The sequence below is a fragment of the Agelaius phoeniceus genome, chromosome 5 (assembly GCF_051311805.1).
Source record: "Agelaius phoeniceus isolate bAgePho1 chromosome 5, bAgePho1.hap1, whole genome shotgun sequence".
In the NCBI taxonomy this organism is placed as follows: domain Eukaryota; kingdom Metazoa; phylum Chordata; class Aves; order Passeriformes; family Icteridae; genus Agelaius; species Agelaius phoeniceus.
This window is the reverse complement of record NC_135269.1, coordinates 29,956,507-30,244,864: the sequence shown is the minus strand read 5'-3', so window position 1 is coordinate 30,244,864 and position 288,358 is coordinate 29,956,507. Positions and strand designations below refer to the sequence as shown.

Here is a 288,358-nt window from a genome sequence, read left to right as displayed (position 1 = left end):
GTGTACAGCAAAAGACAAAAGTTCCTTGTTCATTTAGGCTTCTTGTCTGAACTTGTGTTTGTTTAAGCAAAAAGAAATTAAAGATGAGTTCTGTAACTGCTTAAATAAGAAACACACCCCACAGTCAGACAGCTGGATAACCTGTGTTCTCTTGTCCCCTACAGCACATCACATGATGTACACATCATGTTCTACCATGTTCTGGTCAATGTGCCCAGAATGCTGCTGCTTTTCAATCACATTTATTGAGCTTTTATGCTCCTTACTTGGGGGACTCTCTCCTCCTAGAAAACAGAGTACAATATGTGTTTTAGTTTCTAGTCACTGGTGTACTTATGAAAATAAAACACAAGATCAATCAAACTTCTGTCTTTCAACACTGTGGTCCATCCTGAAATATCTTACATAGAGTCAGCTCAAAGCCATGAGGAATCTGATGCAGGTAACTGATTTGCTATATGAAATGGCAGCTGATGCACTGCACTTCTGAGATGTAGTTGGGGCTCTAATATGTGTTTAAACATGCATTGAAACATCTGTTTCTTTTAGTCATTCAGCCACTTTCTGATAGAAACTCTGGGTATGATTTTGTTTCCCTTTTCTGTTTATCTTATCTGCTACCCACTAAACTGTGGGCTCAAAATGATGACATAACCTGAGTTAAAAACAAGCATCAAAACAATGAAAATATTACTTTTGAAAGGTCACAATTTCAACAGTATAAAAAGAGCAGTAAAAACACCTTTGCCTTTCAAGATTCTTTGTCAGCCTCTCCCCTTACTCCAGGTTTCACCAGTTCAGGTGAACATATAAGGCTTCATTTTCAGGGCTGCTGCATACTCCTTTTTGTCTCCCAGAGCAAAAGTTTTCTTACCTTTCTTCACTTTCATAGTGACAGAGGAGTTGAGTACATTCAGAAAAGTAGACTAAGACCAAGTATTAGGCATTGCTTATTGGTACATACAGATTGTATGATGATTAATCTGTCTGTTTATTGGTACATACAGATTGTTTAATCATACAAGTCTTTTAAAGAATCAGAGCTTAAACCAATTTAGTGAGCCTTGAAAACAAAAGAAGTGTCTCTAAAAGTGTATGTATAATTGATAGTATTGGAAGAAGGGTCCTTCCTCTCTAAGAAAAAGGTGATCCCTAAATACTTATATGAAATATTTATGAGGGGTTTTTCTTTTTTTGTTGTCAGGACAGCTGCATAAGGCAGAGCTTGGGAAGAAAGTACAAAAAAACCTGCATACTTTTAATGAACCTTATATCCACATGCAAAGAATGACTAACTACACAGCATGGTATGCCCACTTACTGTTCAAGGAATGCAGGGAAAATGAGAAAAGGGCCAAAATATAAAAGCTTAGATATTTATAAACTCAGTCTAAGGGCAAAAAAGAAAAGGGTAATTTAATATGTTCCTAATTTTTCTATTTTTCTACATCTCAGGATATCCAGGTCTCCACGTTTCATACATTTTCAAATAACAAAATACTAACTTATGTTTAACTTGGATATATTTTCCAGAAAGTCACATAGCCTTGATATGCAGCCATCAGGAAATGGGGGTCTTGATTCCCTTGGTGGGCTGCTCAAAGGATTAAACTCATTGTGAAAAATGTCTTTTCTACTTCCCCAAAATGCCTCGATTCAGGCATTTCCCAGACTTTTCTTTATCTCCTCTCCATAAGGCTGTAGGACTCTTCCTCAGCCAGTCCTTGATGCCAGGAAGGTTCTTTCAGGTTGTTAAGTGGCTCCTCAGAGCTGTCCTTTTGATATGCTAACCAGGATAGAGAGCTCTTTCAACCCCGGGTCACTCTGGTGGCACTGCTCAGCCCTCTCCCCAGCTCCTCAAGTCCTTACACCAACATTGACACCAAGGTGAGAAGCAGCTTCCCAGCATCTGTCATGTCACATTTCAAAGTAAAATCACACCTTTCCTTTGCCCAGTTGTTATACACCCAAGGGTCTCTCACTTTCTGCCCTAACATTGCGTTGTTAGCTGCTACTCTTGCTCATCTGCCAAGCTGCAAATTCATCTCAGCCACTGCACAGTTTCCCATTGCATGGACAGAGGACCTGTATTTCTTACACCTAAGTGGCTTTGAATAAGTTTCAATAAAGTCAAATATAACATAAACAGGCTGCTTATAAGCAATATAGAGCACTCAGTACCAGCACTTTATTGCCCTTGTTTGTGTTCCTCCAAATGGCGGCACACAGGCGTTTTAAGAGCAGAGATTTTATATGAACTTTCAAAACACTATTGAAAATCCTTAACAGCACTTTTCCAGTGCTGGTCCCTGTAGAGCTTGACTGGAAGCATTTCCATTCAGTGATGAGTCTCCACTGACAGTCTTTCTGAGAACTGGCAGTTCTGCTCCATTTATGGTGTCCTATGATACATTACACAGCTCTTAACAAAGCTATTATGACTGGAAAAAATATCCAAAGAAATGAAAACTCTGTATGTTAGAGCACCAAGGGACAAATCCTCTTCTCTCTGAAATCAAGTAGAGACTGGGAATGTTTTTTTGCTGAGAGTAAGACCAGACACAATCTTAAAAAATTAAACCACAACACACTTCTATATTGCCACGTTCACAGAGGAAATTAAATTGCAGCAATCAACATCTTTCCCTCTAATCCAAGGTAACAATAATCAGTGTAATCTATGTAAAATATTTGCAATCTGAATATTTATCAAATATATGAAAATAAATCAAAATATTGGCTGAATCTATATAATTTGAACAAAAATCTACATAAGATGAATGATATTAGTCAGATGAGAAAGTTTTTAGTGGATTTAACTAAACCAACCATTAGTATTCACAAGTATAGACAAAAAGCCAATACTCAATAGCAACTTACTCTGAAAAATCAAACTAAGCAAAAGAAAGTGAGCTGCAATTATTTATTTCTAAGCCTATTACTTTACAGGTGGGATAAATTCATTCCATGACCCTATCAACACATCATCATGCAAAACCTGTGATATTCAGCTGACAGGGGATGTATAAATATCCTTGTGCAATAAAACACACAGCACAAGATAAAAACAAGAGACTGCCTCATACCTTTTTAAAGGAAACACAAGTGAAAATATAATGAGAAACAATGAAAGTGAAAGGGCTCCTGTGCTGCTGGGAGGATGAGCCCACTGCCTGGCCCTTCTCACCCTCACTCAGCTTGGAGCTTTAGCTGAACAGGCAAACAGGACTAGGAGGCAGCTTTATTTACACCACATTCAATGAGTGTTACGGTGGAGCTCAGTGCACCTCCTAAAACAAGGAAGCTCTAAGAGGCTGTCTGCTGCCCTCTGCTCCTCTAGTGACCCTTCCCTGTGATGTCCAAGCATCCTCCAAGCCATGAGAAAGCCCTGTTTCACATGCCAATTTGACATGAACCTCACCCTAGTTTCATGGAGCAAAAAAACCCCAAACGCTGTGCTAGCAGTCTGCTAAAGTAGGAGAAGAGGGGAGCCGCTGTTGTTTCCAAGATTTATTTCATATTTCATAAGGATGATGTTAGAGTTGCCTTGGCTCCCTAGCTGCCCTTCTGGACTTTAGAGCCTCAAAGCTTGGCAGCACACCCCTCTTGTGCAAAATGGGTGTGTGAGAAGACAGCAATAATCTGGTCCTATGTAAGAAAAATCAGTTTTAAGCTTATTCTGACTCTTTATGGTTAACTGCTGATACCTCCATCAGTGGGTTAGAACAAAAAAGGTGAACAAGTATGTGATCTCTAGGTATTAGAGAAAAGTAGTACTATTTAAGTGCCTTAAGCTCCCCCAAGAAACCAGCAGCAGTACTGGGGAGGGCAGACAATTTTTGTGAGACTGCAGAGTACTACAGACAGCATCTATCCCCCAGTGGGTTTGACTCTAGAAAACAATCATGTTAAACTGTCAGGAGAGTCCCTTCACCAGGCACTTTCCAGGATGCAGTGAGCATACATCCCCTGCACTTTGGTAGCCACTATCACATACTGCTTTTCTACTCCTCTGGGCTTGCAATGCCCATGTCCTATCCTGTCTATCTCCAAACTGTTTATATACAGGAGCCTGCTACTCCTGTCACAACCCCACACAACTGAACTGAGGGTTCAGTTTATCTGACAGGGAGGGTTACAGCTCCAACAGCCACCACCCATGAGCAGGAGACCAGCTAAATTCCCAGTACATAACACAGGACTGCTGCTTGGCAGCTGGGAAAAAAAAAAAAAAAAAGCTGATCCAGTGTATTTTACATGTAAAGTCAGTGTAGCTTATATTAAAAATTAAAAAAAAAAAAAACCCAAAACAAACAAACAAAAAAAAACCCCAACAACAAACAAAAAACCAAACAAACAAAAAAACCCCCAACAAACCAACCAGGAGTGTGTTTAAGTCCTATTAGAATTCTCTTTTTTCAAGGAAGCTGTATCTAAAATGTCCAGTGAGCCTAACTTGATTGGCAATTAATTTTAACATCAATCCAAAGTGAATCCAATAATTTCCAGTTTACTTTGAAGAAAACCAGCAGAATTGTGCCTCTTGTGCTTGGTAACTGACTTTTTAAAACCAAAAGAAGCATGAGATGAGGACTAACATAAATACTCATTTCTTCCTTACATCAAGAAAATAATACATTTATGTTAGAGCATAGTACACTATTCCCTGGCAAAAAGTGTGCATGCCCACAGGCACAGAGCACAGGAAGATGCCATGGGCTGAGCCAAACCCTGCAATTTCTCAGAAATAAATTTCCACCATTCCAACTACTTGGGAACATGTTCCCGAAATTCAGGAAACACACTGCTAATTATTTCCTCTAAGCTACTGCAGTTCCAGTGCATTTCAAAATGAACATGTGAGCAGAGTTAGCTGTTCTTCACTCGGGGCACTGGGAGTTAGTAAAATAGGTACAGGTACCTTAATCAATACACTGCAAGTGAGGGTACATTAAATGTGGGACCATGCAGAAGGAGAGGGTGAGATAGAGTCAGTGACATCTGAGCAAGCTCCCACTCACTTCATCTGAGCAGAAACCAGTACTCACTCTAGAGTGCATCCCTTCTAGCCTGTGACCCTGAAATCCATTGGAGGGTTTTCCTATGAAGGGTCTGTGTCTTCTCTTCATAGACCATCAGGAGAGTCTAGGGAACAGGTCTCAGACTCAGGCATGGAAATTACCAGAGAGATTAATATTGTGAGAGAGGAGACAACAGGCCAGGGAGGCAGAGGCATTCTCAGCTGGATGCTGAGGACTAATAAGAGAGGTGAAAAACCTCACTGAAATTATTTTCTTCCCCTGTGGATCACTCTCTCCAACTCCTGATAAAAACCAATGAAATTACGTCAATTCAAACGACACCTATGTCACAGACAGTTCATAAATGGGCATTGATTCATGGCTCAACCATTTTGCAATGACATTTAACATGACCTAACTTTAGACTTTCATTTGACTTTCCACCCTCCAGTTTCTCCTATTCCCTCCTCTCACTGCCATTTCTCCAAAAGGAAGAACATCAGATGAAAAAAGAATTTTGACCACATTTCCAGGGAGAAAAACACAGGAAGATTCTTGCTCTTGGTTGTGCCCACCAAATATTTTGCAACAATAATTGCTTAACCATATCATAGTATTTACAGAAACTTCTCACACATTTTATGCCATTCCAGCACCTTCTCTCACAGCAATAATTAAGGTTCTTGTATACTTGCATGGGTGTACCTCTACATACATGCAGCTTGTAAGTGACTGAACTGTTAAATATTTTGAGTAATGTGACCATTCTTGAAAACAGAGGGTGGTGTGCAGACGCACCACAGGAACAGCCACTCAACCACAATTACCTCCCTCCAAATAACTTCCACTTTAAAGGGTTCTTTCTTTAGGAATCATTAGCCAAAAAGATCTTTTTGCAGTTTATATCATACCCCACCACCAGCAGCAGCAGAATAACTGCCTTGTACCCCACTGCAGCTGCCCTGGCTGCTGGCTGTATCTGCAGCACAAGCAGAATGCACTCTGCCCACAGCTCTGTCTGGAAAGCAGCTGCAGAGAAAACAATCACTTGAGAATCTAGCTACAGCAAATCAGCACTGCCATTTATCTTGGACTACAGTAACAGTGGAGGCAGTCAAACACACACCAAACTCAGGGACCATGAGGATGAAGGATGGGTTTATCCACTGAGTAGTGAATGTGCACAGCCAGAATGTGCTCCCCAGAGCAGGGCTGCTGTGCTTCCTAGTGAGCAGGTAACACAAACACTGAGCAGCACCCCATGTCCCCATAGGTGTCCCAAACTCTGCTCTACAATGCTTGTGAGGTTTCTAGCAAGCACACTTATTAGTTCACAGGCAAAATTTGCCAGGCTTATTAGTGCAGGAGCCTGGGGTGATGAGAGTTAGAACAAATGGAAATTTTCAAATGCACACAAGAAAGAGGTTAGCTAAAATTGAAAGCTTGTTGGGTTTTTCTCCCTTGTAAATTCCCTCATTTGTCCTCAAGGACAGCATATAAACATGTACATTGCAGCCCATGTGATCAGACACTCTCTCAAGAACTATAAACAGCGTAGCTAGGAATCATTACTAGGCTGGAATTGCATTCAGTCCTTTCCCATTGACTCACCATATGGATCATTTGTCTGGTCTTTCACCTTCCCCACTTCTCTCCCTCCCCCAGAGATCACACACGACCCCTTCCTGAAATTCCAGCACGGGGGGAGGTTTGCTGGGCCCGTGCTGGCTCTGGCAGGCAGGTGAGAGGAGCAGCTCTCAGTGCAGGTGCGGAGCTCAGCCCCGGCTGTCTGCCGAGGCTCCCAGCTCCCAGCACTGCAGTCTCGCGACCCCCACAACTTCAGCTCATTTTCAGCAAGAGTCAGAAAAGCCATTTCTGCCACCCCACCTACCAGAATGGTGATTTCTCACAAAGTGAAGGAAGAAATGGGTTTGGGTAGTTACACATCTTAACCCACTGCAGCTAGGTCAGACTGAGCAGTACATCAATCAAAGCTTTCATCTTTCATTTAAAAGAGAAAGGTAAAGCCTGTTCCTAGCCTTCATGGTCGTAGAAAAAAAATGTGTTGAAGTTATGACTTCCAAATCTTCAAAGGCAGGTCGTAAATAAAAGTGCTGACATTTATTGCTTTTAAGCAAATCACATACTGGAGTGTGACTCATGAACATTGGAACTGGCAAGCACCAAGGCAATCATGTTGAGGATGAGATCATGATGCAGTAGGTGTGCAGCATTCTCTTTTCAGCCTATTCACTATCTCTATTCTACAGTAATAAAGAAGAAAGTTTCTTTTCAGTCAATAATAAAGACCTTAATGTGCCTTCCAGGGCCCGTGGAAATAATAAAAAGTACATTTCTGCTTCACTAAGAAAGCTTTTGATACATACTTGATCTCATAAAATACTGAAGGGCATATGACGTATTCACATGGATAAGTCAAAAGGCTCCACGGTACTCACACCAGTAAAATTAGGAATGTGCAGAGGCTGAGGTCTTATATTTTAAAACATTGGAGCACCAATCTTCATTTTATTATTTGTAAACCGCTTGCAAAGGGATGTTCCTGTAGAGAGGAGGGTGTACAAAAGGGGCAAGAAAAAGAAATTACATATCTGTACTGCAGAATTAGTCATGGGGTTACATCAGTTTAATAATTCAGGAGACATTCTGTACACATATCAGGTTGGCTAGGAATTAACTTAAACTTCAGTAAATTCTATGAAAAGTGATTTCAAATTTGAATGACATGCACGTATTTTTCTAGTGAATAATTGCAGAAACTATCGCTTTCAGTATTCAGAGCCAGGGTTCTGCTGCTCACGATGCAGGGCTTGTCAATTCTGCAAGCAACAAGCTTTGAAGATAGTCACAGGAACATTTGGATAAACAATCAGGAAGATATATTTGTTCAGCTGTCCCTTCTAAAAAGTACTTACATATCTGCAACATGTTTTTCCTCAATTATATTACAAAAGTCTCACCTATGTTAAATGTATCTAGACAACAAAGAAAGTATGATAAATACCATCAAAATTTACAATCTGGTACCTTCATCACACAGACAGAGGTCCTTTACAAACATGGAACTAAATTTATCATTTTCCTTAATGTCATCATGATTCAGGCTGATACTGCCACTTGTACTGCCTTCTTTTTTTCCCTACTGATCCACAAACAGAATGACCTCATGCTGCCTGCAAGCAAAGGAGTTAAGACAATAGGCTGCAAATGACAAAGGATGCAGGAAGATAGGAGTTAAAAACTAAATTATTATAACAAAGGCTACATCTAGAGGTGGAACTGCAAAGTTGGTTAATATCACTAGAATAACTTCATAGCATTAGATGTGCCACACGAGCACCTCGATTTTATTTTGTAGCATTCTGAGGATATAGAGCTTTTCACACCTGTAAACAAATACCTTACACACTATAGAATGTGAATGTTACCATATAGAAGCAACTGCTCTGTTGCAGCCATCTAGGGAAGTGTGCTAGGCTCAACCAAAACAGACCTTTGGTTGATTCTTCACCCGTCTGCTTACCAGAAACCAGAGAAATCTGCCTCCTATGTTACAAACTATTGGCATGAATATACAAAGTAAAAAATACCTTTGCTTTATTTCCTGTCAGCCCAGTATCACACTGATTAAAATGTTGCAAACATTCCCTTAGACAGCTACAATTTGCTCCAGAACACAAAAAATCCTGAAAATCTACTCAGCTGAATAGCAAATTGAGTCAAGCTGCAAATTTATATACCGAAAAATTAAAGAGAAAAATAGGAATACATGTTCCTGTTAATACCAAGGTCTTAAGGCATAAAAAGTGAATAAGGAGGATAATTGCCCCCCACCTATGCAAAATTACAATCTTCAGAACACCTGCAGTGACTTGAATTAAATCACAGCCAGCAGGGACTTCAGGATGACCCACTGAAAAATAGTCTAATAATTAAATGTGTGCATATATATATATATATACATTTATACAATAAATTTATATATGTACCCATATATACATAAAAAAACCTGTTTAAATTTCAGTGCAGAGAAGAAATATTGTCTTTAGATATTCTTTTTAACATACAAGAAACTCAGTAACTTGTGCCCAGCAAAACTATAAACCCACCAATTAGTACATGTTCTTACATTACAAAAAGCAAAAAATGAACATAGGAAAGCAAGGGCACACTGTTGGAAACTCTTAATTGCAGCCAATGTCATCAGATGACTCACTGGTACTAGAAATCTGTCTTTAAGCTGATCTGTGAGTTAGATGTAGCCAAGCCTTAGCTCCATGTTAGAGCTCCTTAGGTAAGTGTTGCTGCCTGGAACCCAACTGTGAATGCTGGACAGCATCTCCAGCCCAGACACTGTCCTTGGGCATTCCAGACGCTGCTGCTCTTTGCCTACATTCAAGGCTGCTCCAAAAAGACTGAAGTTCTCCTCCCTTGCATCCTTACCATGCCTACAGGCCCACGTTTATCATTTTATTCAGTTACATAATCAGCACATAGAACAATCACGCCGGATTTTACAGTGCCCCAGAGAATGTGAAAGCTTGAGGTTTCCTGATATCTAAAAGGTAAAAGCTACACCTCTCAAGAAAGCATTAGAAGACTGTTGCAAGCCATGATGAGACACTGAGCAGCTGACCACAGGAATCACTTCGCTCTGCAAAAACATAATCAACATTCCCTCAGCCTGGGATATTTCTCATCCTGTATGATCCTGTTTCCCCTCCTCAGATGTTGTCACCAGTCACTTTCAGTAAAGGAAACCTGGAAACCTGAATATGCAGCATTCCACTTGTTTTCCTTGGTTGCGAGTCAATTTTCCTTGCCAGCTTTGCAGTCATGGAATTGCAATACTACAAGGGCAAACATCTGCATTGTCAGGCATGCAGCACTACTGCTTGTGTGGATTTCTTCCCAGCAGCTGGGAGGAAACGCTCCTTCTTGTTTAGACAAAAATATCAAATGGTTAGGAAATAAGGAGTTAGGAAAAGATGTATACAAGGTTCACGCTTGAGAAACACAAGAGCACAGCCTTAGCCACTAAGAGAATTCCACTAGACATGAAGTTAACAATAATTTAGATCTGTTCATTTCTGGTAAGTCAGCCATTTTACTGTTGACCTACTTTGTATCAGCAATAATTTGTCACAGTGCATTCTCCAACTGCTACTGAAAGAAAGGTTGAAACCATACATTAAGAGCAGAGTGTCAAAGCAACTGATGTTAATTATACCCCGCAATTCCTATGTTGATGAAATTGTCACTGCTAACTATTAATACAGCATTTATTGTCTAAGCCCAGCTTGCTCTACAACCCCTGAAAGCCACTGAATTAACATCCTGCTTCTCAGTGTTCACATTGGAATGTAAATCTGAAACATGTAAAAATAACCTCTGCTATTACACCAAGAATGTGTAAATACACATTCCTTTTTTGGGAGAACTATTTATCTCCAGTCTATACATGTTTCACTCTTAAACTAAAAACAGCTTTAATGTTCTTCAGTCAAGTGGCAGCTTTTGCCAATATAAACTATTTTCTCTTAAAATTATGGCATTAAGTAGAGGAATCTTTGTAAAATGTAGAGCACTACTTGATTTATGGAAATTCAGAAATCAGCTTTACCTAGACACACAAAAAAGAAAAGCAGCAATGTTCTTTGCTGTATTCATTGCTAACCTGCACAAAAACAAGAGATCATATTCTCCCAGCATAAACAAGGTTAATTAGAAGGACACCTTACGTGTATTGAGTGTTCATGTTCCATGACATCTGCTTAATTTGGTGACAGAAATGTTTACAAGCATCAGCACAAACCAAGCACTCCAGAAGCACTAACTGGATTCTTTATGGTTTGCACATCAGTAAACTGTTTTGTAAGGTTCTACTGCTGCAGTATAGTTCCCCCTGCTTCTAAATAATCTCTCAAACTTTTCCTTTACCCATTTAAATTGAAGGCAATCAAAAACATACAGGCTTAACAATATTTAGCCTTCAAAATTGTCATCTCTAAGCCATGGCATGAGACATAAAATTTGGTATGATCCAAGAAGACTCATTTTGTGATAAATATAGAAGACTTTCTTATCCTATGAATACGGAATGAAGACTTTCATAGCCTATGATCCAATACGAGATACAACAAAAGTATAAGTCTGTGATGGTATTTTCACATCAGAAAAGTGCCTCATGTTATTTCCAAATTCTTGTGTAGATTGATAGAACAAACCAATAATATCCTGTGGCATAGTGGCCTGTCATATACAGATCTACTTGAAAATCTTTGCAGAGTCAGCAGAAAAAAGTGGAAAACTAAAATCAGCATTATTAGCAATCGAATGAGAATCCTCACATCTCTATTCAAACCAAAAAATGACACTAAGGTCTACAGGAAGAAGAAAATTATGGTCCAAATGGCTGCTTAAGCCAGATGCACATCTCCAGAATAAGCAGGAGAAAAACACAACTGCAAAGAGAACAAAAGAGAAAAAACAGAGCTTCTTACAGGAAACATGTATACAACTCTCTATAGGAGGAGCATCATTACCAAACATAAATACAAAAGTAGCATTGAGTGGTAGGATCTGATACCACACAGTAGCACAGTGGGGGAACACTGTCAGAAAAAAAAAATAATTTGCTCACCTGGCATAAACTAGAAAGCAACTGTACACTTTTTATAAAGACATTCACTGAATGGTCAACAAGTCTGAGCAGACTGATCCATCACTCTGAGAAGAGCTGCAGCATCAGAGCCTCCTACAGCTGAGACTGCCCTCAGAACAACTACAGGACTATTCAGGGCTCCTCAAGGAAAGTCAGCTAATTTAACTAACGTGCACTGATCAAGCAGGTCTTGAATGTGTTCTCATGCTAACATTTGCATTAAAATAACAGCCTTGCCTGTTTCGTAATGGCACCTCAAATGAAATTCAAAAGTGACAAGCATTTAGCTTAGTGTGCTGTTTGTTCTACCTGCAACAAAACACAGGATTGGCAACAGCCTACTCCTACAGACATACTCCGCTTCTCTCAGGAGTCCTTATGCCCTGCTGCCACAGTATGCTAAGTACTTTCAAAATCAGACAAGGGCACATTGTGTGCACATTGGGGTATATTTAAATTCCAGCTGGAATAAATCCCAGCAACTCTGAGGACATGGGTTGTACCAATTACTACTTACAGCTGCAGTTAAAAATTATGCCATGAATGAAAGCACCTTACCGTAAAAGGACCAAAATGTTAACGATCTAAAGGAGCAGGCTCACTCTGGGTTCAGTGTCACATGCCAGTCTCACAGATGGAACACTTGCTGCCTCACAAAGCTATGCTTAATTTACCAAAAAGAAAGTACTGACAGCTGATGCTTTCATAATGTGCACAGCTCACGTCAAAGACCAACTATACAGCTACCCCTTCTGATGCTGGTCTCGCTGTGCAGCAGAAAAGGCTGCAGGCAGCACCACAATATACCAAGCATGGTTCAGCCAGCAGTGAGCTTCATGAAAGTTTAATACAGCTTTAAAGCCAAGCTCAGTGTTTTCTTTCTACTCAGATACGCTTCTGCTGTCTGCAGACAAATAACAAAACAGAAATTGTGGTTTGAGTAGTCCTACAACTAGAATAAATTTCTTGCTTACAGATTTAACAATTTAAAGTGTCATCTTAAGAGAATTTTAAAGGTATCAAAACATGAGCCTAAACCTTGACTCTATGCATGAGTTACACCTTTACTATAACACTCACTCTGAAGCTTTGGTCATACATCTTTTGTCAGATGCCTACAGAGCAAGGTCTTTAAAGTTCACTGCTTCAGGAGCACTTATGTTTCCACCACTCCATGCCAGAAAGCCATAGGGTCAGAGAAGCCCTAGCAATACTTTGTAGTGCTGAATATTGCCATACATATGCAGATCATTGTAAAAATCGTATTTGTAAATTTGAACTTTCAAAAAAACAAAGGAAAAGAAATTGCTAAAAAAAGCCAGACAGTTCAGTCTTATGTTTTGCTTATATATAACCAGCTATATTACAGATCATTATAAAGACATGAACTGGAGATACAACACATTACTACTACCTAATTGTAAAGGCTCACTCAGAGTTGAGCAGGAGCTGCAACAACTGCTGGCAAGTCCGATGCTCAGTTCTCCCATAGCTTGCAAGCTTGGCTGGCAAGTCATGATGGCTGTCCTTTCATTCAGAGCACCAACAGCTGTTCTTGTGACTGAAGTGACCAAGGTGGGTAGGCCTTTTATTAAGCACTCACAGAACAAAGTACACAGGAGATAAGGAACAGAAGCCTTGAGTTTTACTCCAGCACTCTGACAAGTGTAGAGTGGTAAGGAATTTCTCTCAAGTGTATCTGCTGTGCTGTACCAAATGACACTAGTGTGGTGCTTAAGTGAATCACATCTCTACATCATCCATTAACTATGAATACACATATAAGTATGGGCTTCTCACTTCGCCTCAGCCAATCTTTAAAGTTCGGGAAAAAAGATCAACATACCTTTTGTTGAATCCAATGTTAATGATTTCTAAAGTGAAAGTCTTGCATCTGAAGAAAGCAAAAGGCAGCAATCTGCTTTTAAGGCTAAGGGACACTTGTCCCAACTCTTATTGTGCAGGGAATCCATCAGGTAAGAACTGTGAACTCGTGAGCAAGTAGGTCACAATGGACATTTAGGTTTGCTATTATCCTTCATCAGGAAGCCAAGTAAACTTTAATCCTCTGGATTTATTCAAGTCATCTTTGGTGGTTGTTATTTCTGTACCTTTTCCTCATATCCTGGAATTACTGGCCCTGGAGTTATTTCCACATTGACTGTTTTTACAAGGTTTAAAGTGACATACACATCGTGTTCCCCTAAACTTCCCAAGCATTTATATGTGAGGTCTTCATCAATCCAGGTCTGTACCAAGTGTTCCCTAGCATCAGGGTGCCACTGATGTTCTTAGGCCTTTATAGTACCTATTTTATTTCTACTGTGAGACAAAAATAATTTAACTGATCCTATGTAATCACGACAAGAGATTAATTAAAATGCCAAGATAGGAAACAATTTATTATAGAGAGAAGAAAAATTTCTCATCCAAAATATAGAAATCTGTACAACTTTGCCACAATCAATATACATGAACTGTACAAATTTACACCAGTTCATAATTTACCAAATAAAAGATGACTAACAAAGTTCACAAAATAGATGGTGGTTTGTGGAAAAGACTTTTACCCAATTAAGAACAAGGAAATTACAAACCAGACCTCCACTTTCTAAAAATAAGAAGTTTACTCAGTCTTAGAAAACTACAAGCTAGCAAATGTACAGATAGCTGGCTGGTGCTAACACCACAGTTCAGACAGTGTCTTTATATGGTCTTTTTAAAGCCTGTTGCCATGGCAGATTCTGATCACTTGCTACTTTTGAGGCCAATGTAAAGATCTGACCATTTCCCCAGGTTATTCTTACTATTTTTATCTTATGTACATTTATACATATTTGTAAGTGCTAGGTAAAAGTCTGAAAATTAAAATTTCCAGTACTATGGTGTTCATAAGTCTTGTTACTGAGCTGCCAAAAATGCTAACAATTAATAAATGTAATAGTGCAAATTTACTCTGCAAGACCTACTGCAGAGAATCACTTTATAAATACAGATTGGGGTTGAAAATTGGTGTAGAAATTAAGTCAGGTATCTTGGAGAAACTGACACTTCCTAGATCTTCTTACTCCCTAGCAAGCTGCAATCATTTTGACTCACAGGCTATTAAATCACTGAAAGGTACTGTCCAAACTATGGCACTGTCACTTTAAGAATACCACTCTAACGTGTGCCAGATCTTCACAGCTGTGACATGGTTTAAATTCCATAATCCATCCCCAGAGGTGCCCACCCAAAGTAAAAACCAAATTTATCCATCCATTTTAAGGTGATCCATCCACAGACTATATCTTAACCTGATACAGTCATCATATTGTAGCTTTTGGAAGGGCTAGTTCTGCCCAAGAGAAGTTCCTCCTTACAGCTTATTCTGCTGTCTACCATTTGCATGTTGGTGTTACTTTGGCTACCTCCTGCTGGTGCAGCTTCGTACAGCACACAGATGGAGCCATCCTCTCCAATGCGATAGGACACTTCGTACGGGTCAACCCAGAGAGTGAGTTCGCTCGGAAGAAGCTGAAACAGTTCCTGACTGCTCAATCCAATCCGCTGTGCTGCCTGTCCAATGAGAGGATCCATTTTATGGTTGATCCGGATACATCGGTAACCTGATCCCTTGCATGGCTTTTCTGGGAACCAGTGGTGTTTATAATGTTCTATAAAACAAAAAACAAACGTTATCCTCCTTAATTCCACGCTGAAAGATACACGCAGCAATTGTTGGTCTCTTGCAAATTTCGTACCTCAAGATCTTAATAATCTTATTATTTTAGCATAAAATGACTTGAAAAATCATTATAGGTTTTATTTCTGATGATGATGTACAGAAGTGCAATGTCCCTTGGGAAGCACTCGTACAAAGTTACTATTTTGTGCTACTGTATAGAGAACAACATCCACCGCCAGAAAGGAGTGAAAAGCAACTTCCTGGCATTCAGAAAAGCAAACACAAAAATACAGAAATTATTACATACATAACAGAAAAACTCAAGACCTTCAAAACACCATAAACCAGATAGGAAAAAAAGACCCTTTCCAACATCTATTGCGATCACACCCATGCTTAGCTCGTCACATTCTAAGAACACCCAAAAATAACTAGGGAGGAAGCTGGGCAGCATTTACCGACTGACTCAAGCTGTATTTCACCACTGCTCTTCCCAGCCTATTTTCCATGGCGAGAAACCAAGGACTTCACTTACCTCAGGAGTTTTATCCCACCCAAAACCCTATCGATCTGAGGGTACTCGTAGCCACTACCGAGCCCACTGGGGCTTGGGATTACGAAACCCACTGGGAAGCGAAAGAACCCACGGTATTCGCTCCTAACCGGGGCTGTAGGCAGCTAAGAGACGCTTCCAGAAGAAAGGGGAACACTCATCGTTACCGATGAATTTTACTTGACAAAAAAACCCAATTTCGGAGCGTTTTTCTTTCTGGAAGCGGGGCGGTTTGAGCCCTCGGCGCGGAGCTCAAGTCCGGGCTGTTCGAAAGCTTTGTCTACGGAGGCACGGAAGGGAGGGGGGAGCTGCCTGCGCGACGCCCGAGCCCCTTTTGTTTATACCCCGCTCCTGCCTCCCGCACCGCCGGGGCCGGCTCGGCACGAAGGGTACCCGCAAGGGGCGAGCCACGGCCGCGGAGCCTCAGTCGCCCCGCCAGGGGCTCCAGTCCCTCGGAGGGACCGACCTTTCCTTTCTCCCTCTCCGGGTGCCCGCGGAGCGCGGTGCCGCCCGCACCGCCGGCAGCCCTGCCCAGGCGGGCGGCCCGCGGCGGACGGGGGAGAGCGGCTCCCGCCGCGCCCTCGCCGCCCTCACCTGCCAGCAGCTCCTGCAGGCACTGGCTGAAGGTCTGCAGCTGCCGCTCGTTCATCAGCCCCTTGGTCCGCAGGAACTTGGAGATGAAGCCCACGGCCGCGGCGATCTCACGTATCATGCTGGCCCGGGTGTACAGGGCGGGATGCATGGAGGCGGCGGCGGGCGGCAGCCAGGTCTCCGGGGCGGCTGGCGCTGGGGCGAGACGGGGCGCGGGGCGAGCGGCGCGGGACGGAACGGGACGGGGGCGGCGCGGCTCTAACTGGGCGCGGAGCAGGCGGCAGAGCCCAGATCACATCCCGGGGGCGGCAGCCTCCGCCTCCTCTTCCTACGGCAGGGGGGCGGCGGCAGCAGCGGCGGCCGCGGCAGCTCTCCCCGCATTTCCTGCGGCGAGGGGCGAAGGGAACTGTCGGCCGTCCGCCGCTTCTTATAGCCGCTACCGACCGGAAGTGGCGTCACGGCGCCGGGGGCGCGCCGCCGCCAATCCGGCGATCGCACCATCATGACGGCAGTGGCCGGGCGGGGCTTGCCGGGGTGGGTGACGTAATCGGCTGTAAACAAATAGAGCCGGGGGCGCGCGCGGGGGTCGGGGGGGTCGGCGCAAGGGTTCGCGTGCCCGCGCGAGGGCCTCTGCGTGCTGGGGCGCGCGCCCTCGCTGCGGGGGGGGGGGGGGGGGCCGTGTGCGCGGGGTGCGGGCCACGCGCGCCGCGCTCCAGTGCGGGCCGTCCTCCCGCGCGTCAGCACGGGCAGGGCGCGGCGCGCGGCGGGAACCCGCGCGAGCGCGGCCGCGCGCTGTCTCCGGGGGGCGCGGAGCCACGTCAGCGGCGGGGGCGGCGGGCCGGCCTGAGCCGGCGCCTCCCCGCGCAAGGGCGGCCGCAGCACGGCAGCGGCGGGGGCGCTGCCACAGCGGCCGGTGATCTCTTGTGCGTGCAGGCGGCGGAGGAGGCGACGTGTCTGTGCATCTTCGCCTTTTCCCGACGTGTCTGTGCGTCCTCCCCTTTTCCCGGAGCGCAGGGCTGCGCCGGTGGCGCCAGGCAGTGCCCGGCGGCCCGGGAGCTGAGAGCGGCGCTCCCTCACGTCTGTGAGCCGTGCCCTTCCCACCGCGTTCCCACCGCGGTCTCCGGCCGGGGGCCTCCGCGCAGGGCGAGGCCTTTGCCGGGCGGCCGGCGGCCCCGGGCCCGTGTGCCGGAGCACAGCGAAGCGTCGCACAGGCCGGCAGCCAGGCCTCGGCTCTGGCTCTCTGCGGACATCCCCGAACAGCGTCTGGCCCTGCACGCTCCCCATGCTCTCCGCGCCTTCCCCATCGCACTGACCTAGGTATCCCGTCACAAAACCTTTGCGGTGAGTGATGTATCAGCCAGTGACTGCCAAGAAGAGCGTCTGTCTCAGGCCTTCCAGTGCTCTGTCTCCCTTTTTGCTAAAAAAAAAAGGGGGGAGAGAAAAAAAACGGCAGAAGATTTCTGTTTGGTTAGTTTGTTTTGGTTTTGTTAAAAAACACAAAAGTTTAGCTTCTTTGATAGGAAACCTTATTCTTTCCCAAGGGTTTGTGCCCTGCCCCCTTGCAAAGCTTCAAGTGAGATACAGCCTGATGCCTGATATTTGCATGTACAGTTCTTACAGTCAGCGATCAGAAATTAGCCCAACAAAGGCACACACAGCATACGATTTCTTTTTCAGTGAAAATAATTCACTAATGAAATCTATAAAAAATACGTGTGTGAAATAATTTGAATAAAAGATGAAAGATGAATAAAAGATGCTTATCTGGTGTGAGAAATGTAACTTTACAGTGCTTTTTGGTCTTTTCTCTGCACACGGTATCTATCCTATGTTAGTCCCCAGCCTTAGGGGACTTTCATTGACTCTATACATAAGGGAAATGTGCAAAACACCTTCAAAGGATAATCGGGAGAGCTCAAACTCACAGCTTTACTGCATACTAAAAATGTTGGTGTGGGTTTTAGAGCATAGTCCCATCCATTTTCCCCCTACTAACTTCTGAGTATTTACATTAATAATCATGAGCTGACCCTCCATTCTGTGAGAAGGGAAGAGCTGCCATCCTGGCCTGTGCTACTCAGGTGCCAGCCATCCTTTCTTCTCAGTGCTTCTGTGGTACATGTGAGGTATATCCAGAGGTGCCATTTCTGCTCAGTTCATAGGTTGGAAAGTGCTCTTTCAAACCTTCAACTGCAGATGCTTCTCTCCCTCTTGAGAGCAAGGCCCACCATCCTACTGGAAACTGCCACTTACCTTGGGCAAAAGTGATGTTTGAGCATCACAATTACACTAAAATAATTACTTCAAAATACCACAAAATACTTAAAAAAATAATACAATATTTGCCACCTTTGCCTGGACCTGAGCTTTTTTTATTTGGGCCACTTTCTCATCTCTTCTACTTAATTCCATCCAGAATCAAATGCTCAGGAGGAGTTTTAGAAACTCTCAAGTAGGTAAGTGGTCATATATAGTAGCACCCCACAGCATGAGGTTTAAAAAGCTGTTCCTACCATAACTGCCACGGACAGCAAAGCTGTTGTGATTTGAATCATCCCCCTTGAGTTATGCTTCTAAGAACATAATGTGGCAACATGTACTTCATGTCACACTAATGAGAGGGGGAGAAATTTAAAATGTCCTTTTTAAATTTTTTTCTATCTTAAAAAAAAAAAAGAAAAGAAAAAAAAAGCTTTATGTACCATCAAGGAGTTCCTCTCCAATCTCTTGCAAAGTCAATATATTCAGGACTCTTCAGCAATCAGTTTTCATAGTTCCTATTGATTCCAAATAGCAGCAGCATGTATAAAAGTTTTCTCTGTGGAAAGGGTAAAATGCTGTGCATACAGATCCAGTCCACTGGTAAGGAATGAACTGCCTTGGTGTTCAGTGCTTGCAGCCAGCAAGCTGCTCAAGTGTAACTTCAAGGCCAAGGCTTGAGATTCCTGCCAGGAGGATCTCATCCCTATCCATGGGTGTGAACAAGGTGACTGGAGCTGCTGATGCTGTTTTCCCAGTCCAGGCAAGTCCATTTCCATCTCGGTGCTACAGCAAAGGAGCTGCTGCCATTTCTGGCCTGTGAAATTCTCCCAGATCCTCATCTTTACAGCCTACAGGCTCTTAATTGATGGGGAAGACTTTAGCATGTAGCTCGTGGCATCAAGCAAAGTCATCTTTTCTTGGCTGGACTGTAATGGAGAGCATCAAGCAAGCTAGCACACCATAGCCTGTTGCTGCTTTGTAGCTTAGCTTCCTGCCAGCTGCCAGCACATTTCACTGATCTGTCATGCCACTCTGAACTTTTTCAGTGCTTCCACATTTTGGGATATACTAAGTGGTTCTTTTTTCTCTGGCCAGCTCCCAGCTGTCTACTCCTGTCTCTGCAGCTCCAGACCCAGAGGAGGCAGTTTCCCTGCTTAATAGTGCAAGATGCTCACTGATACATTAATGGCAGGGTGCTGAAGAAGATAAATGTAAACATTTAAGAACTGCTTTATTCAGCCCATCTGATACTTGAAATGAGGCAGAGGCCCTAGGGAGGAAAAATAAAGAAAAAGGGTATGTGATCATGTAATTAAAGACTGGGTCATAATGGATATGCACAGAAGGGTTGAATTAAGGTTCTACTGGTACCCCAGCTTCTGATATTTCCTAACTTTTAAGGAATACAATGCAACCTTTACAACATTTCTTTCATGTTGTTTTGGCAGAATCTGTTTCTTGACACTGGTTTGGAGAGAGCCTGGAATTTTGTTGACTTCTGTCATAATGGAAATAAGCAATAGAAATACACTTTCATCTGTGCCACACACACACATACACACCCTGCAACTATTGCAACATGCTCTTTTCACAGCTTTTCTGAAGCTACTGAGTGTTCTTTATGGTAGGTGGAAAGATTCAAGAGTTCAAAGGAGAAGAATTAGAGTTGCTTGATTTTTAAAAAAATTGTTCTAGTCTTAGTTTCTGAATTAGTATACATTTGCTTATGAAAATAAATACGCTACATATTGAGCATGGATATTTTTTCCTGTTTGAGAGAGCTACAGGCTTTTTATGTGGTATCTTATTAAAGCCTTTCGGTGTAGAAAAGTGTTAGGTCTCTTCCTGTTTCACTGTCAAGTCTAGATAATTTTTTTGCATTGTTTGGCATTGACCTAATAGAGAAATAACAGTTGAGAAATAATTGGTATTTGTTTCCAAAAAGGATTATGTATGCCTTAGATTGGCATAAGCTTTTTCTCACCTGTAAGCTGAAGAGTGCTGGTTGCAATACATAAAATACAATAACAATCCATTCTGTGTAGAGTTTAGTTTTAGTGTAGGTTGATGTAACTAAAATGCCTCAGTATTTTTGTCATTTACCAAGTATTTGAAAATGTATAGGAAGAGGTTTCCTCTTTTATTTTTACTTTATGCAGAAGAAAGCTTTCCATGGGATGCTTAAAACATTTTTCAATGTTTTAGCCCGTTTCATTCTTTGAATCTGCAGTGGCAGCTCTAGTGACATTAAGTTGCTGCTCCAGGAGGCAGACGTAACCCAGAGTCCATAGCCAGCCCTGCATGCCATGCTGCTCCTCAGGAGACCCCATGGCCTGCCTGTGAATTCCCTCCTTGTTTTGTAAAGTTTTCAAGCAGACACTCCTCAAGCTACAGTGGTGATATGGGACTCCTCCCTGGAAAAACTTTGGCTCCATGGCTTGGTTGTAGACAGAGATAGCAGTAGCCAGCCCCTCTCACTGCCCTTATCTGCCTTCCAAGGGGAATGTTGACACTAAGGCTTTTTTCCCCTGGAGCCTTGAGAGCAGGCTGTCATTCCTATTCTGTTGCCATTGGAAATGTTTGGACTTGAGCTCAGGCACAGACCTGGGCTCAGAATCGTGGTATGGATCCAGCCCACTGCCAAAGCAGCACTCTGCAATGAGGAGGGGGTAGGGGCTTTTCAGCTCCAAATGTGAGCCTGCCTCTCAACCCAGCATTGCAACCCTGCACCTAACTGCAGTGTTGGAGCAGTGTGTGTTTCATCCTGAAAGTGTGGGGGTGAAGAAGTCAGTCACATATTCTTCCAAAATGGAGAAGTCTCGCCTCTGAAAAGATAGACTGGTAGGAGTCAGAGAAAGGGCAAAAGTCTGATTTGTGACCCCACTGGGAACTTCCCTTTCTCTTCGACATGCTCATGCTTACATGCAAACCCACACGCCTGCAGTCCGAGTTTCTGAATTAGCCTATCAGTCAATGGATTCCTCAAACCACTTCTCACAGAAGCAGAGTCCTGTTTAAGCAAGTGGGACTCGTCCCATAAGCCAGAGTCCCATTCTGCAGTCTGGCAGTTGTTTAACAAACATTTCTGCCACTGCAGGAAGACTCAGAGGGGCAAGGGCAGGCTGTTAGCATTGGTCATAACTATGGCATGTTCTTTTCAGGAAATCCATCTCATGACATCCTAAAATGACCAAACTTTGCTGCACTTCCTCCATACAGAAAAAGGTTTGCTCTATGGGGCAAGGTTTCAAAGGGGCCACTTTGCTTGATTTTAGCTTGATTTCAAAGGGGCCACTCACTGAGAAGATATTCCTTGTGGCATGAGCCTCAGGTCTAGTCAGGACAGATTCAACAGAAGGCTTTTCCTATGCGATTTCTTTGATTTCAGCAAACAACATGCACATGTAGCAAACAAAAAACCAATCCAGGACATAGTATTCTGTTTTGCTTATAAAGTTGGTTTTTTTTTACTATATGGAATAGTAGCAGTATGGCAGCACTTGCAACTCTTGTTTTTAATAAAGCAATCATAGTTTGGATCCAGTAAAAACAAAAATTTAAGAAAACAATAGAAACACATAATTTGAAAGCTTGTCAATTGAAAGAACTCACAACATAGCCATACATAACTATTATTACACAGTCAGGTTTTCATTTTTATGAATTTAGGAATTAAACAGGGTAGAAGAATCTAGATGAGATAAACAGTCATTCATAGCAATTGTGAATGGAAGTTGTTAACAGTGATATTAAAGTGAAAGTAGCTTGTAAGTGAAAAGAATGATTCAACTGTTTGTTGCTGTGCTCTGCAATCAGATGATGTCATCTCAAATTCCAAATTTTTACCTTTCCTATAGTTTTTCATAGTAAAGCTGGGATGGAAGGGATCATAAAGATTACAGTTCTCTGCTTCTCAGGGTTTTCTTTTTTCTGGCCTGCCGTATAATTTTAGGAAGACCTGAAATAATTTCAAACACCCTTGTCTGTAGTGGCTGCATTATGGGCTATTGCACTGCCTGGTGACTGGCAGAGCAGCCTGTGTTGGTCAGCACAGGGCTCTCAGTCACCCTGTGATCAGGCAAAGGAAAAACCAGGAATTTTTAATGATACTTTTATAACAGTATTCCCTGACTTTTAGAATTAAAACTGTGACTGTCTGCAGATTTTAAGTGCAAATTCCATTAAAATACTTAAAGATTTTAAGAAACCAATATGTTGGTCCTGAAAGTATTTTTTTCTTAGTATTTGCACCTTACATACTTCGATTTATGATGCAGTTTAAAATCAAGACATACGTTTAAAATCTTTTAGTAAACATCTGAGAAAAACCCCTTGCATTTATCTTCCAATTATGTCATAAAAAATTCTTAAGCAGCTTTATTAAGATTGGTGATTTGGAAATCAAACACACTTTTAAATAGATGGCTCCTTTGGAGCTGCTATTAAGTAGTAGTCACTAAACCTTGACCAAATCTTCCTGTCTCAAAAATGCATCAAAACAGAAAACATGGAGACATTGTAGTGGTAACACTAGATATTTTAGGCCAGGTCTGCAAAGACTACAAAGGATATTACCTACTATGCCCTTACTACAACAGAAAAAACAGGTAAACAGTGATAGCAATGTTTAGCTAGACATAAGCACCTGCCTCACTATACTCCCAACTCCACCAAAGCTGAACATGTGGGTTTTTTGGCCTGTAAATTATGTGTCTGCGTGTGTTTCATTTTGTGCAGGGTCTGGCTTTGGAGGTCAAATTATTTCATTTTAGCTGGTTTTTTGTCCTTTTATTGTGGTCTGTCTATCTAAATCCAGCATATCAATGCAGTGAATACTTTGCTGCAAGAAGAGGCACTTACCTTTTTCCCCTTATTTTTTTCTAGCCAATACTTGCCACAACTTATTCTCTTTACCACTGTCATTTGTAGTCATGGCACTGCTCCTGTTACAGCTTTTTTTCTCCTTGCAATGGTATTAACTCAGGCATTTTAATCAGTCTCAGACAGAATTCTCAAGACAAAATTAATATAATTAGTTCTCTAGGACAGATTTGGCAGGGTGAAGGAACATCACATAGACAGTCTGTGTTATTACCTTCCTTTGAGTACTGAGAGATTTTCTGGATATTATCAGGTGGGGAAAAAAATTAAAATCACAGCTACGTGGTTCTTTCTTGGTTGTGTAGCTTTATATACAGTGCTGCTCAACTGCATTTAGGGGTGAACACTTCAATCTTGCTGGTGTGAAAGTGTAGTCACTCACCCCTTTAACGGGATTGTAGTGCACGTCGCATGCCCAAAATTAAGCTATTTGGCTGCTCCTCATGAGACTGGAATTCTTTCCCCAGATGTGATGAAGAAACCTCAATAACTTACATTTCTGAATTCAGTCGTGTGAGTAATGTCCCTGACAACGATGAGATTATCCTTATAATTGCAAATGAACAGGGTTGTGATTTTAGGGCCCACAGCACAAGAGACAGAATAGCAGAGCTCCCACTGGTTTTGCTTCTTTCTTAGACATGTGCCATAAACTGAGGAACTTACTTGGTCCTACACTGCCTATAAATTACCTATTCCTAACAAGAAAAAACGCAAAAAAAAAAGAACCACCCCCCCCTAAAAAACCCCAACCAACCAAAACCAACCAACCAACCAAAAAAAAAAAAAAAAAAAAGAAAAAGTTCTTGTTTTTTAATGGTACTACTACTTTACAGGAAACAAGAGCTATCTGATCATTTATACATTTATATCAGATATACTAAAGTATCTTTGTATCTTTTATGAGCATGCTTGATAACACTAGGAAAGCAGGGAGAGGGGCCTGAATATAAGCAGAGGCAGTAATCTACAGTTATTTTACCAAAAAAAAAGAAAGGTTTGTTTTCCTCTATTTTTAAAGGAAATCAGAAAAGATTAACTAAAATAGAAACTGAAATCTTGACAGCAGAAACATACACCTCTATAAAATTAGCCCATCAGTTCTGACTTAGATTAACCAGATGTCTTAAACGGGCATGTGATGAAAAACAAGAAAATCACAGATTTTTAATTTAAAAAAAAGGAAAAAATAGAGATCCATAGCATCTGTGAATCAAAAAAAATCCAGCCTTTTGATCTATGTCTTTTCATTTTCTGCTGCTTTCTACAGCACCTTCAGTGACCATTTCTCCCCCCATGTTTGTCTCTGATGCATTTTCAGAGACAGAGGAACAAAAGCTGCTGGATACCCCTCTTACAATAGCAAGGAGATGTGCCTGGCTGTGTGGGAGGAGCCGCTCAATTCTTCTGTGTATGGCTGGGTACACATGCTTCGAGTAGCATTAAGTGTTCCTGGGAGCACGGAACAGAGTGTTCCAGCAGGATCTAACAGACAGGCAAAGATAGAAAGCCATTTTCTTCACAGCTATGCACTGCATTAATACATGATCCCAAGCTTGCAAAGGATGAACCTACTGTTTCAGAACTTTTTCTTTCTTTTCTTTTTCACATCCTAATTCACGTCTAAATTATTTAAGAGGACTCTCTGGGTTGTTATTTTTTTTTTTTTTTTGAAACATGATTTTTTTAAAAATTTGCTGCTTTATGAAAGCTTGCTTATAAAAAATTGCATAAGAGACATAGCAGTTGCATAACACATCCCTTGAGGAAGTTCATAAAATGTCTTTGCAGCCACATTTTCCTCCCTTTGGGTTTTTGTGCCCCACAACTCAGCTAGCAGCCAGTGGAGAGAGAACAAGTAGAAATTCATTTGAGATACCAGGGGAGAAGGGAGACCTAGACTCATGTGCATCTACACTATGGAACAAGAACACAGGTCTGAGCTGCACCAGAAGCAGGTGGAGTCCCTGCAGCTGTCCCAGCCCTATCTGGTGCCAAGTCACTGCAGCCAGCTTGGGCCCCAAAATGGTGCTACTTCATACCAAGAAACCAACATGTGCAAGGCAAAGGTGGGGAATTTGTGCCACGCATTCCTTTCCTCCATGTAGACATGTCTTTATTGTTTCCACTCAGTTTTATTACCCTGGAGCTATAGAATGTTTCCTGCAAAGTCATCTCCTCCCACCGACTCAGAGTTTCAGTCTCATCCACCAGGCAGCATGGTTTCAGTAGAACTGTGCCAGAGCTGGTGATGCCATCACCCAAACACTTCTGTTTCACATAAGATTCAAAAAACCAAACCAAACCAAACCAACAAAATTTCCCAATTGTCCCACTTGTGCTGAAATTTTCAGATCTGTTCAAAGCTACCTCCAAATGTGGGTGCATACCCCTGGATTTTTTATGACAGTATAAAGAGAATTATTAGGGATGTCCTGGAGTGATCGTAAGAAAACTCCTTCAATTGATACAGTCCTAGAGAAAATTACCTGTCCATGAGTTATGCAATTTTCTACTTTGCATCAAAAGTAGATTCAATAGTTTCTATAAGGAAAGCTTAGTAATAGCTGACATTTCCTGAAGACTGGTCATATTTTTTGTTCTTAAGGTAGTGGAATGTACAGTAAGAAATAGAGATTGAAACCTGAATTTTTCATGTGCCTGTTTTCAATTGCTGGACTAATGCAGTGATTTCTACACGAAACAGCCTTAGAAGGATGAACTGAGCCATACTTCACTGCTTTGTTGATCTAAACTCAACATTTCACCCAATGGGCAAAAGTACAACAAGGATAAATTTCAGTTGCTCAAGATTTGAAGGGAACAGTAGTTACAACCCTCAGCCTAGCACAACACCAATGAGGGTTCGATGCGTTGAGAAGTTTCGATGATATGAAGAATCCCACTTTCTTTGGGTACAGGTGGAAATTTCACCTTTTTCCAAGATGGGTTGCATTAGATAACTGTGAATCTCATTTCATTATTGATTTAATAATCTCAAGTGTTTTTGACCCTGTGTTTGTAAATACCCAAAACTTGCTTTAGATTCCCCACTCCAGCCATAAAGCAGTTACAATGACCACAGAAATGCCAATTTCATCAGTGGAGGGTTTAGAACAAAGGCAACAGCAGTTTTACTACTCCTGATGAAGGTTAACAACCTTCTTTGTGAAGACAGATAAATAAAAGATTACCTATAGTAAATAAAGTTATAGATGGTCACATAAAAATGTAGTAATATTGCTCATTAACTCCAAAGATTGGAGACCAAACAGTTGTTTAATGGAGGGTGGAGGAGAATTTTATGTGCACTCATTTCTGAAGCAAATGAAGCAAAAGTAGTGGCATATTTTTGTTTTATAACTGCTGTGAGTTCTCTCCAAGTATTTTTATAGTTATGGTTACTGGCTTCTTCATTGATTATGTATCAGTCACACTAAGTCCTTGAAAAGAAGCTGACCAGCCTATTTATCCACACCTTCCTCTTCTGAAGCATAAGGTCACCATATTGGTATGCACAAATATCAGCTGTTCACTGGTACATACACATCCCAAATCCAACATGTGTTTTTCTGGTGTCAGAGGAGCTTTGCCATGAAATTCTGTAGAAAGGTTTTTCACTGTGTTCAATGATGTAGGAACCTTGCCTTTAAAATTTACTAAGTCTATTTTCCTTTCTTTCACTTGGTTGCTTTTAACCTGTTGACTGACTTTCATGCTTGTTTTTGTTTTGTTTGGCTTTTTCCCCCATGGTTTTAACTGACAAAACATTCAAATTCTGGGAGACAGATGAGTTCCTTCTTGCCAATAGCAGAGTATGAGATCAGGAGATGTGGAGAGACAGAGTCCAGAGGATGCTTGTTTGGAACTGTATCTTCTCAGTGTTCCTTTAACCAGTAGCTCTAAGGCCTGTGAATTGAGAACAGTTATTACCCTTTGCACATGATGAATGTGTTCAAAGGCTATCAGATTTATTAGAATACTGAAGGGTCACTTCAAAGGAACTTAGACACATACATTATTGAAAATGAAATTATTTTTGTTTCTAGGATGGCTGAATGGCTGAACTTGTTTCTAGGATGGCTGAAATTATTTTTGTTTCTAGGATGGCCTGTTTTTACCTTGGAGATCAAGTAACACAAACAGCAATGAATATCATCCCTGTGCTGATTGGAATTATTTGAACCTCTCTACTAATACTAAAAGAACTAAGATCCACTTTTAAAAATTGATCACAGAATAGTTAAAGTTTTTAATGGTCTATTTTGTCACAAAATCCAATAAATTTTAATTTTTAAAAACCTGCAGATTACCATATGGATTACAGCACTCATAAAACACACTTCAATAAACACTTTCTTCAACAGTTCATCTGCAATTTAGATGCAAACAGAGTATTATGTGCTAAAGAAGTTTGGAAATGTTTTTAGTTAGCAGAATGTGAAGTTTTTCTGTTAAATTGGGAAAATTCTATTAACACAAATAGTCCCTCTCCTTAAGAGGACTAAATACATTCCTACTTTTCATTTTATACACACAAGTACTACTTTCAAGAGAATCAAATATGTTCCCTGATATGAAAAAAATTATTAATCTGCCAGGACAGAAAGCAAGGACAATGTATAACTGCAGATAGTGAGCCATTTCAAATTTATTTAGGTATGTCATTTGTACATCCCAGAGCTCAGAAAAGATGGGTAATTATTTTCACATGCACTAATCAAAGCCCTTTCCAAGAAGAAAAGAAAATAGAAGTCAGCCTCCTTTCAGATTCGTGCATGCTCTCCCCTGCACCTTCTGCTTGGCCCCAGTTCTGTCTCTCCTCCAGACATGAGGGGACATTGGGCTGATAACCAAATCCCCTGACCCCCTCTGGGAGAGCTTCAGAGGGTTTAGATAATGCAAACATCATCCAAGACATGTACAGAGAAAAAAACGGGTCACAAGAGTGTTTTTGTTCCTGTATGATGCCTGTTTAACTGCTGGGTAACTAACACTCCTTTAGCCTGTTGTGCATCTCCTCACCCTGAATGACAACCCATGGCTCTGTCCACAGGGTTACTGTGTCTGTGTGCTGTGACGCCAGAGAATAAAATCTGCAGAGCAAAATTTCTGCTGCTGAGGGCCCAAAACCCACAAGATCCAGTTTCTGGTGCCTGGTGCTGTGGGCTGTGTGTGACCCCTGTATTGTGACCCTTGGGCTGTCTGTGCAGCAGTGGAGGAGCACCCTGTGTGCGTGGTGCTTCCCTTGGAAGGGTGCATGGGGCTGCCCTGTGTCTGTGTGAGCCCTGTATTGTGACCCTTGGGCTGTCTGTGCAGCAGTGGATGAGCACACTGTGTGCGTGGTGCTTCCCTTGGAAGGGTGCAGGGGGCTGCCCTGTGTCTGTGTGAGCCCTGTATTGTGACCCTTGGGCTGTCTGTGCAGCAGTGGATGAGCACACTGTGTGCGTGGTGCTTCCCTTGGAAGGGTGCAGGGAGCTGCCCTGTGTCTGTGTGAGCCCTGTATTGTGACCCTTGGGCTGTCTGTGCAGCAGTGGATGAGCACACTGTGTGCGTGGTGCTTCCCTTGGATGGGTGCAGGGGGCTGCCCTGTGTCTGTGTGACCCCTGTATTGTGACCCTTGGGCTGTCTGTGCAGCAGTGGATGAGCACACTGTGTGCGTGGTGCTTCCCTTGGAAGGGTGCAGGGAGCTGCCCTGTGTCTGTGTGAGCCCTGTATTGTGACCCTTGGGCTGTCTGTGCAGCAGTGGATGAGCACACTGTGTGCGTGGTGCTTCCCTTGGAAGGGTGCAGGGAGCTGCCCTGTGTCTGTGTGAGCCCTGTATTGTGACCCTTGGGCTGTCTGTGCAGCAGTGGATGAGCACACTGTGTGCGTGGTGCTTCCCTTGGAAGGGTGCAGGGGGCTGCCCTGTGTCTGTGTGACCCCTGTATTGTGACCCTTGGGCTGTCTGTGCAGCAGTGGAGGAGCACACTGTGTGCGTGGTGCTTCCCTTGGATGGGTGCAGGGGGCTGCCCTGTGTCTGTGTGACCCCTGTATTGTGACCCTTGGGCTGTCTGTGCAGCAGTGGATGAGCACACTGTGTGCGTGGTGCTTCCCTTGGAAGGGTGCAGGGGGCTGCCCTGTGCCTGTGTGAGCACAGACAAAGGCATCCCTGCAGTGCTCCAGTGAGGCCAAGCATGGGGAGCACTCTGCAGAGCCCCATGGCTGACCCCACACAGGGAAGTCGGCCCCCTCAGAATGTTTTTGCTGCTTCTTGTGGCAGCTACACCTGCCAGGGCACTGCTGCAACAGAGGATCTGGGCCCCCAGCAGCAATCAGGTCCCCCTTGCAGCTGATAATGTGGCTGTCTAAATATATCCATGATTAGGGCTACCCTGCACAGATTAAAGTCACAGCTCTGTATCTCCCAGCTGAGGCACAACAGTTGGCCTGATGACAGCACAAACATGAACTTTATGACCTGTTTTTCTCAAACTGTTTTTTAGAGCATGCTTTAAATATACTGGGTCACTGTCTGTAAGAGTGGATCGCAACAAATGTAATCCCTTTTCCAAGGATGGCTTCCTTTAATTCTGTAAATTGAATTGGGGTGGAGCAGGCAACATGATTAGGAGGTCATCTCTTTAATGTTTCAGATGCCTTTAAGTGTGCAACCTTGTATTTTTAACAGAAAAAAAAAAAAAAAAAAAAAAAAAATACAATAAAAACCACCAAAAAAACCAACCTACATTTATGCTTAAAGTATCATCAAAAGCTTTGAGCAAAAGCTCACATTCAAGCATTTCATTTTATCACCACTACAGTAATGATGCATAAGATACCCTGTTTATAATTCCTCCTCCTCTTATACAAGGCCCTCTTTTATCTGTCTTATTATACATTTCAGGGGACAGAAATTGATCTGTGATCCTGAACAAGCCATTCTAATTGCTTGTCTGTCCAGAGCTGAATTTAAGGCACTGCTGCCTTGATAAACAGGAATCCCTTTGCTCTCCCTCAGAAATCCCCAATATAATTATGGAAGATTCAATTCTTCATTCATTTTTCCCTAGGCAATGACCTGCTTTGCTAGTATGTCAAAATCAACTGCAATTTTTTCATCCAGAGGATAGCAAAGCTGCCTTATCTTTTCCAAATAAATGCAACTGGGAATTGGGAAACAAGAAAAAAAAAAGACCTTATTTCTTTAATTGTTCACTATTTTAGCATGAAGTTGCACACAGGGGAGCCTTGAAACTTCTTCCATCTTCATACTTTTTAATTCAATTAAGGCCCTAAGCTAAAGCAAAGAGCTAGCAAGAATCAGATACCATTGCTACTGATAATATAACTGCCAAAAATTAATGGCATATAAACAATTCAAGTAGCCTTTTTGTTATGAGATTCCCCTTCTGAGGCAGGTTAGTTTGCCTAGGAGATGACAAAATTATTTATGAATTCCTGACTGACTTTCTTCAGTCCTTGATTTAAAATAGGCCGCTGGATTTAGGCACTTGAGGTGCAGAGGAGTACTTGTATTTTCTAAATGGTCTTCTGTAGTCTGAAGAGATCAATGGCATACATTTTACTTGCATTGCCTGCATTTGGAGCCTAGGGGGAAAACAAAAGCACAAATAATGGATTGATTTAGATGGAATTTGGGATTATAGTCTGAGGATTTCAGACATGTTTGGAGGATGTGTGAGAGGTCATGTAAAGATCCAGCAATATGCAGGGTTTCTTGTATGGTTGAAGTATTCGCTGCCAAATGTGGGACTTCAGATAAAATGGAATTTTGGCTTTAAATCATTAGTTGTTCAAAACGAAAAATCGTCATCCTGATCCCAAGACTTAAGGAGTAAATAAAAAATAGACAATAGGAAACTAAAGCAATATTTTAATGACAAATAAAAGACATGCATGTTACTTTTATACTGATACACATTCATGTACTACCGAATAAAGAACTCTGCAATACCTGTTCTAACCCAGAGGTGGAAAAAACCCACTAAAGATGAAAAAATACTCAAAAAAATGTCTAACAAATCCTATCCCCTGAAACCCATGAAAAGACCTAAATCTGCTGAAAATATGTGAAGAGGTAGATTTCATTATCAAGAAAGATGTTGAAATATTTGACACAGTGTATTTAAAGACCCCTATTTTTCTCAGGCATGTTGTTTAATTAAATAATAACCATTAAAAAAAAGAAACATTGATAATATTGTCTGTACACATTTTATATGATTGGACTAAAAAAAGGTGCAAATTCTCACCTTCTATCAGGGGAAGCCAGGTAGCAGCTGTCACTGGTGTATCTACCTACAGATCCTCTCTCTCAACAGGGATTTTAAAAAGCAGATAGCTTTATCTTCTCTCACTTTTCACTCTCCAGCTTTGATTAGGATCAAACACAGAACACTCCCAGGGAAGAACTCTGAATGGACTTGAAAGCAATGATACATTGGCAATGATACACTGGTACAATGATACACTGGTTTATTCATCATCTTCTCCCAGAAACCGTTGAGTCACAGAATATCTCAAAGTGTGAAGTGGGAGGAACCTTCTCATGCAAATGTCTAACCTCCTTCTTAGGACAGCAGTGAGGGTCCTATAGCTCATACAAGTTTCTTCTGCAGCAGCATTGTATAAAAAATAATTCACTTCTAGTGAAAAAGCTGGCTTCTGGATTTTACTGCACCTCCTTAGTGTGTCTATGCTGCCTGACCTCATTAATCTTGTTTTTCATGGTCACTGTACTGTGCAGTTATTCCATTAACATATTGTAGTGCTGCCTGAGGCTTCTTTAATGTATGTTCTATTTTATATTTCCCTAATTTATTTAGGCATTTGTAGTGCATTGACCACTGTAGGGTTTTCCTTTCCATGGGCAAATGAGGAAAGCATATGGCATGGAACAGCAAGGTATTGACTGTGCTCATGGGAAGCCTGGAAAAAAGGGCATGGATACTTCAGCACAGAAATTCAACACATCAGCTCAATTAAAAGAAAAAAAAAAAAAAAGAATCAACGATTTTCCAAATGGGGAGCCCTTTATATGCATATCCTGTGCTGAAGGAAGGGAAGAGAGAAGGTGCCTACAGCCTATAATAGCTATTTAAACTCCCAACGAATTTGAGATCCAACTCAAGGAGTAGATGTTGCAGAACTCAGAAGCAGATCATGTTATGTGGTAATGCATGGAGCCATGCACAATTCAATCACTATACATTCTGGTTTCTGTTATTTTTAGGGGGAACAATAGAACTGGACAGATTCAGCAAACAAGATAAAAAGATATGACAAGGTGCTAACAGACTATTTCCATGAGATCATCTCTTCTGTATTCTTCTGTATTTTACATATATACATACATTTCCTTGCTTGGAAGTAAAGGTCCTAATTTTTTTTTATCCTTTTTTGCTTAATAAATGTACATGGTCTCTTTCTTTAGGAACACAAAAAAGCTCAAGATATCAACTGACAGCTTAAAAAATCTAAGACAGCTTTTTCTAAACTACACTTAGGTTTAATACATGTTGGAGAAAGTTGAGAATCACATGTAAATTATTTTGATTTGCAAGGGTACATAATCGTAATCTATTATTAAAAATATTTTTAATATTGAATTATTTAATATCCAATCCTTAACAGCATCTTAGTTTTATTATTAATTGTACTTAACAGTTGAACAAAAGGGGAGAGAAAATCTGATGTGTTACTGTTTCATTCTTTCATCATCAGTGTTTAAATTATATTCCATATTTAATAGATAATCATCAAACAGTACCTGTAGTACATTCTGAGTTGTTTTCCCAGTTTGAAGAAAAATATCATGGACTTCTGATGACAATTTTCAAAAAAGGCTGGTGTCTCTGGGTGCCAAATTCGAGACCCTTTCTTTAACAGCTGTTCCCATTGTTGCTGTGAGTAGAGTTTGTGCACTAAAGAATCAGCAGGACAGTAACAGTAAGATCACTCGCTCTGACCCTAGGAAAAGTAAAGATCAGGCAGTGCCTTTTGCTTAAGCATTAAAACACCCACACATCTCCAAAGTAAGCCAGGACAGCACTGCTGGAAACAATGAAAATCCAGGCCAGGCTTGCTCTAAGCTGGACCTGTCACCCCTGTGTTGCTGTCATTACATGTTCAGTTGCTGCAGGCACAGAGAAGACACGATTTCAAACAAGGCAGCAGCTACCCCCTCACAGCCCTGCCTTGACCATTTGTCCCTTATTAATGGCATAAGACAGGGCAATTGTGAAAACAGAGTTTCGTACTGCTCCAGGGGTAAGAATACCCTGAAAGCCTCAAAAGCTTGTTCAAATTGTTTTATGGTAACAAAGTAGCCTTTGGAACCATTTGCATTACAAAGAGTGAAGGTTTATTGTAAAACCAGTTATTGTTTCTGAGCCATGGGGGATTTCTGAACAGGGAGAGAAGGGCTGGAGCCAGATGGAGGAGGGAGTTGCTTACTAGCATGTTGCCTTCATGGCATCTTAGGCAACACAAAGATCAGATATTTGCTGGGGAGAGGAGAGGAGAGCCCTCAATCTTCAAGGCTTATTTAGTTACAAGTGCTGCTCAGCCTGGTGCTGAGCACAGGCTGCAAGGGAAAGGGAAGGCTATGGAAATATGAGAGGGGGATGTAGAAGTATTTACCTTCCTCCCCAGATGCATTTTCAGCTATAGTATCACACATAACTTCATCCTCCCATGTGATTGTGACTTCAGTTCTAGGTGGAACTTCTGGAGATGAGGAAATACTGAGAAAGTGTTGCAAGACAGAAAGTGGTGTTTACACCACGTATGTCCTGAGGGAACTGAGTTCATCTTCTCATGGCTGTAAAACCCGGGTGCACATCACTGTGCTCTGAGGCACCTACGTCACAGGATCAAATGGACATAATTTTGCTGGAGAACTCATCTTTTCCACTGATTCAGGTCGAGAGAGAGCACATCTTGGGAAGAAGCTCCAGAAAGAATGTAACAACTAATCTTGTGTAATGCACAGAGAAAGGACATTTAAAAACTGCTGTAGCTCCCCTAACATGAATGACCTGATCTCCAGAGCAAATCAGCCAGTCCATCATGCCTTCTGTGCTTCCAGTCTGAGAAAGATTCTGGATCATCAGAGAACCCAAATACAGCCACTTGTCCCACTGATAAAAACAAATCAGCCTTAAGTCCCTGACTATAAGTGTACAAGTGCATTCTTGTAACAGGAGAATGTTATTTATTCAGAAACTGATGTCCAGAAACTACATGAGCACTGACTGATCAAGTAAAAACTGCTGTTTGCAAGTTTGAATAATTGCCACATACTTCTGCTGAGAGGACACATCATGAATAAAATTAGTTCTTATTCCAGCAAAATTATGTCTTATTCCTGCTTCCAAACACGCTGAAAGCACCTTATTAGGGCAAAAAGTAACAACTGCAGCTGCAGATAGGATGTAGAGAAACCAACTCTGTGATGAAACACAGGAAAACCTGTATAACTGCAAACACTGCACAAAGTAAATTAAGAATTTATACCTCATTCACATAATGCAGTTGCTCATAGTAGGAAGAAGACAACAATACTGTATTCACTGAAGCTTTAGGAAGACATTATTTTCACTCTGCTTACAACAGACAGTTGCTATCAATGGCCTAAAGGAAATTGTAGGTGTTAGTAAGCCTCACCATTGTGGATTGAACTGCCAGTTTTGTATCATAGTAAGGTTGTACATGCTTGCCTGCACATCTAAATGTCAAACTCCTTACATGCATTGCTACTCAACTGGGTCATGTTAATGAGATCTTCAGAAGTGTGTCTTTAGGTATTCTCCCAGACAAACCAGCTTTAATCTAAGCCTTTCCTCCGCTGCATTCTCAGTAACAATACATCTGTACTTTCCTCTTACCCTCAGTGTTGTCAGAGCTCTGGCTTGATGGTCTGAGATAAAATGTGTACACGTACATTCACATGCAAAACAATACCAGCTCTTGCTTCATGAATGTCAGAACATTTCTTTGGAAATTAGAGTTGCTTATTTCCTGTCTGAGCTTTGTGGAGGTGTTTCACAGTGTGACTTGGGGTGAGTGAGTGATACTGCATGCAACAAATATAAGCCCAGGTCATTGGTATATTTGCAGACACCAACATGCCTGTGCCCAAAATGAAAGAACTTAGAACAAGTTCTATCTCTATTCACATGGACTTTTTTTAAATTCTCTTTCACCTGAAGTCAAGCAGTACCAAAGTAAGAGCTGTATCCACAGTGAAACTTAATTCAGAAATAAAGCATGTGACTACTTTCATGACATGCTATTATTTTGATCTTTTGATCTTCAAGCTACTGAATGATTGTGCAAGAATTTAGGCATTCATACAGTATTTGCCAAAATGATTTTCATATTGTTTTCTCTCTCTTACATCCAGTACATAAATAATTTCTGACCTATATAAATGGCATACAAAAATATTCTTTCCTGCCTTTTAAAAAGTTTAATCCAACAATCAAAGATGACAACAGCATAGATAATCACAAATGTCAGCCAGCTGCACACTAGCACAGACATGTCTCATGGAGAAGGTGTAACACTTTTTTAGGAAGAAAAGCTGATATTGAGTAATATTTGCTTTCGAGCATATGTGTTCATAACAGTTTTGTATTGCTCAGCTTAAAACAAAATAAAACAACTGCTGATAACATGAAGACAAGCTTCAAGTGACCCTTTGTTTTTTTCTAGGTCACAGTTTGCTATCTTGACATAACACATGCATGCATATCTGCTCTCACACGCAGAGGTAAACTTTCTAAATACTAGCAGATTTACTTAGTGCTCAAATGCTGTTGCTACAAAGACTATTTTCTAAGACAGAAGGAATATTTCAAGACAAATGTAATGATTTTTTTTAAACTACACTGAAATCTTTCCCTCAGAGGCCAGGCACAGGGAAAGCATGGAAAGAGAAAAAATAAGGACTGCTCTTTGGGAAGGGGTGGCTGGCTTCCAAGGGCATAAAGGAATACATGTCAGAGCAGCTGCAAATGCTTGAACTGGGATTCAAACACATCAACCACAACCCTCATGGTGATTAAGGAATAAGTTAACTCTCTGTAGAAAGATCTATTATTTATAATGTGCAGTGCTCAGCACTGTACAACCAAGGAGAGAAGCACCAACTCAGCTCCTTTTCCCCACTCTGACATTTATCAGTAGCTCTTAGATCGTTCCAAGCTCACACTGCACTTGAGGCTTAGACACCTGGTTATACCAGCTTTCTTAATCATGCATTTTAAATGTATTCCTCCTCTGATTTTATACTTTCAAACCAGTTCAGCTATCACCTGATTGCGGTTTACACACAACCCTAATCAACATATTACAGCCTGGGAACTGCTGTGCCATGTCCTTCCATTTAAAGGAAATGAGCTGTTCCCGTAATGCATCCGATTGCCTGATCACACAAAAAAGTTAAACTCTTAAAAAAAAAAAAAAAAAAAAAAGAAAATATTAAACACTTTTTGAGCTATGCAGCCATATGAGGTTAAGCCTTTCCCATCCCTTGCATAATGCTGCTCACATTGTGCCTCCCACTACCTGGAATCCCTGGGCTGGTGAGACAGGATCTTGAAGCCACTGACATTGGCTTTCAGTACACTCCTTATTTCCAAGTAAATATTCTGCAAGCATGTGATTTTTTGGCACTGCCTTAACTATTGTGGCATTGCCCTGAAGAACAGACTAACCCAGTTTATAATAAGTGTATTTAATAGTGCAGAGCTCTATAGCTTGTCTAATAGGACTTTACCCATAGCTTTGTAAATTATTTCAAAATCAAGTTGCAAACCAAAGGGAATTTATTTGTTGGCTATTTTTTTAGTAATGATTTGCATGTTGCTTTGCAGGTTGTTTTTTCTTTTTGTGAAGTACACACTTTTATTTAAATATAAGCATATTTGTGAAGGCATCAGATTTAATTTTTGGTTTTGAATCAGAACGTAAGTTCCTGTTTAAATAAAGATTTTTATATTGAGCTTGTTAAAAATATGTATAGCCACACAGAAACCCCATATACTATGGCAAAATCATAAATGTTGCTTAAGAGGGAGGTAATTTCAACTTCTGTAGTCTATGTCCAGTGCATTTGTTGTATTTTATGTCAATGGCAACACACAACAGAAGGGAGATTCCAATGCTTAATGTCAAATACTTAGTTGTGGTTTTAGTACAGGACTTCAGTTTCAGTTTGTGTACTAATAATGGAACATGCTTTAAATACATCTGTTACTGTGTCAGTGTTTTAACACAGTAAGAAAAATTACTGTCTTCAGGAAGAAACTAGCCCTGAAAATATTCAACATGGACAAAAATTACCCAAACAGGTCAAAGGGTTTCATAACAAAACCAAAACCATGCCCATTTTTCTTCTATAATAATTTTTTTGGACTGGGCATGCTGTAAGGTCTATAGGCTACTTTCAAAGATTCCACACTGGATTTTTGCTCTGTTTCTTGTCAGCCATTGCATAACCAAATTATGGGAAAACTGTGGTTTACAGTTTATGCAAAATCTAAGGGCTTTGAAAAAGTATGAGACCAAGACTCCAAAAATTGGCCCAGGGTCAGTCTCCAAGTACAGAGTATTAAAGACCAACATACTGCTTTTTGCTGAATACAAATTTCCCTCCCTTCCTATTGCTGCTGTATGACAGATAGTGATTTTGGAATCCAAGTTAAAGCCATTAAATATTATGTTTGTCACAGTAACATTTTTTCCAACCATATTGTTCTGGTGGTAATGCTGTTCTAATTCCCACAATAATCCTGTATTTTTGTGTCACTTCTGGAGCATGGACAATGACCTAACCCCAAAGAACATGAACAAGTTTGGATATGCACATCACTCTCTATTTTTGGTCATTGATATTCTTCAAAACAGTAAAGAATAATTTTTTAGCATATTCATCTACAAAAACAAAAAAAATGAAACTTTTATTTAGATTACATAAAGTCCAAAAGATATATTAAATTGTCCTAATGTATGCAATTCTGTGTTGTGTATGCAAGACTTTGAATGGGCTTTCTAAGGACTATTGGAAAACTGCTGAAAGATGCTACAAATCCAGAATGGATGAGGCCAGTAAATCCAGGGAAAATAGATGTTTTCCTTGCAGATTCACCTTTGATGAACTAACATATAACTTTGATGTAATTATATTGGCCCAAGTATGGTCCTAAAAATTGGAAGTGTTCCTCTTGCTAAGTAAGCATGGAGACTTTGCCTCTTTCTGCAAACACAACCACGTGGCAATTGCAGTATCAGAACTCTGAGGCTCAAAAACTTGTTAATGGTTATGGAGACAGTAAATTAGATGAGAATTTGTTTACCCAGTATAATTGGATTTTTAAGGAAGAACTGGTGCTCAGGAAACAGGTGTCTGGACCAGGGCAACAGTGCTAAGTGGCCCACTATCTGACAAAGCTGATAACACCAGCATAGCCCTGCTCAGGTCAGCCAGACAAAGCTTCACAAAATCCTAATTTTGCCTCATCAGCAAGATATTATTTATGTCAGGACACAGAGAGCGCAAAGGTGGCACACAGATGGAAAGTGGGTGAATCAAAGTTGAGGAGATACAAGAGGAAGTGTTTAGTCACTCCTGCTTGTTGAGGTTAAGATTATCTGGAGTAATGAATTTTCAGTTGTTTATAGATGCATATTACTATTTGGTTCAAATATTTACTAGACCCCATCAAATAATCAAGCAAGTAAAAATTGTTGCTGTTGTTTTCAAAGCTGATTACAGAGGACAGATATTGCTTGTTAATCTTTCCCATTCCTTGATTATACATTTAGAATATATACTCCTGTATCTCTTTTCAGAGCAGATGCTGAAACCACAGGATGTCGTTTTAATCCTCCTTTACTGTCACAGCTATGGATCCAACTGGTTTTATTCCAGGCAAAGCACAGCCAACTGCGGTATGTCTACTTGGGGTAGCTGTCATCTAAGCAAATAATGTTTTACCTGATCCATGCACAAAATAAACCTCTCTCCTCTAGATATTAAGCTGGTAGTCTCTTATCACATTGCATGGTGGGAGAGGTAAGGGGCAGATTAGGAAAAAAGTGTTTTAGTCAAGTTTTTGTAACAGACCACAAAATGTGGAGCTTATGTGACTTAGATGGAGCCAGACTTTGACCTGGCCAGCAGGGAAACACAGCTATTGCAGGAGTTGCAGATGACTAGCACTTTAACTGTGAACCTAGTATTGGAAAAAAAAAGAACAAAAGAAAAAAAAAAAGAAAAATAGAAAGCTCCTGAATTTGACAAAAAGTTTCAGCCCCCAAACTGCAGTAAGATTCAAGTGTGCTGAAACAGCATTTTATGTAGTTGATAGAGAGCAACTTGTATGATGGCAAGGAAGAATGCAAGCACATTTAAAGCATTTGCTTCAGTTTGTAAAGGAAGCCTAAAGAATGTACTTCTTGGGTTCAAGCCTTTAAATAAAATATTTTTGGCATATGGCTACAAATGGGTAGCATATTAAAAGTATTTCTTAAAATAACAAGGAGGAAGCAGCAGTTCAATTTATTGTTCATTAATTAACAGGGCCCTGGAAATAAAAAAGTGTTTGCCAACAAGTAATTAAAAACATATAAGCTAAACGCTTTTTTGAGCTTCAGTTTCTTCTTTAAACTGTTTTTTCAGTTTAAAACTATCTGATTAAAGAGATGACAAGCTGTGTTAGAGCATCCCAGCTAAAACTGCGAGATTCACAGAAAGAAGAAATCTTTACTCTGTTGAGCACTGGAGGATGTCTATCAGCCAGAAGCACGTGTGAGATCTTTCTGTTCCTACAGGTGTTCACAGAGTATGTTTCCCACAACAGCTGGCCAAAAGGGCTGAAAGCACCCCAAACCTCCTGTGAGCCCATATTTCTGCATAAACACAAGCTGCACTTGGGCAGGTGCACACCTGCCCTCACGCACTGCGGTGTTTGGCGCTTGTTTGGTTTATCATCACAAACCAGCTCAGGGTGGGGGGAGCGAGCTGTGGAAGCACCAGCTGAGGTCCCCAAACAAGGGGCTCCTTTCTGTGTAGTCTGCCAGGCAACAGAGCTGGCAGCTGCCACTTCAAGGGCAGTAGCCCAGTGCAAACACGCTTACGAACACCACATTCCCTGGGCATTAGTCGCAGCGTGCCCTGGGCTAGCATGTGTTCACACAAGCAGCATAAACGTCAACAAATGCATAAAAGCCCTGCCCCTTGGTCTCCTGTGAATGTATCCCAACAGGAAGATCCATTTACCACGGGAGAGAAGGGACTGCAGGACAGCTGCCAATCTCCCTTTGGCTTTCCAGGGTGGCACTAGCTGCCATTGCCAAGCCCTCCCTGCTGAGCAGACCTGCGGAAGGGCTGGTCCTGAAGCCACCCATGCCCTCCAGCTCCCTGACTCCATTGGGGTAGAGTTGTGGGCCACAGACAGAGCACTGCCTCAAGAAATTCCCAAGGGCCAAATCAAAGAAGAAAGGGATATTTCTGTTCTATTTTCCCCATACTGTTCATTGTTTAGAGGCAGCATGGTACACATGCTCCATGAAATCACCACCTACACCCTGAGCCTTTTTCCTTGTCTCATCTCAGTCCCATCAGCATTGCTTTTTTTACCCTTTCTATTGCGGACCTCTTAACATTTCATGGATCAATCCACAGCAAAAAAAGAAACTTGAATTTCTTATAAGGTCGATGCAGTCCCCCAGATTTATTTCTTCTATTGTAAATCAATGATCACTGAAGACCCTTGAGCAAAAAATGTCCAAGAGATACTTTGCAATCTTCCATTGGTGCAGGGTATTTCCTAAATAAGATTTTTCCTGAGAAAAAAAGATACAAACCAGGAACATAAATTAATTTACAACAGACAATTTATTAAAACAACAATAAGCCATTGGAATCCTTTCATGGGCCTCCATGACTCATATCTAAACAGGCTGATAAAGTGATTCATCCTACAGGAGAGTTGTGCTCAAATATGCTACTGCTATCACACCTCCAGAACAGCCGCTCCAATGGCTTTTCTCATCCTGAGAGACACCAGTCATCCAGACAAGGGGCAATACCAGTTCCTTTGCACTTGCAAGCTTGACAGTAAGCAGACTGACACTACAAGGCTGATGGATAAAACCAAATCAAAAGGTTTTGGTTTTTTTTTTCTTTACAGCTGCTCTAGGTGATGGCAGGGGGGAGGAGGGAGAGGGCAGAGGTAACTGGGCTCACTCCTGTGCTCGTATTCAGATGAGCCTTTTGTCTTTACACTTCATGGATCCCTGTGAAATCATTCCACACAAACCTAGGAGAACATAATCCAACAGATTTTATTTAGTCATGGAGACATTTAATAATTAGGAACAATACCATAGTTGAAAAATCTATAGCCAAAACATGAATTTTTTAGATGTATGTATCATTTTCAAGAGCTGGAGAGTTGATACCTATTTTATCTCTCTTGATAAGAAAAGAAGAAAAAGAAAAAGAAAAAGAAAAAGAAAAAGAAAAAGAAAAAGAAAAAGAAGCTAAAAATACTTAAAGTAGTACCAGCACTGATTTAATATAGTTTTAAAATATTTCTATGTTTTATTCAGAATCAGTAGAGAGACACATTTCCTGTAACTTTTCTGAGTATATTACCTTAGAGCAGGGAAGAATGACTGCATGTTCAACAGTACCAAAACGATGTTGTTTCAGCATAACATTCATTAATTTTTTGACCCCTCAGTCTCTCTGACCCAGTTCTGAGAAGTTTATTGCTGTTGTCAGGTCAGAACTTGCTTCAAAAAGCCAAGTGTTAACTTCCACTTATAGATTATGCTGGCAGGAATCTGTCTGCTTACGTAGCACATGTCTTTGTCCTTGGTCTGCAGTGCTTCTATAGTTCCCTAGTGCAGAAAATTACAAGAAATTACCTTACCACACAATTTATAGATTACATGGTCAGTGGAATAAAAATTCATAGCTGATTAGTTCTGCCTTGTTTAGGAGTTAAGGAGAAATAAAAACTTTCCCTTCAATGGATGGATAACAGGAAAAAAAATGTTTTCTGAGAAATAGATAGAGTGACCTATTGCAAAAACAATATACAAAAGTACAGAACCCGCAGAAATTATAAGGTTTGGTAAATAGGATGGATACCAGAGGCCCCTGGAATTCTAATATGTACTGGGTAAGCTTAACCTACACACAAGTTTATTTGTAAAGAAACTAAAACAGCACTGGAGATGGTAAAAGAAATCCTGTTCTCTCTTGTGGTGTGTTGTGGAAATTGAACCTTCAGCCTGTATGCAATATTATGGGGGAAAAACATGTTTGTAGATTTTGCCTTATAAGTGGGACCATCGACTGTAAATACCTGAAGCTTATCTCAAAAGGCAAGAGAGTGAGTGATGCAGGCACAGGTAAAGGCATAAGCCAAGTAGCTGTATTTTAGAGATAACAAATACAGTTTTGTATTATATAGAGTAACAACACCCATACCACCACCCCCAAAAACCCACATCTAAGAAGCATGGTGCCAGTTAAGCCATTCCTTTCCAGAGGGAGATCTCTGCATTCTCAGATACACAAAGCTCTCTTTAGAAGTGCCTCAATTTGGATCCCAGAAACTGAGGCACTTATCAAGTTACAAATGTTATTGAAACACAGACTGTGTTTAGCTCCATGTTTTGCATATGCTTTTTTCCCACTTGCAGGCCCAAGAGATTTCTGTAGATGTGTTGTCATTAAAATAGTTACAGCGTGATTTGGAAAACTAGATTGCTTCATACAAAACAATTCCCTATTAGAGATGTATCTGTCAAAGTTATGAATGCTACTGATAAGTGAAATACAACACTGGTCTGTTTAGCTTGTAATTCCATATTCAGCTTTACTTATATCTATTTTCTTTATCAATTCAAGTAAAACAGTGTTGCCTTTAGGAGTTTGTACTTTCTTCAAGCCTCAAAGTGAAGGAACTGGTTTTATGCAATTACTTCTGAGGGAAATCTAAAAATTAAGCTGCTATACAGGGAGTTGCGTAGCAAAATAGAATTTAGGGAGCACAGACCAGAAAAAAAGGCCACTGAAATTACCTGAGATTCAACAGTACATCCCTCTTTACCATAGTAGTCTTACTGAAGGATTTAATTAGCTCCTTGGACCCAGGAGTGAGATCATGCCAGATACATAGTAAAAGCTGTTATTCTCTTCCAGAATTGCAATCTGTTCTGCCACTACTTTGCTTTCTGCTCCCCTGTGTCCCTTTTTCCTTCTATGTACAGTTTTTCATTGTTAGGCTAAAGTGTGGGTTCTGCTTAACGTGATCTCACTGAGAAAGTTGTGCCAAGTCAGCCCTTTCAGCTTTCATGTCTCTGGCCAAGCTCATGAGCAGATCTGTCTGCCTGTATTTTCCCCCCACAGGGATTTTGCTTACAATGGAGATCTAAAGATCTCATTTCTGAGGGGCATCCTTGCAAAGACAGTTGCTGCCTGACACAGCTGTTACAGGACACCAAGGAAATCACACCATGAAAATAATACTGCCACCTCTGGGTATGTAACATATACATCATCCACGCAGCATTACAGGCATGATGGAATGGCACAGAGGGGTCATTTTAAAGTCCACCTAGACTGTAAAAACATGCCCTCTCCAGAAAGCAGGGCAGATCTGCATCTGTGTGCCTTGTGGCGGGGTAGGATGGGAAAGGCAGAAAACAATAAAATGGAAAAAATAATAGCCCTCTTTTAAAAAAATGAAATTTATACCCCATATGGAAGTGGATCATTGCACTGCCCTCACTGGGGCCCTCTCTCTGCTCTGTTTGTTCTGAAGTCATCTACAGACAGCAGGGAAAGGACTGGGTTAGCTGTGTGGCATGCTCCACGCTGTCTTGGGAGCATTGCTAATCTCATAATAATACCAACTGCAAGGCATCCCTCAGTGTAAGAGGGCAAGGAGCTAAAACAGATAAAGGGAAGAAGGATTACTAGCAACAAAACAAGAAATGAAAGAGGATCAAGAGGCAGAAAAACCACAAAAAGAGAGAAATAGTAGATGAGACAGGGTGCAAAAATAGACACGAGCAAACAAACACAATTTTACACCAGATTAAAAAGCTCATGATATGCCAAAGGGCCCCCTGATCTTTTGGCACCTTTTTGGTGACAGTAGGACTAGTCCCCAGTTCTTTTGGCACCTTTTGGATGACAGTAGGACTAACTACTGTGTCACATCAGTGCTGAGCTGCAAACAGTCATCTCACACCGACTTTTAATCACTGACACCTCAGATTCAGAATGGCACAGCAAGAGAGCACCAAGAGGTCTGCATATCATATAGTGGCCATACAAGGACTTAATCACCTTGCTCTGGTGAATTTACAGAGCAGCTGCTCTATAAGGCCCCAGTGCTTCAGTGTGAATAATATGGTTTTAGCAATAGTGCTCAGTGTTGAGGAAGATTGCCATGTGTGTCCTTAGCTGTGAACTCTGGGAGGTGAAAGAGCTGTTCTGCTTGACCTTTAATGCAGAGAAGAGAGAATTTTGGAAAGTAAAGTGTGATTATTTGTACATCCCATTTTATAGCCTACACAATGCTTTTCCAGCTCATGCAGCTGTGTTTGACTGTCAGAGAGAGAAGTTCTCAGACTTTGCTCTAGCACTTTTTATACCTAAGGGAATGCAGTGTTGGCCTCCATGTTGCAAATAAATGTCTGAAAAAGAAATTACCAAAGATTGCTTCCTCTTCCTTTGTTTCCTCTAAAGTGATACATTTAAAAAAAATATTAGGCAATATATATACTTTCTCCCTGTTCTGGTTATCACCGCTTAGGATCCTGCAGAAATTTTGGCAATTTAGGAAAGAAGAAAAAGTCTAACATGTAAGAACCAGCCTTTAAAGAAATAAACTTTTTCCCACTTATGTGCTGGGTTTTGCACTTACCCAGAAAGATATTGGCACCTCCTTTGGGCTGAAAGAAGTGGGTCTGGGAAATCATTCCTTTATAGTCTTGGAGATCATTCCTTTAGGTGGCAAGAAATAAACTTTATCTAAATGTTTATGAGCATTGAATTTTGTTGGAAAAACTGCAGGAAAGAAACACACTGAGAATTCTTCTCTTGGTTTGTTTTACTGTGCTTCATAGCACAAGTTTCATAAATACCACGTGGGAAACAAACCAGAAACTTTTTAATTTTGTGCTTAGTGAAAATCCTGCTATGGCCTGCAGAAAACCAGATGAACAGATGAATGGAAGTCTAAAACATAGCATACATCAAAATTATATCCTTTCATGATTTGAGATTTGGAATGCTCAATACCACCCAAACTCAAACCCCAGAGACAGAGTTCCCAAAATGCTCTAGAAGCTTTAGTAGCAGTGTTACTAATTGATAAAACAGGGCACTGAGAAACAAGGTCAATTTACCATTTAGAACAGCAGACTAGAAAGGAGGTAAACCATTGGTAATGCCGTATCTTAAATTTCTGTAAACCAATGATTTTGAAACTTATTTTTGTGACAAATTAATTGAGCCTGCTTTTTAGAAAATGTTGGTCAATAAAAATAAGTCCTTTTGAATGTTCATAATGGAACAATAATTTGAAGAGTTAAACCTGTCCTTTTTGTGTCTAAACTCTGTAATGTTATAAAGACCTTCATAATTTAGTTTCCAAATAAGCACTGAATCAAGCCTTGCAGTGTCTTAGTCACAAGTTGTCTCCAATTTCCAAAAGAAATTAAGGTAATGAAACTATTTGCAGGGGGGTGAGTAGCAGGAGAAGGTTTTAAATTAGAAGAGTCAGAAACATCTTAACAATTTTTATGCTACATTAAGCCAGAAAATTATTTCCATGCCTGTCACACTTAACTTATAGGGAAAGCTTCAATGCATATCTAACATAACCATAGATTTTAAAACAGCCTTAAAAACAGAAGTAAAATGAAAGAGCTCGTGATCAGTCATTATTAATCATTTTACTAAATATTAAATATATAATTTTATTTCAAGGCTGGTATTTTCCATACTGATGCCAGCACAAATGGGAAATAGGACATATAATATTTTGAAATAGCAAAAAAATGAATATATGTAGATTTTCTACCTATGGACATTGCTCGGGAGAGCCAAGATTTGATCTTCATTTTTGTGTGAAGAAAATGAGGAATTATATCTGCAAACAGGTATGCCTCTATATATGCATATATATGAATATTGTCAATTTAATAAATTCATTCTCAAGACTAAGAATTTCTGGTTTCAGCATCATGAGATATACCTACAATAAACAGCTTATAACAAGAACTGTTTGACCTAGATAGGAGAGAAAAAGAAGATGAGATACCAGACACTGATAATGTGTTTTAAACCTCAAGAGACCTTAGCACATTAGACATGACTTAGCCAGAATGCCACAGCTAACAGTCCTACTCTATGCCCTGGTCTTTCTAATATCTCCCCTTCTGGGTCATCCAAATGACATTGTCTATAGTGCCACATGGTTGGGTGAAAAGGAAGAGTATTATTTTATTAACTTAGTCATCTACATGATGTGTCAGTTCCATGTAGAAACTTCCCTGCATAATGTCCCTGACCAATTATTAGTCAGAGCTGAACAAAACATCTTGTAAACAGCCATGGTTCAAGTGAAAACCTGCTTCTGTTTTCAGCTGTCTGGATGAAGTGAAGGTCATAATATTTGCTGTCCTTGCTTGCTTGCTTGCGGAAGAAAGAGGACAGCACTACATGTGAGCTGGCTTCTGTTAGTGCAGCTGTGTGCAAGAGGGTCATGGCAATCACCTCCAGCCTGTTGAAAACACTGTAACTTTGTATTATGGATTAAATATATGACTGGGGCTATCTTGCCATAATCTCACTGATTTCAACAGAGCTATGATGATCTATGCCATGAAAAATCAAACTTTTTCGGACTGTCATAGCCAAAATAGTGTGCATGTACACAAAGGAAATTTTTTAAAAAAATTTAAAAAAATTAAGAAAGAAACACATGAAACTTCACACGATTTAATTTGGATTAAATTCAGAAATACTTTTCCCCACTTTGAGATGCATATGGAGGATATTTTCTTGGTCTCCATATGTTTTCTGATGAGGAGCTGCCTCATCTCACATTTAACCTTGCATGGGTGGCAGTCTTACCATGATTGATTACCGGGGGGTCAGCTTGAAACCCAAGATACAGAGGCATTTGTTCATGCAATGACGCAGATCCACGGGGTTTTGTTACTATTTTTCAGCCCCTTAAGTGGTCTCAATTCCTTCATTGGGAACCTTTATCTTTCACTTATTTCATAGTGACATTTTTCCCTCTGTTATGTTAGTTATCCTTTGTCGTCTACTATTACTCAGAAAGTATAAAAATAAAAATCACAGTCCACAAATAATACAAAACAAAGAAAAATAACAGACTTCTCACTTAATCACTGAATTATTTGCCTTCCTCAAACTGTCAACAACTTCTTGATGGAAATATTCTGTGATTCATTTCTTCCTTGGTGTCATCTTAGGAAATAATTTATCGGCTCTCATTTTAGGATACAAAGCTGTCTCATTTGATAAGGGGCTAGTTGTCTGGTTTGGTAATGGACACCATTCCACTGAAATATATTTATAAGCAGATGATGTGATCAGTGCTGTAAGAGAAGAAACATGAAGTTCAATGACTTAAAGTATTCCACTTGGGCTCACCCAGGGCTTGCAGAGTGTCACAGTGGATTTCAGTGAGCCCCCCTGAGCTGGACCTTGGTGCAAATGCATCCCTGAAGTTTCAGTAGTTATGCCAAGCATTCAAGCTTAAAAATCCCTCTTTTTGCATATATGGGTGAACAACTCCAGCCATTTCAGTGGAGCTTTATTTACCTTTAATAATGTTTTGACGATGTGAATTTTAAAATGCTTTATATGCTTCATTTCAAGAACCAGCAAGCACTTGAATTAACTAATTGGCACTGAGCTCTGGATCATCACATATTTTTACATTCTGCCATTTGTCTGTGGTTGGTTAGTGTCAATAACACTCAGGATAAATTATTTACCTGTAAATATTCTTATGTCTACTTATATGTAACTCCTGTAGATTGGTTATTATGAACATATTGCAAATCTTTGCTATGGAATGGAGAAGTCTATGTCTGCCCTTAATAACTCTTATGAGTAGCAATCCCAAAACTTCCCTTAGATATAACCAGACAACTATTTCTCTGTGAAAAAGACTCATTAGAGATTTTTTTGATGAAAGAAGATATACACAAACCCCTCTAATAAAAAATAGACTTTTCTGTTATTTTCTACTGAACAAAAAGCCCATTTCCTATTATCAGGTGAAAATGCAGTCTAATTTTCCTAAGTGTGACTTAGTCTCTCGTTGATTTTTTCAGTAGAAATGAGGAGAGCATCAGCGCACAGCAGCACCACACCTAACAAAGACTGCTGAAGTGCCACGATGCCTCTCCAGCTGCTGCTTTATTGAATCCTCTCTTTACAAGGCCCATTATCCATGCATCATACTACTCGTTTCCTCTTCTTCACCAGCATCTTCCTTACTGCAGGTGGCCACTGCTGGCCCTGAATTGAAATTTTCTTGTGCAATAGACCCTGTAACCTCTCCTTTAAACTGCACAACCTCCATTCAGTTTGCAATATACTGAGAAATACTGCTCTTCCTTTCAATTATTGTGCCTTCAGCATTATATCTGGTCATTATTTCTCTCCTTCTTTCTCTTTGTTACCTCTTTAAAATCAGAAAATAGTTTCTCTTATCATTGCGGACATATAATCAGGACACACAGAGGCAGTTCCTATAGGCTGCAAAGATAAATTTTAGAAAATTAGACCACCTAAACATAAAAGTCTAATATAAATAGGCTAATATAAATTAGATAGTTTTAAACATGTTAAGATAGATGGTTCAAAGCATGTATCCTTAAGTGGTGTAAGTACCGATTTCAATAGAGCCTTCAGACCGTGTGTTTTTAACACAAATTCTAAACCTGGTGGGACAGAAAACATAATATATGCTTATAATGTCAAGCATGGCAGTAGTCAACCCCTTTAGGCTGAAAATCAGAAAATGTAATGCACATTCAAGAACAACTTTTGCGACATTTTAATTTCACAAGAACTTACTGTGTTACAAAACTACAACTATCCTACAGCTAGAGAAATAATGTGATCTGGCAGGTGAATTGGGATTTGGATGAAAATTATGTTTCTTTACAGTTTTCTGGACCAGACCCCATTGCCTAAATAATCGGTATTTAAAAAAAAGAACATTTTTGCCTTTTGCAGTTTTCTTCATTTAAATATCTGTTGCATTTTTAAAGGATATAGGTTACAGTCACTAATTTTCTTACTTAAGGGACAACATACAGAACATATGTAATGAAACATGTGTTGAATTTTTTAGTTTAGTTTGAAACATATCAAAACTTGTTTGTGAACTATCCATACTAGGGATGGCTTCTCAACCATTTTTCTTACGAGCCCTATCAAATTAAGTTCAGAATTAAAATATTTTGATTAATACAGACACAAATGAGACAAAACCCTTAAATTTAGGACTTCTCTTTGCAAAGTTTAGAACACAGCTCTTGAGTGATTTTTCCAGCTATGGTCCAACAGTACAATGCAGCTTTGTAGGAATCAGACTGTAACCCTTGTGGAACACTCCTCCAATTGTCTTGACCAGCCACAGGGATATTTGGATACATCTCTCTGACAGCTTCTTTTTTCCACCTTAACCATCACAAAAAAAAAGAAAGAAAGAAAGAAAGAAAGAAAGAAAGAAAGAAAGAAAGAAAGAAAGAAAGAAAGAAAGAAAGAGAGAGAGAGAAAGAAAGAAAGAAAGAAAGAAAGAAAGAAAGAGAGAGAGAGAAAGAAAGAAAGAAAGAAAGAAAGAAAGAAAGAAAGAAAGAAAGAAAGAAAGAAAGAAAGAAAGAGAGAGAGAGAAAGAAAGAAAGAAAGAAAGAAAGAAAGAAAGAAAGAAAGAAAGAAAGAGAGAGAGAGAGAGAAAGAAAGAAAGAAAGAAAGAAAGAAAGAAAGAAAGAAAGAAAGAAAGAAAGAGAGAGAGAGAGAAAGAAAGAAAGAAAGAAAGAAAGAAAGAAAGAAAGAAAGAAAGAAAGAAAGAAAGAAAGAAAGAAAGAAAGAAAGAAAAGAAAGAAAGAAAGAAAGAAAGAAAGAAAGAAAGAAAGAAAGAAAGAAAGAAAGAAAGAAAGAAAGAAAGAAAGAAAGAAAGAAAGAAAGAAAGAGGGAGGTATGATGGAGTTGCCATTTTGCTCCAGCAGACTCTGATGGTGGGCACACATCTTTGGCTCAGCACACTGCCTATTGTTTAGCTCTGGTTTTGAGAGAAGCAGATTGACTGTATATCCTCCTTCAGCAGTTGTCCTCAGAAGGCCCACAGTAGCTCTGAGGCTGAATGGACACAAGTGTGAATAGGCACAAACTTGGCTGGAGACAGCAGTTCACAAATCCCTTTTTGCCATACTGTGCACAAATTCCATGCTGCAAGAGTCAGAGCCAAGAAGAATCTATTTCTCTGTCCTTGTTCTTGCCCATCATCCTCCAGTTCAAGATTAGCTAATGCATTTTCCTCAGAAATGTAAAATAAAATTGCATCATCTAAACTAAGACCAATAATTTCCAATCAGAAAGGAACAACATGAATAGTCCAAGTGCAAACCCAAGAATATATTCGCACACATTCCCTCAGTGTCATGTCTGCTATGTCAACAACGCTGTTTATTTAATAAAGATATTTTGAAAGAATCTAGAATTCCCAGTTATGGCTCAGATCTCATTTTGCTGTGTTTTGTGTGCAGAAAAAATAATTCTTTTATTCAGATGTTGCAAATCTCATACTTACACATAAATCCATATATGAAATATAATACAAGAAGTGCTATATATGAAGACAGTTTTTGCCAAACTACTGTTTTCCAAGATGTATGTGAGATTAATGTGTTAGACTGACACTTGAGCATGCTGAAGATCATAAGACATGTTTTATGGTGCATTAAAATCTCATAATAACAATTTCAGAGAGTTAGCGTGATGTATTATTCAGAGTTAAGTACTGTCTTGAATGATAAGGGCTAACATGCCATCAGGCTATAATAAACTACAGCTTTGAAATATCAATTTTCATTTATCAGTAGGGTCATTTACATAGCTAAACCGAGAATATAATGATGTATTTTTTCACTATCTAGGAGCAAAAAAATTGGACTTCTTTTCCAACATCCACAAAATGAAAAAACATTCTGAGAAAGCTGTTATTAAGTCATTTAACCTTTCATACAAAATAAATTGTCATGGATTTGGTTATAAAACTACAAGTACATGCATTCTGGTTTCTGATATTGAATGTAAGTAAACTAATTTAAACTCTAGGGGAAATACTGTATTCAGGAATAAATGTATTATTCTGACTGGGGGGTTGACAAATTGCATCTATTTATCTGTTGTTTTTGTAAGCAACACAGAAAAGCCATGCAACCTTGCAGCATTTCTCTACAACTTGACCCCAAAGAGGAATGCATCAGCATGGGTTACTTAATGCTGCATATTGTCCTTAATCCACATACAAAATACTGTATTTTAAGGCCTTTAAGCTGATAAAAGGGTACGCTCATACAGTTAATGGGGTGGAAAAGAGGGCAGCTGATATAAGAGACGGTGAAAGGGGCACCAGATTAAAAAGCACAATTATCCTCAATCTCATTCTAACCTCCTCCTTCCTCATGTGCTTGAAGAGACTCAGGAAGCACTGCTGTTCTGCTCACTACTCTGGAGAGATTCAGGCTACCTTCAGCTGTTCCGATGGCCAAAATTTCCATGTTCAGTAGCCATTCCTTCAAAAAACTCATGGCCAGGCAAGACTACAGATCACCAGGAAAATGCATGTGTGTCTTGGGTAAACCACAGCTTTTTGCACCCCATTTCCCATGCTGCCAACATCTTTTTATTTGGCAATTAACTTTTGGCATGTAGCAGCTTATGCACATGCAATTCCTCCTCTGCCTTCAGCACAGAATCATAGCGAGGACACGGAAACCTCTGGACACGAGGCACAGCCCAGAAATGGCACATGGACTTGCACACAGGTGCTGAAGCCATTGCTATGGGAACACAGCAGGGCAAAGATCTGTCTGGCACAAGGTGTACCAGAACTTCACATCCCACACCATGCTGAGAGGGACACGGACCACTAGTCCAGGAACATTATTCTATTGCTCAGAAAAGATCAGAAATTCCTCTCCACCTGGCTGATGCGGTCATATATCCTCTCCCTATGTGGTCACAGGGGACAGCCAGTGCAGAAAATTCTGCTACAGAAGCTATGGAGAAACAAACACCTCCTGGGCACAACAGGTCTGCACCCTTAGAGAGAGAGAGTGATGAGGCTTCCCATCCACAGCACCACTTGACCCACATCAAACCAGTCAGCCTGAGTCACTTGTGCCTGGATGTGAACAAGTACAAACACTCCTTTATCCACTGTCTACAGGGACATCTTTTGTATTAGGACTAAACTGTTATTTACACAATAAACTTTAATTATAACAGCAGGCAGACCAGATCTAAAGCAGTGACCTGGCACCAAGCTATCAGAGTTCAAGAACGCCTGTATGACACTCATACCTATCTGATTTAGTTTTAGGTAGTCCTGCAAGGAATAAGGGTTGGACTTGATCCTTATGGATTTCTTCCAACTCAAGATTTCTGTGATTCTGTGATTTAACTTGCTTCCAGGGCTTACTGCTTTTGACTTAAATGTAGAAGTTTGCCCACTTAGTCAATCTCTCTGAAGTGTGCACCTGAAAGACAATATTGTGCTATTCTGTTTGTTCCACCATACAAGAAATTCAAGGTCTGTCACAGTCATTGTTGATTTTGTAATGTAATTTTACAAAGCTCTCAACTCCCAGGAAGCAGTCTATTGTGTGTGCACAAAGTCCAGTCATTTAAATAAGTAGGCCACTCCAGAAGCAGTGGGAGCCCAGAATGCAGCAGCTCCTGCATCCTGATTTTTGATAGGATATAAGCTTTATGTTCAATGACAAAGATCAGCATATTTTGCACCAAGGAGAATTCAGTTCTAGAGCCAGGATAATTTCTTGCCAGCTACTGTGCTTTATCCAAAACATCCATTGTTACCACCAAAGTTTCTTCTCTTCTGTGGTTTCCTTGGAATGCCTCCTCTTTCATTCATGAATAAGATCAGTTCTCTGCTCTTTCCTCTTCCTTTTTCTTGTTTTCCTTTCTTTTCCTTTCAGCAACTGTGATATAAAAGAGAGAAGAAAGGTAGATTTAATATTTCAGATAAAAGATATTGCTAGGCTTTTTTAATGTATTTTATCTCAAAATGTAATTGCAGGTGCCAGTCACTTTTTACATGCTTCTGTGGATGTGACAAACAGGCCTTCAATAATGGAGCAAGTTTAAATAGTATTTGAAAGGTACTTTCTTTCTGTACCTGTAAACCTTTAACCTCTTCTATTTCCCCCTCCTTCATTCTCCTTATATACACTGACATTGCTGGGGGCGTTATTTTTATTTTTTGTTACTGGCCCTATTAACAATGTAGCAGAATGAGACAGTGATGCAGCTCTATAGAATAGAAGAATGTTGTTAGGCTGGTGTCAGGTCAGACTGGACTTTGAGGAAGAATCAAATAGTATCCTTTCGAAATGATTGATGCCTTCTTCAGCTTTAGCTTAATAACTTTGTGTATTCTTATCAACAGCTTTGGGTCTGCTGCAGAGAAATTTCCAGCCTAGCTCTTGTCATCCCTGCTGAAGTGGATTGTCAAGATTTTCATTTGGCTTAGGCTAGTGCAGGGCACAGAGATTAAAACTCCTGTCAGCTCCTGCAAGTTCCCTTCAGTGTTTCCAGCCTACAAGTGGAATATGCTGCAAGCAGGCAGAGGTAGTAACATCACTACTCTAAATCTAGTTAAAAATAAATATCCCTGCTTTTAAAATACAAAGATATGACTCAAATCTACATTTAGTTAAGTGAATGTCCCAATTTTCAATAGGTCTTATAATTAGTGGGTAGGAAGTACACTGATGCAGAAAAGAAAGTAAAAAAAAACAGATGCAGAAATGCAGAATTAGGAGTCAAATTCTTGCCAGCACTGTCAGGTCAGAACTCCACCCCAGCTCCAGGACAACCCTTGGTATGGGTAGCAGAAAGTGACATCATGCTGTAGGGTTTGATTTCATCTCATTTGTTTTCGGACTCATTTGTCAACAACAAAAGACCAAAGTTCAAGCAAAATGCTAGGGTGTCATTTCTTTGGTAAGACTAGTGAGCAAGACTAAAGACACCTCCTGCAGATTAATGACTGGTTGGAACCAGCTAATCACCTCAAACCATTAACCCCAGCTGTTATTAAGCTCTAGGAGCTAAACCAGGTCCTCAATCACTGTGGCTACTATTCTCCCCTCCTACTTACAGACCCATCCCCCAAATTCTTCCCTGAATCCCACTCCAAAAAATCAGCTCAAAATTTCATGTGGGAATTTGTGTTACATGTGTTCAGGAAGATAAAATCCAGCTGCACAGTTAACAAAGTGGTCCATTTTTCACCTATTTCAGAGTAATTTTGATTTCACATCACGTACGTGTCAGCACAAGGTATGCTTGTGGCCATTTAAAACCTGACACATTAGTTAACCAGGGCTCACTGGTCTTTCCACAGGTAATTTAGTTTATAACATAGCAGGAAACATGAGGAAAAGGACAGAGAAAGGAGCTGAGGGGAAGGGAAGCAGAAAACTGGGAAAAAAAATCCTGCAGGAGATAAATCTGACCATTCGGCAGTCAGAAGAGGAACCTATTAAAAAAGTTCATTCTTGATGTATTCTGATAGACTTTTGTTTTGGTTTATTCTATAACCCTATTGTACAGTAGGCAGCCTGTTGTTTGCTCTAATCATCTGTTTCCATGACCTTCACCTTTATTGATTTAGTTTCCTTCTAAGTTTAATGCAGTCTCTGAGATTAAAGCCATTTTTCTCCAGGATGAGTTAGTTAATAGTAGATTTGTTTTAAACAGCAGAAATCATTTGGATTATTAAAAAAAAAAAAAAATTTTGCACAAAAGGTATGTTTCAAGTAAATAAAACCTCTTTACAAGGCTAAGCAATAGAAGGGGGGGGATTCTAGCACATAAACATAGTATTATTTTTAAAGTTTGAAAAAGACTGAAATAAATTGAAGCAGCATTCTTTATAGTATATTTATTAGTGCTATCAAATACTGCAGGTTTAAAGAATAAGGTACATGGGATTTTATTCTCCATACTCACATGTTATTTTAATCAGGCCTATAGTTACAACAGGTAAAGAATTTTACGAGATGAAGTAATTTTCCCCAACAGATATAGTAATTTAACTCAGTATTTTGCACGTATAGTTGTAGAAATTATAAATCTAAACCAGAATTTATTGTAAAACTACAATAAATCCATAATTAATAGTAAATAAATACTTTACAATTTATGCTTCTGATTTGATTATAGAGCTGATTTTCTCTTCTTTATTACTGAACTAAACTGCCTCCTCCTTGGTGATATTTCATTCTCCAATGTCCACCCTCAACCTTCCATCACACATTTTGATAAGAAAAGCACCCAGCTGCCTCTTGCACACAGCATATTAAACACTGCCAGCTGCCATCCCATAGTCACATATACAGGGATCTGATTCTGCAGCTCCTTTACTTCACTTGAAATCATAATGAATTATCAGAGAAAAACAGAATGAACCAAACCCACTGCAGTAAATGGGAAATCATCTGCTGACCTCGCAGGGCTTTGAACCATTCTCCCCCTGACAGCAGACATTCATTTCCTGCTCTCAGCCTATGCCAGGGCAATACTAAATGTATTGCCCAACTCAGCTCTACCACTTGGTAGCAGAAAAATCAGAGAGCACATGCAGTACAAATTAATATACCTATATTTATTGTAACATACATAAAATACAGAAGGAAAAAAAATGATTTAGAGTTATCCTAATTGAAAAAGAAATTTCAGATCAATCTTCTCTAACAATTTTTCGCAAATACTTTTTTGCCATTATTTTTCCATTACCATAGTAAAATTTCTGTTCAAAAAAGAAAAGACTCTCATGAATTAATTATACATTTACCTTATAAATATTTGAACTACATATTGCTTTCTGTTAAAATGGTACAGATTTACTGGAAGAGAAACCAAATGGTAGCTACAGAAAAACACTTCCTGTTGATAACAAAACCTGAGCTCTGCATGCTTACAAATTATCATCTGTTGTTTAGAGCTTCCCCTGTATAGCTTCAGCTGTGTTTTCCCCAACTATTGTTTTGTTTTCATCCATGGGAGTTTTCTAGATTCCTCTGAAATGGAACAATTGGGAAGGAAAAATTATTGAATGTTACCATGGTAACAAACAAAAGAAAAATAAAAAGTAATTTAAGCAGACTAGTGAATCAGGGCCCAGACCAATGCACTGGTGCTTTGTCCACAAGTAAAAGCAATCCAGGGGCCTATTTAAAAGTGTAGAACTCAGAGAATATATTAATAATGTACTCTTTTATTTAGAATTGAGAATTTTTCTCTACTCAGAAGCTGTAATGTATTATGTGTGGCATTAATTAGCACATATATCTTTGTGTAATATATATCCTCCTTGGAGACTATTTTAAGACAACATCAAGGTCGCATCATTGCATGCTCAAAAATCAAAGTCAAATCTAAAAGAAATGAACAGAAAAACAATAACATTTGCATATGAGCTTTTCCCCTCCTCACACACAAAAATAAAAGACTAATTAGTCATTCAAATGCCATTTCTTGCATTTGACAGCAGAAGAGGCCTTCTGGGTTAATGAGACTGATCTTCAGCTATTGCAAGCAACCACACTTGTATAAACAAAGATGTGAAAACACTGGACTCCTTAAAACACCTATGAGTTTTGTAATTATGATCCTGTCAAGAAGCTGTCCCAGAGCTTTAATCCTGTGATGTCTCTAAAACATCTTCCCATCTACATTCAGTTTTATTTGTTGCCAGGTCTTATCTACCTTTTTCCCCAGATCACACACTGTCTTTAGTTTAAAAGACTCCTCTCCCTCTTTGGTGCCTGAAGTACCATCACAAAGTCATACAGAACCTTATTTTCCCTCTTCAATCTTTGTCCTATGAATCCAAATGGGCTTCTTTATTTCCAACATCAACTCTCCTTTCACTTATAGTCCTGTAAACTACAATCCTGTAGTCCTCTTCAGTTGTTCCCATGTAATTCTATTCTCACTGAGCAGCAACAAATTCCAGGTGTGGCTTACTTAAACTCTGTTTAATAGGATTAATGAGTCTTTGACATCATTAGGAATAATCCTCTGATACATTGTGGAAAACATCATCATACTATCCTTCTCTTAGGCTCTGTACCAATTCGTGTGTGTTTGAAAACACCATGCTAAACTATGTTAAAAAAGAGTATGACAGCATTATATCTTTTCATGGAAATTAGAACTGAGACTTTTAATTTAAGTGGCTTTCACCTCTTCCCTTTACAGGACAGTATATTTTATCAAAATATCTCTACCATGTCAAATGACCTTTGTGAAACCCAATGTTTACTGGCCATCAAAAGTCCTTTTTTCTCCTACAATCAGAAACACAAAAGAGAAGGCATTTCTTTATTTAACATGATGGTCACAATATTGAGCCCTTACAAAGATCAAAGCAAATCAAATGAAAATTTTTGATTCTAATTTTCAGATGCTTTGTTCAGTATATATTCCATATGTGATACTCGTGTCCATATGTGAATGATGATTTAGTCATTCTCAAACCCTCCTGTCTGTAGGAAACTCCCTGAGAAACAAGGGGACAGAAGAAACAGAAGAGAAAAAGAGGTTCTTTTGATGGTGAGAGCTCGTTAGAAGAGATAGTGGCAGACTTTTGAATAGCTCAGCTATTTCCATCATCTTACTTGCAAAGAAAGCAAGCAAATAAAGCCTTGGGAATAGTGGTCTATAAACACCTTGCTTTAAAAGTAATTGAAAACCTCGATTGCTATGATACTCCAGTCTCAGGGGAAAGAAACTGAAATGCTTTCAGCACAGTTTTGGAAGCCCTTTTTCTTTATTCATTGCAGGAAAGAGTCATAAGTATTTTATCTTTCTGTTGCACATAATTATAAAGCAGGTGAAACAAAAGCTACAACGGTGGGGTTTAGAAATGAAGAGTAAATTTGATAGATTTTTCACCACAAAAGCAAAATCTTTGAATCAAGTGTACATTTACATCCCTGCAATCATAGACACTTTGATAGGGATTTATTCTATGAATGTGCTCAGCACTTTGGCTGATACATTTCTCTTTCAGAGCTGCAATTTTAGAGTTGTGCTAAAGCTACAGAGTAAAGTATGGCCATTGACCAGGCTTTGGTTTAAAACCACAGAGCAGTAGCTCAATGTCACCTTGAAATAACACAGGGCTATGTGGGATAATGGATCTGTATATTTGCAGTTTAGAGTTCACGTGGGTGTGAAGCTAATGGCATTAGCACAACTGGGCAAGGCATCAGCAAGTGAGTTGTAAGCTTTCCTTGCCTCAGTCAGGGTCTGTTTCACCCCTATTACTGCAGGCCAGGGCAGAGACTTCCAGATGAGTCACTGCTGTGACAAGAGTTTCTAATGATCAACAGAGAGAAAAAGACAAAGCCAAACTCATTGTCTCATGTTTTCCCAACTAGAATTTGGTTGCAGGTGTCTAGAGAGGAGTCTAAATGAATAATAGCAAAGCATTTCTTGGCTATAGGAAATAAAAGCTCAAAAACACAAACTATTACATCTCTGTATCACCACTATGACATGATTAAACAGATATAATAACTTTTTTTTAAATTAGTGTCCTAACTAAAAAAGAACATTACAAATCAATGAAAGTCACAAATATCAGCTCAAAGATACACAGATGGGTCCAGTACCAGATCAAATAACACACTGGCACAGAGCTGTCAGCAGAGGTGAACGTGTTTATCCCAGCAGAAGAGTTAACATATGAATACCAGAGCTGGCACAGCTCACAAATGATGAGAACAAAAGCCAAGGAGCTGCTCTGCCAGCCCAGCCTGAGAAAGCCACCGAGACAGCAGAGGAAGAACTGATGGGGCATTATGAAGGAGGTGCACAGCAGCTCCCAGCAGTTCCCTGTGCCAGAGTGTGCTCCTGGCAGCAGCTAGCTCTGAGCACGGAGGAGCAGGGCTGTTGGTACTCTGTGCAGACACCCACCCTACTGACTAATCAATAACGCCCTAAGAATGTATAAAGGTGCATCTTCAAAGACACCCTTGTGACTGTTCCACCTGTTTCTGAATTTAAGAGCTTGTAGGACACGCGCTGACTCTCCTGTGCTGCTACTCCAGCCTACAAATAATAAGAAAAACCCTATTGCAATGTTTCATGATGACTTCAATGCTCTATTATTAGGAAGAGATGACTTTTCAAGGCTGAACTCAAAACCTTTTTCAAAAAAGGCAGTTCTTTAATTTGCCATCCAAACCCCTCCTAAAGCTAGGAAAAAATCTGGCTATTGGATGATCAGTGTTTTGAATATGCAAAATTATAAAATTCTTCCACATCTACCAAGGGAGACAATTAAAGGAAGGCTAATTTAATTTTTTTGTTTTATTTTGTTTTCTTTTGTCATTTGCTAATGAGCCTTGAACAGATTAATACAGAATCATACAGAATAGTCCTGGGGTTACATTGATATATTACTTTGAAGCTGAATGCAGTCTTAGTCACATTTACCCTATACTTGTTTGCACTGCAGTATTTACCACAGAAATAGGATTTTAATTCAACTCAGACCTGCTTAATCTGTGTTGCTTATCCATATGTCTGGCAAGTTGAGAGTCTTAAGTGGTAACTAATCTAAACAACATATGTATCACTGATTTACTCATCTAATTTTATATTAATGCAAGTGGAAAATGACCTTAGCACGTATGTCCGATGAAGCAGGATCGATAAGTACTGTGTAAAAATCTAGAGCTAAGTTGTCTTAATTGATCTAATTTGTTGGGTCTTCTCATCATTTAATACTTGGACTCCATCCATGAAAAAGCCTGGGTTTGTGTAGATAGATAGATAGATAGATAGATAGATAGATAGATAGATAGATAGATAGATAGAGGGAGGAGAGAGAGAAAGAGAGAGAGAGTGTTCTATAGGGAGATGTAAAAAGCATTAATTAAATTATGTAAGGGATACAACAAAACTCTACAGCTTCATAATTTAGTTATAATACTGAAGAAGGCTTTTCAAACATGAAAAAAGAAACCCTTAGTCAATCATAGATGTGCACTCAGCAAGCAAATGCTCTTGATCAGAGGAATGGCACACACTGAGTCTTTCCTCCTGTAGCATGGGCAGCTAAATACCAATCTATTCCCATAGAGATGAAAACTAAGGATGAAGGGCAAAGCTAATCCTGCCTAGATTTTGATCTATGGCTGTAGGAAGAATAGTCACACTAGACAGGAAAAGCAACTACTACTATTCAGTATAGTTTTTTTTCTGTGTTCATGTGCAAAATCTTTTTTCACCCTGAATAAAATGCTTATTCAGCTCTTTGCCCCTGAAATTTTCCCCCTTTCCCCACACCTATTCTTTGTACATACTTCAGATTAGTGGTTCTCAGTTTTATCTAGCCTAGGCATAAATCTGTTTTCTGAGGGTAGCATGTCTGGTATTCACAAGGAAACATTCTGGTCTTTCAAAGTTCAAAGAGCATCTTTCTCTGTAAGTGCAGTATTTGGAGTATGTACTTAATTTTTTTTAAATTTCTTTACACCCAAAGCATGAAACAGTTAAATTCTATTCCTATTACCCAGTTTTCTTATACCTACTCTATGCTACATCAATACTATTGTTTTAAGACCAAGGTGTGAACAGAGAGGAGGATTCAAGAACTTGTTCCATATTTCAGGTTATAAATATAATCATTGAATCATTTAGGTTGCAAAAGAGCTCTAAGATCATTGAGTCCAGCTCTAACCCCAGCAGCACCATGTTCACCACTAAGCCATGTCCCCAAGTGTCACATCAACACTTTCTTGAAGACCTCCAGAGGTGATGACCATTTCCCTGAGCAGCCTGCTCTAGGGCTTGGGAACTCTTTTGGTGAAGAATATCTCAATATCCAACCTAAAAATCTCCCCAGACCATTTGAGGCCATTTCCTCTTGTCCTGTCACTTGTTCCTGGGGAGAAGAGGTGGACCTCCACCTGTCTACAATCTCCTTTCAGGTAATTGTAGAGGTCTCCCCTCAACTTCCTTTCCTCCAGGCTAAACAACCCCAGCTCCCTCAGCTGATACAGATCTACAGCTGATTTTTGTGATGCACAGACAGGCACTTTTCTCTACCACTTTCCATACAGTCCTCCCCTCCCTATCCAGTCTTTCTTGATGAAAAGACTGACTCCAGAACTAATTTAGAGAGGAATATGGACCTGCTGCTTTCGTAAGGCAGTGGACCTACTTATATTTAATGTGATGAATCTCAGTTTACCAGGATACAGAAACATACACTGGAGTGCTAACCTTCACTGCCCAAAATCCATCACTTCCAAGATCATTTATCAGTTGAGGTAGAACCAATTAAGTGCTTTCACTGCTTCTTCTGCCTTGTTACAAGAATCTGGAAACATGGGTCAGATGCCCAAACCTTAGTGTTGCTATTTGTTTTTCTGAAGGCTCAGAGGGATGTTTTAGGGAGCTGGTAGCTACCTGCTGGAAAGTGCCCAAGTCACAACACAGTACAATCTTATTTCAGTGAGAACCTCAGCTGTCCACAGCTCTACCTCCCAAATCCTTGTAGTCAGCCAAAGATGCAAGATGCTGTTAAGGCAGAGAATAAATGCAAAGCTGTTCCAGGCAAAGCCACAACAGATTAGAGTGAGTTATAGAAGTGTTTTCTAATGTAAATCCTTCATATTTTTAACCCTACATTCCTGCAAATGCCTTCTTCATTTCGTCTCAAGCTTTATGGAAAAAAATAGAACCAGATCTGTGAAATTCAGACAGTTTTTCTTGGTTAGCTACAAATGAAGGATGAGCCAAAATCAGGCATGAAATTAAAAACTGTTCTCTCAGTGATAAGGAACACTGTCAGAGGCCTTGGATGAAATACTTGACCTAACAGCCTTTCCATCTCTAATGTCATTGATTAAAGTGATCATTAGCAATTTTCTTAATTATACATAATATTTCTGGTTATCTGGATATCTTGCTTTGTCCACATCAAGTTCTTCCAGATCAATTTCATCTTTTCTTGGTTTATTGCTAGGTTTTAATATAAAAGATTAAAGATATAATTACCTCCATTGCATGTCTGTAGACATCAGGCTCCAAATTTGCCTTCAATCCACATGAAAAGAACTTTAATATTTTATAGTATTCCCAGCTTCAATTTCCCCAATTATTTAACTCAAAAACATCAACATAGCATTTGAAAAGAAACATTAATATAAGTAATAAATTATTGGCAAGTGCAGAGGATGAGAGAAATGATCACATTAGGTTTTTCTAACCACAATAATCTGAAAGGATGTACATGTACAGCCCATAAATGTCCCTTATACACTTATTGGTCAGGGAAGACAAGGCTGAACCACTGTGGCTACCAAGATAAGGGAAACTGTTTTGTCCTGGATCATAAAAAATGACCATATTTTGTCCTATGAGCTTGTCATTTTGATCTGAAATTTAGTTGATGCTTTGAGAAATATTATGAAAATATTAAACAGAACAGTGAAGGGTGTGATTTCTGTTTCATGGTATTGCTCCCCTCTGAATATACTGCTACTGTACCTGCAGTGGAAAAGGACTTGTCACATTGTTAGTAAGGAACTAAGTGACATGAAGTTTAATAAAAAGATTTAAAAGTGTTTCTGGATAAATATTTTGGATTTTTTCTGATTTCACCACATGTCAGGAATTTCAAAATAATTTTCTAAGGAAGGATCTCCTAGCCCCTCTCTTCACACAGTAAAACTTGACATCGTACTGTTCCACCAATACATTAAATTTGCAGAACAAAAGGATAAATCTTCCCAGAAAAATTTCGAAAGTCTATTTGCAGAGTGGTATTACCTTATACAGCAGATGTGAAAGTGAGAAAGATTTTGTCTGAGGAGTCCTCTCCCTCCTCTTTTTGCAAGTGTAAGGCCTGTGCTAAGCAAAATACACTAAGAACCTTGAGTTAAAGAAATGTGTGATACTTCTTATGATTGAAGGTCCTAAGTGCTTCAAGACTGGGATCTTAGAAGAAGAACTTTGGGGAATACCTTATTAACTTAATGTATCAGTATTTTCTGCTTGATCTGCAGTGGTTTGTACTTTCTTGGTTTGGGTTGGGTTTTTTATTTTGTTTTCCCATTTTCTGTTGCTAATATTGATGATAAATGTATTTGATAATAAGGGAAATGGATGATAATATAATTAAAACTAGAAATGCTGCAAAAATGACAGCTATAGCAAGCACTGTTTAAATGTACTTGTCATGCTGAAATTGTCTATATTCCTTTCTTTTAAACTGGTATTAAAAAGTACTAAATCATTCCATTCACTCCATCATGAAGCAGGAATTGGATATGACAAAGCAGATGAAAGTGAAAAACTATCTTGCCACTCCTGAGTTAACCTCTCATAGAAATAAATGGGTGCATTCTCATGTTCAACAAAAAGGAAGGTAATGGACAAGAGAAAAACATTTCTTTTTCATTGTGCTTCTTGCCATCAAAGCCTAAGTTTCCTGTAAAAGAATAACAAAAGTAGAGATACCTGAGGGAGAAAATGGCAATCTCCCAGCATACTCAATATGTTTCTATACTAACAACCTCCCTACAAGCTGCTCTGCACTGGCACCACTCTGCTCACAAACAGCCTGGAAGGTGCTGCTCATGCAGAAGTCTAACATGGTGGAGACAAAGTTTATGTTTCCCTTATCCTGGCCCACACAATCCTAGATGAGGTAAATCAATGGATAAGGATATTTTTCTCCTCTCTTCAGAGAAAAAAACCATAATAACATTTTTATCACTAGCCTACTTTATAAGACACCCCTGAAATCCATGACCTGTTTTTTTCAATAGTTTATTTGGACCTGAGCCCCAGCAGTTGCCTGTATTCAAACATATTTTGGGTTATTTGCCACTGAATCAAACATGTTAGTCAACATATCTGATCAACTCAGATTTCAGAAGGTAATGTCTTTCAGAAAGTGTCAGCTGTAGAGTCATAGATATGGTGCAAGAGGCCAGATTAGCATTGCTCACCTCAACAAATGTGCCAGTCAAAATGTGTGTTTTAGTCACATCACAATCATTTAGCCACTGAGTGGCTTTGATAACCAATTATCTGCCTTTTTATGGTGTCTGAACTTGAAGGAAATAGCAAACAATCAAACTTCTAAGTAAAAAGCACAGTTCTATGAAACAAAAAAAGAAAATAAGCCAATTATTAAATGCTACTGTGTTCCACTGAAGTGTTGCTAAGTCTCCTTCTCAATCTGTTCTGAAACACACTAATCACATTTATCTCCACAATCTACCAGGTACTTCCTTAGTGATATTGCATTTTTATTACCATTTATAACTGTAACCTCTGGAAATGTTCCTAAGAACAAACCTAATTCCTCATTAACAGCAACAAAAAAGGCAGATTACTTTTCAAGGCTTTATTCATGCTATTTTGGGATTTACTGGTACTTTAAATGCATATCTGCATTTAACAATCCAGTTTCTACACACATACAGCTATGCAGTAGAAGAGGGAAGCTATGACATTGCATCAGCTTGTTTGCTAAGAAGCAAAAATATCCAGGGACTTAAATGGGAAAGAAACCTATGAGAGCCAGAGCAACAGCTCCCTGCCTCCCTCACTTCAGCAGCACTGCAACACCTGAGATTGAGCTGCCTCTGGGTGAGCCTGTGCTTTAAGACTATCAGGAAAAAAACCTCAGAAACTAAATGCACTCAGCTCTAAAAGAAATTTAGAGATCTACTTGGCTATTTCAGAGTGGCACACGCCACTCTCTGCTCAATTTAATGGAGCCCCCCTACAAAAAGACAGGCTGGGAGATCTGCCAAGTGAGGCTTCAAGACAGAGCTATTATTATGAAAGAAACCAAGAAAAGCATCGTCATAAAAGGGATTCAAATTTTTCTTATCCGTAGTTCACTACTCACATATCACAAGTAGATTCCACAAATTATCTTTTACAGAAAACAAAGTCAGTAAGATATTTTCTGAGCTTTTCAGACTAAAGGTTTTATACATTAGAAATGCATACTTTCAGATAATTCAGCACTTCTATTTCCTTCCTCAGCTGTTTTTCTCTTGATGCTCTGTTCTTCAGGCACATGTAGCCTAATGTGGGCTTTGTCTGCAAGGATACATCACATTAGAACTGGTCAAATCTGTTATGGAAGAGACAATTCCCCACAAAAAGGCAGGAGCACCAAGACAAGGCAACCTCTAAAAATTTAACAGTTTCTTTCCATGAACCCATGAAATCATAACTTAAACAGATGATGGATCAAAATTTAAATTAGTAAAAACACCATATATGGAGCCTCATTGATAGTGGGTATTGGAGAAATGTAGATGTTTATAGTAAGATAAGTGTTTAAAAGTGTTTCTGAATCAAGGGGATGCCTGGGAGTGGGCTTAAAAATAAGTGAAATTGCTGTTTTTTCAAAAACAGGAAAAAAAACAAGATTAGGCAGCTACCAAACTTAAACTGTATTAGAAGAAATGCTGTCTGGTTAATATACACTTCAGAGTTCACTGAAGGAACTGGCTGCAGCCTATTGCTCTTCATCAATTGTTTTTCATTTACATATGGATTTGATTGAAGAAATTCCTAATTTCCTGTAATTTTGGAAAAAACCTTGTTTTGCAAAGGGTTGTCATCTTGATGGGAGGATATGATGCATTATATGTTTTCCTTCTTACCCCATCACTATGATCTCAGGTCAAGTACACAAGCATCTAAAATGATCTCTAGACTCCCCTGTATCCAAGTCTTCCAACCATTGGGCTGTCAGCTGTACTATTTCCCAAAAAACAGGACAATTGCTATCCCTTTCACATTCATGTCATCTCAAAAATGCCTCCATACTTTTGTCACACTGTGCTCCATGTTTTCATAACCCTTGTCCTATTTCAGTAGCAATTTCATACTTCCTGACCTGCCTTCCTTGTTAGTGCAGCCAAGATGCTGCCCTGACCCTGCCTGGCTTCTGTTTCCAGTCTACCCAGGTGACTCACATAATCCACAATCTTTTCCTTGGAAATCAACGCAATGGCTTAATTCCTGTGGCATCACATACAGAATTATTGCTTTCAAGCCACCATAGCATTTATGTTACCTACTGACATTTCCATGCTGAAACCCCTAACTTGCCCATTCCTTTCATACACCCTTCAGACCATTCTTCCACAAACCCCGTGCTGACAAAGGTGTGCTTGAAATGAGACCTCAGTTCTGTGGCCAAGTCTGCTCCTTCTGTTCAGGTCTCATCATAGAACCCATTCCTTTCAACTGTGTCGTTTTTCCTTCACCTCCATTTCTGCACTGTTTCATATTTATCTCATTAGATATTCAGTAGGTTTCTTTTTAAAAATAAAGAATGCAAAATAAAAATTAGATTGCTTTGCAGAATCAGACTAATACATCAGTAAAATTTCTCAAAAAGTCCTGTAGAAGTTCTACCATTCCTTGGTCAACAGAGGTAATAATCTCTTCAGCACAAGAGCTTGTTCTTTTATTATATTATACTATACTAGTAGAATATATATAATATATATATCAATATACAGTGTATATTTATCTATTTATGTATTATATATAATATATATTATATATTATTTCTATGTTATTATATATATTTATCATTCTATACCAAAGAGCCTTAGTGTCATTATAAATGTAAATTAACAGCATTGTAATACAGATATGATAGATATCAGAGGAAGCAAAAGATGAAGTCCAAGTAGTGGCCTGAGATTCAGGGGCTTTCAAATTAATTAAGGTTCTACCTGTGTGTAAAACCATGGATGTGCCCAGATAAATGATTTATGTTTCTGTGGCTCTCTGTGGTAGAACAATACTGAGTTTCCCTAGCACCCCTGTTCTGCCATCTCTACCATTAGCACTGTAAACTACTCAGGGCAGAGTGCCCCTCACTGCACATAAGATGCCAGCAGCAAAGAAATTCCAAATTCTTCTGGGCTCCTGGGCTTTAACATATTATAAATGTTTCATTAAGAGTTTACTAGTAATATAGCAGTTACTGGTAATGCTGAAAAATGCTTTTCTTTCTTTTTTTCCTTTCTCACAGACATAGGCACACACACCCCATTCACACAGGCTTTCTTTGGCTGCTATCACCACCACACACTGACCTTTGAAATATGGAAATAAAAGTGCTCAGAAATAAAGCTGGCGGCAGCAGCAGCAGCCCGACTGTCGTCATTTAAAATCCGAAACAAGTGGGGCCATAGTTTGCAAGCTGTCTTCATAATTACTTGAAGCAGTTGTCACTCTGGCTCTAGTTTGTTCATTACACCCCAAACAAACAGCTGATATTTGTTAAAGCACATAAGCCACTCTGTTGAGGCAGGGTTCTTTATTGTGAGGAACCCTGCAGCTGCAAGTCACATGCAGTTCATAGTATTTCCTGATTTCCTTTGCTTTATTTGCTTCCCTGCCTTCCCTTTACAGCAATGTCTTTTTTACCAGAGAGAGAGAGAGTTTAAAAAGAAACACAATAAGGTAAACATTAACTGACATAAAGCTTGATAGGCTTAAGGTTTATGACCCAAATCTGGTTCCCATTAAACAAATACTTTTGCTGTCATAAAGAATGTTTAGCAATAAGAAAGTCATGGGTGGAATTTGAGACTTCTGCACTCCAATGAAACAACTGCCACTTGGAGTTCAGCACCCTCCCTCTGCAGTTGCCTGAAAGGGAAGCAAATGGATGGCATCAATCTGAGCAGAATTGGGTGATTTTGGTGAACTTCCTTTCATTGCTGCTTTGCGTCCTGAAAATGGAGGCTGTGGCTATTGCTCTGTGAGAGTTTTACACTCAGCTGGCTGATGGTTGTGATCTTCTCTGTTGAGCTACTGGGTGAAAGATTCCCTTTCAGTCTGCACTTGGCAGGTCTCCATGGCTGCTGGTGGAGATGAAGGAATGGAGAAGGTGTGTAGAAAGCAGAACTGGTTTCCCCTGTGCTCTATGAAGGAAAAAATCCTGTCTGATAAGACTGTTTTTGGACTTACTCTGGCAACATGAGCTTGAAAGAATAAAAACAATAAATGTGCTCCAGTTGGCCAAGGAAGCTGACAGTGTTGTACAAGACTAAAGTTAAAATAAGCTCTAGATGTGTGAACAGACATCTCAACCTGGTCATCTTCACAGCAACAGTCACTGAAAGAAATAATAAAATTTCTTTTAAAGTAGAGAAGAAAAACCAAAAAAATTAAAGATTTTAGAGGTCACATTTTGATATCACCTCTTAATCCTTTCTCATTACTTTCAGAGATTTTTTTATATGCAAAAGCCCTTTTTGGTAGTCTTTAAGATTATATGAAAGATGTTATTGGTTGTCCTTGTTGGAGGGGCAGAATAACTGAGATGTTGTTACTGCAACACTTTAAAATGTGCATAAAACAGTCAAGGTAAGAAAATACCTGTAAAGGGAGAAAATGTGATTTATTCCTTTCCTGTTGAGTTGTAGGTCCAAGCTCATTGATGTGGAAGCACAAGTCCAGCACATAGTCTGGTCTGACATCTGTGCATCCAGCAAATATGTAGCAATGCTGAGCTATTTGGGATAATGCTTTATCTAGACAGACAAAAGATGCATTCCTAGACTGCTAATCAATCTTTCCATTAAACATGAGACAAGGAGAAAGAAAGAAGGAAAGTGAGAGGCAGTGCAGGTGGTCTTGTAGGTAGGGTTGGTAAAGTCTTGTATTATCTAAGAACTTTGAGCAGGCCAGGGAAGGAGGTAAAGGTTCATGAGCTCTTCTCACAGGAAAGGGGTGAAAAAAGTAAAGCTCAGTGGAGTAAAACTGGGCAGGAGGTGGTGCATATTGCATGAAATTTTCCATTTAGTCACTTCCAGTCTTCTAAAAATCTATAAATATGCAGTATGTGGAACAAGTTAGCTTTTCATTATTCACAATTTAGGCCTTTAATTTCTCATTATCTTTCCTACATAGTGGCATATATAGCTTGCTCTAGACAGAGCTTACTTTGTCTTTCTGCTCTTGTTTGAGTCTGACTTTTATACTTTGCATGTTAGGGGTCAAGTTAGATCTCTTTGTTTTGACAAGCACTGGAAAAACCAAGGGTTGGGAAAAAAGGGAATGAACAATCCATAATCCCAGCCTAGAGTATTTGCCACACATGCAATATAGTATTTGCTAAGTGTAGATATGTCTGCAATACGTCCTTAGGAAGGGGCTAGGAGAGCTTCCCAGGTGACAGCTCTCAGCTCTGGTAGGCATCCTGGCCACTCCCTTACTCCACACTGAGATAAATGCCAAGGTGTGAAATCCCATCCTTCCCTGCTTGCGTTTTTGGGCAAAAGAAAGGGGAATCATGAGGCAAGAAAGGAAATTTCAAAGTATACAACCAATCCCCAGTCTACAGTGTTAGGAACAGGACTGCAGGGAGTATCTGTGCCTTCCTGCTCTGCAGAGTGTGACCTTGTCTCTGATGGCACCAAGCCAGTGCTGCAGTGGGTTATCTGCCAGTACAGTCAAATTCTTTATGTCCTGATGTCAATTTTCTGTAATTCTGCTCAACTAAAAGACTTTTTCCCCATTTCTACATAAGTTAAACAGTGCCCAACACTAACCACACTGCAAGGATGCAGAAATAGCAAGCACATCATGGGTTAAACTTGTAAAGCTATTTTATTTGTTTAATAATTCCATCCCAAGTAACAGTTAATTGTTTGTGGGAAGGATGAGGTAGAAACATGATGCTCCAGTAGATAACCCAAGCTGAGTAATTTATTTCAAGGCATGAGCTTCCACTTGCATCCATCCTGTGCTTCCTGGTTTTCTTATGTGCATAAATAAATCAAGTTTCATTGGAGCTTTGGCAAGTCTGCCAAATATTTCCAGCAGAAGATTTTCAAATTATTTTCCTTAGCAGCTCTGCCAGTAAGTGCAGTCACTGAAAAGACAGCAGAATGTTTGTAAGAAAAGGGTAAGAGCAGAGTAGCAATTTCCTAATATCCTTCTCCAGACATGCCCTTCAATGACCAGAAAATTTTTTATGCTGGGAAATTTTAAAAGCAGGGGTACAGCTGATGAAGATCAAGGGGGACATGGCTGTGTAAAGGGCTGCCAGAAGAGAGAGGCACTGGGCATAGAACTGATGACCAAGCTGAATCTTCTATAGAAAGTTTAAGATTTATTGATTGAAAGACTGAAGCAGTACTATAGTGATATAGAAATACATGTTAAAATATAGTGTTAAGCATTTTAAAAGCTCTATGTCTTAACTGGGAAGCAATGTTTCTAGAAAAAAAAACATCAAATTTATTTCCTTTCAGTAGGTGTTTCTTTTGTCTCACTAATTAAACTGTCTGCTCATACTGAGACAAACTCCATAAAGCTGTTTCTACCTCTAGGTGGACTGAGGGCAATCAAAAGCCAAAGGAAAAAGCATCTTAATAAAACAATACTGCAACCAGTGTGTATTGAACCCTTAATATCCATTTTATACCTGTATTAAATATGTTTTAGAAGGTGAAGTTTGAAAAGCAAGTATCTAACAGGGAATTCTTTTTGTTTCCCCCTTTTCTCATTTTCTCTCTGTTTCCTGAATATATTGTATTATTTAAATACCTGACAAGACAGACAGTGTTGTCCCTCAATTTAAATTCTGGCAAAAGAGCATTAGAAAAAGTGACAAGACTATCATTCAAATGAAAGGGTCACACTAGTGGCTTGTTACTTCATTTTCATGACAAAGATTGCATATGACATTTAATACCCAACATCTTTCAAGAAATATAGTGAAGTGCTCCACCATTTTGACCTTTTCTTGGGTATTTATTTCTGATTGGCTCATCCATCCCCCTCTTTCCCAGGCATTATGGCCCTATCAATCAAGGAAATAGAGATTACAGTCCACTCTGAAACAATGCATATTTAAAGGAGGAACCATTGGGCCCCGCATCTTCTTCAGCTTAAGGTTGTTATAAATAGGTCACTTGGAAATTGTTTCCTTTTAATTATTCTTCTCCAGCCTATTGCAACAAATGGTACAATTATATAAATAATAAAGTCTTCAGGATTGGCAGAGATACTGTGTCCACAGCACCTAACAACATCCCTAGGCAACGGCTTTGCATGAGGAATGGATTTGGCACCACTAAACCAAGAATGCTCACTGAGGGGCAGCAGCTTTTGTTCATTTCAGATCAACCTTTGTGCTACAGCAGATTGCTTTCTCTTTTGTTCTCACTCCCTTTTCTGCCCCCTCTCTGGGTACTTTTGGGGGAGGGCAGGCAAAATTGAAATAACATTTTGAAAATATCCACCTGTAGAAAGTATTAATTAGTAACACCTAGTTCTTTGGTGGCAGTTTTCAACTGGAGATCCAAAGAACTTCCCAAAAGTGGGAAGGGGTGTTTTTAGGAATTCCTTGTGTTTGATCCAGAGCCCACTGTGGAGCCAAGAGTGGAACACAATGTTCCCCATTTCCCATGCTGAGAGCTACTCCCTAGGAACCAAAATCATGACTGAAATTGCACTGATAAAAACACGCATTTGGGTTTCTAGGAAGGTAACTGGAAACAATGAGGAACACCAGAGAGGACCACCTGCTTCTCCTTTATTCACTGTTGCTGTATTTCCTCACAAAAGAAACAGTGTGTTGTAAACTGCAATTCACAGCAATGACAAATAGATCAAGGGGTCTGTGATCACTAGTGACTGGCATCAGCTCTGAACTGTGCTCTGTGGTGACCAAATTCTCAGCCATGACACTGAAGATATAGTGAAGTACCATTGAGGCTACCAGCAGACAGTGCTCTGTTCAAGCAGCTCAGCAAACAAATAGGATTACATTCATACAGAGGAGGAAAGGAGCATAAAAATAGGAAATGGACAAATAAGAATTTCAGGGAAAGGATTTTCAGAAATTCACAGACAGTTATAAAGAGAGCCTGACTGAAAAACGTCAATCTTAAATAGGGGAAAAAAAGGAAACGCCAGGTTTTTCATCATTGCCTGTGCAGAGTGAGCAGCATGTACACTCCATGTATACAGCCCTGCAGTGGGGGCTGCATTTGGTCTTAGGTGTAGTCATGCAGGACATGCTGGACTCAGCACCCAGTGAGGTGTGAGGAAGCACAGCAAGGTGTATGAGCAGAGTCTGGTGCTGCATGGGAAGCAGCCACAGCTGCAACGAGGCAGTACCAGGTGAGGGAAGGGAGAGCTCTCTTCTGCTCTCCCCCAGTTGCTCAGTCTTTGCCAGCATGAGAGTCATTGGCTCTTCCAAAAAATGCCAACACTGTTTATTGTGACTTCGCTAGCACAAGAGTCATTGGCTCTTCCAGAAAATGCCAACACTGTTTATTGTGACTTCTTTCCAGCTGAGCTAGGGTGAAAGTTCTCTAAGAATTACTCTTAAAACTTGAACTTTACTAGAAATCTTGTTCTTCAAAACCAATCTCTTTCTGGGAACTTGTTAGCTTGGATTTCATGTTCAGCAGGAAAAATTTTTAGAGTTAAAATTGTTGAGGGTTCAAGAGTTTCAAGAGTTCAACAGTTAAAATGCTCTGCATAGGGCACTCAAGTGAGATTTTGGAGGTTTTAGCTTAAGCATGTTAGCCTTGCTCCAAAAGTAGAATCTTTAACTTAAATTATGGGGTATACAGGCTAATCCTTGCTGATGTGTTGTCCTCCCCTATCCTTCTCCACCAAAAAAAATAAACAGCCATAGCCCAAAAAGTCCAACCCAAAAATATTTATTCAAGATAATTATATGCCTTATTCTCCATTTGTTTCAGTGCTACCATGTGGCTGGTTTTGCTGCTGGATTTCCATGGCAATTAAGGGAACCTTTTTGGGCACATTTCATGCACAGAAAAAATGTTCTGGTTGCTTGCTCACTTCTCAAGTTGATGGCAAATATCATCTGAAGTTCCAAAAATAATCACAGCCTTCAACACTCAATATTTTTTGTCCTCTCTCTTTCTGATTTACATCCAAGAGCTATCTTTTTATTAATGTAATGCTTACTGTTCCCCAGGTAATAATATCTTAGCCCCTTCAAAAATAAAAAATTATTCAGAAGAGATGTTAAAACTTTTCTTGACCTTAGAAAAGGCCTGTCCTTTTCTTTTTCAATTAAAATACTGTTCAAGAGATGATTTAACTTTGTTTCCTGAGGAGTGTTCATTTTTTTTCATTGTTGCTTTTATATTTTCTGTGTTTCTGTTTGGTTGAGTTGTTTGCTGTAGGTGGTTTTCAGACCATTTTTTTCAGAGTGGGTAAACAAAGTAATCAATGTTGTGAGTGACAATCTTGTCATGAAAAGTTTTTTCTTTGAAGAAGGTTTATGTGGTCTTCACTAAATACGGGACTTAGTCTAACAGCGAGATGCAAGCTTAACCAAACTTTAGTTAAAAATTCAGATGATTATTGTGAGAAATTATGCAGTAACTGGACCCCCTCAGCCAAATGTCCTGGCTACCAGCTCTGCTGTTTTTCACTATGTGCTTTTTGAACCCCAGCTGTAGTAATCTCATATATCCCAGCGTTCACCCATCAGCAAAGTTCAAGTTCATGATTCAACTTTTTTGGGGCCTCATTCTCCCTGCATCTTGAGTACCAGAGATCCTGGGAAGTGTCCTGGGCAGGGCAAAGGCCTGGCAGAGCAGCATTGAGCCTACCCACCCCTGGAGCAGGGACAGGGGCAGCCTTCCCCAAAACACCACGCAGGAATAGATGCTGAACATCTTCCCTGCATCTCCAACAGCCAAGGTTGCCTGGGCTCTGGGGTGATGGCCTGTGTAAAGCACAGAACCTTGCAGTGTATTTTCTTTTTCTGAGTTTGGGGTTTGTTTTGTTTTTTTAGTGGTTTTTTTTTTGGTTGGGTTTTTTTTTAACTACAAAATAATTTATGTGGAACACTTTGATAGCACTCAGCCTGCAGGCTCATGCCTGAGAATGCACCTAAGCATAACTTATTGCACAATAAGTCAAGCCCTGTCTGGTCTTATTGCTTAAAAAAAATAACTTTGTGATATGAACCAAAATGTCTTGAAATGAAATTGTACTTTTCCAAGAGTTCAACTAAAAGAAAAATAACCCCAACCACTCAACAAAACAAAATAAAAAAAAGGTTTTATGACTGAGGTAAATATAACTCTCTTTCATCTCAAGACTTTCTCTTTCCTTTTTTTAGAAGCCAGCAACTTAGTTGCTTTTGTTCTCCAACTAGTGTGAGAAGCCTTTTAACACTGGTTTCATCATTCAGAAGCAAAGCAAAACCAGAAAGTTGCATGTGTCCCTGGATTTTACCTTTAATGAAAAATACCTTTTCTACAGTATTTTGTAACACCAGCAGTAAAAGGAATAGTACAGTGTTCTGAAGAAAATACCTAGGAGACACCAACTTCTCTGCCATCCTCTTTTTTAAAAGTTCACAGAGTTAAAGTGGTGCAGGAGTTCCTCAGTGCTGTCTGGGTGACAAACCAGGGGGTCTCTGCTCCTCTTAAATTAAAATGTGTACAAATACACACCAGCACATAAGGAAACCCTAAGATTGTGCTGACCAGGAGTGTGAGGAAGACTGAAGAAGCAGATCCATGCAATATCAGTTAGACTGACAGGAAGGCTTGAGAATCAAAGGTAGTAAAGCACTTGTGACAGGCAGTTTATTTGCTCTTTTATGTCTGCAGGAATGTGGAAAATCTGGCCTTTAACTGGAGAAGTCAGCCTCTCACAGGGTCCAAGTATACAGCCTTCTTCAGCTCAAGAAATTGTATTGGCTGCATGAAGACATAGATCAAGCAAACAGTTTCTCATATGTATAACTTGAAACTAAAGTTACAGAAATTAATTTCTATAACACTTCAACAGAAAAGATGCATTTAATTCCTAGGCTAAAGCTCCAAAGCCATGTTCATAATTTTGGGTGTTTTTATTTCTTGACTGGAATGATCCTCTCTCTCACCAGATAAACAGTGATTACAGTGTTCATACCAATTCATGTCAAGACAGGAAGATTGTTTAAAACAATCTATGTCATGTTTAATACACTAAGCCTATGAGTGGTGCCATGGAGTTTATTTTGCAAATGCACAAAATCTGCTTACAATAAAAAGTCTGAGTCTGAAAGCAGACATTTATTAAGGTAGCCCTAAGGAACCACAGTATAGTAACTACTGAGAAACACAACACAAAAAATAAATGGATGTCTAGAAATGCTACTGAGTGAAACAAAAAAAAAAAAGCAAGGGTGTCCTTTTGTCAACCTCCTCTATGTGCTGGAATGAAAAAAGTGCATTTGAGTCAGAATCAAAGACAGGGAAACTGCTGGGTCTGCTCTCAACATGCCTTTGAACCAGCCTAAGCATGCCTCAGTCTAGCTGGGAGACGTGCACATACTAGCTTGAGGATTTCACAACTGGGAAAACGAAGGAGCTTTCAGTTTGTGTATTTTGTTTAGTTAAATATAGCACCATATATAACTTGTGAAAAAGGTTTTGAACAAACCTTCATGTAGCTTTCAAAAGCAAGATAGAGAAACACTGCCTAGTTCATTTTTCCAGTCAAGAGACTAGGGAAGCAAACAACTTTCTTTTAGGTGCTACTTTTTAAATGGGATCTTTTCAATGTAAATGCTACAAGATCTTCCCGTGGGGTTGCAATAATTCCCTAGTGGACAAGAACTATATCCACTAGGATGTCCTGGTCACCGTTTTTGGGAGGTGCCATGATACAATTATTAGTATCCACCCTCAGGTCAGGAGACAGAGGAGCAGCGGGGCAGTCAGTGCAACTATGCAATACAAAATAGAAATAATATGCTAACACATAACAGAAATAAAGGCACAGTTTCCACAGAGGAGAAGAGTCCGATGTGAGTAGCTTGGAAAAAACCTTGAACAGAATGAAGAAAAGAATTAGGTCACTGAGTCTGAGCCAGGAAAAAATACACACAAGAGGAAATTAGAACAGCAGAAGTATTTCATATTAGCTCATCCAAAGATTTAACGTGCATGGGCAGCATTATGTTCTGTCTTCTGGAAAGCTATTATGGGCAGGAAAGATTGTTAGGAATTTTTATGCCATCTCCACAATGTAACCAGTCCTACCCAACAAATTACATATGTGGCAGTATACATATGATATGAGATAGCCTTTAAGCCTGAAAGCTGAAAGCTGAATTTGCCCTAATGAGAAACAGCACAAAGCCTGCTTCTTAACCCTTTTAATACTGCACATTACACACAACCATCAAGATTGAAAATAAATACCCAATATTGTTATTCTCCTCATTGCACATGTGGAAATTTAATTACATTAACCTTTTAATACAATAAAATCACTGTCTCTGATGCTGGAAATAAGTTGCTGTTATTTCCAAGGAAGTTTGGGTTTTGGTTTTTTTTGCAGAAGGTGGATGCATGATAAGTAACAGCTTGTAGAAGCCTTTCCCTGGTCCATGAAGGGTAATAAATGATTGGAAACAATCTGCACAGAATTACCAAAGGAAAATTGTGTTTGTTCAGCCTGATTGCCACCTGTGATGAAAGACTCGATAAGGGGAGAACAGTAAATTTACCTTTCTTTTCCATAAGGCTTTGGACATATTCTTTCACAGTGTCCTCAGAGCTGAGGAGATGTGAGGAGATGGATGGACACAGGGTTGGTGGGAAGAACTGCCATGCGCTGTTGTGCTTGAAGGGTTGTACTCAATGGTACAACAAGTACAGCTGGGGGCCAGTGATGAGTGTGTTCTGTGATTCAGCTCTGGGACAGTGTATCTAACAGCCACCTGAGTGGTGGCAGAAAGGCATCCTTAGCTTCCATCACACCAAACTGGATGGAAGCTGCTGACACGCTGGAAGGCAGAGTCGTCATTCAAAAGGAACCAAAGTCTGGAGAAATGAACTGGGCAGAAGGTCATGATGCTGAGTAAAGGCAAGCACAAAGTCCACCTGAGATGGAATAACCCTGTTTGTTTCCTTTTACTTATCACTCATGAGCTCGTATCTGGAATATTCTGTATGGTTTGGGACCCTTTCATACAAGGCAAACCAGAGAGATTTCTCTGGAGAGCCAAAGAGAGAATAGTGGCTAAATGGCTCCAAAGTGCAGAGGGGAGAAGCTAAAGGAATTGGAATTATTTAGCTGGAGAAAAAAGGCATAAAGAGAACTGTCCTCCACTGCCTAAAAGGGATCGTAGAGGGCAATTCTCAGTGGTGTACAATGTAAGGGCAAAATGCAGTGAATGATCACACACTTCAGAAAGGGGCATTTCAATAAGGGTAGTGGAGCACTGGATGAGGGGCCCTGAGAATGGTAGGTTTTCCTTTCTTTGAGATCCAAAGTACCCACCTGTCCAAGGCCCTGAGCAAGCTGACCTACCTTAGGAAGTTGGTACTGCCCTAGTGGGGAGATGGACTAGGGGATTACTTTCTGACCTAATTTTTTCTGGGATTCTATGACATAAAATACTATGTGCCTAAAAAGCCTAAAGCCTGTATCACACACAAACTCAGCTTTGCTAGCCTGGTGTATGTTTTATGGCCCAGCAGAAAAACTCTTCTCACAACTAGTATCTGGTGATTATGGGAATGCCTGTGCTTTTGGAAAAAGCAACACCTATGAAATAGTTGTAGGACTTCAAAGGCACTTTGAATTCACAAATCTTATCTTGCAGGAAATATTCTAAGCCCTGAGCAACTCACCTCAGTTCAAAAGAGAGCTGCTCTGCAATTCATTTTCTGAAGCCTCTGTTGAAATAAGCCAACATACAAGAAAAAAATGTAAGAATTGTACAGGCAAGAGAACAAGCAAGTAGGGACTGACTCTATAGTCAATTGATTAAGGCACTGGAGTAAGTGCAAAAAGAACTGGTGACAATTTAAAAAGGGTAATATGAGAAGGTCTCTGCTCCCCTGCACTTTCACGTGCATCAGTTAAATTATCCAGGGAGAAGAGAACAGAAAAACACCTATGTCTTCTCTTCCAGATGAGATAATTTTTGCATCTGCTCGCCAGTCAATAATAAGGGAAAGAAATAGAAAGAAAGTGAGAATTTACACTGAAGAGGCAGGAGAGTTGACTTCTGTCCCTTTTTCAGCCATAGATTATTGATGTGATACAAGGTCTGTCCCTCAGATCAACATTTCATAGGCAGTGAGCCTTAACAGGACTCGCTAACAGTGAGTCCAGCCTAACAGTGCTTTCCACCCTGAGCTCTAATAGAGAGAGCACTGGTCCATTTCCAAGTGTAACTGGAGCCAGTTACAGCGAGCTGTGCTGTGCATACAGGCTACAGCTATTTAGTGCTCCCAGGACCCCTCACTGACCAACTGCACGGAGTGCATCTGTCCATTCTCAGCTTCCAAAAGAACATGGACTTCTCCACGGCTTCTGCTGGGACTAGTTCCCAGCCTAGTTTGACTCCTGTGCTCAGAAATTGCCAGAGGAATTGGTATGAGCCAAAACCATGTCAGGAACTGCTTTAAGAATTCAGAACAGGGTTTGAGTGATCACCAGAGCATAAGGCTTACAGCTACACATGGAACAATAAGAAAAAAGTAAAATATTGAATAAAGGTTGTGACGCAAACGCTGTCCTCCTCAGTCAGTAAATATGCTTTTCCTCTGCTACCCTTCCAAGTTAGGCCTTCAAATTGTCCCTTTTCCCTTTCTTTTCTGAGCTGTTTAGTAGGTATGTGAGATAAGATCTCTGTGCGTTACTGATCAAAATCAGTGAGACACCCCATTAATCCTCCTGCCTGTCCTTATCTGGTGCAGCATTTTAAACTTCTATTCCAAAGTCTTTGTCTAAGGTCTCACTTATCTCATATTTTATAGCATGAAATCCAGTCAGGACACAACCCAGTCTAGAACTGCTTTATAATGAAGATTGTCAAAAGTAATAACATTTTTGAACAACTGTGTGTGTTTTTAAGACAGATGTCTTGCTTTAAGTCATCCCATTCCTTATTTACACTTGGCTTTGTTTCTCAGTTCATGGGGTCGGTCCTATACATTTTTAATGCTGATTTAGATCATCAAATGTGAAAAGAATCTTGCAGTTCTCTAATTCAGGGGATCTAGGACTAGATAGCTATTGCAGTATCTCTGAGATGTCTCTAATTTGTGCCATTTTAGTAACAATTCTTATGAAGCAAAAGGAGATGTCCAGAAACACCAGCTGCTCAGCCTCAGACTAACAGACCTCAAGCCTTTGTGATGCTCCCTGGTTTTCCCAGACTGTGTTTGTCTTGGGGCTGGCACAGGCCCTGGTACAATGGACTACTTCATGCTTGTGTCACGGCTCCTTTGTGCTAACCTGCAGTGAGAAAACTGATAGGGCACACATATGTTGAATAAAGGGCTGCCATTTATTTCTCTGTAAAAACCATATTTGACTGTAACTGTAGACCTGTTAAAATTTAGACACCGAGCATCCTTGCTTCAGCTCCACACTTACACATACCAGCTAGGAGGCCTGAGAGACCCAACACATGCTCCCAGTGCCCTGTGCACCACAATGGAAACCCATTCTTCCCTTAGCCAAAAATGCCCCATTCTGAAAGAAGACCCTTGCATGTGGATGGCATAATGGAAAACCCTTTTGTCATAAAAAAATGCCAAATTTTTGACAAAAGGAATTTTCAAAAAATGGTTTGGGAAAAAAATCTCAATCATCCAGACAGCTAGCTGCTGTGAAATCAACAGAGATGTGAGCCAAGTAGCTGGGAAGCCATCAATTCAGAGATCAGGAATGTGTCAGCCCCAGAAGCTGGGCATATCAGGGAGCTTTGAGAAGTCAAAGCCAGGCAGCTCAGGAGACCTAGCTGGCAGAAAGCATAGGCTTCTTTATTGTCAACATTTCTCTCAGTAAAAAAATACCTTACAGCATCTTTTTGACACAATCTAATCCTCATAAACCCACTAGGGACACGACTAAGTCACCCTAACTGTGCCAGATGTGAACATCAGTTGGAAGATGGTGGGAGAGAGGAAGGCTGTGTCTCAGGGAAAGCAAAATATTGCCAATAGGTCTTGAGTGCTTTTTGCTATTTACAGTATTGCAGAGAAATCACTTCTCGGTAGCAGATTTTTTTTCCTCCAGGGACTAAAAGGACCACAGTAGAACAAAGTAGGATGACCTACCTGGTTCAGTTTGGCAGCCCAGGCTAGATACAACTGCCCTGATATGGGAGGTGGCAGTTTAGGGCATTCACAGCTCAGGGCAGAGGTGAGTGAAGGGATGTATTACAGATGAGCATTTGTCATTCTACTCCAGTTAATAAGCCTGCGAGTTTTTGTGTCCATCTTTCTTTCACAGAGGTTCCCTTGCTCTGCATATTGACCCAGAGCTGCTACAAGGACGAAGCACTCTTTAACCCTATGAAAAGTGTGTGCCTGAAAAGTCTGACTGCAGGAGGATATTTTTTTTCTCAGGCTGGACAGAAGCCAAACCACTTTTGTTGGAATCTAAGATTCCAAACTTTGCTGTTACTTTAAACTGGCAAGAAGGCAGATTGGTCATGGCACTGCTTCGGTGGGATAGGACACAGGTTTGCCATGTAAGACCACAGCTTGAGCAAGTCCTTTAAGGCTTGAGCTCACATTCTTTCCTTCCTTCCTTCCTGCTTTCTCCTTTCTCCCTGGCCCCCAATTCTCTCTCGACGTCATCATCTCGACATACCCCAAGAATAGGTCTTCATCTCAGGGTGTCTCAGTTTTCTATGGTTGCAGACTCCATGAATTCACATTATCCCCCATTTTAAGCCAAGGGAAGGCCTGAAGCTCAAAAATCAATAGGGAAGTGCAAGAAAAGTAGCACAATCCAGACCTAGCCACAGGCAGCTCCTTTTATCTTGCTGAGATGAAATGTTATTTCTGTAGAGAGTACCTTTTCATTTAGAATCCATCTTTTCAGTGATGAAATAACACTTCTAAAAGCACTGCATCAGAGAGGATGGGTCTTTGGGGATACAGTGATAATAAGCAGCAAGTGACAGAGGATAATCTCAGCAAGCATTTAGTAAGGTAGGAAGCACAATACCTATTCAGCCTTTGATTGGGAAGAAAACTTCTAACTGGGATTAAGCCAAATCTAGCATCCATGACATCTCTAAAAAAGGCAACCAGCTGCTGGGCCATAAAAGAGCTACCATTGCAAATTCAGAGACTCCAAAAGGCTCAGCACAATTTCCTTCAGAAATACTAATCTTAGACAAAATATTAGTATGCAGTTAATTGTAGTTATTTTCCTCAGAGTTTGCAGTTTTCCATTTCCACGTCCAAAGCAAGAAGATATCTATTCTCTGAATCAATGAGCTCTCTCTCTTGGCTCCTCATATTTCTGAAAGATCCCACAACAATAGTGAGATGCACAGATTTAAATTCTTTGAATTCAAGTGCCTTTGCCCCAAAGTGTGTATAATCCCCCAGTTGTCATTAACGTGATGAGTCATAATTAGAACCTAAAATTTTGGAAAACCAAAATTCCACCTTTTCCCCTCTCCTAAATAAATAAGAGGAGCACAGCTAAAAATAAAAGGAATTTTAAAATGTTTTACCATAAATGAGCAGTTCTGCCATCAGCTGCCTTCAAAGATTATGGTTCATTTTCAGAGTTGCAGCACACCTGGGTGACTTATGTTTCCTTCTAATTTCCTTACAGTTCCTGGAAAATAACTGTCTCATTATGTTCTGCAAAACAGAAGCATTTCTGTAAGATGACCCAAAGTCTCTAATCATCTTAATACTTTCCTTTTTTCTTCTTCACTAAAAGGAACAGACAGGCACAGAATATATTTAGCTTTTAAAAGAACAGTTAGCATTCAAAATTTAAAGTGCTTCTATTATTTCAGCTAAGATGATTAATAGAAAACAACAGTTGTCTGGCATATTACATTTAAAACTGCACTATGGAACACATCCTCAATTACTGTGAAACAAACTGTAGGCAAGGAATATACCATTAAATACATTTCAGTCAGGCAAAAAGGTGGTAAAATTTAAGACAGGCAGTCATGTAAAGTTCAGATAATACTGGCATCATGGGGGCATGTTGTGGGGCTGTGCTGTACATTATTATGTAAGAGAGGCCTTCAGCTTCAAATGCACAGCAAATGGGGTACATTTAAATGAGAAACTAAAAAGAATTAGTTGCAGAAAATTAATGCCAGTTGAGCCCATTCTAAACACAATATGCCCAAATGCCTTTTCTGAAAAACAATAAAGCTGGAAGTAGATATTCATTCATAATGTTAAATTACATGGTTGCATGTGTGATGTCTGCTCTCAGTCATCACACACAGCCCTACATGCACTCACACACACACAGGAAGCCATGTAATTCAAATGCATATGTACAAACATGCCACTCACTTCTCCCTCACCAGTCATGTTAAATAGGTCAAAATAAGGAAAGCACAAACACAAGAAAGCCCATGAACAGCTGTGCATGCCAGACACTGAACAAGCACAAGAGTGTGGAGATAAAGCACTAGTCTGCACTACCACAAAACCAAATGAAAAGGCAAAGAAATTACACTTAGGTTTTCACAACTTATCATTTGATAGTCCAGTTTCACAAAGTCATTTGTGTGTATGTGTGTGTGTATGGTTAGAGACATTTCTAGATACCTCAGATCATGTTATCCCCATAGATACAATATCTCTTACTCATCTATATTTCAATTTATAGCAATACTCCTTCAACAAGAAAAGCAATGTACATCACTGCTAGCATTAGTAAAGTAACTGTGAAAACTCTAGTAGCCTGTGTGTGAAAAAAAAATTCTAACTGAAAAAGTTTCTGTTATTGTATTGCAAGTAAGATGAAAAATAATGCAGTATCAGAGATATAAGAGCTGTAACCAGAATCGCTGGGTGTGGAGACTGATTGATGAGATAAGATTAAGAAAAGCTGTGGAAATATAGATTTATAAGGAATTTAAGGACTGGAATTTCAGTTTAGAAAATGGAAATTCTTAATTTCAGCAATTTGTGACAATTTTATGACCTCAGATGTAGTATTATAACATTAGAACTGATGGATAAATAATCACCATATTCAGAAATGAATTTTCTTAGCTTTTCATGCTTGCGTATCAGTTGTGAGTAGATCTTCCTACCTACTCAGCATCCAAATATATTGGAAGTATACTACAGGAATACAAAGGGCAGATGCTGTTACTTAACACAGCGTTGAACATGGGGAAATAGGCTCCAAGTCTGAAGATGATCTCAAGGATTTTTGTGGGTAGAATACATGTACATGTACACTTCTTGATGTTAAAGTTCACTATCTGCCATTAATGAGACAGATTGTGTGTTAAATACACACTTTGATTGATCAAAGTGTGAAGACAATTTCAGGGTTTTTAACACACTTTATTAAAAGATATGTGAAAGTACAAATAAACTAATGCTCTAGAATTTAAAAATAGCAGTTTAATTTCAGGGGGTTTGCCATTTTGGCATAGGACAGAAGGAGAGGGTGAGATAGCATTTAATGACAGAATTATTAGACAGATCTACAGTTAAGATATATAAATAATTCATCCCCAAACCAGAAATATCTTTCTGAAAATCTCCTGCATGTCTTCCCTCTGTGAGGAACATGTCACATGCCATTATTTCAATGTTAATTGCAGTGGAGCCCAGAGAGAGGAGCTCAGAGTGCCACTGTGCAAGGGAAAACTGCTTGCCCTATTCAAAATCGTTAGTGCTTGACATGGTAAAGGCTTAATACCATGAAGAACAGTGAATGGCTTTCAGTCTTTAGTGCTGATAAACAAGTCCATTGTTTACTTTTGGAATTAAAGCTAACCCATTCCTGTTAATCCCAGATATGCGTCAATCCATTGCTATATATAAAGGAAGATGCTATGTCACTTAGGCCAACAGGAGAAAAAGACCAAAGAGCATTTAATCCATTTGGCCCTCAAAAGAAATTCTTCGCTGCATAGGAAAATTAGTGAGCCTGCATGTGGAGCATTTCTGAGTTTTGTTCATTTTTTTTTTCTCTGAGACAAAGAACAGATTTGAAATTATTTATTACACTAGAAGTTTGTTTGGGATTGCTGAAGGCAAAGTGGTAAGTAAGTGCTGGAGGGACAGGCCTCTTTTCATCTAGGTACAGATGAGACCTGGAGAGCAGCACTTCATGCTTCAGGTCAGCTGTGTAAGACAACAAACCAGATCTGCAGGCTGGCTGAAATGAAAAACTGCAGTCTTTGGTTTGCCACAACCCAGGGCTGGAGATTTACACATAACAGCATCCACAGTGAATGAGAGTGGTCATCAGATGATGCACCTGCCTCTCTGAAGGAAACACATTACTCTAATGCCTAAGAACTGAGCAAGAAAAAAAAATTATCATCTAGGTCTATCTGCTGTAGTCCAGTTAAAAAATTGATTGGACATGAAATTTGTATAGCCTTGTTGGAAAGATACAAGAGAGATTTGAGATGTATAAAGCTAAATGAGTTCACCACTTGAAGATCAGAACTGCTGTTTAGCAAAACAATTCATTTTTAATCAACCCTTGGATTTTCCTGTGCCAGTGTCTCTGCCCCAACTTCACCATTTCTCAAAGGAGTCCTAGAGCATTTCCCTATCCTTGTCCCTCTGCTCCTGATTTACGCTCTAGAGCACTCAGGTCAATACACATGCACAGACATTCTCCTTTTCCAAATACTACTGAATAAAATCTAGTTCTTTCTGGTCACCCTAACAGACTACTAAATACCATTCCCCACTCCACAAAAACTTTCCTTGTTTTTCTGTGTGTCACCCTAATCAGCTCCATCACATGATCCAAGCCTTTTGTTTATGAGCTCCTGTTGCTGGGGAGGCTGGTTAGGATGCTGCTCTGTATCCAGGTTGCCATCTCTGTACACACGGGCTGCCACGTGAGCTGGTGATCATCCCCCCTTTTGAATTTCTGTCCCCTCTTACCATGTAATGCAGAGAAGGCAAATGATACTCAGGGCTGAAAGGGGGGACTGCAGCTTGCAGCAGCTGCACACAATAGAGATCCTAATAGAAAATAGAAATTATAGAAAAACACCATCATCTCTTCATTGCTACAGTACAACAATAGAGAGAAATTCAGTTTGGGGTGCATTAACAGAATGTGAATAGCACTGCCACAGCACTCTGATGCATATGGTTCCTGCCTCAGCTACATTAGGGAAACGTTGTCATGCTCATGGAGCCCCTGCGAGGTTGTAGCTAATTTTATCAGTGTAAAGGAAGAACTAATTGATATCAAGAGATATATTTCAGGGTTATTGTCTCCAGAAAAATATATTAGAGGAAGAAGGTTATTTTTCAGTGTATTCATCAGGCATTATGAATCTGAAGACAAAACTAACCAACCTAACTGGATCCAGAACACAAAATCTGGATTTCAGAGGAACTGAAACTTTATGTTCTAAAAATCTGGGAAATTCTGAATTCTGGGCAAGTTTCTTTTCAGTTCTTAGATGTGAAGTTTTTACAGTAGCAGTAAAAAAATTACCAGTTCTGTTATTTATGTCTACAGTTCACTCTCAGCTGGGATAGGTGCTTTCAGACTAGGCTTGCTTCCTTCAGTTTCATATTCTGGGGATTTTCCTGAATTACCACCAGCATGTGTATTCATAGGTGACTCCCACAAAGTCACTGCTTACTTTTAAATTACTTGCTGTGCTTAAGACTGCAATTGGAACATCATACTTCCTCCATTCCTCTCTTACAAGTCATTAAGAAGGTCTTTCACTCAGCCCCATACACTAGCTCCTCTGTTATAAACCTCATGTTCTGTTACCTCTTACATACTTGATTTCAAATTCAAAAAGCCCCTTTAATACACAGTTTGTATTCCATAACATTACAGGAAATGTTACTTTTATTTTCCATCTGGAGAGTATTTTCTATAGGATTGTTTGCAATTTTGTTTTCAGTTTGCACATAACGAGACATCATGACACATCTGCCCTTCATAGTTCTCAGCAAGTGTTTTCATGGAAATAAACATGATATCCTACAAGAAAAAGTCCTAGGAAAATGAGACTACAACGGACAGCTGTGGCCTGGATGAAAAACTTCTTGTGAGGGAATTCCTCTTGCAGCCTTAGGTCTCCCTTAACAGTCTTTGGACTTCTGCCCACGACTGGACTCCTATGCTTTGTCTCTCTGCTGCCTCAACTCTAATCCTAGGGGTGGATTGGGTATTACTGAAGGATCTCCAGCTCTGGCCAAGTGAACAAGGGGTCAGTGGAAAATTCTTTTCATTGCCCAAATCTTGTCTCTACAGGCCCTTTACAGCCCCACCACAACTGGATGCCTTGGCTTTGCATCCCTGTTAACCCTGTTGATAAATCACCCCCAAGGAGTGATCAGACTTCTCAGGGAAGTATACCTTTGGTGCACAAACTCTCTCTTGGAAGCCCCTTTTCAGTACTCTTAACTGGATTAATAGGCTTTGTTATTCCCCTAACCCCAAAACTTTGAGTATGGCTGCAAAAGGGACGCCTAGGGAAATTGGGGTTTTTTGCTTGCTTTGGCTGCAGCTAGGTTTGTCTGCTGTTAGTTTTGTGATATAGTTGATGTGGAGTTGCAGGAAGCTGCTACAGGTAAGTCTGGGCATCACAAATAATTTTCAGCTTTTCAATTTGTTGATGGGATGAGAGATCTTGAGTAATGGATTCAGTTACTTTCAGGGTTACAGCTAATGCAAGTTGTGAGACAAAGCCTAAGGGTCCAGTTTGGGCAGGGATCTACAGAAGACATGCCTATGGAAATTTTGGGCAGAGAAAGGGCCAAGGCTGGAGGTCCTTATGTAAATCTCAGGTATTGGCTGCAGTTGGCGTTAGGGTTAAGTTTAAGGTAAGGGGAAAGACAAAGAATCAGGTCCCATTGTGGTCCCAAAGAGGTTGCCAATGTGAGAGCTGAGCAACAGGAAGAATTTCTGGGCCAGTCCTGAAGATCTTGTGCTAGATCTCATCCAACAGCGAGTTTTAGCTTTTATATTATATGTTTAAAAGTGTTTAAAATATTATATATTAAAAAGTGACAAAAAGATTCAGTGGATCTTAACAAAAATACATTAAACAAAGCATCAATCTTCAGGAGAAATATAAACCATGTAACAACTTGCCTATGGTTATAAAGCAAAAGTTAGGTGTAGAACATTCTGCTGGATTGAACTGGCTTGCATGGAGTGAAACTGAGGGGCAGAAGATTTGGTGTTGTAGCTGTGGTAGCAGGGAGGAAAGAGAGAGAAGGACACAGAGAAGGGCAGCGTGGAAGAGCAGAGCTGCTGCTTTAGGATGCACCAAATAATTTCAGCCACATTGCCTCTGATGGCATGTTAGGGGTGCCAGTCCAAGAACATCTCCCTGCTCCTCTTGACTCTGGTCCCCCTTGCCATGCCTCTCCCATTTCTGGGCCATTGCAGCCTCCTAACCCAACAAGAAGGGAGAGCTGTTCTCTACAGGTTACAGAGTGAGACAGTGCAAGGGCAGAGTAAAAGCAGCATGTCCCATGGAGGAGGGGGCACAGTGAGGCCCAGGATGCAGGAGGATGACTGCAGGCCAAGCTGCTCAGCACAGCAGCATGTGGGACCAGGGGTCTCAATCCATCAAACTGCCTGCTACTTTCACCATTTCTCTCTCTCCAGTCTGTCAGCCGGAGAGATCACTGAATACTGGGTCTTTTTGGAGCTCTCTGGCAGAGCTGAGCTCTTCTTGGGCTGCACAGTGACTTCATAAGCCTCCATCTGATAGAACTCCCCAGAGCCTCAGCCAAAAGTAGTTGGAGCTATGGATGGAAAGAAGATGGCTGGAAAATGTGATTTCAATCACCTGGCAAGGTCATGTTTGAGGAGCATGACCTGTCTGTCATCTCTGTTTTCCTGGAGGAAACTAAGGTTTGCTTTTTCCCTTGAGGAAACTGCCCCTTTCCCTTTTGCAGGGAGGGCAGTTCCTGTGGATGAATGCTGCTGCAGGGGCCGTGCTGTCTCTGCCCTCAGTGGGGCCACCGTGGTGCGCAGCTGTCCCTGGCCATGCCCCTGCTGCCCAGCCCTGGCTCCCTCACTGCAGGGAGGAGATTGTGTAGGAGGAGATGGGAGAAGAGGGGAATGAGGAGAAGTATGAAAACATGCCTGCCTCAGTTTTAACCTGGTACAGAAGGTTAAACACAGGGGTAGAAATTTGTTTTGGATCCAGCTATACAGACCTAGGCCAAAAGTGATGGTGAGACTCCCACATTGATAGACAGGGTGCCTCTTGAACTGTTCTCTGCCTCTCTTCACAGCTTCAGCACCTGATGATGTCAGGCCTTGGCCCCTTTCATTTGAAATTGTTTACAGGGAGAAATGATATTTGGACAGTATTTATACTTCTGTAAACTACCTCAGCAACTGGCAATAGTGGCCATAGGATGTGACCAATGAACCCACAAATAAATACTCCCTTGGGCAAATGTTACAAAACTCTGGGTTATGGCACTGTAGAGGCAACCTTATTGAATACAAAAAATGTTAAAGATGACTTAGAAAGCTTGCAGTTCTGGAACATCTGAGCTTGTAGTTATTTGTCACATAAACTATGAATAGGGACAAATGAACTGAAAGTCCTTTTGTTTCCTTTTCTTTTATATATAGCTTTTTCCACTGGAAGAATACATTTTGGACTCCTAATCACTTCTCCAATATCACAGAGTGTCAGTTTTATTTAGCAAAGTGATACATATTTCAGCAACAAGACTTTGTGGACATATTTACATTTTATTTTTCTGTTTAGCTGGGTGGGTTTTTTAATCCCAAGGGTTTCTTGATGGATGAAGATATTTTTATTTGGAGACTAGTACTGATTGTCTGGATAAAAACCAACTAGCTCTGCTGGAATGCATTTTTAGACTTTTTTTGCCTTTTTATCTCTTTTTTTGTTTGTTAACAGCTCTTATGTGTTGTACTGATTCTGCTGTGCACTGAATCCTGTAGACAAAGAGCACACTGCTATGCCACTGAAGAGCTGTATCATAACATGAACATGCAAGGAAGGGATTGATTACAGCTTCAGAGGAAGTGATTGTTTTGACATTTCCTAGGTTCTCATTTCCTCTGTTTGCAATCTTTAATAAGTTCCCTGTTAACAGAGCTGGCTTAATACAATTTCATAAATTTTTCTTTTCTGATCAATTAAAAGAAGGAATAAACTGTACTGTATACAATAATCTCCTCTTCTCAGTGCATACTGCCTTCAGAGATACACTCATATTTTTCAACCCTAAAAACAGAATCCTCCATCACTTCATCTATAGGACTAAGAGTGTACCTGTGTATCCTGGCCTCAGGGTGAACTCTGCCTTTCCCTTTCTTCTGTGCACATCCTTGAGAGATGACAGGCAGAGCTTCCTTCACATCTTTAACTGTGGCAACCAGTGCTTTAGACTGGATCTCTGGGTGAATATATTACAACCTCTGATGAAATCTTCCCCTTTTTTTCTGCCTGACTGATGTGGCAGGGCCAGCTGTGCTTGCCACAAATCAGAAATTTTCCTTTCGCCATCCTAGCCAGCAGCAGACTAGCACATGGAGAAAATATGGGAATTGGAGCCACTCCTCCACCACAGCAAAAACTCCCCAGACTCACAGACCCTCCTCCCTGGCCTCCACATGCACACCACTGACTTGCTGGGACCTACCCTGCTCACAAGCCAGATGGGATAGGCACACTCTCTCAACAGAAATCCCACCAACTAATCAAACCCCTGCTTCCACCAGTGACCTGGGAATCTGCTGCATCTCCCCACATCACAGACCCTTTGTCCCTTTCAGAAAACACTGCCCATAGATGTGACCACAGGCTGCAGATTTAAACCCAGTTTCTTACAGGGAAACTCATTAATAATTCTGACTCAGGCCACAGTGAGCAGGAACAGAAAAATGTGCAAGCTTAGTACTCCTCTTCATTTTGTAATTTCTCACTCCCCTTGGGGGAGCACAGTTGTGGACACACTGTTGTGTTTTGATCACCTGTACTGTATGAAGCTGCTGCCTCCCAAGTTCTACCTTTATCTCACTTTACTTCTGACTTTCTAAACTACAGTGATAAATGTTTCAGTTTGATCCTTAGCCTTAGCAAATAGCCTATGAAGCTCTGCTTGGCACCTAGAACTAACATTCTCCCAGTCAATTGCTCGACCATTGTTTAACTTTTTGACGTTAAACCCAAAGATGCCTTATCTCTGTGCCATTGTCTCACTTCCTCCTTGAGAGTACTTAGAGTTCCTCTTGGTTCAAGATAATCTTGGCAGGCACAATTACATCCCAAAAGTGAAATGAGGCATACCATCTAAGCCACCTTCAGGAAACTGGATCAAGTTCCATGTTCAGTCAGCAAACAGGGCAAGATGCCTTTGGAGGCCTGCTGAAGGGTATTTGGTCCATCTTATTGAGGCATGTCTGAAGGACAGCATTCACCAAATCATATGTGCCCTGGTAGGAAAGTGGCAAATACCTATTTAGCTGCCTACTTCACTTCTGCAGAGGGACACTGAAAGTGCAGAGAAGGATGTGCTCCTTACCCCTTACACCCTTGCCAGTGTTTAGTTTCATGAACACCATGATAAGGCAATTTTTTCCACACCTCTGCATAAAGAGATTTCATTTCTTCTTTTCATCTGAGCCACCATGAAGCCAGACAGGCAGGAGTCCTGCAGCCAGCTGAAAAATACACAAAAGTGATTTTAGTTTTATGCTAGTAACTATTCATCATACAAAGACATGGCCTGCCACCTCTTCCTAAGGTGAGGTTTGTTATGCTGCTGAGCACACCTTGTCTCATTCAGGCTTCCTCTGGGGTCTTAGGAAGGCTTTGGTGCCCATCCATATTTACAGAATCACAGAATCACAGAATAATGAGGTTGGAAGAGATCTCTAAGATCATCAAGTCCAACCTATGCCCTAACACCTCAACTACTCTATAGCACCAAGTGCATATCCAGTCTTTTTTTAAACACATACAGAGATGGTGATTCTACCACCTCCCTGGGAAGAGCATTCCAGTACTTTATTATTCTTTCAGTGAAAAACTTTTTCCTAATATCCAACCTATACCTTCCCTGACATAGCTTGAGACTGTGTCCTCTGGTTCTGTCACTTGCTGCCCAAGCAAGTGGAAGAGACCCCACCTGTCTACAACCTCCCTTCAGGGAGTTGTAGAGAGCAATAAGGTCACTTCTAAGCCTCCTCTTCTCCAGGCTAAACAACCCCAGCTCCTTCAAATGTTTCTCAGAGGGCTTGTGTTCCAAGCCCCTCACCAGCCTTGTTGCCCTCCTCTGGACACCAGGATCCCAGCAGAGCCCATGCAGGAAGATGATTTCCATTTCACAGCACATGGGGAGAGGCACAACGAAGTACCAAAGGAAAGAGGCAGACACCTGGCAGTGGGCTGCCTACAGGGATAGGCAGTCCAGGGGAGCAGGCAGGCTGGATTACTGTCTAGACCCTGGCTGGGCTGCAGGTCACCATGAATACAAAATTCAGACAGACAGCATCACACCAGTGTAATCCATAAAGCATTGCAGATATCTTCACTGTCCTATGCATTTGGCAGAAAAAGGGAAGTTATTGTCTCAAACTATAGGAACAGACTGCTACAGACAATGCTGAATCTTTTCAGCTGGGTTTCTGAGGGGCAGAAAAATTATTTTCATAAGATGGTCTGTTTCTAGTTGTCTTCCTTAGGCTGTCAGCCTTTGGCTTCCAGGCAGCTGTTGCTTCTGCTGTTTTTCCTTTGGTGGTAGTTTTTAACCCAGCTATTTAAAATGTTTATGTGCACTTTTTTTGCACAGGATACTAACATTTCTCTGAAGAACATAAGTATTAGACAAGAAACAGTGATTTCTAGCAGCTCACAGCTCTGCTAAACTTCTCTGGAATTGCACAGGAGCAAGAAAAGACACATCTCTAGCCCAAGGCCCTCTCCCTTCTGAATTCAAAGCCTGTCATAAATATTAAAAGCATTAAAACTTTTTCTAATGAAAAGGTGAGTCTTCATAACTTAGAGTATAAGGCAATATGTGTATATATATATATATATATATATATATATATATATATATATTACCACATATGCTCAGAGGTTATCAACATTCCCTGTGAAGCTTCAGATTTATAAAATTTATTACCTAAGTAGTTTAGCAGGAAAGCAAGGAGTTACTAATTGATCAGTAGTATTTTAGGAGCTAAATGGACTCCAAAAAAAGTCAGAGATCACTACAGTAGCGCAAGCAGACCTAAAAATAAACCATTAGGTCACAAATACAAAATTGCTGAGAGTCAATAGCCTGAGGTAGGCAGCAGGATGCAGAACACCAACCACTGCACATGAAACACACTAATAGCTGCAGAGAAGCTGTCCAATAAAATAGACCAGTGACTCAGGGTCCAGCAGATTTAATCTGACACCATTCCAGGGATATCAGCATATGACTTCAAACACTGCATTAAGAGATAGAAAGCTTAATGGCTGCTTTCTAGTTTAGCACAATGCCTGGTGATAATATTCCTGAATTTAGAACTCATAAAATATCTGTCGCCTCCAGCAGCAATATCTCAGTGCTTTACTGAGATCAAATCCTTTACTGAAGTGTGTCAAATAGGTCAGAGGCAGATGACAGTACATGAGAAGGGCCACTGCCTCCATTAAAGCATTCATAAGAAACAGAATATATAAGGCCAGAAGAGATATATGGAAGCACAGATATTCATGACTCTAAAAGACATTTTCAAGCCTCCTAAACCTCTGGTCATATATTCTATCCAATACTTTCAGAAACTAAAGTGAAAACCAGACTAGCAAACATAGGTAGATGAGGAAAGCTGAATAAATCTACCAAGCATATATGAGAAAATGGAATGCCACTGATTTGGACCTACTACCTTTGTTCAGTGAAATGTTCAGGCAGTGAAGAGGCCCCCACTGGCCAGCTCCTCTGGCTCTTTTGAACAGGGCCTTGCCCTAGTAGAGTAAGCAATCTCATTTCACATCCAGATCTCTTTTACTTTCAGGTGATGGTGCTATGCAGCAGCAAACAAGCAATTCAAGTAACACTACTCCTTAATCTTGGACACCAAACCTTTCTGTAAAAAATGTTAACCTTTGGAGCCTGAGCTCCAGCTAGAAATTAATTCTGCTTTACTGCCCATCTTTGTATGAAAACTACTAATGATTTGAATATTTACAACAGTAATGTCCTTTGAAGTTCAGTACTTAAAGGCATTAAGTTATGAAAAATGATTACCCTGAAAACATGAGAACAATGGACCTTACTTATTCATTATGTATGTTTTGTCTAATAACTATGGGATAAACCTCACCCAGCTGTGTTTGACTGAGATCAAATGTAATAAAAAACTGATTATAAATACTGAATTGCTATAGAAGAATCTGAGCTGAAGTTCTCCTTGCATGAATAAACTGAAATCAAGACTACACTTTGCACTACACTTGTAGAATTTGGAAGTAGAAAGTTGAGAGACCCATGAAGATTAATCTGTTATAATTCAACAATCTTTTATACTTTTAAACAAGGATCTACAAAACAAGGTCACAAAGGACATTCCTCATTGTTCATTAAAGCTGCTATTTCCTTGTATATGGCACTGCAGGGTGGAGTACAACTATTTTCTGCAAACCAACTGAGCAAGCTATCAGAATACAATAAAATTCAAATGTGTATTCTTATCAGATCCTTCCCTAAGAGTAAAATATTTTCATTTTTACTTCATTATGTTAGATAATTTAATTCCAAGGGAAAAGTTTTACTACTCAGTATTCACTTTGGGTTTTGTCTCTGGGTAGTCAGCTATTCTGCCATTTTAAACTGTATTCCATATCGAAGTGCTGGCATATGCAGCCAGTTTTTTGTTCCACCCTGAACTCCATGTGAAGTGATGCCAGCTGACCACTAGGTGAGCAGGCCATTCTAGTTTTAGGGCTATGTTATAGGCTACAGCAACAATAGGTTTAGGCCAAAGGAAAACAGGAGATTTCTTAGGGTAGCAACCTTCCTTCTTTTTCCTCTCCAGCCAGAAGGCTGACTGCTCTGGAAACTCTCACTGGCACTCTCCAGGCTGCTGCTCCTGAGGGACAGATGGAAGCAGAGTCCACTTACACCAGGTCATTGGTTTCCTTTTCCTCCCTGGACACACCCCAAGGCCAGACTACTGGAAATATGTAGACACTTTCCTGCTATTTTCAGGTCTCTGCTGTAGCTTCCCTAGACCAGCTCCCTTCACCTCTGCTGGTTCTCCCAGTTCTTGTTCCACTACCTGCCCTCTCAGCCTGAGCTGGTCACCCCAGACACAGGAAGAAGGAAAGAGCAAAATTCATTCCAATCTGCTGAGAAAATTTAGGATAGCCTTGGCTAGACTGACCCCAGGTGATATGGTCTGTAAATGCAATCTGGACATTTTCTACCCCAACAGCCACACGAATTCTGTAAACACAGAAAATTCTGAATGCAGTTATTTGGACTTACACCTATTACACAATATAAACTGAATTAATTTAATTATCATGCTCTTAAGTACAGAGATGCTTCAGCATATATTTCCCACTTCAACATGCCATGAGTGCTGGCAGCACAGAAGCAGCAGTTAGTGGGTTATGACCTTACTCATTAAGGTCTGTGGGCCAGGGCAGGTGACTCCAGGGAGGCATCGAGTGAGATATGTCTTATTTGAAAGAAGGTATGGAAAATAATTACATAGATTCATGAAACTTCCAAGAAACCAGTTTATTCCTCTTCTGTATTACTTTTATGAAAAAAAATAGTGATAGAAAGATTTAAGATATTCTTCAGTCCCTTTGTCTAAATTTTTCCTATGGTTTAATATTTAGTAACTTGTCCTACTTCATTCTACATCTTCTTGCATCTTAAGCAATGAAGTTGCTACCACTTCCCTTAGAGAAATATTCCATAACTTGCAATTTCACACTTGTCAGGAAATTTTCTCACACCAGCTTGCATGCTTCCTGTATTAATTTTTTCCAGTTCTGCTATCAATATCCTCATCTACTACTTTTAGCAAGAGCAGCAATGAAAATTGTTGTTACTACCCTTGTACTATTCCAATAGCTGTGGGATGCCCCCAGTACTGGTGCAATCTAACAAAGATCCCTGCCCTAAAGAAGTAAAGCACATGAATAAAACATATTATGGCAATCTCATGAGAATTCATTAAACATTTCCTCTCTTTTCAGTGACACATAGATGCAGCCAATGTTTGCATTTTGAAGTGCAGAAGAAGTGGGCCTTTTGGGTTTGACTAGAACTGGTGGGCCTACAACTTTGTGTAAAGTGTGAAAACTTAACTGAGAAAATCACTTTGCCAAAACACAACATGGCTGTTAATTGTAAGACAACAGTTGTAGCTGGACTTTGGTGAATACAGCACCATCCACAACACCCATAAAAGGTAAGGCATTTCAAATGGTCAAAACTGAGCAATATATTTCCATGAGGCTTACTGTGTTTCAGTTCTGAATTTTAAAAAATGAGAATTTTGAATTTTCTTTAAAGATAATGTTATAGAAAACTTGTCACATGTAATTGGAACATTTGCTAAAGCCATAACCTTTTGTTCTCTCATAATATCTGTTTTTTTCCTTGCTGTAATGTTATGATTCATAATGTTATGTACTGGTTTTAAAGTGTTACTTTAATTTTAAAAAAATCTAAATTACTCCATTTTTATTCTGTTTTGTACAAGTATGGACATGTCTTAATCCAAGATTTTGCTGTCATTGTAACAGCATTTCCCTACAGGAGGATATTCTATTGGAAAATTTTCAAGTATCATTTTTTAATGCATAAGCCATTCTTCTTTATGCAATTAACATATTAAGATTAACAAGAGTAGAGAATTTTGTTGTTTTCCTGAAGTAGAAATTTTACTTAAATTGCCCATTGCTCAGGTGTATGATTCAGCTCCTAGAACTGAATCAGGTAATTTTTTACATAATTTGCACAGTTTGCCAATAACTTGGGTGTGAACAACTAAAGAAATCCATTAACTCCCTTTAAGTGCTGGAGTCATTAATTCTTATGGGTGTGTACTCACCAAATATATGAGATGAAAAATCATGATTCCTTAAGTAATATTTTTTATATAGCTTGCTTTTGACCATACTTTCCATTGTGTAATTTAATCTTAAAAATTTGTACAACGTGATGTGGTTCAGAACTCAGAAAATAAATTCTTAAACAAAATATTGAATGGTGCTGCCTTATCTGCTGTTCTTAATTGTTCAAAGCAAAACAATTGAACAGTTTGGGACAGAATCCAGAACCTGATCACAGAAATGTAGTGGCCAGTTGTTCTATATGGAGGTCCTCAAAGAATCTTTACTATATTTTTGCATTAAACATTTACAAGGTTAGGTTTGGGGAATTTGCTAATCAAGCTTATACTGATAGTCTAATATCTTTTTTCTTTTTGGTCCACATATATATGGTGTTTTGAAGGAGGGCTGTGGAACTACACCAAAGGGTAGCTACTTATCTAACCTGCATCTAGAGGAGTGGCAGAGGCAAATGTCAAAGTGGAACCATTAGGGCTCAACAAAGGGACATGGTTGTCACAAGGATGTGATACTATCCTCACATTAAACATTCCCAGCCATGGGAAAAAATCCTGTCAGTTCAGTCCAGCTTTGATCACTGCCTTTCTACCGAGGGCCTGCCCCAGCACTGCATGCCGAGTACAAGCCTGACTGGGCTGCATCAAAGAGATCCTAATGTAGGATGTGCCTGCCTGTGCTGGGTTAAAATCACCTTCTGAATTACCTTACCCGAAGAACATTCATTGGAAATGGTATGATTACAGGAAAAGTTCCTTCAGGAGTACTGGCTTGCCTGGGGTTTCCTAAGGGCAGATTTTTAAGATGAAACTGTAAAACAGTATAAGGTATTGAGCAGTAAAAGATTATGGAAATCTACACCCTCAAAAATAAACCAGTTTCAAAATACCTTACTAGTTCTTTTATTCAAGACATAATAGATAGGAGTCCTTTTATAGATCTTTTTCTCTGGGCAGCACATGCTTTGTAAACTTTCAGCTGGACTAGATTAGTGGGAATAGAAATGAAGAACAAATCCTTGTCTCTGACTAAGCAGAATCATCACATATATTTAATTCCAAACACCTGATTCCCTCTAAGTCAAACCTTAAAGCATGAAGGATCAATAGTCCATTCATTACTGATTTTTGCTAGTAATATTGCAAGACAGACAGCTTTCTTGTTGTTTAATATATCATATCAATATATATCTCTGGGATATAACAGAGACTTTAAGTGAAGATTTTGGATTTTTTTATGCCCTTCTACCTCATGACACTAAAATATGAGAGCATGGTATGCACAGAGTATCCACAAGAAATAGAACTGCAGTATCAAATAGACACCAGCAGGTTTGCAGCCAAAAATTACAATGAAAAGACAGAATGTTAAATTTCAAAATATCATGGAAAACAAAAATCAATAACTGTAACATCAGAAAAAGGAGGGTAGATACACTGAAATCAGGGTAAAACCAGAGCCACAAGTTAGAAGGTAAGAGGAAATAATTAAATTGTATAAGTGTATTTTTGCTAGAATTGTGTGTGTTTTGAATTATGTAAGTGTGTTTTTGCTAGAATGTGCTAGAAAGTAAGCTGTGGGTACTGGAGAAAATGTTGAGCCAGGTATTAATTGAACAATTCAGAAAGAAGTTTGGAACATTCATGGGAAATGAAATGTATCAGAGGTAAAAAGAAAACTGTAAACACATCCAAGAAATCAATAAGAGAGATCAAAATCTCACAAAGAAATATGGGAGTGATAACACTTCAGGCTAGGAGAAGGTGATGTGGTATAAAGATGACCTGAGAAGAGGACACTAAACACAAAGTCACATTATCCCAAACCCATGAAGGCTCCAATGCACTGAGTCCAAGACCTCTCTAGACATATGACACAGAGCAAAACTGAATTGCTGGCACACAACACTCACAAAGCTGAGGAAAACATCATCCCAGTGCAGAAATCTGTCTTTGAGGTTAAATTTCTCCTTAGCTCTGTCTGCAGAAAACAACAAGATTGCTCCAGTTCCAGTCTTTAATTTCTTTGGGATATCCAGAACAATATCAGAAGTGGTGGCTGACTCAGACAAACTCTCAGTTGAGTGTGATATTCTAATTTTAAACATTCTGTTATTCATTCTGTGATCACATCATGAGATCACACATGAAATCTTGTTTATCACAATTTTATTACACTGGGAATTTTGGATCAGTGGCTTCATAGTGTGAAATTCATTTATCTGTATTAGATTGCCTGAAATGCTCTATGTATGAAATGCTGTATAGACTCCTCCTCGACCAGGGAGAAAAATAAGCAGTCCTAAAGAATCATTCATTTTATCTACTTCAGACATCTCTAGAAGAGACAAAACACATCCCACATGTGTCAGCAATGCTCCATTAACTGCAAACAGGGCTACAGGTGAGTACCTCAGAGGGAGATTCCTGTGATGCAGGTGTCTCTCTCTTTGAATGGAAGTGCCAGCACTATGTGAATTAAGTGAATTTTCTAACAATTCATTACAAGAAAAGTAAATGTGAATTGCCTGTAGGTAACCTGGGGGTCAATCAGATTTGATTTCAGTTGGAAGGGGAGCACAATTTAATTGAATTTATTGACTAACAGAGAGCTGAAAAGGCTGTTTCTAAGTCCAGGATTGTTTATCAAGTTGAAACCAAGTATGAAAATATTTTTCTTCAGATATGATCACTTTTTTTCACAGAGATAAGAAACAATTAGAATTGGAAAAAGGAGGTAAAACTGCTGGGACAGAAATCCTGGCCCAAGCAGTACCACACAGACAACAAGGGTATGCAGCCAAAGCCAGGCAGGTGGTGAGGGGTCTCCTTAGCCAGAAACTAACCAGAATCCATCATAAATATCATGGCCATTTCCAACTTAATATTCAGTTTGCATTAATCTGTGTGTCATCCTGGAGACGTTATTTCACTCTCCTGAATGCCTTCCCCCTGCTTGCCAGGCATCAAAATCCAGAATAGGAGATTTGCAGGACTGAACCGGATCCTTTCCAGAGTAGAGTAAATATCAGAGAGTCTGCATAGTTACTGTTTCTGCCAAAATTAAGAAAACTACTAGTCTGGGTGTCTAACAAAAGGTACATCACAGTTTGATGCAATGGTACATCATGCTGGAAGTTTCAGATCCCTGCAGGAGGTAGTGGTACCTAACAACAAGACAATTTCTAACCCACATGCACTGACCTGTGTGATGAGCTTCATCTAAAAAAAAATAAAAAGGTTTAGAAGCATGCTTCAAAGAAATTTGGAAAGCAGCAGTGAAATATTTTGTATGATCATATCTGTGATGAGCAAAGTCCATGTTTTAATCCTCTCCTCCCTCTTTCCACTCTCCTGCTAAAAGGGGAAAAAAAAAAAAGGAAGCAAAGAAGAGAGAAGGGGAAAAAAGACCTAATGCCAGAAAATCTTTTTGAAGTATTTCTTCTCTTGATTAAGAGTTCTCAGTTTGGCAAGACCTAAATCAAGATACATCAAAGAGGGTTCAAAATAAAGAGCAGCTGAATGAAAATGTATGAGATGACAGAAAGAATAAATAATAATAAGTGTGCATATGTTTAAGTCATCTGAAAGTGATTGCAACAATGTGTTAAATGTCCAGAAATACATATTAAAATAGCATCATGGTTCCCTAAAGGGAAAAGATCTGCTTAAATCTTAAATAAATCTTGTTTAGACTAAACTGCATCCATTCTTCCCTTTGTGTTATGACTTCAGGAGCTTTCCCATCCTCTCTGTTTGGTTATGTATAATGGGAAAACCACTACTGTTCTTGCTCAGATTTTCTGTGGTGTCAGTGGGTTTCTGGAGGTAAATATGCTGGCAACATAGCCAAAACAGGAACCTCTCCACCAGTTATAACTCATATGGAGGAGATGAAGAAGCAAGGGATTATACATGTCTTCTGTTTTCTGGCATTTGTTTTCCTCCAGTTGAAAAGCAGGCTTTTTTTGATAAAAGTTTGGAGAATGTGATTAAATGTTTGAGGGAAATTATTCTCAATTCGCTGCGTGATGCTTGGGGGTTGAAGGGAAGACCAACGAAAACAGATGTAAAAGGGAACTACAGGACAAAACTCAGGAAGTTAATAGGCAGCAGAAAACACTATGAGAATAATAACATGATGGCATCAGTTTTGGTTTCCATTTTAAAATTCTCCACATTCTGGTACCTATGGAAATAATATAACAACAAGACATTGCTAACAAAGTCACCACGTATTTTAACTAGGAATATCTCACCTTCAAAATAACCATGTGTCCTATGTTCCACTTAATTTCTTTCAGATGAAAAACCTTGAAAATTAATTTTAAAAGAATGCAACTCTTGTAAAACTATTCTTGATGGATGTTATTAAGATAGATGGCTCTCTTTAGTACTGTGACTTTGCACTGCTTGTGCTTCCATTGTGGCACTGTAAACACTTTTGAACAGCACCACCATAGCTGTATTTTAGCAAGGTGACAGAATAATGGCTTTCTCTCTGTTGAATTTTTTCAAGCATTCAAACTCTAGGAACTGTTGCAGTAAATGGTTAGCAGGTAGCTAAGCTGAGATTAGTTTTTAGCTCTGGTATTATCTAACAGGCTATCATTATCAGTCACTAATGCTTTTCATGAAATGGATAAAAGGTCCAGGATATCACTCATGTGGCTCTTCTAAAATGCCCTGAGGTTTTCTGTTTTGGTTTGGTTTTGTTTTATCTCTGAGTGTGACAAAATGTGGCAGACAGGAGGGCACCACAGAATACTTCTTAATCATTTCACATATGTTGAACACAGGGTGTTTAAAAGATAAGGCTGTGGAAATCAATGCATGTATAGACGCTTTTGTCTTACCCTGTGCCAGAAAGTGTAGCACACTTACTAATGCTGCAACTCTACACAGGCAGCCAAGTGCAAGTTATTTGAATTCACACTGCTACAGTTTATAAGGAATTATACTGGATATATTTGAAAACATGAGGTGTGAATTTTGAAATGAGTGCCAATTTTGCTTTCTGAACCCAAGCAAGCAACAGGGAGTTCTAAGTGTGCAATACAGCACTGTCTGTACTGGTGCATGATGCTTCACAATGTACCCAGCTAAAATATACCCTCCTTGTTTACTCACAAGCAATGAGAAGTCCACAAAGCAATGGAGGGGATTCTGTAGGCTGGATGAAACGAGATCATATCTTATGTTCTCTCTCCTCTTACTTTCTGATACTTCTTACCTAGCAATTTTTATAAAATAGAGGTGGGATCAGGCATCTGTTGTCTCCAGTTATAAGCCATCTCTTCTGCTTACCTTATACTGCTAGATGACCTTTAGTCATCTCCAGTCTGAGGCAAAAACATCAGTGGCCTGAGATCAGTTGAAGTAAGGAGTCCTAATTAAGTACCCACCTAATCCCTTCTCTCATCTTTCTGCACATCCACTGGAGACAAACCTAATGATGTTGTAGGATAATGGGATCTGCTTTTAATTGTCTATTGTTAGTACAGATTAGGCTGCCTACTATAATGTGAAGGTGCTCCTGTTGAGTAGCCCTGTAGGTAGCCAAGCACATATCTCAGCAAACCAGGAATGCAGCCAAAGGAAGAAGCATCTTCCCAGAGCAGGCAAATAACCTAATAGCCAAATAACTGCAACTCAGAGCAGCAAAAGCTCCTAAAAGAGTCTACCCAACCCTAACTGGAACACATTGGCACTTGTTCTTTTCTTAGTCTGCTACTCATCTGCCGATTCCGCAAAGTCCTAATTCTACTTGTCATGTTTACAGGTGTGCTCTTGGCCCTTCTCAGCTTTACAAAGCTCCTTTTGCAGCTTCTCCTCCATTCTGCCTTTCCTTTCTCCCTGTCCTGCAATGAAGCCAGAAACTCCCAGGAGTGTCCCAACACCTCTTGGATCAGTGTTCCGATAATTTTTGCCCTTCCTGATACTGCCAACACAATGGGGATGTATCTTTCTCTACCTGGTCAGTTCGAAGCTTATCTGAGAGAAAATACTTAGAAAATGTAGTTTCTTGTTTAACAAACTCATCACAATATTTAGGAAAAGAGAATCCTGCTGCCTCTTTTCTGCCAGAGCCTGACGTTTACCGATTTTCTGTTTGCCCTAAGCACATTTGACTTATGGATGCATTCTCTTCAGTTACATCCTCCATTGCCCTTCTCCTTGCCTTCTCCCCACCCAGTGCCATCTCTTGTCCTCAGTGTCTTCAGGAGTTGCTTCTCACTAATTTATCAACCTTCTCAACCAAACCTCAGCTTCTCTGATACTGATGAAGCCAAACCTAAAAGTCTGTCCAACCCCATTGCAGCACAGAGATCTCATCCTCCTTTTGTGGTAATTCTGGTGTTACACCCCTGTCTTGCTCCACCAGCCAACACTCTCCCCATGAGGGACATGGCTACAGAGGAACATGGCTGCAGAGGAGCATGGCTGCAGAGGAGCATGACTGCAGAGGAACATGGCTCAGAGGAACATGGCTCAGAGGAACATGGCTGCAGAAGAACATGGCTCAGAGGAACATGGCTGCAGAGGAACATGGCTGCAGAAGAACATGGCACAGAGGAACATGGCTGCAGAGGAACATGGCTCAGAGGAACATGGCTGCAGAAGAACATGGCTCAGAGGAACATGGCACAGAGAAACATGGCTCAGAGGAACATGGCTCAGAGGAACATGGCACAGAGAAACATGGCTCAGAGGAACATGGCGCACAGGAACATGGCTGCAGAGGAGCATGGCTGCAGAGGAGCATGGCTGCAGAGGAACATGGTTCAGAGGAACACTCCTCTGAGACAGGACAGTCATCTACCCAGTTGAGCCACTCCAAGGACAGCAGCACAACCAACCTATTGTAGCTGTGCTGGGAATTTCACCAGCTCCAGCAAACACTTATCTGGTAAGACCTTCAGGGCACAGACTGCCTGCTCTGTTTGTCCTCTGCACAGAGGAGGCCTCAGGCCTTGTAGCATCAAAAGTAATTGGTATGGGTCATTCCTTTAGATACACCAGTACAGGGCATTAAAAACACCTTTCTAGGTCTCTGAAAGTCTAAAGGGAGACAATTATTTAACAAAAGCCCTTCTTCTTCAGCCTGTAATCACAGTAACTTCCATATTATTCTGTTAAAGAAAAAGAATTCTACTCTTACATTTGTGAGTAGTTTTCTGCCTTCTGTGGGACTAATCACATTCATAAGGCTAAAATAGGTCTCTGAATGTCTCTTCAGCATCAATATCCATGACTTCTGATACATTCACATTTAAAGACTATATTAATATTCTCAGCACTGCAGGAAAATGCTAGGTCCTTCATATTTATATTAAATAGTTGTTTTCATTGGCTGAGTTTTAATGAATGAGTTAAAATACCAGGAGATAAATGGATGAATATTTTTTTTCTTTAAATCTGGAAAAGTATTTTAGAAATGTTCTCATATCATTATATTAATCCAAAAATGTATCTAGCAGGTTGTCAAAGGTGAACAATATTAATAAATATAAAGAAATCATGAAGAAGGTGTACAGCTGAGAATAGTTTTGGAAGAAAAAACAACTATTCAGGTTTGCATTCTGTCAGAAATAATTTTTTTTCAAAATAAGTTGTGCTTCTCACTGCCAAGAGACCAATATTATGTGTGAAGAGGACTCCATCAAGTACAGTGCTCACAGCTGTGAATACTGATGCTGGATGAATGCCGTACACATAGCTGTAGGTCTCACTGGACCCATCACGTTGTTCCCTATTTGTAATAGTAAATCAAATTCTCTGTCCAAAAAGAGTCACCACTTACTGCTAAATGGAGTCATATGATTGTTTCTTAGCCACATGGTATTGACTTCTGTTCACTAAATGGCTGACCTACATTCAGGAAACACGCCTGAGAAAATCACTGCGCTTCCAATTCCACAATGAAAATCAACAAGAAAGCTTTTTAAGAACAGAATGTGAGAGAGCAAGCTTATTCATGAAAGATATGCAAGACACTTGAGATATTTTTGTCAAAGTGCTACACCAACACTGCCACATATTTCATTAAATTGTTGTAGATATCAATTTTTTAGCTGTTGCCATCTTCTCCCTGTCTACAGAAATAGAGGGAGGGAATTGTCAGTTCTTCAATATTTTACATTCAGTTTTCTCTTATTGTGTAAGCAACTCACCAGCCTTCTTTCCCTGGGACTTCATGGCTTCTTTTTCTTCCCTTTCTAATAATTGACCCACGGGACAAATACTTCTATTTCCTAGGCTTTTCCCCTTGGCATCCTATTTATGTACCACAAGACTGTCTTCACATCACCAGCTCTGTACAGATTAGTTACAAGAGAGTGCTGGTCTTGGACTTGAAATGTTTTTAAAACAATTCCAGATAAAAAGCAATTTCTTAACTGAAACATACTTTCCTTTGTGCAATATGGCTCTCTGTAGTGTTGACCACAAGCTGACCAGAATACTATTCAGCAATATATTATTGCAAGCATGCTTCACCTGGCACAGATTTTCAGCTTTAATACTCTCCATAATCTACAAATTAATATTTTCATACTCCTTTTTTAGTTCCCTGAATCTGTCAGCTCCCCAGAAATACAGGCCTTCCAAGCACCCATTCAGCCTCCCTTTTCAGCAGTGGCTTTAGTGGCTCAGTCGGAATCTCTTCCTGCTAACTTTGCAGGTAATATTTTCTGAGATCTTTCTTTATCATTCCTGGAATAGAAAAATGGTAAGTAGGATGCACAGCTTTAAAACAGACCAAAAATCATCTTTTTTTTCTGCAAAATTAACCGCTAAGAAAATAATCTATAACCTCTCACTTCTTGAGAGCTCCCAGCCGTAACAAATCGGATGAGCTCATTAGGTTAACATCAGAAATATTATTTTGCTTTAAAATATCCGTGAATATATGAGGATGATAGAAGTGATCATTTAATGTTTTCTGACCAAGGAGGTTTTAAGAAGTTGTAATATCAATGTAAAACTGAAGTCTGTACCCTGGAATACCAGTTACAATGGAACTCAAAGCATGTATTTGTTATATAGAGAAAACCAGGAGCCAGGAAATGTCAGGATGGAAGCTTGTTAAACACACATCTAGGTAAATATGCCTTTGGATAGTGTAATAAATTGAAAGTGGAATGTATTTTTTTAGTAAACATAGCATTCAGCTAGAATTTGAAATTTTCATTCTCAAAATATTGGTTTAAAATGCTTCAAAAAATAACAATCAGAGTGCTAACCCATGTGTGGGAAACAATTTGGGTACTCTGGCATCAATAGTTTTCTCCTGAACTACAAAAGATCTCTGAAATTGTGAAAAAAACCAACCCAAACAAAACAAAACAAACAAAAACATGCTTGTAGGGTAGCCTACAGAAGGAGGAAAACAGGGACTCCTGGAGAACACTCAAATAATGGTGCTAAAATTCTTTAGGTGTTTGCTAATGGCTGATGGATAGAGAGACAGAAAAGACCTGACTGAGGCACCAGACCCATTTTGCTACCCTTCTGCAGAATACTGTAAATCAGTTTTTCTGGTGCCCCCAGATTTAAATCTCAGACTGCCATGATATATGTTTACTGAAATAACTGAAATAATTATTAAAATACAAACCAGAGCAGCTTAGAAATTCAGTAGGGCTATAGCAGCTGTGAACATGCAACACTCTTTTGTAAACCCATCATTTGGTATTTGCCATTGTATGCAACAGCTTCCCTCTGCCTTCTATTATTGTAGTGTTCCCTGTATTATTAACTCCCACTTTTTCTGATTCATATATTATTTCCTGAAAGATTTTTTTTTTCTTTCCAAACATCTTTTTCAGTCAAAGTACTTTCTGCATCTGCTCCCCATCTCTGGCATTATAAAGGTGTCCCCTTGAAAGGCTCCATTTACTTCAATAATCCACTCCTTCTTCCCCTGAGGTGCTTCTATCCCTCTTGAAATATCCTCCAAAGTGATGTGCTGTGAAATGAAACATTCCCAATGAAATTTCAAAAGCATTGTCAATCTATCCAAATATAATGCTTTTTTCTGGTCTTTTGAGTTTGGGGGTTTTTTTTAGCATTGAGGTCTGCATTCAAACTTGGAAGTGTAAGCAGAAAAAAAAATGTTTAAAAACCACCTCCACCTCTTAGTTGTTTGTAAGAATAGTTTGTTTCCAAGAAGCAGATAAATGTGAATCTGCTCACTGTTCCACCTCTATTCACTAACCCAAGGCTCTGTCCCAGCTGTGTCCACAATTTAAGAAAGGCAAACTATATTGAACTGATATTCAATTCACTTTCATATATATTTGTATATTTATTTCTATGTATTGCAGGTAGAATGAGAAGGAAATTTAACAAGTAAATGAATCTGTATCTTGTTTCTGATAGTCTTAGAGAGTACTATGGGTGGGGTGCAATTTTAAATGCCTTGAGTACTGAACTTTCAAGTCTCTTTCCTAAATTTCCATTCACAGTTCCACATTTTGAAGAACTCTGTCCCTTTCAAAAGCTTTCTTCTCTTAGGGAATTTCCTAGGAGAATTTGCATAATAAATTACACAGAAGTCCTGCAAAAAAGAAAAAAATCCCTGGGTATTTCAGAAGGGTAAATGAATTTCAGAGAACTAAGAGGAGGGAGTTTCAGCTTGACATCTTGCAGATCACTTGTACTGAAAGATGTAAATTTATAAGAAATTACAAGTGATTAATCTTCTTGTATGTACTAATTTGCATTACCTTTAGGAGAAATATTAAAATCATTTATTTATACATACACAATAGGTACTTGCTTTGAATTTTACATTTGGATATAGTAGGAGGTAAAGCTGTAGCAGTATGTGTACTGTTGGATGGGGATTTCAGCAACATGGTCTAGTGGAAGTTGTCCCTGACCACAGCAGGGGATTAGAACTAGATGATTATTTAGGTCCCTTGCAACCCAAACCATCCTGTGATTCTATAATGTGTATTATATGTATACATAGAAACACTGAAAAATGTATTGTGCACTCTATTCAAAACATCTTCATACAGATTAGAGCTGCTGTTGCTATAATCTCAAAACCAACATTTTTCATGATGTTTCATTTCCTTGAAATTTTATAAGCAGAAAAGCTTATAAGCAAAAATGTGATAGATAATAGAAAATGAAAGTTAGTTTGGTTTTCACTGTAAGATAGTTCCTGTCATAAAAAACTTTGTTAACCACCTTAAGCACTACTAAAAATTTTAAATAGCCTTTATTGTAGACCATATGCTGGAAAAAGACTATAGACACATAAGAAATTCACTTCTTAATTGTACATCATCCTAATTCACCCATTTTCTGATAATTAGCAGCTGTTATCTGACAGACACCATTTCCTACACATGCTTTTGCTCAGGGTTAGTATGAGAAAAGTTTGCTGAAGGCAGGACTATTTTTGGCCCAGCAACACTTGTGTTGCTATGTGCTCTCAGATTACTGGGCAGATAGGCACACAATGAAGTCAAACAGCTGATCTGTAAAACTGAGAACACTGTGTGGTTTCCTCCACTGGTGCTTGTTTGTGTATAAATATGCACAAACTATGGGTAAGGAAAGGTTATTTTTCTCTAGATAGGCTTGTCAGAGAAAAGACCCACATCCTGCATCCTGTTAAAACCCTCTGTTAAAATGCAGTCAGAACCCCTTAGCAAGTTCTGTGAAATCACTCCATAGAGTTGTGCCTGTAACAGTTTGTACCTTCTGTCACACTGAGTAATTTAAAGTTGATCTTGGTTAAGATAGAAGGAGCATGTGGCAGTGCTTTGATTGTTGCTGTCACAGCAAAGCTGTGGCTGCAAATACAGTATCACTTTCAGTTCAGGTCAGATGGGGGATTCTTCTAAAGTCTTTGCTAAAAACTAGACACTACCTTCTGTGTAAGACTGGACTCAGTACTTTTCACCTGCCCTTTCCTTCCCTTGACCCATTGGACTGGCCACCTACTGAAATACAAGCCAAGCTGTCTCTGCAGGTTAGTTAGAATAAGCACCTAAATTTGAGCCCACATATTTCATTAACTAATGCAGTTAATAAAATTGGAAAATTGGTGTAGTTCAGCCCTAAGGCAGTGAAACACACCAATGAGCCTGATGGGCTCTTGCAGGGAAGCTATGATGCTTAGGTGAGTTGGCCTACTCCATCAATATGGAGAACTGCAGCTTTTAGCACAGTAGGCAATATAAGAACCTTGATAAACAGCATACACAGAAAAGACAAAAGGAGGCCCTGTATTAAATATTGAGATAGGTTCATTTTCTCAACCATATGCTTGCCTTATGATGCATTTGCTGGCTTAGTTATGCCCCACTAATGCAGATAAAAGTTCTACATCCTGTCTCAGTTACAGCTACACTTACAGAAATAAATATTTGTGTCATTACCTAACACAGGGATCCTATAGAAGCAGGTGCCTCTGGTCTCCATGCTGCAGTCCCCAAGGACACTTCTGCAGAGAAGGCAGGAAAGCCATGCATGTGGGGGACACAACCTACAGTGCTCTTGCTCTAGAAGCAGACCTGGAGGAGGCAATCAATTCTGGATTTTCTTGTTTGGCTTTTCCTGTTCTGCTGGGATTTTTGGGATAGCATAGGGCACAAATAATTTTGCACTCCACTAGGTAGCTTTTTGTAGTGTGCAAGTGAAGTTGTATGAAGACATGTCAGAAGGGCATCCAAGGTACTCAAGACTCCAAGCCCAGCAAGGTCTGTCCTACTGCACGTGAGGGGGTGACCCATTAGTGTCCACCTTTCTCCCTTAGAAACCCTCCCAGCAGGAGCCTGCAGGGCACTAACATTGTCACTGAACAGCAGCTTTGTTGCTCAGTGCTTGGCTCCCCATCCACCATGCCATAGCCTCATGTGACAACAGAGATGTCCTCTCCAGTCACAGGGATGGGGAAGCATGGAAATCTGCTCCACTCCTCTGGTAATGGCAGATTGTTCATGAAAATGACATATTGTGTCATTTACAAAACTCCATTAGAGGAATGAAAAGAGCTGTGACCCCACTTTCTCCATAACTCCTTTAGGATATGTAGTTTGACCATGTATGCATTCCCCCTCTGGATTAAACCACCCTATTTTGTAAATGCTGTAATTTGCTTTGAGTTTGGTGATGGAATTTAAGACCTGTTTTTAAACAATCTGACTAAAAACTGGATAAATGATGATAAACTTTGGTCCTGCTGCAATACAGTGTTTCACTGTTTCTTCCTGCAGATAAATGAGGTCAAATAAAATCAGAGAAAGACCACAAGTTTCAGGTTCTTTCTTCAAATGAATCTAATCCAAGCCATGATATATGACTTAATTCAGTGAAGCTCTTCAAGTTATAAACTGGATTCACCCTAGCAGGAGAGTCCCCCACAGATATCTTTTGCTGAAGATAAATAGGTGTTGTTGAGGGAAGAAGGTACTGGTCTTCATTTCAGAGGCATATTCCTTGGGTTTGGGTGGTGTTGAGATGTATTAGTTCTCTGAATTGGACATACCTTGTATACCAGTTAAAATAAGATTGGCAATGTTATAATTTTATTGAGGGTGTGAAAGGGAAAATCCCAGCTTTTAAATTCTTCATTATTCAAACATATCTCTTGGGCCTATTATAAAAATAATCTTAGTTCAGACTTGAAACAGGAGGGGAAATCCCTGAGAAGACAGAAAAGGAGAACCTGACATTTACTTAGGACTCTGCAACTGGGCTATTTCTCAGGAAAATGCTATTCAAGCTGGAGAACCGCAGGGTTCAGCACCAGTTGCAGAAGACTATCAAGGACAGTCTATACCTGTCTGCAAGTCCCTAACTTCAGGAATCTTTTGGAAATTTGCTGATTAACCCTTGAAGCTTCCTCTTTTCTTTTCCTCTCCCCATCCTTTCCAGACCTTTAAGTCCTTTCTAGTGCTGTTTGTAGAAGCTAACAACTGAAGACAGCAAGTCCGCTCTAGAAAGCCACTTTTCCTTTCTGCAATGTTAAACAAGACCAGTGGGAGAAAGCAATTATCGGGGACCTGCTCCTGCAGTACAAAAATATCAGTCAGTAGAGAAAATGAAATTATACAATAAAAAACAGATCACCAAAAGCAGATGAGCCTAAGGGAGAAAAATACCACTTTGATCTAAAATACTTTTTAATGTCAGTCATATCCAATGTGATGGAAGAGTTTAGTCTCTCACCATCGTTTTATTATGTTCCAGTTAAAAGTATGCAAGTACAAGTCTATTCCAGTCCATGCTAAACAAAGATCACACCTACATTTAAAAAAGAAAAATCCTAAAGAAAAAGAGAGCTGTATATTTCATTTTAATGCTTACACTTTGTATTGGTTGGTGTCAGGGAAACAAGTGATGGGCTAGAAAAATTTCCATGATAATGTGAACCTCAGAAGTGCTGGAAATGTAGAAAGAATTTTGATATTACATACGAAATTCTGGATGACTTAGGGGACTTACCTAGTAAAAAAAGAGAGATTCTTAGCAGTAGAATCTGTGGGTTTGGTGTACAGCACAGTCACCAGCTACCCATAAACCAGCACTATCTGTTGACCATCATGAGGCAAATGAAGCTGCAAAGAGCAGTAGAGAAAATGATGTTAGTTAGAACAGCATGGGGGAAATCAACCCACCTGGCTTTGAGAAGAGTTAGAGAGTATGAAATGGATTAGATGACATGATTGCCTGCAAGAGCAGGGGCTTGTGTTCCAAGAAACCTGGATCTGCTTCTGGGTATCAAAGTAAAAACAAGATTGAGAAGACAAGGGCTATTTAACTTTTTGAAAATATACCTTGGAGCAAGATGTGAATTATAATGTTTGCAGTAGCCTGAAAGCTATTATTTCTTCAGCTTTTTTGTGGAATTGAGAAGCAAGTACTCAGACAATCCTTTGTCTGTACACAGCAGCTTTGCTTCATTTTCAGTAATCACTGAGAATCTTTACTGACACTGAATTAAAAGGTTAAGGAACAGGGAGGAAAAAAAAATATTTGTGAGACAGGGTGGTAAAATGATGACCTCCAGGCCTGAAATTGTTCAGAATCAATGGGCATGGGCAAGGCAAATGCCACTCATTTATTGCAAAGCTGTGGAGTTCCAAGCAAGATCTGGTGCTAAGCCCATGCTGTCACAGCAGGTCTGTGTGTTATCTGCTGCAGGAGGGTGCTCCACTCTCCAGCCTAAGTGCTGCCTGGCAATACACAATCAAGTCTTGTGACAAATACTAGAAAAGGATATACCAATTACCTTAATGGAAAGAAAACTGTTTCCATACATGATTGAGTTTTCATGCTATTTGTATACAGGGCCTGGGCAGTGTGAAATGAGTCATGGGTAGCTTCTTTTTTAGAAAACTGTTGAATAAGTTATCAGACAGGCAGCTACTCTCAGGCCAATGTTTTGGCCTGAACAAATAGGTAAAGACAAAAAGAAAGAATGAAGGGATGAAGAGAGAGAGAGAAAGCAGTTGCTCGCACAATACTGTCCTGCTTCCAGGCAAATAGACTTTCTAATGTCTTAAATTTCTTCCTCTAGTAACAGGCTGAGGGCTGTACTGAACTTTAAAGGCCCTCATTAGTTGCTAAGTTATGCTGAGACCAACCACAGTGCAGCTATTCAATTGAGATATTTCATTATTTTGTTGCTAGACTGCTTAACATCTCAGTACCAGAAACAAAAAAGCCCCAAAGACCAAGCACAAATTAGAGCTGTTAATCTTTAGGACAGCTGATCTTTCTAAATATTCTGGGGCAGACATCTTTCTTCCTGCTACTAGTAGAGATTGGTTCTTAAAGAGTCCCTCTTGTATCAATGAGAACTGTACAATTGTTTCCTTTCAATAAGCTTTTTTTTCATAACTGTATCAACCTCAGCCACATGGAATTAGCTGGCACTTGTTCATTCTTGAGGATTTGCCTCTCCTAGCAAAGATATTCTTGCCCAGGATTACTGACTAGCCAGCTATGCAGCCATTCAGAAGCATGTAAGAGTCTGTGCAGGGAAAGGGGAGATTTGGGTCCATTGAAGTGCCTGTGGGCACTTGGGAGGTTACATCCATTCAAAAGGATGACATCTGCAGCAAGAGGAGATCTTTTCTTCAGTAGTTTTGTTCAAGCTACCAAACAAAAATATTTTAAATTAAATAGTATGACTCATGCTTGCACCATATCAAAAATGGTTTGGTTTTAATGCAGTCTGTCTCCCAATCCATGTATGCCTGTTCCAGAAAAAGAAGCAGCAAACATAAGGGAGATGATTATTTTCCTGTTCCACCATTTCCTGTCAGTCTTAATCAACATGAAAATTAAATTGTAACACAGCATAAATAAGGGAATATCAAAATATGGTCACTGAAAGTGGTAAATTTTTGTTTTCAAGCTTATTTGAGGCAAGAGAGGGGACAGAGTATGAAATTGACTTCTGATTGAATTTCACCATGAGGAAGTATGCAAGGCTATTAAAATAATGAAAAATGCCACATGCAATTCCCTCTGCACAATGAGTCTCAGCACTCCAACATGGAACGTGGCCACACAACTATTTCCCTGGGTAGATACTAGCTAAATGTATCTATCCACCAGCCTCATAATCAGTGTTTTCTGGTCCACAGCTGAGTGATCTGGTCTTCATCTCACTTTTTGGCAAGAAACGAGAATCAGGGAAGTGAGAGAGACAGGAAAGCAATAAGTGATGAAATAGAGTTTATCTCATTGAAAAAATCAATTTGTAATAATTATATCCAGTAGTAAGCTTCTATTTTCCCTCTATGGTCTGTATTGGGACCAATCCTATTTAATATCTTTATCAACAATGTAGACAATGGGATTGAACCTTCAGCAAGTTTGAAGATGACACCAAAGCTGAGTGGTGCAGTTGATTGACTGGAGGAAAAGCATGCCATCCAGAAGGACCTTGGCAGACTTGGGAAAAGGACCCATGCAAAACTCCTGAAGTTCAACAAAGCCAAGCACAAGGTCCTGCATGTGGGCTGGGGCAATCCCTGGTATCAGTGGAGACTGGGAGCTGATGGATTGAGAGCATCCCTGCAGAGAAGGACTTGGGGTACCAGCAGATGAAATATTCAACAGGAGATGCTGGGCTGCATCCAAAGTAATGTGGCTACAGTCTGTGTGAGGGGATTCTGCCCCTTGACTCTGGGTCCCATAAAATCCTATCTGTTGTACTGTATCCAGCTCTGGGATTTCCAGGGTCAGAAAGATGTAGACCTGTTAGAAAGGGTCCAGAGAAGGGTCCTGCAAGTTTTCAGAGGGAAACATCTCTCCTATAAAGTAAAGCAGAGAGAACTGGGCTTGTTGATCCTAGAGAAGGGAAGGCTCTGAGGAGGCCTTATAGCAGCCTTCAACACACAAACCCTTACAGGAAAGATGGAGACATTTACCAAGGCCTGTAATGATAGTAAAAGGGGGACAAGTTTTAAACAAAACCAGGGTAGATTTAGTTTGGACATAAGAAAGAAATTCTTTTACAATAACAGTGGTGAGACATTGGAAAAGGCAGCCCACAGAAGATGTGGCTGCCCTTGCCTTTTTCAAGGCCAGCTTAAATGGGGCTTTGAGCAAACTGCTCTGGTGAAAGATAACCATGCCTATGGGATCAGACTAGATGAACTCTAAAGGTCTCTTCCAACCCAAACCATTTCTGATTCTACAATTCTGTGATTCTATGGTTCTGTGATTAAATTCGTACAAATTGTTCCAGGATCTCAGTCCCTGGTGTGACACCTGACAGGCTGCTGTAGCTGATCAATTGTTCCACAAGAAGGAATTCTTAACCAAATAACACACTAGAAATTTGTCAAATATTACTAGTAAAATTCAGTTCATCTCTGCACCCAGTCACGCCTGACAGGACTTCTAGGGATTTTATTTCATCTATTATATTTATTCATTTTCCTATATCTATGTTAGAAATTCAAATAATGTCAGCCTGAGATGAAGTTTTTAAAAAAAGGACCAGCTAGAAGAGCTTTATTCACTATCTTACTCTACTCCATATTTCTACTGAAACATTTCTTTCTTCAAACGTCAAAATTTATTTCTTTCTTATTCTTTCAGCACCTCCAATTTTTATCAATAATATCACTGGAAAAATTATTGCTGCAGAACTTCCTGTTGAGATCATATTAGGAAACAAAGGGAGTGTCACAGAGGAATATGCTCTCATATTTTTGGTATCACCTTTCTCCTTTTAATTTCCTCTCTGTTTGTATGGGAGGAAGGGGAGAGTCCAGATTCCAGTGTCTGAAACACTTACTAGATTATCTTCCTGTCATTCTCTGCTAATACAAGATTCTTCCCTTTGTGCCATCAGCTAGTGTTTTGACAAGCCATCAAAGACCCAAACAGGCAAACATTCTTCTCAGGAAGACTCATATCTCACTATTGCAAAGGCTTGTTTCATGCTTAGCCAAAACAGTCTTTTTTCAAGGCCTTCCATGTAGTTCTATCAAATACTAACACCCAAACTACTTTCCTTCCTTGAAATTTAGCAGCCTTCAGCCACACACAGATGTTTGTGAGAGAGAAGTTTGTTCTGTGAGCATCATGCACAATGGTTGCATTGTTTGTCCAGATTGCAATAGTTTGTCCAGACACAGACTAAAGTTTTAGCACCAAAACGTCACAATCTTTGTAGCCAGCTAAAAAATCCTTTAACAAAAATGTCCAGACAGCCTTAGCTGCTGGCTTTGTTATAAACTCCAGCTCCACAGGAGTAAATGGTTGTGAGAGCTTGTGTTTGTGCAGACCTTTGAAGATAAAAGTGTTGAAAGTTATTTTCTGTACAGATATGTGATGGCTAGGTAGATGAACACTGGGCAGGAGCCTCTAGAGGTGAACTGCCTGAATTTACAGTACAACAACTGTTTGCTGCACAAGGCAGGATTCCAGAACATCCACTGGGCATTCTTGTTTGTGTTCCAATGCAAGTCTGTGTATGACATGCTTAAAAGCACACAACAAACATGTGTATGCATGAATGGGCATTTCCTACTGTTATTTTCCAAATCTATCTTTCCAAACAAAAGTAATAGGAATAATATTGGGAGTCTATGGCATTTAGTAACTTAGACTGAACAGTTTTCAAACAAGTTTTTAATTACTTTAAAACATTTCTTTTTAAAATAATAAATTCAAACTCAAATTCTACTCATAACATGGCAAGTAATGGAAATACACAATTACATTATAAACAGTGCATACTTCTAAGCCTTTCTCACATAACTAGAGGGAAGGTGAAAGGTTTTCAAAATCAATATAGTTACATTTACTGTTACTAATGCTATAGTTCTTCATCATTATTGTAATAATAATAATAATAATAATAATAATAATAATAATAGCAACAATCTAGTCTTTAAAGTGTAGCTTTCCAACTTGTTTTCTAGCAACTTTATAGTAACCATGCTAAATATTTTGTGCAAAAAACCCCCCATGGAGTGATCTTTCTTTTAGAGTTATGCTATTTTAATTCCTGTTCATATCATCTTTAGAAGATAAGAGCCAGTTCCTCATTGGAAGGTCTAGTGTTTCAGAAGTTAACTTCTAGCAAGGCTACTTCCCTTCTTCTCAGCTACTATATGGCCAAAAAAATTCCTTAATACATTTCTCATTTTATTTTCAAATCAACAAGTACGTCTAATGTGGTTATTCCTGTAAAAGGAATGGTTTTCTAATATTGTGAAATTTAATGTATGAGAGAAGAGTAAAAGTTCCTGGTTTGCATCCCTCCTACACATCTGATAGAAAATTCCCATCCATGAGTCACATGTGGTACAACACAGGCAATCAGCCCACATGATTATTGTGAATCTTAACTTGCAGCACCAAAGGAAGTATGGGGCTTTCCACATCCCTACTGCAATGCAAGCAATATTTTAGCGTGATGAACCATGATTTCTGTCAATTCAGACAGCACAGAGATTGCAAACAGAAACCTCCTAAGGAACAAAAGCTTCTGGTGACTGACAGAAAGCAATGCAATATGCAGACAGGCTGAGCAAATAGAAAAGGTGTAAATATGTTAGGCCAAGGAGAGGATAGATTGCAGAGAGTGAGTTTACAACTCCTTCAGTCCCCTGTCCACAAATCATTGATATATTTGAAACCATCAGCGCTAAGTTTGCGTCCTCTTACACTTTCCCTGTTGTAACATCCGCCCCCTTAGAATTGTCCTCATCACTGTTTGGGTGAATTTTCACCCACATTTATTTGTGCAAGTTAGAACAGATATTCAGTGAAATACCACCAGAGGTATCACAAAGCTGGATGAAAATTTTATGATGAATTAATTTCATGAGAAAATGCCAATCTCCCAAAAGCAGAAGGTGTAGTGCAAGGCTGTTAGCCTCCCAGCCTCCTGGCAAGCACTGTGTCATGATGACACCAGACTGGACTTCGAGCATCTGGGAGCCCAATGCTAGAACTCAGGGACCTGAGGACTTTCAGAGGTTGTCATGTGCAGCTTTCCAGACCTCTCTACCCTTTCCAATGGCAACAAATCCTTGGATCTCAAACCCTCCTGAACCTTTGCTTCTCCTGCTTGTGCAGGGAGGCTGGCAACCTTGAAAACCCTGGCTAATTCCAATGCTCAAAGGCCTGTCTCTCATGCTCATTGATCTTGGCTCTTACATGATGCAAGGACTCATAATCTCCTGGTTGTCTTATTGACTTTGTTTTTATAGCCAAGCCAAGAGATGCAGTGCTTGGCTTTCCACTCTCAGTTCACTATAGACTTGCTAAGCCAGATTCCAGTTTTCCACATATAAGCATCTTCATTTTGTGTTTCAAAATGGATCACTCTTGGGATGGCAACAGCTTAGCTTTATCTCCAGATGTAAATGTTCAAGCTTCTAAGGGCAAAAATCAGTTGCTCTGGTCACCTAATCAAACCATGTCCTTCTGTGTTAAAGGATCTGCTAGAAAAATATGCTTCTGACAGAAAATACTACATCTATTTTTTTTTTTTGCCAAGAAAACTTACATCAATTTATCCTTGATTTCTCTGTCAACCTTGTTTTCTATGATCCAATATGGTTTTCTCTCTGTACTGATATTTTAGCCTTGGAGGGCTTTTAGGTCTTAATGATGCTCTGCCAGCTCATCTTGGAATGCCAGCTAACCTCAGTAGACACATGCTTTCTACACAGTGGTAAGACTTGAGTTACCCCTATCTTCTATTTCAATTTTGTGGGAAGAAAACCTCAATCTGTGATGATTAACCAACCAAATAAAATGCCAGCTTTAGGCTTCACCACCAAGAAGTTCACGTGACATGAATGATCCCACACCTCATTCTCCTGGGACCAAAGTTAACTTGCATCTGCAGCAAAGACTGGATCAGGGCACCAAAGGAGCAGCTGTATCCCAGTTATGTGACTGGGAGCACATGCTGCAGCAAGTAGTCATAACAGCAACGTTGTATTTCATAATTCCAGTAAATTCACCTGTGAATAGATTACTACTGGTATATTTCCTTATCCCTGCTGGAACAGGAGAGACTGTGAGAGAAAAACATATAATTAGTAATCCTTTAAGATTAAACCAGACAAAGTTTTCTGTTTCTCAATTGAAACTCAAACCAAAAGAGCTCTGAAAACTCCAGGAACCTGCACATTCCCAGCAACCTCATGTAGAACAAACCTCACAGATCTCTTGCAAGGTAGCTGGGAGAATTTACCATGACAACCCTACTGCAGATCACTAAATAAAACCAGTTAGCTCCAAATTTCTCCCTTTTTTTTGAGTGATTCTCTTTCAATGCTTAAAATGGCCCAGTCAGACATCAAAAAAGTAGTAACAGAATCCAAAATAACTCTAAGAGAAGTCAAATTGATTGACTAAGGTAGGTTGCAGGTGCTAGTTCTGCACCAGCTCCTCTAGTTATTGTATATTTTCTATTTTTTTATTTTGCGTCTTCCCTTTGACTTAGTGAAGATCAAGGCAAAGAAAGGAAGAAGTGTATAAACTGTGGGCATGCAAATCACACTACCTTAAAACAGTTACAAAATTTCTTGCCAACAGAGATAAGACTTTATGCAAATTATATATTACACTAAACTGATTGTATTTGCATGCAGATGATAAGTTGAAACACACCATTGAAATCTGTGCCTGCTTGCACACTCACAGCAAGGTCATTTTGATAGTTGAGTACCTGCTGTGTCTTATGTGACACACTGCATTTATTTGAATGAGCACAACATTTTCCTCTGACAGAGGAATGTTCTCTAGGTAGCATTCCCTGACTTCTGACAGTTTCCTTCTAATACTTGGTGTTATCATTGCAGAGAAAGCTCATGCACACTCTAATATTATATCCAACACAATTTCAGCTCTTTCTAGAATTGCAGGTTGCCTGGTCAGGACTGGACACTTGTCCTCATTGAACTCAATTACAGCTTTGCCCAGACCTTGACTGGAACAATAACATCAGGGAAAAGACCACCCATGGGCTGTTACACAGGTTACATGATGTTATAAGAATAATTGCAGACAAATAAGAAGGTCCAGACACTCCAGTATGAACAGCAGCACTCTTAGCATTGGTAGTGTCAAGCAGCAGACAGGCCATGTAGAGTGCAAGAGAACCAGGTCAACACAGAAGTGCACGTCCCAAATATCACCCTCATTTCCAGCAGTCAGAGGCTGAGTAGCTCTTACAGCATGAGATGTATTACTCACTATTTTTGTCTGATAGTTATCATAATTCTGGAAGAGTGTATGGTCCAGCTAGCCACTAAGAGCCTGGACTGCAGTCCCTAGGGCACTCCCATCCAACCTGCTTCTTCATCCCAGAGGGCAAGGGACAGGTTGCTCATGCAGCAAACTTGCCTCCTGCTGTGCCTGTGACATCCCAGCACAGAACACCAAATTCTTCCTACTACCAGCCTGCTAGAAAAGGGAAAAGGTGAAGGGCAGTGGTTCCTGCTGACTGGGAAAGGAGTGGACAAGGCAAAGGAAATAATGCTCTGACCTACCGGCAGGATTTAATCCATGCTAGAAAGTGTGAAGCATGGAAAATAAGTATGGAACACATCACCAAGACAGAACACACAGTAATTAGTTCATCCAAACTAAAGCAAAATTCCCCATCTTCTCAGAGGGATTTTGCTTGAGACAGTCCTGACCTAACAAAAAGGGCACTTGTGAGACACACTCCTTACGCGGTAAAAATTTCAAGGCTCCTCATGCTGTCCAAGTATTATCAAAAGAGATCAATATTGCAAATGTTGTCTCCCAAATTGCCATCATTGCTTACATATAATTCTAGTATACTCTTGGGAATATAACAAGTTGTAAGAACATCTTTTTGATGCTAATGATTTCCCAGTTTGATATGAGATGTTATGCTGACACAAGTATCTGTCTTCCTGTTATGTACTAGTCAGAGTATCTTGGAAGAAAGGACACTGCAGCAGTGACTGTAGGCAATAATTCTTTTGGCTTATCAAAATCTATTAATTTCAAATTTCCAGAAACCAATACTTGGCACTTATGTCAGCTTTTGGTTAGCCATTTCAACTAACAGAGGGAATCCCTTAGATTTTAAAGATGCTATGAAAATCCTGCTGAATACACACATGCATTTTATAACTATAAGGCAAAATTGTTAGAGATGGTTAACCACAAAATACTGGCTCTTTTGAAAGCAATAATTTGATAACTGCTCTGCTACTAAATTCCTTGACTTCTCCCAGTAGAATAGTTCAGATTGCAGTTGTTTTTGATGGGCTTTGGCACTATTCTTCCTCATTTCCTATTTGTGGAAATATAAATACATTGTTTTCAATTTTCTTACATGTGAACAGTCTGATGTAATTAAATGCTTTTACATACAATCCAATACAAGATTTTTATCAAACAAACATTGAGGTCTGCCTTGAGTTTTAACTATTACTAGATTATGCTTCCTACTGAGATGCATGTGATCTACTACTACTATACTTAGTCTTAAGCACATAGCTGCATACTTGACAGAGTGAGGATTTTGTTGCTAGTATGTTTTACCATTAGGACAGGATAAGAATGGCTGATGCTCTCTGCTGAACCCCAGAGTCTAAGGGAGGACATGGCTGAAGGAGTTACAAGATTACCTGCAGGATGACCACCCATATTCAGAGATATGGACTGGATCCTGGCAGCAAAGGACAGAGTGTTTCTGCAGAAGCTTTGTAAGACAAAGATAATCTTTCTGTAGCGAGAGATCTAAAACTTTTTTGTTGTGAAGTAGGTCTGTGTACACTGAAGGCAAAAAAAGACAAAAATGTTGTTTAGTGGTATGAGTCAAGGGCAAATTGTTTCCACAGCAAATGGGCAGAGGTAGAAAACATTGCTTGGCATTTTCCAGCTCCATTTCTCCTGACCTAAGAGCCTTAAATTAAGTAAGTTTAGGCAAGGAATGGGTTACTGCACTCCCAGCTGTTCACACAAAAGGACACTTTGCACCTGTTGCCAGTGAATGAAAGTTTGCTTTGTGTAAAAGCAGTTCATCACCCCAGCCTTGGAGTCTGGGGGACTGGTGGAGCAGCAAAGCCCAGGCATGTTCTGGCTGGAATCAGCCGTGCTACCGAGGAAGAGGAGGGCTGAGGGGCAGCTCTGCTGCAATCAAGATCAATTAGCTTTAACGTGTAAACATTCTGCCACCTGAGTTTGATGTCATAACAAATGCAAACAGCAGGGATAGTCTGCTATACGTAAGCAAAAGAACGTGTATTTTTCACTTTAATCCCAGCTCTATTTACTTTATTGTATTTGCTTAAGGCTGGAGTAATTTTCCTATCTTCCATTGAGGTATTATTCAGAAAAACCTGCACTACACTGACTGACCCTATATAATTATAAAGCAGTGTACTCCATGCTTCCTTTGATGTTCTCTTAGATCTAGATCTTCTAAACTGTGATTTGTTTCAGACATTGCCATTAGGTTTGTGCCAGGGTAAATGAGTGTAGGTCTGTGAGATCTCAGGTGAGCCCCAGAAGTTCAGGCCAGTGGAGAGTATCTGGGCTGCCTTGGAAAAGTCAATTCTCAGGTGACGCAGGTGTGACAAAGGCATGGACTGTGGCTAGAGCTGAGAAAACATGAGGCTAGGATAGTGTTGCTATATTAAAAATAAAGAAAAAATAGAATTAAAACCAAAGTCATGTAATTAAAATAGCAGCTTCTCCTCTCCACCTGTCAGCTGGTGACCCAGCAGTTTAAACACCTCTCCTCCACACAGGGGTCACAAACAGGGCACATGGACCATGCGTCTGGGCCAGCACACAGCAGCAGGATAGGTCTGAATTTCCTCTACATCCTCACCCCTCTGACCTTCAGAATATCACCTCCCACCCCCACTTTAATCCTTGAGTCTTTACTTTAGAGCTTATAATAAATCAATAGACAGTAGAAGAAAATCCCTGTGGGAGCAGCAATTGTGGTCCTGTTATACAAGCTTAAATTCCCCACCTGCCACTTGACCAGCAAAAAGCTTGGATTCCCCACTCCAGTCCAGATTATGTAAAACTATTCAAATCCTGAGTGACAGTAGTTATGAAGACAGCTGTTGGATTCTCCAACTGGGGGAGGCCAGAACAAATGCTGTGGAGTCCAGTAAGAGCTGTCTTTCTATTCACCCTTCCACCCAGAGATCCTGACAATGCCTTTGTTTTGTTTTTCTTTTTTTTTTTATTTTCCTTTCTTTTTTTTTGTTCCAATGGAGGGAAACAAATAATCAGTCAAAGAAGTAAAAATACCCAGCCTCAAAGCCCTCAGAAATGCCATTTAAAAACAGACACTGAATCAGAGACAGTTCTCCTCACACTTACACACACCCTCCACCCCCACCCTACCAATCCTCTTCCTCTCCCCACCATTTCTGAGTGGTGTTATTTGTCACAGAAAGTGGCAGAGGTTGGTGGGGTGAGATGCCATGTGAACCAGTCATTTGTCAAAACCACTCAGTTTGACACGTTGCTGGGAGGAAGATTACACTAGAATGATGCTACCACGTTTTCAGTCAATCAGATGTAGAGGCAGCCCTCTTCAGCTCACTAAAACTCTGCCACTGCCAGTATTACCATTCCTGGTGGTGTTTCAAACTACTCCTTGCCAGGGGGGTGAAATTCAGGAATGCGAGGCGGTTTCCCATGACAGTGGTTACCGTGCATTGGGGAAAGCTAGAGCAAGAATCCAGCCACTCAAAATCACAGTGAATTGTGAAAGCCGTGTTAACTTCCCTGTGTTCATTGGGTTCTGAATGCCCATACAATACTCCTGCCCATGCAGGAGTAATTGGAGATGCCTCTCTGTTTACACCTCTTTCTTACAAAGACTGGGCTTCTACAGAAGTCAATAAAGAATGTTTTATTACTGGGAGGCGGATCAGCCCGATGAAGTTTTGCTGAATGTGCAATGTTCATGTGACCTAGATTGCATCTGAGATCAGCTCTAACAATATGATGGATCAGCATTCGATAAAGCCTCCAAGAAGTATAACAAAAGCATACACCAAACACGCCTGTTACACTATGACCACAACCTTTTAACCTTCTCTTTGGCTCTTATCAAGAGCTTATTTCTTATCTTTGTTGCATTGGTACAGTTACATTTTTCATGTGCAAATCCTGGCCTTTCATTCTTTTTGTTTGGCAGCACAGAACGCCATGAAATTGTATTGACAGGAAAACTGGAGATCCCCTTGCTGTCCTGTTGCAGCCAGATCAAACTCAGACTCTTTCTTCCTTGCACCTTTCAGGCTGATGGGTAGCGCAGGCCTTTGCCATGGCCTTCATAACCCCACTCCTCCTAAACCAGGGTGAGGTTTGATTGTTATAACACTTTTGTTATCATAAAGGAAGTGCCCAACCTGTCTTCTGACAGAGCTGGGATGAACTGCTCACTCCACTGCCCCATGCACAGGCTGCTAGCTGAGCCCAGCTGGCTTTTACATGGCTAAGAGTAAATAAAGCCTCTACAGCCTAGAGGGGTCATAAACCTCCAAAGCTCACGCCAGGATTTCAATCTGCCACAGAACTGGAAAAAAAAGGAGAATTGATTTCCTTTAGTGTCTTTAATTTAGTCTTTTTTAGTCTTTAATTTAGTCTTTAATTTAGTCTTTAGTCTCCTTTAGTGTCTTTAATTCTGCTAGCATCCAGAACATTAGCCAATGCGTTCACAGTTGCAAATGTCTCTATCAAAAAGTTATATTTCTGAATGAAACTTTCACAGAAGAGCAGGGGAAAAAAAAAAAAAAAAGCAGTGGCAAACGCTAGTTTCTGATGTAAAGAAGATTGCTCTGCAAAGTCTTTCATTTAATGAAATAAAGTTATATCATTAATTTTAAACCCCAGAATTTGTGCCACTGTATTATAATTTACATCACAATAAATACTTCTTTCTGACTGGTTATTGTCTATGAATTTTGAGGTCATGGTTGGACAAGCAGAACCCATATACCCCCTAAAATGAACACTCCTAATTTAGAGAGACAGTCAATTTCCTTTGCAGGAGTGAGGAGCATCCAGCACAAGTAAAGTCAAAATGAGAGTAGAAGACACATGATCCTTCACAGAAAGAGTTTTGCTATACTGCATTTGGGGCTAATTATTTGGCCATGCAAACAGCTCTAGATGCAGGTTTCAATTGGAAATATATATGCACATCGCAAGAAAAAGTGCATTTAGAAAATTTTTATCCTTCCCTGATTTGCCTTGTAGAAACATACACTTCCATTTTTTCTGGGTTTTTTTTTTTTTCCTGAGAAACATTACAGTAATATATTTAAATCCTTCATAGCAGAAAGGGCATGGGAGTCACTATCAGGTTCCTGCTCTGCACCCCTATTTTCCACCAAAGAATGTATTCTAAAAAGTCTGGGACAATGAGAGAGAAAAGGTAAAGTTAAATTTGAGAAAGGGATCTTTGAATGGGTAATTCCCTTATGAGTTCAAAGTACCCAGGTTTTTCTCTGCCTCAGAGAGACTCGGTAGCAGTTTCTGAGTGGAGCTGCCAATGGGTGTGTTCTGGATAAACATTACAGTTTTCCTCCCACACACATTTGGGACAGGGTGCCCCCCTGCCACTGGCATCAGGAGACTGTCCCAGGCAACTGGCATGTCCTGGGATAATACTCAAACCACATGTTTAACACAGCAGGTATGTTAAATGGAGTGAATTTGGCAGGTTAAGGTCAGTCTCCAGAGATAACATTATCATAATAGCCATTTGTCACCAGTGGGAGCAAACACAGGCATGTATGAACTCCTTCTTTCCACAGCTTTTGCCAGAACCTGATAGGAGATAAAAATACCAGAACTTAAGGAATCAGGGTCCTTGCTACCCTTATTTATTGACAGTGTTATGTTTGATTCCTCAGTATGTTCTGCTGTCTGGCCTGTAGCACTAGCAAGGTAGCAACAGCTTTAACAAGAGGAACCTCAGGAAAAAAACAAATTCCTTTATGTAAATTTTCCCATTCATGCTGCAATAGCATTCAGACCTGGCCGTGTGCATTACCCAGAACTTGAAGCTATACAGTTTTAGTCTTTATCAAGTCTTTCGTTCTTTCCTCTTGAACTATTCCAGACTTCAACACGCTGAGTTCAGAGAAAGTTCAAACTCACTACTTACATCAGGAGGGATGAAATGTTTGGTTTCCATTTCACAGGGATCATTGCAGGTTCACAGAGTGGGCAAAAGGCAACAACTAATATTTGTGTCAGCCTGGCACTCAACCCATGCTGTTCAGCCTCTTTGCTGCACTCCTTGCAGAGCTGGGATGAAAATCATTTGCAGCTAGAAATGTTTGGCACATCAAAGCTATGCTGCCAAGCTGGTACGCCTAAAATGTTATCTGTCCTCTCTTGTCTACATTTATTTGCAAAATCCACATTATCTTTTCAATATAGAAGTGTTTTCTTTCCAGGCACAGCTTGGAGTGAATACTTTACTAGGTCAGTGTCAATGTCAAATTGTTAACAGTCTTAGTCCAGTGAGTATGCAAGGGGAAAACAAAACAAAATGCCAACAAACAAAAAAGGGGGAACGGGTGAAGGCATCTTAGGTAAGGAATAATTCTGTTTGGACTTGCAGAACATTATCAGAAATTACTATGAGAAAAACAGATTTTTGAAAGTTAGGGAAATTATATAACATGTACATTCTCACATCTAAGCTTCATTTAAAAAAGGCTTAATATATTGACTTACTTTATTGACTTGTTTGTGGCCTGTGATAAACAATGCATCGTATAAAAGCCATCATGCATTACACTGTGGAGTATACTGGGGGGGGGGGGGGGGGGGGGTAATAAAGAAGGAAATTTTGCATTTCTTCAGATGGAAATGTTTGTAATAAGTGCAAGTTCATTTTTTTCAAAAAGAAACTGGCAGCAGCAACAATATCAAAGTACTGCTACCGAATTAACACGATATTTAATGAGATGATTTAAAATATGTTGTACAATTGAAGGTTATGCCTTTGGCTTTAGCAGATTAGGTGGTGAATTTTTATCACACCCGTGTGAGTAGGAGCATGTCCCCTTCTGTTTGCTCAGGGAGCAGTTTCCAGCAGGGGCATGCAGAAGCGAGGGCTGTTTGTGAGAGGGCTGGAGTGGCTCTCACCCCTCGGATGGTACAGCCCTTGTGCCTGGACCTGCAGGTGCTCCCAGCCTGACAGAGTGAAATTTGGCCTTTGCTGGGTACAGACTGTGCTACAGGAGAGCAGCCAGCTGTACCTTCTGCTCACTCTCAAGGCCTCTAACCAGTGCAACATGGTTGCTTGCTCCACGCTATGGTACAAAGAGCAATCAAAATCTGCCCTGGCATTCCTTCATCTTATCCCTTCCCTTCAAATCACATAGGTCTTGTAAATACATTTGGGTAGCAGGTTTGCAAAATATAGGCTCCCTAAGGCACAGCCAGTGGGATCTGATTTGCCTGTACAGGACCCAGCAGAATGAGGCCCTAAACCTAATTTGCAGCCCCTAGGCACTACAGTAATATCACTAATTTAATACAAATAACAATGAGAGGAAGAGACATGCTATTCACAAGAGTGACTTCCCATCCACAGATGCTTGGCAGGATTTCAGGTTTACATTTAGGGAGTGCATAGACTGTGCTGAAATGGCCATTCTTTGTACAAATATGCCCCCAGGCAGCAATAAAAAGAAACAGATGCAGATTAACACCAACAACTCACATACCCATTGTACTATACATGTAACCTAATGCATGAGAATAGTCCTACTGGGTTTACATCTGTTACAGACTCACAGCCTTGTTCAAGGCACGTTGAATCTCTGTCACAGCACCAGCTCTCCCCAAAAGCCAGGAGTTTGGCAGCAAAGGGAACAGTCCCCCCACAGAAACTGGGGGACACCAAAGAAAGACAAAGTAGAGTAGAGCCACCATCACTTTACCTAACAAGCTCTCAGGATTGAGGCATCTTGTGAAAAGTTGCTATCTCAGCTCCCTCTGCCTCCCATGGAGAGATTGAGGGGATAGGATGATCCATTCATCCCAATACCTAAGGGGCCTGCTATAAATCAAGGGTGGCTGGAGCAGAGTTGGAGCCTGGATGACTTTGGTGGCTGACTGATTTATACCACCACAGCAGTGGTCAAAAGTGAAGGTGGAGATGAGTAAGTACATCCCCCTGCTCCCTAGGGCAGCCAGAGCTCAGTCACAGTGGGAGTTGTGACCTGTAGGTGAGCAGATCACTACAGCAGGCATCTGCTTTTGGTGTCCTGTCTCTTCCCTCCACTGATGAAGCAGACAGACACTGGCAACTTCAGCTACATAAGGCTGCAAGCACTTATTGCTCTCACGATCTTAGACACTATCAGAGGTGTAACATAATCCCATTCACCCAGATGGGATGACCCAGAATCTCCAACAGTCCTCATAAGAGTTATGGACTAAGATGGCCCTATGCATTTTGGAGAAGGGATTCAAAATTGGAGAGAAAGCCAGCCAAAGGGTCTGCAAAACATAGCCCATAAATTTATTTTAGCTCCAAATTGATCAAATTTTACTTAAAAAAATGCTGTAAATAAATCTTTCCTTAAAAAAAAAAAAAAAAAAAAAAGAGAGAGAGAAAGATCAAAAATGAAAAGAAAACTGTTGCAGGTAGAGGGTGTTTGTTTGTCTGTATACCTATGGCTTTCTGTAGGAAGTGTCAGAATCTTGCTGCTTCCTCCTGTTTTTAAGCTGCCCTCTTGTGTCTTGTTATCAGGTGTCTTTGACTTGCATGAATTCACACCACCATTTGCCTGCATCCTCTTGGCATGTACAGAAACTGAGTCAATGACCTTCCACACCACCTCCACTGCTTCTCTCAAAGGATCTATTATGTGGCTCACTGGAAGAGAACAAGCACGGTTCTGTTTCAGTCAGCATGACTCTTACAGTATAAACACTGAAAAAAAGTCCCACTCCACATAGCTAGCCTCATTTTGCATTAGTCAGGAAAGGTCAAGGCAAAATTGGAGTCAGGAAAAAATTGGTCAGTGTTTGGAATCAGTCTCACTTGAGCTTGACTTCCTGTTTCTGAAAAAAACCCAACCACAGTGCCTCACATTATCTGAATACGAAGTTTAGTGAATGTTGCTATGCATGCCACACAAACACACATTTTACACACAGGAATTCTTTGAGTGCCTTAAGAAACTCCAAGCATAAGTATGGAGCACTTACCAAGAACCAGAAGAAATGCAAAGTCTGGGGTTTCTATTCTTTCCATCTCTATTTCTATTATAGACTTGATTTATTAAGAAATTTACCTCTAAAATCAGTGGCAATTCCTTCTAGATATACATCCAGGAACAACAGAAGAAACAAAACTTGCAGCTTCTCACTTAGGCCCGCTGTTGTGCATTCAAGAACAATTCAGACAGCCTGAATTTCAAACTGGGAAAAGGCAAACAAAGATGGTTTGATCTTTTGTTGTTTTGCTAATCAGGCTAGAAAAATGAAAACACAATGTACCTACTTTATTTAAACTAAAATAATTAAAATATCAGTCTTTCAAGAGAATAATTAGATGCATTATTGATTAAACCGCAGAAGAAGATGACAGTTTGTTAGCTGTCTGTTTTTAATGGAATATCTGTCAAAGTTAGGAATTTGATCTCCCCATTCCTTTCAGCCCCCTTCTTCCATCTGGCTGCAAATCCTCATGGACAAACCAAATAACAACAGGAGATCATGAAATAACAGCTAAGCTTTATGGATTTGAGGGTCCAGGGGGCATGAGAAAGCACTTCATGTTAATGCTCCAGCACTGTAGGTGTTTAGTGGGTACCCAGTAGTATCCCAGGGAGAGAGAACTTAGGTAACATTAACTGGCAATGATTTTCTTGCTCTGTGTTATTCTGGTCTTGGTACTTTCTGTCAGCTGTCTGCATTCCCATCCCAACTACCCTAAACATAGTGTTCTCTGATAGAAAAGAGAGAGGACAATTTAGGGTTTGGGATTTAGGTGGCTTTTTTTCCTTTCCACAGCAACTCTACTCTCTTTTCTCTGAGATAATTTCTGAAGTGGAAAAATAATAATCTCTGCTCACCTACATAGATATGACCTTCTCAAATTTCTTCTGAATACAAATTCTTCAGTACACATTAAAAGGCAGTTTTCTGCCACAGCAACCTGCTTTTCTCTGTCTGAAATGAAGGGTCATCATGACTCACATCTCTTCAGTGATGGTGAAGGTGTGAAATGTGTCAAAAATAGAAAGCATTACAAGCTCTTTGCATCAGCCATTGACCTCTTCATCAGTGCTCTGTAAGTGTTGTCTTCCTCTTCATAAGAGAACAGATGATGCAGGCAGCAAGAAGACTCAAAAAAATGAGCCATTTTATTCCAGAAAATACCTTTGATACTCCCTCATTCACAGCCATATAACTTTTTGTCTTCAACTTCCTCAATTCCCTACCATCATTCCTGAATTCCTATTTCCAGATACCCAAATTATGATTCTAGATCTATTTCCCCCAACAACTCTGCACATATGTCAGTACAACTGATGTCTCTCCCACTCTCTACCATATGCTTTCTACTCCTTGTTGTCAGCCTCCTAAAGCTGTTCATCTTGTTTTCTCACCAGCACTTTCTCTGGCACAGCTCGGTCACTGCTCAGAGTTTTGCAATCCCTAGCAGGGCAGACACAGCTTGTGTAGTAACACATTGCTATATACAAATGTGTCATTGCCTGTCAATGAGCTCTTACTCTAGAGCACCTGGGAAGTTCTGGGGACACAGCTAACAAGTCCAGAAGCCAATGTCTGTCTCAGGAGAGAAAAAACAATGCCTTTCCAGTCAGATCCATTTCCAGGTCTTTCCTCCCAACCTGAGCTGTTCTTCCCCTCCATGACTGTGCGTGGTGCTCTCACAGCCTGGCTCAGCCCCAAGAATCTACAGCCATAGAATAGTTTCAGCTGGAAGGGGCCTCTAAAGTCATCTAATGCAACCTGCCTGCAATGAGCAAGGACATCTTTGACTAGACCAGATTGCACAAAGCCCAATCCAGCTTGGCCTTGAACACTTCCAGGGATGAGGCAGCCACAACTTCTCCGAGCAATTCCAATGTTTCACCTGGGTAATAAATTTTTCTGTGTCTACTCTTATTCCTGCTTTTAGCTTAAAACCATTAGTCCATTGCCCTATCTCTAGAAGCTCTGCTAAAAATTCTGTCCCCATCAACAAGGAGGGAATGACAATCAGCATGACAGAGGCCTTGAAGAGCAAACATGTCTGAAAAGTCACCCTTCCGCCTTGCTCAACCTTAACGTCTGGCGTTCTGAGTCATAGATTAAATGAAAGAGCAAACTCTGGGACTTCCTAGTAGAACTGCTGCCTCAGTTCCTGTATCTCACCCACTTACAACATCTAGCACAGATTGTTTGCACTTCACAAATGATGAAGAGATCATTCCGAGGGAGGGCAGCTCACAGAGTGAAGCCAGCAAAAGTCTTACAACTGGTTCATTTGCTCTGGGCACTGTATATAGAGTGACAAAGCTTATGGTGTTCCTATGCTGAAATATCAGTGATGAGAATGACAGCAGCTAGACAACCAACAGTGGTGCTCTGCTCCTCCTCAGTACTGGCAATACTTCCCAGCTCTGTAGAGATCTCAGGGAAGCCAGTGCTGGTCTCTGCCATGGAGTGTGAGAGTAAGAAGCAAATAATGTTCATTGTAGTCTTTCATTTTTGACCTAGAATCGGCTTGCCAACCTTTAATTATTAGACCATTATAAACCAAGGAGGACCATGAAGACAACTGAGGGGGGGAGCAGCTCTCCTGTGAAAACAGGCTGAGAAAATTGGGATGGTTCAACCTGTAGAAGAGAAGGCACCAGGAAGGCTTTATAGCCACCTTTCAGTACCTAAAAGGGGCCTACAAATGTGCTGGAAAGAGACTTTTCCCAAGGGTATATAGGGATAGGACAAGGGGAAATGGCTTCTGACTGAAAAAGGGCAGGTTTAGATCAGATACAAAAAAGAAATTCTTTACTGTGAGGGTGGTGAGACCCTGGAACAAGCTTCCCAGGGAAGTTGTGTTTCTCTGGAAGTGTTCAAGGCCAGCTTGGATGGGGCTTTGAACAGCAAGGTCTAGTGGAAGGTGTTCCTGTCCATGGCAGGGGAGTTGGAACGGCATGATCTTTAAGGTCCCTTCCAACTCAAACTACTCTGTGATTCTCTGATTCCATGACTGATCTGGAAAGGTGGTGAGTTGTTAAGAAGCAGCAGCTATGAGGAAGATAGAGTGAGTATCAAAGGACAGCTTGGACAGTTTATAGCATGGAACATAGCTCCTTTCCCTGTTTTCTTGGTCTGCTTTCTCACAAATAAATTCTAGAAACTTACACTAAGGCAAATACCTCCAGCTCCAGGATAACTTTCTGACCTCTGCTCAAGAGTTCATCACTCAATAGGTGAGAAAAAAGGAAGAAAAACCACAACCACAAAATCTGTTGTAGGTAGCATGTGTCTCAGCAGTTAAATGCTACTTCTAAGAAGAGCTACACAATTTTTAGAAATTAAAAATAAGTAGGACAAACCAGATATTTCTGCCCATTTTATCCGGGATTTTTAAAATATATCTTAGAGCACTCTAACACAGACTACTAAATATATGCCAAAACTACGGCTTTTAGCAGAGAAAAGCTAATTCATTAAATTTCTTGCAGTGCAAAACAGAAAACTTTCTAGCAGTTTATTACCAGGAGCTTTGCTTTTATTGCTTCTTTTAATATAAGTTGCTGAGCTGTTTTAACAATCTATCTTACCATTTTTAAGGAGTTTAGTTCACAATCTCATGTAAAATTGTCCCACTAATGTAACATTTTACTTTAGAACACAACCTAAACTCACTAATTCTTCACTTCCTCTTTTTATTCTGTCTTTTTCTAAAGCAATGCATACATACAAGCAGTACTGTGTTCTTCCTAACAAGTTCTACTTAGCAACCATATTTAAAATCTTTCTTCATCATGTCCATATTAGCCTATTATAATTACTTTGGACTATCTTGTTTGACAACAGAAGATACTGTATTGTACTCCTAATACACACATATATAAAAGCAATTTCATTGGCCAGAACAATGTTGTTAAAATGTAAATTCTTTCTCAGTACAGAGAAGAAACATTATGAAAAGGACATGGCAGAGAGAAGTTGGGTCAGGGAATCCAGATTTACCTCCAAACCATAAGTACATATACATACTTGTGTGTATATATATATATATATATATATACAAGTCAGTAGAGCCTAGTGGATAAATAAGAATAATAAGACAGTCAAGTAGTATTTCCTTGTAAAGGCTACTTTAACTCATAAAGCTGTGTGCTTTAAAACACACAAAATCTTGTAGCATATTTAAAAGAAGATTTAAAGAAGATTTAAGACATTGTTGGTCTTGTTCTTTAAAGTTTGGATGCAAAAATACATATACACAATTCTGTTTTCCAATACTGCTGAGAAATGCCATACAAGGACATTTTAAAAGTTTAAGCAGAATAAACTAAATCCAAGGTACTGTACCTAAGTTTTTTCTAAGGAGAGTAGATACACTGTGTCTTTGGCATTTAGCTGGGTTCAAGGATGGCAAACCTGTTGTTTATGATGCAAAGAATTAGGCTGATTTGTCCAGCACAAATAAAAACTGCAAGTTCAGCGAAGTTCTTCTGCAGCAAAGAGGAAGGAACATGAGAAATGAAGAAAGCACCCCAGTCATACATAAAGGAGTCTGCACTGAAATCCCTGTCATTCTCTTGTGCACAGGCAGTATTTGAAATTTCAGCCATATTTAGTTGTAAACTCCTATTAGTCTGGATGTCAATGACACAAGGCAGCAGATAAGGTGATAAATTAATGAGTCTGTGAACAATCACTTTCTATACTTTTCTACCTACATTAAGGCAATTTACACTGATGTAGAGGAAGCCTATACACCTACTATGCATGCAGACCTTTCCTCCCAGACAGCAAATTTTTGATTCTGAATCCCATTTCTTAAAACGGGCAAGGAAGAGATACAGCAATCAAACTCTTTCATTGTCAACAACTCACTATTGTAAATACCTGAGAAAACACAGACTATTAAAATATCATTGAGAGGGAGAAAACAAATGTTAGGTATGAAGCTGGAAGCAATATATCCAGGATTTTGGATTAGATATAAGTGTGAGACAGTTACAAGGCTGAGGAGTAGAACATTTCCTGATACCCAGACAAAACACTTATATTCCATCCTCTCATCTGTTGCAGAGGATGTGAACCTATATTTTTTACTACTGGAATACAGCCCTAAGAATCAAGCTATCACATGTGCTGCTCTTCTTCCTTCCTCCCATGGTCACTGCTGTTTGTAGGGATGTGTTAAATGTTTACTCATCCTAAAAGTAAGAGAAGGATTACATTTAACAGTGCCTGGGGCACTCAGCAAATGGAAGAACTCTGCTCCAGTTCCTGAGCTGTATCAAGTGGAAAACAACTTTGAACTAAACTCACCAGACAGAGAGCAGACACTTTTGTTTTGATTTTTTTTTAAAGTATAACAAATTTCTCGATAACACAAATCAGTATGACTGAAACTGCAGACAAGGGATTATATGGCCTATTTATCCTTACTTACACTTGTTGTTTTTTTCAACTGCATTTGGTCTAACTCAGTTACCATGAAAAATTAAATACTCAAATAAAATTCTCTGCTGCCTGCTGAAACCCAGGAGTTCTATATCCTAGAGAGAATTCCCATACCAAGGCTCAATTCACATAAGTATAAAATGCATTTTTAAAAGTTCCTTTTAAGCCAGCAGGAAAATAGCTTCACCAATCTGGGGTATTCTGAGAAAACAGTGGAAGCATCTATTTTCCAGGAAAACCATCAGATGTATTTATGATTAATCTGGCAACTGTGCTTCTTTTAAGGATAAGATCCTATTCGAGTTAGTGGGAATGTTTATCTGCAGGACTTATCATTGCAATACCTAAAGGTAGTGACTTCTTTTTATATATATATGTAGAGCAGCAAAGCCATAGTAAATAATTTGTAAACCAAGTGAAATATATGGCTTTAGTGTGGAAGACCAGTATCTAATTTAAGACTTCACACACTAAATTATATGTTGTCCACAAACATGAGCTATTCTCAGGCAGGCAAGAGCCTTCCACCAGGAAACCATCCTCACCACTTCTATATTCAGCACATGCCAAGAGGAGTACACCTGTCCTTCAGAAGGAACTATTGAAACATACTGCACAGCTGCTGAAAACTTTAGAAGGAGCTATTGGAAAGGACTGCAAAAGAGATGTTTTCAGCATCACCAAAAACTTAGTTCTCATCTTTTTGTTCTACTGGCTGAACTATGAGTATTCAGCACAGACGTGTAATTTGTAGGGGAAAAGAGTAAAGGTGCATATCAGGTGCTGGGTAGAAATCCAAGGAACAAATCTAAAATAAATATCTCCTGATGTTATAGTAATATTGACAAAGATACCCTCTCCAATATTTGTAATAAATATTTCCAGCACTTGTTTTGTCAGATACTGAAAAGAAATGAAAAAGCAAATACTTGCAGACTACTTGACAGCAGATAGGAATTTCATGGTTTTTTGGTTGGATGATGGGTGGATCTTTAGGAAAAAGTATGACTGGTCATGTTTCCCAAAAAAATGAACAAGGAACATTTGCTAAAATCCAGGGTTCTGTGCTAAAAAAACCCTGAGATCTCTCACTGAGTGTCATTAAGATTTAGGTGTAATTTTCCTGGACACCATTGGATTGTTCTTGGACTTCATCAGTTCCTGATGAACATTTACATATTGGTGTATGAGAAGATGTCAAGAGTAATTTTTTTTGCTCAGCATTTTTGTAGATGAAATTGCTCATCACCTTGACTTGTTGATGAAGGCTTGCAGCACTGTTTGTAAGGGCTTTGTTCCCAGTTTTACCCAACTACAATACAAGTAATTTATCTAATTAGAATCCTGTCTCTTTAATTGAACTAAAGTGTGATGAAGGTTGCTGCCATGATCCACAGAGTTGTGCAAAGTTTAGAATACTGACTACAGTTTTGGCTTTTCACCACAGAGTCCAGATGAAGTGGGGTGGTTTTACTGCAGAAAAGGAAGAAAAATGAAGAAATTCAGCCTTTGAAATAAGAAAGAAGCATTCAACATTTCAAAGTCAAGGGCATAAGATGTAAGCCAGTGAAGGTTCTGCTTTTCATGCCTGTGGGCCCCTGTTAGGAAATTACTGCTTTGCATTTGCCTTCTCCTTTTGCTGTCTTCCCCTCGATGGTTTGGTTGAAAGCAGGAAGTAGAGCAGTGGGTGGAAGCTCACATATACACAGAATAAAAAAGTTAAAACATTTTCCATGGTCAGAAGGGGCTGGGGTTTTCACAGAGGACAGAAAAATGTTTGATTTAAAATGCGGTGAATCCAAAACTGGTTGTGCCCACCTTTAAGCACAACCAAAACACAGCAGGCACATTAAGTTCAGTTCCTATGAAAACACAGAACAAGCAGAAAATGGAAAAGGTCAACACAGGATGGTGAGGGCCTCAAGTGATGCAGAGAGAAAGTTCCCCAGGAAAGTATTAGTGTGAACATAAGTCAGCTGTGTTATTTAATGATGGGAGGCAGACTCTCTGTGGCTCAATTTTTTATGTTTTCTTGTAATATCTGAGCATTCCACTTTGGCAATATTCACAGTTTGCAGAATCACTCAGAAGCCTGCAGGTTTTTAGTGAAAAGCCATTAAAACAACATGGTTCTCACTTTGCAATAAGCATGCCTGTTCTTTGTTTCTTGTTTGCTTGCACTGTACGTCTCTGTTGCAGTTTCATGTTCTTTTAATTGTGATAGATTCTGATTAATTACAAAACTTAAGAAATACAGCTGGAACTGAGATTTAACTCTTTTTGATACCTTTTGAGGTATCCCCTTGATGCTCAACAGGCATTCAGAAACTTCTAAAAGTCATCTTCTGAGTAAAAATACTGCCCAGCAGCCCACAGATACTGTCCAGACTGCTTCCTGCTCTCTCTTCCATTTACAACATTTAGCATGTACAAAGACCAGAAACTGGGCAAATTCCCCAGCTAGGATTGCCCTCTCCACAGAGAAATTGCTGGTTCTGATGACACTGCCTTCAGCTGACCTTCCACTTTCCTTTCCCTGCCTCATGATGAAAAGGTTCAGCTGTAGCCTGATAAACATGTGAGAACATGGAGAAATCCTGTAAATTGGGAATGTTGGGCCTTCAACTGCAGTGAATTAGTGCACATGCTTGCTTCAGTCATGATCTGTCTGCTCACCAGCCAAGAGCCTGTGGTCCTACAGCTCACTTTGTGGTGTTCAGGCAGGCAGAAAGAGGATGATGTGTCCTAGTTTAAGCTCAGCTGTGAACAGGACACTGTTTCCACACCAGGTGGATATCATGGTAATCATACCTTGTGTAGGAAAAAAAACCAAACTCTGTGAGCCTGCAAACCTGCTTTCTTTTACAGTCTCTTGTTTTCAAGTGCTTGTATCTATAACAAACAGCTGCACATGAGGTTGAGTTTTTCTAGACAAAGTCCCTGTTCTAAAGGTAAGCAATTGTTTTCAAAAGTGGGCACAAAAGCATCACAGAACTATTATCTGAGAAGTGATAGGAGTTGCAAACACCTCTTTCTCACAATAAAAAATTATCTGCTCTCCCATTGACCTATTGTATATCTGAGCTGACTGATTTTTGGCTCTCAGCATGGTTAGCTTATACATACTTAAGCTCCTAAAATGTACCACAGGAAGGCCAAGGTACACTTTGAAAAGAAGTATTTATGGGCTGTGTTCAGGCACCAGCAAGATCATAGATACCAAGGGAAGAGCTCTGATAAAGCAGCAGGCAGGGTACTCTGATAAAAGTTGAGTTTGAGCTGTTGTGTATTGAACTGGCTGGGATGGATTTAACTTTCCCCACAGCAGCCCTCAGAGTGCTGTGCTGTGTGTCCATGCTACAAACAGGCTGATAACTCAGTGGCACAGCACCAAGGCTGTCCCTCCAACATTCCCCTCTCACCAGTAGGCCAGGAGTGGTCAAGATTTTGGGAGTAAACACAGCCAGGACAGGTGACCCAAGCTGAGCGAAGGGATATTTCATATGGCAGCTGCTCAGCACTAAAAGCTAAGGGAAAGGCAGGAGGTGAGGGGGAGGGCATTCATCATCACCATGTGTACTGAAACCCTGCTTCCCAAAAAATGGGAAGTAGAGAATAAATCATTTTCTTTGCTTCCATTTGTGACCTTTGCCTTTGGTTTATTAAATTTTCTTTTAGTGGGGAAAACACCTCAAGTATTCCCATCTTATTTTCTTATCCCAGCTATACTGCTCAGGAGGAAAGAGATACAGTGGCTTCGTGAGCACCTAATTATCTACAGTACCACTCCAGTTCCTCCCTGCTCCTATTTTATTTCTTTCCCAAGGAGACATCACCTAGGGGAAAAGCACTCTGATTAGTAAGTTGTCCCAACTTCAGAGATACAGAGATTGTGTTTCCAGCTGAAAGCCTGAGTTACTAGGGAGGCTGGAATAAAAACGTGTTTCAGCCTGTAAATCACAGGACTCTGTGCCATGGGCCAAGCTCTGTTTTGACTTGGTACAGCTTAAAGAGATTCCTATCAGAGTGCCCCACATAAACATCCAGAAAAAGATCACATTTCTAATCCCACAGCAAGGAGCAGATGTTATTTTCCACAATTCACTTGCGGGTTAAAAAAAGTCAACAGAAGTGTTACAAAATGTTCAGTTCTGTTCAAAAATACCTACTAGCTATACATTAAGCAATCCTCCAAATACATGATAACTTCTGGGAATCTCAACCAAAGGGTGTACAGACTGGTTGGTAAATTGCCTTTGAGTCAAAAATAGCGAGTGTGTTTGTTGAGCAAGGCCATCACAGTAGCGCAGAACTTGTGGTCGGCACCCGGTGCATGTTGCTGAGTCTGCAATTTCACAGCAATACAAATATCAACAGGCTGGCCAGGCAGCACAGAGCCCATTTTTTGTAACTAAGCACTGCAGGATATATTCAAGACTGATTTATTAGAAACTCCAGCAGCAGCAGAGTTAGGATTTCCCCACTACAGCCTTTTGAAGTGCAAATGTGAACAAAATTACACCATATTGCAAAACCAATATGATTTATCCAAAGCTTTGCATATGATTTTGATTTTTAAATGCACAAGTCTGAACACATTCTTTGGAATGTTTGTTTGTTGGGGTTTTTTTGCAGCTGGAGATACACTCAGATCTAAGTACATCAAAAGATAAAGTAGCTTCACTAAAGTTTCTCCAGAGAAAAGACATAGCAATCCCAACTATTGAAAGAAACTGGCAATTTAGATGAGATAAGGTGTATTTGGCAGCAGCAAAGTACATTTCTGACCCTCTGTCATATCTCTATATCTCACAGTCATTGCTGAACTAGATCTTGTGAAGAATGGCTTTATTTTTCTAGCACAGTGTGTATTTTATGTATATAGGAACTGATAAAAAGATCTCAAAATTAGTTTTGAGGGTGATGAAGGAAATCAGCATCTTCCTTTGATTAATTCCATGAACAGAAAAGAAAAGAAACTGCTCAATTACTTATTGGGAACTATTCCCAGCTGTAGCTAGATAGCTGTAAAAATACCAAAAATCTTACATCTAGGCAGGAATCATCCGAAGATCATCTTTTTACCATCCCCACCCTTTGCTTTCTTGATCCTCTGGAAATATCCCGAAGATTTTTTAACGAGATATAGAGTCAAAATTTTTTTTTTCTGTAGTCTAGCTACAGCTATCTATAAAATTATTTTAAATGAAACAATATACTGTAGGTATATGTCATTTCTATTGTAATCTTATGTCATTTCTATTGTAATCTTTAGAAGTTTCTGTAGGATCCTATGATGATTCTGTTCTATTTTTATATTACCACAGAAGCCCAAATACCAAACACTGTCATTTCCATAAAATGTACATTCCTGACACTCCTTACCACAACATCATTGTCTCATCCCAACAGCAGTCAAGTGACTAATATCTTTCCTTTCAGTTCCTCACTCCACTCCTGCCTGTTCCAGATTTCTTTACCACCTAGGCTTATTTTATTAGGTTCTCAAATTAACAGGTACCCTGAGAAGTGAAAATCCAAGTGCAGTATGCCTTCCCATGTGCTCTTAAACATGAGCTTCTGAAGGCTTGAGGGTTGGCAGGGAGGGGATGAAAGATGAGAGGGAGGCTCTGGGTGCTGGTGCTAGAGCTGGTGGGGCTCTCAGTCCTGCTGGTGGGACCTCCAAGCACAGCAGCAATGTACCATTGCCTATTCAGCTCCTGTGATTCAGCTTACTAAGTAAAACTGCCAGACAAGATTTGCTGGGGGGGGAGGTTCTGCCAGCATTTAGAGGATAGTTCTGTCCTCACTGAACCACAAATTGTACCATCCAAGGACGATGCTGAGGAAATATGATATCTAGGAAATAAAAAACAGAATGCTTCAAGGATTTTAATTTGAGGCTGAGACAAGTTTCAGGAGTATGAATTGACATTTAGTTAAGAAGGCAGCAGGAAGCAAAAAGAAAGCAGTGGTTAAAACAAAAATGCCAATCTAAAATTTCTGTAAGTTGATGTTTTTAAGGTGTTGGGGTTGTTGGTTTTTTTTCCATTTTTAAAAGCTAAACATGAAAGCTCTTCTTCAAACAGCCAGCCATCTGGCTCTTCCTGGATTTTAATGCAGCTCCTGAAATCTGATCTGAATTAATCTAGGCAATAGTGTTCTTTGAAGTTAGCAAGCACATAAACACAAAAGCTTTATCAGTAGGGCCATTCATACAGCAGTAAGTGATTGCAGAGTAAATTTATCCAGCCACAGCCTGTCCCAGCACAAAAACCATTCCCAACAAAGCATCTAATTTTGAGGATGGGATCCCACTCTCTGAGCACACACAGTCTCCAGTTACACATGTGATGTGGGGGGCACTAAATAGGAACAAGAGTGGAATTGACCCTGTGACCTCTGGGACAAGCTGCAGGGTTGTTCCGCAGGCATCTGCGGCCTCGGCAGCGCGGCGATTGTATGGCAACAACAGCAGCGTGCTGGAGCTTTAGAAAGAGCTGAAAACAAAGTTCTTCTTGTGTTCCTCAATAGCTGTGCAGTGTCAAAGAGCCTGTCAGGGTCTCCTTCACAGGATGGCACAGGACAAACTGAGCTGGGGTCTTTAATTTTATCCCTCTGCCCAGCACAACATAGCAACAGACTCTCCTCGCTCTCGCTTGCGAGAGACGTCCTACCCACAACTTCCTTCCTGCAGTCCAGATTAGCAACAATTTCTGTCAACACCAAAATAGCTCAGAAGGTGTGTTTAATAATATAGAGTAATGCTGAGGAACACAGAGCTGTATAGAATTTCATGAAATGTCTGATTAATCTCTGGGGTACACTATAGCATCAGAAAACCCTGCAGGTTTCCCCAAAATCAGCAGGTCATTGTTAGGCAGTAAGACCTCCACTTTCCCCATCTTCCAGTTCCTATTTAGCCTGTCAGGATTGCCACCTGCCAGAGACATTCACAGATGAAGTAATGAGCTCAACATCCTTATTTCCATCCTTATTTCCATCCCATTTCTCCTTTCTTCCACCTATACCTCCACCTCTGGAGATGTCACAGTGTAAAGAACAGTCACAACTTCACTAAACCACAAAGCTGATTAGAGACCCCCACATCTGAGAGCAATATTTTCTATCATGGCCAGGCAGGGCCCAATTTACATGAAACTGTGGCAGCTCCAGGATCACATGCTGGATTTTCATACAACATTTCTGTATAATTGCATTTTCTCAGCAATTTCAATATAAGTTTCTAATATGGCAGGCATTCTTCCCTTTAACTTTGTCCTAAAAAATTGTCAGCAGGTAATAGTTCATGATTTATTTCTGTTGTTCTCCAGTGTTGCTGTTCCCATCTCATATCACAGTTGAATTCAGGAATCTTTTTCTATGAGGCACTTTATTATTTTGATAATATGTTTCAACTGCTTGATGGCTGGAATAGGTACTAGTAGTTACAGATCTAAATCTGTATTTTCTTCCAAATTACCTAAACTCAATCTCACATAATAAATGAACTTTTCCTGAAAATTCTGTCTAGCTACATAAATTTGAATATGTATGGCAATGACTCCTCTAACTGGGAAACCCATAACAGTTTAGAACAACTCCAAAACTCATTTTACCTCTAGTTATCAAATAACTTGGTAAGATTTTTATTTCAATAGATCAATGTTCCTCTGCCAAAAAAAAAAAAACGTTCCTTGAATTGTTTGAACTATATTTCTGTCATAGAAAGCATATAAATAGTTTCCAGGCTCTCGCTGTAATTTTAAAACTGATATAAAATTTTCCCAACCCTGCACACGGCTTTTTCCTATTATTATATTATTTTCATATGACATGTCAGCATATTTTTCTGTCTCATATTTTCTTCTGTGCAAGATTGTCCCACTTCCAGCCTGGGCAGGGTTGGATTTTGCTGTAGACAGGAAGGGACATGGATAGCCCCTGGATGTTATCCTATACCACTTCACATCTTTTCTGGGGGTGGGCAAAGGGGTCTCTTCCAGGTCTAGCATGGTGTAGCGGAGCAGTGGAAGGAGTAGTTGGGTTTTGTCTTCCTTTGAGGGAGTTCCATGTGAATGGTTTGCCTCTTTCTTGTACGCTCTGTCATTAGAATTCTTGTTCTCACTGCTCATTTTCTTATCTCATTGCTGTTTCTAGCAAGTTGTGCTTATCTCAACCCATGATCTTCACTTTTTCTGCTTGCAATTCTCCTCTCCAACCCACTCCAAGGAAAAGGGGAGAGGAAAGGGGGAGCTGGCAAGTGGCACGTGGTTTGGAGAGTCTCTGTGGGAGCACTAAACTGGGGAGTACCGTTCCTAAACCACAACAAAGATGAGCAAAATGAAAGTCACAACTAAGAGCAGTGTGTCTGGCCCTAGCAACATGACCCCACAGAGCTCCTATGCCAGCCTCGAGCTGCACTGAGTGAGGCAGGAGGGAGAGCTGCCTGCCAGCCCTACAGCTCATAGCCCAGTGGCAGCAGCTCTCACCCACCTTTTCACAAAAACTCCTGTGACATAATACACTTCTACCCAGGACCTGCGTCCTGGCTCCTTTTTTGCATTCACTAACACTGCAGGGAGCCAGACCCCAAGCCGTGGATTTGCACTGAGATAGAATCATCTGTCTGAAGATGCAAGATTGTTTACAGTATTTCTGAGTCTGACAGCTCAAATGTTGTACAAACGCAGCCAATATTTCTCAGATGTTGGCCCTCTGGGTCCTGGAATGTATCCTGAGTTGTGTTTGTGGGGCATTCAGCATGAGAAGGGTCTCTACACAAGATGAGAATTCAGGAAAGTACCATAACAAATACAGAAACAGATAGTGAACATGGTGAATTAAGGTATTTTCCTCGCCACTACAAGAAATAGTGATGGTAAAAATCAATTTTATAAGATTAGAAACAGTAGAGTTGCCCATGGAGCTGGCTGAGATGTCAAGATGCAAAGGTGGGCAGGAAGGAGCAATCATCACTTCTTTTCCCAGTTAGGCAGAGGACTTTACATTCAGCCTGCCCCCAGTCATTTATAAATTATTACATTAATGTTTTGTATAAACAGAAGGACCAACAGATTTGTGGTTAACATCCACAAAATATTATTTTTTCCTTTTCCTCATTTGTTGTAAAGATGTATGTGTTCCCCTCAGCAATTCATGTAATTAAGAAATAAAAGCTATTTATTTGATATGTAAAACTTTCCAAAGAAGAAATACCCATCAAGCCCAGGCACAGCCACTAGTAGATGATAAATTCATCTCTTCTTTCATGAAAGCCTTTCACAAGTGTGTGAATTTCCAAAGGCATGGCCAATGCTCACTCACTCCAGTAGCTCCCCAGAGAATGCCATACAAAAAGCACTTGCAGGACACAGCCCATAATGTTGGCAAACAATCAGAAATGAAACCAGACAGATATCACTATTACATCTACTTTGTCTTTTCTTCCAGTGAGTGCCTGTGGGGAGTGTGCATACATGCACATTTGCATGTGTGGGCATTTAGGGGCCCCTGTGAGCAGGGGGACACAGGCAGCTGCTTTTGTGTGGGCTGATGGGATGCCCATGCCAGGAGCATCTCTCAGAGCAGGGGGGAGGAGAAGTTAGAGAGCCCCAGCTTGGGCACTCCTATCCTGGGACCAGAGTGTGCCTCTAATGGGGCCAGGCTTGTGGGGAGGTTTCCTGTTTTGTAAACTCTGGCTTTTGTTTCCTGTGGTTCACAGGCCAGCAGTGCCCAGGACTGCCTTGGAGAAGGCAAACCCATGTGTAATCCACCAGCAATTAGTTTAGAGGGGGATTGACATCAGATACAAACACCACCATGTCTTACCATGTATTATTATGGACTTAACAGCCTCAGTTCTTATGCATGTGAGCAAAGCAGGGCTCAGCAGTCTAGCCTGGAACTGTTTTCCAAGGAGATTGCCTCACTACTGCATTTGGAGAGGTGTATTTGAGGATTTGCAGTGGCCCTTGCTCTGGCACCAGATCACTGGCACAGACCACCCAGGCCATGCAGGAGGGTTTGGGGGCAGCAGTGCAGCAAAGCAGAACCCAACACATCTTTCTTACCCAAAAGAATCAATATTAGACCCACACCAAAACAGCTGGGGGTCTGCTTGGGTCCTTGCAGTGCTGCTCCTCTTGCAAACACTGTTTTCTCCAGAAGGGGAACACCAGTAAATACCACTAAATCAATCATGCAACAACAACTAATGGCAGAGACCTGTCATCATCTCTTCCTGAATAACTGATGGGAAGGTCCTAGTCACAATCCCTTTCACCAGGATTCAGAGGTGAGGGCTAAGGAAGGGCAGAGGCAATCATGCCACAAACCAGTGCAAATCTATCAGGTGGTAGAGAAGACCATGAGGAAAATTTGGCCAGCCCTTCCAACCTGAAGTCGCAGCACAAATATATACACTAATCTCAAAATGGAAATGCCTCAGATACTTATGTAAAGGCTCTTATAGCTGCTACAGACATAGGGTCATAAGATTTTGATTGACATATTTAGGGATTCATCATTATATGCCTTGTAAACAACCTAAAATAGTGTCTTGAAATTCAGTCATCTGCAGGCCCATGAAGTAGTTTATAGTTTTTAAATGGCCCTCTGAAAAATCAGTGCTAATGAATGCTGTGATTCTTGTGACTGAAACAAAAGCAAAGCATTTCAAAGATTTTAGGAATGCCCTAATGTTGCCAGTATGCCATGTAGCTTCATTTTTTGAGACAATATTGATCTTTCAGTCTGCACTTATGGCACTAGAAATGGAATTTATATACAATGGAAAGGCTTTGCTGTTGATTTCACCTCTGGCTAAAAATCTAGTCAGCAGTATTTCTGGAAAATCCTGAACAAATGACAGAAAGAGTCTGCTTGATACTTATTGCCACTATTAATCAGGACTGAATTCCAGCTAAGTAGTACAAATGGTATGAGAGCAGACATGGCAGTGTAGAGGTATCTGTAAAAACTGTGTCTGATTGCAAAAGCAGGATAACTCCAAGCAATCTCTGTTCCCATCATACCTCCCAGAGTTAATCCAGCTTTGGATTCCAGTATCCAGGAATAACACACTCATTTTGATCCTCTGATTGCACTTTTTCCCCCAGTGGCTGTGCTAGCCTATAATAGCTTCCTTTTCCTGTTTAAAAGGATATGTTTGCAGACTCCATTGTGAATTTATCAGTAGGAGTTCCTCATTTTCAATACTGCTTGAGGTGAACAGCTTTCCCTTCTCATGTCCTTTTAGCACAATTGTGCTTTTTTTTCCAAATGAAGCACACCTATAATCCCATTTATATCCTGAGGCAGTTTTTGTGGCATTAGCAGCACTCTTCCAAGAGCACGTAGGTTCCTAAGTTTATAAGATCCGTGTTTCCTAACATTAGCATGAAACTGTGTTGCTATAAAAACATCATTTCTGCTCTTATTTTTTGTGCCTCCATGTTTACATTGGAGATAGTTCAAATTTCTCTGGCAAGGAGGTGTTTTCATCCTTCCTCCCCAGTCGTTCACTGACTGTACAGAACTGTGAATGGAGCATGTCCAGTTGTGTAGGCTAATGTTGGATTTTTCAAAGTAGGTGCACTGTGACAAGAAAGCTTCAGTCTGTGATTTCAATCTAACAATATCTGTGGTGTATGTGTGGATGGCCTGGGTTTGAGTCTGTTTAATGAGAGTGTTTAGCAGGTCATCATGTATTTTAAAGTCTGGTAAGCTGGACATGTGCAATAAGCAAACACAAATACTTACATTTTCTATTCTAAGGCACTTAGAATGGGTCAACATCTTTGATTCAGCCCGGTGGCCATTTTCTTGCATGGGCTGGTGTTTGTATCCCAAGGAAACTGTATTACAACAGTCATAACTACTCCACTTTACATAAAGCTATTTAGTGAACATGAAGTTCTAGAATGAGATGTGTTTTGGGCTCATTGTGGACTTTTTACAATTCTTTTGTGATCCATCTTCTTTCAATAATGATGGAAGCCAGAGAACAGTGATGATCTCTAAACAACCAAAATGCTGGTTGAAGATATGGAAGCCCACAGGACCAGCAACTTAAAATATATTCCCTCAAATGCCTGCCTATGTAAACCTTCATTAAACTGTGTCTTTTCCCATTCCTCTACCAAAGGAAAAAAAAATCAAGTATTGTGACACTGCTCTAATTCTGTTAGCTGAAAGGAGCTACTGTATGTTGGGTGCCTTCACAGGCCTGCTCTGAAAGATGCCTAACAGGTGAATTGATGATGCCTGTTGCACATGTTGAAAGCTTAACTCTTGCTTTGCTTTGCCATGTGTTTATACCAATTAATCACAAAGTTGCAATTTACTTATTTTGTTATTATCTTTTGCTATGGTCTATTTGCTAGATTAGAGTATGATTTTGTCAGACAATCTAAATCTGATCCTTTCTAACCCAAGGACTTATATTAAGATGAAAAGATGCAGAATAGGGATAATTAGAGCTTCTCTTCACATCTTCAGCTCATCACAAGTTGCCAAAAAGATGAGCCTTGTTTGGATTTCAGAAACCCAGCAAACTAACTGCCAGATATTTATGATCTATACGGACACAAATCTTTATGAATTATAGCCTGAGTTTGGAAGTTGCTCCTTTCATGGTTGATTTACAGTGCATAGTTAATGCCTAATTATTTCATTGTGCCTTTTGCCAGGGTATGAATAATTCATGGTCCTTCTTTAACAAAACAAAGAACAGGTTGATTCATGATCTTGATCCACAGCCAGAATTTAAAAAAACATATGAATATTGGAACAGTTCAGGACTTGGAAAGATGAGAAGAAGACCAGTTTTCACATTCTATCTAGATTATCCACATTAGCATCCAGAGGTTATATGGTAAGGACTGTGCTGTGTAAGAGATAGAAAGAATATACAATTTATTACTTGCAAAACACTGCTGAAACTTGGCCATTTAGTTATTCCATCAGCCTCACGAGCTGGCCATGAGCTATCTTCATGGTGCCATTGCTCAGGTGTTGACTGTGGATTCATTTTTGTCGGTGAGCCAGAGAGCTGGCTGTGAGGGAAGAAAAGACATTGCCTAGAAGATAAATTTATTGCTCACATTGCACCCTCTACTGTCTAATTCCTGTAACAGCTGTTGGCAAAGTCAGACTCCTTGCTGGTCTGTGTTACAGGGGACAAAGTAATTCAAGGGAAAAATCCCAAAGTAAAGGAAAAGGCCACATAGGTAACAAGTAAATCTGCATGAGATCAGAAATGAATGATTATATTTTTTGTCAAATGGCTGACTAATGAATTGTTAAGGCCAAACCCTTAATCCTGACTGCATTACTAGTCTGAGTTCAATGGGAGACCCTCTTTAATGAGGTCAGCAGGACATTGCCAGCAGAATGTGAGCCACAGGATAAGAAAGCACATCTGCTTTCCAGGACCATTGGATATATTTGAGGTTCAGATGCTAAAAGTCCATCAAGGTGTCTAAGCAGGCCTGTGGAGTACAAGGGCCTTTATTAGGCATCACATCTCACTGACAATCACAGGCAAAACTCATCAAGCTGCCAGGTTAGGAGGGTGGGTAAAAGCACTGGAATAAGTTGGAGAATGGGCAGTTTTTTATCTTAGGTTACACCCCAACCAGAAGCACCTTTTATTAGAGTATATCATTGCCCCACACTGTTCCATTAATCACCCTGATCCACCACTGCATGCCAACAGAACACAGCATTCAACACTAAAAGCTCAACCTGTTACTAAATTCCTACCCAAAATGAGTTACTGATGACTCAAGAATCAGGAGACCTCCCACTTGCTCAGAGCTCGCTTACCTGGTAGAGCACAAATAGGGATCTAGAGAGTGATACTAGAATTTGGAGCCTGGTCTCAAACATATGAAAATGTGCTATGCAATGCAGAGAGAAACCCATCTCTAGAGAGGTGAGTCTGCCCACCCTCACTGAGATGTGTAAAACAGCTGGGATGGCACATCTGTGCTGGTATCTGCCATTTCTCACCATCTACAAATGGAACCTAGATAAAGAATGGAAGAACATATTTGTGTACTTACAGGTAACTAATTTATAGGGGAAAAAACAGATAAAATATGGATATTCGGTTCATGGTAATTATTCAGTATCACAAGAGAAAGAGGCACTTTCATTACTTCTATTAAAGAATTAAAACTTTACCAAAGGTTCTTCTGATCTCACTTTAGTTAGTATAAATATGGCACTGTTCTATACATGCCAGAAGAGACAAAAAGGTATTACTGGAGTGGGAGAACATGGCTTCAAGTTCAGTCTCAGGACAGCATCACAGAGGACTCAGCACTCCCAGCACTTCCAGGGCAGTGTTGAGGAGATTATCAGAAGACAGTGGATGGCAGCATGCATAATCATGTTTGTGGCTGTGCCCTCAGATTCAGCTTTTCACAGGGTAAGGTTTAAAAGAGGAGCTGATGCAGACCTTCTTTTATTGCAGCCAGACATAGTAAAAAAAACCCCAAAGTTTGTTGCTCTCAGAAACTGAGCAAATGAGCAGTTCTGCTGCAATTATTTCAGAAGTGTATCTCAGGAGACCTGTTAGTTTTGCATCATGCTCTGCTGCTGCTCAGGGATACTGTGGTCATAGGAATCAGCAAAGCAAAAATTTCCTTGGGTTGCACTGTGAGGGAGGAGACATAAAATTCCATTAAATACCAGGTCTTCAATAAAAGTTGCAACACTGGTGCCTGTTATTCTGTCAGGAGCAGTTTATCCCACTTTATTCTTAAACCTTCAACGTGATGAGCTTTCCCTCCAAGCATTTACAGCAGAAGAGAGGGGAAGTATTATAACAGCTGAGCAAGGAGTCATACTTCAGGATGGTTGTCAGCTGAGGTCTTTAAAGCAAAGATTTGTCTCTCAAGAGACTTAGCAAGAGCCAGAGGCTTTAAAAAGCAGACTGCACAAAGCACCAGGCAGCATGGAGGGGGAGAGAACTCTGCAGTGTTTGGACTTGACAAGCAACCTTTTCCCTCTTTGACTTCTGTTATTTTAGGACAGTAATCTGCTGCTCTCAGACTGCTGTCCTTGGCAAAGACTGAGGCTCGGCCAGCACATGGATATCCTCGTTTATAGCTGAAACGCAGGGCTGGAAACTCAGAGCCTAGATTGGGAGGAGCTCACCACAAAAAATATCCTTTCCTCTCATTATCACCTCTGCTTCATAGCATTTGACATCAGCCCCAACCTTTCTGGATTCTTTGTTAGAACTGAACATGTTAAAGATGAGGGAGAGCTCTTAGCTAGCTAATTTGAATTTGAATTAGAAAGAGCTATGCAGAGTTCTTATCTTGTAAGAATGTCTAAAGGTGGCTACAAATGGACCTTCTTAAGCATGTTTCACACCAGTGGAAAGGTAGAGCAAATAAACCCTTGACAGAAAAATCATGGACTGCAAATGTTGGGGAAATTAAATCCAAGTGTGGTAATTAATTAATTAATTACAAGTAACCTGTTCACTTGGTTACCATGTCTATTGCAAACTAACATTGAATAAGAAGGAAAGCATTCACCCCACATGAATGGTAACTTTTTAGAAGTTGCTTCATGATAGGCACAAAATCAAATTTGCCAGCTGTTCCACTAGGAATGGACTTGATTCAAGGCATGGGGTTTCTGCAAATTCGTAATGACATGTCCTGTCTGAGCTTGTGCAGATTATATTTTCCAGGAGTCCAATATCCACTACCCAAATCCCACAGGATCAAAAATTATTTGTACATAGCTTGAATCCATAAGGAAACAAAGATATTTGGGGCTGGTTTCAGGAACACATTTGCCATACAAGGCACAGCAGACCCAGGTGCCAAGGGAAAATACAGGAAAGGCAATATCAAAAATCAGATCTTAAACCCTGGCCACATCACTGCATGCAAAGGACACGCTGGTTTGACCAAGGCTGGCAATATAACTCTGTGTTGGGAAGGGTTCTGTATCAGGACATCAGGTTGTTTTTTTGAGTAGGGAAAATTCAACAAGTAAGTAAACAAAGCATAAAAATGAAAAAGCATTAAAATAAGCTATTCTCCTCAAACTGCATCTAGTAAATCAGGACAGCAGAGCCCAGAAACAAAATGAGTGTTGTTTCAGTAGAGCAAAGTGACAGGGCCAACAGCAGATGCACTTCTTGGCACTGAGTTCTGCAAATTTTGTAAGCAGCAGGGATGAACCTGTTTCACCAAAGATTAAGTCTACACAAAAGCATCACATTCAGCATTGGGAAAGAGGCTCATCTATTGTACTGGCAAGCAGCACCAAAGATAGAGTACCCTGGAGACAAAATGTGAGGCTACTTAGAAACACACTTGCCAGCCTGAAAAGAGAGGCAGCACAATGGCAACTGGTGAAGAAACAGCTGGGCATGGTGGCACCAGGCTGTGTCTTTCAACCCACACTACAACACTTGTTCCTGCAGCCAACGTGTTGTGAAGAAGTGCTTGTCCCTTTCCATTTGGTCCCAGAGACATGAATAGGGTCCAGTGTCAAAGGGGGCAGGTTAGGGGCTTGGGCTTGCTTTGCTCTAACACTCAACAATATTGGCAAGGCTATAGTTACATGATAAGACTGGCCATGTACAAATTTATACGACAGGTGTGACTTGTTGTTGACTTTAGAGAAACACCAGGAAGACTCGAGGAGATTTTGGAAAAATACAGGCCACCATAAACACAGCTGGTAAGAAACACACTTCTAGCACTTTGCAATCATGCCAAATTCAACAGCAGAAAAGTGTGACTGTTGGCCAGTTCTAATGTAAGCATCCATAACATGGGTAGTGGACAATCCCATCCAGTCCAGTATTTTAACCTCTGGAAAAGCATCTATTCTGTCACCCACTTAAATGTCCTTCTCAGTTTTTATGTAAGAAGCTCACTTCTGCAGCTTTATTGAGAAAAACAAATCAGCTGTAAAAATTCCATTGTATGAAATCTGTGCAGGTTTCAAGCTAAAAGAAAATGGAAAACTTTTGTGTAAAATGTGTGTGCCTCTGCTTCAAGTTATTTGATTAAGAAATGCTCCTTCCTATTTGAATTCCCCTCAAAAAAGAATCTAAGTCCTTTTAACAGCACTGGATGAAAAGCCATTACAACAGCCAGTGGCTTTTAAAAACTTGTATTATTTGGTGTATAAAGTGTTCCAAAGCTACATACTACTTAATGACCGCAGCAAATTTTAAGCTTTTTTAAATGCTTCCTTGGACCTTTTCCTAGAAAGAAATCAGGCAGTGCTGCAAATGATCTGAGGATGATAATTCATTTGAGCAGAAGTGGTTGCTGGTATGAGTAGATGCCTATCAATATTTTTGTTTCCCAAAGCTGAAATAAAGCCATATCCCTGGAGCACATCAGCACTCTGGGATCAGTATCCTCAAACAGCAAACGCGGTGGAGTTTCTGACCAGCAGTGATTTTGGTTCATCATTTCAGATGAGGTGTATTCAAGAGTCACCAAAGATTTAACCCTCAAGAAAAGCACTTTCCACAACCTTCACTCAGGGAAACTGCTGCACTCTGTCACTGCACACTTCTTGAGCCACATCCACAGAAAACATCATGAGAGCAAACCACAGTAATTCTGTGCCTGTAGCTTTGAGCATGCAAGGAGCTGGGCCATTCACACAAAGATCTGACACAGCAATGCTTGAGTACAAGAGCCTCTTCTCCAGCCCAGAGGAGGCTATGAAAGCAGAGAAAGCTTGCTCACACATGAAAGACAGTTAACTTTTTGTTAGGCCTAAGTAGTTTTATCCTTACTATTCTGAATCAAAACAGTTGATTTCAGGGTATGCTGCAAGATTCAGTCCTTTTCCTACAGTGTCAGAAGTTTGGAAATGAACAAATATTATTAGAGAAATTATGTAATTAGAATTCAGTTTACCTGTTTTGAAGCCACTGGAGAATAATGCTGCACATTCTCTGTTTTCTTATTTTTGAGTCAATATTTTATCATGACCCACAAAAACTACTGCAAGGCCATATCTCCTTTCTTACCCCTTGGCTGTGGAAATGCACATTACTGAAATCTTCCAAGGTCAGAAGTAAATGACTCTAGCCCACAAGACTGAAATACCTCTGTCCAAACTTACATCTTTTGAAAAATAAAGCAAGCCCACTTAAAAATTTCTGTTCATCCTGAAGACAGATCTATACTTAAACTTCTGATAATTTTTTTGTCTGGTCTAAGTGGGAATTTTTTTCAGTGCCTATTCAGGGTAATATCAGCAACTAGTTCTATTAAAATGAAAGTCAGCAAATGTTTCCAATATGGTCATTTTTCAGTGGTTTCAAGTCAACCTTCACATATAGAGATAAATGCCTTTAAAACTATTTCTTTTTACAGTAAGCCCATGAGATCATTGGTAGAAAGGGAGAAAAAAGTTTTTTCTTAAAATAAGAATAGAAAAGAAAAGAAAAGAAAATTGAGAGAAGCCCTTAATGATGAGTTTTTAAATGAAAACTTTAGGTAAAAGAAAAGTTTCTTATGACATTTCTTCTGAATATAATGAAACTTGGCCCATAGTTTCAGAAAGAAGATTCCACATATATATTTCTTTCTCTTTAAAAATCAAAAATACCTATGACAAGTAGATAGGGTACCCCATAACCTGCGTATTGTAACCCCAGAAATTGTGTAGGTTTCCTAACTATCTGACCTGACTACAAAATATTTGAGGGGTGTGAGAACCACAGCCCCTTCCACCTCACTTTCTCCTGAACCAGGATCCAGCCTAGCCCTGATTTCTGGGTGCCAAGCCCTGAGCTATGCCTCCAGCCAGAGGCCATCCCCAGTGATGCTGTGAGCAGTGCTGGGAGCTGTGCCCTTCGCCAGGCACGTGCAGAGCCTCTGTCAGCTGCTGGCTTGTACAACAGCAAGGGGCTCATGGACCTGGTCCAGCCTGAGGGAGCACACCCTGGCTCTCACACCTGCTCACTTTATTTCCTTTACACTCTGCAGACAGACCTGAGCAGGGCTACACATGACCAACAAGCCTGCTGGAATCTCTGTGGCTGGGAGCCAAAGTGTGTGTCTGGTAAATGAAGTGAATCTACCGAGTGGAGACTTGCCTGCAGTCTGTGAGATGTCAGCACCCTGCAGCCCAATGGGCACGCTGCAACAGCCCACCACAGGAGCAGCTTTTCCTGCCCACTCCTTGCTCCAAGTGCTTCCAGAAAGTTTAACAGCTGATCAATAGATGGCCACTTCACTCTTCTGCCAAAATCAGTGTTGCACCTATAGCTTCATGTTACCTATGTGCTATCAATATGTATTTGCCACAGGTAGACTAAAAATTGTCCCATCTCCCAGCCCAGTGCTTGACAGGACCCCAGCTCATGGGCAGTGCAATCCCAATGCTCCTTCATCCAAGATGTGTTCACTGTACTAAATACAGCAAGACACTTTCTTTGGTGTCTCAGTGTGTCTGTGCCACACACCAGAGAGCAGAAAAGTGAAGGAGCCACTTCATTCCCCAATGCATTGACATTAAATCCTCATCACAGAGAAACTTCTAGAGTCCTGTGGGTGAGTTATCTACAGGCTTAAATGTAGGAAAACACTTTGAAATTTATTCTGCTGGCCTTTTATGGCAAAATGGAAGAATTACTGTTTTGCTAGTTCATAGTATACTTTAGGTTAGAGTTAATTTCTAAGCACACATGATGCTGGTGTAAGACTAAGAGTTAGGGCATTAGACACACAAGAATAGCTACTCCCACCCTCAGGTATTTTTACTTAGCCTCAGGAAGTCCTCCAATACAATGCCCACATCCTCCCCCACCCAGGGTGTCATAGGTTGCACCTTTACCTTTCACTTGACTGACAGATACAAATCAGACTTAGGAACACACATTAAAGAGAGTGGATTTTTTTTAGTTTGCAATAAAGATTTCAACTTGGATACTGTTATTGTACTGAGATAGAAATTTTTCAGCCTAACTCACCAGCCAAAATCTTCCTGTACAAAAGGCTCTCTACGCTAATCTTGCTATAGGTGAAATACACCCATGTATCAGAGACACACAGAGACCCAAGAAGGAGTAGGAAGAGATTGTAGCTTAGTGTTTCTTTACAAAAATTGGTTTCATTCATTTCTCTCTAATATTTTTATTTTGAAGAATACTCTTTTCAATGTCATATTCATTTGAAGTGACTGATAAGCAAATCTAATTGGAAAATTTTCTCACAGTCATTATTGGAAGGTTTTTATTTCCTCTTGAAGTATTGACTATTCTTTCATTTACTAAAATTGTTTCACACTGATAAATAGCAGGAAACTTTATCAGGAAAAAAAAAAGGAAAGATCTTACTATCTTAAGGCAAAGATGGAGATATTCTACTTCTTAATATCTTACAACAAATCAGACAAATTGCAAAAATTTTACTCAGTGTTACAAGTATTTCAGCAACACTTAAAGAAACAGTATATAAAGTTTTATCAAGTAAAAATATTATCATTCATCTTCTCAATATTTTGTTTTTCTTGTTGAGGTTAGCAACTATGAATTAATACCAGCACATGCTACTAATCAGCCTGTTATTCCTCAGTGATCCATATCCAATATTAAAAGTTATATATTTTCAGGCAAAGTGCTTGAAGCATTTCATAAAGCAATAAAAATCTTTATCTTTGTTTTGCAGACCGTGCCACAGAGGTGATCTGATGGTACAAAATAATTCCATAAATCTGTTACAGAGTTAAGAGCAGAACCCACATCTCTCTGATCTCATTTCCCTCTCCCAGTCAGTTTTTGCATCATGTAACAGGAGGAACAGAGGTGATGTGCAAAGCTTCACTAAATAAACCCAAGATCATTTCACCCACATTCTATGCATAATGACCTTGTCTTACCAAGAATGACAAAATCAAATGAGTTCACTTTGTTAAAGACTAGAAAAGATGCCTCTGAGCATCACAGTGCTGAGGTTTTTGTACAGTTGCATATGCAAGGGCTGATCTTGGAGCTTATTGCCCAAGGCTGATCAGAACTGGAGGCCTTTATAATTATGGCATTCCCTAATTATAGAAAGGATAACGCTTCCACTTATGAACAAATGTATGCTTAATTGTTCAGTGACAATGGGAAGAAAAATAAAGTACTGGGACTATTTAAAGAGGTTTTTTAATGCATAATTCATAATTAAAAGCATATTTAAGTGCAAATAAGTCTTCCTAAATTGCCATTCTTCCCTGCACTTTTCACACTAGTGAAGCCTGTGGCCTTGGGCTGAGGGCTGGCTGTGCTGGTGGTGGGCTTATCTCTTTGCCCAGAGGGAGGCAAGGGATGGGAAGTGGTAAATTGATGTCTTTAGAAAAGGCTCAATGCTTATGGAGGTATCATAATACCTAATCCAGGCAGGAATGAACAGGACGTGTGCCTGCAGTTGTAGTACCAAATACCAGCAGAATTTTGTTTCTCCTACATTACGTTTCTGTAATGCAAAGGCTCTCCCTTGAGGAGGTGACCAGCAAGAGATGCCCAATGCCTTAGGGATGTGAGACAGCCATTCCTGAGAGAGCTGCTGTGCCTTGCAGCAAGTGCAGGAGAGCTGTGGTTCAGGAGGTTTGGTCATGTCACCAGGGAAACTGCTCATCAGAAATACACAACCACAGCCTTGGCCTTGGTGCTCTCCCAGCAGCCAGCACGGCAGTGGGTTTGCTGCTTTTGCACAGCCTGATGTTAACTGAGGGCTCAGCTGTCTACCTGCACACACAGGCTGCCATCAAAGCTGTAAGCCTGCTGTCATTCAGAGCAGCTCAGCATTAGTTTCCAAGTCTTTTCTTCTAGAAAAAATAATTGGTTTTGCTTGCACCCACTGCCAAAAGCACACTTTGAAACCACCAGCAGCCCTTGCAGGGACGGAGACTGGATCAAGATCTGAGACTGACAGGGAGGTGGAAAGGAGCCAGCTGCCAGGAGCTTAAGCAGCACAGCTCCCAAGGGGCAATCACATCAGAAAGGCACAGAGCTCTGCTGAACCACTTCTAGCTGTGGAGCTGGGGCCCAGCTGCTCTCTTAACAGCTCACTCTGCTAAACCAGACCTCAGCAACCCCAGCACAGCCCTCCCCATCTCTCCCTTGTGCTTCAGAAATGCACAATTGCTGAAAGCTTGTTTCCCTAAGCCTTTTCCTCTGGCAGGATATCAGTGAACAGGCATCTCATCTAGACATTTACACCCTGAGTGGGCAGTGATGAGGAAAGAGAGAGCCACGATGTTGCTGCTAAGGAACAATTTTTCCATGTAACACATATAGACCAGGAAGGTTCTGTGACAGTGAGTATTATCAGAACTGATCCCTAATCATCCTTCTCTAGAACATTCTTTCCAGCTATATCTAAATGTTCTTGTGTTTGCAGAGATATGAGACTTGGGGCCCAACCTTCCCTTATTAAAACAATTTGTTAAAAAACGTACATGCAAGCAGAGGAGCATCTACCAACACCTTAGGATGGAAAATACAGAAATATAAAAAACTGGTTTACATTTTTTCAGATTGAGTTAATGGAAAAAGTTATCACTTGACTGTTTACAGTCATCAGGATAAACGCTGACAGGTTTTATATAGGCTATAATATCCATCTGGAAAGTGTTTGGACATTTCCACAATTCAGGAACAGTCATTTTATTTGCAAGACAAAGGAAAAGGCTAAGGTTTGAACTGACTGCCCCATCCCACAAGAAAAACTTTTTTTTTTTTTAAGTAGCACAAACTTGTTAAGCTCCTGTGTAGAAAAGTTTCGTATGTTGGCATTAGACTTAGTTTTTTTGAGGGTTTTTTTAAAGTAGCCTTGAACATATGGTTTGACATGCTTTATTTAAAAGAATTTTCTTTAAAAGATCCATCCAGATACCGAATTACTTCAGGCTTCTGAAATGCTGATCATGAGGACTGCTTGACTGCTTGAGACAAGGCACTTGTTTGGAGGCAAATCTGATGTCTGACTCTTGTGAAATGAGGGCATTAAGATATCTTGCACAGGATAAGCTACAAGGCATTTCTAAAAGAAACAGCTGGTTCCTTCCAACCTGGGCAGGAGGCAGCCAGAATTTCCTTTGTTTTTAGTAGATTTTAAACTAACTCTATTGTTTAGGGAAGGACTGTAAGCTACCAAATGCCTTAGAAATATTGTGTCTAGTCTGTGCTACACCATCTGTCTTTGCAAAGCTACTGCAATATTAGAAGTCTTCCTGTTTGGCATTTCATGTTTTATGTATGCTGTGATATCTTTTCATAGTATTAACTTAAATATTGCAAGACTGTTTGCAGGTTTAGAGAAAAAAATTCCTTCTCCCTCCCCTTCCTATCAACAGATATTTATATTCACTGGAATTCAGTAATTCTAGTAGGGGGTAGGGGCTTCCTGTAGTCCATCTGTAGGGCTTTCTCCTCACAGTGCATACAGGATATAGCTTTACATTTCAGACAGACCAATGGACATAACTTAATTTTGACAGTGCCTTGCTGGCTGACAGGTGGCAGGACAGACATTTTCCCTCATGAGGCATCTCTCATGGGACTCATGGGGTGCTGGAGAAATGGGCAGGAATAAAATACTTTTCATGAAGAAATATATCCTTGTAAATCAACAGAAAGGACAGAGATTTGAAGGCACATAAAACTCTACAAGGGTGACAAAGCTAGATTATCTGGGCAAACTCCCCAAAATGTTCCAGTTCATTGGATTTTACTGACTTAAGAATATAGGGACTAGAATTTTAAATGTATCCATAAGGAACTCAACATCAGAAGTCATCATGAGACATGGTCCTAGGTACAGCTTGCCTCTACCAAAGCCCAGACTACACATCTAGGTCAACTGAAATATGGTCTGAGTGAGAGAGGGGAAATCGCTTTCTTTCTTTCTTCCCTCTTACAAAATAAAAGAGAAACTTGGCAATTTTAAGCTGTAATGGAATGAATGGAGATTTAAATGATGCTTAGCAATGTCTCAAGAAAAATGGTGATTTCACTTGTGCCAGTGTTTGACAGCACATAAAGGGAGACTGAAGTTGATCTCCATACACCTCAAACACCTAAGAGCCAGGTCTCAGGAAAAGCCAGTGCCTTCATTTCCAAATTAAACTGGCCTTCCTGATGAGCTCCTCTACTTGCTCATCAAGAGAGTCCTGAAAACTTCTTTCAAAGAGGAACCTTGACCAGAAGGGGACTGCCCCCCACCAATATGCATCATCCAAATAACTTGGAAACAGACAAGTGCTTCTACCTGAGAGGGTTCCTCTGGATATACAGAAGCCTTGGAAGCATCAGGGTTAGTGCTGAATTCTCCCTTATTCTTGCTACCAAGGACTGCATCAAGCTTCTGAAACACCTCTCTCAGGAAAACAAAAAAGAGACTGAATTCTTTCTCTTTGGATTTTCATCCTTATGTATTACAGGTGGCAGACAGGCTTGGCAACGCTTTTAGGGCCTGATGGACACAGAATGACAGACCTAAGAAACCATAAAAAAGATAAATCAATGTAATCTCAATATGCCATCAAATTCAAAGTTGAAAATGCAGTAAAAATTAAACTCTTGAGAAGTTTGTGGGACTACTTAGTGTGATGCATTAAGTAACTTCCTGACAAATCACATATTTCATTATTTATTACTTGGCATGACCATTTAAAATGAATAAAATTGCCTGGTTTGGTGAAGGTAAAATATAAGTCATTGACTTCAGTAATTGTTATAGCATTTACCCCAATACTGAGACCAACAGAAAAAAATATTTTAAGTAAATAAAACAAAAATATATCTTTTTATAGCTTGCAATTGAACATTTTAATACCATTTGTATTACTCTTGATATTAACCTGGCATTCCAGAGGCAAATATGAGGGTTGTTTTTTTCCATTGCTTAAGGCAGTAATGCAATTCCACATAAGGTGTAATTACCTACAGCAAAGGAATGCAGATTATTACACATGAGCAATCAGTGTGAAAGTATGGCTAGTCCAGCAGGATTCTTTTTTTATTTGAGAAGTTGTAGAGGTCATGGCACTGCAATCAGATGCAGACCTGCTTTCTTTTGTAGGTTTGCCTTCACATTTGCCTTTTGAACATGAAAAAGGCTATTTTTTTTTCCATGGAGAGGAAAGGTAGGTGTTCTGCACACTTTTTCATTATTAGGGAGCTGCTCTGTGTGAACAATTAAACCAAAAATAAATAAAGCTTATTCCTATCTGGGAGCACAATCGAGTCAAACACCAAACAAATAGTCAAAACAATGGTCTTTGAAGGCTGGCATAGCTCCAGAAAAAAATTACAAAGCAAAGGATATTCAGTTTTGAAATGTGTGGAACAAAGTAGAAAATAAAAACCTCTTGAATTCACGTAACAAATATATTTGTTTTGATCTAAACCTTTTCAATCTCAACTCACAATTCAAGCTTTGTTGAAAATGGAGTGATGGCACAAGGGAGTTACAAAAAGCAACAGAGAGGTGTAATTCATATTGTTCAGGAAAAAAAAATGTTCCAGTTATCAGGAATAATCAGAGTGGAAAAAATAAACATAATCATCTGAAATTACTCAAGCTCCCATGTTTATCATTCATGATAAATATTAGAAAAAAAATTATTTTTCTATTACTGCACAATAACCAATATAAAACCTAGAAACTTAGAAAAGAAGAGGAAAATAGGAAAAACTTTTTTTTTCTAGCAAAAATAATCATTTGTTCCTTTAAATCCAAGAATCACAAAATTTGGGAAGAATGGGTTCCTCTATGTCCGAAAAGCAACTTCCGAATTTGCCATACTCTGTTTATTGAATTCCTCTCCCAGTAAATCTTCCAAGACTTATGTGAATGCCAGCTGCAAAACAGCTGCTCACAAGCAGCTGAGTGATCAGCCATGACTGGTTTTAGATGCTCTGTTTGGTTCTTTCTTCATTAAGGTGGAAAAAGGAAGGAAGTTCTAGGACACAGCCAAGGGTATGGGTCCATTACAGCTCAACAGATTCCACACTAGGGTTTAACAGAGTTACCCCAATACACAGGCTGAGCTTTTCTTCTTTTCTTTCCTCTTTTTTTCCTTTTTAATTTGAGTTATCTTTAAGGATAATTACAGGTCTTTGTAAGAAGAAGAGTTTCACTTCTGAGACGACCAAGGTAATTCCTAGCCTGAAGAATTTACCAGGGACAACCTCTCTCAGGTCACCAGCACTTCAATGCTAATGTTATAAAGGTCTCTGTTGAGATACCACACACAACAGGGTGTTACAGTTCATGTCCAAACATTGACTGACATATAAATGATCTGCAAAGCCATAACAGTTTTCAGCCATATTAGTAGCATCACCTAATTTTACTTGAATTCTGACAAAGTTTGAGAAACACTGTCACTCTGGAATGTTACTACTATCTGCTAAGGGAGGATGTATACTGCAATTTATTGCAATAAAATAAATAAGTTCCTGGTTGTCAATTTTAATAGTTGCTCTAACAGACACTCAAAAGGTGATGACTGAAATTTATTACAAATAAATAATTATGTATGCAAATTCGTGGGATATTTGAAAATACTTTATAACTATTTTTGAGATTATGTGTGCCTGAAAACCTAAAAACTGATATTTGTATTGAGGTATATGTATAAAAGCCCGAACAGAAACTAGGGTGAGAAGCTGTAATAATTTTGGAAATAGAATTGTATATTAGATTTCAATTTCTGAACATCCAACTGTTCATTACCTTATTTAAGCTTCCCCTAATCAATTTCTCTTTTCTCCAGTTACCAATATCTCCATATTTTTACAGTGCTGACTTCCTTGCAACCTCCTTCAGCAGTATTGCATGAATACATAAATAGGACTCAAGAGGACTCTGAATAATTACCAGGTACAAATTACATTGAGAGAGCTTCCTTGTAGTGGGGGCACTGTTCTTGGCCACTGCCCACCTCTCCCTGCATTATAAGTCACATTTTCTCCCACAAGCTCAGTTGTTTCTTCTGGAAGTTTTATGAGTGTGCTGAGGATTTGAAGAAAAAGCTTTATCAGCCAAAAATGAACCACCAGCTGCCTGTCCATGTGTCCAAGACTTACAAGTTGACCAGGTGTCATTTTAACTGTTACAGCTTCTGCATAATCTTCTATTCTCTGCTCATTTAGACTGTAAAGTGCTCTGAGCAAGGAATCTCTCTTAGCCAAAATATAATGGGGCTTTGATTTCAATCAGAAGGTGTTAGGATTAAAGCCATAAGGGCTGTGTAAGTTACAGAGTCACCATCTACACGAGCACACACGTGCTCATGAAGCTTGCATAACTGTGCATAAAGGTATCTGTCCATTCTCAGACAGATTTGTAAATAAGCATACAATGCATATTTTTGACATGCTATATGTACAGAATAAAAACAATTTACTTAGATTTAGACATCTAAATCTATATGTATTGTATCTGACTCCCTTCATGAGCAAAGAGGAGAAATAAGAAATACTCCAAAACAAAACCCCATCCAGCAGCATGACACTGTGGAGTGATTCTGATAAAACCATTTTTCAAAAACTGAGGTAGTCTAGAGAGAGAAGAGTCAGACTGCAATGAATCATATACAATTTGTAACAAAAACTGAAACAGTCCCAAGTCCTTCAGGATGGTGTTACAGCTTTACTCAATCTCCTCAATTTCAAAATTCATCACAGGAGACTGTCACTAACAATGTATAAGGCTGTCAGTGCAGTATTCCTTTAAGAGGCAATAATTTTCCACATGCTGGAGATATTAATGTAAAAAATACCTTCTACTTAAGAATGTCCTGTGTGCATTTGGCTTCAGAGAGTGAAAGGAGCCAAAAGATCAGTTCTTGTCTTAGGTTCTTTATCAGTGTGTATGCCTCATTAATGGAGCCTTCCTTAGCTGCAACAAAGGATGTTTCTAAGAAGCCTTGAACTAGAGGTTTTCACTACAAGGAGTTCAGAGCTTGGTAAAGTGCCCTCAGATGTAAAGAAGCTCTGAGGAAATTAGATTTGCAAGTGAGGATGGAAAGAGGATGGAAGGGAGATAAGAGACAGAAATAACTTTGGGAATAAGGGAAAAGGTTCTTTTAGCTAATATGACTGCCAAAAAGGACTCTTTCTGTTCCACTTGCTAACATTCCCTTTAATGAAAAAGACCCTGGCACTTCTCCTTGAAATCTAAAGCAAGCAAGGGTCACACCAGAAAGATGTATACATACAGAAAATGTAAATTTCATTCCTTGAAACAAGTAAGAATCTGGACATTCCCTTTCTGGTATTACAGTGCTTCCTTTGGTTATTAATTTCATTAATTTCTTTCAAACTAATATAAACTACCCTGAACAACAGAAATTGTTCTTGTTCTGAAGGAGCTAAGTGCAGTGGATTTCCACATCAGCAGTCTCCAGCTCTCTGCTCTCTCTCCATCTGAGATAAATGCACAGCAGGTAAGACAAAAAGCAAAGCCTGGTTTGCACCAGTTCTCAGCACAGTGGGTTTGAGGCAATTATTAAGACACCAGCTCATGAAAAAGAGGGAGCCAAGGCTGAAAAAGGAATGGCACCACCCTAAAGCACTGCACTGTCCATGTGGTGAGCACAGGCTCTTGGCTCAGCAGCAGGTATACATTGGATCATCCCAGCATGGGGTGTCCTGTGTGGTTCTGCTTCAGAGCTTGTCTCATGTCCTGGATGCACTGCTGGGCTGGATGCTCTCAGACATCCCTCTGCTCCTTGGAACTGAGTCACTTCACCCAAGGAAGTGCCTCCTATGGCCACCTAGGAAAGAGATCTGAAAGTACCTCAAAGAGGAGGAATAGCCTTGAATCAGGGGAAACTTCCATGTCCTGGTGGGTTAGCTTCATGGTGTAGCTTTCCTAACTTTTTTTCTGAAAGTAGAGATTATGGAACACAAACAGCAAGGAGTGGTAATTGGTAGGATCAGAAGAAATGGTGTGGGCTGAGATGTTCTGCATGAAAATGCAGCCATGTTGCAAACATGGAGAGCTTTTTGAGTCCTCAGGGCTAACAGTGAAGTGTTCGTCACCTTACTTTAGGAAATGATCCAAAGTAGATCAGACTTGCCAGACACAGCAGTTTGAAACCCACTACAAGATGAATTCCAGACTGTTAATTCTGCTTGAAAATCCTTACCATCTAAAATTAAGGATTAGGGTGAAAAGGGGTTCTTTAGGAGCTTCCATCATTCTGGGCAGAATGAAGAGGCAATGACCCCTGGAGCCAAGCCCTGAAGGGCAGGTTGCAGTGTCACTGGGAGCCAGGGCTGAGGTGGGGAAAAATCCACAGCCTGCTCACTGCTGAGAGCAGTGACAATGTCACAGACCAGCTGGGGTTTCTGGTCACTCCAGAGTCTTAAGTTACCGTGAAAGCATAAATGAAATAAATACTTATAATATTTACAAATAATACCAAAGGTGAAGGGAGCAAAGTGAATAGCAGAGAGGAACACCAATATCCAGGAATCTAAGTTTGAGACAGAAGACTGTTCAGCCCTGGGGATCATATGTTTCATCATCAACCAAAATGTCAAGTACTTTAGTCAGAACAACATAATATTTCCCTTGGGAAAGCAATTCTAAATGAGTTTTGAATTATCTCATGACAACCAGAAACTACAGAGAAATTTAGGACTCTAATCCTTTCTAGATTCTTCTACCATGCATCCCTACTTGAAATGAATTTTAGCATTAATGCAGCTGATTACTGCTTTACAAGTATATCATTCACAGCTTTGGCAGCTGGAACTACAACACCTTATACAGAGATCAGTTCATTTCTTAACTTTGTCCTTCCTATTCTCTCCATGTGCCCCCAAATCAATGAATAGGATTTTCCAAGTTAGTTTATAAAATATACCCAGCAAACATTGAAATGATTTCTAATCCAGCTGTTCCACATTTGTGGCAATTTTTTTCTAAGCATTGGGCAATGGTATTATAAAATAATACTGAATCCAATTATTAATGTTGAAGAAACTACTGTTGAGAATGTGGGTGTTTCCTGACTCAAGAAGCCCTTCCACAGAGCCCAGTAAATCTCAGTTAACAGTTTTCTAATACAAGTAAGAAAACAAAGTCATTTCCCATTTGCTTTTACTGTGAGTGAAGCTCAAGGTAGCACTGGGTGGGTGGGCTTGCTTTCTGCTTCACACACTGGGAAGGTAAAGAAAGAAGCAAGTAAAATTTAAGTCCTCTTGCTTCCACTCTCCTTCTTCCCCTCAAACTGGTTTCTTCAGTGCAGGTAAGCATGGGGGCAAAGTAGAACAGGCTTAGTTAGGACTGTCTGTTGTGGCTGAGGCTGTGAAAGGACTTGGTTGTAAAAGCACTTTGCTAGGCTGTTACAGGCCTCTTGTCAGTGAGTCAAGGCTAGCCCTAGAGCAGCAGGGTATGGAATATTCCCAGCCCAGCCCTGAGCTAGCCCCTGCAAAGGACTGCTGTATCTAGAGACACTTCCACAGCTGCCTTCACACTCACAGAGGAACCTGCCTGAGCTGGCACCACAGTGGTTTGACTCTATACTGCTGTCACACAGATGCAGTTTCATCCTGGGTCTCTTATTCTAAGCTACATCTCTAAAAGAAGCAATAGGGAACCTCATCTTAAAAGGACAGAGAAGAAAGGAAAATGGAACTGACATCTAAGTTCAATACACTTGTGACATCTACCAGACAGTTTTGCTGGTCTCAGTTAGAATATATAATGGCATAGATTCCACACTTGTCAAAAGAGAGAAAGAAAAGCAGCCTATTCTTCTAGGTAGAATTTGCCTTCAGCTTAAATTACACAATAGAAGAATTTGAAACGCAGGCTATGGTTGTGAAGAAAAAATAGATATGCTGGAGAAGTTTGCAAAACCTCACATCACCAGATTCACCCATCTCTAATTTAAACCTCCTCCCTTGCTCCGAGGGGAAAAAACTGTGTGTCCTAGAAGTGCCTTCCCTCTCACTGCTTGGTGAGTGGATTGCCTTCCTGCCTCAGGCAGTTCTTGGCTTGGATCCACAGTCAAACAAAGACACAGTCTGGCACTCGAGCTTGACCATTTGTATTCTTCAAGTGCTCTAAAGATTTTCTCCTCTGGAGTTTTTCCATTCTGCTCTGTAACATCTGAAGATGGCTTTTCTTTCCCTCCCTACCATATGTCACACTGGAATCAAGATGCCAATGTAACAAAGATATTTTGACCAATGTTACATAAATGCCAACATGGGGAATTTCTAGTTTAGCTGCACCAGACAGATCATGATGGGCAGATTGACTTCACTGGAATTTAATGGATGAAGTCAGGAACAAAATCCTCTCCCTATACAGTAAGGACAAGAGCTTCCTTTAAAAAAATATTTTCAATTCCTTACACAATTTTAGGCTTAGACAAAAACTCTTTGAATTAACCAAAGTCATTCTGGAAACATAAAACATGAGCTCTGAAAAATAAACTAACTGAAAGGTTCACTCAGGGAAAGAAAACATCCTAATTTTTCTGGTTACAAGACTGGCTATATTTATTTAAAATTTTAATTAAACACACTTACTGAATACATTCAATATGGTTGAATTCTCCTGTTCCATTTAAGGCTTGGCACAACTTACACACTCCTCTCATAACTATTTCTGTAAGCATTACCACAAGAGAATTAATGCCACAAATAAAACTACAATTTGTAGTTTAGTCCATAGTTTTCCATTCAGATGAAAGATACTTTGTGAAAATGAACAAAGATAGGAAGTAAGCAGGAAATAATGAGAGAAGGCAAATGAAAGAGATTCAGCATGTTCCTCACAATAGGATCCTGCAGCTGGGGCAATAAGGAGGGACAGAGGAACTGAAGTTTGAAGGCAGGAAGACTTGTAAAAACCTCAAAGCAGTGGGTTTGGATACTCATGTGCAACATTTCACAACTTTGGGAGCGTGTCTGTAAACAGTTGCCTAAGAGAAAACCAGCTTATAGTTAGTTATGAACAACATCCTTCCTTCTTACTGCCTGTCAGTCCATAAAACAGCAGTTGGGTAATTTTATTTTTATGCTATTTTTTGGTTTCTAAAGCTTCATCCATTTCTGCTTTCAGCTTTATTGAGCCTTCTTCTGTCACCTTCACCTTGACATGCATGCTTTCACTGCCATCAGCTTCAAATGGATACAAGCCACAACGTGCAATGCACAGACACAAATCCAGCCCCCACCACACGGGCTGGGAGGAAACGCAGGTCCTGCAGCCCTCTGCCAGTCAGAGATCCTGCAAGGGCTGAGCCTGCTCCTGCTAGAGCTGCTCCTAGCCACTATGGAGTGGTGATTTACAGCTGCTCAGACTCTGATCTGCAATGCAGACATCAGCCTCCATCCCTGCAGTGCCTGTCCAAGAGGGCCCAGGTGCACACGTGGCATCTCTAGGCATGCACAGAGCTGGGAGTGCGTCCTGCCTCCTTTCCCTGGCCACAACCCAAAAAGGAGGAATCTGTCTCCAGGGTGGAGCTGAGTTCCTGGGAGAGTGCTGGAAGCAGACTTCCCAGAGAAGGAAGGTGCTCCAGACATTATTCCTTCAGCCAGGCAGGCAGAGCAGCAAGAATGATCTTGCCTCACCCACGAGGCATGAGCCAAGAAGGCTGCACCAGCAAGGAGTCCCCATGGGCAGAGGGACAGACACCAATGTGCAGGGCCACAATCAATACCCAGGTTCTATTCACGAGGCAGTGGAAAAACACTACAAAGGCTTGGCAGTGAAAAGATGGGAAAGCTGGAAGTCAGTGAGGTAAATGCACTTTTGCTGCTAATGGATCAGCAGGGGATCTGCAGTGAGGTGTTTTTACCTCTGCTTTGCCTCTGATGAAATCACAGCTGGGGAAGCAATATTCTCACTGAATCATAAGCTGCAGATGCTGTGGAAATACAGATTTACTCCTATCACTCAAGTATTTATTAAATTAATAAGTTTTTGAAGAAGGCAATATAATAACAATGAGTTTATCTTTCTGAAGTAGCTCTCTTCCTTTTAATTTTCAACAAAGGAGTGCCTTTTCTGTTTATCTTCATTCCAGCTCCAAGCACTCTCTTTAGTGAAAAAGAGAAATTTCCTTACTAAGCCTGCAGGAACCCAGGAATGTCTGCACACGTATTTGTAATGAACTCTACTATTTTGGCTATTGGTAAGTTGGCTTCTGACAGTATAAGCTCAATCAGCCCAAACTCAAATGATGCCAGAGCAGTCTGGACTACTGAAAAGTACACAAGGAAGGAACAAAATAATCTTTTCTGCTCACTTCTGGAAAATGTGATCTTCAAATTTTCTTTTGTTTATCATAGACAGGAGTCTATGCACAGTTAAAACACAAATTGAATTATTTCACTTGGATACATTAGATTTACTATGCATATTGAGCTAATGTTATAAAATTTCCTTGATTTTTTGAAAAGTTTACTTTATTTCATTTGGTCCTTAATTTGGACAATAAGAATTTATTTCACTGCTGAACTGAAGATCTTAGGAGGTGTGAGCTCCCAATAGTTGAATGGAGATCAACATTTCCTCCAGATGTCTGAAATCAGGGCTTTAGGTTCAGAGTAATCATCTATTCCTTGAATATTACCCAATTTCAATTCACAGTCCATATAATTTTTCTCTTCTTTCAGTGTTTCCTGCTACTGTGCTGCACAACCTGTAATCCAGTTTTAAGTCCTTTTTTCCCATGAATATGGTGGGTTTCAAACTCCTGTTTCAATACATCCCTCTATCACTAGAATGCATTGCTGGTTTTGCCCTATTTTCATTTTCTCATTCTACCAGTAAAATAACTGCTAATTTATAATGAACACATGTTCAAATTACATGATTAACAGTAATTATTTCTTAATACCAGTGTTAGCTGGCTGGCATTTGTCACAGCTCAAAGAATAAATATAGGTTATCCAGATAAACTACTAAAAAAGGGAAAAGGAGGAAAAAGTGCCATCAAAATCAAAAAAGATGATGCAAACTTCATTTGTAGATGCCATTGCCTGTGCCAATATTTAGGTCCATTATTGTTTATAATGGAATGAATAGGTTCAAGTGAATTATCAGTATATCAAGATAAATCAATGAAATAGTACAGTTAAGGGGAAGATGAAAAGTATTTCCAGACTTATCTTGAAATCTGATGCTTAAAAATGCTGCATAAAGCTCTGGAAATCCTGCTGTAGGCAGCAACAGGAGCAGAGGACTGCATAGTGTTCTACATTTCCTCCTATGAGATTATTGTATGGATTCATGCAAGGAGTGAGAGACAATCATTGCCCCATCACCATATTTATAAACCTCCCCAAATAGTACAGGATTTGTGAGTGACTTCAGGTGAACACAGCAAGTCAAATCATGAGGTCATATACATATGGTTCAGGATCACAGCCATGACTTCTACTTTGTTAATCTATTTTTTGGATTTGCTTAATAGTGCTAATTGTTAGATTTATGAGGACTATTTGATTACAGCCTCTGGACCCTGCCATGCTGAGCATGATTTTATCAAGTAGAAGAAAAATCAGGTACATTAAGGAAATGAGATGATAGATAGAAAATTATTTCTGATTAATACAGTTGTTTCTCATTTGTGAGAAATAGATAAGCAAAAATAGATAATGAAAATAAGAAAGCAGTGACAAGAAATAAGAAATAGATAAGGAAAAATAGATAAGCAGTGAGGGAATTTTCAGTAGTCTGGGATACATAAAAGCATTATAAACTTCATGCCACCTTTCCCAAAATTTCTGAAAGAGTGTCCACGCTCTCCCAGATTTTTGGTTCTTCTTTTTCTGACTCAGATGCCTTCCTGTGAACCTCCTTTTGTCCCTGTGCTCCCCCTGAGCTGGCAGAAGCTCAGTTCCCTCAGGTGAGGAAAGGAAGAACAGTCTGTCATTACTGGATGTGAGCATAAGCATTCATTTCCTCACCCAGCAAAGCACCACACTGCTGCCAACTACCTCTATGCCTTCCAGTATTTTGTGATCTCCTCTCAATCTTTCAGGGGCCTCCTTCAAACCTTTTCAAGACTCCTTACCCATGGTAACCAGAGTTGGGAAAAGGTGTCTGTGAGGGGAGTGTGAGAAGAAAGGTGCACAGATATCATGGAGAAGGATGTTTGTGACTTGGCAGAAGAGACCAAGTCCAAGGGCACAGGTGGCAGCACAAGTGACAAGGTTCTCAGGTGCCAGCAGCTCCCCATGAGGAGCATCCGGGCACACGCGGCACCGCCAGGCATTGCCACAGCCTGTGCTCAGGACTGCAAGAAATAGAGTGACTGATTTCAGAGAAAGGCTGTGCTTCAGAGAAAGGCTTAGCAATCAGGAGGTCTAGAGCAAGTTTATAAAAAGATCAGATTTTTCGAGACTAACACCTGGGAAAATGTGTTAAAACCACTCCTCAGTACGCTGGAAAACCCGACATCTTACTCATCAACCTTATTCTCTTTCATTCCTTGGTCTTCTGCCTCTGAGACAGTACTTACCATGGGATCTCATTACCAACAACTAAAATAAAATATTAAACATACATTGCCTTTCTCATGTGGTAAGGCTTCTACAAGGTCATAATAACATATTATTGCCAGGCAGTTTTCACAAGAACCTATTAAACAGGTCAGTCTATGAGTTGAAAACAAGCTATTTATTTAAGGTTTTCTGTTTGCACTGAGTGCCTTTTCACCTCATTATATGGCTGTGTTTCTGACCCTGGTTTGGAGTTTTATAGAGAACAGCATGGGCTCAAAGGCAAATAAAACAATGATTGCTTTGGTACACTCCCATGTAAAGAGTTCTTTTGTTAGGAGGCAGCTACTAAAACTTGACAATCTTTATCATATGAAAGTAAGCATATGGAAGCACAGAAAAATGTATAAATTAAGGAAAAGTGACTCTTGTGCCCAATGTTTTTCCTACTCACACATTTTTACAAGAGAAAAAGAAGGAAAAGGCAGTCTCAGACAACTTGAACCAGGCTTTTGAACAGATGTGTTTCATAAACTGAAAGAAATGGTGCAACATTTTCCTAGTGTTGGACCAAGGGCTCTGATCCAACAGACACAGGGGTTTTTCCATTCAGCAGGTAGGGAGGGAGGGAGTGCTTACTACACAGGTCATCTTTTTACCATAAAAAATATGTATTCTGAATTAGTAGGTAAGAGAGAGCTTTCAGAGTATCTTTGAAGAGGCATACCTGAAGTTTGAGCATATTTGCCAAGACACTTTCTAATGTATGGAGCTGAAACTTTGGACTTTAGTAAAGATACTCTTAAATTGGCATATTTTCTGCTCATTTCCTCTGCTTTGCAACTGAAGTACTTTTCTCTTGCAGTGGTGCTGTGACATCACTTCTGCTTCTGATGTGTTCTTGAATTGTGAAATTAGTCAGAGTATCTGGTCGCTGAATCCATGTTTTTGTTTTGGTTGTTGTTGCTCTTTTTAATGCTGGGAGGACTGTTACAGGAAAAATTAACTCTCTAGGAGGTTTTACATCTGGAGAAGGCAAATTTCCAAAACTACATATTAAAAGAAGAGAGAATCTCCCCAAGAGTCAGTGACTGCAGTAATAGGTCATACATACAAGTGTTGTACTCTAAGGTTTTAAATTGAGCCATTAGAAATTGCAGCTTTTTTGATGACTGTGCTGTAATGTGAAGAATGCTTTGTAATCCTTGAGAGGAAAAGCAATATAATGCCATTTCATATATTTTACATCCATTAATCATCACCCTATTTTCACTGAATCTAAGGGCTATTGTCTCTGTTTATGATGTGATGAGGTGAGATGAAGAGAGGCTGGGTGCCTCACTGAAGGGCACAGAGCAGTGGGAAAGTCACAGCTACTGACCACTGGGTACTTATGATGTACCTCCTATGGCACATATTTGCTGCCACTGACCAGCTTTTGTTCTTCACCAGAGATTCTGCATTTGAGGAGGCATCCTATACAGAAGAATATCTGGCAGCTTGAAACACTGCTCACTTTTCTGTGCAGGATGAATAAAAACATGTGTGTGTGATATGAACAGGAAGAGATATGCCAATACATAGACTAAACTTAAAAGGGTAATTGCAAATTTAGTTCAGTTGGCTCATCCTCTTTTGTGAAATCGATGTAAACTGCCAGAGCTGAAATCATTACTTCTTATTTATTTTGAATTCTAAAAATAGCCTAGGAGAGAGCTTTGGCCCTGAAGCTTCAGCCCCAGTGAGCTGATTGCCAGATCACTGCAGCCTTTGTGTCAAAACAGCTGACCCAGAGGAAGTCAAAGTGGTGACACTTTTAATAGCAAAGCATTCCTCTGGGGAGGAGACAGGGCACACCTGCAATTATTCTGTGGCCATGACACAGGACACTGCACAAGCACACGGAATTTGAATGCTGAGTTTCAAGTAACCACAACTACTGAAACCCACATCTCTCAGGAGCAAGAGGTCTTTGGCAATCAGGAGATCTAAAGTGATGCAGCACAGCAATGGTCAGGAAAGGTTATTCAGGCCACTGTAGATCACAGCAGAGAAATATCTTTGAGTTACTGGAAGAATGGTAATGTTCTTGCCAAATCCACCTGCTATTTTTGATGATTTCTTCTGAAGCTGAAGCTAGTCTATCCTCAGCTGAAGGTACCATGTTTTTGGATTGGCGTGTATGGGCCACAGGAACTGGCAGAGAGGAAGAGATGGTAAGGAAACATGACTGGAGACAGATGAGGAGGCAAAAGGCAAATTGAGATGAGACAGAGTGTGCTACAACAGGGAAGGAAACAACCTGGTAGGTGACAAAGCAGAGAGTCAAAAATGAAAGATAGCTGCCAGTCTAACAGCCTGCTGCTGTCAAGGGTGTGGCTCTGCCTCCCAGATCTCCACTTTGGGTAGCACTTCTTCTTTTCAGTGTGCTCTGGCACTCAGCACTGTCCCAGCAAGGCAGCTCAGCTCACTAAACCATGATAAAACCAGCCTTCCTTCTTTCACAGTTGTTTCCCTTATTCCCCTTCCTCCCCCAGAGAAGTTCTCAGCTGTACCACCAGGCTCAGACAGGGCAAGAAGATTTCACAGGAGCTGTGGCTCAGAGTAGTGGATGCAGAGCTGTTGTCTTCCTTGAGCACATGGATGCATTCAGTCCCCTCCTGAAGCTTCACATGGAGCACAGCAATCCCATCTTCAGGCAGCTGCAGATGTGTTTGCCTGCACCTTGAATCTGAATTGAATTTCCATCCAAACTGAAGGAAGAAAGGTAGATGCTTCCTGACCTGAAGTCTCAAGGAAACTCTTAAGAAGGCAGTATTGCATTTAATAGATATTTTTTTATTAATCTCACTATTCCAAGAGTCTGAATCAGTCTGTTTGATCTGCCATTGCTGCAACTTAGAGATGCCTAAAGAAAATTCAGTCACAGACTGAGATTATACTTAATCCTTTCAATCAGATCATGCTGGAGAGCAATGTTATTTAACAGAAGAAAGCTGTTTAGTAGAAAGTGCTATTGTTAAATTATATGTGGATACATTCCTCAGAGCTGTTAGTACAAGGTTGTCTGACCTCACAAGCATTTTAAGCTCATCCTCCAAACATTGACCAGCTTTTGCAACTACAGATCTGTGGCAGAGTTGACACATACAAGTATCTTCCAGCTGCTATTAGATCACAACAATTTCTGGTGTTGTGAGGATTCACACACCCAAATCAAAACCAAAAAATCAGAATTAAATGTATTCTTATCTGCTTTGTCTTTTAGATATTTTTAAGATGTTGAATCCAAAAGAGGGTTACAAAAAGAGCCTGGTCCTAAAAAAAATCTTCTTGCAGAGAGACTGGTAAGCAAATCAGATCAAAATTCTTCAAAGGAGAAATTAGAGGTGATCTTGCCATAATGCAGGAGTAACCATATGGGGAAGAGATTCCCAATAGTCAGTCCTTTGTGCGTGCAGTTGCAGAGCAAGATTTAGTGCCTGAATCTTTGAATCTTTAGCCTGGAAGCTGAAGCTAGAGAATGGCTGTCACTCCCTTCTCCTGCCACAGCACCCCATGAGGATTGTGTTTGCAAGAGTCCCCACTGTGCCATGCCCAGAGCACCAAAGGGTGGGGAAACACAGGGAAGCTCGGGAGCAGAACCCCTTTTCCTATTCTGTCAACCCAGATGGACAAGCTAGAAACTACAATAGCTACATTTTCTAAAACCTGGTGGGTCTCCTCTGTGGCTCTGGAGCCCACAGTTTACTGTTCACATCACCAGTGTAAGGTAAGGGGAGGTTTGCTGGTTACAGGTCCAGAAGACCCCACTTCTGCATAGTGACACATGTAGGCAACTGGGAATCATATACCCCCTGAAATCACATTCCTTACTACTTTGAAAATTGCACTTTAAATCTGGCACAGATACACTTTCTGTTTGTTTTTAATGTATCAAATAAGATAAATAAGTGTTTTAACTGAGTAGCATCACTTCCCTAGGGAAGGCTTTTGATACTCCTTCCAGCCAAGAAAGACATGAACTTTTGAACCAGGACATCAAATTATTCAGAGGATTGTCAACAAAACTACTCATTCATGTTGCCTGATGAAGCCTACTACAGGCAAGTTTTGTTGCAGTGACCCATTATGAGTAATCCCAAGGACTCACAGGGTGTTTCTGTGGTCTCTCTAGCGCCAGTAATAACTGCAAAATTCTGTGTGCTACCACTACTGAAGCCTCAATAATATAAAAAGATCTTTGAAGCTTTAGAAAACTTAAAATTTCTGCTTTGGCCAGCTTTTTAATGTCTGTTTTAATCACTGTAAAAGAGCCAGAATTAAAGGGAGAGTTTTGGAGCAGCAGTAGCAGGGGAGACAAGGACCCACACTACTTTGTTCCCTAGTATGGATGTACAATCCACGTGTACCTGGAAAATTACCAGCTTGAGTGGGTGTGGTTTTTGAGGATGCCTTAGTCCTTTCCCTCTGTTTTCTTGGTTTATTTAAAAACCACAACTTTCAAATTATGGGTATGACCTTTATGCAAAGCCAACAAAAACTCTTTAACGACATTGCATTACAAAAGAGCAAATTTCATGACTTCTGCCTAGCAAAAAAAAGAGAACCAAAAATTGTATGGGGCCGCTAGCACATGGACAGAAAACAAATCTATGGCAGTCAATAATTTTGGTGAAGGATCCAAATATGGAGAAATGCTTACCTGAACAAGCAATGAGCTGCTTAATGAAGTAGATCATAGATTGATTTGTTTGGTAGAACAGAAGTTTTAGCCCCAGATTTGGGCATCTCACATAAAATATTGATCCCCATATAAAATATCAGTTGTGATCACAGTCCGGTCTACTATTTATTATTCTCCCAGCCATAAACAAACTCTTCTGCTCATATACCTGATTTTCCACCAAAGAATCAAAGGCAGAAAAAGCTGAGGAAATATAATCTCTTTAGCCCAGCCCCAAACCAAATTTCTTCTGCCCTCTGTGTCATGCCAACTTTTCATGCAACTCTTAATTGTTACATGAAATCAAATGCAAAGTCTCACTTTGTCTCAAACGAACAACATATCAAACAGTTGGGCACAGCTGAATCTCCACTTTTGTGTAGAGCAATTACTGATTTCTAAGCTAGAGCTGCTGGTGCCAGTCCAGGGGCCAAACAAGGGATAGAGAAGGTGGAAGTGTCACCATTTCACATTCCACACTTGTGACTCTCTGAGAGCCTGTTCTGCGGTTCTGAACTGGGTATCTGCTAGACAGCACTACCAACACACTTAGAAAAATTCTCCATTTAGGAATAAAAACAAAGATTTCATAGGATAAGACACAATCTAACCTTAAAACTTTATTTTAAAATCAAAGAAACAGGAGTATAATTCTCATACTTTATGCCCAGAGTCAAGCTGGCTCTCAATGCCAAGGTACAAATGGCACTCAGTGCTGATCTCAGATTTTTCTAGTATGAAATCATTTATTTTGCTGCTCACAAAATACTTAGGAGAAAGACCACAGGGAAAATTAGTCCAGCCTTCAGGGATGGGTAATGAGCTTATGAACAAATGATGATATAAGAGGAGCATGCAGCTCATAGTATGCTAAATTTTTACAATTCACTTTACAAAGTCTTTTTTTGTAATCCTGGATTGATTAAATACCAGGATCTGCACTGCTCCAAAATCTGTCTTTCTCCACTTGCTTAGGCTATATTTGGCTTCTTGACCTACTGTTAGAAGAAAAACTATTCCCAATCTCTTCAATTTTCATTTAGGACACACTCAAAAATTTTGTTCTTTTCTCTGCGTGAAGGCATGGATAACCTCTGACTACAGTTTGAATCTGCAACACCTGGATCCTTTTTGTAATACAGAATTATAAATCAGAGTAGTAACTATTTCCCAAAAAGCACCATCATCCCACTATTCAGCTGCTTGTTGTCCACAATTCTGCCTTCTGAAAGAGAAGTCTTGCCTCTGTGTACAAGAAGAGAATGTCACAGTAAATATAACAGGCATACTCTAGTCCAGACTTTGTACCACATAAGCTATTTAATTGGACACTCAGGAAAGAATGAGGTATAATTTTTATATGGTCCCCAAAATCACTAGTATTTAAGACATAAAGCTTTTCAGACTGGTTTGCCTTAAAACTGCACAACAAGTCTTAACTATAGATGCTCAAGTCCTGACCCAGCTAAAACCACTGGTTGTTGTACCAGTTTTAATAGGATTGGGAAAAAAGCTGGAAATCACTTGTTTGTATGAAAAAATATGGGGCTGTGTGTATCAACTAGAAGCAGAAAGTAAAAAACACTTCACTTACTAGATGCCCTTGTTTATCAGACAACCTTACTTGCTTTCAAATTCATCAAAGTACCTTCAACCCTGAATTTATACTGCTTCTCAGCAGAGAATGAGAATGCATGTTGTTTGTCATGTGCATGCAGAGCATGGCTCATGCCAGGGAACTGCCCAGTGTGTGGAGAAGCCCCAAGGCAGAGAACCTGGCCATTGTGAACGTGGCCAGCAAGGCTACAAACAGCACAGCAAGGCCCTTCAGACAGCCTGTCCCAGCCTCTCACCCCTGCTCTTGTACAAAAAGCCTTCAAGGAAAGGGTCACTTCTGAGTGCTGTCCACACCCACAAACAGATGTAGAAAAGGAAAGCTAATACAGCAGTTGGCCATGATAAACTCTCAGGAGATATTTTGTAACCCACAATTAGCCAGGATAATCCCAGCCACATAGTTTGCCTCCCATGAAAACTCTTTGACCTCAGATTTCTTTCTTGGAGCACGCTACTAATTTTTTTTTTCCGTGTCTCTCCCTTGGGCATTCAGTGTAATAGCTCTGTTTACTAGAGCTTCAGCCATTCCAATGTAATATGAGGGTGTCAAAAATGCAGTTATTTCAGGCCTACAAACTTAAATCAATGGCATGGTTGGTGGCATATGATTAAAATAAAGGTAATATAAAAACTTCAAAGGAACACTACCAAATACTAAAACTCTTAGAAGGACCTCACGAGTAGCCAGAGATTTTCAGAGAAGATTCCTTTACAGTGGAGTCCCTGTCTTATGTTTAGAAGAGTCACATTTTGAGCAGTATCAGATTTGTTGGACTTCTATCCAAACGAACCACAGATATATATTGAAGTAGAAGTCCCTATTCTCTGCAAATAATTATAACTTAGCAGCAAAGTATTACAGCATTTTTATCTTTAGTCCTATAAAAGGATACCCAATTACCAGCACAGCACATAATAACAATATTTCAACGCTTCTTTGATGCAGAATCATGAAACTTACACAAAATATTTAGCTAACAGTCCTTGGACAATAGCTGAATCCTAAGAAGATTCCCAAAAGAGTCCCTGTGACCCGCTATTTTATTATCTCCAGTAGTCATACCTAGCCAAATAATATGATAAGTTTTACAGCATATCATTTTATTACACCAAACCCTGTGGTCATGCATAAATCACACATTGAGAATAGTGCAAGCACCACTTTAAAGGTGCTCTGTAGGGGTTATTCTTCATTATGAGAGCCATTAGCATAAAATCAAGATTATACAGTAGGGAATTTTCTTCCTGAAAACTGCATTATTTTGTGTAGTCTCAAAGTCCATAATTCATCTCCAGATGGCAAGTATTCAAGGGCAAAACTGGAAGGGGTACGCAGGAGAAGAAGTAGGCCTATATTGCTATTTAACAATATTTATATTAGTATTTATAATAGTATTTATTATTTCATAACATCAGAAAGCTAATAGATTTTGGATAGATACTAAAGGATGCATATCCAAGTTGTGTGTGAGCGATTCATGTGCACAGGAGTTCACAGTATCAACATGGGACTGGCTTTTAGAAGCTATAAGTGAATCATTCTGATGGAAAACAAAATAACATGATCTCTGCCAGCCAGTTCTTGGAAAATAAACCACACGTGCATAACTTGTGAAACGAGGAGGCAGAGTTTCCATTCCATCAGCTTGTCTGAAACATCTATGATTTCTGTTTTGTTCTCAGCAATGTGCTGCTGTGTACAGAGGATCTATGATTTCTGTTTTGTTCCCAACAATGTGCTCTGTGTACGGAGGCCACAGACAAACCCAGTGGCCCTGGGACATGGGGGTCATGCTGCCGGAACTCCAGCTCAGGCAAACATCTAGTCAGAAACATAATGCACAAATGCTTCATAATATTCTGGGAAGCTGGGATTAATATGGACCTAAAATACCAGACCTTGTCCCACAAGGATGAATCTTAATCATATTAGCAAATCCAGTATCCCAGCCATGCTTTGAATCTGCTTTGAGCCTGCTGGAAAATGACTACCAGTAATAAAATAAACAGCAGCCACATTTGCCACTTGCTGGTCTGCACTCAGGATTGTCAGCATATGACCTATACCCAACCCAAGCAAGGAAAGAGCCTCTCTTAATATTGCCAGTGGAATACTCTGGCACATTGCTCTTTTTTTCTCCCACTCATTGCATTTTGAAAAGGAGTTCATCACTGCAGCTACAACTCAATGCAACAACACTGGAGTGTTTTCCAGACAACCAAGAACTGAGGTAGAAAGCTTCGTCCCTTCCAACATGCAGAATCTCAACCAGTATTGGGTTACTTTGAAGTTACAACTTGAAAAACACATGAATTTCTACCTTTGCAGTAGCAGCCTTTATTTAATGTGTAAATTTTAAGAAAACAATAACAGCAGAAGGGAAAAAAGAGAGAAGTGTAGCATTTTGTGAAACTGTCCACAGTATGATACAATACAGCTTACTATAATGCAACAAATCAGTTGGGATCTTATCTGGAGCATTTGCTTTATCTGTGCACCGTTTAAATCGTTCTTACACCCTCTTTTGCTTTCAATGCTCATTCATCAGGAGGGCTTTTGTTATCTGAAGGCTAAGTAAACAGGAGGGAAAACAAGCGACCCAAGACATTGTATGACAAGGGACAATGTCTTACTGCCACCTTGTGTTGAGCAAAAAGCATGAATAGCTCATATCTCACAGATTTTTAAACAACAACAACAACAAAATAAAACATTGTACAGAAAATAAGCAAGGGCAAAAACCTCCAGGAAGATGTGTGTGAATATGTGAATAAATATGTAATATTTTACAAATGGTTTAAGATTTCACAAGGAGAAGAAAATGAGTATTTTCATTTGAAATTTGTCCTCACCAGATAGCAGCAAATTTCACCATTATACCATGAAGGATGGGATTTCTTGAGAAGCCAGAGAGATTCTTATCCTACTCTTGGGCTACTAATCAAATATTGCAAATGCCTTTTGCACACATCCAAACAATGAAAAATTCCTACAGTGCTGAATCTTCTCAGAATTTGGAATAAATCCACCTGCTGCAGATAACTTTCCCACCCACTGAATAAATCATATGCAATGTCAGGATTGGTCTTGCTCTTGAACAATGTACAAAATCAATGCTGGAGAAAATCTGTCCTCTGGAAGCTCCACAGACATTACCTTTCCCTGGGAAGAAATCACTGCACAGCAGCACACACACAAGCCAAGAAAAGAGATGGCAAACTCTTCTGCAGTAAATATTTGACCTTGCAGAATGATGTTAAAAGAAAATAGTTAATTAGGATATATTAGAGTTGCTACCATTATGAAAAGTTTGCTCTCTATTCCTCATTAGCAGATAATGTTGTCCCTTCTGTTGTGGCTCACTGAACAACATTCTTTATGTTTTAAACCTGTAGCTTTGAATTTTCAGCTTCTGGTTTGCAGATCTCTCAAAATCCTGTGAATTATTTCAAGGGTGCCCACAAAACCAGATTTTTTAAAGAGCACATTTTTAAGAAAGCATATCTCTTTTATAATTAACTGTATATTTAAGGTTTTCAAAAGGTTTTATTTCTCCATGGGCCAAAATTTAAAGGTCCATAAACTGAAGGAGGTAGGAAAGCACTGAATTAAGGCTCAGACTTGATCTCAAAACTTTGGGCAGCACTCAAATCATATTTTTTTAGGACAACACATACTTTTAGCTTCAGACCTGTTGAAATCAGGAAAATGCTACTATGACCTTAACTGCTTTGTATGGTGCCAAGCCAGTTATAAACTTTTTGAGGATTTTCAAGGTTGCCATGCCATGCCATGGCCATGGATTTCATTAATATAGAGATAACATGATCATCAGACAGTCTTCCATAAATGAGAGATTATCCTGGGGTGGTAATATGGATTGGTGAGAAGAGGTTCCATTAATTCCATCACCACCAAACAGTTCCTATGAGCTTTATGAAGTGGTGGTGGATTAAAGGTGTGCCAGTTCCACCTCCCAGCCAGTCAGTGTCTGCTGTCCCTGTATTCCCAGCACAAAGGAATGGAAGCTGTAGAGCTTCATCCAGTATGATAAATGGATGAACTAGTTACTTCACTCCCTGAGCATGATAAAGACTCTTTTCAGACATTTATGATGGTTGCTACCCAAAGTCATAGAAATGAGCCAGATTAATGTACTTGACAGAGGACCATGCTTCTCTCAAGGCTCCACTGACTTCAGGCACTGCAGCCTGTCCTCAAGGCACTATGTGCAAGGTTTGTTGCAGTGCTGCTTCAGCAACTAAAAAAAGTTTAAATCAAACAATAAAAATTAAATATGTTTAATATTAATTACCACTTCAGTTTTGAGCTCTGTAACAACTTCCTACTAACATATTAACTCTTTGCTCATTATAAAAAACTTATCTTCTACTATCATATCTAACAAGGAAAATCTGTGCTTTAGGCAGGCATGGGAACATGTTAAGATTTCTGCTGGACGGCAGCTCTCCTCTTACTCCTGCTATATTTGTTACCAGCCTTTCCTTCCTTCATTTTGTTTAATTTCCTTTCTTTATTGTTCCTCTCTGCTCTTTATCCTCCCCTTTTGTTACAAAAACAAAAAGCAAGACATATGCCTTTCTAAACCCAAAAAGGGCTAGGATCACCTAAAAGTCTGATACCCTTCTTGTATATAAGCAAGAAAGATAACTGTCATAGAGAGATTATCAGACTTTGTTTCCCAGGACATCTTTGATTCTGTCACTCTTTAGGTCTCAGTTGATTTTGGGACTCCTAATTTTGTAATAAGGAAACATGTTTGTTTGAATCTCTCCTAGTCTGAAAAACCCACTCCATGTGTACATTCACAGAAATGCCCAATGGCCTCATTCTAGAACCTGAAAAAACTACTGTGAGATCAAATACCAGGATGACATTAGAGATGCATTCATTTAAGCATCCTTAAGGGTAAAGGAGAAGTAATTGAGGTGGTCTCCTCAGTGGCAGCACTATCAAGCTAGCAGGGTTCATCCAGATGCCATGCAGGACATGGGCATAATAAAACCTACTAAAACAGTTGTTAAAGCTGAAGATGTCCCTTTCACACTGCAGGGAGAAAACTCACCCACACTCACAGGTGAAATACCCATCAATATCAAGGTGGTGCAATGTGGATTTGGACTATAAATCCATGAGAAATCTGCTGTCATCTGATCCCAGCAAGCCTTTGACTGTGCCACAGCCTTGAAGGTGTTCAGTTGGAAAAGCCTGTCTGGAAGGTCTGGCATAGGAGCTGTCCCTTAGGAGGTCTTTGGATCAGACTTGTTTGATGGTAGCCATCAGTAAAACTTCTAGTATTTTATCCTACTTCTGTCTGTAAATTCAGAAAGTTAGAAGTCTGTAGGACAAGGGGGAATGGTTTAAAACTGAAAGAAGTAGGGTTAGATTGTATACTAAAAAGAAATTCTTTAGTGTGAGGAACAGGTTGCCCAGAGAAGCTGTAAATGCCCCATTTCTGGGAGGGTTCAAGGCCAAGCTGGATGGGACCCTGAGCAGCCTGGTCTAGTGGAAGGTGTCCCTGCCCATAGCAGGGGGTTGGATGATCTTTAAAGTCCCTGCCAGTTCAGGCCATAGCATTATTCTATGACCAGTTATTCACTTAATTACAGGAATGACATTCAGCTGCTTTTCCTTACAAGAATTAGAAGTATTTCTTTGTTAAATCCTTAATCCTTTGTTTAGGGTTTGGGACTGATATAACTCTATATTGTTTAAACTTGCCAGTGAAAAAGAAAACATAAGAGAAAATATATGGTCACAGGGCAGCCCATTGTGCCTGTTTAGATTCACCCACACCATCATGGACAATGGCTGCTCAGCTGCCAGTATTTGACAATAAACAAACATCAACAAACAAAAGTGTTTGACAATATATTTAACTACTATTGGGTCAGCAGTTGGTTTCTTGTCTTACATAACACTGAAAAAGAACTTGTTCAGGAAGGACAGTCAGTATTTCAAGCAGAGGGGCTATGCAAGTACATCATTCATGAAAAGAGTCCTGCATCTGGGACAGAAGATGAAAGGGAGCTAAACAGCCAGCAGGATGCAAAATGACAGCTGTTTAAACCACATTTCTAACTGCTGTGCTCAAGGTTTGATATCTCTGGGGAACAAGCAGGCAGTCACAGAAGGGTGGGACACAGAATAACAGAAAAGATCAGCATATTATTATTTCTATTGTGATCAGACTGTCTGTTCCTGTCCTATAACAGCTAATTACTGACTGCCAGAGTTTACCCTGTTTACCCAGTCCAAACATCTGGTTATCCAGGCCCTGTTTTTCTCACTAAAGCTTTAGTGAATTTTAACATGTTTGAAAGAGCATTTCCCCCTGGATTACCAAGATAAACCAAGGTATAAACAGTTCCCTTGGGCCTGGTACATCCTCTGCTGAGTAGTGTGCCAAATTCCCCTATCCTCCCAGGCAACTTAGTTGCCCCCAGACCCCCTAACTACAGATTTGCTGGAAAAAGCATCTGGTGAAGTAAATGTCCTATGGCTTTTGAGAAGAAGCATTCCCTATTCTGTCCAGGAACAAGAATAAAGCTGCTGGAGAGCATCTGATCACCAAATAGTGTGGGGAGGATTTGCAGCAATGAAGGATGGTACTTCTGGCTCTGATACTCCTCTGCATGCTGCCTCCATCCATGACAAAGTAAATCTCTCATCTGCACCATCCCATCTGTGAATGCTCCCAGCCCTTGACTGCATTTTTATACTGCTTGCATCAACCAGACCTCCACAATTCTCTCTAGCGAGAGTAACTACAACCCACTCTCTCTAAATCTGTCTTTGTGACAGGAGGAAACTGGAAATACAGCTGGCAAACCAAGTAACTGAGGCCAAAACCAGTCTTTTGGAAAATGTAGAGTCCTATGTGGCAGTGGGAGAGGATGACAAGAAGGGATGTAGGTCACGCTGACTCAACTCCAAATTCCTGGAATTACTCCAAATAATCTTTACAAGTTCCCCATTGAACCAAACACCTGCCTTCACATGAAGCACTGATTTTTTTTTCTCATTCAACTTTTTATCCTGAGCATACAGAATATCTCACAGACAGGCAAACTCTTCAATCTAGCACTTTGTACTGTCAGGAGCTGGAAGGCAGAAAGAACTGTGCCAATGAAAGTTTTCATCCAAATCTCAGTAAGGTACTTCTACACTGCCTCAAAAAGTTTCATCCAGCTGTTTATTCCTGTTACTTTGCACTGAAACCAGTTACAAAAATGTAAAACCTGGCTGCAGTACCACATGCAGAAATTTATGCTAAGCAATATATGAAGTTTGACATGTGTTTGTTGAGAAGTCATAGGGTACTGGATGAAGCTATCCAGTTTTTTGCAGCTTACACAGAACTATCATATCAGGGGAAAAGTGAATGTTTCTTTCCACAGCCCTGTAAGCCTGCTGCTATGCCCCCCCACCAGCCCTTGCTCCATCAAAGACACTCTGACAATAAGAAAATACAGAAAAAAAGAGAGAATGAGTACATGGCTGAAGGATAGATTTTCCTGCAGGCAGTTTTTTCAGAACATGGATGATTACCACGGCTACTGCTGCTAGGAGTTCCTGTTTCCCAGACTGTCTGTAAGTGTTCTCTCCCCTGCCTTCTCATGACAGCTGCCCTACAAAACAGCTCAGCTACCTCCCCCTACCCTCTCCCAGGTGCTGTTGCATACATGAGTCCTCTCTGCTCCTCAAGCATGCTTCATGCAGACCCAGCTATGAGGAACAAGGCTAAGGAGAGCAGAAAGCTTGTGACTGCCACCACTATATCTTAGAAAGCCCCTTCCCCATGCCAGGCCTTATAACACACCATGAATCTCACACAAATCCCTGAAAATCCCACCCAACTCTGATCTGCCTAGAACGAGAAGAGAGAGAAACAGCTCAATGGGATGGTGCTATGGAGAGTTTCTAGGCTCCAAAAAGAATTTAGATTGTATAGATAGAAAGCAGAGCTAGAAATCACATCACATCGTGGAACACTACAACTGCTGATTAAAACAAAGCAGCTGTTCTGCTTCATTCTTAGGCAGGAAACAGCATAAGGCTGCAAGTAAAGCAGAACTTTGTGTCTGGACCCAAAACTCATTTTAGAAATAAGGCATACCTGTCTCTTCACCTGCAAATCCATGGGAAGACAACAGTTATCCCTTCTGTCTCTGGAAGTTAACTGACTTAATTTTCATTTTCCCCTTTTGTATCTCTGAGAGGATCCTTTGGTTGCCCAAAGGGCTGTCCTTTTCTGGAATTTTCTCTTCTCTGTTTTTCCCTTCCATACATAGGCACATATACACTCAGAATGTTTCTGCTATAGTTACCTGAGTCTTGGAGCTCAGGTTATGGGAGGGCTTATCAGAGAAACAGAAAAGATGAGATATTCAGCTATGGGGACCTCGTGCAGCCTGCCAAAAAAGAATGTAACAGCAACAGACCAGCATAGCAGGAGGTGTCAGCAATGGCTGCAAGACTTGAGAGACTGTGTCACAGGTGAACATTACCTGTAAAGCTCAAGTGGTCCCAGCTGGAGGGCAGCTCTGAAATCTCAACTACTGCTCTTCATTTCAGACAGGACTTCATGATTCCATATCATATTCTACTTGGATTTCATATTTCTAGGAAAAGCAATGTGTTAAATTGCAGTGTCCAGACATATTTTATATATTCCTCCCCATGAGCATTCAGTCTCTAGTCCAGATCTGAGATCCCCTTGCAGAGTCTTTGTGGCTCTTGAGATGATGGAGATATGATTTTTATTTTATCAGTCCTCTTAGTCATCATCTGAATGCATTCTTATATCCACCTGATAAGCACAAATATGTCACTGGCTACAGACATATTGGTGAGAAATAGTGAACACATCCATAGGTTTATATCTGTGTGAGGTCATTACATCTGATAGATTCTGCTTGAGGGACTTCAGGCATCTCACTTCAGCCTGTGAGATAATGCACAGGAAAAAGCAGCAGCACAATGACACAGCCAGGCTGAACTGTGGCATTTCCTGGTGTTTAGTAGTTAATGTCAGCCTTTGTGTTTGATTTCCCTTGGATTTATAGTTTGTTTGTGATTTTCTGTTGAGGATAACCTTTCAAAAGCATAATCCCTTCTGCTTTGAAGCTCTGCTGCTTAGACAATAATTACACAGACACCATGAAATGTTGTTGGTGTTTGACTCTACATTAGCCCAATTCTATCACTTCATTCTACTCCCCTGTAACAGAGCTGCCTTTAAAGTAATATATAAGTGAATAACATCTTTCATTACTCCCTGGACTAGCTTTTTTTTTTTTTTTTTTAATTATATGCTATCTAGCTTGCAGTTGGTTTGGGTTCAGGGAGCTTGGTTTATACTGTGCAAGCATGGACTATTTCTTTCAAAATAGCAGCTTTTTTCCCCCCTTAATTACATGCTTTTCAAATGCTCACAGTTTTATCAACTAAAATCAATTTGCAAAACAATACAGTGCAGTCCAGGAAGGGCTATTTTTTATCAGTTCCAATCTTTAATTTTTAGCTTTTATTTTTCTTGAAAATGAGGTACCCTTTCTACTGTAAATTTGTGGGCTTTGCTCCACCCAGTATCACTAGCTGAGCAAATGTTCCTAAATCCTTTCAAAGGCAATTATCTTTCCAGGGAAAACTTCATAGCATTTTAGAAATATTTTCTTTTAATAGAAATTATTAGGGAATATTTTTGGCTTCAATTTGTTTTTCTTGTATAGATCACATTTTCATTTGCTTACTCTCCCCAGCTAAGAGCTACATTTTGCCCTCCTAGGGGAAGGGTATGGGTTTGCTTGCTGACTGTCTGACCCCTTTCCTCTGAGAATGTCCTTCTTGGAGACCCTCACCACCTCAGGGTGCCCAGGTCTGTCCTGAGGGGTAGGAAAGGGCAGCTTTGAACACTGTAAAATCTGCAGGTATTTGCATATTTCATCAGGCAACAAGGTCTGTTCCATTGCATCTGGTCCTGAAACTAGCACCTTGAGAGCATCTTAAGGAGTCAAAACAAAACCAAAACCAAAGAACAATAACAAAGAAAATAGCATAAACACATGCACACTCCCCATCCCTTCCCCCCCCAAAAAAAAAAAAAAGAGAGAAAAAATTCTTACATTCTTAAAAGTGCTTCTTAAAGCAAATACATTTGCACTATCACCTATCAGACAGGGTGAGCACATCTCTTTTTACTAGAAATCAAACTGTATAAATGCTAATAAAAATGATCTAACACTGCCATGGTTTTGTAAATAAAGTCTTAGTTTGTTTTCTCACCTCTCTCTCTCAGAATAATCCTCCCTCAATCCACAGTCACATCCAGTGCTATGCAAAAATCAAAGGCACTTACACCAGTTTAGGAATATATTGATTTGGTTTGTGGATGAGTCTTGGCAAAAAAAAACCTTTACAGAAAATTTAAGTATTGTACTGCAAAGGTTTGTACATTTTCAAGCAAACATTTTCAAGTTCACTAAGCCCTCTTAAAATGTGCCTTAATTACACAAGAGAGTTGAACATTTGTTGATGTTAGTGCTTCCTCACAAGTTATTTATCAAATAAATCATCTTTTCCCAGGTTTCACTTTCAATTAACATAACCAAAAAATGCCTTAATCAATTCTGTTATTTTTCAATCAGTTCTACAATACAACAAAACAATGAATTATCAATGTTTGGATGAATTCTCAAATATTCTGGTACTAAAATCCATGTTCAAAATTACTTAACTATTTAGCACACTTGTTAAAATTAAAAACTAATCATAAATAATATAAACAAAGGATAGACAACTATTATACTGCCATGAAAGATTAATAATGCATAGTTAGATCCAGCTGAATGAATGAATGAAGACAAGGAGGGGAAAAAAAAATTATTGTTGGAGGAGTGGGTGCATTTTATCTGCTCTTGCAAATTATTATATGCTTGCATGAGATCTGTCTTCCCAAATTTTCTCAATGTGAAAAGTCCAGAAATATAAAAGGCGGGACATTTAATCCAATGGATCATGTTACTTTTGTTTAGGGGCATTGGTCTCCTGAAGCCACTTCCTCATAAACAAATCCCCTGGAAATAAATCTACAAGAAAAGGCTTGTTCCCTACACCAGCATTCAGTAAGGAGGCTTTAAGAGACAAAGTGCTACTGTTAAGAGTAGCCGTCAATTAATCAAGGACTTGAGGGAAATTTGATTCAAAAGGATGTGACATATTCAATTGGCTATCTTGGTAAGTTTGATCATATAATTTTTCTGCATGTGCATGGTATATTTTTGCACTTTTAACAGTGTATTTATTGTCTTTACAATATTTTTCTGCTGAGAAATTCTATTCAAAAAAGGAACATAGAAATACCAAAAAAGAAATATGTAAATTTTTACTTCTTGAAAAAAAAGCTTGCTAAACTGAAAAGCAAAAAATGGTCCTATTTTTAATGTAAGATTTCCACAAAAGATGTCTTTAAACTTTTCTACTTGTGGAGCAGATCACTATTCACATGAATATCTGGAAACTGCATGCCAACTTGCAAAATTCTGTCTGGAGAAGAGAGGATTACCAAGAAAAAATACTTTAAAAAAAATTTTAAAAACCAGTGAGAATGATTGGCCAAACAACAATCAGTGAGACAGGGTTACACATCACAAAATAAATGTCTTGAAATATTAAAAAGTAATAACAGCAAATCTCAGAGCAATGGTATGCAATATCTTCATTCAAAAGGGGAAAATAGTAATAATTTCTCTTTATCATTCTGCAGTATATTAAATGAGATTTTTAATAAGGATATGTGTTAATTAGTTCTTATCCATTAGAGAGAAATTAATAGATGCTAATATATTTGTGGCTATTCTCTACAGTTGTGAAAGAAGCCATTTCTATCATGAAGATACACTTTTCTCTCTGTTAGAATCTGAATGATCATCTTCTGAAGATTTTGGAAAAAGCGATACTTTGAACTGGCAGACTTGATAAATTAATTTCTTTCTAATCACTTTGTAAATCAATCTGATGGAATTATATAATTAGACTTTTAAAAAGATATTCAATGTGCAATATTCAATAATTCAAGAAAGTCAACATAGGTTTGAATAAACTAATTCTAATAAATGACAGCTCCCCAAATAAGCTAGCAATCATGAACAGATTTAAGATTCCACTTAGCAAAGCTAAATTAAATAGGTTGAATTCATAATCTTTCTACTTGAAATGTCAGTCCAGTTTTAGTAAGACTAAACATCAAAATATGTTAAAACAAAGCTCTGTGAATCAAAGAACATAAGACTATTTACTGATGAATCAACAGATAAGTTACTAATATAAATAATCTTTTTCATTATTTGATTACAACATATACATAATGTTTACTACAAAGTCCTTTTAGGCTGAAAAGAAAGCAAGAGTGATGAGACATACCTTACCTAAGTGTTAAATTTGTATTTGCTTAAGAATTCAGCAAGAAATTAGTACTTGTACACAAAGAATTTTGCAGCAAGTCTGAGAGCAAGTGACTTCATCTTTATCCAACCTACAGCAGCACTACAATCCCATCTATCGATGGGGGAGTGGCACCTGGAAATCAGGCGGCTGCAGTGCCAGAGGAGCAGAGTTGCTAAACTCAGTTACTCTTTACCATCTAATTAGTTCTACTGACTGATGCTGACACTGCTGGCACACTCCAAGTTAGCAGCTGTTTAAACAGCTTGCCAAAATTGGGTCCTGAACCTCTCAAAACCTGCATTCAAGCAGGATTCAATGCAAAGGTAATAATTTCTGTGCTAGCGCACATATGCCTTGTTTTGTTTGGATTTTTTTCCATTTGCATCTTTTCCCACTAAAAAATTTATTTGGCAAGTTTGTAAGGAGTGTTTCTGATCATGTTTCCTAGGTACACATAGATATAAATCTTCATGCTGCAAATTAAGAATGCAACAACCAAGCTCTGATTATTCTCCAGACCTGGTCAAAGAAACCTGCACCAGCGTGGAACCTCTAGACAGGGAAACTGATCTCCATAAGGAAAATGCTGCTTGGTCTGAAAGCAGCAGCCCAGAAGATGTCTTCAGTTCCTCTGAAATGCAGACAGTACCAGTTTGTAGGGACACCCCCTTGCCTCCTAGGGACTACATTCTCCAACAAGGTTACACAGAGTCTTCACTTCCGAGGCTTCCTGCAGAGGAGTGCAGGGGGATCCACCATGCGCCTTTCCAGTTCGACCGCCATGCTCGGGCCAGAATTTCCACTTCTCCAACTTTAAGGCGCCTCAGGATGGCCTCTGCCTCACATGCACTGTCATTTCAGGACTGTTCTAACACAGCTCAGCTGGGAAATCAAAAGGAATACACTGGCTCTCTCCACCACATTTGTAAGAGTCCACCCCGGTGCGTTACAATTTCTTCATTGTCGCTGCCTTCTTGTGTCCATGCAAAATTATTGCCATCCAAAGCCAAGTCTGAGAGAACTACAGCAGTTCCAGAGTCTGACCTACCCAGATCAAAGCTTCCCAGCAAAGAGGATCCTCTCAGCAATGACAGTCCCAATGAGCCACCCAGAAACTCTTGGAGAGCCAACTCTGCTACGCTTCCTACGAGACTCCCCCGCCCGAGCCCTACACTTTGGGCAGGTGTCCAGGTAAGAGGAATAGGAGGATGCAACCTCTTTTTTAGTCTTTCATATTCAGTGTGGGTCCATCATGAGCCAGTGGACAAATAAAACCCCAGTTCTTAACCTGAACTGCATCTTGGGTCATGATCCTTTAATACAGCAGAGCAGCTTCTATACTTAACAGGAAGGGAGATTTTTCTTTCCAGATCAGCAAGAGACAGCAGCTCCAGCCTTTCCTCTTGGTGACCAGGCTAGCTTAGTCCACTCCTGTACAGGGCCACTCTTTCCCATCTCTGTCCATTCACCGTGGTGGGCCAGGGCAGTGGATATGGAAGAATAAGATTAAGTAATTGATCCTGTTTAGGATTGGGTTTTAGAAGACTATTTTCTTTCAACCCTTTAGCTCTTTAACCCTTCAGCAGGATTATTCCTAAGATGGGGAAGTTCCCTGTCTGTTTACTGAATGGCATTACTAACCCTAATAAAACCATGAATTAAGTTGGTTGAGTCAAATTTAAGGTCTGCTGCTACCAAAGGAAGAGGTACAATTCCTTTTATTTATTTCAGCTTACTTAGCTCTGCCACTCACTGGCACCCCTCCCTTTTTATGTCCAGCTCCATAAACAAAGAAGTAATTGTGCAATCTCTTCTGAAAAAAAGAAACCCTGGTCCAGTGAGTGTCGGAATCAGTAAAGAGAAATAAGCAAAGGAAGAGCCAACCCTGCATCTTTCAAGGGCAGGAAACTGCAATTCAATTCTCCACAAGGACAAAAGGAGAGGCTTTCTGTACAAGCTAGGTGTGCTATAGATCTGCTCTCAAAGACCTTCCCCCTGTGTGCAGAGACACACACATGCTCAGCTCTGTCCTTATGCAAAGCACCTACACACACATTTTGCTGAGGGTGGATGGTGTCAAATAGGTGTAGAGTTCTTCACTAGCCAGTTAGCTTTGCACTACAAACCAAAAACTATTTTCCTCTTCCCCCACCCTCTTCAAACATAGAAAACATTCTGGATATCAAATCAGTTCTCCTTGCTCCACAACAGTGAAATTACTTAGCCTATGCCCAAGCCTATTACACTATTATTAGTACATTTCCCTTTACAAACAAGCTCTTTTTTTCACAAAAAGTCAGATTGCTTGCTTGCTTTCTGATCAACTAACTAAGAATATTCACTTTCTTTCAGGAGAGTGGACTGCCCATGCAAAGGTATGCACATATTTATTTTATCTGATTCTAAGCTTGACTCTCCTACATTTTTAATGAATTTGCTTCACTCTAGGACAAAACTGAACACTGAGTCATGTATACATAACTCAGCCTTAATTTGTAGATTTGCTATGTGAAATGCTTGTCACCAGTTCACTAAACTTTCTAATGAGATTTTCTTTTAAATGTGGCCCTCTCCCTAGCACATTTAGCTACATTTCACACAATATTTCATCCGGATCATGGGGGAGCTTTGCACCTGGAACCAGCTGCCAAAAGGTCCGGTTGTTTGGCTTAGCAGGGTCAAACTTCAGCTTGAGGAATGTGAAATATCTCATAATCTTGAGTGACATTCTTCAAAAGTTTGTGGAAGGGAAAACGGAGCAAAGGAGCTAGGAGAACAGCTCAATATTGTTCTTATACATAAGCAAAGAAGATATAGGACTGCTGCTGGAGAGGGGGATTATTAATCTTACAAACTAAGAAGAGTACATAGAATACGTGGATTTTATAAGTTAGGGCAGAAAAGACAGAGCATTGTATACCATATACCTGTGCAGTGAATTGTGTCAAGGTCTTCAAAACAATTATCAGAAAGGAAAAGTGCTATTAGAAATTATTTTTATTAAGATATGTTTCTTTAAAATGTTCAAATGTTTACAGAAGGGAAGGAAAGTTTTATTTTCTCCCCACATAACAAGGAAGCAGGAGATAGTTCCTCTATTAATACTGACCCCTCTCTCATTGATGGAGTAGTGCTCACTTTACTGCATGGTCCCCTCAAGGATGTTTGGGACTGGGTGGTTTGGAGCAGACTGATATACTCTAGGATTCCTTACACAATGCAGTTCCCTAAAGGAGATTCAAGAAATGTGTGCATGCATTTGAAATTACATGTTCACTGAAGAAGAGGCCTCCTGGATATTCTGAACTGGTGCAATTTCCAACCCATCCTTTAGCATTTGGAACTTACAATGGAGATGGGGAGAGAAGGGAAGGGAAACATCTTTTCATCTGGATGTGAAAACAAGTGATCTATACCTTTTTTTGGGAAGAGTCTGGTCTGATCCAACTCAAAACAGGAATACATAAACATATCTCACTGTCAGCATGAAGATTTTCATGACGTGTAGCAAACTTCAGGAGAGAAATTGAAGATACTGAAGGCAGATGGTTTAACAGGAGAACACTGAACATATAGTGTACACACCTTCTCTTGGTGCTGTTTGCCTATAATGGCTTCAGGAGGGAAGTAACTACATGCCAGCTTGGATATTGGCTTTGGACTTCTATCCAGACACCTTTTAAAATCAAGAAACCACAACCCAAGGAAACAATCCAAGATTTTTTCCATAGGCACCAGCTGGAAAAATTGTCAAAAGGTGGTTGGGATGATGTATTATGAATTCTATCTAGATAAATATTAGAATGTGCAAAAATATATTTTAAAATGCACCAGTTTCTGCTTTAAACATTTTTTGTCAAATCTAATTTGGTCCAAGGTCTGGGTTAAGCCTGTATTCAGCTCCTCCTGTATTAAGATCATTAGTCTAACTTCTTAACAGCTGATCCCTTCTTATCATAGCCAGCAAAAACTGTTCACATGTCAGATTATTTTCTCCATCTAAAAGCACATTAGGACAGTTGGCAACTCTTCTCCAAGATTGACTTACATATTGTCCTGGGTAAAATCATACCTCTGTCCTTCAGTTTTAATGAACATCTCTTCTCTACACTGCCAAGCTATACTTTCAAAAAACATCTTTAATGCACTCATACTCATTTTGAACAGCCTTCTCCCACACAGTCCTCAGTCAAGAATGCCAGCACATCCCTGTCAGCATGGCAACTTGCTGAACTGATGTGGTTTATAAAGAATCATCCAAAATAAATAAACTAAAAGGGCAAGAGGGGCAGCACAAATAGAGGTATATGTGGTGGAGAGAAGGTGAGATGCCAAACCAACAGTGCCGTGAAAGAAAACATTGATAAAACAAAACCTCAGGTTTACTCTGATCTCCTTTTCTCCTTGCACCATTCAGCATTATCAGAGGCTGGGTGGAAAACTGCAGTGCACTATTTCCTACAGCAAATCAGCTAATGAAAAGCCTTCACAGTAACTGCCAAGACAGCTCATATTCAATGCCTTGAAGGAGCTGGGCTCATCTATCTTGAAATACTCCCATTCCTCTTTTAATGACTCACACAGCTGTAAAGTGTCACAACATCACAGAATCACAGAATGGGTGAGGTTGGGAAGGACCACGGTGGTTTCTCTGTTACAACCTCTCTGCTCAAGCAGGGTCACCCTGGAGCACATTGCACAGGATGCCATCAATTACACTAAACCTAACTCCTTATGCAATCACAGAAATAGTTTACCTTTGGCAATGGGTCATTTTCCATGCTAACTTTTTGAATCGGGGAGTCCAAACACCCTCCCTGAGCAGCCTGGGAAAGAGTGTCACTGCCTGGCACTTATCTCAGTACTGTGAGCACCCTATAATATTTACCTCAGTAACATCCTCTGGTGCTTTTATTCACATCTAGTGGATAGTCCTTTAAGTAATATATTGCTGTTTAAGTAAGGTGATCTATATAAATGTCTGTTCCCTGATATAGCTAGTTAGGCTAAGATTAGGGACATATGAAGACACTTTCTGTGCCTTAGAAATAAATACATACTCAGGATATTTATTTTGCCAGACCATGATCTGCTTCAATGTCTTTAATAATTTTCCATAACTTTCCCATCTAAATCTATGACATAATCGTGTTTCAAAAAAAAAAAGTGGATTTTAAGAATGGGGAGATATCATCTGTAATAATTCAATGCCTGAGTTTGTCCCTAAAGCATAAGCATTTCTTTCATTCCGTCACTGCAGTCCTCTGCCCCCAGTAAGTGAAACAAGCAAAAAATAAAGAAAAAGGCAAAGCTACAGAGTCAGAAGGCATGAGAAGGTGCTAAGATATTGCAGACTTAAAACCTAGTAAATTTTACTACATAGAACTTCAGTAATTTAATTTCTCCAGAAAGAAAACAACAGAAGCATCTGATGTATCTAATATTTCTACAGGCATCAGGCCAGGAAACCACAGACACCTGTGCTTCCATCTCTGAAGCATGACTATGCAGTTTAGACATGTAAGCCATTAAGCAGCCCTTGCTCATCAGATTGCAAATGTAAATTGTAGACAGACACCCAAGTGGTCCTGCCATGCCCCCACATTTCACAGGCTCATGCACCTATGTGAAGAACTTGTTTAGCCATGTGTGTGCCTGAAGTTCAAGGCCTTTTTGATCTGGATAAATAATGCCCTTTAATTCAGTTATAGTGACTCTGTGCTTCCATTATTAGTCTTCATAAGCCATTAGCCTGCAGCTTCAAATATATTGTGAAAATAGAAGTAGCCTAGATGCGTTAAAAATCAATAATACACTGGCAAAATTTTACTGTGAAGCCAACCTGAAGTAAACCTCCTGAATTTCCTGGTACAGTAATAACACCTTTGAGGATTATCCTTGTACTATATTGCAGCCCCTGACTTGTATAATAGCCCACCTGCCCAAAAGATTGCACCATGGAATCTTTAGAGGGTTCAGTGGCATCTTAATACAATCATTACCAACACTGAAAAGTTGCATTGGGTAGCACTCAGTGCACATCTCAGGAAGGCACTCCTGAGAGGAGCACTCCACTCCCTTGCAGTGGTATGGGCTTGCAGACAGCCAGGGAACAGACCCCCCACCCATTAAAGCTCTCAAACCACATACTGAGGGTCCAATTTCATGAGAAACCACAGAGTTTCATTGTAAACTCTAAAGCCAAATAAATAAATCCCATGTTCTCCATTCAGTAGGACTAGCAGAGAAACTTGCAAAGAACTCCTGCATTTCACACTGTAACCTCCTCAAGTTGTAGTTTTTACTCCCTGATGTGTCCATGGCTCAAATGGTAAAGTCCCATGCCTGGCCCATCTGATAGCCTGCAGACCTCTCTCTTGTTAGGAGCGGTTTTCATCTAGACCATTCAATTGTTTAGCTAAGGCAATTTCAAGCAGTGTTACTGTCAGGTGATAAAAAAGGCACAATCTCCTTGTCTTACCATACATATCAAATCCCAGTTCTCCACCTCAGAGCTCATCTGTCAGCTGATAAGCTGTCAAATAACTATTCATGCACTTAAAGGAAAAAATATACCGGCCAGGTTTCACACCAAGTGTGGCAAGTGGCTCGAAATTCACAGTAAGTGAACTGCCTAGACAAAAAAAGATCTCAGTAAGAATCATGCTTAACTGAACAAAAATACCATGCACAATAAGTGGTGATTGAAAAAACAGAATTTTTATAAATGTGCATGTACTTTGTGCCTCCTCCCGCAGCTACTGAGTTACTGACCCTTTGAGCCCTAATGCAGTATTCATGCACTGAAGGCAACACAGCAGCAGCTGCAGACAACAGTCCCTCTGCAGCATATACTAACACAATTCATTAGGTATCAGTGTGGTATTAGCAAAATACAAAAGGTTTTTAACATGCACCAACAGTTTCTGTATGTGAATGCAAGCAGCCTGTAGCACAAACATGCTGCTGGATACAGAATGCTTGTGTCACTTTTCTTCATGGATCTAGATTCTGGAAAATGTTCTCCATTAGGAACAACAATAGTTGGAAAGAGACATTTTTTGATCAGTAGAGCCACTGAGTCATATTGCATTCAAAATATTTGAAATAGCAGAAAAAAATGCCAAAAATACTTAGAAAAAAAAATAGTACAAACTAGCCAAAAGGTCAAATAATTATTTAAAACCCAACATTTTAACTGTTTCACTAGTGGGCTGTCTTTTCTTGAAATCACCTGAGCTACAGGAAGGCTAAACGTAACAAGACAGATGTCAGCTAAAAACAGTATTTAATTGCTCCATTAAACTCCACTGCCAAAACATAGATTCTAAAATCTCCACTCACTTTTTGTCTAATCTCAGGAGAAACCAGGAAATTTCAATATTTAAATGCTCTAATTACTTATTATCTGAGGCAAGCCTCAGATGACCATAAGAACTTTGATCTCAGCAACAACGTGGAGTTTGAAACTCAACTAGGTATTTGCTGTCAGTCACTGAAATTCTCTGCTCATTGTTCTTTTAGCACAGGATGTCATAGCTGCTGTGATTTGGTTTTTTAGCAGATTCCCCCCTGGCTCAGCAGGAGCTCCCTGCAGCCTCCATGGACAGAGATGACGTGTGTTGCTGTTGTGTCCCACAGATCGGCCGAGCGCAGGCGCAGCTCCCTGGTGGTGAGCCTGCCGGGCCTCGAGGTGTTCCCTGGAGACCTGCTGGTGTCAGACAGTGCCATGGACTACCTGCCCTGCTCTTCCTTCCTGCTCAGTGCAGGTCAGACACAGCGGGGATTGCTCCTCTGAGCCCAGCAAAGGGGGACTGGAACACGTGCGCATGTGGCATGGGAGGGATGTATGCAATGAGAACCCGAGGTGGTGCAGGATTCCCCCTCTGTGGGGAATCCTGTTACCCCACACCAAACTGACTTCATTACCAGTTTTAAAATTCCTCTTTTCTTTTTTTCTCCCCCTGCATTTTACTGTTGAATGCAAAATGCAAATAGATGAGGAGGTAGGACAGAGATCACATTGGTCCTCCACAGCAGCCAGAGCCCAGGCCAGGATCTCCATCTGGAAGCAGCTGAGGCACAATTTCCTACCTCCACAGCTTCAAGCAGAGAGAAGAGCAGCCCATGCTGCCCTTTGCAGTGGTGTTCTGATCACAAGGGCAGCAAACCCAACTCATGGCTAGAGGTTGCTCACGAGACATTCCAAAACTGAAATGCAGACCTGCAAGCAATTTCCACAAATAGCTATTGTAGAGTATAGCATGGTGTGATTGATGGAGATCCTGGTGGCCAGAGATCAAAAGTTTCTCAAAAAGCAAGTCAGCCAAGGTCACAACCAACATTTCCATGACAGTAAATAAACCAGCCATTCCCAGAATGGCTAAGACCTTCAAAATACAGAAACACAAAGTTTGGACTGATTCCCTGACACACCTAAAGATGGGTGCCACAAAAAGAAAACCTTTTCAGATTTCTAGCTGGACACAGTAGTTCCTCACAAGTCACTAGTGCATTCCTAAATCTTGATCCCCAGCTTTCCCTGTGCCTCACCAAGGACCACAAATTAAACTCTGCCTCACTGTGCCAGCCCCATGGCAGATCTGAGAATTAGGGCTCATAGGGCTCAGTTTGTTTACTGGAGATTTAAATACCTGCATAACTCCAGCTTATAATGATGAGAAGGCATAGACTAATTCTTGCTTTAAAACAACATCTTGAAATTTGGCTTGAGTTATGATGGTTTTCCCAGGTAAAGAATCACACAGTAATCACAGCAATCACAGAGTGATCACCTGCAACAAGTAGGAGCATTCAGCACCATCCAAAATCCCACCACAGACAGTCATAGTTCTTGCTGGGAGGAACCCAACAAGCTTAATGGGTTTTAAGTCTGGTGCACAAACTGCCTAAACTCAAGTATTAAATATGAGCCAAGTAGAGTATAGTCTATCAAGCTGCATATATAAAAAATAGGGTTCTTATCTACTTGTTTCATTACTGATAACATTTGTTTTACCCATCAGAGTCCAAAAAGTTAAGGTGGCCATTTGCCAAAAGAGGAGTCGTGAGTATTTTTTACCATTTCGTTTTTCCTTGCACTGACCTTGCCTTTTCCCTCAACTAACCTGGGTACAAATAGCTTCTTTACTTTCTGGCCCTTGGAGAAAGGCAGCCAGCAGCTGAGCTGAACTCAGAGGTGTCTCAGCCCTCCCTGGGACTGCCTGCACATTAACCTGCAATGAAGACTGGGTGGCTCCAGTGCAGCCATTGCGTGTGAGGCACATAAAAACACAGTCAGTGCCACTGCTTCCCTTCCCTGTGGGTGGTGGCAGGAGAGGTGTCCTTGGCACAAGCACAGCTCAGTGAATTTTTCCTTGTCTAACACAATTCCTTGTCTTTTCCATTTATGAAAACTTTCACTTACTAAGATATGTGAATTTCCTTTCTGTGTACTGTTCAGCATTCCAAAAATTATTTACAAGTGTCTTGACAACTTTTTCTCCCTAACCATGTAATTAGGAACAGTACCTTTCCAGTATTTTTTCCATTTTTTCAAAGAATAGTTTGTGCATACAGAACCAATGCAAGTACTCAGGTTTATATGTACAAGAACTCCCTCTCCATTTGATAGTAGTTTCATAGCATTTGAAGGAGCATGACCTAAACCTGAGCATTCTTAAATTCAACAAAATATTTTAAATCTGCAATAAGAAGTATCTAATATTTAGACAGAGGTGATTTCTAAGACTATTAAATGCCATAAAATTTAATTCATGAAGATTCATTTGCTGGTACACTGGTTCAGTGTGCATATATGTTAACTGCATTATTTTTTCTGCCCCATTTCAATCTATCTTTCAAAATTAGGAGCTGAACTTAAATCCTAAGTTTCAAATATTATAATGAAACACATATTTCAAAATTGGCCTGAGTTCAGTGCCTAAAGTTCAGACAATGGAAATCCCTGTAGTGGGAATATACTGTTCCAGAGAACAGATAAAACTTAGGCAAACACTTATAAGTCTGTACCCACAGCACTAAATTAGAGTTGATAAAGAATGCTTAAATTTTTTACAAGGCCTGAATAAACAAAGCAGAAACAAAAGAAATTTTTTTTATTTCATGGTTCTTCACACAAACTCCTGCTGTTCTTTAAACTTTCTGAAAGCTCATTTTACAGACACTACTCTGCAGATGACCAAGGGACCTTTTTCCATATGTAGCTCAAAAAATTAAAAATAAATAAATATACATATGAATTTGTATACCTATGACAGGATTGCAACTTTGAATCTGTTGTCCCCTATCTGTAGCAGTGCTAAGGGAAGCAAAACATTTCATTTGTTCTGTCTTCCAAGGGTAGCCCATTGCCTGTTTCCAATGTCTTACACATCCAAACCTGAGGCATTTACACACCCCACCCACAGCTACAAAGAAACCTGCCATCACTGCCTTGTGTCTGTGTAGAAGAGCCTGGAAATACAGAGAAATTACTCATTTAAGGGCAAACTCCCTAAGGATTAGGGCAAGAGGGGTAAACTTCTTAACAGTCTTTAAAACACTGTATGAATCAGAGGGTTTCTTGTCATTCCACAGGGTAAAGACAAACAGAAGCAAGCATCTGATCTGGAAAGTTGTCTTTCTACTGTTAAGATCATAGACTGCTGCACAGATGAATTTTTCTGCTTTAAGGTATCAAAATGCTCAGTATACTGTATCGAGGATACTCAAGGATGGAAGGAGGAATTCTGTGTTCTCTATAAGCTAACATTTTTCAGTTCATTAATCTGGATATGAGACCTTTCTGTCAAATTAATGCATAAGTATATGGTATATTTTTGTCAAAATGACAAATGGAGGGGCAAGAGGGAAACTGAGGGTCAGTGTAGGTTAGCAAGGGACCTCAAAATCGTCTGGATTTTGCCATGGGTCCAGACTGCCCTAGATCAGGGAGGTACCACCTTCAGAAAAAGGTCTCAAGGCAACCCTCACAGCAGTACCTACAGGTGCTAGAAAAGCAGAGGAAAGAATCTACAGCATCAGAGAGATGTCAAATGGGACACAGCCACCCCAAAACAGAACACATTCCTTAGCATTTGCAAGCTGCCCACTAATTGATACAACATACCTAAACATAAAGAATCGCATTGTGTTGTTCTCAAATTCAGCGAGTTTATATTGTAAGTATTTTAGAGGAGAATAGTGGGGCTTAAAATATTTCAATGGAACTTTTAAGCCTTCAGAGGAAAAATAGCTAATACTGGTAGATGAAATTTACACAGTCAATAGGACATAGATTCTTTTCATAATGCCTGAAGCAACAATTTTTTCTTTCTTCTTCAATCCATAGAGTAAATCTTGGCATGAATTTATAAATGAGCAACAGACTGAGCAGAAAGATGTCAACAGCCAGTTAGAAGTGAAAAAAGAAGCAGCAGTGTGGGAACTTTTCACAAGTGAATGCACTTACTTTCTGGATCATTTGCTGGTTCTCAAGATGGTAATGTCAGATTTCACTTTGCAAAAATAATGAAACATTATTTATTCTGCTGTGATGGACACAAAGCCTCCTCAAACTTCTCATTAGAGGTCTGTGGGGGAATGACTTAAGCACCTGCTTTTCCTCCCACCTTGCCTGCTTGTCCCGTTTCCATAGCTCCCTTTTCTGTCATTATGATGGTATCTCTTCTAAACATGACTTTTGAGTGATGCAATCTAGTGCTTTTCAATTACCATCTGACTGCAGAGCCTTCCAGGATATTCAGCTGATATTCCATTCTCTAGCAAACATTGCACTGAAGCCATGCTGCAAACACTTATTTCTGTACTGGACTATTCCAATTGCTAATGTTTTTTATTGCTAATGTTATTGCAACATTATATTTGTCATTTAACTTCATATAGATCTGGGGTTAGATTATCCTGACTGGAGCATGAAAACCTCAGAATTCAGCAGAGCTGTAATTTTAATATTACATGAAAACAAGTATACTGAAAACAACTCCACTCTCAAAAACTCTGTATTACCTCCAATCCAGTGAATTTTAAGAGCTTGAAATATGGACAGCAATATTACAGACTGTTACAAGAATAGCTGCACTATTTATATTCACCACATACCAAAAGTTAAAGGATCCATTCAAAAGGAGGGAAGCTTCCACAAACATTTTCTTATAATGTTTCTCGTACTTGGCACAGACAATTCCTGATTTCTTATTAAGTCAAAGAAAAAAGATTTGTAAAACATTTTCCATGTTACTGGAAAGTTATCCTGAACAATACAAGAACTACTGCAAAGTAAAGGAAATAAATAGAGGAATGGGCTGAATTCCTCCTTGGTGGGGCAGAACAGGAAGAGACAGAAAACGGGATAGCAGGACCAGCTATTGGTTCAAGGCAGGAGAAGAGCATCCTTCTTTCTGTACACTTTGTTTAGCAACCTGAAAAGTTTAAAAAGTGGGGAATACTGGGAAGAATGATGATAACAGCAGGCATGCAGGCTCCTTGTGAGTCTGATGCAGGAGCCCACAGAGAAGCCTTAGCCAGCCCTGCATGGCCCATGAATGATGAACTATTCAGTCCATACCAGCTTCCCAAACTCTCCCTCCAAAGAAAGAACCCATTGCATTTGGGTAACCAATTTAAAGATACCTGGATACCCCCAAGTATAGAAATATTCCATTGATTTTAATGAATCTCCACAGGGAGCTTTTAGACCACCATAAATCCACTTTAAGCTCTCAGGACAACCAGGTCATGGTAACTAAAGAATTACACAAGGCTAAACAAACACTCTCACTAGTTATTAGGTCTTGGCACCTGGCTAACAGGTTTTTTCATTACACTTTATACACATAAACAAAAAAAAAGTCTACTCAGTAACCTATAAATTTTAAGACTTTTTCAGATTTAGGTCAGATTCAATACAGCTCAATCAGCTTAAAAAATATAAAATCTTAAACAGCCAATAAATACACATGCAGTTTTCACTGAATACAGGCTAATAAAACAATCCAAAGAGATTAAAAACCTCCACAGGACTGCTACTTACCTTAATCCAAGAATATCTTTTTTCCTCATAGTAACTCTAAACAATTTAGATAGCAGCAGTTGCATGGGGTAGGAAGGAAAGCATTTAGAAAGGTCAGAGAACTCTGTAACTGTGACTCTGATGTTACTGAGTCCTTCACACAGGGATCTGCAGGGGGCTCATTTGCCCCTCTGCTGCCCAAGGGCACAGCAGGGACACAGCTGCCTCCATGGTAACCACAGAGAAACCCCAGAGACATCATTCATACCCTCTTCTGCACAAAACCCAATATTTAACCTTCAGGCAGATCAGGAAACTTTTCTCACAATCCCATCTTCTGCCCTCCCTAAATCAAATAATCCTTTCATGAATTTCAATAAAAATGTTATTTTGGAGGGGAAAAAATTTATTGAATTGGCACAAACAGTAATTAACATGAATTTGCTTTGGTTTTAAAGATATTTATGAACACTCTAAAATACCTCCAGAGCAATGAATTTCTCTTGGATGTGGATTTGTGGAGACTTTTTGCAAACTTAGAGGAGTTAAACAAGGTGAGTAGAAAAAGAGAACTGTTACTTAGATCAGAAATCAATCAACCCCGTAAAAGAATACAACAAACCAAAAGCTTCTATTTAGTTTCAATGCTCACATTTGGAACTTTGTTCAAACAATCCACCTTTTCCTCTTCTCTATGTGGTATATCAGTGAGAGTCAAATACCACCAGTGCAAATCATCCTCTTGTATCTCCAGCCAAAGATACATGGCATTTTAAACATGGGGGAGAGCTCATTTGGCAGTTGTGCCTGAAGCAAACACAAGTTTGAGACTAATTCTCATAAGCAGTGACCTTTTAAAAGAGATGAAGAGAAACTACTACCCAATCCCTACACCAAAACAGAAAGCATGGCAAAATAACTACATAGCAAGGCCTCTTTTGCAAGCAGATGGGCACAAAGACTTTGCTGTCTATTATGCCACTCCAAAAGAGCAAGTTAAAACAAAATGCTGATCCCCTCTCTCCAGCTGAGGTTTCCCTTGGCACGTGTGTAAGGATTTCTCCCATGTTCATGTGCTACTTACTCTGCACTGTCCAGGAGGAGGGAGGCCACTGGGCTTGGCTGTGATGTGCTCCAGCTCTTTCCTGCTTTTGGCCAGTTGCTGGGAGATCATTTTCAGCTCCTGAAAGTTTAAAACCCCTAAGTCAAAAATAGCTTTTACATTATTTTGGAAACAAAACAATTTTTCTTAGCTAGAGGGCCCTTTTACAGGACACCTCACCCTTCACTGGAAAGAGAACTTTGGAAAGAACTCTGCAGCTGCCTTAATTGAAAAACTACTCACAATCAAATCACATGCCCTAAATCAGCTGCTGCGTTCCATTTATTTCCCTTACTGTAATTTCCTTGCCTTAGTACTGAATCTCTCCCTTTTTTTAGCCAAAATAAGAAAACTGGGAAAGGTCTTCAAAGCAGGGACAATTAGCCAGAACTCAAACAGATGAGCAAGGTACTGCTGCTCAGTCACAGACCTCACACCTGGTGAGCTGCTGAATGACCAACCAGTATGTTTGGAGATACAAGGAAAAAGATTTTTAGCTGACAGGTTTCACCTTTGGCTCACTGTGGATTAAGACTGTACCTGCAGATAACTGCTAGAGTTCAGCAGATGTGTGGCTGTTGATTGCCTTGTTCTTGTTCAGGGAAGAGAGTGGGATATATTGCTGTGTTTCACTTAGCTTTGAGCTTGGCTGGAGCTTGGTCATGTTTTGAGAGAACTATCTTAAAGAAATATCCTGCTTTAATTTCTAATTTTGTTGTCCTTATTGATGAGGATAATAAATGACCATCTGTTATGCATACTTCAAATATTGATTAAACATAGGAGAATGAAGCTGCTCTCAATGCCTTTGGTGCCTTTTTTCATACATTTTACAGTATGCATTTCCTCTTGACAGCAGGCTGAATCCATGAAAAAATGCCAGCTGTAAAATTGAAAAGGTCAAAATTAAAGAATGAGCATCATCCTATAAGCATCCTTGCCCCATAAATACACCAAACAAAGCAGTCTGCAGCTACTACAGTCTGTAGCAGTATCCCAGCAGATTGAGGTGCCCTTCTGGCCTAACATTTGGCCAACAGCTTAGCCCAGTCATGAATTTGTACGAAAATAGTGTGAATAGTGAAACTTGTGTGTTCAGGATGAAAGTGTGGGCTTAGGAGCAGGCTTGCAGCCCCATCTGACTGATGAGGTAGGCATTTTGAATTCAGTATAAATATGTAAAGTTTACTTATGGGGAATACATGAGGTTTTGTAGTATTTTATAGATACTTCCTTCACCTTCAATTGTATGAAACAAACTCAAACCATGAAAGATGGTGCCTTCCTCATGGACTGTGAAGGCTTCCTTAACTGTCACAGCTCTGTCACACACCATCATTGTTTTCCAGCAGATACCATTCACCCTTTGTCATTTTTAATGTTAATCCACATTAAATACAGCTGCTACCCTAAGTTTAATGGACTAATCTTGTTTCAAAACTTTTGTCATCAGGCATTATCACAACATAAGTGGGTATTTGTATAGATTTGTCTTAGCTTCTGACTAATTAAAGCATTCTAGGCATAATTCTGAAGAAAATTCTGGCAATGGTAGAGATAGGTATGGGCACCTATTACACTTGGAGCCTTTAGAGAGGCCAGGGATGGACAATAAAGCTGCTTTAATCTTAAATTCAGATCACTGATGCTAATTTATTTCCTCTCCTTACTTAGATAAGTCTCAGTTTTCTGAAGACATTTTTTGAAACTGTGAAGAAGCACATCAGCAAGTCAGACTCTCCTATGGATTTCAGCTCCGTACTCAGAATGGTAACATAATTAGAAGTATTCTTGCTTTTAACACAAGCAACAGACCATTTATCACAGCATACATATCACATACAAGTCACAGCTGCAGAGCAATCAGGTCTGTCCAGCCCATGACATTTGTCACCAGCAGTTTGGTCTCAGCCTCAGGTTGTTCCTATTAGAAGGATGTTTATATTTCTATTCATTGGCATGTTTGAAGTAGTCATGGGAAGGTGCTCTGTATGTGGAATCAAGTGTGGAAAGATTTTCCCTTCCTGGGGAACAGCAGCCCAGACTCTGAGGAGACTTTTCCACTGGCAGAGGCAAACTTCCCATCCCATGGAAGATGTTTCCCTGAAACCAGACCCCAGCCCCATCAGTGCCTGCTTCCACTCCTTTACACTGATCCTCCTTTACTCCACCGACCAGACCCAAAAGTGTTTATAATTGCTTAATGAAGAGCTCATTGACACTAAATTTACACTTTGGCCCGTGTCTGTTAAGCAAGAGAGAGACGCAGCCACATCTGTCCTGCCACTGCCAAACCCTGCCAACCCTGCAACCCTCTTGGTCAGTCTGTGTGGGAAACAAGGCATTTGTCTGAACAGCAGCCTGCAGGAGCTCTAATTCCTGCTCAACTTCCCAATGCCTGTAAAGTTGGAAGTATTAGTGAAGATGGAAAATCAATTGATTGATAGAACCTTGCCTAGCAGTAGAGGCCATTAGAAAACTTCTGGGAAATACCAGAAGATCCTACCTCAGTGTTAAGATTTTTAACAGAGACATTCATGCTAGCGCTTGGTTTCTTGCCCCTGTGAGCTCTGACCTCAGGCATTCTTATTGATTATGTTTGTGTAGACAGACAAAATCCCAGACAAAGCTGCATTTTATCATGCATGACATTCAACATCTCCAATGTAAATGAGGCCTATCCTGTTATTTCTAGGAGCATGCTCAGATATAAGATACCATGCTACATGAAGTAATCAAAGCTGTTTCAGAAATACTGGGTTTCATCTTCAACTTCCATACGAATTTCACATCATTTATTTCTAATGAGAACAAAGTCTAACAATGTGTCACACCTCTGCAGATCTGTTAAAACACTACTCCTATGCATTACTGAAGCATTGTTGTGGTATTTTTACTACTTTACAGTTTTATTGCTGTTTAAACTGCCCTTTCCTTTTTTAATTTCTTCTTTTCCCATCTTCCTAGATTCAAGGAAATCTCATATAAAATGCACATTACAACCCCAAAACTCCTGTTTCTCCCTTTGTAATTTTTCTTTCTTGATAAATCTCCAAACCTTTTCTGCAGTTTTTCCAGGGTGACCTCTGCCAGACACACCAGATTTATTGCCTTAATTATACCTCTGCTGTCTTCTACTTGGAAAAGCTGAGAAAGAGAGAAGATTTTGGCATCTACCTGAAGGTAAAGTGATGGTTTTGTTGTTATTGCTGTTCTTGTTGTTGTTGTTGTTGTCTTCAGCCTTCCTACATTATGGCAGGATTTTAACAGCAAACTAGGAATGTTCATTAGAAGCAAAACTGTGTAGACAGCATTTCACATGGATTTTTTGAACTGCAGAGCCGATCGCCGATTGGAAGTCACCCTTCTCAGTGTATGTTCACCTGCATGTGTGAAAGTCCCTACCTGAAATTTAGAACAGATAAGGGGGTAAGAGCTGGGCTGCCTTTTTGCAGGCAGGAAATACGAACTACTAGTCTCTTTATTTTGTTCTGCAGATAATCTCTTGACTCAGTGACCTCCACCTAAACAAAGTTAAATGGTTACAGTAAAAAAAATAAATTTCAAATGTCTTACTTTGGCATCAAAACACTATCAGTAAGGGAGAATTTACCTCCCTCTAAGGCTGGAAAGAGCAATCACTGGACTCTTTATCAAGTTGCAGCACTACAGCAGGTTTTGCCTTTTCTGATACCAGCCAGTGCAGTGGTGGGGATCTCAGGCTCTGCTCTTTCTGACATCACTAGCAGACCAGTGTGTCCTTTAAATACTTAAGATTAATCTTCAATATTACAGGTTTAGAAAGAGAAACCTCAAGTAGTGGGCTTTTCTCACAGGCAGCCCAAAACTGGAAGGACATTTGTTTGTGGCAGGCAAGCTCTGCAGCTTGGGCCTTGGGGCTTCACATTGTATACATTCACATATAGGAAAAATGTTCCCCACTGGCAAGTAGCAGTGACCCCAAAATATAAGGTGGCTTTCAAACCTAACTCAGGTTAATTTTCTCAGGAAGACCTGAGAAAATTAAAACAGCAGATAAATAAGAGCCTTATTGGATATGACAGCATGGCCACAGCATCTGGAATTGTAAGCAGCAATGCAGAAACTGAATCTGGAGGGGCAATGCAACTTCCCCTGTGGAGAGTTGTCCTTGGCTTGGCTGGGATACTGTCAATTTTGTTCCTAGTAGCTGGTATAATGTTGTGGTTTGCATTTAAGATGAGAGTAATCTTGGTAACACACTGATGTTTACTTGTTGCTAGGCAGTTTGCATTAAATCAAGGACTTTTCTGTCTCTCACCACCACCAGTGAGGAGTCTGGTGGGCACAAGAGGTTGGGAGGGGACACAGCCACAACAGGTGACCCCAAGTGACCCAAGGGGTATTCCATACCATATGGTGTCATGCTCAGTACATAAACTACAGGGAAAGCTGGCTGGAAGGGCCTCTGCTCTGGGACTGACTGGGCATGGACCAGTGGGTGGTGAGCATTGTGCACCACTTGATTTGTATATTCTGGGGTTTTTTTCCTTTCTGTTTCTATTCTATTAAACTGCCTTTATCTCAAACTACAAACTTTAGTTTTTATTTCCCATTTCTATTCCCCATCCCACAGGAGGGAGTGAAGACTGAATGAGCGGCTGTGTGGTTTAGATACTTGCTGGGTTAAACTATGACAAGAGACTTTATAATGCCCTTGTTCTTACTGAGAAACTCATCTTTCATTAGTCTGTCTCGTTACAATCAGCTAATGATGTAGAAAACTCTTTGCTACCTCCTAGCCAGAAGGAAGCTGAAGCCTAAGGCACATTTTCCTTGTCTTCAGCAGTGGTGTGAACAAAATAAACAGTGCAAGAGGTTGCATCTGCCAGAGCTGCTGGTTGCTCCTCTGCATCGACTGACACGGTATCCCCTCCTCCTCAACAACATCTGGAAGAGGAGCACTGATGAAACAGAGAAAAGTTTTATCCAGTCACTTAAAGAGAAGGTGGAAAAGTCTATAAGTAAGTAACAACAGTTAGAAGTTAAGTATGCAGTTAGAAATTAGAAAGTTACATGGCTCCTTTGTGCCTGTCCTTTGAAGCGTGAATTGGTCAAGTGTCTCTGCAGAAAAGCAGCAAGGATGTGTGTGCCTTTCTACAATCCTGACCCTCATTCTGTAGGGAATGATTTGGGCCACCTTGTGCTGTCAAAGCCTCTCTGAGCAATGTCACAGGACTCCCAAATCAGTGAGTCCCCTGTATTTTCTTAGAATCATCTGCAGTGACAGGCAAAAAATTAAAAGCAGATCTCAAATTGGACCATATCAAGAAAGATCCCAAACAAAGAAGTCTTTCAGTTGGATTTATGTCTAAGGAGGATTTTTTTAGGGCTGATCCTTAATAGGATAAATTTTCTCTCACAAGGGGAATATTATGTCCATGACCTTTCACTAATGACAGGGTCCTACTATGTAAAGTTGTCTCAGCTGCAGATTTTCTCTAGCTATTGCATAAAACAAGAGGCTGGTCCAGATATTAATTTTTTCCCTGAATTTTTTTAAAATATATAATATTTATATATTTAACATATATAAGGACAGCAGTTTTAGGTGTGGCCCCAAAAGACCATGGGATGTCTGGAGAGTATTACTGGCAGAATAAATAGGTCCTTCCAGAAATTAGACACCTCTGGATGAAGGAAACCAAAGATAGAAGGGTGGCCCCTCTTTACTCACAGACACCTGACAAAGATCTGCCTTCATTTTTTGATCAGTGAACCAGTAACATAATAAACAGTTGTAGTCCAAGCACTCCCCTTCTGGTGGGGAGCTATGTGAAAACCATTATCTGAAGCCATTATCTGCAATATCACTCCACCCAAAGACTTGAAATTTCAGTTGCAGGTCCATTAAAGCTTTGCCCATAATGGCTTTGAATCAGCAAAGACACAGTCCCCATTTTTCACATTTTGAGGGACCCCCACCTCAATCACTTCTGGCAACACTTCCTCTGAAATTAATTCTCATTAATTTCAACAGTCTTTTTATCAGGCTCTATATAATGAAAATTATTTTTCTCTCACTATACCAGACAGTTGAGGATGACAGGACTTTTTTTGAAGACATTTTCAAGATTACAGTTTAATTGAGTTTTATATGATTTCCTGTTCCCCAGACAGATTAATAAACACAATCTTTTCATTTAGCAGTGAATTTAAGCATCTTTGAATGCATGAATTGAAATTCTCTCTCTGCTGATTTAAGTAGAGTTTAGGCATTTTTTACAATGAGATCAAGATTTCATCTGGGGCCTCACATGCGAGGTACTTCAGCTTTCACAGGAGAAAATTGGTATTCAGCATCTTCTAGAAACAGGACTGCTTTTGCCAGCCCTGGCAGTAACTGGTGTTTCACACATTTCAGGGGATCTGGAAGGAAAAGTCAAGTGGTTGGATAACTTTCAAAAGTTCAGGCAGCTGCAAGAGGTCATAATTTGGCCTCAGGTCTGGGATCGTGACAAAAGGTTCTTTGTTCCAGAGGTAAGCAGATTTTAAAGGAGGTTTGTTGTTTTTTTTTCTAGAGGAGGGTTTAGTTTCCTATCTGTCTTCCTAGTGTGGTCTAAAGTTGGCTGGTTGTCTGTATTCTAGCTAGTGAGGATGGCTCTGCTCTAACAGGGGCAGCTGCAGCCTGGGCACTGCAAGTGCTGTAGCTGAACACACAGTGCCTTGCATGGCAGCATGGGTTGCTCTCAGCATCCAGGAGAGGGCAATGATACAGTCCAGGGGGGACTCTACCACATTTGCTTTTGGGGACAGAAGGATATGGGATAGATGTAAGTATTACCAGCATCCAATAAAGTAGAAATGATTTGCCTCTTTCACTTCTCAAGCTGAGCCAAAGAACTTCCCATTTACACTTAAAATGCATTACAAAAAATCACACAGCATACCTGGGTGTGCACATTTTTGCCCTACCTACCCAGACAGACTTCAAGCAGAACTATGGTAACATCATCAAGTGGGACCCACCTCAAGGATTATGTCTGTTCACATACAAGGCTGCAAACACCATTTAACTCAATTTGGAAAAGTAAAACCCAGCTTAACATTTCAAAAGCATAAAGACATTTAAGCAATAGCACTGCTGAAGAAACACAGGCATGCTCAGTTATCAGCTGTGTGATGTACTTAGCCTGAGGTAAGAACACACAAATGCTCATCTTGTTTAGCTGCTGGTTGCTTCCCTGTTCATCATCCATTATGCATGATTCCCCCATTCTCTTTCTCTCTTTTTTTTGGGTCAAGTGTTTGAAGCAAAACTTAAGAGAAAACAGCAGTGAAAACATTTTGTCTTCAGCGAACAGACTTCTTCATGAAGGGAAGCTGATGCTAGCAGGTAAAGTCCCTGATCTCCTGCTGTCCAGAGATAGCATAACAAAATTATACATTGTTATGGCAGGTCTAGAATGAACCTCTGCAACAGCATTTGGGCAGGTGCAGGAAAGTAAAAGCAACCATATAGTTTATCAGAGAGAGACTGAGATACAGCCAAGCTGCCAATAGGATGATAGTCTGTATGATTGTTTATTTTCCTTTTCCCTGGCAAGCAAGGAGTTGTTATATCAGAATGAGGTAGCTGCTACAAGGTACAAATTTAGTAGCCAAAATGACTGAGACGTATGATTTAGTGCATTTGAGAATTCACACTGGAGGACAAGTATAGTTGTGAACTATACTGGAGACAGGGCTTCTTTGTTAAAAGCATTCTGTAAGGTGCAGTGATTCATAGATGTGCCTCATCTTAGAAGTAGCAATTCCTTAAAATAATCACACCATAAAACTGATTTTTTGTTTTTCTTCTCAGAAAGCACAAGGCTCCTTGATGTCTACCTCTTTTTATTTGATGATTTCCTACTAATTACCAAAATTAAACGTAACAAAAAGGTAATAATGTCTAGAGATATACATGGTTGCAGTTACATTTTTTACATTTTTTAACTTTTGGATGGCTTTTGAATGTACTTTGGAAGATTGATCTAATTATAAAAATACAAGATGACTAATCAGCATGAACAGCTGATACTTCCTTATGTGACTAGCAAACCATAACACTGATTCAAAAGCCTGCTTCTAGGCTCAGCATGGTACAGGAACACTATTACTGGCAGAATTTACATTACAAGACCTTAATATCTTCCTGATGTTGTTCTGATGAGTTGGATTCCTAAAGCTCAGAAAAGTTTCAGGAATGTAAGATTTTTTATAACAGTCCCTGCAACCTGAGAATTTTTTATCCCAGAGATATCAGAACTGTTGGAAAGAAGAAAAAAAAATCTTAAAGGAAAAAAACAGGGAAAGGCAAAAATTATGTAAGATTGGCTATACTGCTTGTTTCCTCTCTTTGCCTTGATTTCCCCAAGTTTAAAATTGAGATATAATTACTCATTTTAAGAAAACGTTTCTGGATGAATGATTATTCCATAGAATTCTATAGATGATAAATATCTCTATTTAGACACCAACAGAAGAAGAACTGGATGACCTGAAATTACTAAAGCTTCAGTGTAGGAGTGTATTTAGCTAATTAAGTTTATGAAACTGATGTAAACTGAGTCTAAATGAACCTGTGATAATCTCCCAGGTTTTTTGGGTTTTTTTTTAAGAAGCAGGTGTTCTGCTTTAGAGAGAAAGGAGATAAAGAAAGCATGCAGTGAGACGTTTTAGACTCACAGCACCATCCCTTAGCAACAAGGTTGGTGAGGGAGGCAGAAATTCAAGGGACCTGGTACCCTTAGGCAAATCTCTTTGAGGGTTGTCCCACGGACATGTGTTGGTAAACCATCTGTGAAGGGCTGCAACTCATCTGGAGCTCCAGGGATTCTGTCTTGTGCATATGCATGAGGAGAGATAAGGAAACTTACCCCCAAGGAAAGGAGAAAAAAACCTGCTATTAAAATAAGGAGGGAAAGGGGGAAAATACTTTTGGAATGCCTATGACTGTCTTCTGCTTGTGGACTTGTATTGTGTTTCTTTTTTAGCTTTTTAATGCAAAGTGTGACCTTGCAGGAGAGCTCCAGGTACCAGTCAGTTTTTCTAAGATTCCTCAGGCAAATAAGCTCTCTGTGTATCCTTGATAAGAGAAAGCACATAATTTAGAGTTGTTTAGTGCCTATACCTCATGAGCAGATGGCAGACAACCCGCTAACCAACCTCATTTCTATTCCCAGAAATATGGAGGCTCAGACACCAGCTTAATCCCTGTCTGTCCTTCCCTCACTCCTGAGCTGCAGTCCTTCATAAGAGAGGGGGGATTTTGCACAGTCCTAGACCAGCCCATCCCACTAGACAGACTCATACTGAAAAATGTTGAACCCATCCAAGTTACAGGTATGTGCCTGCATGCACACCATGCCTGTTATGAATGCTTTCATAAACACCATGTCAATGCACTGTGTGTGTGGCAGCATAAGGACAAGCTGCTGTTTGCCCACAAACCACCCCCAGACGCCTGGAGTGCAAACACTGGGTCCTCAGCCCTGCCTTCCTTCACAGCTCTGCTCCTGCTGGGAGGCATGAGCTGCTGCCTCAGCCTTCACAGCCCACAGCCCCTGCTGCCAGCAGTGACTCACACATGCCAGCGACTGTCACATACTATCCATTCACCCCAAAGGAGGCATCAAGACTCCAATGACTTCTTTCTCACAAGCCAAGGGTTCCCTTGTCCTAACTGTCCTAACATGGTCTTTCAAACCCCGGGTATCTTTCAGATCACCCCAAGAACATTTTCAGTCCCATACTAGTTTTGCAGCATTTTTCAGCTGCACCACTACATCGTTCTCCCGGATATCCTCCCACATAACATAGCAGCCGTTCACAAGGAGGCTGGAGAGGAGATTTACCTGCTGCTACTGCTCCTACTCACATCTCCACCAGCTCTTGAGAGGATGGAAATCACCCAGCACACATCAATGCTTCCTCGCTTTCAGACATCCAAATGCATCACTGGGGAATACTCCTCCTATCCCTGCTGCTGTGCAGTTGAGTGTGGAGTGAAGGAGGGCTGACTGCCACAGAGAGTGACCAGCCTTACCCTGCCAAAACAAGGTTCCTGAAGTCACCAAAATCAGCTTTTGGGTCAGGGAGCAGGCATGCACCATCAGGCCTCCCCTTGGTCTGAGCCTGTGACGCAGCTGGCTCCCACACACCATTCCCTGGTGGTGAATGGTGCCATATCCACTTGGTGGCCAGTCACTAGTGATGCTCCCCAGTGCTCAGTATTGGTGCTGGTCCTGTTTAACACCTTCATAACAGACCTGGATGAGGGGAGAGAGGGAAGCCTTAAGCCATATATGGCATTAATTTGGGTGGGAGTGTTGATCCAGTGGGAGGTAGGAAGGCTCTGCAGAGGGATCTAGACAGGCTGCATTGATTTGCTGAGGCCAAGTGCAGGAGATTCAGTAAGGTGAAGTGCTGTGTGCTGCACTTCAGTCACAACACCACCATGCAGCTTTATGAGCCTGGGCTGGAAAGCAGCCCAGAGAAAAAGGACCTGGGGTGCTGGTTGACAGCCAGATGAACATGAGCCAGTGTATGCCCAGAGGGCCAAGCAGCCCAATGGCATCCTGGCCAGTATGAACAATAATGTGGCCAGCAGGACTAGGGAAGAGATCTGTACTTGGCACTGGTGAGACCACAGCTCAAATTCTGTGTCCAGTTCCAGGCCACTCTCTACAAAAAGTACATTGAAAATCCAGAGTGTGCCCAGAGAGGGGCAGTGAAGCTTGGGAAGGGTCTCAAGAGTAAGTCTTAAAAGGAGTGGCTGAGGAATCTGGGGATGTTTAGCCTGGAGAAAAGGGCTACAACCATCTAAAAGGAGGCTGTAGCCAGGTGGGAGATGGCTTCTACTTCCAGGCAAGCAGCGATGGCACAAAAGGAAATGGCCTTAAGCTGCACCAGGAGAGGTTCAGGATGGACACCAGAATATTTTCACAGAATGGGTGGTTAAGGATTGGAACAGGCTGCCCAGGGAGGTGGTGGAGTCAGCACCCCTGGAAGTGTCCAAGAAATGACTGGAAGTGGCACTGAGGGCTGTGGTCTAGCTGACATGGTGGTTCAGTCAAAGGTTGGACTCAATGATTTTGGAGGTCTTTTCCAGCCTTAAGGATTCATTGATTCAGTCTAACACTGCCAAGATCACAGGAGCCTCCTCTATCAAAGCGAATGAAAAGAAATACAAATCTCTGGGCTCCAGGGTCGTCCTAATCCTTGAGATTGAAAGGAAAAGCTTAGGGAGCTACAGTGCTCTGTGAGAAAGCAATAGATAAGGAAAATAAACATAGAGTCTGTAAAATTTATGATAACTTTGAAATACATTCACCCAGACTATTTAGCATTCAGCATCAATGCTGAGAGGATATAAAGGTAGGCAATAAAAGGGAAATTACTAAAGACAAGATAAGGGGATGAACACAAAGAATAATAACCTTTTTTAAAAACATGTTCCAGGCACTGTCTGCCTGCCTAATTAGCTCCCTTACCAAACCAGTAGAAATGGAGCAAAAGTATCAGCCACCTCTTGGCTGCAGGTTGGAGGGGAGGGCAGCCCCACATCCCATGTAAGCCCAGGCTGAATGCAAATGCAAGGCCAACAGCTCCTTGGGTGCTGGAGAAGGCAGTGCAGCCACCCTCCAGTTTGCACCTAATAGATTGGCCATAAAAACCATAATGGATATGGAAATAATATTTCTGGATTTTTTTTTTCCAAGCCAGCATTTCCCATAGAGATTCCTAACCAGGGTCTTTCTATCTCTGTGATCCAGCTGCAATCATCAGAATAGAAAAAGCTGCCTATGGCATTCCAGCCTAGGCTCTGCCACTGGTTATGACCCTTCCCTGCACCCTTGGCCTTATTGCTTGACTTCTCTCCCATACATTCTTACCAGCTTTACTACAGCTGTAGCCATGGCAGTCTCTGTTACTCACTTGTAGTCTCATAAGACCTTGGAAGCCCCATCCTAAGACAGGACCCCTTGGGGTGAGGTACAATAAAAACAGTGAGAAAAATTACTGTAGGGAGATTGCAGTTCAGATTCCCACCATTCTTTGTAAAACAACAAGCAAACATTCCAATGTCAACAGAAAATATCCCATCGCAGGAGAAAGAAAAATATTTAATATTGTCTGGAATGTGTGACCTTGGGGAACATTGCCAGTTTATCTGCACTCTCAAAGAGACTTTTATTACTGGTGGCACTAAAAGATTAGTTAGCATGTTCTCAGAAAGGGCATATGATCCATCACATTAATCAAAAATGATATCCTGATTTTTTGATCTAGCAAGTACTTTTGCTTCTGTTAGTTTGCTGAGGGTTGACATCACTTTGAAAATAAACAAAGCTCAATGCAAGTACTAGAAAAAAATATATGTTGCAATATCCTACAAATATCCTTTTGGCCTCAGGCTGATAATTCTTTTCCAAAGCCTTCAATGCATTAGTGAAGGGATAGAAGATAAAATGGTGAGTTCATAACACCAGGAAGGTACCCTAAAAGGATAACTACCTGCAAACACCACGACAAGAGATATACCTTTACATGTAAATACAGTAGTAGGAACCCAGCTCTGAAGGTTGTTAGCAGCAACATTCTTTCTGATTAGAAAATCACTAGCTGACTTAAGCTCCCCCTTTATTCCAGATGTGTGACATTGGTGTCACTTTGTCCCCTTGCAGAGAAACGCACTACATGATGCTCACAGTCACCTTCAGGAATAAAAGTGTGGCAGGAAACAGAGGCAATATGCCTGGGCATCCCCAGGAGCACCAGCTCAGGCACATGCTCAGGGAGAACCCAAAGACAGCACTAGCCTGAGTGCAGCCACTTCCCCATGTGCCAGCCATCATACAGACTTACTTAAATAAAATAGGACCTCTCTTTTTGATTTTTGATATTTGTTTTTCTTTAACTTCAGTTATGATTTAGGCCACTTTGAAGGGAAATGTTTCTTAATGATCCTCAGGTAGACTCAAAAGCACCTTAGCTGCACAATGATGAAGCAATTAAAATTAAAAAAATGCAAGTAGAATTAACATTTTGAAATAAGAGAGCTTCCTACACAACCAAATTAACTCACCCTATGAGGGTGCAATTGCTCTTTTAGAAATAAAAAAAGATGCTTATATATATAATTTCTTTGACCATAATCAATGTGATATAAAATTGGACTGACAGTTGTATGAGGTGCATTTATATCCCTTTTCTACATTTTTCCAGTCTTCAGCCTGCGAAATGCTTTTCTAATTCAGCATGAGAACAGGTATCGGCAGTGCATAGCACTCTTCTTGCTACAAGCTCAGACAGAGACTGCCAAGGTAGGTAACACATCCTTTTTTCCTTCTCTAATTACACAACTATGCTTTCCCTAAAGGAGGATGGCAGCCTAAAAGTGGTCATGCTGCGATAAGAATCTCTTACAGTTGTGACACTTGACCAAAAGTAAAACAAAACAAAATAACACCCCAGTGCTCTGGCTCACATATTTGTTAGAGAATTTTTGCTGCTGAACATGTTCCAGTTTTCTATCAGGGTGGTTAGCAGGTCATATTCTTGTTGAAAAACATTATCAATTCCAATTGCAAAAAAAAAATATCCATTTCTTGTGTCACAGAAGATGGTCAGCCCCTCCAGAGCAGTCAACACCAAAACAACCCCCCCCACACACAACTCACATGCAGTAGTACTCAGATCAGAAAACTGTCTCATGCTCATCTATTCAAAACACGCATTTTGTCATTTCAGACTGAACAGATGGTACGATTAATTCCACTATTACATAAATTTACCCCTCATTTTCACACCATGTCACATTTCTAGTAACAGCAGAGTGTATAACATCTGAAAGTGCGTCAGGCACTTCACAGTATTTTGCTTTCTCATGTAAGTTGAATTTCCTTCTCTAATACCTAATGCACAGAAATTTGATCACCGCAAATACTAATTCTTACAAGTAAATGGTGGTAGACTTGTTCTAAAAGAAACACTGAGTGAATTCTTTCCATTTTCTAATCACTGGCTAGTACTTGGAATAGCTATCCACTCAAGAAGTCATTACTTTCTCCTGTTCCTGAAATATGACCTTCCTTTTCCAAAACTGCCTTCATACCAGGGCTACCATCTTCTCAATGTCATAGAATCACAGAATAGTTTGGGTTGAAAGGGCCCTTTAAAGGTTTTAGTCCAAAGGATAAACCCTCTTAGGATTAGTCCAATGTCTAATCATAGCAATTCAGAGACAACTCAACTTCTGTCACCAGACTATCTGGAGAGAAGGAAGTTACATATTTGAAATTATCTCTCCATCACTCCCTGTTCTCATACCTGGATGACAGCAAACATAGACCTGAATGCTGTCAGCATGATAACAGAAACTGAAATTCAGTTGACAGTACATGGCAGATCTTGGAGGGGACAGAACTCGTGATGCTGATAGAACTGGAGCTGTTGTAATCAAAAAAAATGAGGAGCCCAACTGCAGGGACAGCATTAAGCTAATGAATAAACATCACAAGAAAGGGGTGAAATAGCCTGTAACAAACTTCACCATTACAAACAGAGCATTAAAATCCTACCTTCCAACCAAAAATGGAAACATTTTCTGGAAATCCCTGGCCCCAAACACAGATTCCAGCAGCATGTAGTGGCCTGAACAACTGGGAGAGTCTCAGTTGTAGGATAATTCATGTTTCCTTCAGCAATTATGAGCACAAGCCTGAAGAGAGGCTAAATAAAACTAAAGGCTCTGGATGTTTATGCATCTAACTTACTGGAAAATTTTTATGTTGTCTTGGTTTACAAATATTTTTTCTTGTTACAGATAGCATGGATGTCACAGATAGAAACAGCAATTTCCAACTACACCACACAACATGAAACCAAGAAAAGCACTGCCTTCTGCTTCCCTGTTGAATCCTCTGAAATTTAATAATGTCAGCATTACACTGATACAGCCAGTGGAAGATTATTGTGGTGATAATATAGTTATTTTATAATATAAATATAATGCCTTAGGTCTCTGAAGCTAACAAATTTCTGACTTGACAAAAGTATGGCGCATAGACCACACTGTGTAGGAATAAATTGGAGGAGGGGAATGAGCCATGCAACAAATGTATCACTCCTAGATTCTCCTTGCTTCACCTAGGGATGGTTCTTGCCACCCAAGGAAGTTTTAATAGAGCTTGTCATTTCCTAGAAAGCATAACAGGGAAAAAACCCCTATGTTGGTAAGGACAATACATTCACCAGAGAAGTTTAGAAGGGTTATTGCATCATTCAAACTGTTTTAATAAATTTCATTAAATTAGAATTGTGTAGCCATGGCTTCTGATATTTATGTGTCTCTTCCCAATAACCTATAATATCCCAAGATGGTTTTTACATTAATACTGAGTGTGTGGATATATGTATACACATGTATGCACTTACCTGGTCCAGTGCTCTCCAGATACAGCCTGGCCACTGTGATACACAAATTCCTGCTCTTCCCCTGTGTCTATCATGGGCAAGTTTTTCCTTCCTGGGAAAGGAACAGCCATCAGGTTCCCTGCCAAGGGGGGGATGTGTGAAGCTGGAGGGCAGAGCAGAGTGCAGACAGATCTGCACCAGGGCACCACACAAGCTGCCAATGCCTTGCCACAACTTTGCTGACACAGCTGTGCTCCATCTCCTGATTCCATCCATGCTCAGCTGCACACTGCATCACACCAAAGGCTTACCAGAACCTCAGAGCATCCTGAAACCAGTGCTGACAGGACAAAGGCATTTCAAGCCCAGAGGAGCCACACCTGACAGTCTAAGGTGTGTGCTTTGTGTGCTGGCAGAAGGGAGAGGGTATTTCACTTTGGATACTTTTTAACAAAACAACCTTTAGCCAGGTCTACTCAGTTTACCAGACAAGAAGTCATTCCTGGCCAGCATGTCTCCAAGGAGGACAGCCCAGGTGAAGGCAGTATTAACACACAGGCTTGTCTTCATGGAGATGCAAGCTCAACAGGCTCTTCTGTGGTGTCAAGAGAAACATACCTCAGGAAGGAGTTGAGGGAGAAATTGACTTCCCAATTCAAACCCAATTTCAGAGGAGACCTCTCTTCTCCATCTTTCTCCATATCCACACAGAGCCCCTGCTTCAATAGCTAAACATGGGTTGTTTGGTTGTGCCTCCATAATTCAATAGTGGCTTTGTCACAGGACTGATCTCCCACATCAACCATCTGGCTTCTCTCTGCAACACAGTTCCACCCTGAAAGAGCTTTCCATTTCACAAGTGAGACCTTTATTGGTCTAAAAAATAAAACAAGTGCTACTTTTTGAGTTTTCCAGTTATGCCAATTGTCCAGCTGCATCGACTGTGATGTCAGAACACAGCCAGTAACAGAAGGACTTTCACCAAATGTGGGATACCTGGCAACCTTGCACAGCTATTGGGAATGAAAAGACTACTCTGAATTTAAGCTGTGAAAAGAACAGATTTGAAAAATAGTCATTATTACTGTGTTCTCAGGAATGTCAAAGCCTTTGCTGCAGCTCCCTGAAACTCTAAGAAACTGGAACATTTAGCTTGCTCTTACATGTGTGTAAGAACAGTTCATCTACAAGAACAGTACATCTGTAGTTGTAAAACTATATATCCACCATTTCAATGTAGCTTTGCTGTCTGAAACAGAGCAAGGTAGTTTTGAATGATATAATCTGGTCTATTAGAAAGGTCTAATTTTTTTATTATTATTAATAGTCATTCCTTTAACATATTAGAAAACAAAAATGACATTTCAGCAACAATTCATCATAGTTTATACAGAACCCGTTGATGCATGGTGTCACCTTCCCATTCAAATCCACAGCCACCTTCCAGATCACAGAGTTTAAGAATTACAGTGCACACTGGATTAAATTCTTTCACAATGTAAGGCACAACTACATGATCACAAGTAGTAAACACAAACACTGAAAGCAGAAAGAGAATAAAACTTCAATTAAAAAGAAATAAAACCAAAACAGACTCATGCAAAAAATCTATCTACACCTACCTACCAAGATGGTATGATCCAGTTTAGAAGTACAGTACTCTGTAAGTAAAACTGCAACATAAGTCTTTTATAATACATTACTTCTAAATATCAAGTAAAAACTTATATTTTTTTCCATTTATATTTTATACAATTATACAGAAATTAAGCTGTATGAACAATATTCACATCTGCAATAATAAACTGATCATTAAAAGTCAGAAAAGAGGCAAATGAGACCATGTAATTTGTGGCACGCATCCATTACAGAACACCATTCATCAAGTTCACATCTCGAGTACTGAAGGAAAAAACCACAACGGAGTGAATGGTACATTTGGTGACTGAGGCTATCTGTAACCAAACGACAAAGCTCCATACAAAATTGGTTTTACCCAGCAGACCTTAATTATGAAAGCTTGTGGACGTAATTTATTTCCTGTCCAGCAGCTAGTTTGCAAGGTTGAAGCTACAGAAGTTAAAAGAATTTAAGAGAATTCACAATAACTTGAAACTGTTGGATTATTTCAAATACACATTTAAAAAAAACCAACTTAACTATTTTCCTTTTTGGTGATAAAATTTTGTGATTTTGGCATTCACTATAACTTTTACATACCATGACCGTGAGACAACCTTATTAAACTTACCTAATGTTTGAATTTCACATTGAGAGGTAGCTTAAATTAAATCTTATGTGATGGCATCAAATGAGGGGGGGGTGACTTTTTTTGTGACTTTTTTCTTTTCTTACAAAAGTGACTATTTCTATACAAGCAGCATTTTGGACATATTACTATAAAAAGTTCTGGTATTTGCTAACCCAGCGAGATGCTCTTTCAAACATCCCTTTTGTGCCAGGAATCAAGCTCCAGCGTGGTATAATGGAGGACTTTGCCATTAGAAGCCAACACCAGTGGCCTGGACCTGCCAGCACTGACCTGTTGACATATAACAATGAACATCCCTTCCCAGCCCTCTTTACCCCAAAAAAAAAGCACAAAATACAGAAAAATTTGGTTTTAGTGTTAAGTTTCCATCACGGGGGAGGGAAAATTGGAAAATGTGCCTTCCAAGTTCCTGCTTTCATACAACATTGATCCAAAGGGGTAGCAGGGCTTCATCAGTCTTTAAATGCACAGACACTTCTCTATCCACTGCATAGTGAGTGTGTAGTATGTGGAGAGCTACAGATAATATGCAGAGTTTATTACATAACCTAGTACCTACACTCTTCATTATTGGGAACTTAAGTGGTATCTAATATTCTCTCTAAACATGCAAACTTTTTTATTCAGTGTCCATTTAAAAAGAAACAGAAAAAATACCACAAAACCAAATTTCAATGGCAGGACTTACATGCAATTATAGCTGGTTTTGAAAAGTACATCTATTAGTCCTTTTGGAGAGGCTACGTTTGGACAATAGTTTTAAACTCATTCTAAAATGGATGCTGAGGTCAAGGCTTCAAAACCAAAGAAACAGACAACTGGCAAGATCCTTGCAAATATGTAAAATTCTTTTTTTTCTCACTTTATAATCTTAAAATTAAGTTCTACAAAGACACGTGTATGACTAACAAGGTTTTTGTTATATGTGTTCTCAGATGATGTGTTTTTGGTAAAAGGAACTGTGAGTGCAGTTCTCCTTAGGGCCAAATGTATACAGTGAAAAATCCAGCTGATTATAAACCTGCTGTCCAACGACTACAGCTAACACATGCAATGCACATGATGCCATTCCACTTACTATAGATTCTCTTAGACAGCAAAAAGTGCACAGTGCAAATGACAGTGTTGTTTCCTAGTTCTCTGAGAATATGAGAGCAGGAGAGGTGGTAGCTGGAAGAGTAATTTATCAGTTTCTACATACTCAAACCATGATATCATTCTTCTTGGCATAGTTTAGAATCTATTTGAACTTCAGGTCCAGCACTTTTCTGTCCATCACTGAGTACTGGCCATAAAATTTTTAAGTTTTGCAACAAGCATTTGTTTCCACTCCATGGTGAACTGACACTTAACAATCCAGAAAAGCAGTTGAGTTTTCCAGGTTCCTTTATGAATGTCACTTCTCTTACATCTAGCATGAGAAGCTCAATTGTTCTGGCTCATGTAATACAAACACAGAGAGGTTACTTCATGCTTCTGCTCCCAAATCCCTTCTTGCTCCACTAATAAGAAAGCTTTTCCAGTGAGGATTCACAAACAACCCTAATGGTCCCAAAGCCAACAAAAGTAGTTACTCATTGTTCTTGTGTACCTTGTGCTCCACACTCCATGGCAACTTGGTTACTTGACACCTTCCAAAAACAGAGGCAAAAACCCACATTTCACCCTACAGTCGTGGACTTTTGTGCCAGAGAGTAAAGCCAGCTGAAAACTGAGATCCCTCTAAACCTCTTGCCTCTGTTGGAAGCTGCAGCAGAAAATTCCTTTTGTCTCTTCATTTCCAGACAGCAACTTTTCCTACTGTGACTCATTACTTTTATCCTCTTCATTCAACCTTTGCAGAAGGGGGAAGATTACATTAGGGAGTACGTGGGGAGAAGAAATAAATAACAGTGAAGGAGAGCCAGCTAAGATCAAAAGCCTGCCACTGACCTCTGCAATGCTACCTGTCTCCAGTATGATGTACTGCTGACATGAGGCCAGAGTGGAACAGCAGGATTTGGCATTTATGGGGCAAAAATGCAAGGGACTGTGAGTCTTTGACTGAGAAGAGAGGTGTTGTCTCCAGGAAGTTAAAAGAACCTTCCCCACCCTTAGTAAGACCATCCTTTACACATTTACAAAAGCTTCTGTAGCTTATCTCTGCCCATGAAGCAGCTGGTCTCTCACATTCTGCTCTTGCAGCAATTCTGAATGTGGATGGAGTATCCTGCAGATGGCACAGTTTCAAGAACAAAGCCCATACTTCACTGTCCCATTCCTGATGCCACAGTAATGAGTAGTAATCAAAAGCTGCTTGAGGATCCCACAAACCTACTGGTTTGAGTGCTGGTTTTGCCATCCTTTTCACCTCTTCCTCTAAAATGGCCACTCCTCAGGGAATCAGAGCAATCTGCCTATTGCTAGAAGTTGTAAAAACACATAACTATGCATTCTCCAGTTCCAAGAGTCAGTCTCTTCTGCCATTTTATTAGTTTTCCCCTCTGTTCCTGTGTCTGCAGTCTGAAAAATCAGTGAATTAAACTGTTTTGCCTGGAATCCTTTTTTTACTGTGGTAATAGTCACCAGGCTTTTTACTTTTTACTTGGTTTTCCAGTTACTTAGAAGGCAGTGGAACAAAAAGCCTACATTCCTACTGAAACATGCCCATCAAAACAGCCAGACTCTGCAAGCATATTTGTAAGTACACAGCTTTTCACCTTCCAGTTTCCCTTATTATGGGATATTTTCTTGAGCTTGAGCACAGCTTCCAACCTGGCAGTGAAGCCAAGTATTATAGAGTCAGTCTACCATCAACTTGTCAACAAATACAGACCAGCACTAAGACTTACAAGTACAAAACAAGGAGCATAAGACTCAGCCATGGAGTCATAAATTCACTTTTCACAGTGAAAAGCTGTAGAAATCATGATCTATTGCTGCAGAATAAAAGCTCACACATGAAAGTTTCTACCCCACTGATCCTCCAGATTTTAACAATCCTTCTTTCTACAAATGTGCATTCAAAAAGCATTTCCATCCCCTCTAAAAGCTGCTTATATAAGCTAGGCAACAAAAAGCAACTTTCAAAAATCAAGCTGGTTTTGCCCCTGAAGCTGAAGAGCTCCACCTCAAGGTGTGATCTGCAGTGAACCAACTGCACCGCTTCAGCAGCCTGCTGAGAAAGGTGACTCTGCTTGTCTTTACACAATGACATCCCAAAAGGCTGAATTAAGAGAGCTTCTAGAGCTTCCTTCCAGAGCTTCTACCACTGCAGAAGTCACTCCTGAGCTTTCATATGTTCCAAATCAAAAGCAAAATGCCTAAACACAACTGAATCTTCTAACCACTTTCCTGATTCCACTGAAAGATCTCCAGCTTCCTCTGCCTCATGTGTTTTAATCTCAGGCAGCTGTGGGAAGTTTCTCCCTTCCTGCTCAAAATCCCTCCTGCTCTGTGTGGTTGTCCTTCACCCAAAGAACAGCACAAGGCTCTTGTGTGTTACACAAAAGGGCAGAATGCATCTAGGCTGGAGCACAACTGTCACATCTCTACTTTTCCCACATTTCTGAAGCCAGACAAAGAAAGCAAATTTTTTGGTTTCTCTCAGTAAACAAATAAATAGAAAAAGAAATTCCCAGAGGCAGAGATTCTGTTCATATTTTCTATTCAAAAGATTCTTATACCAAACAGTTATACTGAAGAGGAGAAATAGGGAGTCCAGAGGCTCTGTTCATATGGAATTGTTGCAGCAGTTTGTTTTTCTTTTTTGACCAAGCAACTCAAGTCCAAACCAGAAAAGCAGGTCAGTGTTTTGTATGAACCACAGTTGTAGCCCAAACCCTTTTACAATGACAAGAACAAGTCACATCATTCAGCTGGCTTTTGGGAAATAAGAACTGAATTTTAAGAAAACTCCTTGACAGTGCAAATGTAGAACTTGCTGGGTAAGTTGAAAGGGGATATGAAACATATAGATCACTACTTCTGGAGTAGAAGGATTTGCTTCTTCACTTGACAGGTAATCAAGATGTTTTTTATAAAGAAGACCCTTCTTCATTCACATATAGAGCTGTAACTAGATAAAAGCAAACAAATCTTCCTAATGATGACTAAGCTACCATCATTGTGACAGAATTTGTTGCCTTGCCTCAGAAAAGAAGTAGAGGAATTCAGGACACAACTTTTTTCTCTGAACAGCTGGCAAAACTTGGTAAGATACTAAAGCATTTGAGGGGTAGAGAATTTAACAGGGTATTTAAGACAAAAAAAATTTCCTAAATATTGGAAGGCATAACCCCTGCTTAGAAAAAATAATCTTAAGGGTTTTGAAATACCAGACACAAAGGGAAGAAAAATTAGAGACAGGCAAGCAAAAATGAAGAGGTGCAAACAAAATCACAACAAAAAAGAAGTATGGAGCCTACATGAACTGTACAAGAAACTTCTGTTCCCAGTACAGAAAGTATGAATAAATATTTATTGTCATATATATTGGCCTCTATGTTAGAACTGTTTGGCTTATAACAAAGACAGTTTTCCATTCTAAGCAGACTAAATCACATAACTAACATAACAGTTCAGAGCCCCTGGTAATGGGGGTCAGATGGAGCAATGGAAAAGAAGGTTTGTTAGGTGTTACAGGAGTTCAGCTTCTTCCACCAAAATCTGAGGAAGGGACAGAAGAAAAGGCCAGAAAAACTACAGCTGTGTCAAAAAAAAACTTTTTCTAAGTTGGATGCCTGGCTTGGAAAGTCTGGATGTCCCTTAGAACAGCAATGATCTCTCAATGCTTCCAGGGTATGGGCAGGGGCAGAGATGTGCTACAGGCTTCTACCAGCACTGTTTGTTTGCTTTTAAATGCAAAAAAACATGATGTAAGAATTTCTTGAATATTAAAATGTGTCAACCAAATTTGTAAAAGTGAAATCAATCACTATGGGACGAAACATTGTAATGCAGAATATAATATTGCTACAATTGCACATAAACTTTGTCTCATCATTTGTTCACACATACTCTCTCAGAAAGACAGATGTACTCACACACTAACTATGCAATATAGCATGTGTAAAGGTGTTCCAGCACCCAAGTGCTGCATTTAATAGGGACTTGGGTGCTGATACTACGAGTGGTGGGCAAATAAACTGAGTTGAAGTTGAGTCCAGCCATTACCCTCATTGTGGAGTTCAAACTTCAGAGAGAAAAACAAGAACCAGAGAGATAGAAAGAAAAAAACCAAATCACAGGGGGTTATAAAGACTATCGGATACACAATCAAATGCAACAATTAGTTATGTTTTTACAGCAACATTTGATACATAAAATCCTCACAAGTTTTTGCATCTTTCTTTTTCTTTGAAGGAAACAAGAATAAACTCCAATATCACATAAATGCTGTTTCTCTTGAACAAAAAAATAAAAGATAAAAAAATACATTGTTACTCCTCTGTTTAAACTTTATTTACAAATAACTGGATATTTCTAATCTAGACATAAAAGCTCTTTCCATGATGAATGTCAGTAAGCTATGAATGATCTGAGCCCATGTCTCACAAAAAAATACAATAGTTTTGCTTGGTATCAATAAACATTTTAAAATATACTAGATTTTGCCAAGTGTTACAATCATTGTCCAAACTGAATAGTAGTCTGAGTGCTGAATGAAGTGCATCAACAGAAATAGTAAATTTTAGTGTAACATTTCTTTGTCACTCACGATAGCCAGTTATCCTTGCAAGTCATTAAAGCAAGTATCACAGACTCGGACAGGCTTCTTGGAAGAAGGAGTTAAGGCATTCTTTGCTGAGCACTCAGCACAAAAGATATTTCCACACTGTCTACAGTGATGCTGCAAAAGAGAAGAAATATACATGCTGAATATCAGTGGCAGTGATCACTAATAGAGATCACTATCATGTCAACTCTCATGTTTCAAAAATTACTCTTAATTTTTAATTGGCAGTTACATAGCAGAGAGAAGGTAATTTCAGTAAATCCTTTCTAAAGGGTATATGAGTAAAACATTCAGAAATGCTTCACTGAGTCAAGAGAATATATCAGTTTCAGAAAATAGAAAATAGTTCATCCTCCTCTTGAATTTGTTCTCTTGAGCTTGTTCTGGTCACATGAAATACATTCTTCTTATACGTAATTACCTGCTGTCACATAGAGAAGTATCCTTGAATCAAAGGATCCAGCAGTCTCTGTTTAAAGACTACCCAAAGATCATCACCAAAATAGTGCAGGCCAGGGGGAGTCACCTAAGACTATATCAGGAAGCTCTGCAAAAATGAACCTCACAAATATCCCTCATCTACTTCACTGCCAAGCCACTTGTTGGAGGGGTGCTCATCTCTGGATGAACGGCAGACCCTGCCAATTGATGCTAACATCTTAGCTGACCACAGCAGTTTTTCAAGCAAGGTCTGACTCCAGACCTAAAACACATCCAGTTGTTTCTTCTGTTCCATGTTTACAAATGTATAGTCACAAAGCACCAGATCATGGTGATGCCTCATATTTTCACACGTATCTAATTTCAACCAATTTACATTTTTTTTATACCCATAAATCTATATATCCATATATATCCATATGGATACATGGATATATATATATATATATCTCTCCATATATCCATAAATCTAATTCAGATCAGTTATAAATATATTTTGTAAAATATATTTTGTTTATAAATATATGTTGTAAATATGCTTACAACAGTAATTTTGCCTGCTTGCCTTGGGAATTGAAGCATTTTAACACAGTTTATAAATTGATGCTGCTAAAATGGAAAAAGAATCATGAATAAAGCAAGCTCCACAGCCATTATTTTTAATATGTTAAGGCACTTTAAACAATAACTGTATTCTGAGATGTCTTGAGAATCCCAGTACTATTCAGGCCATTTTCTGAAGTCTGTATCCAATCCAAGAGTTTGGAAACAATAAAAATAGAAAAACACCATAGCTACAGAGTAGAACACACCTACCCTTCTTACTGTCACTGAAAAGCCTTTTCCACAGGCCATACAATTCTGTACCTCATTGTCTTCTGCCCACTTCCTGTTGAGAGCTTGTGTGTGTTTGATCTATACAGAAGATGTAAAAAAAAAATCAGGCTTTTTTAAAAATTGCATGTCTATTCCCTCTAATATCCTCTATTTCCACAGCATGCACTGCCTATTGCAAAATAAAAGCACCAATTATGCCACGATACTCAGGGCTCATGGCTATTCAGAGAGGAAACCTTCTAAGCTTCAAAACTATAAGCAGATTTAATAACACACAGACAGACCCTCACACACCACAAACATAACACCTTAATTCACTCTAGAAAGGCAACCCATCATCAAACTGACACAAATTTGAAATTCTCCTAAGGTCCCAAACAGAGAATCAACAGGTTTTATAGCTTCAAATCAAATTATACCTGCAATGACTGGTTTTCTCGGCCAAGTTCCTGCATTGCAGCCGTTGTATTGTCCAACTTTTTCTTCATTTCTACAAGTTTGGCCTGAAGCTTTTCAATTTCTCCCTCACTTTTTATACACCTGAGGCAAAATAATAAACAGTCAGCTCAAAGCATTTAAGACAATGTATACTGTGTGTCCTTTGAGCCAGTTGTCAGTCTGAGAACTTACCCGCATAAAATCCAGCCAAAAAAATCCTTACTCTGAAAAGTTCTTGGATGCCTTAACTAGGAAAACATTCTGTTGTAACAATCAGTTAAAGATTATACTGGCATTGCTCCTAAGTATCTGCAGCTTATCAATACCTGGAGTTACACCCCAAGCCAGGGACAGTGCTGAAGGCAGTCCCTCAACAGCAAGCCCTGATAAATACCCCTGTGCAATGGGACACTCTCCCAAACCAGCTGCTGCAGATCAGGTCAGGCAACAGGGCAGAAAAGAAACCTTCTTCTTCTATCAAGGCCACCTCCCATCAGCTGAAACTCAGTTAGCTGCTCAAAGCCAAATTTCAAAGGGTATTTTTCTCCCAAGCTGTAAACACCTACTGGATGAGTTCAACACAGTACAGCAAGGGATTGCCAAAGAAAGAGGATCTCATTTGAATTGATCCCATCCTTTTCCAAGGTCTACTGCTCAAAAGTCAAACCACCAAGCTTGACAGTACTGACAAAAGTTTTCCCCTCTGCCTTCACCAAACATGTCAGGAAATAAGGACAAAGAAAGCTTCCTGTCTCACAGGTGTTTCTTCTACCCTGGAAACCACTGCATTCAATAGGTCCAGCTGCCTTGCAAGGCCTCCTGCTGTCTGAAGGAAAAGCACTCTGCTTACCTTATACTTAAATATATTGTAGAGACAAGAGCAGGATGGGAGAAAATAAGACTGCAGCTTTTCAGGAGGAAGAAAATGCCTCCTTTGTGAACTTTAGTCGCTCTAATCCAATTACACGCTCAGTCTCCTAACACAGAGTAGTGGGCACACATGGGACTTCCTATGCAAATTCTGTGTTACTTAAGGGGTCTCTTCCAGGCTTCTGGATGACTTGGGCATGTGTTCAAACTGAATCAAGGCATGGGAACCTCACAGTGATGGAGAAGGACAGTTAGCTCAGGTAAGAGAAGTTCTCTCTGCCAGGCCCCACAAGGTTGACAGAACAGATGAGAAGCCACAGTCTATACACCAGAAATCTCAGAGAAGCCTAGTGGATTTAGAAGGGTCTTACAGACGGACGTAAATCTTTGAGAGTAAGCACAGAGCTGCGGCTTTGGTGATTAGTCAAGATCCTGATAAGCCTGCCCTGTTTTCTATAGAATGATCACAAGGAGCACAGTTGGTTCCCAAAACCTCTTGCTGTGCTTTGGCAGGGATGACAGAGAGAGTTGCACTCTGGAAACTGCACCCACAGCGCAGTCACTAAGAGCAAATACAGATTTAAATAAAGCATGAATACAGAATCCCAAATCAACTCAAACAAGTTTTCACCCTCAGTTCATTTAATTTCTCAAACTACACTTCCTCAGTCATGACCACAGCTTACCTCTCCAGCAATGCTCTTCTCTCATCCTGATTATTCTGGACTGTTGCTTCCAGGACAGCGTTGTCCCCACGTAAATCATCTGTCTGTTTCTCCAGCTCACTCACTCGTCTTTGACTGCTTTGCCACTCTTTCTTCATGGTAGCCAGGTTTTCATTCAGGGCTGTCACCTGCATGGTGAGCTTGGTCTCTTTTTCCTCATGTTTCCGTTTTTCTTCTTCTTTGTCTTTTTTCTCTGTGTGCTATAAAAACAATGGGAAAATGAAAAACAAGCTTCCAAGCATTCTTTCCTTATTCCCTACATTTAATTGAGTCAAAGAATCTTACTGTAATAGAATCACTACTTTTAATCAACATACTCTACTAGACAAGGCTGTCACCTCACTGAATTTTCCTACACCATTAAATGCCTCACAGATTTTTTTATCTTGTCATTTAAAAGCTCCTGTAAAGTGAAATTAAAGTCAACCCATTGCATCCTTTCTGTCTCTGGAAAAATCCAAAGGCATGTTCATAAAACAGCAGTCTTATTCTCTCTAACATACTAACCAGTTTAGCTTCAATTTCAGCACATTCTTTCTTCAGCTCCTCTTCTCTCTTTTTCAGCTGATCTTTGACAGCTTGATGTTTTTGTTTCTCCTGTTCCAGAGTTGAATTTACATTATCTATTTTGCCCTGCAGTTCTAATTTCTGTTGAATCAATAGCTGGTTTCCATCCTTGAGATTTGTCACCTCCTGTTAGGATACAGAATTCAAAGTTAAAGTAGCAACTCTGAAAGTGTAAATCGATTTAAATTAAAAAATACTGTAATTCTTTCCTAGGAGAGGACAGTGATAATTTTTAGTTTTATCACTAGAAGAAAGGATGATTTTATAGAGTAAAGTATCAGTGATTTTCATGATCAAAGATTTTTAACTTATATTATCATCAACATTCAATTTTAAAAATAATTTTAATATATGTTTCTACTAAAGTAGAGAGGAAGATCTGTTGAATTGTTTTCTACCACTCCTTGAAAAGATGCATCCATTGTCATTTTTTAGGTACAGCTCTAAAATTTACTTCACACTGCTCTCTGTTTGCAATAACAAGGTTAAAAACTTTGTAATGACAATGTAAAACTGAATGCTGATGGAAGAAAGTTAGTTTCTATTAGTCCTCAGTGTATAAAAAAATTACTCCGTTTTAAGCAAATGGGATGATGTAAATAATGGCTTTACTTGTTCTTCTGTAATTGAACTCAAGTAGAACAGTTCATTTAATTTATAGAAATAATTTTCCTTAAATTTACACAGCCAAGGATACAGGTATAACAGACTAATAGGGGTGGACCATTTTCCATAAATCAAATTCACAATATGAGTTAAAATCAAACCAAGGACAGTGAAAAGAACATATCCTCAGAACAAGAGGATGCCCTACAGATACAGATACATCTATTCCTTGTTAGGAGATGGGAAACAGAATTTAAGTCTTTAGGAAACTTTCAGTCTGATTGCTTGTAGGGAAATGAAGACATTACTATTAAGCTGATACTGGTGTGCACACCTTTTACATCTTCATAAATTTTATTCTTTAGAATAGAGATTTTAGGAACAAGAAGAATTGGAATACCTTTCCCCAAGCACAGAGTGCTCAAGAGAAACAAAGTACAGACTTATACCTAAAAATTACAGACCATTTTCTAAACAATGGCAAATAAAAGAACATCTGAAGGCTGTAAGTAATCATGTTATTTTCTTCTCTTTTCTTTTTATTAGTGTATGGAGAATTGTACCTGTATTTATACTTGTGCAACAATTTAAACTAAGTGTGCTTAACAGATGCAAATATAACTGCTTATGGAAAACACAAACTGCAGCCTTTTAGGAATGTTAGTTTTTATAGGGACTAAAAAACCAGAATATGTAGAGTGTGACAAGAAACAGTTCATTTCACTGAAGACTAAAAATTATTTCATTAAATCCTCTCAACCTTTAGACTTTAGAGAGCTCAACTGATTGTTATGATTTTGGAAGAGAGTTTGTTTTTTATGAGGCTCCTGACATTTGCCTTTTTTGAGGCTTCCCCAACTGTAACTTTTTAAGACATTTTAAGAAACAACAGTAAGAGAGTTTCATCTCTACCATGCATCCTTGAGAAGTCCCAGATGTTCCTAAATATGTGGAAAACTTCACCATTGTGATTCTTTTGGACCGCTTTTCATTACAGAATAGTCAAGCAGGGGTATGCAGAGTGAATTTACAATGGAACTGAAGAAAAGCCAGGACATACAACCCATCCTGAAGCTAAGACAAGTTATGCAGCCCACCTGGCTCACTAGGCCCTGGGGCTCAAGAATCATCACCAACCAAGACATCATTGCTGAGGGAGCTCAATAAAATCTGGGCTTTGGTTCCCTTACCTGTACTACCAATATTTACAGTAACCATCTTTGCAAAGCCATTCCAGAAAACATCTACTGAGTAGACACATATTTCTCATCACACAACCAAACATATGAAGAAGACTTAGTTTGTCTCAATGTACCTTCTCAAATTCTTGCTTGCAGGCTTTAAGCTCTTCACCCAGCTTGGCACTTTCTTTTTCAAGTCTGTTCCTTATTTCCTGGAGCTCTGCTGTTTTACATTTTTCATTAGCCAAATCTTTTTCTTTCAAAATCTTGAAGAGAAATAGAAGTGCTAGAAAAGTTACCTCTTCCAAATTCACAAAATAAAAAACCCAACCAAGCAAAAAACATCCAGGGCCCAAAAACTATTTGGTGACTTTGTAACCATGGAGAAACAGCTGCCATATATCTATCCATAGTTTGTAATGCAATTAGCAGCATGATTCCAGTTTTAGATTTAAAACTAATAATGTTTTCCCACCTGTCTAGACACAAACCTGTCTAGAAAAATGAAAGCATATTCTGAACCAAATTCAGTACAACTGTCTCTTTTCACAAGAGGTTCAGTAAAACTCTTATTGTTATGCACTACAACAATGTTATGCTCTCAAATTAGAAAATAATAAAGGGTGCCTGCATGGGGTGGATGTGAAATCTCCTGTGTGGAGATTTCAAAAGGCAGAGGCATTTACCCTGTCATTCTGAAGATCTTGTAGCATTTTGGTCTTCTCACCCAGCTGCTGTTCTTTCTTTGATGCATCCTGCTCCAGTGTAGACTTAGCTTTCTTCAGCTCCTGAATCTGTTGATTACTGCTAGCAATTCGATTCCTGCTGGAAACTAATTCTTCTTGAGCTAGAGCAAGTTTTTCTTCTGTGGACTAATTACAAAGAGAGTTCTGCAAGTTATCCATTAGTATAAAAGTTACAGATACTAAACAGCCACTTAAACATTTTCCAAGTAGAAAAACTGCTACCTGGTGTGCAACATTTAGCTTCAAATGTCAACAGAGCATAATTACAGAAACTTCCAGTTTACAAGGTTACCCAAAGTAAAAAGAAACTATACCAGCTTAATTTCCAGGAACAAAAACTTACTGCATGTATTCCAGCCTGCATCCTTGCACAGACAAAAGGTGATAACGTGCAGAAGGGCAAAGAACAAAAGGTGACTGCCAAAAAGAGAATACACTTGAATTTGCTCACATAAATTAATTTTACTATCTAGGCAAATCAACTGTTCTATAACTCTAGACAGCTCTTACTTAAGAAGCAGTGAAGCTATACTTTGAAGATTTCAAAAATTATTCAGTGCTATTTTCCACCAATGACTCAATAAAGTTAGTACTAGGTCAATTGTAAATTTTTTTTAAATTCTGAAGTAAAATGTGTAAGATAAAAATGCTAATATCAGGATAAAATGTTTCACAGTTTCTGCTGCATAAGCATTGTAAACAGTAAGTTTAAACTTTCATTCAAAATCCAGAGATTATACCTTATTTGCTTCTAATTCTCACCATTAGCTAGAAAAAGAACTTTGATCTCTCTGAAACAGGTCACAAAATACCAAGAAACCTGCACCCAAAGCCAAGCTCATTCTGTTTGCCCACAACAAAGTCTAACTTTGGGAGGTCTTTTTCAGTTATTATTCTAAAGGTTTTTTAAACCTTCTAGCTTAGCTAAAGACTTGTTCCACTTGAAACCAACAAGGAAAAAAACAACTAAACAAACTCATCCTCCACTTCTCCAAAATATTGGTATTTTATGTAAACTTTTGATGCTATGATACAGAAAATGAGCCGAGATTTATTATTACTAATAAGTTTATTGCCTTCAGTGCAACAGTAAGGATTTAAATTCTTTCAAGACAAACTCAATTCTTTTTGAAGTTCTTGCTTAAATATTAATCAAACCTCTTGTTGAAGGTTAGTGGTTTTAAGAGGAACTATAAGCAGAATTTTCACTTAATTCAATTATGCATATGCTTTAGTCACTCCCATATTGATTTAAAAGCTAATTCATTTCTGATGCCTCATGACCCTCCTTTGTAATATCTAAAGTATTTTGCTTGCAGAGTCAGATTTAATTTGAAACAGCAGTGATGGAACACTGCTGATTCAACAGCATTTTCAAGAATCCCCATGACTCTTAAAAAGCTCACACCAGCTTTAAAATCAATTTTCAGGCAAATTACTTCACTTGCTTTCTGAGATATTAGAGTTTACTACTTAATACTTTGAAAGGTGTTGACTCAGAATTTTTTGTAAAAAAAGTACGAGATGCTTCTGCAGTTTCAAGATTTCAGGGTTGGTTTTTCAGAAAGCAAAATTATCTCACTCTGTGTGCAGTGGAATACCATTATTTTCCTAACACTGAGGGAGGATAGGACTTCTAGCATCATCATATAACATCTTCAACAGTCTCTGAAATTTTAGAAAGAAACATAGTAAGGCCACAACTTTCATTCAATTCTGTTTCTAGTAGAAAAAATGTGGTTACATCAAATTTGCTAACACCAGATGATTAAATTTGATGAAGTGTACAGTGACTTCTCTCTCAACCCACACCTCAAAGTGTCTGCACTGTACAGATCATCTCATGTCTACACTGAGGCTGAGACAAGGAACAGGTACTGAACAAAAGAGGTCAATCAGTACTTATTTGTGTAAATAAAGAGAAGTGCTAGACTGACTGCTACACACTTTAAATAAATACAAATATTTTAAAATTACAGTTTGATTTACTACAGCTTGGGCTGTGCCAGTGCAAATCATAGTGCCAGCCCCACAAATGGTCCTAGCAGAGTGGTGGATTCAATTCATTCTACCTACATGAAGTGCACAAACAAGCATTTGAGTCTGTGTGCTCCCTGATCCCAGTCCACAAGGATCAACATTAAATTATTCATTAAATTAGATGCTAACCTGATCTCTCTTCATTCCTTAAGAAAAAGAGTTAGACTGACTGTATGCAACTTAGGCTCCTGACTTACACAACCAAGGTCTGGCAAGTATGAATTTTGTTCCAGAACATTCACTGAATATATGCTGACAGCAATGCCAACATTGGAGACAAAGAAACATTCTTTTGAAAACACAGAAGAAACCAGGACTGACTACAAAAAGCACAAATGCCAAAACTCAAGAATATTTGGCAGAGCTCAGGAGATCAGATTCACAGAAAATATTCTCGCACTAAGTCAAAATCAAGGCAAAAATAACAGTTTGTACATTTTTATTAACTCTTCTATATAAAAAATGCCTTTTTCACACACACACCAAAAAAGTGTGAATACACACACCCTGATACTTATATAAATATGTGTGTGTGTGTATACAAAAATTATTTAGTGGTATTCTTTTTCAATTATATATATCCTTTTTTATCAAAAACTATGGCTTTAACAAACACTCAAATCTTATTTCTTTTTCCAGTCTCAAAGACGAAAGCATGTGTGAAAGTTACTGTTAGAGACATTATTAATCCAAAGTAAATTTGCAGCACATAGTATCATAAAATTATAACTATATTCCCACTCCTGGGGTTTTTTTGGTTTTGTTTTTGTTGATTTTTTTTAATGATAACACTTGTCCCTCTCCTCTGCAGGACTCAGAGCTGCACCTGGCCACAGCTCCATGGCTCGGTGCTGTGCTGCGGACCCGGTGCGCAGCTGCGAACCTGCCCGGAGCGCTCATCCCTTTGCCGGGCTCACTCCGCCCCGCAGCCGGAGCCGAGCCGTCGGTGCCAGCAGCGCCTTTCCCGACAGATGCCGGCAGATGGTGCTCCGTGCCCAGCCCAGCACCCAGAGCCTCTCACCAGCCATGGCCACGCCGGGAAGCTCGGCCCCGACACCAGCATGGTGCCACACCACGTGAGCGTGGCTCGGCTTTCCATTTAAATCCAGCATCGCTAGGAGGTCACGACACGGTCTGGCCATGCCTCTTCTGGACAATGCTGGGCTCCTGACAGTGCTGACTCGACACAGCTCTGCGGGGAGGTCATAACTCTGCTAAAAATCCTGCACTGAAAGACATCCAAGTTTTAGAAACTTCTACCACTGCCGACTAAGAAGATTAAGGCCAATCTAAAGCTCAGTCTGCCCATCAGCTTTGCTTCCAACCTTCACACAAAACACACAGCTCTGGGTCAAATGAGCTACTTTTAATAAGTAACTTGCCCAAGGTAAAACATCATGCAGACAACTGATTTTGAATAGGCTGTGAAATTCTACTGTAAAGTTCTTCAGTGACATTTTGATATTCATCTCTTAGGATTAACATTTTCACTCTGAGGCTGTCTGAAGGTGCTTTTTTCTTTTGTGGTCTTCTAAGACAAGTTATTGTTGGGATCTCTAGCTTGTCAGAGTGACCCCGAGAAGAGTTCAAAAGTCTTTTTTCCCAGCCCGGCACTTGAAGAAGGAGTCAGGGCTCTTCATTTCTCAGTCTCAACATTGTTTATTGTATCTTATCTATAAAATTCTTTCTCCTGTCCTGCCGAGGTCCACTCAGCAAGACAGTCAGAGGCACTCTGCCTGCCCCCGGGGCAGTGTTATGTCTTTATACTAAAAACTACATGTACAATGTCTACAATTACTTTCCAATACCTATCACCTATGTTAGACAGTGAGCTTCTACTCTAAACCAATCTAAAAGTGCCACCATCACAGCAGAAGATGGAGGCCAAGAAGAAGAAGGAGAAAGACTGGACATGCCCAGATCTCTCCATCTTGTCCCCCTGAATCCCCATTCTAAAAACCCCAAAATCTACTTTTTCACCTTGTGATAAATTCACTATCATTCTACTTAATTTGTCATGGCTTGCAGATCTTCATCTAAGGTTGGTAATTTGCTCCATGGGTCATAATCAATACCACAGGCATTTTGGGCTCTGTGCCAGGGTCTCTGAGACCCCTGGCAGGGGTCTTGGCTGCTCAGGACAGCCAGAGGGATGTCCTGGGTCCTGACAAGTTATCACTGCTTCTTTAGTTTAATGTTGTACTGAGGTAGCACAGACATGATTAAAGTTCAGTTCCCCACCTTTTCCCCCTTCTAGGAAAAAAAAAAAAAAAAGAAAAAAAGAAAAAAAGAAAAGGTGGCATCAATCAGACCTCACTAATACTAATCCTAATTAATATATGTTTTTTTACAAAATTTTAAAATCAAGCAAACAGCCTCCAAATTGGTACACCACTTCAGTACTTCAGAACCCAAATCTTCTTCAGGCTCTCTAGGCTCCATAGAAACTTACATTATAAATCAAGCTACCTGATTGCTCACCTTAAAAATCTTCTTTCCCCATTGCCATCACCTTATTTTACCTTTTAGCATAGAGCTCTCCCTCTCTTTGCTACCATCCCCATTGGGCCTAAATACATGTGAGACACTAACTGTCTTATTTTATACTTGCCAGAACTAGAGGCCATCAAACTGCTTTAATAACAATACTTCTTCACAGCTATTTTGCAACAAGTGATACTTTAATGAAAACTACACCAAACCCCCCACTGTGTTACTGAACACATCCTATGCTTCTACAGGCCATTCCATTACCAAAAGGTGATTTAAATGCATTGCAGGAAATAAACTCACAGATGTATATGTACAATAGTAACAAACTGAAAGAAAGAATATGCTTAAACCACCACTGCTTGTTAATCATGCAGAAGTTCTCCACAATTTAATGTAGCAATTCAACCATGGTGCACTGAATGTGAAGCTTCAATAAGCTGCAGGGAAATATGGCAGGTAATTTATCACTACAGAGGAGTAAGTCTAATAAAACTGCAGTGGCCTATATGTAAAGGAGGTATTTTTCTGTTTCTTAAAATAACCTGAACCTGGCATTCAGTCTCTGGGGCACAGGATGTCCTTGGGACTAACTGAAGCATTGGCATAGTACTGACATAAAGCGAAAGACCAGAAAAAAGGGGGAAAAAACACCTTTGCTGACTGGCTGAACTCTCAGCAATACCTCTTTCAAGGCACTGCACACTAATACAAAACCAGGTAACTTCAGTTTAGGAATAGCAAAAACTTCAAGGACTAACTTCTGGCACTTGTATTCCAAGTACGTCCATAAGCCTACTGTTTCTATAAGTTTGACATCTCCTAACATCTACCATCAGCCAGGAATATTCTAGTTAAATCATCTGGAAGATAGCAGTTACTCACATGCTGGCAGACCTTGCCCTAATTAGCTATGCCATTTAAATTAGTTGAAAGCTACATAACAAGTAGTTATATACTTTCAATTAGTTGAAAGTATATAACAAGAAAAAGCAACATTAAAAAAATCACTCTAATGAATATGAAACCAAATCGCCTTTCACTTTGCTGCTGCAGAAATGCAAGGGTATTTCAGGTAAACTGGCAAATCTGTTTGCCTTAAAATTAGTTTCAGAATTTCTTTTGTCTCAGGGGAAGGGATTAAACAGCACTAAATTCTATATATAGCAGAAGATTTTTTTTTTCACTTACACAGTTCTTGCACTCTTTCTTGGTCTTCAAAATGGATATTAACACCTGCTAAGTCACATATGACATTAAAATGACTGCAAGTACCTTAAGATCTTGCCTGGTTGCCAGCAACTCAGACTCTTTGCCATAAAGATCCAGCTGCAGCTTCTCCATGGTTTCTTTATGTTTATCATGGACCTTCTGTAAATCTGCTAGCTTGCCTTTCTCTGCTTTAAGCTCCTGTGCTGACAAAATGGACTGCTGTTGTAGTTTATTCTCCAGTTCTGCCTGAAACATAAGCATAGAAAGTTTTAGGTAAAGTTACAGACAGTAACATTAGCTTAAGCATTTCAATAAAATGTATTTCTACTGCAAGAAGAGAATTTTGTTCTTCTTATGGAATAACAGTTCAGTAACTTGATATTTGTGATTTTACAGTAACATTTTATACCTAATTTAACAACAAAGTTTAATTCACCATAAAAGACATAGTGAAACACAGTAAGGCTAAACAATAAAAATTGGAATAATGTTTCCAAGTGTGCTGGTTTTGGCTGAGGTAGAATCTACTTCATAGTAGTTAGTATGGAGGCTATGTTTTGGATTTGTGGTGGGAACAGTGTTGTTGTCACAGGGATGTTTCAGCTACTGCTTAGCAGCGCCCACACAGAGCCAAGGCCTTTGCTGCTTCTCACACCACCCTATGAGCAAGAAATCTGGAGGTGCACAAGAGTTTGCAGAGGGCACAGCCAGGACAGCTAATCCCGCTGACCAAAGGGAAATTCCATACCATAGGACATCATGCCCAGCTTATGGAGCTGGCAGAAGAAGGGAGGAGGGAGTTTGGAGTGATGGTGTTTGTCTTCCCAAGCACCAGCAGCTCTGTGGTGCTGAGTTGATGGCTGGGTTAAACCACAACACCAAGACTTAGCGTTTCCACAGGCTGTCTAAAGCACAAATATGAACATGGAGCATTGGGCAGCCAAAGCTGGAGCCACATTTAACAGTGCGTGGCACACAGCACAACATTCTCTAATGTTGTAAGACATTTGAACTCTTCCCATTATGGTTTATGAGTTTTACACTGTCACTCAGATAATTTTGGTATAATATGAGAAGACTCGGTTTAAAACTGCCATGGACATTTTAAAACACTGCAGAGTTTGTCTAAAAATACTCTTCACAAAATTCTACTGCTTTATGAGAAAATGGCAGCTCTTGCTTTGCTCCTGATGCAAAAACCCACATTCAATCTAGGTTATTTTATCCCTTTACTAAAATTCAATTCCTATGGAATTGATATTTCAGCACTGGTTCTTTTCATTATTGCTGTTGATGTTGTTGTTTTTATCTCCAACAGCATCTGAAGACCTCACTTCCACATCCTGACCTTACCATTTCCAACAAGACTACAGCAAACAGAGTTTGTATCACTAACTTATTGACATAAAAGCTTCAATATTTATCAGAGGAATTTACATTCATTTTCTTGTAAGAGTAATAAAGGACAGTCTTACCTTTTCTAAAAGGGCAGTTTTTAATTCAGCTTGCAGTGTTTCACTATGTTTTTTCTTCTGCTCAAAAGATTCCTTTAACTCTCTCAGCTTTCCCTGGAGATGTTGCTCACTTTTTTCTTTTTCCTTCAGAAGACCCTGGATTTCTAGGACTTGTGCTCTTGCTGAATCAAGGTCTATTGACAACTGCTTAGAAATCTATATTCAAAAATATTAAGTAACTGTATATAATTTAAATTTAAATCACTTTTTGTACATGCTGTTCACAGAACCAGACCATCCCACAGTGCCACTGCTGTTTCATAGCTATGTGGTTGAACACTGGCAAGCAGATTTTAAGAACTGCCATAACACATTAAAATAATCTGTTATTCCAAATTTACAACCCAGAGATCAATAGCAGTCTTTTTTATCCATTCTAAATTAAGATCAGGCAAGTCTTCTCACACCAGCAGTGGTATGGGCTCTCCTGCTGCCAACTGCAGCATACACCAAGCTCATCCTTCTGCACTTTCCACTGAGCACCACAGCACTTCAGCTGAACGAGTGGGGAGCCAGGGAAGTAGCAGCAATAGTCACAGAGCAATTACCACCACACCTGCACACCCCCAAACCTCTTTCAGACAGTAAGTGTCCATCACAGTCTATCAAACTATGTCCACTGATCCAATCTTTTCTGATTCCTTCAGGGAACAGAAGATGCCTTAGGTAAAGACATCCATGAAAGCAGATATGTCCTTCAAGCTGCCAGCTGCACTGCATGGTCTGAATGCTCATCTTTGAAAAAGAAGTACATTTGGTCCTTATGTAGTCACAAGCGACTTACACAAGTTTGAAAAAGCAATTCAATCCTTCAAGGATATCTGAAAATGTCCTGCCAACTACACTGAGAACATACTGAATAAGTCTGAGAATAAAATAGATCTAAGGACACAAAATAACAACTTTTATTGTAAGGAAATACAAAAAAAAGAAAAAATGAGGACACAGTAACACAGTAATACCACATAACCATTTCACTAATGAAAAAACCTGAAGGGCTAAAATCCCCTGCTACAGAATGTGGAGCACTGAAAACTACAACTAAAACCTATATTTTAAAGCTTCACATTACCCTCTAGGAAAGTTTTAGTATCACCTTATTTCAGTGCCAAAGATAGTTTTTACAATTTGAGAATTGAAATATCTTTATCTCTTATCAGTCCCAGCAGGTGAGACTGAAAATCAATCTTTTAAACATTTATTATTACTGGTTTTTAGATTTTTGAAACTAAGTGGACAACTTACCCCCTCTTTTTTCTCCAATGAGTTTTTCAATTCATTCCTCTCTTTAGCTACAGACTCTGTTTGTATCTGAAGTTGGTGTTTTAATTCTTGGCAGTTTTTTTCCTAGAAAACATAACACAAGGAAATATTCCTGTTAGCTTCTACAACTGTGTATGGAGCATTTTTGCAGGAGTTCCACATCCTGAAAAATACCGCTTTCATTTTCAATGAAATATCTTACCTTCTCAACTGCAGGCACTTTCAGCTCAAAACCTCTCAAAACTTTAAGTGGCAAATCTAAGCCAATCATCAGACCCCCTGTACTAATAAACTCAGCCAGGTGCCAGAGTTTCTCTGATTAGGGGTAGCCTCCCTGTTTGAAGATGTGGTTGGCACCTCTTCTCTTTCTTGATGAAATAGTGGGCTCATTGGTCTCACTCAGGATCTAAAATTCCCTCATGTTCTAAAACTCACAAGCAAGTAAATTTGCAGACCTCCATGCATATGCAACCATATATTAAGTCCAAATACTACATATTTAAGTCAGTGGAGAGCCTCCAAAAGACTCCAGAACTAGAAGCAGAATCTGGACTACTGCCTTGAAGTCTAAACTGGGGAGAAAATCCTTCAAGTTTTTAGAAGAAACAAATCTTTAAACAGCAGTAACTAAGAAAAGTAAACAGAAGAGCTTTCCTTCAAAAGGTGAATGAATAAGAGAAAAATGTTCTTTTTAACTAGGAGCAGAATTTTTTTTTAGATCAGAATAAAAGCAGCTCTGAATGGGTTCTGGAAAATGATGACATGTAAGATGAGAAGAGTATCAGAAAGACATTTCTTGCCATGTCTGAAACAAGGCTGTCAGAACAACTGTATTCATATAGTGCCCATTCTTACCACCAAGGCAGAAGAGGTAAGAAAAAGATGTATCTTAACCCTAGTAACAGTTTACTTTCTTTATCATAATAGGTTGCTCTGGTGGTCAGGTACTTGTTACACTGTCACTTTTAAAACCTTTCTGAAATTCAAATAGTTCTAGTACTCCAATAATACCTTAAGCTAGGCATTTGCCAAATGACAGATGATGTTACTCTCTCTGCCTGCAGTATGCAGCTTTCCAGCATGTCCAGACAAACACACAGGAAGTTCTATATACAAAGACTTCAGAAAGGGAATTAAAATGGCCTCAGAAAAATAACTTCTTCAATACAACAGCATTTTAGCAAAGGTTCTAAAACTTGGTGTTGCTATAATACAGTTGGTGCATTTTTTAAAAGGGGGACATTTGCCATCAAACTGTTTCACCACTTGTCATCTCCATTTAGTTTCTTCATTATGTTAAAGGCGTGCAGCAAGAAGAAAGGATTCTATTATGTGATATGACTGATGCTTACTACTGTAAATATCTAGGTAAAAATGTAAAATGTATGAACTACTAAAAATCACAATTTGGTTTTCCTTACAGTACTAAGTATTCATGCATTTTCATCATATGTACACTGCTTTCAAACAGAAAGCAAAGTCATTTTATCAGAATGTATATACACCAAACTTAATGCCTAACTAAAGAATCTACTAACCATTTCTGCCATAGCTGCTTTTCCTTTCTTAATTTCTTTTTCTAATTCCTCCTTTCTTTTTTTGAAGGATTCAGAGCTTTTTGAGAGCTTATCTTTGGTATCTGTAAGGTCCTTTAATAGAGTGTCCTTCTCTAACTTCACTTGTTGTAGCTCTGATGTGGCTGCTTGCATTTTACAATCAAGTTCCTGAAGCTGTTTACTTGTATCTTGATTTGATTTCTCAAGGTTTTGTTTGAGACAGGCCTTTTCTGCCTCCTGCTTTTTAATGTGCTGGTTTGCTTGGTCAAGGGCCTCAGATTTCTTCTGCAAATCCAGTTGAGCATTAGACATCCTGCAAATACAAAAGGATAAAACATACTTTTTTAAAGTTCTTTTTCACGGGTTCTTTTGTATCCTTAAATGTCTCTACTTTCATCCTGGCCATTACATCTCTCCAGTTAAGACAAAACAGCAATTTCAGAAACTATTTTTGAGATGGTTCCTTATTCCTCAACTATAATGAACAGAAACTACCCCTTTGCTGCTTATGCATAAATCACAAATTTGTATTTGAAAAAGGTTACAGAGCTATAGATATTTAAAGATGGACCTCACTACATCAAACTGTTCAGCCATTTAGCTGACAACAAGCACAGTGAATAAAATGATGAAGTGTAGTGAATCACAGCAGCCAGTGACTCCTGTGAGACAACATGGCAGATGGAAGGAAAGACAACAGGTGGGATACAACACAGTTCTTGTAGCAGAGGGGACACAGCACTTATTTATGACTTTATGAAATCACAGGAGAGAAGCAGAAAATTTCAACTCTAGTCCAAACTGTCCCAGTTTTATGTCTGACTTTGAAAAGTACTATAACACAGGAAATGCATACGCTTCTCTTGCTGCTTCGAGTTGTTTACTCAGTTCTACTGTCCGGAGATCTAATTCTTTGTTCTGATGTTGCTGTTGCTGTAACTCCTGAAGAGCTTGGTCTTTGCTTGCTCTAGCATCAAGAATGTCACCTTCAAGTTTCTGAGAGAGAAAAATAAAAAGATAGAGCCATCAGAACACAACCAACAAAATAAAAATAGCAATAGAAAGCAAAGTCATCTAGTCTGTGAGTGCATTAACTGTAGAAAGCAGTGACAACTCTCACATATCATCTGTTTCATTACTTTGCAATTTATCTTTCATTATTTAGTTCCTGCTAATCACCTGCTCCTCCAGAACTGAACTATTGTGGTAAAACATTCTAAAAGCATCTCTAAATAAAAGGCCAACCAGGCATTTTATTGTAAAGTAATAGACAAAAACCTTTACAGCAGAAGCAAAGACACAAACTAAAGTGGTGAAGAAATTCTGTGCTTGCCTGGAAGAGGTTTTTCTTCTGTTTTTTTCCAAAGCTACTTTTTCACTCACATGGAATATAAAGAACACAGGAGCCTTCAGCAAATGGGCACTGTTTAGACTCTCCAAAATACTGACTGTTTTACAGGCACTTCTGCTTTCACACAGAGGCCACAAAACAAAGTGGCCAAGTTTCTCCATAAAATTTCCTGAGGGCTTTTTGTTTTCTATTTTTTTTAATGCCACATATTCAACTGGAATAATCTCAAAGAATGGTGATGATGCCAAGATTTTACACAGAATTGCATTCCTGTTGACAGCATCAACAACCCTGCTCAGTTTCACATTTCAGCTACCAGGAACCCAATAAAATCATACACAAGCACGCTCTGTATTCCTCCCAAGCATTTGTGTCCATTGGCTACTTGCAAAACTTCAGCAAAAGAGTGAAAACTAAAAAGACAAACCAAAGTAGGCAAGAAAAAAAACCCAGTGTCCAAAAGAAGAGATGCAAGAACAAAATAATTATGCTGACAATTAAATGCATGACAGCTTTAATTTTTAATAGCATTGGATTTTAAATTTCATATAGGGAAAACAATCTTCATTCTCTTCTATAGATCACAAAAGCTTGGAAAAACAGCCAACTCAGTCTTGAGCAAAAAGACTACCAACCTCCCTCAGAAGAGACAGACAACACTGCAAAACCAGTTCTGCATGGCTCCCATGATCCCTGAATCATGTGCTTTTGTGTGTTATGATTTTTGACTACCAAGATTTTTTTAAAATAGTGAACAAAGGTCAAAGCTCTCTCCTAAATTTTAAAGCTCTCAAGCATCAGGACTAATCCATATCCTTAACTGAAAATACTAGTATATCAAAACACCAAGTTCTGCAAACCTTCTGCCAGAATTATGTGGACTTAAAAATAAAAACTGATTTCAGAAGTGGATGCAAAACTCCAGATCAAGTTAAGAGATGAAAGAGTGATAAATAAATCTGGCTAAAAAGCCTACTGAAAGGCTGCAGAAATAAATTAAACCAGACAGGCAGTGGTAAGCAAGGCTAGCCAATGTAATGCATATTCCCTGCTACTACTTGTAAAGTGTGTAAGCTCAACTTGAAAACTCTCATTTTGGGATATATTCACGTTCCTTAACATAAAAATTTCCAGGTAGCAGAAAGGTTGGTAGAAGCACACACACAGGAAAATGACACAATAGTGGCAGTGTCATAGGCCTATCTTCTTAATGTGACATACTAGCATGGAAGAAGAGAACAGGATTAAATGGTGAATCAGGAAACATTAGTGAGAAAGAAAACCCAAAATAATGATATTGATATAATCCTTCCCCCCTAATTTGAGCACAGTTTTTACCACAAGCTGCCTAACAGCAGAGATCAGTTTCTGTAGGTCCAAATACTGTGTTCACTACAAACCTTGAGCTGTGCCTCTAGTTCTTCAGTTTTCTGTTCTAAAGAAAGGCATTTTTCTTTGTACTCTTTAAGATTGGCTTCCAGCTGAGTACAGTATTCCTGCTTGTCATTCAGCTTAGCTGTAACCTGATCCAACTGAGCACTGACCTTATTTAACTCCTGGGTAAAACAAAATACAAAGGTTCTTACTTTTTAAGTAACTTCAAAAATTACTAATGTCATATATGCTTTAAATGATCTAATGTGTTCAAATTAAAAAGGAAAATAATGTTTATTTTTTATTCTGAGGGGCAGGATATTGAAAGGAGAAACACATACACATGCACAAATTCCCTCTGTTTCACTGAAAAAATTATTTTAAAGCCTCAATATTTTCTCAAACCTTACAGGCTCTGGGCTAAATGTTAACAAAGGTGTTTGAAGTTGTAAATGAAAAGGAACTGTAGATAATAAAGTGCTAGATCCTAGTAAATTAGTACACCAGTAACTAGAGAATGACATTACAAAACCGGGATAAAATGTTTGATATCTTTCTTTGTCATGAAATCAACTATCAAAGAGAAAAGCCAATAAAATGGAAATGCTCATACCAGGGATATTTTCAAAACATTTTGTCCAACATAAAAAAATAAATTCTGCAAGAGACATGAAGACCACAGCAGCACTGATTTTAACTATGCAAATATTTGATTAAACAGATGGTAAAATGCTTCCCTAGGATTAAAACACATTTAAAAACATGTAATTTTATCACCAGCCTGATGATTTTTTATGTCAGCTGGCCCACAGAGAATTATTTCTGAATACCAGCAGCTGATAGGAAATTTATCTGAGTCAGTAGTAAGAGTTAGGAGTTTTTGGTTCCAGTAAGTGCGTTCTACAATCTTTTCTTCATAGCATACACACAGGAATTGAATAATACCTCCAGAATGCCTAAGGAAAGCTTAGATTCTGAAGAATAACCCCACAGCAAGGAGTGGACTCCCAAGTAAATTCCTTGCACCGTGAAATTTATCTGCTCTGGAGCAGCAAAAGGAATTGAATGCATACCACACAGCTAAAATATCCTAAATTATCGTTTCCCTATGCTTATTCATATGTTCATTGAGTTTGTAAATAGACTATTTTAGGTTTTTAAGTAGTATTTAGGTAACATAGAAAATTTATGTGTTGCTTAATACCTGTTGTTTATCTTGCAGGGCATTCTGGGCAGTGTCCAGATGGTTCTGTAGATCCGCTCTCTGAGCAGCTTTTGATGCTTCTGCTGAAAGTAGCAATTCTGTCTTTGCTTTTACCTGAAAGATAAATTGTACTTCACTAAAACGTCTGCTTTACCACAGCTCATTCTAATTTTTTGATAGCCATCACTAAGTTTAATAGTAAAATCAGCAGTATTCATGTGTTAGTGCATATATTTCCTTGTAGAAAAATTCACCTTTTCCCAAATGGGAAATCACAACCAGAATTTTTCGTCACCATAAAATACAGAGATCCATTACCTGCACATCAAGTTGTGACACTTTCTCTTTACTTTCATTTAACTGACTGGTTAGTTCAGTGATGTTTGTTTCTAGGGAAAGCACACGATCTTGAGCAGCTCTTAGGTGTGCCTTTTGTTCCTGCACTTGTTCATGCAAATTCTCTTGGGCTTGTTTATGACTTTCTGATTGATTTTTCAGCTTTTCTGTCAGCTGAGTTACCTGCAGTGGAAAAGAAAACAACATGAGAAGGCCAGAACAGCATGTTCAGGGAAGTAAAAACTTAATTTTAGTGTGTCTTATTGTGGCTCTGGAGACTCAATGTTATCACATTTCTTTTCCTGAACCATTACAGTAAAGCTATATTGTTCACAACACCAGAGTTTAAATAGGCTACCAGCTGAAAATTGAAGCAAAAGAGAATTGTCAATTTGGCCTTACTGTAACAGAAATAAATTACTAAGGAGACAACGGATGCAGGCTAAAATGAATTTTGGTGTTCAAAGCCAGAATCAAACCTCTTCTTAAAATGAGTAAAAAAAATGTATATATTATTTTGATTTACATATAGTTATAAGTATATTTATAGTTTTTTAAAAGCATACACATATACAAATAAATATATAAAGTTATGTGTATGACTATTTGTAAGTACATATTACTAGCATATGTACAAATGAAATATCTAGGAATTCCTTTCCTATGCTGATAGCATGCAAGTCACTAAAACACAAGTCATGTGAAATTTACAGTAAGATCTTTAAAGCAAGTTTAAAGTAATGGACTAGTATAGAAAAGATTATTGTCATATCGATGAGGTAGGAAAAAAAGGAAACAAGATTCCAAAATGAGAATGAATGAAAAGAATCAGATCTTGACATTCTTACCTGTATTTGTAATGCATGGTTTTTCTCTTGTAGCTGGTTAAGAACTGCAGTTTCTCCTTCACCAGCTTGAATTTTTGCATATAAGTCCTCTCTTTCCTTTTCTAGCAGAGAGATGTTGTCCTTACTTTTTTGAAGCAAAGCCTCAAGATTTTGAATTTTTTGGTCCTTATCTCCAATTTGTCGTAGTACTTGCTCCAGATCATTCTAAACAAGAAGATAATAGTGTTTAATTATAAGGACCTTAAAAATTGGGCCTAATGCATAAAATATTGGATAAATTTATCAAACAATTTCCATATATTCTATTCCAGATTCAGAAGTTAATTTCTTGAAACTAATATAATTCCTGCAAGTCACTTTTAGAAAGAAGAAGTATTTAGCATAATGAAACCCTGGAACCCACTTTCACATGAGGATACATAACTACATTACCTGGGCTTCTCGTAGTTTTGCTGTTGTATTTTGCTGAAGGGTCTGCTGCTCCTGGTGCTGCTGCTTTGCCTTTTCTAACTGATGTTGCAATTCTGTGGAATTTGCTGCTTTTTCCTTTAGCTGAAAAAAACCCCCAAAACCAAATACCAAACAAACCAGACTAATAAGTGGAAAAAAAGCTCAGTATGCCAACTGTACTCAATGTTCACTCTAACTATAAACTATTTTAGTGTAAACATGGATTTTTAAAAACTTGTATAAAAACAAAAATCTGTAACACTAGATCAATATCTAATCAAAGCATTCATTACAATTAATTGGTGAGATTCTATATCACAAGCAAGAACTATAAAAGAATTATCAGATGCGTGTAATTTAGCTCTCAAATAATCTAAAACATAAGAAATTTTTAGTATGTTTTTTGCAATAGTTGTTAAGATGTAACATGACTGATAATAAAGATACCTGTAAAACAACTTTATTATTGCTTTTTTGGCAATTTCAGTAGCAACTGTCAGTCATTATTTTAGTAGCAACTTCAGTTTAGCAGTCTCTCCACTTCTATACTAGTCAAGGCTTTGCAAATTAGCTACAGAAAAGTTTAAAGCTTTGACAACATACCACTCAGATATTTGGCCAATCCCCCTACAGCCAGCAGAAAATCAGCAACATATACAAGATATTCATTAAAACAAAAAAAAATTAATAAAACAAGTGTTTTCTGCCCATCCAACCCACACTGATTATAAACTATCAATGACTTGCTGTACCATGCTTACTTTTTCTTCAAGTAGGACTTTATCTTAAAAAAATATCTACATACCAAACTACCTATATGGGCCTTTGTGCACCTAAGTTATTTTTTGACAAGACCCTCAGACAAAGCTCATAAGTGCAAAGTGCACTTTTGTTCATTTGTTAAGCACCACAAATACATCTGTAAAGACAAGCAGCGTCTAAGCAGATTTTGATCATTTTGCTGTAAGTCCTTGACAGTATTAGTCAAAAGAAATTCCCATGAACACAAACTTCATAAACTGCAGTATCACCACAAGTGTGTGTACAGACATATCACCAGAACAAACTATAGAATCTGCATAAAAACCCCTACCTGCTCTTCAGCACGAGAAAGTTTTAGCTGTAGGTCAGCCACCTGCTGCTCTCGGTCCATCAGTTTCTCACTGGACAGCTGCCTCTGTTCCTTGAGCCGCCCGTGCGCTTCCCCTAACTGCCGCTCTGTTTCTAGGAGTTTACTGTGCAACTGCAAAAAAGAGTCACCCACTTTTTCAGTCATTCCTTAGCCAGCAGTGATACAGGCTCATTTCGTGCAATGTTTATGTGAAGTTTTCATAACCCAGACCAAAACAAGTCCATGACCTCCTGAACTCATGTATGTACCTCATACACCTCAGAAACACAAATCATGTTAAAAAACAGCATCAACGGCACAGGCAAGAAGAAACATTTTAAAAAGTGGGTTGGAAGGACCCAGCAACATCCTCATTTATCTACAGGAGCCCTTCAAAACAAGTCACAGAGATTTAACAGAAAGAGGGTGGTCCTTCAAAAGCATAAGGACTGTTGTGTAAAATAATGATGCTTTGAGCTATCTCGGCTTATCCAGTTCACCAGCTGACTCCTGCAGATCCAGTGGCTGAAGCACCCTGCCTTTATCTGCTCCACTGCCTCCCACAATACACTGTTCTGCTAGAATATTAAGAGTGTAATTTTTAGCTTGAGCTGGCTACATCAATGGCATTCATTCTCTGCAGAGAAGAGATACATGAATAGTCAGTGTAGGGTACACAGCAACTTTGGTGACTTACAGTCCAGCACTTTCCAGCAGCAAAGAGTAAGTAGGTGGATGTGCTCTTCCAGCTGGACACAAACCTGCTTCATGACTTTATCAGTCATCAAAAGCAGTACTGCACCATCTTCAAAGTGCAAGGATGACCTTTTACAATTCACTGTTCTAAAAAGCTCTTTTCTTTCATAAAATCAGCTTACTCTACATGAAACTGCTGCTATAGGTCCTGGGTTGCCTCCTGCCTACTTCTTCTACATGAACATGTTCAAGGACACAATGACCTGTTAACTCAGTGCAAAACCAGAGAAAGGATCAGACCTTGCAGCACAGCAAGAACTTTCCATAGGTTGTGGGAAAGCTATGAATGAAGCTTGCTCCTCCTATGCATTTTTGTCCAAGGCCCTTGAACGATTCACCTTTTAACTCCAGGTCCTCCCTTCAATACCCCTAAACCTTCCTCATGCTTCCCTTAAATCCCTACTAATATCTATGCAAAAGGCAGCCCAATTTTACTGTTCACTGCAAGCAATCACTGTTTGACCAACTGGCTGCCCAGCAGAGCAGATAAAGGAACAGTAATTGTGATACCATTACACTTTCCACCCAGGTGTTAAGTTGGAGTGAAGCCTCTCTCCTGCTGCCTGTTTCCCGAAGAATTTAACACTGAAGTCCTTTGGGCCATGTGTCAAAATTTAGCTCAAGTTATCAAAAATTGCAAAAGTTTAAAGGGTTTGGAGACAGAGAAATAAATGTACCTATGACTTACCTTCTTAAAAAATCTAACTAAATTACCTCCACACAACCACAAAAATCATGAGTGAAAAGCTGTTTGGCATGTGGCCAAGATGCTGACTGCTAACAGTGACTGTACAGTTAAAAAAGAGATAGGAGAAGAGGGAGGATAGGATGAGGAAAGAGACCATATCTCTCTTACAGTAACAAAGAACATTTGTCTTTTCTTGCAGGATCACCAAATTATAAATATTTCTCCCTCACTAAAAATACAAACAAGAACTTAGGAAAAAATCTATTGAAGAAAGGGTGCCACAAGATAACGGTTAACTATTCATTGCTATGCTGATATTGGGAGAAAATGTTTGGAAAGAGGGAAATCAGTAAAAACATTTTACACTAATTACTTTTATTACAGACATGGTTAAGTATTTTTGAAGAACTTTAAGATGACATTTAAGTAAAAGGGACCATAAGATCAAGGATTAACCTATGCTACAGAATGCAAAAAAATCATGAGAAAATATCTAGACTTTTAAAGATACAATCAAGTAGATTCAAATTTTCTCAACAAAATTTAGTAGCAATTAACACTTCTTCAAAACTGAAGGAGTCCATATTCTCTCATCCACACCCTCCTCCTACTGCTGGGCTGGAACCAACATTATAACTGAAATTTCTTCCATTAAGATCACTTCTTCCACATCACCCAAATTCTAACATGCACAAACTTAAGCAGATATGCACTCATTCAAATGAATTTTGAGAAGATGACAAGGATTCTTAAAAAATGTGATTTGACTAAACAACTTTACATATACCTCCATAAACAGAATTCATAATGCTAAATGTAAGCTAATAGACTACATGCATAAAAAGGTAACTCCAGTGAAGTACCAAGTGAATAAATATGAGGAATTTATTCTTTTCATTACAATAGTAAATCAACTCTACTTTGCAGGAAGAAAAAAGAGAACATGTTTATGCTTAGCTTTTCTTTTCTTTTATACCAGGTACAAAGGGGTTTCTTTTCCTGCACTATTCTTTTACCATACAATTCTAAAACACATCCTGAAGTTCAGTGGTTTGTTAGGTTGTCTTCCTTCCCAATGGTATCACCAGATAATGTGTCATGTCTCCATTTCCTATCATAGGAATTCATTCAGCAATGCTTTACTCACCATCCTCCTCCTTAATTTTCCCACCCCAAAAATCCATCTTGAAAATGTCCTCTGAGGCTGAAGACAGATTTCAGCTCAACCTCTTGGCTATGATTCTGTTGCACAGGCAGTTTCACCAAATGCAGAAAACTAATATAATTATCTCCTCTCATCCTGACAGAAGACTGATGGGAGAAGGAAGGACATTCTGGGGATGCAATACGCACATAAATGTGGTTCAGCCAAGTCACAGTTCTTCTGAGATAAACTATACATAGGGAGCTTGCAACTTGACATGTTTCAGATTTTACAAAGGGTTGAGAACTAAGAAACACTCACTTTAACATAAATAAGCTTTAGCAAGATTAAAATGAAGTATGTCATACTAACAAATAAAGATATAATTTTTTACATCTCAAGTCTCGACATGATTACTGATACACACATATTTCTCCAGTCTAACACATAACTCTCCAAAAAAAGATAAACTGAATTCAACCAACCTCAAGTTTCAAAATGCTCAATGTTATATGAAAGTCCTACTTCTCTAAGTCATTTGACTCAGCAGAATAATAGGTTCTGGTGGGGGGGGGGGATGTATGCTCTGGATGCTTTCCCAGCTATCAGCAACATAAAGAGAAATTGTTTGGGGAGAAACACTAAGGAAGCAATATCAAGATTTCACATTACCTTGGCTTTTCACACTAGGTACTCCCTACTACACTCACTACTCAGACTTAAATCAAGCACTGTTCAGTTCTAATGTAAAATCAAGACTTGCGTTTCTCAGACTTCCTACAGAGTAGCAAAATACAAGTGCTGGTTAATTACTCTCCTTCAAATAAGGAAATGTAAGTGCATGTTCGTAAGAAATATGCATTTACATTTAAATATGCAGTTTTTTTAACTTATGAGATGGTTTTAAGGAACCATTCCTAGACCATCATGGGAGGTCTAGGAGGCATAAGGAAACTTACCTGACTGAGCTCACTTTGGAGTTGCAGGCCATGCTGCTCTTTTTCCTCCCTCTGCTGCTGAAGCTGTTTACATTCTGCCTTGAGATGCTGGTACTTTGTTTCTACTTCAGATAACTCCTCTTTAAGCTTCTGGCTTGCTTCTGCCTTCTCACCTAGCTCTGTCTGTAATCTCTGTATCGAGGCTTCAGAAGCAGACAGCTTTCCCTGAAGCTGTTGGCAGTCCAGGTCCTTCTGGTGAAAACTTGCCTGCACGTTCTTCTTACTCACAGATAATTCATTGTGTTTTTCTTCCAGCTGGGTGTAGTCCTGTTCTTTCTTCAGCAGCTTCTCAGTTAGACTCTGTGAAGAGAGTTACACAGCAATTCAAGTAAAATTCTGTTTGCAGCTGTTCAACATATTATTCAAATTTCTTTCTAAGTGTTGATGCTGAACAGTGAAGATCCTGTTCGAAAACAGTATTAAAGAAAATATTAACCTGTATTACACACATTGGTTCTAAAGCCCATACAGCACACAGTTTCAACTGGAAATACTGTTTTTCATATTCTCACATAAATTCACTTCCTCTTACTGAGAACACAACACAAACTCTATTTCTTTTTCCTGAAAACTAATTTGTTTTCCCTGAATGTTCAAACCAACTTAATTACAACTGCAATTGCTTGGGGAAAAGTTGAAAAATTTTCCAAGCTAGCTATCTTCTGGGCTACAGGCCCTTACTGGCCTGTGCAAGGCAAGCCAAGCCCAATAATTATTGTGCTTTAAAAATGACAGAGAGAGCTGTCTCAGAAAACTGATCCTATATACTGATATATATACTTATATATACCTCTGTTTTTCTCAGTATAGCTCCTGAAAATATAAGAAACAGCTTCTTGCTTGAGGTTGTACATGAGCTTGAAAAACTTCATATCAATGCACAGAAATATCTTCTTACACTGCAACTGGATTATAAGACAATGTTCATATCAAATGTATTATATTCTATATATTCTCCATATAATGTGTTCTATCATGAATTAATGACTCCTCCCCGACAGATTTTTCAAGGATGACACATTGTTCAAAGTGGAAGCAATTTCACCTACTGTAAGCTAGTCTTACCTTTTCCAATTCTAGGTCCAACTCCTCCAGGGCCAAAATTCCATAGCTAGCACATAATTCTTATGGATACCACCTTACAAAAAGCTGCATTAAGAGGTGGCTGCAAACTGCTTTAAGTCACTAAAACTGCAAGAGGAAAAGCATCTCACTGCCACTTCTCCTCTTCCAATTCCTCAAGTGGTGTTTGGCATTGACATAGCAGAGGACTCTCTCTTAATGTGTGGGTTATCTTATGCATCAATCTGTTTCACTCCTCATTGTTCATGAAATACCAACAGATTCAGGAAAGGGCTCTATATTGTATAGCAACACTTCTGCCAAAAGCTTGATTCATTTGGTTGGTCTATGGAAAATTACAGCATGACAACTCTTACTTTTTCAGTTCCACACTTGATTTAGTGAGCCAAACAGAGTCATCCTTCTAAAGGTAGTTTCATTTACCAAATTTTAATTTCACCTTCTTATATTTTTGCAAATGTTTTAATATTAGATTACATTAAATACACTCTGTTTTGTCCTTGCCCTTTCCTTTTTCCAAGGCTGACAAGGTTCCTAGTAAATGCATGTATGTTATATCCAGCTCATATCCAGTGTTACATGCAATATGAAGCAGTACACATCTTTGTCCTTGCTTCCTGTCCCCCTTTAGTTCCATTTTTACCCCCACAATACATGACTTCTAAACACAAATACAAAATGCAGCAAACTCAAAGAGCTCTCAAAGAATGTAAGTTGAGAAATTTCTGGAATTAATTTCCATTTTCTACCATTCATTATGCCAGTAAATGGCCTGAAAAACATGATGAAAGTATAATCTAAAAGCTAAGAAACTGGAAAATCAACAAAGAGAACTGAGAATATCTTTCAAATTATGATTTTTAGGCAAATGTATTATTTCCAGGGGTACTACTTTTAATGTGTGAGATGGCAATTCTGCTTAATGATAGGTAAGCATGAACTACAGCTATTAAAAATTTGCAATCATACCAACCTAAAGAATTTCAGTTGTAGGGTATGATGATCATTAAAATATGGTGTTTGCTTGCACATTATAGTAATCCAATTGTTAAACAAAATGGCAAATGAATTCTCAACTTCTGCAAGAAGATAGTCTTCAGTGTTTCCAAAGGCATTGTGTGATGTGGTTCCATTTTAATGTGAGCTGATAAGCATAGGAAATAATAACATTCTCACCTGATTCTTCTGTTCTAGCTCTTTGACTGAACTTTGAAGTTTTTGCAGCTCCTGAACATACACAGCTACCTCCTGCGGCCCTTTGGCAAGTTCAGCTCTTAATTGGTTAATGGTAGCCTGAAAAGACAAACAGAAAAATCCACATTTAAAACAAAGCTTTCCATGCATAATTCAAAAAAAAGGAAGATGTCTGGTAGTAAAATAAAAATACATTTTCTATACAAATAAAATGCCTAGGGAAAAAAATCACCAGTAAACTAATCTCAGAGCACCATCATAAGTATCACTGAGTGAAAATTCCCAGCTGAGACTCATTTATATCCTATTCTGGAAGTCAAAAATCTGACTCAATCCAAAATGCCAGCAAATGCCAGCTTGAACCCAAAACTGATGAAAATCATAACAGATTATCCATTGATAATTATCACAGTTCTAGCCAAAGGTGAAACCTTTCCAAGTCATTGCAGTTACAGGGCCAAAATCTTGGCCACTCTACGAAATGAAATGGGCTGGAAAAGGCTTTAGAAGCAAGAGCATCTGGCATTTGATGCAAACTTGGTGTGTGACTTTTGGACACATCAACCCTGCAGGTCAGCATAATCAGAGGAACAATACTACCCCATTAAACAGGATCAGTACAGAACAGAATATATCAATGACTGCACAGTATTTGAATACAGTAATGGAAAAAAACAAGAAAAGCACTTTAGGGCATAGCTACCCTAAAACATGTTGTGTATTAATGCACTCATTTCAAATATACTATATAGTAGTGACCTTTTATAAAGAAGTTTTCTTTCCTATTGTTCTCATAAGCAGACATTTCAGCACAAATGCATAAATACTGAATCCAAAAGTGAACTAAAGCAGAACAGAAGTAATAGACAATGACCATCCAATTTACAACCTTCCTACAGAAAAAGGAACACTAAAGAGAACATAAGAACACTTTGCTTATAGTGCATATAGTTTACTGACTTTCTGTAACTCTGTGCCTCACACCATGCTGTCTCACAACAGAGCTGTTAGCTAAAACACATCCTAGGATTGGTCTTTTTTGGCCAAACATTCCAGGGTGTTATCAGAAAACAATATGGTTATTTCATACTGAGAGAATATAATGCAGAAAATGTGCAGGTAGCTTACAAAGGACACCACTGCAGCCTTTCCAACTAGAATCATAATTTAAATGCATAAAGATCCATTTCTTGTTCACAATTTAGTAAGACAATCTCACATTTCTTCTTAACAGGGAAATATATCCGGGGTAAATATTCAGCCCTGGTATTTTCTTGCTGATGTGTCTGTATGAATAATGAACCATTAAAAAAACAGGAATGCATCTGTTTAATAACATCTTGAAATTGTCTTGATATGACAGATATTTGCTATGAAAATTAAATGCTTCGAGAAAAAATTACCTCAAATTAAAGTGTCTCTATTAGAAAGCAGAAGGATAAAATGGATGGATGAAAGACAGAAAGAAGCAGTTGCAAAAGCTGCACACTTCCTCAGATTTGTTTTATAAATATTCCAGTGTTTCTAATGCCTTTGCTTAGTGGGAGGGGAAAAAAAATCTCAAACAAAAAAACCACTAGTCCTGGCTTTATTAAATTTACCCTCAATTTAGGCTACTAATTTTGTTTACTTCTTTGGGCACTCAAGTTAACAATCAAGCCTAGCTGCTTCATTTATTGAAGATTTATAAGATACTGAAACAAATCCCAATAAGCAGAGATTCATAGCAATGCTTAGCTCCAAAGCAGTGCAGCTGTTTTCATGACACATTCACTATGCAGGAGCAACTATAGTGAAAAACTAAAGATGAAAGGAACCGCTCAGTATGAATATTCATGTGAAAGATGCAGATGCTAGTTTCAGGAACAGCTCTGAAAAAAGATATAAACACCCAGCAGATTTAGGTGACAGTTGTAGACTACACTGTTCTTCACATCCCTCTCCTGCAGTATTTGAAGATGCTCATATAGGGCTAATATGATTTTGGTTATTTTCACCCATACTGAGCATTTACCTTATCTTAAAGATATTCACTTTGAAAACCAGTATTACTATGTGTATCCTCAGCCAGCCTGTAAAACCAGCCAAGAATGGTGTAAAAATCACTTTAAACTTTCAGTCCTTGATGTGTTCTTGAAGAGCAAAGCTGAGATGAAACATGGACAAACATTTATGTCAAGCACTGCAGCCAATGTGCCCATGAAGGACTTCCAGTTCTTATTTTCTTATAAGTAACATTTAGCAAAACTGTGTTTTAGCCAGGAGCTGTTTGAGACAGTTTGAGGAGTGAAGATATCCTTAAAGATCCAAATCTGAGATGTTGCCTCCCTTTTCTTCTGCTTGTATGGAAGTGAAAGTTGTAATTGATGGAAGAGCAGAATAACCAAAACTTTTGAAGAAGTGAGAAGATTCAATTAAATGCTTTTTCATTATGATTAATAATCATAATGAAATAATTAATCATAATGAAATATGCTTTTTCATTATGATTAGTTATTATTTTCCACTTTCATATGATAATCATAGCAAAGCTAGAACACACATCTTTATGTATGATTATTACTATTATAATGCATGATTATTATACCTCAGAGTTAGCCTGCTCAGCCTGCAAGTGCTTGCACTCATCTTTCAGCTTTTCAGATTCTCTTTCACGTTCCAGGGTCATTTTATCCATCAGTGTTTGAACTTGGACCAGCTCCTTTTTCAGGACAGCCACATCTTCCACACCAGGCCTTTGTAGCTGAAAAGTTGAGAACAGTGAGCAACAAGCATCACAATGGCAGACATGCTTCCAGAGTCAATGTCATTTCTAATAATCTATCAAATAATCCAATTATAGACAAGGTGACGTATACAGTATTACAGCTAGACTTAATAAATAAAAAAAGAGATAAAAGGCCTCCCCCAAAAAACCACCAAAACCACAGAGAAGTGCTTATAATTCCCAAAGAAAACAGGATTTAAGGGGTAGTTTTTAGGTTTTGTCTGCTAAATTTTGAACTTGCTGATTGATTTCAACCAAATCTGACAAAACAAAAATTGTCTCAAAGATTTAATTTTTGTAACTTTTATATAGGTAGATGGCTAGATACAGGATACTGCCCCTGTCTTCCAGAATTATTTCAAAAAATCACCACAGACAAAACAAAAGGGCAGCTGAAGGCAGCGTCTTGAAGGTGCTGTCAGATATGGCTCATACCAAACCCACACGCAAAATCTGTTGGCAATTGCATCTCAAGCACCATAAAATCCCTCAGTATGAAACAGTATGAAGGGAAAGGAGAGGGGTGACAACCAGGAGCACTAAAGAAAGCAGAGAAAAGGAGTGTTGGCATCTTTAGAAGATAAAAGGAACAGAATAAATGATAAGGAAAAGGCAGCACAAGAAGCAACTGATCAGGGAGGAATGGATAGGTCCAGCATTTGGGCAAGGCCATTAGGCCCTTGAGGGCAGTCAGCTACAGGGAAGAAGGGAGATAAACAAGTCCTACTTTCCTCCAGAGTCTAAGCAGTAGCTGAGTGTGAGAAACTAGGAAATTCCTTGCATTACTGCTTTAGAAGTGGCCCAACTTGCTGAGTCACTGGGATTGCTCCCTGGAGCCATGGCTGAATATAAAAATCATCAGGAGCCCAAATCCTGGAATACACACACATTGGTATTATCAGCCAAGCACAAGAGGGACAAGATTAACATAGGCATGATGATGACAGCTGCCAGATTTTCAGCCACCATGTCACAAAACACCTCTCTGAGCACTTCTTAAAAATCTAGCTGCCCAAGGACAGTCAGAGCATAACTCCTCATGGAAAAAGTGACCTAAAGATAGATTTCAAAGTCAGCAATGGCATGCTCCAAGTTCAGGTCTGTGCAGCACATCCATCTGTGTAATATACTGCAGAAAGGCTGAATGGTATCAAATGAGAAGACTACAACATAATGCAGGGTGGATTTTAATACATGTCAGAAACAACATATAATTTCTCACTGGAAAAACACTGAAAATGCAGATCAAAAACAATGGTACTCTGAATTTTTTCAGCCCACAAGCAGACACCTTCAAGTTCAACAGAGTTTGACTACTTTAAAACTTTGTTTGCAAGCATTTAAATAAACACCTCCCTTGATTTGAAAACAACAAAAACATTAATGTGATGTGAATACCAGCTCTGTCTTTAAGTCTTCTACTGTACTTCTCTCTTTCTGCAGTTCTTGTCTCAGGTTTGTCACCTTCTGTTCCGCACCTTCCCGAAGGCTGATTTCTTCATCATACTTTGATTTAAGATCTAGTAAGAAAGAAGTTGAATAAATTATCCCTTTCACAAATTGCACAAAAAGAGAATCAGATCTCATGCTAATACACTTACCCACAATTTCAGTGGCCAGTTGTGCTGCTTTTTGCTCAAATAAGTCTTTCATTTGCTTAATGTTAAAATTTTCTACTTGGATCTCTTCTAGTTGCCGTTCTAATGATTCTATTTCCATAAAAAGAACAGTATTATTTTCTAGAAGAATTAAGACAATACAGTTCCTCATGCCCATAACTAACCATGAGAGGTGAATATGTAATCCAAAATCCCTTAACATCCAATCATCTTAGCAAAGTGAACAACTTTACTGAAGTTAAATATCTGCAAGCATGATGTCACTGTCACTAGCTGAGTACTCTGCAGGATTAAGTACATATTGGTTTTCATTGGTCACAAATAGCCCTGCAGATCATTGTGACATGATGTTAAACTCCAAGCCCTGAACTGTAATGAAAACCTTTAATCAATATCAGTCAGATAGTTTATGTACAAATAGGGAAAATTTTATTCTGTGAGAGCCTCATGGAGAAAAATGGACCAAAAATTATGGGTCATCAAAACAAACAAAAATTCACTGTTTTCTTTGCTAGCAATGAGCACAGAAAAATACTTCATAAAACCATCAATGAAAAATGCTAGAGTTTATATAGTATAGTGCTGTAGTAGTCCTCACTGCTTGAATATATGAAATTATTAAAGAAGTGTTCAAGATGCCTCATGAGAACTGCTTTCAGATTCAGAACTCCTGTTTTGCTTCTAAAAATTTCAAACCCTGAGCCCCTGGAACATTTCCCCAGACCATTGCTTAACATAAATATCTCTTAATAGATCTTACAATTAACTTTTTGCCAGTAATTGTAACATTCCAGCTTTCCAGCTCTTTAATTTACCAAAAGTGCTAATTTACCTAAAAGCTAAACCAAACTAAATTCCAAAGCAGTGCAGAAATTATTATAATAAAATGTTAGCCACCTGTAGACGTAGCTGTTGTCAATCCATCAGATTTAGACTCCTTAAGAAAACAGAATAAATGCACCATTAGACAGTAGGAATAAAAACTAGTACTTCCAAAATTCATCCATTTTTTGGAAAAGACAGGGAAACAAGGACTTCTGTGCTCAAATACTGCACAGCAGTATAAAAATACCTGAATTCAAACACTTAGATTTGGAAGACTGGAAAAGGCCAAGATGACTTTTCATTTCATATATCACTACACTATTAAGGTTTCCACTCATAAGGCTCCAGAAAGAATACCCTCCCCCTCCCTTTCCTCTATATAGAAATCTGTCCTAAAAACAGAGGTTACAGACATCAAGAACATCCTGAGAGGGAGCTTTGAGAGAAAGCAATTTCTGAGGTTTGTAACTATCCCACATCTAAGCAGCTCATAGTAATAAAAAAAGCAAGCTTCCTTTAGGGCACAAGACACCACAATTTGCCTTGCATTATTTTTGAGCTCAGCTGGATACCTATGAAATACCACTGCTGTTTTCCAAAAGTTCTTTACAAGAAGGACTCCATAGCCTTTTTTCATAAAAGATGAAACACCACATTCAATTTACTTTCTTTAATAAACAGAGTTCTGAATAAGCTCAACAGAAGTAAAAGTCTGAACTGAACTTACAGTGAGTAGTATGGAAGAATCGTTATCTATTCTGACTTTATTCTTTACATTGCCATATATACAGTTACATTGTGTAGAGATAACTAGCTTTGCTTGCAAGAACACGTCAATATTTAAATTACAGAACTAACTAAATCAGGCCACGTGCCTTACAAAAAAGGTTTTAATCTTCAATGTCAATGCTGACGATAAACCTGCTTCAAGTATTTTAAAGCAATTACTTGCTGCCGCTGCCCCTGCAATTTCTCTAGTTCTTTCTTCAGCTCTTCTGAATACCATCTCTCCTCCTAAGGGGGAAAATGATAAAAAAAAAAAAAAAAGAAAAAGAAGACAGGGAGAGAGACTATAAATTTGGTTGCTCAAGACAGTGGAACACTTCAATTTGAAACAAAGAACCAAGTGCAAGTAAAATACATTTCCAACCTTCAGCGAAGCTTGCAAGTCTTGGACTTCTTGTCGGAGCAGTGATACTTCATCTCTGAATAAATATATCCACAGAGTGGAGAAAATGAATACACAGTGGTTACATTTTGTCAATTACATACAAGTTGTAATGCATGTTAAGTAATCAGACTGATAGCCACGTACTACATAAATGTAACTTACATAATTATAAATATTTATTTTTAGGGGTTTTTTTTAAACTTAGATTAATATCACTTTGCACATCTCCTGAAAAATACTAAACATATTAAATGGATAAGTAAAGAAACAGATAAGAATAAAAAGTCTCATGAGAACAGAATGTAAATCTAAATCAGTGCATCAGCTCAACCATAGGAGTTCAGAATGACAAAGCTATGCATTGGAACATTTAACGGGTTTGCATGCCTTTGTTAAAAAAAGGACAGGTTTCTTCTCCTTCACTTTCCATATCATGGACTACTGGTAAGCAACAGCATACTATCTTACTCCTGAAATATGCAGTTACATAATTTTTCATCCACACAGCAATTTGGTATGCCCCACAGACATATTCACTTAATGGTCTGAATATTTAAAGCCTTAGAATTTTAAATTCTCAAATTTCATGCTCAAGCCTCCAGCCATACAAGAACACAATCCAAGGCTATAACTGTTAGTAATTGATTCACACAGAACCCTTCAAAATCACAGGTCTCCTTACAGAGTTGCACAACTATACACACAAGAATAATGTTGCATTACTGAGATACAGCCACTCCAAATCAAGAACACAAGGGTCATTAAAATAATGTAAAAATATTCTTTCTTACTGTTTGTACAGTGGTTACACAGAATATATATGTCAGGGTACCGGTGCCAACAAATCCTTTCAGTTTTATACCATATAATTTTATTGCTGCTGGTGTGCATTATCCCCTCCTCCACAGATGTTCTTTCAAATTATCTCATACTTAGTAGAAAATAAACCACCAAAACAAGTTATTCCTTAGCTAAACTGGTGAGGAATAAATTCAATCTACATTAGGATATTAACTGATGTTAATATGTTAATGTAGATCGAATTTATTCCTCACCAGTAAGGGTCAGGGTCATCAAGTAGCAAGTGAAATATGCATTTGAACCAGTGCAGCAAGAACTCCAAGGTGGACCAATTTTAATGACAAAACAAACATGGGATATTGGGAGATTTACTTTTTTCAGAGGAAAATTTTGTTATGTACACATTATTCTGCCTGTGTGACAGATTTACTGGAGGTTTGCAAATACAACTTTACTGAGGCAGGTGTAGCTGCATTCCAAAACCTGATTGTGGGTGGAGAAGAGGGAGCCACTTTCTCATCAGTACAAGTCAATGAACTAAGACTCAGATCTAAGATTATAAATAAAAAAGCAGGTGGAACAGCCAGCTGTATTGAAGTTGGACTGAACATATACCAGACCTGCAATACCAAAGCATTTAATATGCTCTGGTCTTCACAATACATCAAAGGGTTTGAGTTGTATAAAGCTAGTTAGTAGTAGAGATAAGGCAGTAGAGATAAGGGAGGAGAAAGGAATGAGCTTGCAATGTAAAGAGCCTTCTACAGTAGTTGCCTTGATATCCCAAATAAAATTTTGCTCAACCATTCTAAAATGAAACCTGAATTTAATTTAACCAGTGGAAAATGCATGGTTGGGGTGGGGGGAGGGGGGTGGTTTGAGGGGATTTAGTGTAAGGGATTGCTACAGGCACTGTAACTTTGCTTTTCTTCCCATCATCCAAATCCTCACCAAATCTCCTTTTCTGCTAGCACTGTGACAATCCCTTCCTCCTCTCAGCACATCTGAGCCTACCAACTGGAAAATCCTTAGTGCCTTTTCATTATGGTCCACTCAGTTTCCCACTTGTAAAGCCAGTGCCTCCATCCTAGTATTGAGTACTGATGGCCTTGCTGAATCACACTGGGGGAGTTACATGATTTACTCTTGAAACTTATTCATCACCATTTACTGGGGAGTGGGAGGAAGAGAAAACTGTGCAATTCCCAGTACTTAACTTTTTCTATTGACTACATATGGAATTTCACCTCCCATTCTTGGTTCTAAGAATTGCACATAAGCTTCACACATGGAGAGCAAGTGGGGTGGCTCCCTGCTGCAGGCTACAATATTTCTTTAATATGGAATTCCTAGGCATGGAAAAACATATCTATGTTGAATGAGAGTTTTCTCAAGCAAACAAGCAAATGAGTAGCATTAAAGAATGCCACACTAATAGGAAAATGTAGCTCATGTGTTACACAATGGCTCTCACCAGACTCCCTTTATTCCATCTTAACTCCCTGACCTCATCCACTTTTTCAATTATGTGAGAGAAAACAAAACTTACTTGTCCTTAAACTGTCATGACCAAGGGAAAAATAACTAAATTTCACCAGCCAACATCTGGCTGACTTTGGAAATTTGCAGGCATAAAAATAAGAATTTAATAAACTATATAAACAATATAGTTATGACCAATAATTCTCCCATGTGAATGCTATTATCCTACAAAAGTATCACTTCAGGTCTAAGTTGAATTACTCCAAAAAGACTTAAATCAGGCATAAAAAGAATATTCATTATTGAATAAATGTGCACATCAGAAGCCCAATATGACTTCATTAGTACCCTATCACTTTATCCTGTATAAACCCTCAATTTTGATTTCTTTTGATGCAGCAGCTGAGAGAAAAGGCAGCTATCCACAAGGAAAGAGTCATCCAAGACTTCTGCTAATGCTGGCTCCTACTGGCTTGCCAGCTTTGCTCAGTACTGGCTTGCCAGCTTATGTCAGATCAAATACAGATATGCATTTGGGTAACAACTGAAACATGTTATCTTCCACACTCTTTTTTCACCAAAGAGTCACCCTCTCTTGAGTTAGTTACACAAATATATGTATTTCTTTCAATGTAATTATTTGTTATTTTGGCCTATATTTCCGCTTGTGAGAAAACATTTGAACTGTTTACTTCCCAGGATCAGCAGAAGCCACAGGGTCATGTGCTGTGTACCTCCATGCTGCTCATTCTGAATCTCCTGTGTACAAACCAGGGGAATGTGACAAAACAGCAGCATGGACTGCTCTTTACAGCAGCACAAAACAAGCACTGAACAGAAAAGGAATTAGCAGGAAGTAAGAGGAAACCTATATAAATGTTACCCCCAAGAAAAACCTTCCCAAAGCAACTCAGACTACTCAGTTAATATTTCTGGAGAAAGTTTCACATTATCAATTCCTGCTACATGCCACTGCTCTCAAAAAAGAAACAACCTGATATTCTTCCTAGGGATGCATTTAATAATACAGTTTTGACCAAAAAAAAATTAAATAAACTAGTTAAGATTTCTGAAGATCAGCATGGATTTTCTGAAACACAGAAGGAGACTTACTGGCACACATAGAAACTTCAAAGACTTGCAAATAACTAGGTAATAAGGGAAGCTATTTAGGCAAATACTGATATTGTAATTCCCCAGTAAGTACCCTAATTAACTAGGGACAAAATTGTGTTTCTTCCCTATCTTTAGAGTTGTCCTCTCCACTCTCCCATGATGATATTTCAGCTCTATGTTAGAAATTAGGAGAAACCCATATTTTTTTCTGCCACACTTGTAAAAATCATTCTGGTCTGTATTGCTGAATTGTTTGCAGAATCAGAAACAGGTGGCTTAATACCATAAACATACGTATCTAATTTTCACCTACTGTCAGATCAGTATCAGACAACATAAGCTACAAATGCCTTTTAATTCTAGTTGGAAATGGGACATGAACATTTAAATACTTGACTGCATAAGTTCAAGTTAATAAAACCTTTAGTGTAACTAGAAGCAGCTCAACACCAGCACAAAAGCACATGCACAAATGAGTACTGTTTCACCTTTCTGGTGACAGATGACCTTCCCCTCCGTGAGTTGAATCAATGCCAGAATTATGAACTGCTTCATAGTGCTTGAACAGCTCCTCTGCTGATCCATGAGACTTCATACAGAGAGGACAAATAAAGCCCTATTACAAAAAGGAAAAACAAACCAACAAAAATATGAAATACATTTCTTTTCCATCTTATTTTTATACAGAACTGTAAATTTTGTTTGTGAATTTAAGAAGTAGTAAATGCAATTTCGAAGATTCATACTAATTCTTTCATGCTCTAATAAGAGTTTTTGCAATTGAAATGTTAGAAAATGCCTGCAAAAGGCACATTCCATTATTCAGTAAGTTTTTTCCCCAACAGTATTACATACCAGCAACAAAATTTTATTTAGCAAAACAAAAAGGACTGTTCTGCAATTCCTTTCCACCCCCCAACAAAACAATTTTCCATACAGCTTTTCATAAAATCACATTCTTACTCCAAATAGAAGGTAGCATCTGGAGTATGGTCTTTAAAAAGGAGATATAATGAACCACTCTAAAGCACAGTTATTCATAAACTGATTATCTCCATATTGAAAGTACCGATTTTAATATGGGCCAGACAACTAAGAATCACTTTTTACCTTTCATATAATTAATTGGTAAATGCCATTCAGATAAACACCACATCAAGAAAATCACATCTCTACAGATCTGAAATATTCCATTTTCTTTCCAGTATACATACTACAAGCTTACCAGGGTGGAAATTTAGCAGATCAATGCCCTCATTCTACCCATTAGCCCACAAATGAAAACAGTGTTATGTTCCTCTTTATGTATCTCTAAACATTCATGGAGTGTTCAAGATGCCACTTACCAGAAGTACCATCCACCTAATTTTTCACCATTTATTACATCTGGTGTTGAGTGCTGGACTACACACTGGCTCCTCACTCATGTGGCTATCATGCCAACTCTGAGCCCAATTCCCATCCACACTTCAGCCCATAACAGCAGCAACACTGAGACATTGCCAGAGTAAGAGCTAAAAACCTCGTCTCACATTCAAGACTCCCTGTAATCCCAAGCAGTGCAGAAGGGACCTCATGTAAGTGGGGTGCCTGTCTTTAACTTTTTTAAGGCCCCCTGTCCCTTTAATTCATTTCAAATATGTATTTTTACATTTATATGTTATCCTTTAGTTTCTTAGGCCGCTACAAACTGTAGTGTACTCCAACATTAAACCAAGGCTCTCCAGTATCCAAGATGAGAGCACTCCTATAAATGGGATTATCACACTTCACCTAGCACACACTCACATAGGAGTTATGGAGGACACATGAAGACTTTTGGCACTTTTCTGCTCTTAACTTTGCATCTGGATGCTAACAGATTTAAATATTAGGACAAAGTGAACATAACAAATGCATATGTTGATACCACAAGTAGCATTCATTTATTAATTTGGCATTCATAATATTTTGTTTCATGAGTCACTAAGAATTCAACAACATTTACCTGGTTTTAACCCAGAAAAACTACTCTGCTCAGCTACTCAAATGTAACCTCAGCTCTAAACAGAGCCTTCATAACCTCAGCTCTAAACAGAGCCTTCATAACTTCTATTATTTATTTAGCGTTTCAGAAATTAATTACCAAGTACAGTTGCTTGTCAAGTCCACCACATATCATATGGAAAACTAGTTTTGTCACAACTAGACCAAACAAAACAGAGTACTCTTTCCTAAGCAGGAAACAGGCATCAAACCTTAACAACCATTTATTTATTTGCAGAGTTGATCAGCACAGTTTCACTCCAGATTAAACCAAGTTAACTAATATATAAGTATAGGTACAGAATTTGTTCAGCTACTATGTTCCCAGTAATGTTTATCTGATACAATTAGCATAGGATGCCAGTGAGAGTCACTCTGAGTGCAAGAACCAGAGAGAGTTGCCTGGCACACAGCAAATGGCAATGAACCATAGGGAGTCACAAAACATAGGATTGGGTTTTCTCCTAGTAAGCTTTATAGAGAAAGAAGTCAACTTCACACAATGACAGTGCAACAGTATCCTTTCAGGACGAAACTCTACTAAGCAGTTTTCAATGTTGTGTTTAGTTTCTCAGTTTTGTGTTTAGTTTCCCAGTGATGGGAAGGTCTGCTGTTCACAGAGAAAAGCTGTTCATAGAGAAAAGCATGTGTTCCTCACAGTTCCAGTAAGTGCATCTAGAAAGAATGACTGCAGAAAATTGCTCTGGCCTCTCCTTCCTTTTGCCCTTTATCTCTTTTCATTTAAACAGCAAAATCTGGGTTTTTGCTAGGGTTTCTTTTTTGTGGTTTTATTGTGCTTGGGGTTTATTCTATGCAAATAGGAGCCCTAGAGAGGAGGAAAGAATAGATTACATGTGCAATTAGCCCAGGGGGACAGCAATCGTTCATCTCAATTATTGGGCAAAGCCAGCCAAGATTTCCAGGCAGGCAGGGAGGCAGATTTGCAGGCAAGGTCCACAAGGACAAGCAGCCACAGGCAGAGCATAGCTGCTGAGCAAAGGGAATGTGCTGCAGTTGTGAGCCTGCAGGGTGGAGGGAGGCAGGCATATTGTCACTGGTAGATGGGAAACATGGACAAAACCTCCTCCTCTTCTTTTTAGAAACTGCCTTCCTCCCATACAAGCAGAGATAAAGCAAGCATCACCCACCAGCCACAGGCTCTCTACCAGCACTGTCATGATCGTGGCTGGCCTCAGTTTTGGGGGATCTGGCACTGTTGGAGTCAGCTCTCACACGCACCCTTATTCTAACACAGCTTTTGCTGGGGGTCTGACACACAGGCTCTAACAGAGTGAGCCATCACCCTTCAGCAACAATGTACCCTTGCCATGGGAAATGTCATCTTTCCTATACAGAGGTGGACAGGAACACCAGCTCCTACAAACACAGGCAACTAGCACTCATACATCAGAGCCTCAAACTGCACAAACCCAGGAATCAGCTGCACCTCACAGACTGATAATATCCAATGTCAACTCTGATGTCAGCAGCACCAATTCAGTTGCCTTCACAGTAGGAAAATCAGAATCATCAGGATCCTTCTGGCAGCAGTCAATAACAGGTAGAAGTGTGTAAGTTTCCTAGATCTGTAACTATCAGCCCCAGTGACAATCTTGTTTGGGAAACTGGATTGGTGGATCACTAAGTTTATCTCTTCAAAAAATTTAAAATTAAATACAGCCAAATAAAAAATATCTCTCAGTACCATCTTGAGATGAACCCTGTAAATATGTTCAAAAGTGTACTTTATTATTCTAAAGACAAACATGTAAGAAACCTGATAGTCTGAGATGCTTAAATTTAGTGAACATTTCTGTCAGTTTGCAGGAATTCATATCAGGTCCAACATATTCCTACATCAGGACCACACCTGTCTTGGATAAAGAAGAGATGGCGCAGCTACAACCAAGAGGTGTCATCAGAGCCTGGGGGAGGAGCTGAGGCATCCTGGCCAGTAAGCCTGCACCTGGATGGATACCTTAACTAACAGACTCCTTTACAGAAGAAGCAAGTATGAGAATATCTTGAATTTTGGTTTCCTTTTAACATGTACTTAGGGATTACCTTGCATAAAGCACAGCCACAGAGAAGCAAAAGATATTTCACATTTTTCATTTAATAAAAGCAAAGACTTTTTGGGACTTACAGCCCCTTCAGTGCTGCACTGTAACTCATGATTCCCTAGCTGATGTTTCTGGTTGGGTTTATCTTTCACTTTACACAGAAAGAAAAGAGCCTAAAAGAAGTTAAATGATGATTACTTGGGTTTGTTTTTATATCTTCTCACCAAGAAATGACAATTTATTGAATTCAAGGACTTTTGCAGACGCCTGACAGTTTCACAGAAAACAAAAAATAATCCACAACTACATGCACTAGTTTTTATCAGGAAGAAGTTATTGAGATCACCACAGAATTTCTGAAGCCATGCACAGAAAGAACAATTTTTTTTAAATGGCATTCAAACTAAACTCCAATATACATGCACAAACAAACAACTAGGAGACAGCACACAATTTACAGCTCAAAACAGCCCCTAACCCAACAGTCCAGGCATTCCAATGAGAATGAGTGAGATGCTAAACTTCAAATCCCAATTTTCTGATCCCATGGGAAACATTCTTCTTTCAGGAGGCCCATGGGCCATGCCAAGCATCGAGCACCACCAGAGTACCATGCTGTTTGCAGTGGGACAGACCTTCCTCAGTGCAAAGACTCCAAAACACATGGGTTTCACTCACAGCAGAACTGAAACTGTTACACAGAAGTTTTGTAGGAAAGCATCTTGCCTCAGCTTGAGTTATAATGCCAAATTTCACTGAAGATCTCAGACTCCATGAAAGCACCAGAAGATTTTTTTACCTGCCTTCCTCAAGATAGACTTACAAATAAGCCCAAAGAACAAAAAACTACTTATCTCCTCTAATAGTTGAGATTTATTTGCAAGCTTGATAATGTTAAGCTTCTCAGTGCTCTATCTCCTTAAAGCCATTCAAGGTAAATTATTTCTTTCTGGTAACATTAATATTTGTATGAATCATTAAGACAGCATTCTTTGGGAAGTATGCCAGGATACTAAAAGCAACACTAGAAGGAAAATCTCACTACAAAAACTAGTGTGGAATTTGGGGGTTTTTTTGTGCTAAAATAATTTACAGAGCTATTAACTATTGGAAGAACTTTGGCCTACAACGTTGAAACACAGTGCCCAGCAAAAGCAGGGCACAGACCCACAGGCAGACAAGTGCACAACCAGACAAACTGCAGGCTACTATAGAGTCCTCCTAATCCTCACATAACTATTCCCAGTTTAAAATCATGTAACAGGAAAACGAATGTGTAGGACTGAAGGGTTTCTGGGTTTCTGTCTTCCTATATTGCTCTGTAGGACTAGGGGTGATGGGGTTGGCTGTGTAAATAAGTATTTCAAAAATGTCGGCCTTTTCAGAATATTGTCTTACTTTTAATGATTTTTTTCATCAGCTGAAGGCTCCCAACTGAGGTTTGAAAAACCCCCAACATTTACATGTAGTTGTCCACTCCCCAATCACTACCAATGCAGAGCTATTCAACACAGTTAATGGAGCAAGAAACCAGTCACCTGACTGAACAGATGTGCATACCTTAGGTAGGGTCAGCATAACACCTCCCAGGGCTCCATCATCAGTAACTGGAACCTCAGACACCTCCATATAGATGCTTTCAATCTCTCTTCTTCTGCCAACTGCTCTCCTTTTGCCCTGAGCTTTAATAAAATGGTCTTTTAGAGCCAATATGAAATCTTGCCTTAATTAGTTAATGAGTGAGAGCACAGCTTACTTTACTCAAAGTTCCTTTTTCACAAATTAAAACTGGAGGACAGTTGAAGGACAGTCCCATGGGCAAAACAGTTTTTACAGGATGGAATTCAGCTGTGCTCAGGTCCTTAGAATCCAATAAATAAGGCACCTTATTTAAGTTTTAAAGTCACAGCCATAGCAACTCAGCTTCCTTAGCTAGAAGATGATCCAGATGATAGTGAAGTCAATCCCATTTTAAAACAGCATAGAATTGAATAAATAGTCCTATTTAGGATGCTATGATTGCTGCTGATCTACAGCTGTGTGTGGTAGAGAGCCATATAGCACAAATAGCGTCATATAGCACAGAGCTGCATTTACTAATACAAACAAAGCTCCTGCAACATCTTGTATTTTTATTCCAGCACTTACAACATGGGTCAAGCTTAGAGAACCATGGAACCTCACTGCTTCACTGTTTTCCATTCTTGGAAAATACTTAAGAACTGCGGTAAATGAAACAAAACACAAGAAAACAAAACAAAACAAAACAAAAAATCCACACCTCAACCTCACAACCCCGGAGAGCCATTTCAGGATAACTGACACTTATCATATGGAAAACATTCTTGACTATTCTACTATATACATGCTATAGGACAGATTAGCCCAAACCAAAAGCCAGGATGCACTTTAACATGCTTGGAATTCACATGACTAGGCTTTAAGTTTAAATAGATTTGAGTATCTAAGTTTCACTATTGGCCTTCCAGAAATACCAGGCCAGCATTCCTAGCTACAGCCTGTTTCCAGTGAGCTGCATGACCAAAAAGCCAACAGCAGTGATTGAAGCCCAGGGCTGCAACACCTTCTGGCCAGGACCTATGTCTGTCCATCTCTCAGAATACAGACTTACTCTCACACAGCTGTACTGGTACAATAAGCTGTATGCTGTGAATAAAGTCCAGCATGTTTAGAAAACTGAAAGTAAGCTCACCATTCATGTTTCTTCCTCTGCAGGTGAACCTCCACAATTTTCCTCAATATAAGATACACATCTTCACCAGCACTCAAACAATAAGTCCAAGCTAAAACCCAGATATTCCCCAGTTACACAGTGATTTAAAGGCTGAAACATTTTACATGATGGAAGATCAGAAACTATATATTTAGGGCCAGCGGAGAGAAACATAAGTGATATTTCAGAGCTGAAAGATGTATCAAGTAGCTTCTAGATTGTTATCAGATAGATATCAAACAGATATTTTCCAAATATATATCAAATAGATATCAAACAGATATTTTCCAAATATATATCAAAGCAATTAACTGAATCCTCAGGAAGTTCTCAGAAGCAGCTTAAACAGTCTGCCTAGACAGCGAGGGCAAGACTACATTTCATAATTTATTTCAGAAGGCCTACATATTGATTTAAAAAATCATGACATATTTTAAGTTAAAGAATAAAAAAATTAGGTCACTCCTTTTATATATTGCTAAAAAGAAAATACAGTTGACATTTTTCATGTCTTTCACCAGATAAAACCCTTCCATCTGTGTTTATGTAAATAGTAAGATGACAGTGGCTTTCACAGATAACATCTCTATTTAATCATTAGAAAAGTAGGTAAAAAGGTCATGTTGAGTATAATTAAGACCTGCAGTCCATTTCAATTTTACAAGTATTTAAACTTCTGGACAAAGAGAGCAAAGATGTATTTATGCACTATTTTATACCAGAATGTAGAATTGATTTCTTCCTAGAAAAGAAGCTGGATTCCTCCTGAGAAGAATAGAACCAACATAATTTCTAGTTCAGTTGTCTTATGTTTTTACTGCTATTGATGAGTAAGACTAAAATTGTGTCACAACCTGCAAGACTACAACTTTGTCATCAGTTAGAAATTCTAAGCCAGTGGGATCTCTATTTCTTAAAGAAAAGTCATATTCCATGGCCAAGTCAAGTCAAATCAGTATCTCTAATTCTTCATTCTCTTAATACTGTTCAGATGTTGAAGGAAGTTAATATACTAATATAACTCAATAATTTTTGTTTGTGTGCAAAGCAGGCGAGTACTGTTGAGGTGAAAACAGGCACAACAACCTAATTTGAGAAGCAACTGAAAGAGAATAAAATATCAGCTTTAAAGCATTGACATGATGCTCTGTGCAATAACAGTCTGCAACACTCCAAGGGCATGCATAGAAACAGAAGATTCAATCAATTGCATCCACAATAAGAGACAATCAGGGGGAAAAAACATAAAGAACACAATCTTTTAAAAGACTGACTTAAAAACCATACATTTTTGCACAACTACTATGCCAATTTACATTCTCTGTAATTCTGCTATGAAAAGCCTATTCAGAAAACATCAAGGTCATATCTTGCTTGTATTAGCCAAGAAATACATTCCTACCAAAAGTCTGGAAATTTATGAAGACTACCCAAAAGAACTGAGTGAAAATTGCCTTAGATATAGCCCAATGGTGGCTAAGACAACAGATATTAACAGCCACTATATTCTAATGCTGCAGGGGTACCATTCAGTGGTTGCTTTGGATGCCTCAGATAAAAACAGCACAGGAGGTCTCAAACTATGCCTCTGTACTGACTCACTGTTTAGATCTTCCAAACGTCCAACAGAGACTGTCAGGAAATGCAGGACACAGTTTAGAAATGTATCACTCCTTTCAAAGAAAAGAAAACAAAACAGAAGCCACCACACAGCTTTTGTTAGTGACACCACTGTAAACATGGAAGTTGGGATACAATGTTTGGGAACTTGGCAATGTGTGGGACTTTCATGCATCGTTTGTTTGGTTAAGTTGGCTATACATGGACAGACATTTGCCAACATTTTAATGGTTATTCCTGCAGCTGAATAGGCCATTGTATTTTAAAGCAAGGCTTCATCACACCTTGGGGGGCAGGGGAGGTATTACACTGACATTTTTACCAGTTATCACAGGTTTCAACCCCTACTTTGCAAAAGAGGGCTGCAGAGAGCTGCTCAAGAAGATGGTCATAAACCAGGCTACAGGTGAGTGGCAAGAAACCTTTCCCACAATAGGACACTGCAGGTGAGAATGCTTGTTGCTGAAAAACAAAGACAATTCTCACTGCATGGAGGACACAGAGGAAGGAAAAGCAAGGAGAACACAGGGGCACTTGCTAAAATTTTCATCAGGTGATAGGTGTATCAGTGGAAGGAGAGTTAGCAAAGAAACTACATGTAAAATCTAAAGCAAGGTACAAAGGCTTTTGTTAACTGTGTAACAGTTTTTCAGGTCTCACAAAGTGTATCTAAATACTGGCCTTGCAACACACTCTATCTCCTTGTTTAAGGAGAGTTCACTAGCAAAAATCCGGAACTCACAAGCTTCTTCAGCACTCATTCCAACAAAAGGTATTTGAAGTCTTCCCACTACTATGTACTATCCACAGTACTAATCACAAGCAATACCACTAAATATTAACAGTTTAAATAAGGCAAACTGAGCAATGTTTCATATGTCTGCTACATAAGATGACACTGATAACATTTTATCATTGTTATAATGCTGTCCCAGAAAGGGCAGAGATTGAATGAGGTGTGACAGCCTGGCTGTGTTGCTTTTTCAATGTGTTTGCTACAAATGCAAACTATTCTTTTCCATCAGTAAACAATCAGCTTGCTTGTTGACTTCTCAGTAGTCAAACATGTTAAACTTTTCATACTAGTATTGACTATAGTTATTAACAGAATTCCCCACTTTTTCAATGCTTCTAGGCATTCTCACATAACAAAAGATCAAACTGAAAAAAAACCCACACATATATTTCCTTTCTTTGTTTCTCACCTCTTACAGATATTTACAGAACGACAGTACAAAGAAACACAGCTTTAGCAACAGGAAAGAGCAACAGCTAGAAACAAGTGAATTTGTATTTCAAGTGCTACACTCAATACATAGGTTTATCAAGTTAAAAACTGTAATCAGCTTTTCAAGGGAAAAGTACTGACCAAGGAACTGACAAAAAGTCAGTGGAAAAACAAAAACTCAAAGTGGGCAAAAACCCAGCAGTCAACTCCATAAAATATGCTAAGCAAAACCAGCTTAAATAAAACAGTAACTTCTTCAGGTAATCAAACCACTTCTGATGGCTCACATGCCACAACCTACTGACACCATCACATCAGGAATGCCACAGCTTATTCAAGTACAGCACTTGTATCGTGACCAGTTAATAAAGAAAAGAAGAAGTTGACTTGACCACAACAGAGCACTACTGACAGCCTCTGCTTCAACAAGAGGCAGTGAGGAGTCCACCAAAAGCCATACTCAAGTTCCCTTGGCTCTGAGAGGTCCCACACCACTCCAAGAGAGCAGCACAGGTCAGTCTTACCACAGATCTTCCTCACTTTATCAGCTGACACTTCACACTTGAAATGACATCTCAAGCTATCACTAGAATAATCAATGTATTGACTCCTTCCATCATTTTTAGGAATAATATCTAACAATTTTAAGTTTTCCCTTCAAAAAGACAGTGTAAATACACATCAAGTATAAGGAAGGAAAAAGGCACTACCTAGCAAATACAACACCAAACCCAATAAAATCACATCACACACACATCCTAGAATAAACACTGAGATTTCAAAACTCAGCAAAAGTAACATTGGCAGAAACAATGTAAAACTTCCCCTCTATACAAACCCATTCAGGGCACAGCAAGCTGCCTACCCCCAGAAGTCCAATCTACTCTCTCAAGGTTTGCAGCAAAAAGAATCAGATAGCCTTGTGCAGCTGGAGGCTGTTAACTTCCAGACTCTAACTTCTTCTAGTTCTGGAGCATAAAACCATGCATTTTGTTTTAAGTGTGAGTTTTACACTGCACAACTGGAAGAATTCAGAAATGCACTACAATTTACATCTATTAACTGAAACAGCCTTCACATTTTCTTGGGGCCATAAAAAAATCCAGTAAGATTATCTATTAATTTTTTTTCCTAATTATTTTTATAATTTTGCTGCAATACATAAGCTCCTAAACATGTTGAAAAAGTGAAGTTTCTGAGTTTTTTATATTACCACCCTCTGTTCCCTTTATCCAATGTACCTATCTTGCACTAAAAATCCACTTTTAAAAAAAGTTAGCTAATAAGAACTCAAAACACTTCTTTTCACGAAGGATGTGCCTGATCCAACACCATGTTTATCATGATACTGAGTTTGATGTCAAGACAATCAAATAAGGAAAGAGTCTTTTTAATAAGAAAATCAAGCAAAAGTAATTTAAAAAGAGAAGCACATATATCAGTGACTGCAAGTCTTCCAATACTGCAAATATTTCATGTGACAGACAACTGCAAACCACAAAACTAGACATGAATTAATTCTTCTGGTGAATGTATACTTTGGAATCATGCACATGAGGTCAAATTTTGTTTAAGCAAGGAATCAAAAGAAACAATTTAAAAGGCTGACACCAGGAAAATGTCATTCATTTAAAGCAGCCCATCACCAAAGCTATTTAAACAAAATAAACAAGACCCACACTAGTAGCTGGGAGGTCACGAAGCTCCTGTCTTCCTTCTGTCCCAGTGTGCTCACTCTGGTAATGTTCAGACAGATCAGTGGGAGTTACACACACTTTCATACACAATGGACAGATGAAGCCCTGTGAAATGCATATTTGTTTATAAGAAACTAATAAAGACAAAAAATTGCAGATCTGGAATCAAAAGTTTGAATTCTTATGTTGAAAGCTCTCTACAATCACCAAAAGCAAAGTCTGTTTTCCTTTCGGAGAGAGAATTTTTAAAAACCATAGCAATACCATAGAGAAAGCAAGAAGGAAGAGTTATTAAGGACATGAAAATAAATAAATCTAAAACATGCCCCAGAAACTAGGACCATGCTGCATACCACTATGTGTTTTCCTCACACTCCTGGTGCCCCTTCATGTGACAGAGGAACAAGCTGCATAAAATATAATGGATGAAGCATTACAAGGCATTAAGTCACCTCATCACAATGTTTCCCTAAGGGTGCTCAGATGTTTCAGACAAAGAGGGAGGAGTGGTGCAGTGAGACTGCAGAAATGCCTCTATAAATTAATAAGCAAGTATGCAACAGCAGCAGGAGAGGCTGAGGCAAACCTGTCTAGTTAACACAGTTCCATTATACTAAGGAAAGCACCATCTCACTGGCAGACTCACTGCAAGCATGGAATATTTAGCAACCCTGTACTGTTGACAGGGACCTAAGCTGCAAAGGTAAGAGAAACTCAAATGTTTCCTTCCTGGGCAGATTGCACAGTGAATAAAAGACTTCATTATAGGTCTGCCTGGGACCTGAAGTGCTGATATGGTCACAGACAGGACATGAGCAAATGTTTACCTCTTCTTGAGCAGTTTGAGCAGTCTGAATTCAGACTTTCCCACTCCTTCTGGTTCATACTACAATTCTCAAAAATCAGGATTTATTTCAATCAGGCTTGAGGAGAAAGGAAACATACAAATCTGCACAGATTTCATAATTATTCTCCATTTGAATCTTGCAGCAATACAAATTAGAAAATCTAGCCAAGAAACTGGAGTGAAAACAAGTTAATGGACTTCTAACTGCAGAATAATGTGGAATATCATGATAAAACAAACAGCAAACATTCTGCAGAGACTAACTATAGTGCTCCTGAAGAGAAGCTCCAGGAGAGACAAGACCTCAGGGAAGCTGTGAGGGAAAAGGAAGCCTAACAGATTCGAGTAGTGTTACATGCGAATTTAAAAACCCATCACCAGGTTCGGAGCTCAGTTTCAAAGAGACTTCAGAATTCAATGCTAAGGATTACCCAATGCAAGTAATGATGGAATTATGGACAACTAAAAGATACTTTTTTTATGTAACAAATGCGTGTCAAGAGTGACAAGGCTGTCTTTGGTCTGACCCAGTTTCAACTCAGTAGGAAGAACAGCCAATGGGGCAATAGTGCAGGCACATCACCACACTGAAAGCTCATCCCATGCCAAGAAAATACTGCTCCATTAGTACTGAGGTACCCTATGGCACCTACAAGCTGTACAGTCAGCGATGCTGCACTCATATTAACAGAACTGTATCATTTTAACCAAACTTTAGAAAGGAGAAATCATCTCATTGCATGTTTTTATGCCTTAATCAACTACAAAAGTAGTAAGATTTTTAGTCTTCAATTTAAGAATATTTATTTGCTTCAGGGACTGTTAAATATGCACACAAAACAGACTAGGACTCAAAAATGTCTGACGTGTAGAACATGCAGCAAAATATTATGGAATGTCTGATTACATTGATGCAATAAGCCATTAAGAAAGTAGAAATAAGCAGATGCACAGATAGGATTTTAAACAGCACAGTGAAAGTTTCTCTTCTCTTGTATCACACATTGGAGTATTTGAATCATCACACACTTTACTCAGCGTAATAAAGGGCACTTTGCTCCATTTAATGTTGCAATAGGGGTAATTAACCCTGCACTGTGTATGTATGTTAAGCTCAAAACATTTTCAGGATAGGTAATCAGGCTACATTAGCACAAATGAGCTTCAACAGCCAGTGAAGTCAGTTTGCATTTTTCAGAGTTAATGTCAGACAACACTGAAAATACAAAGACATTAAAATATGGGATTGCAGCAAGAGTAACAACTTACTCTGCTGATTAAGTATGGCATGCAGCACACAAAACACTGATAGGATTTATACTCCAAATACATTTATCTACCAAATAAAATTCAATATATTTGATACTTCACATGAAGGAAGAGGTTTCCAGTATACATTATAGCTTAGCAGAAGCAAGGTGAAACTGAAGTACAAGCATGATAAAATGTCAATCCTTGTTTTTTGCAGCTCTCATGAAAGATTTATTAACAAGGAGTCTTAAGCTTACATCTCATTGCTTTTAATTTTAATAATTCATCTCTAGAATTACAGGAAGAATTGCTTGTGATTACTTGGATAGATAAGCCTAATTAATAGTTACATATAAACATGGCCTCGTCTTTTTTTTTTTTAATTTAAATAACAAACAATTTTTAGAATATGACATTTGCAACCTGATATTTAAGAAGGGCATCAAAAGTTACTCCAACAGCTCTATGGAAGCAGCATCCAAGATTTAAGACACCAGCCCCGTGAATGTGCACAGTACCTCTGAGGAGCCGTCATTGTTCACGTCCACGGCATTTCCAGGTGTGGCAGATGAATCCGAATCCGAGCTCTGAGACCCACCTCTGCCTGGAGTCTGAAATAGATGGGCAAGACAAAAGTGAGAGTCTACATTTTAATACTTAATGAATATTTAATAAAGCACAGTACATATCCTATGCAAAGGCCTCTCTTCTACTTGTTGGAATACAGAGGTATTTTCCCTCCGCAAGAAGTGAACAGGTTGACAAGCAATTATATAACTTTCAGCACAACACTTCAAAAAAAGATTCTATCCAACACTCTCCATTCATAAAAAACCAAGCAGATACCAGAAGCAAAGGCCAGGATTTTAAACCACTTCCTCTCATGAATGCTCACAACAAAACAAAAACTTTGGCTAAACTCTGCCCTTGTATTACTCTCGGTGATGTTAAATTAGGTCACTGTATCCTACAGGAAAACAGTAGAAATTACCATCTAAAAACTTTAATTAGTAGTAAATTAGTGTTATCCTACTTTCTTGATAACTTGTCTACATTATGGACAAGCCCTTAAATATATGAAAGACAGAAAGCTGAAGTTTGAGAACCCTGTTGATTCAACAAGCACACAAGCGGGTACATTGTCTTGATTGGAAAAAATAGAAGTAATAATCAAGCCTGTGGTAAAGTTAAAACACACCAATCAGTAAGATAACCTATAAAGATTTTTAACATATTCTATGAATATGTTAAAAATCAAAACTACAGTATTGATTTGAAATTATAGACTTAGATAAAATAAGCGAATAAACTTTAAATACTGCATGATAATAAACTTTAAATACTACATGATTCAAAATCTGAGTAGATGGATTGTATCTTATAATCCATATTTAACTATAGCTTTGATTTAAATTTGTTTTAACTTCTCTTACTCATCTCCAGAATGTCACTGCTTAACTGATGCAGAAGAGTAAGCATTCTCAAAGGAAACATCATTAAAAAATTATCTCAATATGTATATGCAATCCTAGTTTCAACAAAGAACAAAAAGTTCATTATCTAGCTCCAGTATGACAATCTCAAATGGGATAAAGTAATGCTACGGCTGTATTTTGGCCCATCTGGAAATACTTGTAATGCTATAAAGGATTTTATATTTTAATATAAGAGGATAAAGAATTTAAATATATAGATAGAAATCTACAGAGAGAGGGACAGAATTTTAGTTTCTTGATCTTGGTGCCTCCAAAATCTTATCTGGAAAAGAATTCTCTTGCTCAAATAGCTCCTTTTTTTTGAAGACAAATCAGTTATATAACCTCTTATAAGAAATCTGCAGCACACATTATTCACATTCTTTGAATATTAAGTATATTTTCCTGCTTTGTTTTAAAAAGATGTTCTATTTTCAACTTTCATAGATAACAAAGATAACAAAGATAATAAAGCCTTTTACTTTTTATCAAATCTAAAAAATACGTCATAAACAGGTCAAGTTTACTGATTAAGGACTTAATTCCCATTGATATACACTTCAGTTTTGGAAAGGCTCTGAAGACTGGCCAAAGGGAAGCAAGGAGTGAAGCACTAAGCTATGGGGCCTGGTGACAGTAAGAGAAGACAACCACCTCTCCTTATTCCAGCCTTCTCTGAAGTTATCAGTTATGTGATCAACATACTCTGGTTTTCCTACTCCGTGGCTTTTTCACTCTAGCTGTATTGTATTTCTAAAGAAAGTATGAACACCACTTCCTTCTAGCACAGCATACAAAAGAAATAGGCAAGGCAATGCAAGCTCTGCAAGGTAATAATAGGAGAGGCAAAAAAGGGGTAAGCAGAGATACAATCCACACACAAAATATGTCAGAGTGAAGGCATTGGTACTTCCTCCCAGGGTTACTGGTACAGACACTAAACAAGATGCATCCCAGCATGGACCACAGGTGCACACTCCTCAGGGTTCCACGTGACATCAAAATGACAGGACCAGCCGATTCACTCAAGGGCAGGGCTGCCACTCAGAGGGACCTAGAAACGCCAGAAGAAACAGGCCAAGGGGAACCCTATGCAATTCAACAGGGACAAATGCAGAGTCCTGTGCCAGGGAAGGAGAACTCCTGGCAGTAACAGAGGTCTCTCTGCTGAAAAGGACTGAGGCCTTGTGTCAGCCAGCACGCCAAACAGGAGCCTGCAGTGTGCCCTGTCTGCAGAGACGGCTGCCAGGAGCCTGGACTGTGCTAACAAGGAGCACAGCCAACTGATCAAAGGAAGTGATCACACCCCACTGGCCAGCAGCCAGTGGAGCACATCAAGATCCTGCTCTCCCAGTCCAGGGAGAACACTGATAAACCAGCACGAGTTTAGCAAAAGGCCACCAACACATCTGGGGATGAAGCATCTGACCCATGTAAGAAGCTGAGGGAACAGGGCTGGCTCAGCCTGGAAGAAGAGACAGCTTTGGGAGTGCCAAATAGTAGTCACATCACCACTCATGAAGAGGCCATCAAACAGAGGAAGCCAAGCTGGTCTAAGCTTGGGAAGACCACAGTGGGAAGACCAGACACAAAAACTGTAATGAGAGATTCCTACTGGATGTAAAGAACAGCTTTTCCAGTATGAGATAGGCCTGAGCAACTTGCTCTTGACCTCCAAGCTAATCCTGCTAACTGCTCAGACCAGGGAGCTCCTGAGCTCCCTTCCTGCCCCAACTTTCAGTAGCGTTAAGAAGTGCTGCCCACAGAAACACACACCCTGCAGGAAAGCTTTGAAATACAAGGTAACTCCATTAATGAACATGTGGGTTGTTTTCCATTGACAGTCAGAAGAAAAAATATCTAAAACAAATGCTAAGTTGAAGCCAGGTCTCCCAGGAAGACAGGTAAGTTAGAATACTGCATCTAATGTTTCAGTGGCACTAAGAGATGGTCCAACTGCGCCTTTAGACAGGCAGCATCTACCTCCACTTTTGCAGTATCTGAACATACACTTTCAGCATACCTAATGAATCATTTTGTCCCAAAAACAAGAATCTTCTGCAACAATTGACATAAAATTTTCTTCACCTCATATCGTAACTCCTTATACAACACTGCACATTTTTAATTGCCCATCCCATTTCACCACAGAGTTGACTCCATTTTGCAATGAGATTTGCATATTAAGTTTTGCTAGTTCTAGCACTACAAATTTGAGATTATTACAACCTCCAGGTTGCAAGCTCTTCTGTTATTACTCCACTGTACACTGTTATTACTCCATGGTTGTTTAAAGTACTTGCTTTATGAAACCCTTCAGACATGCTATAATCACACTAATAAGCATTGAATGGCATGTCTTATTGCATGCATTGTATGACAGAAATTATTACACAGTACCTGGCAAAATCCTTTAACCTTTCAAAAATCAATGTGTGCTCTTGAAAAGAGAAAGCATAATTCCAAGCTAGATTTAGAAAGCTTAGTACAAATGGTGACATTTACTAGTGAGTGCAATGCATGGGAAAGAAGAGTGAGAAGGAAAGAGGTCATTAAGTAACTTTCAAGTTATAGTTCATAGTGTCCATTTGCAAAATGGATACAAAAAATTAAATAAAAAATTGGAAGAATGTTAAGGAAGCCAAGATCAAAAACCAAATTAATTTAACTTTCAAGGTTGTAATGTAATTTAAATATCCTTCACCTACCAAATAAAGAATGGGACATTGCAAATGTGTTTTTTAATTGATCATTGCATCATCAAATGGGCTCACACACACAGTCATGCTATGCTTACATATGACTGTGGTATCATATTCCATTAAACAAAAAAGAATCACAACACATTGAACAATTTGGACTTTGTGATCTATGAAAGGACTCAGAATGATGTTCTTTGTTTTTAGATGGCCTATACAGGGGAGCAAATAAATTACTTACTGATCCCAGAGAAAAAGAAAATTCCCACACAGGCTTCTGTGTATGTATAGTTACAAAAGTAACATTTGACATCTGAAGGCATACCCAGAGTTGAAAGACTAATGCAAAGTTAGTCTTTGATCCAGCATACTTCTCTCCTAGCTGTCAATTACATTTGTTTACTCTGCAGAGAAGCCGATGTTTCTACTGCTAGCCCTAGAGTTGTAGAAGTAATATGCTAAACTTCATCATGCTGTTCTCTATGTTTTCTCAAAACTGCCAGCTAATATAAAGAAACATCATTAACAACAAAAATTATGACAATGATTACAGCTTGTTTTCTGAAAAGGAATAGAAAATTATATAATGAGTGAGTTGAGTTAATGCTTTAATATGAGGGAGTATAAATATGGACCACTACTGCGTCATTTTTGCATAGTCTTTTATCTGTCTATAGCTACATTCCTTTCAGTCAGAAGACTCTTTTCAGCAATTTTAAATTCAGAATAAATTAAAACCTCTGAAAAAATATGTAAAGCCTTGAGAAAATGTGAAAAAATTCAGATTTAACAGTTTTTCCAGCACAGATTTAAGTATGACTACTAAGGGTACTACTACAACCATAAAAAGGTCCTGAAGCAACAAACAAGACACAAAAATGAGAAGGTAAGAGGGCCAAAGCCCTTGTTGCCAAAGAACTCTCGGTGCCCAGAACAGTGTATTTTGCCATACAGAACAGTATCACCATTTACTTCTAAAGCAGTGTGACGCTACTTTATGACCCTGTAAAATGAAATTACTCCTGACTTCAGAGGGCATAAAACTTTTCTTTCTCATCATGCCATCAGTTTCACACAAACATACTTTGTGCCCAGGAAGAGGCCCACATGCTCCCTTTGAGGAGAGGGCAGAGGCACAGCTGCAGTTCAGCAGCTATCCAAGTAAATATGCTATCAAGTGAGCCCTGCACTTACAAATGTGAAAAGAAAATTATAAGTCAGGCATGAGATGCAATGATTTCAGACAAATAAATACCTCTGTGCCTGAGCTTGGAGTAAGAGAAAATGTGACTGTACTACCTGAGCTACAGAAATGCCTGAAAAGCACTGTTCTCCCCCAGACACCAAGATCTCAAGACCAAGAACTCAAGCATTAGTTAGAAACAGAAAGCAATAGAAGAGCACAGAGAGCACCCGACAGAGCAGAGTAGCCAACAGTTGTAGACTGTTAAAGACAAACAATGGAGACAAAAACTAATGCAAAAGTAGTCACACTGGTCCAATAGATGAGTCGCCCACTAAAAAGCCATGAGCAATGGGTAGAAGGCTCAGAAGGAGGTCAAAGTAATCAGTTTTCTAGCAGCTGAAAATAAATGCCTCCTTGCCAATACAAGAAATGAGCTCTGCTTTAACAGGTCAGAGGCAACTACCACTGTCCCATAGTAGATTAACAACAGAGAGATGACACAATGCCCACAGAGGGCATCAAAGTTGAACACAATAAAGAAAAGACTACTCTCCAAGGAATCCACCAACAAAAATCAAATTATTTGAGCAGGAAAGGTGCATCTCAGACATTCCATGCAGATGCCTTTGGGAAAAACTACCTTTTTCTAGATCAGTATGATGAACAATGCATGAAACCAGGAAGTGACAACAACACACCAAAGGGGGTGTTATGGTGCAAACATACAACACAGGTGGATCTCTGAGATGTCATGTTGAAAACACACATAAAATTTAGAAACTTGTAAAAAAATTTAGAAGCTTGGAGGGAAAGAAAGTAAAATGAGAAGCTAGTTGAAGAGAGCATGGAGATGGTAACCTCAAAAGCTAAATAAGTAATGTTTAGTATATAATACTTTCTACTTTGAAAATATGTCATTCAAAGTCACAGTGAAGATGCTTTTAAAAACAGAAATTACAACTGGGGATGAAACAGAAAGGTGATCAAGGTAGAGAAGCAGTATAAAAAATAAACATTTGATCTTTAGAAACTTCAGGAATCAGAAACTATAAACCATATCTTTGTAGCTGTTGTCTTCCTCCTTTGCAGCTTGTCAGCCAGCAGAGTTACAACAAAAGGAATGTAATAAAGAATTCCTTTTTCAAATAACATGCTTTTATAACTCAAAATGACCAGCTCTCTGGCTAGAAAGAGTGACATCACCTCTAAGCATATAATATTGATAGAAAGGCAGGGGTTTTTTGCCAGCTATACAAATGATAGACAATCAAATGGTCAAGTGGAGGTGCCTTATCCTTCAAATTACTGCACAAGACACATGAAAAATATTAATAATTATGTTCTTTATTAAAATATCTGACATATACCTAAAGTTCATTTTTAATATCAAAGTACAGCAGAAGTATTTTTCATAGTTTGCCAACCAGAGCGCAAGTCAAAATGGTACGTATGTACGAGGTTGTGCATGCAATCACAATTTTTACAAAGTGCCTAAAGCCCCTTTTAGTATGAGGTGAATTTTTAAAAACCTAGTTATTTTTGGCAATTAAAGGTTAACACCTTCAAAAATCTTGGCATTTCTCTATTTAATTTTTAGGCAGAAAGAAGTCTGTTTCACCTTTCCTGACAATAATCTCGTAATTGTCAGGAGCAACTGGAGAACTATTTGTTCAATCTTTTTTTGAAAGATGTCTGTTTCTCACACACAAACTATTGCATTAACTTTAGATGTTTATAAGATGTGTTTAGCAGAATTCCTGCTTAGGGGCAAATATCCTTTGGCACTATATGAAGCTTTTTCCTCTTTTACAGAAGCCTTCCTTGATGGCCTGGTGTTTCTCAGAATCAATAAACACCCAGTTAACTGCTGCCAATATTTAATTAGGTCCGTACTAAGTTTCCCTGCTTGTTAGCAGGGCTTCCCATTAAGCTTCAGGAAGGAAGTTCTTCCTTGTAAACACGAAGCTCCAAATAGACCAAGATCTTCACCTGCTCAGGGTCTACGACTGAAAAATAACCTGAGAAATGTTTTACACTGAAAAAGTTGGTGGTATGCTTACTTTACCCCTAACTCTCATTCTTGTAACAAGGCTTCTTTGTAAGGCAGATAAGGAGAGCAAGCCAGCGTTTCCATTGAAACACTCTCTCGCAGAGGTGTTATGCAGCACGCTTTGGAAGCAACAGCTGATAAAACGGGGAGAGCAGCTGGTTTTCCCTCTAGCCGTGAGCGCCTCCTGCTTGACACCGACCCGGCTCTCTGGCGGTGCGGGATCTGGAGCGCTGCCTGCCCACCGCCGGCGTGACTCAACCCTTTTGGGCGCATCCCCCGCCGAGCCCGCGGCCGCACGGAGCCGGGACCGCGCCGGCACCTGCCCCGCAACAGCGCCTCCCGGCAGCTCCCCATGAGCCGCAGGCCGACTGCAAGGGGACCAGCACCGGCGGGGATCTGGGCAAGCGAGAAGGGTTTCATAAACGAGTGGCACAACTTGGCTTCGCAAGCCGGGCAGAGCTGCCGGAAAAGCCGGCTCCTAAAGCACGGGAGGCGGCCGGACGGCGTTAAGAGCCTGCTGCCTGCCAGCCCCTGAGGAAATCACCGCAGGTCTCGGCGGCGGCTCTCCCCAGGCCAGGCTTCCCTTTATCCTGCCCTATGAGCAGGCGGCCGCAGCCGCGGCGACGGGCGCAGGCGGCGGGCGGAGACGCCGCCGCGCTACGGAAAGGAGCCACGCCGGCCAGGGCCGCCCCTCGCCCCTCCGACAGGCTGGGCCGCGGGAACCGCCCGCTGCCAGCACCTCCGCCCAGCCCGGGCACGACGCCGCCCCCAGCCGGGACGGCGGGCCCGGCCCGTCCTGTCCCGTCGGGGCTCGGGCCGTCCCACGGCGAGAGGACGAGGGCGGACAAACTCACGGCCTCCGGGGCCGCGACGGCCCCAACCCGAACCCTGCGCCGCAGGACGGGCCGGACAGGGCCGGTGGCTCCGGCTCTGCCGCGGGGAGCGCAGCTCCGAGCCCGGCCGGCACCAGGAAGCGACACCGGCGCGGCACCGGCACGGCACACCGCCCTCGCCGCTGGGGCGGGCCTCGCTGCCTTACCCGCTGCAGAATCCGCCTGAGCATGGTGGTAGAGCGCGGATGCCGCCGGGCAGCCGCGGCCAGGCCGAAGGGAAGCCGCGGGGCCCCGCAGGAGCCCGGTGCGGCCCGCTCGCCCCGTGACAGCCGCCGCGGCCGGGGAGGCGGGGCAGCCGCCGCGCTCCGCCCCGGGGAGGGGCGGGTCCCGCGGGGAAGGGGCTGCAGCCGCCGCCCGGCCGCGAGGAGCGGGGGAGGCAAGGCGGGATAGAGGTGCGGGATGTCCTGGGGGCTGCTCCCGGGACGGGATGGGGTCTGCGCCCTGATTGCTCCGCGGGGCCCGGGCCCCGCTCCTTCCCGCCGCACCGGGCCCAGCGCCGTAGCTCTCGGTCTGTCCCTGCGCTGTACCCGGGATCTCTGGTGCCCTGCCCTGGCTGCTGAGGGCAGGGCGGGGGCGGCGGTGTCTCTGCCCCCGGCCCTCGGCCATTCTCCCCTCAGGGGCTGCCCCAGACTCCCGACAGCTGTGGGCCCCTTGCTACTGGCATCCATCTGGCATCGGCCGAGAGAAGGACAGGGACTGTAGTTTGAGCTTGCGGCTGAGGGCTCACTGGAGGAGGCAGAGCGCAAATGCAGCCCTGTGTTACTTTATTACTCGTGCGGCACGGAAAGTACTGACAAATGAGCGTTCAGGGAGGATTGTTGAAGTGAACTTGTTTGGATAATTAGCCTCAAATTTAATTCTGATGAAGCAGCTCCTTGCTTCAAGCCCTCTGCTGAAAAGACGACCTTGTGATATGACCCACTAGGTGTTTTTTTAAATATTAGAAAAGCACATTTTACTCACACAAACACACACCTATCTTAAAAAAAAAAAAAAAAAGAAAGACAAAGAAAAAAGGCTACAAAAAAGCATCAGGTTGAAAGGAGTTAGAAGGAACTATCTTTACAAACAAACTGTGAGCCTGATGGTAGATAAGGCCAGGTTTGGAGACGTGAAAGAAGCAATAGGGGGGAACCATAAATTCTGTACACATTCCATTAATTAACACAGACTGTTACTCACTTAAGACTGCTAAATCTCTAGATTTAGAGAAAAAAAAAACAGAGACACAAGGAAAAAGAAAAAAAGAATAACAGGAGGTGGGTATACATTAGAAGGGGCCTTAGGTATTCGGCATCTTAGGTATTCAGCATCTTAGGGAGTCTGTACCTCTCACATACCTCAGCCAATGGGGAAAGACAGAGGGAAAATGCAGCCAGGAAATTAGGATAAAAAAGAGGAGCTGTGTCCCCTAAAAATTTTGAGAGACACCATGGGTAAAGCCCCATGACCTCTCCCTTTATTTGAATAAAGTTACAGGACTCCTCTGTCTCCTTTTTGGACATAAACCTCTGGTGTTTATGGATTAATTTTCCTGACAAGTTTAACTGAGAAAGAATCATTATCCATAGGTGCTGAGACAAAACCCCACATCAGATGTGGCAGGAGAGTTACTGGA

General features: G+C 39.7%; 3 protein-coding genes and 1 long non-coding RNA gene across 6 annotated transcripts; 1 reads left to right on the top strand and 3 right to left on the bottom strand.

Annotated features, from left to right (window-relative positions):
- Positions 1–14,081: 14,081 nt before the first annotated feature.
- Positions 14,082–16,935, bottom strand: BTG1 (BTG anti-proliferation factor 1). The gene is made up of 2 exons (XM_054631206.2): positions 16,521–16,935; positions 14,082–15,362 (listed from the first exon to the last, which is right to left on the bottom strand). The coding sequence occupies exons 1-2, from the start codon at positions 16,666–16,668 to the stop codon at positions 14,998–15,000; spliced, it is 513 nt and encodes a 170-aa protein (XP_054487181.1). The 5' UTR covers positions 16,669–16,935; the 3' UTR covers positions 14,082–14,997.
- Positions 16,936–52,598: 35,663 nt separating this feature from the next.
- Positions 52,599–202,985, bottom strand: LOC143694131 (uncharacterized). The gene is made up of 3 exons (XR_013182369.1): positions 202,722–202,985; positions 91,587–91,725; positions 52,599–53,978 (listed from the first exon to the last, which is right to left on the bottom strand). It is a non-coding gene; the product is annotated as an uncharacterized LOC143694131 (long non-coding RNA).
- On the top strand, positions 187,121–218,113 carry PLEKHG7 (pleckstrin homology and RhoGEF domain containing G7). Its single transcript, XM_077178759.1, has 17 exons — positions 187,121–187,395; positions 189,053–189,795; positions 190,957–190,979; positions 196,246–196,373; positions 197,631–197,671; positions 199,204–199,299; positions 199,958–200,107; positions 202,096–202,191; positions 204,414–204,509; positions 205,809–205,922; positions 207,568–207,742; positions 209,143–209,258; positions 210,024–210,114; positions 210,583–210,662; positions 211,946–212,105; positions 215,991–216,088; positions 217,591–218,113. The coding sequence occupies exons 2-17, from the start codon at positions 189,091–189,093 to the stop codon at positions 217,696–217,698; spliced, it is 2,277 nt and encodes a 758-aa protein (XP_077034874.1). The 5' UTR covers positions 187,121–187,395; positions 189,053–189,090; the 3' UTR covers positions 217,699–218,113.
- A 1,363-nt stretch (positions 218,114–219,476) lies between these two features.
- Positions 219,477–287,045, bottom strand: EEA1 (early endosome antigen 1). 3 transcript variants are annotated; one of them, XM_054630914.2, is made up of 30 exons: positions 286,887–287,045; positions 278,956–279,048; positions 276,322–276,444; positions 265,461–265,588; positions 261,553–261,607; positions 261,351–261,416; positions 260,475–260,514; positions 259,560–259,667; positions 259,357–259,478; positions 257,779–257,934; positions 255,174–255,290; positions 252,876–253,214; positions 249,311–249,460; positions 248,200–248,319; positions 247,768–247,971; positions 246,902–247,102; positions 246,584–246,697; positions 245,406–245,561; positions 243,511–243,650; positions 242,637–242,967; positions 241,081–241,182; positions 239,797–239,991; positions 238,385–238,567; positions 232,520–232,705; positions 231,968–232,099; positions 229,987–230,172; positions 229,441–229,679; positions 227,866–227,986; positions 227,426–227,524; positions 219,477–226,282 (listed from the first exon to the last, which is right to left on the bottom strand). In XM_054630914.2, exons 1-30 carry the CDS (start codon positions 286,908–286,910, stop codon positions 226,160–226,162), a joined length of 4,353 nt encoding a protein of 1,450 aa, XP_054486889.2. In that variant the 5' UTR covers positions 286,911–287,045; the 3' UTR covers positions 219,477–226,159. The 3 variants fall into 3 exon arrangements, with proteins under 3 accessions (XP_054486889.2, XP_054486890.2, XP_077034872.1); XM_054630915.2 differs by lacking the exon at positions 276,322–276,444; XM_077178757.1 differs by lacking the exons at positions 261,553–261,607; positions 265,461–265,588; positions 276,322–276,444; positions 278,956–279,048; positions 286,887–287,045 and having other exon boundaries at positions 261,278–261,365.
- Positions 287,046–288,358: the final 1,313 nt, after the last annotated feature.

Bases quoted from the DNA above. Each gene is read 5' to 3' on its own strand.
- BTG1 (XM_054631206.2), bottom strand. From the start codon at position 16,668: ATGCATCCCGCCCTGTACACCCGGGCCAGCATGATACGTGAGATCGCC. The intron at 15,363-16,520 runs GTGAGGGCGGCG...TTTGTTTTATAG, and splicing joins CCTGCAGGAGCTGCTGGCAG to AACATTATAAACACCACTGG.
- PLEKHG7 (XM_077178759.1), top strand. From the start codon at position 189,091: ATGCAACAACCAAGCTCTGATTATTCTCCAGACCTGGTCAAAGAAACC. The intron at 205,923-207,567 runs GTAAAGTGATGG...TGTCTTCAGCAG, and splicing joins ATTTTGGCATCTACCTGAAG to TGGTGTGAACAAAATAAACA. The intron at 207,743-209,142 runs GTAAGTAACAAC...CACACATTTCAG, and splicing joins GAAGGTGGAAAAGTCTATAA to GGGATCTGGAAGGAAAAGTC.
- EEA1 (XM_054630914.2), bottom strand. From the start codon at position 286,910: ATGCTCAGGCGGATTCTGCAGCGG. The intron at 259,668-260,474 runs GTGGCTAACATT...TTATGGAAATAG, and splicing joins GACAACAGCTACGTCTACAG to AATCATTAGAACGGCAACTA. The intron at 232,706-238,384 runs GTACTTGCAGTC...CTTTGTAATTAG, and splicing joins CAACCAGGCAAGATCTTAAG to TCCACAGAAGAAAAACTTGC.